This window comes from Meles meles, chromosome 6, assembly GCF_922984935.1.
Source record: "Meles meles chromosome 6, mMelMel3.1 paternal haplotype, whole genome shotgun sequence".
Taxonomy (NCBI): domain Eukaryota; kingdom Metazoa; phylum Chordata; class Mammalia; order Carnivora; family Mustelidae; genus Meles; species Meles meles.
The window spans coordinates 19,563,002-19,851,359 of NC_060071.1; the positions used below are offsets into that span (position 1 = coordinate 19,563,002).

The 288,358-nt window shown below is 46.4% G+C and overlaps 3 protein-coding genes and 1 pseudogene across 4 annotated transcripts; all 4 read right to left on the reverse strand.

Moving 5' to 3' along the window:
• Positions 1-21,672: 21,672 nt before the first annotated feature.
• SELENOS (selenoprotein S) lies at positions 21,673-30,689 on the reverse strand. The gene is made up of 5 exons (XM_046008732.1): positions 30,534-30,689; positions 29,707-29,841; positions 27,711-27,817; positions 24,702-24,870; positions 21,673-22,273 (listed from the first exon to the last, which is right to left on the reverse strand). The coding sequence occupies exons 1-5, from the start codon at positions 30,607-30,609 to the stop codon at positions 22,194-22,196; spliced, it is 567 nt and encodes a 188-aa protein (XP_045864688.1). The 5' UTR covers positions 30,610-30,689; the 3' UTR covers positions 21,673-22,193.
• Positions 30,690-36,572: 5,883 nt separating this feature from the next.
• SNRPA1 (small nuclear ribonucleoprotein polypeptide A') lies at positions 36,573-50,654 on the reverse strand. Its single transcript, XM_046008731.1, has 9 exons — positions 50,498-50,654; positions 48,491-48,638; positions 46,776-46,854; positions 42,529-42,575; positions 41,935-42,037; positions 41,244-41,323; positions 40,757-40,832; positions 40,019-40,112; positions 36,573-37,011 (listed from the first exon to the last, which is right to left on the reverse strand). Exons 1-9 carry the CDS (start codon positions 50,577-50,579, stop codon positions 36,953-36,955), a joined length of 768 nt encoding a protein of 255 aa, XP_045864687.1. The 5' UTR covers positions 50,580-50,654; the 3' UTR covers positions 36,573-36,952.
• Positions 50,655-58,013: 7,359 nt separating this feature from the next.
• PCSK6 (proprotein convertase subtilisin/kexin type 6) lies at positions 58,014-239,859 on the reverse strand. Of its 2 annotated transcripts, XM_046008469.1 has the most exons (22): positions 239,563-239,859; positions 191,546-191,650; positions 177,978-178,088; positions 177,284-177,427; positions 175,901-175,977; positions 173,638-173,726; positions 142,978-143,150; positions 137,922-138,134; positions 134,067-134,167; positions 129,158-129,261; positions 127,329-127,446; positions 117,469-117,657; positions 113,572-113,708; positions 83,372-83,551; positions 83,164-83,202; positions 77,449-77,551; positions 76,306-76,502; positions 74,623-74,710; positions 71,043-71,146; positions 66,053-66,182; positions 60,834-60,946; positions 58,014-59,421 (listed from the first exon to the last, which is right to left on the reverse strand). In XM_046008469.1, the coding sequence occupies exons 1-22, from the start codon at positions 239,842-239,844 to the stop codon at positions 59,324-59,326; spliced, it is 2,895 nt and encodes a 964-aa protein (XP_045864425.1). In that variant the 5' UTR covers positions 239,845-239,859; the 3' UTR covers positions 58,014-59,323. The 2 variants fall into 2 exon arrangements, with proteins under 2 accessions (XP_045864425.1, XP_045864426.1); XM_046008470.1 differs by lacking the exon at positions 83,164-83,202.
• Positions 239,860-270,199: 30,340 nt separating this feature from the next.
• On the reverse strand, positions 270,200-270,753 carry LOC123943937 (annotated as a pseudogene).
• Positions 270,754-288,358: the final 17,605 nt, after the last annotated feature.

Sequence of the window (288,358 nt, forward strand, 5' to 3'; positions counted from 1 at the left end):
TTTTTAATGTATTGTTGGATTCTGTTTACTGATATTTTGAGGATTTTTGCATGTATGTTCATCATTGGCCTGTAGTTCTCTTTTTCTGTGGTGTCTTTGTCTGGTTTTGGTATCAGGGTAATGCTGGGCTCATAAAGTGAATCTGGAAGCTTTCCTTCCTATTCTGTTTTTTTGAATAGTTTGAGAAGAATAGGTATTAACTCTTCTTTAAATATTTGGTAGAACCCACCTGGTCCTGGACTTTTGTTTGTTGAGAGTTCTTTGATTACTGATTCTAACTCATTGCTAGTAGTAATCTGTTCAAATTTTCTACTTCTTCCCGAGTCAGTTTTAGAAGGTTGTATGTTTCTAGGAACTTAGCCATTTCTTCTGGGTTATCCAATTTATTGGCATAAAATTTTTCACAATATTCTTGTAATCCTGTGTTCTTATAATTCTTGTGTTCCTGTGGTGTCTGTTTCATTTATCCTTCATTTATTATTTTATTTATTTGCATCTTCTTTTTTCTTGATGAGTGTGGCTAAAGGTTTATCAATTTTGTTTATCTTCTCAAAGAACCAACTCCTGGTTTCATTGAGCTGCTCTTTTGTTTTTTAATCTCCATTTTACTTACTTATGCTCTAATCTTTATTTTTTCCTTCCTCTTACAGGCTTTGGGATTTGTTTATTCTTCTTTGGCTATCTCCATTAAGTGTAATGTTGGGCTTTTTGAGATTTTTCTTATTTCTTGGGATATGCCTGTATTGCTAGAAACTTCCATCTTAGAACAGCTTTTGCTGCATCCCAGAGATTCTGGGCCATTGTGTTTTCATTTATCTCCATCCATTTTTTAAATTTCTCCTTTGATTTCTTGACTGACTCACTCATTGTTTAGTAGATGTTATTTAGCCTCCAAGTATTTGTGTTCTTTCCAGACTTTTTCTTGTGAATGATTTCTAATTCCATACTGTTGTGGTTGATTTCAAACTTTTTGAACTTGAGACTTGTTTTGTGGCCTTACATGTGATCTATCCTGCAGAATGTCCCATATGCATTTGAAAAGAACGTTTACTCTGTTTGGGGATGGAATGTTCTGTATGCATGTGTTAGGTCCATCTAGTCTAATGTGTCATTCAAAGCCACTGTTTCTTTATTAATTTTCCTATGGTTTTGTCTTATTATTTCATTTGGAACATAGTCCTCTGCCTCATTTTATCTGACTCTCTGTGTATATTTCTATGTATTAGGAAGGTCAGCGGTGTCTCTTGATCTTGAGAGTAGCTACCTATGAAGAAGAGGTTCTGGGGCTCCTGTGTAGCTCAGTGGGTTAAGCCTCTGCCTTCAGCTCGGGTCATGATCCCAGGGTTCTGGGATTGAGCCCCGCATCAGGCTCTCTGCTCGGCAGGGAGCCTGCTTCCCCCTCTCTCTGCCTGCCTCTCTGCCTACTTGTGATCTCTGTCAAATAAATAAATAAAATCTAAAAAAAAAAAAAAAAAAGAGGTTCTGTGGTGCCCTGTATTACACTGCCCCTGTCTGGGGCTGTCACAGGCTTGCAGTCAGTCATACCAGGTGCCTGTCCTCAGTCCATCTCTTAGGGCTGTGGTTGCAACAAAGTGCAGGGCACTCTCCCTGGGCTGCCCACTGAGGTTGTTAGTGTTGGGCAGAGCCAGCAGTCAGACCAGATACCTACACTCCCACACCAGTCTGTCTACTGGAACTACAACCACATAGATCAGGGTGCTCCCCCTGTGCTGTCCTCAGAGAGATATTTGCTGTAGGCAGGGATGCAGTCAGACCAGATGTCTGTCCCCAGTCCATCTGCCAGGGCTGCCATCACTGATGGACAGGGCACCCTCTCTGAGCTGACAGTCCCTTATGGGGTTGCTCGTAGGGTATTTTGGGGCAAGAACTGCTTTGGAGGGATGCCTGTCAAGTGGGGCAGAATGTATGGGATGGATCCACCAGGGAATATGGGGGTGGAGTGCATGGTGCTAGCAAGACAGGTACAGTTTTCTGGTTGGTTCCTGCAACTGCACCACTGTCTAGACCTGGGGAGGTTGGAGGGAAAGAAATGGAGCCCACACTAGCACTTTTGTTCTTGAAGAAGTCTCCTGACACTTGACTGCATATTCTGAGCTTAGTAAATAAATCTCCTTTGTGTGTACCATGGGTACTTTTCAAACTGCTGCTTCTATGCTGTCTCAACTGGGTTATTTATTATGCTGGCTCTTTAAGGGTGGGGACTCCGTTTCCTATTGCCTTCCAGCACTCTCTGAGCTAGACCTGATTATTTTTTTTAATTTATTTATTTTTTTGGCGTAACAGTATTCATTGTTTTTGCACAACACCCAGTGCTCCATGCAAAACGTGCCCTCCCTATTACCCACCACCTGTTCCCCCAACCTCCCACCCCTGACCCTTCAAAAACCCTCAGGTTGTTTTTCAGAGTCCATAGTCTCTTATGGTTCGCCTCCCCTTCCAATTTTTTTTTTTTATAAACATATAATGTATTTTTATCCCCAGGGGTACAAGTCTGTGAATTGCCAGGTTTACACACTTCACAGCACTCACGATAGCACATACCTTCCCCAATGTCCATAACCCCCTCCCCCTCTCCCAACCCCACCTCCCCCAGCAACCCCCAGTTTGTTTTGTGAGATTTAGAGTCATTTATGGTTTGTCTCCCTCCCAATCCCATCTTGTTTCATTTATTCTTCTCCTATCCCCCTAACCCCCCATGTTGCTTCTCCATGTCCTCATATCAGGGAGATCATATGATAGTTGTCTTTCTCCGATTGACTTATTTCACTAAGCATAATACCCTCTAGTTCCATCCATGTTGTGGCAAATGGCAAGATTTCATTTCTTTTGATGGCTGCATAGTATTCCATTGTGTATATATACCACCTCTTCTTTATCCATTCATCTGTTGATGGACATCTAGGTTCTTTCCATAGTTTGGCTACTGTAGACATTGCTGCTATAAACATTCGGGTACACTTGCCCCTTCGGATCACTATGTTTGTATCTTTAGGGTAAATACCCAGTAGTGCAATTGCTGGGTCATAGGGTAGTTCTATTTTCAACATTTTGAGGAACCTCCATGCTGTTTTCCAGAGTGGTTGCACCAGCTTGCATTCCCACCAACAGTGTAGGACGGTTCCCCTTTCTCCGCATCCTCGCCAGCATCTGTCATTTCCTGACTTGTTAATTTTAGCCATTCTGACTGGTGTGAGGTGATATCTCATTGTGGTTTTGATTTGTATTTCCCTGATGCCGAGTGACGTGGAGCACTTTTTCATGTGTCTGTTGGCCATCTGGATGTCTTCTTTGCAGAAATGTCTGTTCATGTCCTCTGCCCATTTCTTGACTGGATTGTTTGTTCTTTGGGTGTTGAGTTTGCTAAGTTCCTTATAGATTTTGGATACTAGCCCTTTATCTGATGTGTCATTTGCAAATATCTTCTCCCATTCTGTCAGTTGTCTTTTGGTTTTGTTAACTGTTTCCTTTGCTGTGCAAAAGCTTTTGATCTTGATGAAATCCCAATAGTTCATTTTTGCCCTTGCTTCCCTTGCCTTTGCAGTTGTTCCTAGGAAGATGTTGCTGCGGCTGAGGTCGAAGAGGTTGCTGCCTGCGTTCTCCTCAAGGATTTTGATGGATTCCTTTCTCACATTGAGGTCCTTCATCCATTTTGATTCTATTTTTGTGTGTGGTGTAAGGAAGTGGTCCAATTTCATTTTTCTGCATGTGGCTGTCCAATTTTCCCAGCACCATTTATTGAAGAGGCTGTCTTTTTTCCATTGGACATTCTTTCCTGCTTTGTCAAAGATGAGTTGACCATAGAGTTGAGGGTCTATTTCTGGGCACTCTATTCTGTTCCACTGATCTATGTGTCTGTTTTTGTGCCAGTACCATGCTGTCTTGATGATGACAGCTTTGTAATAGAGCTTGAAGTCCGGAATTGTGATGCCACCAACTTTGGCTTTCCTTTTCAATATTCCTTTGGCTATTCGAGGTCTTTTCTGGTTCCATATAAATTTTAGGATTATTTGTTCCATTTCTTTGAAAAAAATGGATGGTATAGACCTCATTATTTTTAAAGTGTCCAGAGTTAAGCACCACTGATTGTGAAAACTCACAAAGTTAAGTCCTACTAGATTTCAAAGCCAAGTGTTATGGGGATTCATCTTCCCAGTGTGGGTTCCCCCACACCTGGGGCACCTGGTGTAGGATCGAATCTTCTCACATCTCCATGCTTATGGTATCCTTCTGTTTGTGAGTAATCTTGCCAGGGGTCTGGTTCTCAGCTGTGCCTCTGTCCCCCCTGCCCTTTTTGTGGTGGGCCTCCTCTTTAAAATTAACTGTGGGAAGTCTGTTCTGCTAGACTTCCAGATAATTTTCAGAGTTAGTTGTACATATGTAGCTGTTATCTCAGTGTGTCCATGGGATGAGGTGAGCTCAGGCTCCTCCTGCTCCACCACCTTCTCAGCTGGTTGTTTGTTTTGTTTATTTTTTCCTTGAGTTTTGAGAGTTCTTTATATATTTTGAAGAGTCCTTTATCATATATATGATTTGTAGATATGTTCTCCCAGTCCATGGATTATCATTTTGTTCCCTTAACAATATCTTTTAAAGTGCAGACATTTATAGGTTGTGTTTTTCCTGTTGTAGCTAAGAAAATTTCGCATAGCTCAAGATTACAAAGGTTTTTCTTTTATTTTTTTCAGAACTTTTATAGTTTTAGGGTTTGTATTTAGGTCTATGAACTATTTTTTATTTAATTTTTGTAGAAGATTTAGACCAAAGCTCATTTTTTTCCCAAATAACTTTGTTTTTAGCACCCTTTATTGAAAAAGACCATTTTTTCTCCACCAAATTGCATAGGCAACTTCATTAAAATCAGTTTTTCATATATTTGTGTGTTTATGTCTAGATTTTCTAATCTACTCCATTGATCTATTTATCCATCTCCGTACCAATACTACTCTATCTTGGTTATTATAGCTTTATAATAAGTCTTGAAATCAGGTAATCTTAGACCTCCAAGTCAGTTCCTTTTTCTTTTCTTTTCTTTCTTTTTTTTTTTTTGAAGTTGTTTTGGCTATTCTAGATAACTTTACATTGTATGAAAATTTTAGAATTACTTTGTCAGGTTTTACAAAGATGCCTGCTGGAATTTTGATTGATATTACCTGGCACTTTTAGTCCAATTGGGATAGAAAAGTCATCTTAACCATATGAAAACTTCTGACTTATGAACATAATATATCTCTTTATTTAAGTCTTCTTTAATTTCCATCAAAATGGTTGATAGTTCTCAAAATACATTCTTCTACATATTTTGTCAGATTTTAGTATTTATTTTTGATAATGAGAATATAATTTTTAAATTTCAGTTTCCTGCTATTTGTGCGTAGTATATAAAAATACAGTTGACATCTGCATATTGATCTCAGGTTCTGTAAGCATATTAAATTTATTTAGTAGCTCTAGTAATTGTAGTTCCATCCAGTTTTCTGCCTAGATGATCATGTCATCTGCACATAATAATTTAAATTTTAATTTAACTTAATTTATTTAATTAATAATTTTCCCTTTCCAGTTTGAATAGCACTGTTTTCATATACTTGTTTTGTTACACTGACTACAACCTCCCATACGATATTGAGGGATCTTGGAAGGAAAGCAATCAGTCTTTTACCTTTAAGTGTTGGGTTAGTTGTACGTTTTTGGTAGATGTCTTTTATCAAGTTGAGGAAGTTTCTTTCTATTCTTAGTTTGCTGAGTTTTATTAGGAATTGATGTTAAATTTTGTTAAGTGCTTTTTCAGTGCCTACTGAGATAATCAGATGATTTTTCTTTCTTAGTTTTTCAGTATAGTGAATTATACTGATTGATTTTCAAATGTTAAACCAAGCCCATTTGATTATGACATCATGAACACTCTACTTTTTAAAATTATAGCATTTTATAAAATTCAACTTCATAAAATTTTCTTTAGAATTTCAACACCCATGTCCATGGGGGGGGGTGTCTCAAGGATGTGGGTCTGTAGTTTCTCTTTTTGTGTTTTAGTGATTTTCATTTCAGGGTAATGCTATCCTCATAGAATGAGTTAAAATATATTCCCTCCTCTTCAGTTTTCTGGAGGAATGTGTGTAGAATTTTTATTATTCTTCCTTAAATGCCTGGTAGAATTCACCAGTTAAGCCATCTGAGCTTGGGGTGTTCTTTGTAGGAACGTTTTAAACTACAGATTCAATTTCCTTAATAGAGATATTCAGATTATCTATTTCTTCTTGAGTGAGCTTTGGTAGTTTGTGTCTTTCAAGGAATTTGTCCATTTTCTTAAATTATCAAATTTATTGGCATAAAGTTCATAATATTTCTCTTTTATCCTTTTTAATATCTATTGAATCTGTAGTGTTACTATCTTCCTCACCCTTGGTATTTGTAATTTGTGTCTTCTCTTTTTCCTCCCTGATTAGTCTGGTTAGATGTTGTTCAATTTTGTTGATTTTTTTTTTCAAATCAGCTTTTTGTTCCATTGGGTTTTTTTTTTCTATTTTTTGCCTCATTTTTTATTGATTTGAGTTTTCATTGTTCTATTATTTTTTCTTTTGTTTTATTTACTTTGAGTTTAATGTTATTTAACCTTTTTAAATTTTTTTTTTATTTTAAGATTTTATTCATTTATTTGACAGAGAGAGAGACAGCGAAGAGAGGGAGTACAAGCAGGGGGAGTGGGAGAGGGAGAAGCAGGCTTCCCACTGAGCAGGGAGCCCAATGCAGGGACTCAGTCCCAGGACCTTGGGATCATGACCTGAGCTGAAGACAGACACTTAACAACTGAGCCACCCAAATGTTATTTAATCTTAATCTAGTTTTTTAAGCTGGGAGAAGTAACCGATTTAAGACCTTTTTCTTTCCTAATATAGGTGCTTAATACTATAAATTTTTCCACAAGTACTGTTACGTTAGCAGCATCCTACAAATTTTTTGTTGTGTTTTTGTTTTTATTCAGTTAGAAATATTGTCTAATTTCCCCCTTTATTTTTTGATCATTGATTACTTAGATGTGTTATTTAGTTACCAAATACTTTGGGGGTGGAGTCCAAGTATCTTTTCTGTAATCAATTTCTAATTTAATTCTATCACTGTCAGAAAAGACGTATTGTATGATTTGAATCTTGAAAGATTTTTGAGATTTATTTTATGGACAGAATATTGTCTATTTTGGTAAATGTTCTGTGTATGTATGTATGCTTGAAAAAAATAATGTATGTCCTGCTAATTTGGGGTAGAGTAGTCTGTAAATGTCAATTAGGTCAACTGGGATGACAGTGTTGTCTAAAATATCATTTACTGATTTTACTTGTTCAATCAATTATTGACAAAGGTATTGACATCTCTGACTGCAATTATGGATTTATCTATTTATTTTTGCAATTCTATCAGTTTTTCTTGCAAAACTTTGTTACTAGATGCATAATTATGTCCTTTTGAGCTGATCCCTTTACACTTGAATTGTTTCTGACAATAAATCTAGCATCCCTCCATCTCTGTTCTTTTTTTTTCTTAAGATTTTATTTATTTAGTTGACAGAGAGAGACACAGCGAGGGGGAGAGGAAGAGGGAGAAGCAGGCTTCCCGCAGAGCAGTGAGCCTAATGCGGGGCTCAATCCCAGGACCCTGGGATCATGACCTGAGCCGAATGCAGACGCTTAAAGATTGAGCCACCCAGGAACCTCCCCCCATCTCTGTTCTTCTGCATGTACTATTATCTTTTTCCCTTCAGCTGTTTTTAAGATTTTCTCATTTTTTACTTTTCATTTTTACTTTTTATTTAATGTTTATTATTTGTGTTCATCAACTTATTTATGATGTGTGCTGGTATAGCTTTCTTCATATTTTTTTCCTGGACCCTTGGCTTTATACTTTTCATAAAATTTAGAAAATTTTGGCCATTATACCTCCAACAACTATTTTTTCTGGCCTCCCCCAGCCCCAGGACTCCAATTGTGCATATTAATATAGCTGTTCAAATTTGCTCCAAGGCTCGATGTTCATTTTTCCAAAAGGAATTTTTTTTTTCCTTGTGGGTCTTATTTTGGATTGGTTTTATGGCCCTGCCTTCGAGTCCACTATCTTGTCTTCTGCAATGTCTAATTCCATTGTTAATTCCAGTGTTAATCCCATCCCATCTCTTTTCTCAGACATTGTAGTTTTCATCTCTAGAAGTTCTATTTGAATCATATATATATATAGGTATATGTATATATATATAGATACATATATGTAAAATCTTCTATGTCTCTACTTTTTGAATATAGGAAACACAGTTATAACTGTTCTAATGTTCTTTGTTGTTAATCCTAACATCTCTGCCAATTATGGGTCATTTTCAATGATTTTTTCCTCATTATGGGTCATGTTTCCCTGCGTCTTTGCATGCCTGGTAATCTTTGGATTCCAGCGATTATGTGAAATTTGCCTCCTTGGGTCCTGAATATTTTTTTATTCCTGTAAATCTTGACCTGGGAAGCAGTTGAAAGTCTTGGAAGCAATTTGATCCTTTTGGGTCTTGCTTTTATGGTTTGTTAGGCAGGTCTAGTCCAGACTAATTATTTTCTGCCACTGAGGCAAGACTTTCCTCAATACTTTATCCAATGTCCTATTAATTATTACATTTTCCACTCTGGCTGGTAATAACAGGCCTTCTGTTAATAATTGATTCTTTGCAGATTTCAAGAGTTCTGTCCACAGTCATCTTTCTTCCCGGTACTCTGTCTTGCAAACTCCAGCTGCTTGGGTCTACCCCAACTTTCAGTTCAATCTATTCAACTCTGGGAGTCAGCTAGGTCCCACTTGGCTCACTCTTCTTTTTTTTCTTTTAAAGATTCTATTTAAAGTAATCTCTATAACCAATGTGAAGCGAACACTTACAACCCTAAGGTCAAATGTGCATGCTCTACTGACTGAGTCAGCCAGGCACCTCTTGGACTCACTTCTATATTGTATCTTGGAAACTCTCTGAAAGCAGTCACTGGAACAGCCATATGACCATCTTACCTGTTCTCATTTATCTAGGATCACTGTCTTTCATTATCTGGTGACTAGTATGTTGAAACTATTATTTATTTGATTTGGTTGTTTCAGGTGGGTGGGTAAAAGCAGATACTGCTATATATTGCTATATATAGCAATATATATATTGGTTATATATATATATATATATATATATAGGTTATATATATATATTGGTTATATATATATGTTATATATATATTGCTATATATAGCAGATACTATATTCCTCCTTGGCTGGAGGTAGAAATCCAAAAAGAAAGAACTTCCTATAAAGACTTGTTAACTGGTTAACTTGTTAACCAAACAGTGAGGGGAAACACTATGATATCATGGAAGTGGCAGCTATGGAAGGATCTACTATTCATAGGACTGAGGGAACATTGGGAGGAGGTTAGGATTCTTAAGACTTAGAATCTTAGAGGTGGGGCACCACAGAGCTGAAACTCAGACATCTGAGGACAAGACCCTGGACAGTAAGTGTTGGTCTCTCCTGTGTCACAGGGAAAACTGAATCACATGAGCTGCTGCTATAGGAAGGCACTGTCTCTGCTGGGATGAAGAAGCATGGCTGGGGTAAAGCTCATAGGAAAAAGAGGCAGACAGGAGAGAAATATCCCTTCACCTCCCCCTACCCCCTTAGCCTTGCATCCTGCCTCTAGCAGTCTCACCATTGGCAGTGACTGACAAGGAGCTTCTGGGTAAGCAGAGATGTGTTTTGCCAAGTCCCGATCCACACATCACAACCACCACCCACAGGAGAATGGGACTAAAGCTAAGAGAGAATTAATAACCAGCATGGCAACCAAGGGAATAGTGACTAGACCTCTCAACTAAGTGGAGAATGCCAACCTTTCTGAATACCTGTTTAGTTTCCAGAGCATGAATCATCCCTTAATGTTAACATATTGCAGTGCAGGCATTATCAGAATATGTCATCAAATTATCCACAAGCCATGGCTGGCAAAAGCTTGGCTAGATTTACTGTAAAGATATATCATGACCTGATTATAACTGCAAGAAGTTGGAAACAACCTAGATATCTAATAATAGGGAAATAGTTAAATTATGCTATAGAAAAACAATGGGACACTATATTATTTTGTAATGTATATTATGTTGTGATATATTATTTTTACAGTCATGAATTTGCTCACCTTTTTACCTCTTTTGTTGTTCTTCATTCCATCCTGCTTTTCCAACTTCCAACCAGGATCATTTTCCTTTATATTGAAGAACAACTCAGAATTCCATTGGTACAGGTCTGCTGATTGTAAACTTCCCCAGTTTTGGTCTAAAAAATGTATTTTGCCTTAATCATTGAAAAATAGTTTTCTTGGATACAGAATTCTAGAATGGCAATTATTTCCCTTAAAGTCCCTGTAGATATCATTCCAATGCCTCCAGTAGTTGTTCTGATAGAAGCCAGCTATCAGTCTGATCATCAGTGATAAAGCTCCTATAAAGATGTCTTTTTCCTATGGCTGATTTTTAAGTTCTTTCTTTGTCTTTGGTTTTCAGTAGTTTTACTATGCTATGTCTAAGTGTCTTCTTCTTATTGATTCTGATTGGGATTTTTTTTGGGTTTTTGAGTCTGTGGATTGATACCTTTCATCAGGTCTTGCGGGGTGGGGGGGGATGTCTACCATTATTCCTTCAAATAACACTTCTGTCGGATTTTCTCTCTCCTTTTCTACTGTGATGACAATTCCAAATATGTTAGATCTTCTCTCTATATCTACTATGTATCAACTACAATCTTTACCTTGTTTTTTGTATTATTTGACAATTTTATTTCTCTTTGCTTCATTCCAGATTGTTTATTTTGACCTATCATCCAACTAATTCTGTCTTTAGGTTGACTAATCAGCTATTAAGCCTGTCCATGAACTATTATTTTCGGCTACAACTTGTTTGCAACTCTAAAATTTACTTAAAAAAAAAAAAAAACAAAAACCCTGTGTCATTTCTTAATGTTTTTTACTTCCTTGGCAAACATTTCAATCTTGCTTTTGTTTTTTTAATCTCCTAATACAACATACACATCTCTGTTTACAGAATGTTTTATGGTTGTTATACTGGGAGTGTTAATGTCTTGGATCCCTGAGAGTCCAATGCCTGTTGTTTTTCTGGTTCTCCCTTATATGGTCTTGTCCCCTCATGTGTCTAATTATCTTTGATTGTGTGTTGGCAAGTACTTAAAAATTATGTGTGGAAATAATTTGAAGTATAGGATGGGCTTACCCTCCTTCAGAAAAGATTATGATTGTTTCTTTTAGGCATCTGGGAACAGTTACAGTTCATGACTACCTTCATTCTGGTGCCAGGCTGAGATTTCTCTGAGCCATCAAGATGACAGGAAGTCAGGCTGCAAACTCTACTTACGCCTTTAAGTCAGGGTGAGGGATTTCCAAGGTTCTAACTCTTAGCAGGCTCCAGATTCAGACAATGTTTTCTCATCTTGAGAGGCCAGAAAAGAATTCAGCTCAGCCTCTCAGATATCTCTACAGGCTGCCAAATGTCCCAGGACAAAAATGAATACTAGTGCTCTTTGTACACCTTTCTGTGTTACTGCACCTTATTCCCAGATGTTGGCCTAATAATTGCATGATTTAAAAAAAAAAAAAGTTAAACCAATCTTGTACAGTTTTTTAAAAGTTTTTTTTAGAAGGAAGCCTGGCCTGAATTACCCAGTCTATCATTGCAGGAATATATTCAAGAAAAGGGAGAGGGTGCTATTTTAAGTGTCTAGTCTATTCTCTGCTTGAGAGTCACAGGAACCAATGCCAATTCTGAGGCAATTACAATGTAATTTTTTTTTTTAAACTAAAGTGGCTCTGCACTTATTAGCAAGTCACTTTGCTTTTCTGAATCTCAGTTTCTTCATGGATCTTAAATGACAGGAATAACCTATTTCACAGGTTTAGAGCAGATGATGGATGTGAAATTGCTTTGTGACAAAGGACAAAAAAAAATATTATCATTATTATTCTGGTATTTTCCAAATGTAATTTTTCTTTTTACAAGTTAAGACTCTAGCTCTAGAAGTTTGTGAGTGGCTGAAATACATTTTTTTTTTTTTGAAGATTTTATTTACTTGAGAGAGAGAGCATGAGAGGGGAGCAGGTCAAAGGGAGAAGCAGACTCCCTGCTGAGCAGGTAGCCAGATGTGGGACTCAATCCTGGGAGTCCAGGATCATGACCTGAGTCGAAGGCAGTCACTTAACCAACTAAGCCACCCAGGTGTCCTTAAAATATATATTTCAAATAAATAAAATATTTACTAATAATAGTCAAGCTCTTGAAGTTTGTGAATGGGTTATATCTATATTTAAAATAGTTTGGGATTCTTGGTTACTTGGATGGGATCAGTTTCTAAAAACTTACTGAGCTATATATCCACAGTGTGTGCATTTTTATGTGTATGATTTTTTCAATAAAATGTTTAAAAACCAAAAACTTATATCTTATTTGAATGGGCAATGTATGTTTATGGGATAAAATTTAAAAGATAGGGATAAAAATAATTTTTCTTTTCATCCTGATCTTCAACCTTTCAGTTTCACTCCTGAGCAACCACCACTGTTGGTTTCTTTTGTACCACTCCAGGGATTACATGATGCATATCAAAGCACATGTGTGTGTACAGGTGTGTATACATGCATGATCCCTCTTTTGAAATTCAATATCAGCATTCTATACATGTTGCTCTGCAGCCCACTTTTTTCACTTAATATAAATCATTCTGTAGTCCTACTTACAGATACATTTACAGTTACAACTACTTAGTATTCTATTGCATGGATATTCCATAATTTGGGTACTAATATAAGATATACCACTCTTTTGTACTATGTACCTCAGAATATTATCTGCACACCATTGTGTGAATATATTTTAGGACATCTTTCTAGAAAAGGAAATGCTGATTTAAAGATTGTGTCCAGGGGTGCCTGGGTGGTACAGTTGGTTGAGTTCGACTCCTGATTTTGGCTCAGGTCATGATCTCATGGGTTATGAGATCAATCCCTGTGTGGGGCTCCGTGCTCAGCAGTAAGTCAGCTTGAGATTCTCTCCCTCTGCCCCTCCCTCCACTTGTGTTCTCTCACTCTCTCTCTCTCTCTAAAATAAATAAATAAATCTTTAAAAAGATAGTGTGTTTATCTAAAATTCTGATATATCCAGATTGCTTTCTGTAGAGGTTGTACTAAAATATACCCCCATCAACAATAAATGAGACTTGAGAGTGTCTGGTACCCCATACCCTTGCCACTATATTAAGCTTCTTTAAGTTACTAAGTTTCTTTCCATTTGCCAGTTTGATAGGAAGAAAAAAAGGGAAACAAAGATATCTCCTTGCATTCCTTTTATAGGGATGAGGTTGAACATCTTTTCTTATGTTTTGAAACAATTTTAATTTTCTATGAAGCTTACCATTTGTGTTCTTAGTGCATTCTTCTATTGATCTTTTAGCTTTCTTTTTATTGGTTTGGAGTTTGCAAATATTCTTTGCTAATCTGTTCTTTCACTTTGTGGTTGTTTTAGCCACAGCATGTTTTATTCTTATGTGGCATATTTGTTAATCTTGCCCTTAGACACAAAGATTTCATAGTATAAAGATGTTGATTTTCACAAGATTACTTTAAAAAGAAAAATATAAACCCAATAAAAAAACCAATGAGTCTTTCTTCTTCCTTTCTGCCTTCCTTCCTTCCTATTCTGAAGTACTGGGGGTTCTAACTCTAACATATCTTTTTGGGGAGGGGAAGGGAATGGACACAATTCAACCTATCATTTGAATACATAAATAGATGTCCACAGAACAGAATGGAAACTAAAATAAACCTGAATATATTTAGGGATTTGGTATAGTATAAAAATGAAGAGAAGATGGAACTGTATAGCAATTTGGGGGAAAAAAGTTGGATCACATTCTTCCTTTTTATACCAAAGTAAATTCCAACTAACAAACCTTTGATCAAAGGTTTAAAAGAAGTACTGGGAGAATGAGGGAATCTTAGAGTAGAAAAAGCCTTTCTTTTTTTTTTTTTTTTAGGATTTTATTTATTTATTTGACAAAGATCACAAGTAGACAGAGAGGCAGGCAGAGAGAGAGAGGGGAAAGCAGGCTCCCTGCTCTCCCGGGCAGAGAGCCCGATGCGGGGCTCGATCCCAGGACCCTGAGATCATGACCCCAGCTGAAGGCAGAGGCTTTAACCCACTGAGCCACCCAGGTGCCCCTAGAAAAAGCCTTTCTAAACATGACCTAAAACCCAGAATCTACAGGTTTACTTGTAAAAATGGAAATTAAAATAAATATGACATTATTCCTACTGTGACAGCACTTCCACTCACTTCGGGTTTCTGGGGTGAGTGCAGAAGGCATATAGTTACAACTGCCCTGTTGGGGACTCTGGGTGATCCCTGGGCATGCTCATGGGTGCTGCAGGCAACCAATGCTGAAGTGAAGGCAGTGGAAGACTGAAAATCTCTGATAGGAAAGGACAAGCTATCCATCACTCTGCTGGGTGTTGTAGATTCTAAGACCAGATGTGACCAGTGGCCCATATCGACTTAGACCAATGTTGACAGATTTCCTCTACTTATACCTCCATTCCCTGCTCCCCTGCCTGTGGTAGCATCCAATCCATCACAGCCCTGGGAGCCAGGTGATTCTCAACACACCAAACTCCAGGGAGTTACTACCTACCAGTAACTGATGAAGCCTACTGGGCCCTCCTGGGCTTGACCCATTATGAATATTGCCTCCACTGAATTATGCATGAATGCGATACCCTTAACTTTCCTGTTTGTCTTTTTAAGAAAGACAGCATTCCTGGTTTGTTTTTGAAAACCACACTTGAATTTACTGTAAACCTGTTCTTAGGCACATTTATGATGTCTTCTAGCATTGATTTCTCTTCTGTTGAAGTCCGATGTTTGAAATTTATCTTACACTTTAGTGCCAGGATCGACTCTCTTCCCCCAAAATGCCTGGCATCTCTCTTTTTTCTAGTAACAAGAAGCAAACAACTTATGGTTCCCTGTTGGCCTTGGTTACTGAGAAGCTCAGAACAAAATTAAAAGCTCAGTAACAGGAACTATATGTGGTCCTTTTCCTCCTTTCTTTGTTCTCATTTTATACGGCTCTTTTACTAACCTCACTGTTCACATATGCTTTACTGTAAACCACCTCAGAGCCGGAGAGCATTTGCAGCACATGGTACAGGCCACTGTCTGGGCCCCCTACCTCTGTGGAAGGCTCCAGCTCTGTACTCTCCTTGCTGCCTCAGGCCTGGCGGTGATGATGACCTCCGGAGTGTTGCCAGCCCTGGGCCACTAAACCCTCCCTTCTTCATCTTCCTAAACCCTGCCCATGCTTTTGTATGCAGTCCCTGTATTGGGCTCTTGATTGCCCAGTTCATGCAGGCCATCTCTTTCTAGCCTAGACCCTGTCTGCTACCTACAGTGAATGTCCTGGGAGTGGGTGTGGGAAGCAGACCCTCAAAATGGGACTGGGGACAATGCTGCATTGTTCATATGTTTAAGGAATGAGCAACAGGGCACTGGTAAGCCACGGCATGTAGTGGCATCTCAGGCATTCAAAGTGTCACCAGTGACATCATAGGAGAGGAGAGCAAATCAACAGGAGATCCAAGGGCTGAGAAACAGTCCAGGTGGTTAAAAAAAAAAAAAAAAGGATGGGACTGGGAAGACAGTGAGGTCACCTGGCCTCTTCTGATGGCCCCCAAATGTATAGGGAGGACAGGGATAAGGACAAACCGGAGGTAAGTTACTTTTGGTCAATGCCAAACCCAAGTGGGAAATCAGAAAGCCCTGATGGAATTCCTCCATTGTGTGGGTGCAGGAGAAATGGCTGTCCAGAGCCTGACTGCAAGGGTTACAGAGTTGCATTACCAATTGAATGCTCAGCCCTGTATGGTCTCTCATGCTAAGGGCACTGATGGGAAAGAGTGGGACCCTGAGCTCTGTGTTGACACAGAGGAGGCTGGATACTTTGACCTCTAAATCCCTTTGCCTCAGCCCCAGCCAGCCTCCCCCTGCAGGAACATCTTTCCATGAACACACCTGGGGCAGCGGCCTCTCCTGCTGATGCCCATTACAGCCTGAGGCCTCAAGCGTCACCCTCTTCAGGGCCTCCAGGCTGCAGGAAGAGTTTGATCCCAACATGGCCCAGATGGAAGTAAACAGGCCTGCAGTGGGAGGGCAGAGCTATACACTGAAATGTGTGGCAGGACGTCATCTATCCGTGCTGGCTGGAGTCTGGGAAGAATCCTAGTAACGGACTCCAAAGGTGTCAGGAGGACAATGAATTATAAAAGGATCGCTGGAGCCAAACTTCTCAAAATGGAATCCAGGGTTTAGTGTTGGCTGGAGCCCCAAGGGAATGGTGTTCAAATCGGCTAGACTCCTTATCTCAAGTCTGTGGTCAAAGTGGCCTAGTCAGCACCCCCAGGTAGTGCCATGAATGGACTACTGTTGATGGCTCCCAGGAGCTCATACAGGTCAGACTCTTGGGGCAAGAATGGGGTGGAGAGTGGGTACGGAGGGGTAAACAAATTACCCAGCACTCTCACGATTTCTATCCTGGATACTGATAAACACGGATGCCTCCTTGTAAGCACTGTTTTTAATATGTTGATGAAGGGCTGTCTTCAGGGCCACCTCTAGAGGCCATCTTTAAGGCCACTCTATTAGCTTCCTCTGGCTGCCCTAACAAATGCCCGCGAACTGGGTTTTACTCTCTTACAGTTCTAAAGGGTAGAGCCCAAAATGAAGCCTGGGCATGGCCAGGCTCTCTCCAGTGCCCTTAGAGGAGGATCCTTCCTTGTCTTTCTCAGTCCTGGGAGCCCCAGGCATTCCTTGGCTTGGGGCTGTTTCACTCCAATCTCTGTCTTCACATGGTGGTCTTCTGTGTGTCTCCTCTTATAAGGACATCAGTGTTATGAGCTGAACTGTGTTCCCCAGAAGTCACCTGTTAGAGCCTTAACCTCCAGTACCTCAGAATATGACTGCATATGGAGATAAGGCCTTTAAAGACATCATTACATTAAAATGAGGCCTTAAGGTAGGCCCTAATCCAACCCCTGACTGGTGTCTTCAAGAGAGACTGGGGGGCAGGCTAGGGGGCTCAGTGGGTTAAAACCTCTGCCTTTGGCTTGGGTCGTGGTCCTGGGGTTCTAGGATCGAGTCCCGCTTCAGGCTCTCTGCTCAGCGGGGAGCCTGCTTCCTCCTCTTCTCTCTCTCTCTGCCTGCCTCTCCCCCTGCTTGGGATCTTGGCCCATCAAATAAATAAATAAGAGATTGGGACACATACAAAATCCTTCGTGCCCACTCACAAAGAGAAGACCCTGTGAAGAGGCAAGAGGGTGACCGTCTCTGAGACAGGAGGAAAGCAAGCTTCCAGACACCCTTGACTTCAAGCCTCCAGAATCGTGAGAGAAGAAAGTCTCTGAAGCTACTCAGTCTGTGGGGCTTTGTTAGGGCCGCCCCAGCAGCTGGTAGGCAATCACACTGGATTCAGGCCCACCCTCATTCAGTAAGACCTTGAATGAGCTCATTTTAACTTTTTTTTTTTTTTTTTTAAGATTTATTTGAGAGAGAGAGAGAAAGAAAGAGAGAGTGTGTGTGTGAGCACAAGAGAGAGCATGAGTCGGGGGAAAGGCAGAAGAGGGAGAGACTGACTCCCTTCTGAGCAGGGACCCTGATGTAGGGCTCCATCCCAGGACTCCAGGATTGTGACCTGAGCCCAAGGCAGACACTTAACTGACTGAACCACCCAGATGCCCCAGACCTCATTTTAACTTGATCACATCTGCAAAGACCCTATTTCCAAATTAGGTCACATTCACAGGTCCTGGGGGTTAGGATTTCCAACGTATCCTTTAGGGGACGTAGTTCAACCTGTAGCAACCACCAGGGGATCAGCTGACCAGTTTAGCTGCCATGTTTTCTGCAGGGATTCCAGGTTTCAGCCCACTTTAGCCAGTGAAAGACACTGGCAGAGACTGGTGGGTGGGAAAGTGGGGTCAGAGGATTTATTCTGGTTCCTTCTCACTGGGAAGTGACAGTTGGCTCATTCTACTGCAGGCCTGTCAGGTGGCTTTCTCCACACAGGCCCTCTCTCTCTAAGGGTCCTGGTAGCTGTTCTTTTTGTGCCTCTTCAGGCTTGTGTGGTGGGGAGAGGGCATCAACGGTTCCCCAGTGTTGCTAGCTGCCCCCAGTCTTGTACCCTCCCTTACCAGTTTCCCTAAAGCCAACTACACCTTTGCAGTTAGCTCCTTTGCTGACTCCTCAACCTGTCTGAGGGAGCCACGCGTCCTGCCGGCCCCTGCCGATTACCAGGCCATTTTGCAGGATCCTTCTGGGACTGGGGAGTGGCAGATTTATCAGAGCTGGATTCTTCCCCTTTGCGAGGCAATTCTCTTGGTTGTAAATCTTGGGGATGGTCCTCAAGGATCAAGTGAGGGCAGCCTTGATCCAGACTGGGGATTTCACAGGCTGAAAGATGGCTATTATAAGATCCAAGGGGATTTACAGTATTTCCACTGCAAATGGCCAGGTTCTTTCCCCTCTCTGCATCTTGTGCGTGCTTTTGGCTTCCTCCTTTGAGAAGCAGTCATCCTCTCCCCTTTGCATTGGGCCTGGAGTTAGGAATTGCCTTGGCTGATGGGATGGTAGCAAATGTGATGCAGACAGACTGGGAAAGGTTAACACACTATTCTTAGAACGGAACCAGCATGTGAACAAGCCCAGCTGGGCTGCCGGAGATGGAGAAACACAGGCCCAGTCACCTGCTGGCCAGCCGAGCGCCAGCCAACCAGTGAGTAAGGGGTTTGTACAGCTGCAGTTTCTGCAACACCACTGACATTGGTTACCTTCTTTCCTCTTCTAACCTCCTCTAACTCCAGTATTCAGTGGTCAGAAAGTGAGAAAATAAAGCACTGAGGAGCGGCCAGAAAGGTAGGAGAAAACCAGTAACGTGTGGAGTTCTAGAAGTCAAGAAAACAGTGTTTCTCAAGGAGTGCTCAATTATTGCAGATAATGCTTGCTGATGAAGGGGAGTATCGAGAATGATCCACCAGACTTAATACCATGGGGGACCCTAAGAAGAGCCCTGGTGAGGAAGAGGAACAGAAGAGGGAATACAGAACACTGTGGCAGGGAGGGAACTGCCAAAGGGAGAGGTGGAGGCAGTCGGGGAGTAAAGCCCAGTGTCGGGGTGCTACGGCAGACAAAGGAGGGTGGCAGGCAGGGGCCAAGTGCTACCAGGCCAGGTAAGCTGTGACCAGCAGTCCTACCAGTTTGAAATCTGATGACCCAGTGACAGCCTGGTGTGAAGCAGAGGGCAGGGCAAGAGGCAGAGGACAGGCGGCGACAACTCAAAGCTTGCACTACAGGGAAGGACACCAGAGGGAGACGGGGCTTGGTTTATTCGATACAGCCTTGTTCTGGTCTGAAGGCAAAGCATGTGAATATTGGGTGAAGAGCTAGCAGCGATGGCAGAGGGGAAGGGAGAGGAAGGAGAGGCAGGAGTGGAGTCCGTGAGGAGGGAATAAGACCCCAATGACTGTCTTTCTCCCCATGTACAGAGGCAGGTGCGTCGGCCAAGGACAGAACTCCAGCTACCAGAGTTTCAACTGATGATTCACATGTATTTTGCCCAAGAATCTACTAATGTTACCCCATGATCAGAAAGGACTGGGTCACACATTCATCACTGGACACTTGTGCCTGCCGTGTCTAGCACACCAGTTCCAAGCTGCCATCCCAGTTGTAGCCCCTCGCTGAGGCATGGGCAGCGTTCTACCCAGTTCGACATGGCTCCTCCATGGCCCACTCCATTCTTCCCCACAGTCCTCAGGTTCTGGTCCCACTTCCTCATCCTTTCAAGAGGAGAGCAAGACCCACCATCCCTGGCTTCCTCTGTCTACCCTTTTGGAATGCTTTCTGCCCTAGGCTTGCAGCACACGATTTTCACCCATTAATAATATTAATTAACAACCAAATATTAATTTTTAGTAATACTATCCCATATAACTGTTTCATTAGCCAGATAGCTTCCCATCTGGGTTATCCATAGCCCTTGGTTGTTAGGAACACAAGAGGGAAGTCGACCACGGTGATCAAGGCTCAGAATTCAACCATTGTTTCTTCCCATGTGCTCATGACTAATTTCTAGATTTATGGAAAAAATGAGGCGTGAGGGAAATGAGTCACATCTCAGAGTATATCAAAACATGCCCTTCTACTTCTAAAATGAATCACGGAGAGCAACTTAACACATGTTTTCAGCTACAGAAAATACACGAAGGAAAGAATTATTAAGAAGTTCCTTTGGGAGCCTACAAGGGAATCTCTCAATGTAAACAACGAATCTGGATCAAATACTTTTATCCAAGTCTGAAACTTCCCATGCTGTAAACCTTCTACGCTGGTTAAAAGCCAATCTAGTTAAAAACTGGGAACTGGGATGTCCTAAACCTCATAAGCCTCACACTTGTATTCATTGACCTTCTCATTGACCTTCTCATCTGGAGCCCCCGCTGTCCCCACCCAAAATTAAACTCAAATGTCTTCAGACTTGAATTTTAGTCGAGACTATTCCAACCTATTTGTAAATACACTGTTCTTCAAGTGTCCTGTTTCTGTTCTCCCAAACCCTCCGCAAGAGACTGTGAGTTACACAGGACCAGACTATATGTATTATGTATATCAAGAAGACCTCAGAATCCTTCACACATACCAGATACTCAACAAGCGTTGACTAATTTAGACATATGAGACCACTCTAGAATACTTTTCTGGCTAATTACCACTATCATGCAGGTTAATTTTGTTCCTTCTTATGATCTCGACTTGACAGCAGGATCAGTAACTACAGCATATAGGCTGAATCCAGCCCATGAGCTAAGAATCTTTGGTTTTGTTTTCAACATTCCTTAAGAAAAGTGTGCAAACCCTGGGTGATGGACATTTAAGGAGGGCACTGGGCATTATATAAGCATTGAGCATTATATGAGCATTGAGCATTATATAAGACAGATGAATCACTTACCTCTACTTCTGGAACTAATAATACATTTTTATGTTAATTAATTGGGTTTAAATTTAAATAAAAAAATTTTTTTCTAAAAAAGTAGACAAACCCAACACTATTATCCTGCCCAGCCTGAAATATTTACTCTCTGGCCCTGTGTAGTGTCCTCCAGACAGAGTCTCTAGACAAGAACATAACAAATGAGTCATGGTGTGAGGGGAATAACCAAAAGGGCCCCTAGAAATCTGGTTGGCCCTCAAGACACTTCTAGACAAGATGTTTGTTTATCCTATTAATTTAGCAACTCAGCTCTGAGCACCTGATTCTATGGACAAACCCCAAGGGATCTGCCAACTCTGGGGATCATTGTAGCTGACTGTCACTCACCTCGCTCACCACAGGAGAGAAACAGTGAGTAGGGAAAAGAAGTAGCGATAGGAGGTTATGGTGGAATGATAAAAAGCTGTTTAGCATTTGGCAGACAAATTCAAGTTCGCAAAGAAATTTCCTTGAATTTAATAAAGATGCTAAAAATGAAAAAAAAAGATGCTAAAAAATTTTTTTGCGTTTTCTTTTAATATATACAGTATCTTTTTTACAAAGTTCTGTACATAAAAATAAATATACAGAAACAACCCCATCAACTGTCTGCATCAGTAATCCTCGCTGGTGGGCTCACCATTTACAAGGAAGACATCATTCAACGCAACCTGTCACAGAGACTGTCCAACCAGCAAGGACTTCTAACGTGAAGAACCATCATTAGGTCTCTTCTGTCAAGACTGTTAATCACCTGGAGGGCTTTATCTACCAACTAGCAATTACCCACGAAATCAATGAGTGCAGTCACTGGCTTAACTGAAGTGTGACCGACTGTCACTACCGCTAGTGGTGATGTCTATATCCTATGCTGGCTTCAACCATTAAAGACGCAGTGTAGTTAAGAGCAGAAATAAACCCCACTCCTCTTGACTAGTCACTGTGAAAAGTGTGCGTAAGGCAATTGAATTCAGGGTTACCGATTCATCTTGCTAATGTCAAAAGTGACACCAGCAAGATTCTTAGCCTCATCCACCAGATGACGGGCCTCTGCGTCCGGGTCTCCAAGAGCATGCTCCACCTCCTTCACCAGACAAAGGGTTGTAACCTGGGACAAGAAAAAGGAAGCAAAACAGTACTGGGAACATTCTGTATAAAACATAAAATCGCGAGCCTGACACACAAAGCACTATGAAGATATGGATGCTATTCTCACAGACCTTTTCATAAAACTTTTAGCTACCATGTGAAAAAATACTATATTCTGTCATTGCACCTTGAACTGACTTTCTGGTGGGAATAAAAGAAGCCATCAAGCTTCCTGGTCTTAACTCCTCAGAAACATAAAAACTCTCCAAAACACGCAAGAAATTTGCCCCCCAAACCTCTCAAAATCACTGAATTTAAGCATATGAAGGCTTCTGCTACAGTGCTTCATAAAATGTGTACATTCAAATAAGGACTGTGCAAGCTGCAGAAAATAAATGTAAAAAGAAAAATCAAAACAGAATGGAACTTTGCCCTTTTATCCATCAGACCTGGGTCATGGATGGACCCTTGCCTTCACTTCTAACCCCGCCCAGTCATTAGCTTCCCAAAGTTAATGGGAACATAATTAACATTATTAACCCAATGTTAATGGACATTAGGTGACCAGGTTGAGTGCTCAGGCTTTTGGCCAGTGAGACCTTAACTGAGGTTTTGCTGTGGGATCTTTGGGCATTAACTCCCCGTGCCTCAGTTACCTTATCGATAAAACCAAGCTAGCCAGACAGCACCTAGCTCAGGATTGTTGGAAACACTGACAGAGACCAGGAGCAAGTCATGCATTACACTTCCTACAACATCCACTCCTCTTCTAAATATCACCGTTTGCTCCAAAAAATATCTTTTGGCTGATTTTTTATTTTTAAGATTTATTTATTTAGTTGACAGAGATCACAAGCAGGCAGAGAGGCAGGCAGAATGAGAGAGGAGGAAGCAAGCTTCCTGCTGAGCAGAGAGCCCGATGCGGAACTCGATCCAGGACCCTGGAATCATGACCTGAGCCGAAGGCAGAGGCTTTAACCCACTGAGCCACCCAGGCGCCCCAACTTCCAGCTGATTTTTTAGAAAAAGATTTATTTTAGAGAGCAAGTGAGAGAGAACACACGTGTATGGAGTGGGGGTGCGGGGCAGAGGGAGAGGGTGAGAGAATCTCAAGCAGACTCCCCATTGAGCAAAGAGGCGGATGCGGGGCTTGATCCCACAAGGCTGAGATCATGACTGAGCCGAAACCAAGGGTCGGACGCCTAACCAACTGCACCACTCAGGCATCTGGAGAGAAAGTTTTAAAACAGCATTTTCTCCTCAGACACATCGCTCCTCCAGCAAATCAGCTCTGGGTTCCTGACACAAAGGGGATGGGGCTCAGCCTTTAAGGGCGGCCCAGCTCGTGTCCACGCTGCCTCAGAGCCCACGTGCCAGTCTCTCCAGGATCCCCCCATGATGCCAGCCTCCACAGCACTTCTACAGACAGACAGCCCCTCCTCCCACGGGGAATAAGAAGCATTCAGCCTACAACTGGTTCCTCCACAAAGCGTTCCGGCGCCTTTGCCCTCTCCTCCCTCAGGCTCCACGCGGAACTGCTAGCAGATCACAAACATGACTTATTTTCATTTGTGTGTGAGTCACATCTTCCCAAAAGGATGTGAAAGACCTCAAGAATGGGATGGAGACAGAGAGCGACCGCATCACCTAGAGTGCGGGGGGCGGGGGTTGCACACAGAAGAAAGCTCTGAATGAGCATCCGTCCATGTCTCCTTGAGAAAGTTATTTGCAAGAAACAAGCTGGATATGGCTGGGAGGACGAAAACCACTGTGTTCTAGCCCTGTGACGCTCCTCTGCAGTGGGGGGCAAACTATCCCTCGCCCCTCTACTTACCTCTCCCCTGCCAGGGCCATGTGGGACAAGGGTGAGAGGCATACATCTGAGGAGCCGTGACCGACCTCCTTTTTCAATTTCTTATTCAGTGTTTACTTTTTTTTTCTTTTCTTTTTTTTTTTTAATATTTTATTTATTTATTTGACAGAGAGAGAGATCACAAGCAGGCAGAGAGGCAGGCAGAGAGAGAGGGAGAAACAGGCTCCCCACTGAGCAGAGAGCCCGATGCGGGGCTCGATCCCAGGACCCTGAGATCATGACCTGAGCCGAAGGCAGAGGCTTAAACCGCTGAGCCACCCAGGCGCCCCCTACTTTTTTTCTTTTTCTTTGCTGATTGGACACTGAGGCCCAGGAGGTTACAGGCCTCCTGGAAGCAGGACCTACACCCACATCCTTGCCCTGGGACACTGGGCAACGGGGGCACTGAGCTCACCAAGTTGGTGAGCCATTAAGGGATGGATGCTTTGTATGCGTTTCTTTTATTTATCTTCATAATCCCAAGCTTAGGAATTAGCTTCAATTTATAGATAATAAAAGGAAGAAACAGAATCTTGTTTTTACAAGGTAAACCTACCCGATAATTGCTCAGAATCTTTTACTGTCTGGTACTCACCACCTCCCCGCAGCGGCTTCCTGTCAGCTTTCCGTTTTGGCAGGACTGATGAAGTAGAAGGCCCAGGACTGTCTTCTTCCGGAGGCTTTCTTGCATTTCCTTTGTAACTTTTCCCTTCTTGCATGCTGTCCCACATTTCAATCTTCTGCCTTCTTTTTTGTTCTTCAAGCTGAGAGAGAATTGCACATGTAACAGTATGAATTCGTAAACTGCCATCTTTCCCATAGAAAACACTAATTTTGGTGATTTTTTCATTTTAAAGTCCTTTAAACCAAACCTTCACCTACATTTTCTTTAGTTAATAATATTGCTGTCATCTAATGGTAGGAGTTTAACTCACAGAAACTTTTTTTTAAGATTTTATTTTTTGAGAGAAAGAGAGAAAGAATGTGAATGGGGATTCGGGAGAGGAAGAAGCAGACTCCCCACTAAGCAGGGAGCCAGGCTGGGGGCTTGATCCCAGGATCCTAGGATCATGACCTAAGTAAGCCAAAGGCAGAGACGGAGGACAGACGTTAACCAACTGAGCTACCCAGGCACCCATGTTTTTATAAACTAGTAAAGAAAGCAAGAAGTGTCATGGAAAAAGAATACCAGTTCAATTCTTCTGAAACTTGCCCACGGTAGGACATTTTTGTAACACAGAAGAACTTGGACTTGGAATGGGTGAGCGTGGCTGGCAGGCCTGCTCTGGTGCCACCTGGCGGAGGTACCTAAGGAGAGCCGCTCACTCCCTCTGCTTTGCAGACTGTGAGGCTCCCATGAGAGCGGATGGGAAAGGACTCTGAAAGTCAAGTACTACTGGAAACAAAGGAAAACTAGTTTCAGCAGAAAACTGTGCACAATGAGCACTTGAGAAAGCTTGTCAGCACATAGGGAGCAGGCTCCCCAGGTGGGAGGGAAACCCAGTGCCCTGGACCTTCGCCTCTGCTTCCTCCTCCTTGTAAAGCAACATGCCTGCCCATCAGCTGGGCACAGGACCGCAACCTGCCTGTGCACAAACCTCTGTGCCCTACACTCCTCACTCCCCAGGGAAGCCAGGCCCGAACTCCTGTTCGTTCTGTTCCAGTTAACTTGACGTCACGGGGATATGTGAGGAGATGCCTTAGGAAGCACATTTCCAGAAAATCTCTCCACGGCTTTCAGGGGCTGCTGCTGCTAAACCCCAATACCTGACCTCACGCTTCCACTGTCTGCAGGGACAAGAGGCCAAGGAAGAAATCATCTCTTGGCCTGAAGGCTAGTCTACACCCCTAGCTGATATGCAGAACCCCAGGATGGAACACAGCGGACGGGTCCTGAGACAGCAGGCAGGAGAGCTGATTCAGCTGTGGGTCGGACAGACTCATTCAGTTTGTTATTACTACTCTGCCTGTAGGTACAGGAGACAGAACCCCATGTGCTATAACAATCTTAAAACCGAACACAGGCTTTGGTCCCTTTCCCGATTTGGGGGGGCCCCACACTACAATTTTAAAAAGTCTTAATAATCTTTTAAAAAGATTATTTTCAGCTCCATCAGCAAACTGCACAAGTGATCAAGCTATTTTACTAACACACACAGAAAAATTCAGACACTGAAGTCATCAGTTCTGACATGGAGCAGGAACTCGACCTAGTCTATAGCTCTCGGAACAAAGCAGTAGTAATGGCTGGAGATCAACAAGGAGAAAAACTAAAATAGAACGGCTCAAAAATGGCATCTGTATACTATGCTGCCATTTCAATGAAAAATTTCTACGGGTGTTTGTATTATAGATAAATATTTCTAGAAAAAAACCTAAAAATCAAACATGGAATGCTTGGGCAGCAGCAGGTAGAGGAACGAGGAGATCAGAGACTTAATTTTCATGGTACAGATTTTTATAACAAACAATTTTTTTTTTTTTTACTTTGTATGATTTAAAAAATTAAATAAGTAACAGTAATGTGCTAGTAATTCTAGGTTAGTGACTGCATTTAACTTGAAAGGACGCAAGTGAACAGTGAAGAAGGCTGCCAAGACAGGGTGACTAAGGAGGCAGAACGTTGTGGAGGAGGTGTGGTCTTGTTCTGCCCTCTCCTCCTGGGTTCTGGCCAAGCTGGGGAGACCAGCCACATACTGGATGACCATGCAGAAACCACAAGAGCCACTAGTGGTGGCAGAAAGGCACAGGACCCTGGAAACACCAGAAACAGAGGCAAAACCAACAGGAAGTCCAATTTCTCTGTTGCCTTAGAGCATGCAGACGCTTTCTTCTGAGAAGATGAAGAAGGGCCAGAAACATCTGGATCGAAACTTCTTAGAAAGCAGAGTCTACAACTCGGTTGTTTCAGTTACACAGACTGGGACAAATCTGGTGGGTGGCCTTGCTTCTGTGAAGGGTGGCACAACCCACTGGACTGCTCAGGTCATGTCCAACAGCTGTCCTTGGCTCCTCCTTCCCCCTCCCCTCCTACTGATCACCAACCAAACCACATGCCTTTTAAAAACATCTTTCAAAACTCCACCTCCTGCTCCCCATCTCACTCCTGGGTTGGGTCCACTGCTGACCTCCCCCCGGCTCTCCCTCAGTCCACTGAACAGCCCCACCAAGCTAGATCCTGTGAGAGATGAGGCCTGAGACAGACAATGGAGCAAGAAGCTGAATGTGTACTCTGTGTGTCCAGAATACTGTGAAGAGACCATTGAAAAGTAAAAAGTAAAAAGACCACTGAAAAGTAAAATACCCTTTTTAAAGAGTATTTACTCCATAAACAGTTAAGGTATTGCACAAAGAAAGGATGCTGACCAATACTGAGCTAAGTGGAATTGATTCTGCCATAATTAGTTGTTTCCAGTACCTCCCCTAAGGGGCAGGGGTGGAGAGGACATGCAGGCAAGCAAGCAAGCAAGCGCGTGCGCACACGCGCACACACACACACACACACACACACACACTCTCTCTCTCTCTCTCTCTCTCTCTCTCTCACCCACGAAGCAGCAAAATATTTCTTAAGAGCACGTATTGAATTAAAACCAGCTCATACCTGTCTTAGTTTTTCCTTATGCTTTTCCACTTGTGCATTTAATTCTTCTTGCATTTTCAAACGAGCAGCTGCTAAAGCCTCCTGTCGTTTAACAACAACATCAGGTTCTAAGATGTCAGGAAAAAATTTGAGAAAAAAACTCCTGAGGTCATATTATTAGAGGATACAGAAGTACTGATGTCAAGCAGTGTAAAAACATGTACTTTATATGAAAATTCTCCTGCTGTGCATAAATTTTGCTGCTTATGGGGGCAGAAGACTGTCCTACTGCCGTGGATCTTAGCCCCCCGTTAAAGGTTCAGGACTCCAGATATCCCTGTGAGAAACATGTATTCTGGGCTCCCTAGTGGTCTGAGGGGCACCCCGAGATTCTATTCCACAACCTGGGCTTCTAACATCCAGTCTCCAACCTGACCAGAATTGGAAAAGACAACAAGGGAAGACAGAGTTTTCCGACCACTAGTCATCGCTTATTTAGTCCAGATCCATACCACAAAGAGGTAAAGATCTTTAGGCATTTTACGCTTGCTTCTACAGAAAAGAAGAATCCATCCAGTTAGTATTAATGGAAATGAGCTCCCCAGTTTTATCGTTTTCTCTGCTTTGTTTTATATAAATACACTGTCAAGCTCTCTACCTGCTCACCTATTCAGACAACCCTGCCCAGAACCACCACAGGGCAACTACACAGTGGTGTGGCCAATTTTTAAAGAAAACTAAGTAGAACTATGTGTTCACATCAGCACTCTCCAAAAGTATAAGCAACCATCACTACCTACACAGTCGTGGAAAAAAGAGCACTTCATTGAATCCACATAAAATGGCTCAAAGTGTTATGGTCCAGGTAGCAATGGATGTGTGGGTCTGTGCTTGCGTGGTGGGAGATATGACTAGAACTTTATCTTTAGAAACAAAACAAAATCATACTTCCACTTCACAGAAATGTAAATTTTGGTAATATTTCTAACTTTCAGGTCATTCTTAAAATAAAATTGAGTGTGGATTTTTTTTAACCATGTTCCCTACAAAATTGTACAACAGCGCAACATAACACTTTTGACTGCACGCCTACTTTTCACAGTGCCTCACGGAAACAAATAAGCCTCTCTAAAAATGGCCCGCCTATCGTCATCTTATAAACCTACTTTCCAGTTGTAAGAGTTGTAAGGGTCTCACCCTGCGAGCACGACACTCGTAGAGACGGCTTCACCAGGCGACCGACGCTGTTTCCTAACACCCCTGCCACCCTCTTGAAATCCCACATTTATGCAAGATGTACACCTGTAATATGTAGTTTGTTGTCAGAAGTACAGCCAACAATCAAAAGACTGAGAGAATGGCAGGACCACAGAATTTCATGGGAGGACAAGAGAGGTATGTTTGAGAGAAGGACATTCCTAAGTCTTTCCGCTAGTGACTCCTTTTGTGTTACGACATTTGCTTTTCTCCCCAAACTCTAACGGTGCTGAGTCAGAAGAATGATTTGTATTTCAGTGAGCTGCCATTCTCAAAGTGGTTGATGTTTCTTTTAGATATGTCCTCAGAAACTAGCTTCTGCCTAGCGAAAAAGGCTCCTGTTTTCCGAGGGAATATGTTTCCGAAACAACCAAGTGTAATTTGAAACCAGATCCGATGAGGAAGTAGTGAAAATCAAAATGTGGTGGATATAAAGAACCACGGCTTTCCTGCCACTCGCGATGGTTCTAGAGATCCAACAGGCAGACCCACAAGTATGGAGAAGCTGTGACGTTTTCATTTCAATCCACGCTATAAATGAAAAACCATTTAACAGGATATGCAGTGAGTGCTCTACCCACCATCAAGCAGGTTTTCCACTTCATTAAAATCTCTGAAATTTACTAAAAAAGAAAAGAAAAGAAAAGCTACTGCACATTCCCCAAAATCAATTACAGAGGCACAAAATGGCTTTCCTTTCACACAGATTAGAATCATGAACTTCTTGCTCTTCCTAACAGACTAACTTCTCAACACTAACCCACAGCGGCTGCGGCTCGGTCCAGCTGCCTCTGTCTCAAGGCCCTCAGCCGGGTGGAAAGCTTCTGAAACACCACGTAGAGAAGGATGCAGCTGAAGACGATGTACCAGCCATAGGTGGCTAGCAGGGAGCCCACTGAAAAGAAGCAACAGTTTTCAGGAAACTTAAAGTCATACCACACTACTAGACTATTCCATAAAATTCAACGAAGACGACGGGAAGTGTAGCTCCTGCCCTCAAAACCCTCCGGGTCTAGCGGAGGAAATGGCCTCCTAAGGAGGCAGTCAGAAGAGAAGCGAGCACAATTCAGGGGTCACCGAGAAGGGACTCCTCAACCATGTGGGGAGTTGAGGGGCAAGTCCGGAGGCCGGAGGGCACTGCAGAGCGGGTTTTGATGGGGGAAAGGAAGTTTATCCGGCTCGGGAGGGCAGAGGCCTTTCCGACCTCAGGAACTTATAGAAAGAGGTGGCCGTGGGGGCCGACACAGCACCGGTCGTGGGTGGCGGGGGTGACGCGAGACCTGGAGGAAAATGCCCAGGGCCGAGTGGCTCCAGTAACCGCAACCCGGAAGGGTTTGCTTCGCATTAAGTAAAGGATTCGCGCAAAAAGGTGCCCGACGGCCCCGCCCAGAGCACTGTGGCTCCGGGAGGGCCTCCGCGCGTGTTCCAGGCCCTCCTCCCGGACCTGCGTGCGGCGCAGCCCGGCTGCCGGCCAGGCTTCCCCAGGCCTCCCCAGGCCCGGCCCAGCGCGCAGCAGAGGACGACCCACCGAACATGGCGGCGCCCGGGGGAGCCGGCGGTATGAGCCCGCGGCCCAAGGCGACTCACCGGTGACGTGCAGGTAGCGCAACCCCTCCGTCTCCAGGGCCGGCCGCGCGGACAGCTGCTGCCCGTCCCGCTCCATGGCCGCCACCCAGCCGCGCGGCCTGGCCGCGTCAGCTGGAGCCTTTGCCTTCCGGCCCGCCCCTACATACACGTGGCGCGCTCCGGAGCCCAGCGTCCCGGAGTCCCGGCCAATCGTGGCGCCACCCCGCCCTGAGGCTCAGCCAATCACAGCGAGGGCGTGGCCAGCCGGGCGGGGCCGGAAGAGTGGGCGGGGCGGTGGCAGAAGGCCCTGGGCCTGCAGAGCGCGGTGTATTCGGGCCACATCATTGCTCACCGGAGTGAAGCCGCGTGACAGGCCTCCGGGCTGACACCGGCTGGCATGTTTACGTTTGTACTGATTGCATACCGAGGTCACGGGGTTAGGGGCTGCCTGGAAGCAGGATTTGCGCCCACATCCTTGCCCCGGGCCCACTGGGCGACACAACTAGGCCAGCAGAAACCCGACTGATGAGGGTTGCCGCCGAGATCCGCCACCAAGGCGTGCAGATAAACCCTGGCAGCCTCCTCCTCCAGCTGCCCCGGTTCCGTTTCGGGCTAAGGAAGCCCCGTGGACCCTCACGGTTCTCCTCCCCTCCAGAGCCAAAGCCTCCCGGGAGAGAATTAAAGTAGTAGCTCCAGCACGTATCCAGTCCAACACTACTAGATGCCACAGGGCGGTCGGAGTTGTTCAGAATAGTTTCCTGGCCATTAGTCCTCGCCTGCAAAGCCCTCCTCCAGCGCCTTCCACTCCTCTCCCATCACTACCGCTCCCAGGCCTACCTTGACCACCGTATCTGAAATTTGGGCTTGAGTGTTTTTGGAGAAGCTTTTGAGGTGAACACGCCTAGCTGTGTCTCGAAAGGAGGGTGGAGAATCCGGAATACAGTCGTGAAAAGACAGCGAAGAGGGATGACATCAAAGCTCTTGGCCTTGACAATGGGCTCTTGAAATGGGGAAATTGAGGGCTCTGGATTTTGTCAATTAAGGCTGTGAAGACAGCCATTGATTTGATGAGTTTAGGAGGGCGACACTTTATTCTCTCCTTGATATTTTCCTCTCGCTTGTAAAAGGTGATGAACCATCACTCTGTTTTAAAGTGGTTTCTCCCTCCATCTGGTATCTTGCAGGAACCTGATATGCTAGAACTGAACTATTTCTTGGGATTATGACTGCAATACTTGATTTGGGATCAGTTTTAAATATACCTTGTGGGGGCGCCTGGGTGGCTCAGTGCGTTAAAACCTCTGCCTTCAGCTCAGGTCCTGGGATCAGCCCCGCATGGGACTCTCTGCTCCCCGGGAGCCTGCTTCCTCCTCTCTCTGCCTGCCTCTCTGCCTACTTGTGATCTGTCTGTCAAATAAATAAATAAAATCTTAAAAAAAAAATAAATATACCTTGTGTATAAATAGTGATAAACTACTCAGGAGATGGGGATTGCCCAGCTTGTTTGGTTATGTTTGGTTGGGTAAAGGTACCCAATACGGTAGGAGTCACTGTTCATGGAAGCAGTTGATGAGGACCTCTCTTGTCTCTCAGAGTGTTAATATCCTGAAAAGGGATCGGGCACAATTTTCTATTAATGCTTGGTTTGATTTTTTCTTATAGTAACTTAGTGGTTAAGATTGCTGCTGGTGTGGGTTGGCTAAGGTTTTTTTTTTTGTTTTTTTTTTTTTTTTTTTTTTTTTTTATTTGACAGAGATTGAGAGATCACAAGTAGGCAGAGAGGCAGGCAGGGGGGTGGGGGAGAGAAGGCTCCCTACTGAGCAGAGAGCCAGATGCAGGGCTTGATCCCAGGACCCTGAGATCATGACCTGAGCCAAAGGCAGAGGCTTAACCCACTGAGCCACCCAGGTGCCTTGGCTAAGAAGGTTTTGTTGTTGTTGTTTTAATTTTATTTATTTGACAGACAGAAATCACAACTAGGCAGAGAGAGAGGAGGAAGCAGGCTGCCCGCGGAGCAGAGAGCCCGACGTGGGGCTCGATCCCGGGACCCCGGGATCATGACCTGAGCCGAAGGCAGAGGCTTTAACCCACTAAGCCACCCAGGTGCCCCAGCTAAGAAGGTTTTTAACAGGTACTTCCCTACCTTGACAGAAGGTGTCACATTAAGATGTGAAAGCTTCAAGAATGTTGTAGTGAACATCATTTCAGAGCTCACGGTGTAGCTCAGGAGTTACGATATTTGGAGTAGCTATGGAGGAAGATCCTACCTTGTAGAGATCCTGCCTTACTGTTGCCAGCTTTCAAACCAAGTCAATGAATTAAGTCAACTTAAATATCATAAAAATGCCAAAATATTGTATATGGTTAAATGGGGGAGAAGTTTGCCTTTTTTGCCTTGTTTACCGACCCTGCCCTGCAGTGTCTGCAGGCATGAAAATGGAATAAATTTAACATTTAATCTCTATCATTTAAACAAAAATACTGAATAATTCCTCTCACTCAGGACATTGTGATATAAAATAGAAACCAGCACAACAGTAATGAAAATAATGCACATTTTTAAACACGAAGAATAAGGTACCTTTGCATACTATTATAAACGAGTCTCTGTTTACATATGTATTCACAGTATTATGAATAGTATATTCAACTAAAATCTAATAGGTTTTGAATGATGAGGCTGCAAGGATAAAGGGGTTCTGCTTCAGTTCCTAGCACAATGCTGTTCTTAAATTCCCATTAATAGAAGTTATTCTTCCTAGCCTGGCTTATGCATTACCTTTGTCACTTTAATCAGGGTGTATCATCTCCCCTAGCTTATCTAGAACCTTAGAGTTATTTCAACATACACTTTGTTCAGTATAACTGCTCAGGGGTTATTTGCAAAAACAGGTCAAAGATATCCCAACTAGTCACAGACCATGGTAGACTAAATGATTGGCAATTCATCATTGTTTCTTGCAACATATCCTTGCAATAGCCTCAGGGTGGAAGAAGTATTATTTGCCTGCCCTTTGACTTTGGACTTCACCAGGTGGCTTGCCTAGGTTCATGACAAGTAGGCGGACTCAGCAGTGCGTCAGTTTTCAGAGCAGGTCTTAAGAAGTCTCTATTGTTTTCTCCTTGTGCCACCGCCCAGTTAGCTGACTTGCCCAAGGACAATGAGATATGCAAAGCTGAGCCACCCAGACCTGCAAGGAAAAGCAAAGCCAGCTATGAGAATAAATGGTGGTTGTCACTTAAAAACCTGAGGTTTGGAGTGGTTTGTTAGGCAGCATTACTGCGGCAATAGCTAACTGATAAATTGCCTAACTTCACCTCTTCACAAAAGCACAGGGAACAAGACAGGATTAAAGGTGTTGGTAGCTAAGGGGGATTACAGAGATGGCAATCAAACTGTTTCTCAAACTTGGATGACCCTTTCAACGACATTCTTGTTGATTCCTACTGTAGTATTTAAAAATTTTGAGACAGAGAGAAAGAGAGAGAGAGTTGTGTAGGAGAACCAGCCGGGAACATGCAGCTTGATCCCAAGACCCTGGGATTATGACCTGAGCTGAAAGCAGATGTTTAACCTACTGAGCCACCCAGGAGCCCCCTACTGTGGCACTTAAATTATGTTAAATATCTACACATGTAAAACTATGTATTTGTATATATAACTACATAATTTCCTAAATGTATAGTTCTTAGAATCTCAAAACCTAATTATAAATGCCGTTATAGGATTTCCTTCTCCTTCAGTGCCCCGGTTCTTGGTTACGCCACTCCGAAGAATGAAGATGCAGACCAGATGAAGAGTGCTGGACAACAAAGCAAAGACAGTAAAATGACAGTACAAAGCTCCCAAAGAGGAAAGAGCTCCCAGATGGTTGCCATCCAGGTTTCTAAGTCTAGGGGTTTTTATGGGCTTTGTTGGAGTGCTGTTTTAATCTGATTTACCCTCCCTGCACCTGTTATCCAATCAGATTTTTGTCATCTATTAGGTGGGAAAGGTTGGAGGGCCCCTTCCAGGGTGGTGTAAAATCCTTCTAAGGGTGGTTTCCTCTTGTGGGAGGGCACCTTGTCCCAGAGTGCCTTTCTTCCAACTACCCTTCACCAATACTACAAGTATTACTACTAGTAATATTCAAATCAGCATCTCAATGTAGTTGCACAGAAATAATTATTTTGTGTATTGCCATGACTATGCCACCGGTAAAAGTTCCTACTATAAGATGATAGAAGTTATTATCTTTGAGTGAACCTCATGTTCTGCAAAATTGCACATTGAAACCATAGGGCTTCTGGGAAAAACTGCATTGAGACAAACCCCATTTTTCTGGTCCTGAGATTAGTGGAGCTCTAAGCAAAGGAGCCCTCACATTCATCTTGTCAGTTTCTGCAAAATCCTCACTTGGGACAACAGTGTAAGTACTGTTAACAAGACCACCTTTTGTTTTCTCTTAGCAGCCTGCAAATCATTAACCACAGACCACTAACCCGTTTGGTGCCAAAACAATCCTGTTTAGTGTAGATCCACTCAGGCAAGGGCACCAGAGTCTCGTATTATTTAAGGACTGCTCACCCTGAAAGCCGTACCAGAAGTAAGCTAGAGGTTAGGAACGTGACTGGAGGGAAATGATCCGCAACCAGTTCATTATTACGGAGGGTAGTGACCAGAGGCCCATTCAGAGTCCCCTTGATAGGTGGCTCAAATGGTGGGAGCAGGGAGCCTCCTGTCTAGGATGGCAACAGCTTCCCTAGATCTTAAGCATGGAGGAAAAACTGGACTCATTTTAGCTGACCTGTCAGGTCAATGTGCACTGACAGGCTCTTGTGGAAGCAGAAAAGGCAGCCTCATGGCTTCTGTCATGAAAGACATTGTAGAAGCTAAATTCTAAGCCAGCCCAGGAAGATCTCCTAAGACCACCTCCCCACCCCAGAGGTCTTCTGTTCTGATCGCATGTATACTTAGTAACGCTCTACTCCCAGAGGGCGCCTTAATGAGGGGAACAGCAGAGCATCAATTGCAGGATTATCTTCCTTTCAAATTAAATTAAATTAACTTCTAGTGGATAAATCCATCTACTGTCTATTTGGGTTAGTTCCTGGGTGCCTGAATGCCCCAGGAAATCATTAAAAAACATCAGCCTTCCGGTCTGTCAAGGTGAGGGTACAAGAAGAGCAGAGCAATGCACTCTGGTTCTGGCCAACAGTAAATGGGTCATACAGGACTGTTCTAGAAGGAGTTGAACGGCGTCAGGTAGATATTAAGGAAGTAGTGAGAGGGGAGGCTGGAAATCATCTGGGGAGTGTCATCCTCTGAGGGACAGCACCTGAGAACCTACTGGAAATGCAGCCCCAGTTCCCCTGATCTTGCTTTTGAACACGGTGCCCTGAAGCTCATAGCACACTGCGGCTGGAAAGCACTGGTTTAGGGCCATACTGAGGAAATGTGCAGGCCAAGTTCTCCTGATACCCAAGCTCCATTTCCTTTCTGAATGCTCCGCCCTCTTCTTTTCTACTGCACGCAGGTTTAGCCCCACTGTTGCCCTCACTTCTGTCTTCCCATCTAGGCTGTCAGCTCCTTGAAGGCTGAGTTCCTTCATGGCTTATGCACCTTGTGAGCACTTTACAAAAGCGAATCCGGCTGGCAGCAATCCCCCACGACTGTTCAGGGGTCTACTGACAAGAGTGTTTCTCACATTTCTCACCCAAACTAACACCCGCAGATGGAAAGACGGATGGTGAAGGCACTCGCCTCCACCACCTTGTTTTTACGATTAGCCTGAACTGGCCACATCAGGGTGTGAAAATGGAACAAAGCATCTAGAAGCTGTGAGTAAACTGCTGTAGCCTGCTCACGGGGTCAAGACTCCCCCTGTCCCCCCCAACCATGTCCCAAACACTGGAATGTGTGGCCCCTCTGCTTGGATTCCAACAAGAAGTTGCATTCCCCCACAATTTTTCAAATCAGTAATTAAAGCCCAGCTGTGTTTAATGAAGTTGTTATTATCCTTTGTGTGGGCAAGAAATGCACCAGAGATCGGTCTTATTAATAACCACTGGCAGCACACAGATAATCTTGAGTTTTATTAAGAATTTAAAAATCTAAACATTTTATAGAGGCTTGGGAAGCGTACCCAGAAACACCGCCCTCCGGCATTTCCAACATCCACACGTCCATATACCTCACCGCACTGCACCCCCCCCCCCCCACCAAGACAGGCAACTTGGCAGCACAGTGAATGTCGCTGTGTTTTTACTATTTGTAGAAAACTGGCATTTAGATTTCAAAATTAATAATATTACAAAATTACCAGCAGCAGTCTTAAGCATTTCAACAATGCTTATGAACTCCACTTTGCTGACCCAAACAAAGCTATTATTCCAAGTTCAACAAGCAGGACTTGTCCCAAGATGTATTATACATCCTGCAGATACTCAGGCCACATTGCTCAGGACCCATTTGTGACTGTGTCTTCTTCCATCTCCTCTTCTCCATCATCAGTGGGGCCTGAAGAAGAACCCAAAGCCATGTGTTATATTGATTTCAGAACACATGCTCACTCCCAGTGCGAGTGGCCATTCTGTGATGGTACTCCATGCTAGTTCCTGGATTAGGTACAAAAACCTTGCAACCACAGCACCTGCCCTCAAGGAGCTTAGCGTCCAGAGACTACCTGTCTTTGGAGGTATGGGAAGGGATGGTCAATTCCTAGGGAAAGGGTTACAAATTATAAAGGTCAAACTCATTGTCTGACATTCTAATAACCCATTTTGGTTGAGCTGATAATTCATTTTTTGTGACAATAAAAAGCTTATACTTTGTGTTTCGTTCTTAACCACGACCATAGGCTAAGAAAATGGGAATCCTCAAAAAACATCTGGATACTACTACATGCCCGTTAACGGGAATACTCAGTGACTCTACCATCTCTAAGTTAGACAAAGTATGGCAACAACCCAAAGTTTTACATCTCTTCATCAATTTACAGCAGATATTTGGGTCACTGTATTCTGAAAGAGGAAATGTTTAACGCTATCAGTGTTTTAGGAAAATGACTCTTGTTTAAGGTTACTGCTTCTACAGTTAGCCCCAACTTCAGATTGTTAGATATAAAACTGCCAAGACAAGAATGTCAGTCAAGTTTTAGTGTATTCAGAAGTCTAGGCCCACTGAAATCTACGGAGTACCCTATATCTCTCCTCCTCCCAGTGAACCTCCAGATCATAGTGAAAATCCCAAGATTGAAAGGCCCAAATAAAACACATTCTGGGGGAAATAAATCAGCTCAGTAATTCTGTCATAACACAGTCACAATAAGCCACTGTGAACTGCCTGTTCCCCTACCTGTCACCACTGAGCCTTGAAAACCTTTAACAGACTTCTAATGCTCTCAGACTTAAGACCGCAACCATCACTGTCTACAGGGCTGTGTGGCCTATGGCATGCTTTCTCTGTTGGCTTCACTTCACCACATTCTCCTTGTGCCTTGAACTTCACTCCCATTGGCCTCTTTCATTTTAACTGGGCAAGGCTCCTGTTTGCCACAGGTGCTTTGTCTGTGTAGCTCCCCCTCTCTGCCCCTAGAATGTCACTCTCCCTTTGTTTACTGCAGCAATTCACACTTAATAAGACCCAAAGAGCTTTTGTTTATGTACCTTTATAAATACCATATTAGATTCATCAACACTGTATTAGAATTTAAGATCAAGTATTTTAAAAAATTGTAATTCATTAAAAAATGTCTTCATTAGAGCATCTGCCTTTAGGTCAGGTCACAATCCCAGGATCCTGGGATCAAGTCCCATATCGGGCTCCCTTGCTCAGCAGAGAGATGCTTCTCCCTCTGCCTGTCTCTCATGAATAAATAAATCTTTAAAAAAAAAAAAAAAGTCTTCATTACATGTTAATGTTTATGTTTTTAAATATATATATAAAAAAAAATTCCCAAAAGAAAAATATTTAGTGAGAAGCTTGGCATTATTTTCTACTTTTGCCTCTCTCTGTCATGTCTGATGAAGAGCTATCAGCTGGACCCTGGTACTGGCTTCATCAGTCCACCTGCTGTCACACGTCGTTTTCACTGAAGGAGATGAAAAAAAATCAGCCTCACACAGACATGCAGCCAGGATGGAAAGTGCATTCTAACAGTCTAACTGTGTATTTAGACAGTTGTGGGTTTTCCTGTTTGGTGCTATTCTAGAACTTGACAAAAGCGATAGTTTCTTAAGGGTTAGTTTGCAATGTGGAGTCTGAAACCTCTTCAGTGAACTTTTCATACTCTCTTACTTGAAAATCCACAGATCTACCTCGTTTTCCTTGAAGTGACAAGTTCACTTCATATTCGAGAAGATGCTTGCCTCTCAACGAAAACAACTGCTCGAGTGCATGGAGACAACCATCCAACTTAGGCATGGGTTCGTGCATACCCCCTCCCGTCACCCAGGATATCAGAAGACGTGCACTTAAAAGATGATATTTAATAACATTCATCTCTTTGCTTCATGAAGGACATTCTGAAGTGAAACTGGTATATATTCTACTAAGAGTGCATAGCAGTTTAGAATGAGGACTTTAGGCCATGGCCTTGACCTGTGCCAAGGCCCCAGCAGTCCTAACTGCCATTACTCCTGCACCATCAGTGCAAATGTTAATAACGGTGGAAAAAGCAAGTAACACCTTAGTGTTATTATACAAAGTTTTGACCTCACAGATGCCCACGGGCTCAAGGGCTACACAGTGAGAACTGCCGGTCTAATTAAAGTCTTACTCATTTTTAGCTTCCGTTCAAACATGATTTGCCCAAGGGAACTTTCCCTGAGCTGCCAGTCTAGGTAGAAGTTACATTCATATCAAAACTTGTAATACGTATTGTTTTGAATAGTTCTTTCTTAACACCTTCGGTGCCTAACATACAGCTGGCGTACAAATACATACAGCTGTTCAAATATTAGAACAGCCAACACTTACCAAAATATATGCTCATGTCAGATTTTATGCTGAGTGATACCTACGAACTCTCTTACTTATCCTCCCAAAAAACTTCTGAAGTTGGTACTCTGTATTATCTCAAATTTAAAGATGAGGAAACAGACTTGAGATTAAGTGAGGATGAAGAAATTCACCTAAAAACAGAGCTGGTGAGGATAAGATCTGAGCTTCATGCTGTTTGGCTCTGAGGCTTGTGTTTCCAACCAACTACTAAGGTATCTATCATCCCCCCCCACCCCCCCACCCCCCCACCCCCCGCCACGGGTGAAAGTCCAGTGGTTCCCTCTAGTGTTTGGTTTCACTGCATGGCTAGGAAATAACATATGCTTCAACTTTTACATCAAAAACCCTCAGAGTACTATGCCAGAATATTCTACATCAAATAACTTATCCTCAAAGAGCATATAAAGGGATTTTGCATATATTAGATGCTAATGTTCTTGGGTCATGGCATCTGAACCGTTCTGGAATCACTTCAAACACAACATTCACTGGGAAGTCTGCAGACAGACCACTGTATCCTGACCTGATCTGCGTTCCCTGCCAGGTATCTGCCCGGACTGCAGCAAGCCCTTTAGCCGCTCCACTTCAGCCAGGGTAGACGCATTCGCTATAGCGTTCTGGAGGACAGAAAACAACGGAGATGGACCATTAATTGCATCTGAGGATCAAACACACAGAAAATTCTATAGACGTACATGGCAACTCTTGTGAGTTGGAAATTAAATAGTTGTGTTGGGGCAAGAATTTTATTGTCACATTGAAATCAACCCAAAACCCAATCATAAATTCCCCAAACTGGTAAACAGATGTGGACTCACTTTCAAGACAGCAAATAATCACCGCACATTCCTAAAATTTTAGTGAATTAAATAAAGCACTTAATTGGAACTATGTTACTGGATAATTTAGGAAGCAGTATTATGAAATTGGGCTTTCCCACTGATCATCACACAGATCTTTCAGGCAGCAAATCTTTGAAAATAAAAACCAAGATAAATACTGAGACAGCATACTAAGTAACTGCTTAAAAAAAAAAATCCTGGGAAAATGAGAAGAACTAGAGCTGCCTCTGCTTTGACTTGATCATGTAAGTAATTCAAGTCAAAGTCAAGTAATTTTACGCTAGTTCCTTCCTTACGTGAAATACAGCAGGAATCTAAGCAGGAGGAGACTACAATGTTTAGAACTTGGTCTATTACAAATTTCATGTCCTAAAGCCATGGCAACTCTCTCCAGTCCAGGAGTCCTAACAACTTATTACCTTGATTGCTTCTACATCTCCTGGAGATGGCCCACCTTTCTTCTTGTCAGTTGGCAAACCAGCACCTGGGTTGAAACTTGGGAGGGGGAGGGAAGAACGCAACTGTTAAATCCGACCAATGGAAGTTGCTTCTCTTTTACTTTCAAAAAAGCTTTTGAAAGTAATTCAACCAGTGTAGTATCTTATCTTTGTTAACAAACTGATACAAGAAACTCTCTCCTTCAGAAACACCACCCAGCTCTCATTTTCCTCTATGGAAAAGCAGGAAGTATACAATGTTGCATTAAGACTGAACACGCAGAAGGATTTGCTAACCTGGTAGAAATCTCATATGATGTGTGGACCACTGACGGTCACGGGCTATCATCACATAAATTCAATACTGTATTAGGCACAGGTGTTTTGTTTAATTCTGTAGGAGGCAAAAAGCCAGACAGATAGTGTTTCTGAAGGTGAAGTAGAGTGAAGTTGGATATCCGTATCTTACGTTTTGCTTCTCCTGGCAATATCCTTTGCAAGTTGTGCACCCCGTTTGCCCTTGAACATTTTCTCTGCTTCCTGACGCTCCTACAGCAACACCACACACAGAGTTAATGGAAATAGGAATACCACATGCATTTAGATGCATTCCTCAGAAAACACGGAAGAAAATTCTCCTGAAATACTCTGGGCTGGTAAAAATACCAAAAAGTCAACTTCAAATTAAAAGGAGACAAATGGCCTTGCCTTCTCTGCTGAGGCTCCCTGAAGAAAGTTCCCCCTCCTAGTTTCAAGGAGAGGCTCTGGAGGAACTAAGACAGTTTAAAAAAAAAAAAAAAGCCCAAAAACTAAAAAACATTCCTAGTAAGGGGAGAATCACTCTAAAAATTAAAGCTGCTGAAAAATGGCTTATATTAAGCTCCCCAGAAGGGAATGTATCTAGACAAGAGTCTGCCGCCAACGGTGCTCACAGGGGGTCTGAGACCATGCTGCCCCTGAACGCGTCCACACGAGACCGTGTTAACCCAAGTCCTGCTATAAACTCTGCTATGAAAAATGAATGATTAACATTTTCTTTCCCACGTTTTTATCACAAACCAATAGTAAAACTCATTAGGCAAATGCAAAAATCCGTAACAAAAGTATAAAAGAAAACACATGAATCTACAATGATTTACAACCAACAGAACAATACTTACTTTTAGTTTCACCTTCTGGAAATCCAGTACTCTGACTTGCGGAACTTTATAAATTACATACAGTCTGTAATGCTTCTTATTTGTTACAGGATTTCTTAGAATACTACAAGAAAAGGAATAGCATAATGCCAATTTTGTTCATAGCCCAGCACTCAAGAGGTCCATTTTAATAGACTCAAATGAGTACATAAACTAAGGAAAAGTTCACATTTTTTCACATTTCAGTGTGATTAAGTTAGCATCAGGGACATTTTAATAGAGCATTGGACCTAAACGAAGTATTTTCGCTTTCTTTTTCTTTTTTAAGATTTTACTTATTTATTTGACAGAGAAATCACAAGTCGGCAGAGGGGCAAACAGAGAGAGAGGGGGAAGCAGGCTCCCTGCTGAGCAGAAAGCCCGATGGGGGGGGCTCGATCCCAGGACCCTGAGATCACAATCTGAGCAGGAGGCAGGGGTTTAACCCTCTGAGCCACCCAGGTACCCTCACTTCTTGTTTTTAAAAGGTCCTTCTTACTAACTGCTTTAAGATCAAGGCCAGTAATGTGTTACTATAAAGGACTTCACTGTCACCACCACAAATCATTTCCATACCTTAGGTAAGTCAGTGATTTGAGAGATGCCAAAGGGTCCAAATCACCCTGTAAAAGAAATAGCCACATGTTAAGAACACAAAAACCAAAGGTTATTTTGAGACTTTGAAATGGATCACTTTAGTAGCAAGGGCTCCTCTTATCTTTTATTTTTTTACTGCCATTGTGCCTAGCACAACACTAGCACAGCACCAATGTGTAAGAAATTACTACTGACCAAACTGGAAAGTAGACTTGAACTTCTTAAACTTACGATCTGAAGCCATAAGTTTCTGTCTCAACAGCAGAAGGGACAAAAAAAATAATTTTTATTTCCTGTAGTAACCTCCACAGGTCTAGAATTTAAACCAGTGATTTAGAAAAGAAAGACATGTCAGAGTTTATGTGACTTCAGAGGAAGTTAGTCACACAGGGAACCTCAAACTGGAACCTGGGGTGAGGGGGCTTTTCCCCCTAGTACCTGTACGCGCCTGGTGACACGGGCATCATGTCATCATTGGGGGCAGGCAACTTTATTCAAACCTTCCTCATATTGCTTTGGATAATTATTCAAGGACAAGGAGTATAGTTAAAAAAAAAAAAAAGATCCAATTATGGGACAACGGTAGGTTAGTTTTTGAATCTTCCCACATTACCCCATAAAATACAGTACAGCAAGGAGAGCAAAAGCAAAAGCCTACGGTCAATAGCTACAACTAACAGAGATGAAAAGGAATTCTGGCAAGAACCCTAAAACAGGAGCAGCTAGGGACAAAACACCGAGAGCTGCCAAGACCTCTTGCACGGGGCTAGCATTTGCACAGGGAGCAGCAGAAGGAAAGCAGGGAGGCATCTGACAAACCAGGGTACTCCGACACAACCAGCGGTCAGTCAGTCCGACGGCAGCCATCAGTAGATCTGCACATGCCAGCCAATAAGGAGGGCAGCAAGCCTGGGATAAAGTTGGAAGGGGCTAGGCAACTTGGGCCCTCATTCTTAATACTAACCACCAGTATATCAATGGTTATATATACCAAAGGATATCAATGGTATCCAGGACAAAGCCCTACAATGAGGAGAAACTGCTAGGACCAGACTGCGACTGAGCAGGACAGGGGCAAGAGGGACAAGGAGAAAAGAGTACAGATAAAAGCAAGAAGGGAAAGAGCCAGGAGGTGCAGAAAAGCAGTGGCCATTTTTAAACGCTTCACAAACAACCATCAGAGGGAGCTCTAGAGCACCTAGTGGCATATCACCACTCAAAGAAATACACAGGATGACCTAAAAAGGGACAAAGACAAAAAAAAAAAAAAGACCAACTCACAGCAATACAGAGTACAATGGTGGTTACCAGAGGCTGGAGTGGGGGAGGGGGGAGGGAAATGCGCTGCTGATCAAAGAGTACAAACTTCCAGTTATTATGAGTTAAGTTCTGGAGATCTAACATACACAACATGGTGACTATAGTTAATAGTAATGTACTACCGTATATCTTAAATCTGCTGAGAACAGATCTCAAGTATTCTCACCATACAAAGAAGTAAGGATGTGATGTGACAGATACGTTAGTTTGGTAACAGTAATCACTTCAGGATGTATACATCTATCAAAAATCACATTGTATACCTTAAATACTATACGATTTTTATCACTCATACTTCAATAAACCGCAAAAAAAAAAAAAAAAGGAACAATGAATGGCAACTTTTGTTACACTCACACATAGACACACACAAACTGTGTAAAACAATGATGATGTCTTGATTGGTTTCTTAAAGAGAATAAATAGTATGTTGGGAGGTATGAAATGTTTAAGGCCACTATTGTTTAAGAAACTAAAGGTAATGGTTAAATGGAAGCTTTAGTATGTATTTTTAAATTCCCAGAATACTATGAAGAGGAGTAAGTAATTCCTACACTGTTAATAGGAAAAGAAGAATGAGAGAGAGAGAGAGAGAATGAACACAGTAAATGAGAGCAAAAGAAATGCAGAATGGGTGGATCAGTAACAACCCCCAGAAGAAAGACAAATTCAAATACACCAGTAATTACGTTAAATGTAAACAGACCAAATACTTCATTTAAAAGAAAGACTTCACATTGTATTTAACAAAACGATCTTATCATATGCTGTTTTAATCTAAAATATAAGGTACAGGAGAGCTGGAATAAATTTTGGATGGAAAAAATTATCATACAAATACTAACTAAAAGAAAGCTTGTTTTGGCCTATCAGAGCAGATAAAATAGACAAGGTAAAACAGCACTATGAGATAAAGAGGGCCACGAGGCAGTAATAAAAAGGTTAGTTCACCAGGAAGGTATTAACAATTTAAAATTTGTGTATATCAACTAAGAGAATTTCAAAATATATAAAACTAAAATGAACAGAACTCTAGGGAGACTATTTAATCCACTACCATGCGAGATTTGTTTTGTTTTGTTTTGTTTTTAAGATTTTTACTTATTTATTTGACAGAGACACAGTGAGAGAGGGAACACAGGCAGGAGGAGTAGGAGACGGAGAAGCAGGTTCCCCACTGAACAGGAAGCCGGATGACGGCAGCGGCGACGCGGGGCTTGATCCCAAGACCTCAGGATCATGCCCTGAGCCGAAGGCAGCCGCTTAATGACTGAGCCACCCAGGTGCTCCTCATGTGAGATTTTTTTACACACCTACTTCAGTAACTGATAGCACAAACTCAGCCTTCATCTTTACAAACAATTTTAAATATAATTACAACATACACAAAAATACAAACAGCTCTGGGCACCTGGATGACTCAGGCCATGATCCTGAGTCAGGCCATGACTCAGGTCCTGGGTTTGAATCCCATGTCTGGCTCCCTGCTCATTAGGGAGACTGCTTCTCTTTTTCCCCACTTCAAGTGCTCTCTTCTCGCTCTCTCTCTCAAATAAATAAAATCTTAAAAAAAGAAAACAAAAAAAAAACCCACCCTCTATCATGCCACAGATTTCCTATGAATGTGCATTTTGGGTAGAATACCTCATATATTTTAGAAAAGACATGGCCTCAGACCAGTGCTTTCTTACTTCTGGAGTCAAGTACTCCTTTCTTTGAAAACCTGAAGGAAGCTCTGGACCCAGTCCACCAGGAAAGAAACAATCATGGAAACAGGGAAGGGAGGCAAGGTCAAAACAACACAAAATCAAGTTATATAATACAGACTTAGCCATCCAATGTTTAAGTGAAAAATTTAGGTTTCAAAACAAAATTCTGAAATTTCGGTTCAAAATTAAAATTTAGGTTTTAATTTTCTTAAAAATTACACATACAGAGCAGAAACGTTAGAAGAAATAGGTTACCATAATTACACCCAAACAGAGAAAATACAACTTGCCCCTTAGCTCACAGGAAGACCAATTCCAAGTGGATCACTGCTCTCAACGTGAAGAGTAAAAAAACAGTTTCTAGAAAGAAACTGTCCAACAAAATTTAACATGCTTCATATGTAACTGAATGTTTTCTAGTGGCCAATTAAAAGAAAAAAACAAGTATAACTTATTTTAGTAGTATATTATTTAGCCAATTATCCAAAATATTATCATTTCAAAATCAATATAAAAAAAACTGATAGCTTACATTCTTTGGGGTACTAAGTCTTCGAAACCTGTTATGTATTTTACAGTTCTTAGGACATCGAAATTCAGAGTAGCTGCTTGTGCCTAGTGGCTACACTATCAGACACCGCAATTGTAGAAAATAACTTACGTTTACTGAAAACAACTCCTTCTGTAGTGGAAGCCTGACAGACCATCAAAAGTACTAGCAACAACAACAAAAGACTGATAAATTGGACTACACTTAAATTAGGAACTTTTCTACCAAGACACCCTAAGACTGTCAAAAGATGAGCTACAGAGTGGAAAAGGCTATTTAACCAAAAGAGGCCCAGATCTTTTTTTTTTTAAGATTATTTATTTATTTATTTGACAGAGAGAGAAATCACAAAGTAGGCAGAAGAAGGCAGAGAGGCAGACAGATAGAGAGGGAGAAGCAGGCTCCCCGCTGAGCAGAGAGCCTGATGTAGGGCTCGATCCCAGGACCCTGGGATCATGACTTGAGCCGAAGGCAGAGGCTTAAACCGCTCAGCCACCTAGCTGCCCCAAGAGGCCCAGATCTTGAATTATGAAAAACACAAAGGATGAGGAGATAATTCTCTGGATTTTCTAAATTGTCCATGAGAGGCATGCAGCACCTTTAACTCCTCCCCTCAAATACATTCCCCCCAACCCCATCTGACTTACCAGTTCCACAAGACTATTGTTGGTGAGAATGAGTTCTGTCAGACAGGGTAGAGCCTGATCAAGTCCCTCACCTATACGGCTAAAGTGAAGCAAGAAAAAAAAAGACTCTTTGTAAAAGTGAAAAAGTAGGTAAGCTAACAATTTTTTTTTTTTAAATATTTTATTTATTTGACAGAAAGAAATCACAACTAGGCAGAGAGGCAGGCAGAGAGAGAGGAGGAAGCAGGCTCCCCGCGGAGCAGAGAGCCCTACGTGGGGCTCGATCCCAGGACCCTGAGATCATGACCTGAGCCAAAGGCAGAGGCTTTAACCCACTGAGCCACCCAGGCACCTCGGTAAGCTAACAATTTTATCTAAGTCCTTATACAGAAGATCTGAGACTCCAAAGGTAAAAGAACTTCAGAGATCTTTCTTCCAACTCCCTAATTGGGAGAGGGAAACCTAACTGGCAGAGGGTCACAGGGTTAGTTAGTGGCAGAAGTTGGATGATTTTAGAACCCATGCTTCCAGAGGATTGCCTGGGGTTTTTTCCATTACCATTTTGTCTAGTGAAAACTGAGAGAAGAAGAAACTCCTGCGTAGAACAAGCTACTTAGCTAACTTCGTGACTTTCATGCAGGTAGCCCAGAAATACAAGTGATTCTGCATTCACAGTTCAGGTACATGACAAACAACTACACCATAAGGGACTGGTTAACTCATGAGAAATAGGCTTATTTTAAAAAAGGAAGTCACCAGGGTGCTCAGTCAGCTGAGCATCTGACTTCTGATTTTGGGTCAAGCTGTGATCTCAGCGTCCTGGGGTAGAGCCCTGAGCCAGGCTCCATGCACAGCGAGGAGTCTGCTTACAATTCTCTCTTTCTCGGCCCTCCCCACACTTGCATCTGAGTAAACGTGTGTTCTCTAAAATAAGTAAGTATATTTAAAAAAATAAAATAAAAAGAATTAAAAAGCAAGCCACCACCTAGTACTCCTTAAAGACATTGCCTATAGACCTTCAATAACTTTTTTTGATAAAATTTACTCAGACGTGATGGAAGTGGGTTAAAGAACACCCTCAATTTCAGTTAAGTAATATTCTAAAAATCAGTTGTAAAGAAAAACAAATGGCAGAGAATGTGAGGTAGAGACACTTAGTCAAAATATAAGTGTTGGGGATGCCTGGGTGGGCTTGGTCAGTTATGCGTCTGATTCCTGAGTTTGGCTCAGGTCATGGTCTCAGGGTCCTGGGACAGAGCCCTGCATGGGGCTTCACACTCAGTGGGGAGTCTGCTTGAGGAGTTTTACCCGCTCTCTTTGCCCCTCCCCTGCTCTCATGTGGAGGCACGAGCTCACACTCTCTAAAATAAATAAGTAAATCTGCGAATATACATATATATGTGTATATATAAATAATTGTTGAACTTCACATAGATTTTTAATATTATCCCTCTGATAATTACAATTATTATTCCAGAAGCTAAAATATGTACAAACTAGCATGCTTGTAATTTAAATATCTATTATCATGAATATATAAGTATTTCTGAACAGATGCAAATAAGACGAGACCAGTACCAGGTTAATCTCTGGACCTACATGGGAAAAGTGCAGCTTGTTTCTCATTTTAAGATATATGTAGACTCAACTGGCAGTTAAGTTCTATGGCTTCTTCAGGGAACACTGTGACATTCACTCTAGCAGAAAAAAATCACTTTCCACTAACAGTCACTTACCATATTCTATTGTTGTTTACTAATAATGTTTTCAGTCTTCTTAACAAAGGAAAACCATCCAGTTTCCTGATTTCATTGTCAGAAAAGTCAATAGCATCAAACTGGTCTAAGGTAGCACCTAGATTTTCAATGACAGGAATTTTATACCCTGTAAAATGGAAGGGAAAAAAAATACACAAGTATTAATATGATTTAAAGGTACATTAAAACCGTAATGTACTACTTCATGGTAATTTGACTCAAAGCTTCCATTTATTCACAAAGTGTTTACATAGCACATACACTGTGCCAGACGCTATGCAAATAATCGGTACATAAAATGAGAAACGAGAGTCACATGTCCTAGCTGCCACGAAGCCTACAGTCTAGGGAGTGGACATGAAGACAGTCATGACAACAAGGACAAGGGCTATTGTAATGAGAACACTTATTAATAGTAATATTGGTAGCTAACATTCCTAAGAGTACTTACAAGGTGCCTCACACTGTTCTAACCAAAGCCCCAGAAATAGTTAAATGGCATAAGAATTTACACTGTAAGCTGCTTATTGACAGTGTCCAAGTCTTGTTTATACAATGTGGACAACAGTTCTTAACCTCTTTTGCATTCCCACAGGCCACATTCATAGTAGCACTTACCAGGATATCCTCCTGATATCATGACAGTTCCCCCTTACTCTACACCTCCCCTAGCTCCAATGCAGAGATCAAGGTCAACGGTTTATACAAAATAATAAACCACCCTATGAACAATTCAATACTCATGGATTTGTTAAAATGGACCTAACTACTGTGCTAGGTGCTGGCAGAAGAAAGACATGAACACAGGCCATGGTTAAAGTACATAATTCAGAGCTGCAAGGTTACATCAAAGTAAGTACTACACCAAAACAAGTATCCTCAACACTCGATGCACTTGCGACACTTCAAACTTAGAGATACGACAAAGATCAATCTGCGCCAAGAGCAAAAGTGGTCAGTTACGTCTGAATAGAACTTTTCTCTAAACTTAATTTCAACCAAATAAAAGCACTGGGTTTTGTCAGCAAGAAATCCAAACTGAAATCAGAGCCCGAAGTAGTGCCGCACCTCAGCCAGTGTTGTCCCTGTGGAGCCAAATCTCAGGCCCAAATTGTATTGTCTTGCTCCCAGAGAAATTGCTCTGCATACCCTTCCTAAAAAGTCACTTCCTTGAAATACTGATTAGACAGCTGCACTCCCAATTTCTTAACAAGTGTTTCTAAGGTTCAAATGACATGAATTTGAACAGTTCAGAGCTTCCACCACCCTACATGGGGCACTCGTAGTGTAAGCCTCTCTAAAAGATTTTATTTATTTGAGAGAGAGAGCGAGCGCAAGCAGGGAGAGCGGCACGCAGAGAGGAAGCAGCAGACTTCCCGCTGCGAAGGGAGACCAATTTGGGGCTCAATCCCTGCACCCCGGGATCACGACCTAAGCGGAAGGCAGGCGCTTAACCGAAACACCCAGGTGCTCCTAAAATGTTTTGATAAAAGGGACATACAAGGCAACTGAAGCTAGTAAGAAAGAAATCTTGCGGAAACACGCGCTTTTGTTCTCAGACTTCATATCCTCCCTCGCAAATTTGAGGTAATTAACATGTATCCTATCTATACTCCCACAATAACAGTGTTCAACGTATTTACTGAGAATCAACGAGCCGCTCAGCACTAGGACCACAACTATCTATACTGCTCCAGCTCTCAAACAGTGCAGACTGCAGAATGCCCCAAACAAGGCCTAGTTGAGGCCCACGGATGCGCACAGGAAGCGAGCTATCAATCGGCGGGCCTTTTGAGTAGGAGCGGGGTAAGTGAAACCTCAGAAGGGCCTAGGGATGGTTTTGGGGCAGCACCCGCAAGACTCAGCCCCCCGCCCGGCTTGGCGCCCACAATGCAGGCCTCCTGGCCGAGTGCCGGCCCTCCGCGCACGCGGCGGCGCGCTCCCACCCGGCTGCGCGCGGAGGCCCGCCCACTCCCCTAGACTCACCCCGGAGGTCCAGCTCGCGGTCCCGCACGGCGTTGGTGTACTGAGCCGCCTGCTCGATCAACTCTGCCGTCAGTTTCACCATCCTGCCACCTCCCGCTGCCGGTACCACGGCTCGCCGGGTCTTCCCGCCGCCTCCCGCCCGCCAGACTTCCCGGCGTCCCTCGCGCCCCGCCGACAGGCAACATCAATCGCACGCGGCGCGTGCGCGCGCAGCTCGACACAGACCGAAGCAATCGAAGAGTCACGCCCCCGACCTCGTTCTCTTCGGAGGTTCAGGCGGTAGCCGAGCTTGTCTCGGGTTCTGGGTTCTTCCTTGGAGCGTTTGTGGAGGAGGGCCCCTGATTCTAGGTGTTTGTGTCCGCAAGTTAAGCAAAATATGAAGGCACCCGAGTGGAACTTTCTCCACGCATCGATGAACCTTGAGGTGGGAGGAGACGCTGTGTCTGTCCTCACTCCACCCAGGAGGGGCGGGCATCCGTGGGATCCAGTGCAGGGCCCAGGACTTCAGGTTCCCATTCCAGGCGGGTGCTTTGGACCCCCAGGCTACTAAGCGAGAACCAGGGCAAGGTCAATCGGAGGGCTACTTCGTTGCGATCGTCCTACCGCCTCGGACCCAGCTTCGCGCGCTGTGCAGTTTTCTGTTAGGCCTGTGATCTCCAGACATTTAAATATTTAATGGAAGCGTGGTATACAGAAAAGCGTACAAACCAGGAATTTGCAACGTGACGAATAGCTACAGGGTGAGAACACCTGCGTTGCTGCCTCCCGGTCCAGAAAATGAACAGTTTTCTGAAAGCTTCCCTTCCCAAGGCAACCAGAAATCAAACATCATAGATTAGTTTTGCCTTGGAAAGAAAAAAAAAAAAGATTTTACTTGTTTATTTGAAAGAGAGAAAGCACAAGGGTTGGGGGGGGGGAGTATTGGGGGGTAGAGGGAAAGGGAGAAGCCAACTCCCCCTGAATAGGAAGCCCAACATGGACTGAATCCCAGGACCCTGGAATCATGACCCCAGTGGAAGGCAGACCCTTAACCCACCGAGACACCCAGGCTCCCCAACTTTTGCTTGGTTTTGATACAAATAGAATCATGCAATGTGCTTTCCTGCCTGATTTCTTGGGCTTTGTATTACGACTGGAATCCGTCCAGGTCGCGTGCAGCAAGGGTTTGTTTCCTTTCCCTGCTGTGTAGAATTCCAGTGTATATCTTCTACCATAACTTAGCCATTCTGCTGTTGATGGACATTAGGGTTGTTTCCCTTTGGGGCTATTCTGAACAATGCTGCTATGCATTTTCTTGTACATGGATCCAATGCACACATGCTTGAGCTTCTCCAGAAATAGAACTTCTGGGACATACGGTATGGTAATAGGTAATGCCTAACAGGCCAAGAGGCTGAAATAATATACATACTCCAGCTGTGTGTAAGGGTTTTCATGCTTCCAACTTAAGCCTCATTAGTATGTCACTATAATTGTGGTGATTCCAGGGAGCCTGGGCGGATCAGTCAGTCAAGCATGGGACTCAGATCAGGTCATGATCTCCAGGTAGAGGGATCTAGATCCTCTTTGGGCTCCACATGGAGCCTGCTTGGGATTATCTCTCTTCCTCTGCTCCTCTATGTGCACATGCGCTCTCTCACGCGCATGTGCATGCACTTGTGCTTCCAAACGATGATGATGATAAAAATATAAAAAAAATCGTGGGAATTCTGGTAACTGTGTAGTGTTATTTTACTATTGTTTTGATTAGCTTTTTTTCTAATAAGTAATGAGGTTGGGTATCTTCTCTTGTATGTTGTCTATTTGGATATCTTTTGCAAAGTGCTCATTTATGTTTCTGGTCCGTTTCTTTTTTTTTTTTTTTTTTCCCCTACTGGATTGTGTGTCTTTTCCTTATTGACTTATGGGATTGCTTTATATATTCTGGATGTGAGCACACTCTGTGGCTTGCCTTTGCATTTTTTTTTTTCTAAACTGCTTAAATACAAAAGAATTCACAGAGATCAGAAATACTGTCCTCATAGAAGTCACCAATGCTGCAAAACAAATTGTAAGCCATTTTGTTCTGTTTAGGATAACATCCTCTTCCCCAAATCACCAAGTTATAATCTGGGCTGCAATTCAAATCAAAGGGCTACGAGAGGGGCCTCCTTACTCATTTTGCAATGGGAACAAGCTTTTTAAATGGTCTGATATGAGAGGAGTCATCAGAGGAAGAATTAAGCTCAGGAAGCCCTACCCATTGACTTTTTGTCCTCTTTTGTTCGGGGGTGTGGATTTCACTGTGGTCATGTAGGTCTGGGACGAAAAGTTTTTCTGCTTATTAGCCTTTCCACTCTCAGTGGTATTGTTTGATGACTAGAAGTTTCTAATTTTTATATAATTCAATTCATCTTTTCCTTTCTGGTTAGAGGGTTGTGCCCCCAAATTTTGTTGTTGTTGTCTACTGGCAGCTTAATTGTTTTTCCTTTCACACGTAGCTCTACAGTCCCCCTGGAATTGATTCTTTTTGAACTTTTTATTGAATTATGATATACTCACAACAGAACGCAACCCAAGCACACCCAAATAACTGGCATCCAGATCTAGACGCTCCCTTCTCGTCCTTTTAGTCACATGCTTGCCCCAGTGGTAACATCTTATATAGGTTAGTTTTGCTTACTTTTATATTTATGCAAATAAAATTATACCTTATGTGTCTCTTACTTAACATTGTATTTGTGTGTAGATGTAGTTAACCTACAATCCTTGTTATATAGTATCTCGTTATGTGAATATTCCAGTTTATCCATTCTGCTGTTGATGAACATTTGGGTAATTTCCAGTTTGAGGGGCACCTGGGTGGCTCAGCGGGTTAAGCCTCTGCCTTCAGCGCAGGTCATGATCCCTGGGTCCTGGGATCAAGCCCCGCACTGGGATCTCTGCTAAGCAGGGAGCCTGCTTCCCTTCTTCTCTCTCTGCCTGCCTCTCTCCCTACTTGTGATCTCTGTCTGTCAAATAAATAAATAAAGTCTTTTTTAAAAATCTAAAGAAGCATCAAAAGCTAAAAAAAAAAAAAAAATCCCATGTCCTAATTATTAGTTTCTGCTACACTGAAATATAGTTGAAATACAATTTCAACAATTTCTAGTTGAAATATAATTAATACTAGCATTGTATCCAGCAGTCTTGCTAAATTCACTTATTAATTCTAATAGTTCATAACGTGAGTTTTCTATGTACATAACTGTGCTATTTGAGAATAATGAGTTTGATTTCTTTCTTTCCAATTCTTTTTTTTTTAAAGATTTTATTTATTTGACAGAGAGAGAGATCACAAGTAGGCAGAGAGGCAGGTAGAGAGAGAGTGGGGAAGCAGGCTCCCCACTGAGCAGAGAGCCCGATGTGGGGCTCGATCCCAGGACCTCAGCTGAAGACAGAGGCTTTAACCCACTGAGCCACCCAGGCACCCCTCTTTCTTTCCAATTCTTATACTAGTACTTTATTTTTTGCCTTGTTTCACTGGCTGGGATCTTCAGCATGATGTGGACAAGGCTAAAAGCAGACATCCTTTAGTAGGTGGGGGTGGGGAAAACCCTAATCAAGTGATCAGTGTTAATATCACCAATAATGGAACAAATCAGAATCATGATTCTCTTACTAGAAAGCGATTAGAAGGACACAGCATCACTCTGAGAGATTCCTGTCCAAGATGCATGACCTGAATGGAAGTGGGAGGAAACCTCAGATAAATACAAACTGAGGGATAGCCTACAGATAATGGGCCTGTAGCCTTTAAAAGGTTCAAGGGCATGAAAGTCAGAGAACTGATGAATTGTTCTAGATTGAAGGAGATTGAAAAGACATAATGACTAAATGCAAAGAGTGACCTAAAGAGGATCCTTTTGCTAAGGGCATTATGGGGACAATTCACAAAACTTGAATCCAGTCAGAGGATTAGATGGTAATAATACATCAGTATGAACTTCCAGATCCTGGTGGCTGTGTAGAAAGGCCTTGTTGATAGGAAAAGACTTTGGGAGGTAATAGGGTATCGTATCAATAATTTACTCTCAAATTTTTCAGAAAAACATTTCTCTGTACTCTATTTGCAGCTTTTCTATAATTTTACTTTGAGATTGTCTCAAAATAAAATAAAAAAGTGAAATCAAAATAATCCAGAACAGGGGCGCCTGGGTGGCTCAGTGGTTTAGGCCGCTGCCTTCGGCTCAGGTCATGATCTCAGGGTCCTGGGATCGAGTCCCGCATCAGGCTCTCTGCTCGACAGGGAGCCTGCTTCCCTCTCTCTCTCTGCCTGCCTCTCTGCCTACTTGTGATCTCTCTGTCAAAATAAATAGGTAAAATCTTAAAAAAAAAAAAAAATAATAATAATAATCCAGAACACTTAATTCCAAAGAGGACCGCCAGGTGGAGTCCTTAGACTGGAGAGCTAATTTTACTTGGCCCTTCCTTTTCTGGATTAAGAGGAATTTCTTTACTCCGAAAAAGGGAAATTGCATGGATTTCCCTTGCTTCAGGACATGAACAGAGACAAAAATCAAACTATAGGTGGTTTTATTCATTGTACAACATCCCTATGAAGTTGAGATTACCTTTTTTAAATTTCATTTCTTTTAGGTAGGGTTTCTCAACCTGAGTACTGTTGACATTTCTGGGGCTAGATAATTCTTTATTGTGAGGCTGTCCTGTGCACTGCAGGATGTTTAACAGTGTCCTTGGCTTCTACTCACAAGATGTCAGTACATACCTCCCGTAACAACCACAAATGTCTCCAGACATTGACAAATACCCCCTAGGAGACAGAAATCACCAACAGGTTGAGAACCACTGTTTTTGGCAACAGCATGGTCTCTGCTCTGAGCACTTTGGTTCCTCTTGCTCAAAAGGGAGCCTAAGAGGTATCTGATCATTCCTAGTGTGGCTGATACATTGTGGGGGTAAGGGGAGGGGGAAATTTGGGTGCTGGAAACTGAGCCTCAAGACCCTGGGTTCTGGTAGGTACTCAGTGCTGTATCACCTAGGGGTGCTGTTCTGTGCACAGACAAACCACAGAGCTTGGCCTTGGGCAACCAGCCAGGAAGGATAAGGCCTGGGTTCAAGGAAAGAAAGCAGCAAGAAGACTGGGGTAGGATACAAACTCCTTTCCCACAGTAGCCAGAACCCAGATGCCTCCCAGCATAATGGGCAGGACGTTAAGATGCTGGAGAATGGCCTTGGTTTCCATTATCCCTGTTTGTTTTCATTAAAATGTCTTTCTGCTTCACTTCTCCACCTCTTTCCCTTTCCATCCTCGAATCTGGACCTCCACCCCTCACCTGCTCCCAGGGGCCCCATTATACCTTAAACATTGAAACATACAGCCCTCTTCAGCCATGTTATGGCGATTCAAATGCAGTGGAGGGCAGTCTCTCCAAATTCAAGTGCACTCTACGGCTGGCCCCATTTACACCATGTTGTCCTGGTTCTTTAAAGTTCAATTCCTCCCTTTTCCATTATAGGTATATCTTCTGTAAAAAGTGCAGCTTGCCCCAACCCTTTCAAGAGTTATAAAGTATCATGTCCGCAGTGGCCTGGGAAGGATGGAGATGAGCCCATGGGGACCACTGTGAGGTGCCAAAGAATTTGGGGACAAGGTCAGAAAACTATCATCTCCTGGAAATAAAGCCAGATTAAAACAAATGCATCATGGCTGGATTTGGCCAACTGTGAAATTAATTCCCCCTCCTACAAAGAGCCAGCCTCCCTCCCTAGAGACAGGAAGGGAAGCACCTCGCCAGTGTGTGGCCCAAAGCAAGTCACTTTACCTCTATGAGCCTCAGTCCAAGAAACAACAGATTTAGAGGAGATGATCTATGACTTTATCACATAAAACAAAATTCACTAATATGTCCCGCCCCTGCTGAGTCCAAGTATCCTTAAAGTTGGGCCATGTGTGAACAGGAATTTTCTGTGGTCGGTCCTTTTTAACAAGGTGGTGTTTTGTCCTGAGGACTTTGTGAACAGCTTCTCAGCTTGCCACTACCCTCAGCAGCCCCAGGACCGGCTGGCCCAGCCACTACTATGAGGGGACATGAGCTCTGAGGCTGCCTGGTTGGCTTCTCCTACTTAGTGTCCCTTAGGAATAAAAGGAATTTATTCCTGATTTGGTCCCAAACATGTTTGACTCTCAGCGGGGGGAAAAAGCTCCAGGGGGCTAAAATAGTACCTTGCACCAGAAGTACTTAGCAATTGCTGGTTTTGATTCAATGCCTGTCTCATAGGGGAAGCTGAACCCTTACCAATGTTCTGCCCTAGTCCTGGTTACTGTCTCCAGAGCACACTTGCTCATTACTGCATTGCTTTGCATTGACAGCTCCGGTTGATTCATGCTCATGGTGGGCAGCTGTTGGGTTCTGTGGCCTACCCCCGCCTTCTGAGAGCTACACCGTGTTCCCCTCCTCCGGCTGGAGAGCTCCCTGCAGCCATGTCCTGCTAGATCAGCTGTTCCTGTGGCCACAGCAGATGGGGCTGGATGAACATTGAAGCAAAGCAGGAGAACCAGGGCCAAGAAGCAGATTCAGAAAGCTTGCCTAGAAAACTTGATTTGTACCAGTTTTGCTTGGGAGATGTCAGTGGTCTTGTCATTTGTCCTATCAGCTGGAGAGGCGAAGAGGACAGGCTACAATGCAATGAGAGTCCAGGTCACAGTTAATGCGTTCCAGGGGTCCCAAGGTCCAGCTGCACCATTCCTGAAATTCTGAGTCAACCCTGGATTTTTAAAAAAATTATTATTTAATAGAGAGAGCACAAGCAGGAGGAATGGGAGAGGGAGAAGCAGGCTCCCCGCTGAGCAGGGAGCCCTATGTGGGACTCAATCCCAGGATGCTGGGATTATGACCTGAGCAGACGCTTAACCAACTGAGCCACCCAGGTGTCTCCCAACCCTGGATCCCTAAAACAGGGCCCCTCACCCACTTTTGTTTTTCCGTAAGTCAGTTCTAGTTGGTGTATTCCCTTTATGGGTAGCCATAAATACACCCTTTATGGTGTATTTGTCTATTTGTAAATAGACACCAAAAATTTGTGGGATTCCCAGCAAGTACAAGCTTCTGAGCTCAAAGGGAGGCCATGGTAAAAATCCCATGTAGCACAAAACCCGTGGGTACAGGGATTTCGGTCACTATGCAAAAGACAAGCTGTGACCTAATTAAGTCCCACTTGGCAGCTATAGGTGAAGAAGCATGTGGTCCAGGCTGTGGAGGCCGCCCCCTTGACAGGCGGTGGGCATCGCTAAATCCAGCCCCTAGAACCCAGCCAGGGTTCTGTGGCCCGAAGAACATCAGTTACCAAAGGACACCCTGAGCCTGGAACTCTGGGATTTCCCCCATGACTTCATTACCTGAACATTCCCTAAAGCTGGAAGACCTTCTGCTTAGTAACATCAAAGAGGTCCCAGACCATAAATAAAGCCATTTCACAAATCAGTCAACCCCCACGTTTCATTCTTGTGCCTTGGAAAGAAATATGGACTTCGTGGTCATGGGATGTTAACTCTTTTATTAACTTAGGGTTAACACTGTATTTGCGTTGTGGTTTCTCTTTTGAAGTTGTGGATTCAATAAACAACAGCTGGGTTCCCCCAGCTCCTAGGGGACAAGGCAAATGCATTACAGTCCAAGAGGGGAGCAGGACCAAATGGAGAACGAGCTCGAAAAAATTTAAGGCAAATGTCACTCCCATATTAAAGGGAATTGATCAAGCAGATCTGCATTTCAATGAAAATATATGAAATATTTGTCAAAATAATTAACATCGGTAAAAATTAGAACATGTAGCTTATAAAATGCCTACACAGGTTTGGCAGAAATAAATCCAACCGTGTCATTAGGCTCATAGTACACACAGACACAGGAGCGACCGCCTTCAGAACAAGTCTCCCAGCAAGCAGAGGCCAAGTGTATTTCAAAAAAGCAATTCCACGAAATGGGCAGTGATAAGATTAATGACTCATGGGCTGGGCTTCCATTTTGGTAAGAGGAATTGCGTAAGTCACTGGGGCTCCTTGTGGCTGGCCCCCGGGATGCCTCCTGGGGACCGTCCTCAGGAGGTCTGTGTCAGGGAGAGGTGATCACTCAGAGTAAGAGGCTCCTGGAGACACGACAGGACATGGTGTCGAGGGGCACTCGGCTCGCCTACAGGACAGTGCGGTGGAGAGAGGAAGGGTCTTCCCATCCAGATTTGGAATAGGACATTCGCGGCAGTTCCAGAAGTAGCTGACTATGGAGAAACAGATGCTCCATCCCCAGTGGTCATGTATTTCACGGCCCCATGTCTATTCTATTTACAGTCTGACCGGACCGTCCCCAGATGGCTTTGTGGCAGGTGGGGGAGTAGGCGCGTGCTCGGCTGGGCACTCTGCACAGGGAGACGGGCCCAGGGCCTGGCGGGTGAGAGTCACTGAGGCTGCAGGGAGCACGGGGAGAAGAGTGATGGGTGAAGCCAAGCATCTTGCCTTTCTGCTTTGGTCTTGAAGGTTCAGTAAACTTATGGTCCCAGAAGCCACTCCAAAGCTGGAGCTGTGGGTTCCCAGAATTCCTGTTGTTCCCGCTTGGGGTTTGCCAGAAGAACGGAGCCAGCAAGCAGAGTTGGAGAGGCACACCTCCTGGAGGCCCACCGCCCATGGGGGCCGCGTGCTCAGAGATGCTGCAGAAGGACCTTGCTTCTAGGGAGATAAAGCTGTTGGACGCGGGGCACCCCTGCAACAGGCCTGGGCTGACAGTGTGGAGAAAAGGCGGATGGACTGACGGACAGGAGGGGCCCCGCCCTCTGCGGTCAGCCGGGGCGCTCCTACCCAGCCAGGAGGCACGTGCGGCAGCAGAACTGAATGAACAGCTTCCGTTCGCAGAGCCGGTTGGACTTCACCATCTCACAGAACGTCTCATCAGCTGGGGTCCCACCAGGAAAGAGAAAGAGGGGACGTGTTAGACTTCGGGGCCTGTTAAGATGGTTCCAACCATCCCCTTCCCTGGGCCCCATGATGGGCTTGGAGGGGACGGGGGTCACAGAGGAAGTGGGGGCAGCACTGGTCAGTGAGTGGTCCTCACTGTCCTCCCGCGATATGTGAAGCCTGAATATGGCAGACGGGGCACCTAGCTCGCAGGGGTTCAGGTGGGTATAGACAAGTGGGGGGCTCGAGGAGGCAAGGAAGGTGGATAGGGCTGCACCAGCCGGGCCTCAGTGTTCCTGTGCCTCTGTCTTTCCAGATTAAGTGCGGTGGTGGGGAACTTAGTAGGAAGACTCTGGGGTGGGATGGGGGAGGGGTAGGAGGACAGGCCTGGAAGGGACAGGCAGGGAAGCTGCTCCTGTGTCCTGGGAGCACTCCAAACCAAATGGGATAGGAAGGAGAGAGCTGTCAAGGCTAATGGAAAGGCGAAGGCGAAGAAAGAGGGAGGGAAGCCAGCCCATCCCAGTTGGCTGCTCCCTTTTGGAGCTGCCCGGTCACTGACAGGATCTGGAAGACCCTCCTGTGACCACCTCACTTTCTTGGGCTGGAACTATAACCTGAGTGGGTGTCATCCTAAAGAGGGAGCTTCCTAGCCTTTGAAAGTGCACCATTCTGCAAACCAAAGAAATGGTCAAACACCAAGGCAAAGAGGACACATGGAGATCTGCAGGAAGTTCCGGGTCTGTGCTGAGCCAGGGTGGGGCCGGGGATGGCTCCATGGGACTTCCAGGTTCCTTTCTTGTAAGCCAGTTCATAGTGCCCAGAGCTGGTGCTCACTGTTCCTCCTGGTGGCCAGCCGAGCACAGAATCTTCCCTGCCACACCACGTCTCCAGGCCAGAGTCCTCTGCCTGGAATCCCCAAACTGGACTCCGGGCTCCCCCAGAGTTTATGTCTTCATGGCCCTCCCTGGTCTCCAGGGGACCTCAAGAACCAGGGATCTCCCACAGCACAGACGCAGGGCTTCCCTGTGGGATGTGCGGGCCTCGACTCTGGGCTCTGAGGCTGAGACACTTGGGGCCCCCTGACTTGGAGCCCCGAGGTCAGGCCTCTCCTAAGAGAACTCACCACACCCAGGCCACCGGGGTTCACGGCATGAGAGTGGGAAAAGTTCAAGCACAAAATCAGTTTTAAGAGTCATCCAACAAATAGAGCAGCAGTAGCCTGTGGCCAGGATGCCTCGCTGATCAATGACAGAGGCATAAAGGGACGGGAGAATGAGAGGGATCCCCAATGGTCACCCAAAGGCGTGGCCCGCCCACCCTTCAGAGGGCTTCTGTGCCTGCATCTCCTTCTCCTTTTTGGCCACAAGCCACGAGCTGGGCTCCTCCAAGGGCAGCCCCGTAGGTGCTCACCGTTGCTGCACGTGTGGTTGGTGATGCATGTGCTGCCCAACAGTGTGAAGCCCGTCTTACACCTGCTGCAGTTCCTGCTGGAGCCTTCGCAGCTCAGGCAGCTCTCGTCACACCTGCCGGAGGACACAGGTTCATGCTGCTGCTGCGGGAAGGGGCCGAGCGCTCCACGCACCCCTCCCGGAGCCCTCTACCCTCCTGCCCACCCTGCAACTGTGACTGCCTGAAACCCGAGACAAGTGTCTGCACATCCCTCCACCCGCCTGATTGCACTATCGCCCTGGGGACGGGTGAAGATGGTCACGGCCAGTGGGCAGAAGCCTGCCAGGGGCTGATGGGCCCAGGCCCCAGTGGCTCACAGATTCCCTGTGGCTCGCCTGGACACTTTCTTGGACACCGGCACCCGTCCCACAGCTGGCTCCTCAAGCAGCATCAGCACACGCACCCCTGGGCAGCTGCCCAGCTCTGAGCTATAGCGTTGGGACTCAGGGACAGGGATGTGGCAAACCAGATCCCAGAGCAGGCCTGGGGGACTGCTGCGGCGGAGGAGGCTGAGCGGCCTTCACGGTGATGCCAGCCTCCCCCCAGGGCGGGCGGGTAGGGTGAGGGTCTTGCAGTTCCTGCCCCAGAGATGGGACCCGGGGCTCTTTCTACTAGAGAGTACCATGACCCCAGGAGAGGGGTGGCACACAGCGGCTCGCAGGCCACATCCAGTAGTTGTACTGGAACAGTCACTCGCTTATCTATAGATCACCTGTGGCTGCTTCTTCGGGGGCAGAACTGAATAGCTGGGAAGGAGACCGCAGGGCCTGCCAAGTCTGAACTACCGAACACCAGGCCCTCTAAAAGAAGGAGAAAGAGCTCTCCATCCCCGCCCCAGGTCTGCATCCACACCTCGCCCTCTCTGGGCTGCGTTCAGACCTGGGCCACACCCACTGCCTTTTCTGAGTCCAGCTCCTGGTACCCAGGTCTCACCACGCTCCAGGCTGTCGCCCTCCCTCTCTCCTCAGATGCCCGCTGCAGGTGGAACCGCCCATGGGGCGGAGCTCAGACGGGGTGGGCGGGGCATGCAGCGCCCAGGAGGGGTGGGCCGGGCATGTGGAGCCAGAGTCTTCCTCCGAGGACTCCTGCCTCTGCCCGGTGTGGTCAGTTCTTTGCTGAGGACTCATGCCACATGCTCCGTCAGCAGCTAGACGTCATCAACAACCTGGGGGCGGTTGATGGCCTCTCCCCGAAGCGGCCTTCCGCTGGACAACCGGGAGGTAGGGCGGGGCCTGCTGCGTGGGACCCTGTTTCTATGCACTTTGGGGAAGCCGCTAGGGTCTGGCCCAGGTCCTGCACACCTTGGGGGTGGCTCAGCCACAAACCCCGACACCACAGCCCAAGGGATGACTTCCCCCCGGGATCTCTGCTTCTTTTACCGACCAGCCCTGCAGGACTAGAACTAGGGCCTCTCCTCACTGCTTAGCGGGAGGTCAGTGCTCTCAAAGGCCTGGGGCCAGCACTCCCAGGCGGTGGCTGAAGGCTGCTTCAACGGACCAGTGAGTGGGGCAGGCTAAGGTAGAGAACCACCTGCTTGTATCTGGAGAAGAAGGTAAGAAGAAAGACTTCTTCCACCAAGGTCAGGGGTCTCCCTGCCAGCCCCCAGTGGGAATGCAGGTGTGTCCATCTTCTAGGGCTGTGTAACAGACTCGGACAAACCAGGCAGCTTAACATAACACCATTCAGTACCTCCCAGGCCCACAGGCAGAGAATCCTGGGCAGGCTCTGAGCAGCTCCCTGCTTGGGGTCTCACAAGGCCCAGGTCAAGGAGTCGGGCTTGGCTGTGGAGGCCCCAGCTCAGGGGAAGAATCCCAAATCATGCTATTCCTAGGGAAGGATGATGTCTCTCCAGGGACCTCTCAATGTCCCCCTCAACCAACCGCCTTGCGGGCGCCTGGATGGCACAGTGGGTTAAGCCTCTGCCTTCGGCTCAGGTCATGATCTCAGGGTCCTGGGATTTGAGCCCCACATCTGGCTCCCTGCTCAGCGGGGAGCCTGCTCCCCCCCCCCCCCCCGCCCCCTGCCTGCCTCTCTGCCTACTTGTGATTTCTCTCTCTGTCAAAACAAATAAATAAATAAAGTCTAAAAAAAAAAAAAAAAGCAATGGCCTTGACGTCCCTGCTTCTCTGAAAGAGCCTCGTGGCCTCCTTTCTGCCCTGCAGGCAGTCCTCTTAGGCAGGGGGGCTTCCAAACACCTCCGGTTCTGTCACTTTCTACGGTGCCTACTTCCCCCATAAACACCATGGCAACTTTGTCCTGCCAGACTCCGGAAGTGGGCCTGCCACTGTAGCCCCTCTTCCCCTCTTCCCTGCTCCAGTGCAGGGGCCAGGTCCTCTTCTCTCCTTTCGCCTTTGGGCTGTTCCCAGTGAGGTCAGACAGCGAGTCTTGTCGCGCTTCAGTCTGAGCACAGAACAAAGCAGAAGGCAGGCATGGTTTCTGCCCTGCTGGTCACCCAGGAGGGGCGGAGGGAGCAGGGGACAGTGGGGAGGCCTGGAGGCATGATAGGCCAGCCACCCCTCAGGCAGGAACCCCAGCGAATTGCTGTCTTCAGAGAGGTCCTTGCTTGTACTTCTGCATCCTCTTACTACGCCTTGGGAGGTGTCCAGCCCCTCCTCTGAGATCTTCATCATGGACTGTTCTCCACTTTGGGCCTCGCTTTGTGGGTCTTCTTGGCCTCTTGGCTGCCAAGCCAGCAGGCCTGAGTCCTGGCCTGGTTTTCCCACAGAGCAGCCAGGGCCCACCAGCCGGGGCTAGGCCCAGCACCACGCAGCACCCTGGGGCCTGCAGGAGGCCGAATCCTAAAATTTGCTGGCGCCTGAGTGGGGAGACGCCCTGCACAACCCAGCAGACCAAGACTGCTCTTCCTTCAGGAGGAATCCACGCAGAAGGGGTGTTCAGAGCCACGGGACTCTGAAGATGGAAGATTCCTGAAAGGCTGACATTTCACCATCCAGCGCCTTGTGTGATCTCCTGGGGGTGTATCTCCAAGATCTGCTGTGTGAGCCCCAACACTGGACTCCACTCTGGGCCTGAAAGCTTTCCCTCCTGTGGAGGTGAGCACCCAGAAACTGCTGTCTTCTGATGTCAAGGAGGGGCTCAGGGTGGGGGGGGGATGCCTAATTCCTGCCTCCTGGGTTGGGGAGACCATAGCTTCTGGGTGCCCCGTGGGGTGTGGGTGGCCACGCTCATGGGGATGCCCAGCATCCTGTGATATCCTAGGCATCTGACAAAAGGAAGTGATTATCACTGTTTAATTCCACATTCTCCCTGGGCTGCCATACTTAGATAATTACTTAGTAATTATCATTGAACCAGAGGGCTGGTTAAAATGAAAGGCTTAATTCAGACACCCATGCTGAGGACGCTATGCAGGACTCAGCAAGGATGAGTGAAGGTGGCAAGATTCCTATTTCAAACCAGCTCAGAAGAGGTGGCTGACCCCGTCCAGATACATAACCCCTCGGGAACTTCTACTAGGAGTCCAAAAAGTGCAAGGACTTCGTGGTCTCTCATTGGATGACTGTAGGTTCTTTTGTTTGCTTTTTTTTGTTTTGTTTTTGGTTTTTTGGTTTTTTAAAAATATTTTATTTACTTATTCGACACAGAGAGAGAAAGCACAAGCAGGGGGAGCAGCACGCAGAGGGAGAGGGAGAAGCAGGCTTCCTGCCTAGCAGAGAGGACGATTCAGGGCTCAATCCCAGGATCCCAGGACCCTGACCCGATCCCAAGGCAGATGCTTAACTGACTGAGCTACCCAGGTGCCCCGCTTGTTTTTGTTTTAAGAAAATACATTAGAACCCAGAGCAGTTCTCAAACACAGCCTGGGGAGCCACTCCACTGTGGGTTCCCAGCTGTGAGCTGAAAGACAGGGCAAGGTCTCCCCAGCCAAGCTGTACTATGTGTCTCCAGGGCTCCCCAGTTTTGAGTTTATTTCAGAAGAAAGGCCCCTCCCCCACCCCCCACCATCATTATCATCAAGGCCACCTTGCAACGTCTCATTATTGCTCTCACCCTGAACAAGACAAGCTGCCCTGACTGTCTGGGGATCTAGGTTATAAAGTCCTGAGGAAAAGGCAATAACTATTCAGCAAGACAAGAGGACACCCAAGAAATGGCTTCTTCTTCCACTGCTCATGTCCAATGAGAAAGGTAAGGAACACTACAGGGCTAGAAGCCATCAAAAAGAATGGTGCGCTGCACAGACACATATGAAAAGGAGAGCGAGTTACAATCTACGTTCAGTGACTGCGCAGGGAATGGCTTTAGAATGAGGACATTGTCTGGACCTAAATTTTCTCTATCTAATGTAAAATGAAAAAAAAAAAATCCCCAAACGAAGCCCAATACATAGTTTCCTTAATTACCACCAGTGTGAATGCATCCGGGGCTGTAGCACAGAAGGAGCTCCCGTGGGGGCTGCCAAGGCTGCAAGACAGGCACCTTGTTACTCTGCCTCCTGCCCCGACCCAGCTACAGAGCTCCAGGCACTCAAAACTCATTAAATGAACAAAGGAATGAACGCCACCAACAAACCTGTGACCTTGGCAATCACCAACTACAGGAGTCCCTCCACTCTAAATGGGTTCCGCTACCCCCACCGTACCTACAGCTCCCTCTGCAGTGATGTGATGTGGCACCCTCCCCCAGCCCCAGGGAAGCTCCCTTTGCTGGCACAGGGAAACACCATTCCCCGGCAATCTTTTTCTTATGTTTAATTTTTTAAGATTTATTTATTTTTAAAGATTTATTTATTTCTTTGTCAGAGACTGAGAGAGAGCATGCACAAGCAAGGGGAGAGGCAGGCAGAGGCAGAGAGAGAAGCAGGCTCCCCGCTGAGCAAGGAGGCCATTGTGGAACTTGATCCCAGGACTCTGGGATCATGACCTGAGCCAAAGGCAGACACCTAACCAACTGAGCCACCGAGGTGCCCCAACATTTATTTATTTGAGAGAGAGAGAAAGGGCAGGGGGAGGGGCAAAGGGAGAGGGAGAGAGAGATTCTCAAGCAGACTCTTTGCTGAGCATGGAGCCCAATGGAGGGCTTGATCTCACAAACTTGAGATCATGACCTGAGCCAAAATCTACAGTGGGGTACTTCACCAACTGAGCCACCCAGGAGCCCCACTCATTCCCCAGCAATCCTGGCCTGAGCTAGGAAGACCATCTGAAAGGACTGCGTACCTTCGGCACACTTTGTGGGGCAAGCCCAGCATCTCCTCTGGATAGAAGCCTTCGCCACAGGCCGGTACACATTTCCAGTCTTGGAAGTGGAAGTTTGCCGCACAGTGAATACATTCTTCTCTGCTGGGTCCTGGTGGGGGGTATGGGACAGAAGCAGATGTCAGGGATGGCCTGCCCGTGACCATGTTCTGGGCCTGGCACGGTGCCCTGGGGACCTGGGGAATGGTCCAGATGCCTCACGTCCACCACTGCAGCTAGGGTTCCCAGCTGCCCACCCTGCCTGCCCCAGGCCATCCTCGCCCATGTCCGCATTTCGCAGGGAGGAACGTGGAGGCATGAGCTAGGCTCAGCATAATCCCCACCCTCAGGGCCATGTCTGATGGCCCCGACTCCAAACATTTCCTTGCCAAGAGCCCTTGGTCTCACTTCTTTTTGCTGGTGGCAGCCCTGGGTAGCTTAGAGCACTTAAAGTGTGTCTGTACCAAACAGAGACCTACTGCAAGTGTGGAATCCATCACACACTGGATTCCAAATGCCTCACATAATAACAGCATGAAAAAGCCCTGATATTTTATGTTCGTTATTTGTTGGAATGATAATATCTTAGGGACACTGGGTTAAATAAGATACACTATTAGCCTTATTTCTGCCTGTTTTTCTAGGAAATGTAACATTGTATCAGTGGCTCACATTGGCGGCTCACCTATTTCTCTGGGATGGATGACCATGTAGGAAGTGGGAAAAGTGAAGGAAGAGATTTTAGGGGGATGGTGTAGACTGGCAGTCGGTGTGGACAACCAGGTCATTTTTGACCACAGAGAGCAAACAACTAAGGGCTTACGGAGTGGGGAGTGGCAACCCCAAGAGACCAAAGCTCAGAAGGAAGGACCAAGAGTCCAGAGGGAGAATGCGCAGCTCAACCCGAGTGGACTCATCAGCCTGCGGCAGACGTTGTCCAGAATGAAGAAACTGCTATCCGTTTGTACGTCTGTCAGTCACTCATTTAACAACCAATAAGCTCCGGAGTCTACTCTGTGCCAAATGTCGCTGAGGAGCCCCTGATGGGGTGTCAGAGGCAGCGAGGTGGTCCCTGGCTGATAGCTTAGGGGGTTGAACATGGGGAAGAAGTCATCTTAGATGCTTCTGGTGATCACAGTCCCTTGTTAAACTTTCTCCTCTAATTCCGCTGTGGTCTTTGGTCGAGGCCTGGCAGCTAAGGCAGTGACCTCTGGCTCTCTTCCTGGAGTGGCTCCTGGACTTAGAAGGGGCCTCTTGGCTGTGTCAAGGGAAGACCCCCATACAGACAGGGGTCTGCTGCGTGGTCCCACTGGCCCCAAGTTTCAATGCTCTGGCAGCTGGTTTCATTGCTCAGAACTACAGCTTTCCACCTGGAAGGGAATTCTGAGCTCATCCAGCATTGAGAGTGGGATGCAGAAGCAGGAGCCTTTTTTGGGGGGCTCCATAATGAACACTGCCCACCCACCCACAGTGTCCACATGGGATGTCCTCCTTCCTTCACAGCAATGCCCTGCAGATATGTAGGGTTTCTGTCCAGTTATATTATGTCATTCTAGATGGAAGACTGCTCCTGTGCTCTGCCTCCCCCTGCACCATCATTTATCTCTAGGGAGCATCTGGCATTGGCCATTGGCCCTTAGAAGCCCAGGGCCTCAGGAGCTGTATGGTCCCTATGGCTGTCCCTGCTGAACACTGTTACCCACTTTCTCCTGCCTCAGTCACTAGGGTCCTTGATGCCTAAGGAGTTTCTGTGATGGGAGAGAACACTTGTTTGTGTTTGTGTTGTTGACCTTGACCAACAGGGTTTGGGGCACCAACCCCCCATGATGTCAAAAATCTGCCTATAACTTTGGATTTCCCCAAAACTTAACTACTAAGCATCTACTGTTGGCCAGAAGCCTTTCTGATAACATAAACAATTACCACATACTGTGTACATTATTCATATTATATACCACATTCTTAGAATAAATACAGCTATACAAAGAAAATGTTATTAAGAAAATATAAGGAAGAGAAAATACATTTACTGTATGTATGAAAAAAAAGATCAGTGTCTACGTGGACCCATGCAGGTCAAACCCACATTGTTGAAGGGTCAATTGTATTTATTTATTTATTTTTAAAGATTTTATTTATTTATTTGAGAGAGTGAGAGAGAGCCTGAGAGGGGAGAAGCTCAGAGGGAGAAGCAGACTCCCCATAGAGCTGGGAGCCTGACGCGGGACTCGATCCTGGGACTCCGGGATCATGACCTGAGCCGAAGGCAGTCACCCAACCAACTGAGCCACCCAGGCGCCCCACGGGTCAATTGTATTTAGTTAAAAGTTCAATTTACTAAACTTTAAAGGGAATGAAGCACACTCAGTGGGGGAAGAGGAAGCAGTTCTGGCAACGGATCGTGGAGAGGAACGATGTGAATGTACTTAATACCACGGAAGCGTACACTTAAAACCGGTTAAGATGGCAAACTTGATAAGGGTAGTTTGCCACAATAATAAAAAAGCTGATTAAACACCAATTTTCAGGACTGACCATTTTCACAATTACCACAATCTACGAACTTTCGAACCCAAAGTCTCTTAAGGATTCTGTGCAGTTACAAGTCTCTGCAGGCTTCGGACACTTGAAAAGCACCCCCAGATCCTCACCCTAAGATGGGTTTGCTTACTCAGGACCCAATATATCATTTGTGGGGTCTACTACAAAGTGAACACGTGGGGTCCTTGTTCCAAACTCAGGCAAAATGTGCCATTAAGGGTATAACATATAACATGCTTTCCTTGCTTCTGCAATCTCTCTCTCCAGCTGTCATGGAGCTGGGATCTGCTATTTCATGTCCTTCTCCCTTGGGCTTGAGGAAGGGATGCCCACGAGTGGAGGCCGACCCTCACACAGACCTGAGGCACCACCCCTCAACTTGTCATGCATATGCTTTACCAGCTGCGCAGTCCTGACCAATGGGCCATGTCCCAACTGGGAACAAGCTGAGCCAGGCACCTCCCTATCCCATGGGTCCCCTACAGCACCCCACAGCTGGCAGGTAACCCTAAGGGGTCACATCCTCTGTACCAGGACTCTGGGTATTTGGACCAGGAATGGGCAAGAGGCTTGTCCAAATGCCCTGGGGCACTGCCAGCCCCGGGTGGAGACAGAGGCCACCATGTCCCACCCTGCACTTTTCCCTGACCACAACCCTCCCCATGCCCATGCTTAGGCCTCTGTATCAGGGATGGGCAGCAGTGATCACTGAGTTGGGGCAGGGAGGGGAAGGCTAGGTGGGCCTGGGGCCTCCAGGGGGAGGGGAGCTGACAGCTGAGAACAGCAACTTCCAGACACAGACTCACATTTGACAGGGAGCAAAGAAACCTCTAGGCCACTCAGAGCAGAGAAGTAGGCCCTCTTCCAAGCCGCTGCCAGGGACTGGATGCATGCATCTTAGGAGCTTAGAAAGAAGCCAAGCAGGCCGGCACATGGAGGCAGAGAGACCCCCCCCCTCCACCGCCCCACCACCACCAGACAGCCTTAGCCCTGCACGCCATTGAATTCAATGCCTGAAGGGACAGAGAAGTCACCGTGTGGAGATGAGAGAAACTATGAGCATCTCTACAAAGCTGTTTGCCAACAGGCAGTCTGGGGATGCAGAGAAAGAAAAGTAAATCGAAAAAAGTAAATCGAATTACTGAAATCAAAAGCGGTGTAAAGGCACATTTCTGAATGTTATGGATTACGGGTGACAATGAAATTTCAACAAGTGACACCGGCAATGCTCCTTAATCAACCTGGGCTCAACGAGGAGACAAAGAAAACAAGGAATAAACACGAGAGCAAAAAAATCAGAGAGCAAATGGGTAGGGAAAAAAGCTGAACTGAGGGGGGTTGGGTGGGGGATGGAGGATATTTCCACATGCTGAGCTCCTGCTGCTGCGGCGTTGTCCCCGGAGGACACATCCCCTGTAGGCTTTGGGGTTCTGGCCTTGACCACAGCCCAGCTTCTTGTGGCACGTCCACACCTGGAGAGCACAGCTGATGCCCACATGTGGCTCACGTGGCCACGTGGCTGCTGGGGGGTGTGGCGTGGGGTGGGTGGTGGGGGGGCTGTGCGGCTCCTGCCAAGGGCGGGATCGGGAGGAGAAGACTTAACCTGAAGTGTATCCGAGCCCACAAACTCATAATGCACTTCAACATCGAGTGCAAATAACTCTGCAACAGAAAACCCCATAAAACGAACCCATTCTCGGCTCTTCTGCATAAAAACGGTGCCTGGGAGACATCTGCGCTATCATCTTTGTGGGGAATTATAATACACATAAAGTTGTTTATAGAAGCCTTTTCCTCTTTGAATAAAATGTTCAAAATAAGGGAAGCTAGGTACCAGGAAGGCAGGCTGTGTTTTGAGAAAGCCTCCTTCGCTTTCTGGCCCCCTCTTCTCTGAAGCTTTGTAGTCTTGCCTTTCCGTGGGGGAGGGCCGGGCCCCAGGCAAAGAGCAGTTCCTGAGGGCTTAGCTTCCCTCCTCGGCTTAGCATCCCTGCCCGGGCCCTAGAGCACCCACAGCCTGGCTGGGCTTCTCATGCCGGGAGACCCAGGCTGCCTCACTCAAAGTGAGGTCTTGGGGGTTTTCTTTATTCTGAATTTTTAAAATGGCAAAGGAAAGGAACAGAACATCAAATTTCCCATAGTTACCATTTCTAAGGGTATGGTTCAGTGGCATGAAATACCGTCCCCACCATCCATCTCCAGAACTCTTTCCGCTCCTCCAGCCGAAACTCTGTACCCATTAAACACTAATTTCCCCCTCTTCTCCCAACCCCATCCTCTGCAAGGGCCCCTGTGATTGAATGTTGCAATACCCAGCGAAGCCCAGAGAGTCTTAGGGTTTTCCTAGCTTCGAGACAGTTCACCCAGAGTCAGTGGCCCAGGCTTCAACCGTCTGGCATAGCGAAAGCAAGGCCCCTGCAGGCGGTGAACTCACCCACACAGGTCTGGCAGGTGTGATGGCATTCCCCACATCTGATTAGCTCAGAATCAAAGTAGGTGCCCGGTTCACAGTCTGGAATGCAGCTGCCCCTCGCAAAGCTGTTGAAGGAAAAAAAAAAGGTGTGTTTTCTCATATCCCCCCCGAAATATTTTTTTAAAGATTTTATTTATTTATTTGACAGAGAGAGATCACAAGTAGGCAGAGGCAGCCAGAGAGAAAGGGGGAAGCAGACTCCCCGCTGAGCAGGGAGGCCCTATGTGATGCTGGGCTGGATTCCAGGATCTTGAGATCATGACCTGGGCTAAAGGCAGCCGCTTAACCATCTGAGCCACCCAGGAGCCCCCTACTTTCCAAAATTCTAATGAAATTACAATCTCTTAATCGCCTTTCATGAGAGGAAAGGAAAGTTGCTAAAGCATGGCTCTTTGTGCCGCTTGAGGTTCCAAGCTAATGAAAGCAGGGAAAGAGTGGTCTGAAGCCAGCCGGATGTCCCGCAGGAAGGGATGCCCCAGACCCCCACTCCCCTGCCGGAAGCCCCAGGCTCCTTCCCCAAATCCCTGGGGCTGAGTCCCTGGGCTCTCTCTTGGTCCGTGATGGCTCATGAACCAAACTGGAAGCCAAACATGGAGAGGAGAAAGTGAGCTTGTGTGGGTCCCCCCTGGTGGCGGGCTGGCTCAGTCTGGCTGGTCAGCCTGCTGTGGCGAAGTGCGGTGCTGATGATATGTCCCTTCGGGTGGCGGTGGCCAGACGGGTTTTGAGAGCCCGACCCAGGCCTGCCTCTGCCGTGCTTGAAACCTTTGGTGCCTCGTGAGGATCTGGACATAAAATCCACTCCTGGGACTGGACAGGCCCCACCTGACACAGTTCCTGCCTCCCTGTCTCACCTCATGATGCAGTCGAGTGTGTGGATTCTGGAATTGTCTCTCGAGCTGGACTGCCCACTCTGGGACCCTGCCCTGGCCACTTCCTAGCTCTGCTACAGCGACCTGGGGTAAGCCAGCACCGGCTGTCCCCTCACCTGTCTCTTCTCCTATGCACTGGGACAAGCTTGGCTTAAATGAAATGAGCCAAGGCTCGTGAGACCTGCCACGGCTGTCTGGCACACGGTAGTGTGTCTGCTACGGGGATTTCCTCACTTTGCAAGAGACACTGTGTTGGATGTGCACGTTGTAAGCTGTGTGCCACCAGGCACAGGGGACAAGGGCTCTGGTATGTTGGCGAGATTCAGAGAATCCTGCGTTTCGTGGGGAGAAGCCAAGGGGTCCGGAAGCCTCCTTGCATCCACGGCGGGTGCCCACTCTGGAACTCCAGGGCGCCCGAGACTGGCAGTTAAATCAAGTGCTTAGTAACTGATGTCTCCCCTCGAACGCTTCCTGCATTTATCCCCTAAAGAGATGAATGGCCGCGAATCAGCAGCTCGGCGGCTCTCACCGCTTTAACGTGACAGCGATGATTTGAAGCCACAGCTTAAAAGGATATTGGGCAATAAAAGGAAGCTTTCTGTGGATTATGGCTGACGATGTTTTCCGAGTTTGCGTGCCTCTCTGAATGCTTGTCATGGCAGGAACCGCTGGTTCTGTCCATGTGGTTCCTCCTTGGCCGGGACTTTCTGTCCGTGACCCTGTTCCTCACCTGAGCAGCTGACCTCCTCTTTCCCACTATCCAGAAGCCAGTTCCCTGGGACTCCCCCAGTGCTCCCAAGGCAGGAAGTAAGTTCTAATGAATTGGACTTGCAGAGCCTCCCCCGCAGCCCCCAACCGCTGACACCTGGCTGGGTGTCAGCCCAACCCAGCGCAGGTGGGAGATGGTTACCATCGCTCCCTGTTCCAGGCCCCCCAGCTGTGGCCACCCCCAGCTCAGTGCCACCTCTCCCTTTGGGGACCTCCTTCCTTGACCACTTCATCCTTCCACTGTTAGTCCTGCCTCGTCTGCCTAACACGTTTACAGGACCACAGGTGTGATGTGTGACTCTGGGGGTCCTGCTTCCCTTTCCTCTCCCCAGACTCCTGGGAGCTTGGGCCGTGGACCGTCTTCTCTCCTGATCTTCCTCTCCCTGATCTGGAAGAGTAAGGGCAGGCTGAGGGGAACCTCATGAAGGCAGCACTTCCTGGGCGAACAATTTCCAGTATTATCAATATCCTAGGGGCGTCTGTGTGGCTCAATCAGTTAAGCATCTGCCTTGGGCTCAGGTCCTGATCTCAGGGTCTTGGGATCGCGAGGCCCACATCACGCTCCCCGCTGAGCAGGGAGCCTGCTTCTCCCTCTGCTCTTCCCCCTGCTCATGCTCGTTCTCTCTCTCTCTCTCAAACAAGTAAGTAAAATCTTAAAAAAAAAAATAGTACCCACATCCTAGGTTGCTGTGAAGATTTAAATGAGGCATTATTGGTGACAGCACCTGGAACAAGGGCTTGTAAAATTTTTCTTCTGTACCTACTCCAGAAACATTCAGCTCTACTGGTGAATCCCAGTCCTGGCAGCGCCCTCCTTACCTGGGAGCCTGTTAGAAATGCCGAACCCAGGGCTCTGCTGGGAGCTGCTAGGCCAGAATCTGCATTTGAACGGGAGCCCACCCCGTGATTCCTTGGGCATACTGCAGGGGGGGGAAGCACCGCTCTCCCGGATCCTTCCCGTTCTTCCATAATGTACAGACCCTGGCTCTTCTAGTCCCTGGACTATGGGAGTGTTTACAGCACAGTTTCCAACAGGATGTTTCCTAAGCTAGACAGTAACTTGGAGGAACAGGTAATGTCTATTTGGTTGCATTCAATGCACTGTGGTTGCATTCAATGGGCTAAACGAACATTTCAACAGATTCCAATAAAAATCATTAACTCAGCAAAATGTTTTTAAAGCAGATGTGTGCTGAGCTTGGTGGGAGAGGGAAAACCAGGAATCTAAAAAAGCATCTTCTGGGGGCAAGCTTCCAGGGTAGGAAGGAGATACCAGAGCTGGGGGGAAAAAAGAGAGAGAGAAAAGGCAGAGAATGGAGAGGAGGGAGGGTGGGCTTTGCAATGCCCCCCAAGCCCTTGCCCAGATTGGGAGGGGCACGGGAGTGGATGCCCTTACTGGTGCCTAAAGACGGGAGCTCCTCACCTTTCCAGCAGCCAGCCCACTTTATATGGTAGGGTTGCTCTCACCAGTTCCCCAAGTACTGCATAAAAGGTAGAGATTTTACCTTTCCTCTAAACTTTTATTATTTTATTTATTTTTTAAAGATTTCTATTTATTTATTTGGAGAGAGAGAGAGAGTGAGCAGCCAGAGGGTCAGAGGCAGAGGGAGAAGCAGGCTTCCTGCTGAGCAGGGAGTCCCATGCGGGGCTCCCTCCCAGAACCCCGTAATCCTGAACTGAACTGGAAGGCAGATGCTTTACCGACAGAGCCACCCAGGTGCCCCCTAACTTTCTATTTTTAAACAGTCTCCAAGTGGATCTCTGGTTCGTACAGATTCAGAATCTTTACCCTCAAGGGCTTTGGGCCTCTGCTTTTATCTTTTAGGAAAAAGTTGCCCAAACTTGGTAAGCCAGTGACAGAAACAAACAATGAAAAAGCCTCAGGTCTGAAGGGACAGGCTTACCTGAATCCTTCTTTACACACAGTACATTTTTCTGGTTCATCAACGCACTTTTTACAGCTTGGGTGGCATGTAAGGCAATTTTTCTGACCTGGAGAAAAAGAAGATGAGAAGAGCAGGAGAAGCAGAGACATGAATCAATCCTGGGCAAAGACGACTCTGGCATTTCAAAGCGGGCTTGGTAGAACCGCGTGTCCCTGGTGTCCGCCCCCAGGAGCGGTGATGGAGTGATCAAACAGCCAGAGGCCATGTACAACCCGCAGGCCCCTGTGTGGGATCACAGGTCTCTCTCCTCTCCCTTCTGGAGTAAATTAAAGCTCTTGCACAACCTCGAGGCTGGGGGTGGGGGGGGCGGCTTTCCAGAGGAGACACGCTCTGCTTCTGTTTGTTTCAACCGGACTGGAGTTCCCGGCTGTCTGTGAGCAGAGAATAATCAGGTCTTTATTAAAAAAAAAAAAAAAGAAGAAAAAAAAGAAAAGGACAGAGTTGGAGCCTAAAGAGGCCTCAGAGCTGCCCTCTGGTGCCTTCATAGGGAACCTTAGCAAAGACTTGGTAGTTACAAAGACTAAGACATACATCTAGGACACCCAGCACACCTCCTGGGGAAACGCTAGGTCACCGCAAACCCCAGGATCCTTTGCCTGTTCTGATCTGGTCTTTCCACCTGGCGCCTCATCATCGCCACCTGGCGTCCGGGCCTGGAAGCTCAGGGCTGCTTGCTACACCTCTGTGCTTCCTCCTGGGGCCCCACAGGGGGCATTACACACACGCAGCAGGTGTTCAGGGAGGACGCTGGGTCAACGAGGGAGGATCATTCCTGCCTTGGGAGCAGGGTGGGGATGGAGGAACCTACGGAAAGGGTCTGGCTGGCAGCCCAGGGCAGGTGTTTGCAAAGGCTGTGAAATGCATCTTGTGAGAGGATGGCTTTTTCCTCTAAAGGGATTCTGGTTCTTGGATGGCTTTACGTCTATAGAGATTTCCTGGCTCCTTCATGCCATCATGCCGTCACAGGCCGGATCAATGATCCCTCCCACATGGCAAGGGCCTCTGTGGGAAGGCTTTGACCTACACGAATTGCCAACGTCAAAACGGTAGCTTCTTTGAACTTGAGAACTATCCTCCGTCTGTTTAACCCAGACCCTGTCTTTTGCCTCTTCTGGGGTGACGTGCATTGGTGAAACTCTGGCATGGGAACCTGGGCCCCAGGGCCCCGCCCATCCACCCACCTCCCCAGGCCTGGTGGAATGGCAGGGCACCTGGTTTTGTGGCTCTGAGTTCAAGTCCCACCTGTGCCATTTCTAGTTGTGGGCCTGGTACCACCTCTCAGCTTTGTTCCCCATCTGCAAGACCAGGAAAGCATCACCCACCCCTTAGGGGTGTGGTCACTGCCTATAAGGTGGGCTACAAAGACTAACTCACCTCTTCTGAGCCTAATTAAAGCTGGCCAGAGGCTCCTCTTTGTTTTTGAAGGACTGAAAACCTTCTGTCTGTACTCGAATCCTGATTTCAACTCAGCAGCTCTTCCTAGCCAGGGCTTTTTCCCAGTGTCAACTACCAGGTCCATAAGCTGGTGCCAGATTCCCTGGGGAAATTCTTCCAGGAGAGGGGACCCCAGCCTGGGGCGGGGGGGGGCAGCGGGGGAGGACTGACTCATCATCATTCCTGTGCACACAGATATGCACTTACTTTCATCAGCATAAAATCCAGCAGGACAGAATGTCACACAGGTGTTCATCTCCTGATGGTGATAGAACCCGCGGCGGCAGGACAGGCACTGGGTTGGGCTCCTGCCCGAGCAGGTCTCACACCCCTTGTAGCACCGGCGACAGCGTCTTGCTGTTGTGTCCCCAAAGTAGCCCAGAGGGCACACGCTCACGCACTTCCTGTGGGAGCAGGAGCCACAGAGGACATTTCCAACCTGACCCCACCACCACCCTGCAAGCCTGCAGCCCTACTGGGTCCTGCTAAGGCAGAGCACCTAGCTGGAGAGGAAATTCTAGCTGTCCCTCCACCCCCCAAGTCAGCAAAACTCGGAGGGAAACAAAGGGTCCGGGGTGAAGGTTAAACCGTGTATGCCCATGGACTTGGCGAGCCCATCGGAGAGCTTCCTAAGTACACAGGAGAGGGTCCTGGACTTGGATCAGAACCTAGGAAGGTTCGCCTTTCAGTCTCTCCAGAAGAGGCGTTCAATAGCACCTGGGTGATGGCATTTGACTTTTGCAATTTTTAGCCCTGGTGCAAACTCACCACCCTCCCTTGGGGAGCTGGTCTCACGGGCAGTGAGCAAAGACAGCAAGCAGGCTCACTGCCTTTGCACGGCGCAGGGTGAGCGTGTCTGTGTCTGGGAGCTCGAGGATCCCATGCGAGTCACGCCCATAGCCCTGTATGGCTGCTGACTGGACCCTTGGCGGGTGGGAGCTCCCCCAGACCTGGCCCGTGGTGCTTTCTGAACAGTCCTGGCTTCTAAAATGACATTTGTCTCTAGTTCCCAAGCGGTCAGCCTTGGTCCACTCAGTCTGACCCATTTCTGTTTAACAAAATGGCTAGAAGATGGTTTATGAGCACAGATACCTTAAGGCCACACACCCTGTGATTTCTCTGGTATGGGCAATGAATTACTTGTGTGACGAGGATAAGAAGTTACTAAAACGTATACAATTCCAAAGCAGTCACTCTCGGTGGAATTTCTTTTTCTGGGGGAGAGGTATGACATGACGTCATAAGGAGGGCATGGGTTGTGGGGGGACTAAGAGCTCAGCTGGAAACAGGTCACCTTGGTGGCCCTCTGAAGGGCTCCAGGACATACAGTCAGAAGCCCCAGCCCTTTACCTGCTGGTCTTCGCGCTTCCCAAGCTGAAGTGGACACAGTTCAAACACTGGTCTGCTTTGGGGCCGTCACAGCCCTTGTCCCCACACTCCGGATGGCACAGACCTTAAAGAAACAAGCATTGTCTTTCACCCAGAGAGATCCCTTGTCAACCCAATGCAGTCCCCTAAGAGCCTGTGTCAGGACATCACAGCCTAGGAGGGGCAGGAGAAGCTTCCCGAGAGAGTGGTGAGGCTGCTGGGGCTGGAAAGACGGTCCACCCCAAGGCAATGGGGCTATGACTGAGAGCTGAGCCTGGCCCCAGGCTCCAGCGTCCGAGGGTCTGATGACTCCAAGAGCAGCGGGAGGAAGAGGGAGACCCATCGGGGACCCAGATGCATGAGCCGAGCGGGGTGCAATGGCAAGAGAGAGGCTGAGGACACTGTTCTTTAGGGCACTCCCCTGCAACAGCGGTTATGATCCTGGGGCCGGCCATCTCTCTCCTGATTCCCACGGTGGAGGACAAAGCAATGCAGGATGGGGCGCCAAGGGCATGAGGAAGCTGCCACCAGGCAGTGATGATGAAGGGAATTAAGCAAGAAGGGTGGAGGAGAGGATTCCCTGCGTGCGTTGGTGGGAACAGGATGGATCTGTGAGCTCAGTGCCATGGGGTGCAGCTGTCCCTCAGCAGGGACGGGATGGGACCTTTTCTGCAAACCTTTGCGGCTTCCCTCCCTCTTGGCCTCCGTGGTGGGCCACCCTGTCTTCCCCCAAGTCCTCCGCAATCCCTGCATTCTGCCCCTGGGGACTGCGATGGAGAGCCATGTGGGGAGCTCTGTGGCCCTCCAGCAAGCCTGGCGGGAGGAAATGCCAAGTGCCCTCAGGCCTGAGTGGGACAGGTCCACAGGTGTCCTGTTCACCCTGCCTGAAGAACATGACCACAGCGTGCAACGAACAGCACGGTGGTGGGACCCTCCGCCCACCTTACCCCCGACCCCGGTCCCCCGGCTCTGGGCAATGGCTCCAGAAACCCTCCTCATGTGGGGAGGGACCCAGAGGGGTATTATGAAGGCTTTTGAGTCTTTAGAAGAAAAAAAGCCTTCTGTAAGGTTCGAGTTGTTGGAAGGGGTGGGGAGCGAGTTCAGAAGCAAAGAAGAGGTGATTTGCTGGCCACCAGCGTTTTCATGGGGATGCAGGCAGAGACAAAAGTCCCCATTCTCTGCCGCCCACAATGGGTCTTTGCTGAGGTGCACAAAGCCCTCTTCATTCGTCCTTAAAGGGCCTGCAGACCTTCCTAGTGTTAGACCCGATTTATTTTGCTTCCCTCCCAGAACGTTCACTGTTGTTGATATTTCCAAAGTTTTCATTGTGGGTCCCACTGTGAACCCCTTTCAAGGCTGCGTTCGTGCTGGGCTGGGCTGGGCTGGGGAGGGCTCTGCAGTCCATGCCCCCAGTCTGAGTTCAAGCACTCGGCCTGCCGTGCCCGAAGCTTATCACAGAGCCTACCCTCACCCCCCTTCCTTGCCCAGCTCCAGACTGCTGGGCTTCTTTTGCAGTCAATTCCCCTTTGATTTGATTCCTGCCCACCTTCTTCCAGCTCATTCATGGGGGAGAGTCTCAGAAAGCCTTGCTTCCTGCTGCCTTGTTTTCTATGACCCACAGCGCTGAGTACACAGAGGAACTGGACTCCTGGGCTCTGCCCTTCCCATCCAGCCCCTCCTGCAGTGGCCCCGAGGATACTACCCTTAGGACCACTGCCTTCTGTAGTGATTTCTCCCCCAGAAATCCAAGGGAACCAGCAGGTCTGTCTTGCTTGATAAAGTAAACAATGCCTTTGTTCTTATGGACATTGGCAGGAGACAGGGAGGAGAAAGAAGGATTTCCCCACTCTATCCTGGCATGGGAGACAGGAGCCCCGGGAAGTCGGACTGGATTAGGGTGTTTATTGCTATATTCCCAGCACCTAGAAAGGTGTGTGGCATAGGGCAGGTACCCAATCAATATCAGCTGAGTGGTTAAAGGGTGAGAGAATGGATAACAGAAGAATGGGTGGAGGGGTGCCTGGGTGGCTCAGCGGGTTGGGCCTCTGCCTTCAGCTCAGGTCATGATCTCAGGGTCCTAGGATTGAGCCCCGCATTGAGCTCTCTGCTCGGCGGGGAGCCTGTTTCCCTCCTCTCTCTGCCTGCCTCTCTGCCTACTTGTGATCTCTCTCTGTCAAATAAATTAAAAAAAAAAAAAAAAGAATGAATGAATGAAAAATGGGTGGAAATTGGGAAATATCCACAAACAGAATGTTCTAGAATGTCCCAAGAGAGGGACAGCCTTGGGGAAGGCCTGGTTCATGGTGTGTGTGGACTGGACCTCACCCTCTTCCTCCCTCCCGGGCCCTCTGTGGTGGAGAGGTTGGTCCATAACCCGAGGGAGCCCCGCGCAAGGCTGGGATCCACCCAACAGTGAAGGCAACAAAACCCGACCAGGGAGTCTAGCTGACCAGTGGTGGGCAGTCCCCGGTGAATAGCTTGGTAAGACACTGCCCAGGGCAGGATGCTTAGATGAGTCTCCATAAGCTCCCTCTAGTCCGGCTGTCTACTTGAGTTGTCTCAAAAAGCCTGATATCGAGATTTGCCTCTTGATGAAGTGTTCTTGGATTCAATCATCTTGGCTGTCTTCTTCCATTCACTCCTAAGATGGCACGTGTTTTTTTCAGAATTGGAGCACGTTCCCTGGGTGAGCATATATTCCCGAGGCTCCAGATAATGAGGGGAGCGCGATTCACGTGCTGACTGGCCTCCGTTGCCCGGCTACACAGTGTTACGGGTGTTATGATGACACAGGCTTATTTGGAATCTCTACCTTAAATCATTTGGGGAGAAAATCCAGAAGTCAAAAAGCTCCCCTAGCAAATGTTACAAAGCAACTTGGGAGTTCTAGGCCCTTCTCATCAGGTGGTGCTTAGACCAGTATCCAGGAACAGGAGGACTTGCTAGGTATCCCGATCTGTCCCTGCCATTCATGTCTTCCAGGAAAAGTGTGCTAGGACCTTGCCGGCAAACCACTGGACATGAGGTGGAAGGCGGGGCAGGCAGTGGCTGACTGCAGACAGGAGGTGCGGACGAGACTAAGAGACGCCTTTCACTGCAGGTCTGGCCTGCCCTCCCGACAGCTTGTGACCCTGGCCTTGGCTCTGCTAGGTAAGCGCAGATGGGCCCCAAGTCTGTGACCCCACACAGTGCTGCACTGGCCATGCCATGCGTCCTGATTATCAACTCCCCTGTGCCCGCTGAGCTGTCCTGGAATGTGTCCAGACAGAGGCTTCGGGGGCTCCTGGCTCCCCTCAGCGCTGCATGACTACACTGTCCCGAGCCATCCTCAGTCCACATTTCTGAGCCCTCCCTTTCTGAAACTGAGGCTTCCCTTCCTCCCCACGACATTCTGTCCTTCCCTCAAGGCCACTCTCTGGGAGCAGCCCAAGCCCGTTCCTGTGGCCTGCCACCATCCTGGCTTCCCAACCCCACTACCCGGAATCACCTGGCACAGCCTCCAAGTTCCCAGACCTGCTGAAGCCGCCTCTGGGGTGGACCCCCTCACTGGCACAGCTGGTGTTCTCCAGCGGCCTCCAGCTCATGTCCCAGCAGGCAGGCCACCGCCACAGGCTCTCCATCTTCAGTACGCAGCCACTCACGGTTCCCTGGCACCTTACCCAGCCATGCGACTCCTGCCCTGCCTTCCCAGGGGAACCCTCCAGCCTCTCCATCTCCCAGCCCTACCCCCTCTGTTGGATTTCCATACCTTCATTGACTTCAGGAATCCCAGACTCCACCACTACTGTGGATTTCCACTTGCCATGGCCCCGGGGAAATCACTATGGCCACCTCCTCCATCCCCGTTCCCAGGAACAATGTTGACTGAAAATATGACCTCAGCTGTTGGCATCAGGGCCGGCCTTTGCCAGGGTGGTTCTCCTGCCAGCTCTGACCAGGCACCAGACACCCGTCACAGAAGTCGGGGAGGCTGGACTCTGTCTCTGCCCCTTGCTCACCTCCTGCCCTTCATCTCTTGTCCCTGGGAGCACTGGCCCCCCATCTCTGCCCCCCCTCCCAGTGCAGGGCTGTCTAGGACCCCCTGTTGCTGTCTCCCGGGACCATGGCTCCGTTGGACCTCCCTACCCCTTCCCAGTGCATGGGCCCTTGGTGGGGGGATGGGGTGGCAGTGGCTACCACCAGGGTGTGCTTCTCATCCCCACACACCTCTGTGTGCGGCCAGTTCTCTGAATCCTTGAGAACCTTCTCCCCCCAGGTGAGCACCCCTGCAAACTCCTGCTTCAACCCACCTTACCGCTGCTAAAACCGCAGAAAGCTCATCGTAACCATGGGGCCACTTCAAAATCACCCTCTCTTTCTCTGAGCTTCTGCACTGGGGCCTATCAGTGACTCAGCTTCTTCCACAAGAGCCACGGATGGGCAGCCCCATTGCACAAGCCCTTGACCGCGTTATCTAACATAGCTGCTCCCTCCCCCTCCCCCACTACCTCCTCCCCTTTCTTCTCCCCCTCCTCCTCTTCTCTCTCACCGACCTCCACACCACAGCATCCTCCAGATCTCACCCCTCTCTTGCTCCTTCCCTGTCTCTAGCTCTTCCTGCTGTGACTGGCCTGCCCGTCTCACTTGCCCCAAGACTGTAGGGACCTTCCCTGAGAGTCTGGAACACATCCTCTTCCCATGGAGATGCCCTCTATCCATCCAGGCCAGGCTTGGGGAACACTAATTCACTTGCGGTGCAGGGCACCCTATTTTGTGAAATTCCAGGATAGTGTAAGGTTGGAGTCAGTAGCAGATTTTAAGAAAAAAAAAATCAGACCTTTATTAATAATTACTGATTCTTGCCATCACTTATAAATCACGGGGGGAAACAGCAGGTTAGTCCATACATAATTCAATGCTCCATTTTAAAGGAACGGCAGAAGAAATTTAAAATTGAATCAACCGTAATTTATGCTCGATATGTATCAGTGGAATTCTCTGTTTTGTTACTTTTCTTTTTTCAGAAGCTATTAGATAACTCAAAACATCAATATCCTTAGATATCGCCCATCATTTATCAAGCAGCTGGAATATTTAGCTAAGGGAAATATGCCCAACCAGAAATACTTGGTTTCTCACAAATCACCATGGGATGGTTCAGAGGGAAAGGAAACAGACATGCTAATCACGACTGTGCCCAGTCCAGTGGCTCAAAGTCTGAAGCCATTCTCCAGGCTGCTGTCTCCGTGCAGGGGGCCAGAGGTCCAGAGCCAAGGGGCCCCCCACTGACAATGGTATGGCTGGAGAAGGGGGATTCATGCAAGGCATCTTTATTTCCTGTGAGATGCTTAACCCCTTCTTGGTGACATCGGTATCTACTGACATAAGGTCCTGAGACCTTCTCCTGGGCCATCATCCCAGCCCTCATGGGCAGTCAAGACTTGCACAGCTAGCTTTTTCCTGGCTATGTTCATTCAACCCAACCCTCCCAGGTCCATTAAGACCTGTATCCTTCCCACCTTCTGGCTATAGGGACAGAAAGTGGATGGACTTGAGAGGGTCAGGAGACATGAGACAAGAGATTTTGAGGATGAGATGGGACCTCAGGAGGAGGCCATTGGCCAGGGGGCAAGTTCCAGTTCTGGTTGGGCATATAGAACCTTCTGTTTCCCGGCCTGAGAAGGTTGGAGAATACTTACTGGTTTGAAGCATACTTACTGGTCTGTAAAATATTAGGAGAGCCATGGGTGGAAGGAGCTGTGTGAGTGCAAATTACCATCATTATTACAACTTCCAGGAAAGAAGGAAGACCCACCGTCATAATCCCCACCTTTTGCCAGGAACGGTCCCACACTCAAAGAGCCACAGTGGAAAACCAACACTCAGAGGCTGGCCTGTCCATCTCCTCTGGCTACAAGTTCATTACCTGTGTAGTCCTCTTCATCCTCAGGAACCTCGGTCTGGGGTGGGGACAGAGCAGCCTTGGGGGGCTCCAGCACGGGGGCCGAGATCTCCAGCATCCGAGAGCGTGACTGATGGGAGCTGAAGGTGTTGTATGGGTGCTCGGCGGTGCCGTACAAGATGAGGCTCCATTCCTTCAATTTCCCTGAAAGGCACCAAGCCCAGAGTCACTGGCCAGCCTGAAACCTCCCCTAGAGAGCTCTTGAGGGGCCTGGCCCAAGTGCGAGGCGTGGGGCTCCCACTACAGGGTTCCGCACTCACCATCTTCCTTCCCAGTCACCTGAGGATCAGGGATGCACCGTGACTGCCCAGGCCATGTTCTCTGTCCCCAGGTCTCACTGTACCTCCCTCGACTGGTCTCCCCCCATCCCCAAGAGAGCAGATCTGGGGCCTGGCCCTGAGTCTTGCCCCATCTGCTTGTAAACGGGACAGCTGGGTTACCCCAAGGAGTCCTGCTATCAGGAGCCCTCACCGCGGACCGTGGGAAGATTGGTCTTGGACTGCTTCCTGTGTAGCCCGGCCAGGTGGGCAGGGAAGGGGGATGCGGTGGTAGTGCAAACCTGAACGTCCCGAGAGGCTGAGTGCGGGGAGGACATCCTCAAAAATGGCAGGATGAATGGCACAGATGCCAGAGTATGTGGGGGGAGGTGAGAGGCATGGGAAGGACAGGGTACACAGAGCATGTATGGGGCGGGGTAGGGAGACAGGGCGGGCGCAGCAGGGACCCCAACCCGCCATCCACCTCCACGTGGGAGTGATGGCCCGTGCTGCTAGGTCTTCCCAAGGGTAAAGAGAAGTGAGAACCTCGACTGCAATCTGCAGGTGAAATCTGGGATGCTAAAAAGCAGGTCAGAAGCCAAGTGAGATGGGTGTAGGGGGCCGGCCCAGGTGCAGGCCGGAGGTCTGGCCTTCCTGGCTTCACTCTTGCGTCCCTGAACGGTCCGAGCAGTGAGACCACGTGGAGATCACTGCTATCCTTCCTGTGCAAATGAGCGGCTGGTGTCCACTGTGACCAGCATGGACCCACCACGGCTCCAGCCCAACACACAGCCATCCAGCTGTGAGCCCCTCCAGGAAGCCCTTGTGACCGGCCATTGGGACCCAAGCTGGGGGCAGTGGCTGCGCCAGCTCCATGTCTGCGTCAGAGACAACTCTCTGTCTTTCCTCTTTATTTCCTATCTCTGGGGCTCTTGGCCATCGGAATGCTTTAGGTGAGAGAAATGAGCTCTGATTTGTCGCTGTTGATTTGTGTTTTTATTGTCACTTCTGCTCCTATCACTTCCCTTCTTGGCTCTGAATGGTGGGCCATCTGTCCTTAGATATCTGGCTGTATGCTATCTTTTTTTTTTTTTTTTAAGATTTTATTTATTTGTTTGACAGATCACAAGTAGGCAGAGAGGCAGACAGAGAGAGGGGGAAGCACGCTCCCTGCTGAGCAGAAAGCCCGATACAGGGCTCGATCCCAGGACCCTGAGATCATGACCTGAGCCAAAGGCAGAGGCTTAACCCACTGAGCCACCCAGGTGCCCCTATATGCTATCTTTGCAACATAGGCAGCTCTGCTGGTATAATTTGGATCTTTTGTTTGAATTCCAGGAATATCTTACTCTCCTGAAATCCTAGAACAGGTGGCTCCTGCTTGCCCACATACTCCAGAAGTCTATGGGCTGTGATCCATCCTGTCCAAGGTATTAGTAGAGGCCAGAGGCAGAAGGGGCCTGTGCATACCAGGCCACACCCCCCCCCATGCTGTTCTAAGTGGTGTGTGATGCTGATTGGGTTATACCATGTGGCACACAGCCACACCCTAGTCAACCAAGGTCCCAGGCCCCGAAGCCTGGAGCCCTCAAGCCGTCCCAAGTTGGGCCCTGCATCCACATGGGCCTCTCCCAGCCTGGCCAGGGCTGGAGGAGGCAGGTCCTTTAATCTGCAAACACATTCCTAAGCTACTTCCTAGGACACCGACTTCCAAAGGACCTGGTTCTTCCAGACGCTCCCTGGCCCTTTCCCTAACGTGTTCCTATCACAGGCCACAGGCCACGAGAAGTACTTGGCATGGGTGTGGGTGTGAACACAGTCCTTGGTTACGAATTATCATCTGTTCTCAACCTCCGGAGACCAGACTGGAGCCAGATTTCCAAACCACACAGGAGCTGGGCAAAGAACTGATGAAGGGCGGGGGGTTGGGGGGAGCGTGAGAAGCACACGATAGGGAGCAAGGCTCTGTAAGCTGTCATTGGAGTAGAGATCTGTTTCCACCCTCTAGCGTGGCTCCAGAAACACCCACCAAGGGCTGTTGCCACTAAAATTAGATTCGCATTTTCAGATATAGCTTTGGTAGGATAAACAAGAGAGGCTACTCTGAGCTCAGGATCAGGGAGAGTTAAAGGAATTCCAAGAAACCAAGACAAAGTTCTCATCACAAGGGAAAAAAAAATTTTTTTTTTTGGTGTGAGTGTGCATGTCTATATAAGACGATGGATATTAACTAAACCTGTTGTTTCTCTAAGTGTGTAACTGATAAGGGAACAGAAGGCTGGCTGAGGACAAAGCAAAAGGCTGACACCCGGGCAACCTCGCCAACCCCCAGTACTGGGTGGGACATACGTAACAGTCTTTTTTTTTTTTTAAGATTTTATTTATTTATTTGACAGACAGAGATCACAAGTAGGCAGAGAGGCAAGCAGAGAGAGAGAGAGAAGAGGAAGCAGGCTCCCTGCTGAGCAGAGAACCCAATCCGTGGCTCGATCCCAGGATCCTGGGATCATGACCTGAGCCAAAGGCAGAGGCTTTAACCCACTGAGCCTCCCAGGCACCCCCATATGTGACATTCTTTAGGAATCTCCCAAATATCTTAATGTTAATACCTTGCTAGAGGGAAAAATCTTGACAAGGACAAGATCTCAAGGCATCTGGTATCTTATAGGTCTCTTTAGGAAAGTTCTTTTGAAACCTCCCTTTTTCCTTACCTCCCCTAACCCCATCGTAGAGAACCTGCCACCCCTCACAACCCCGGGGCAGCAGCTATCTCTGCCCATGGGCCCTGTCCCTGTGCTTTATTAAACCACTATTTTGCACCAAAGATGTCTCAAGAATTCTTTCTCGGTCATCAGCAACGGACTCCACCCCACTGAACCTCACCTATATTCTAAAACTTCATCATAACTATTGTGCAGTATAGGTAAGTGAGGTCCTTATTCTGTATGCAAGTCAACTTGGACCCTGCTGGGTATCAGTCATATCTCAATAAACTGAAAGGATAAGACAAAACAAGAATTTCAAGAAACCAGCAGTAGACAGTGCCTTGGTGGGGTGGCTAGGGTTCAGGAACAGAAAAGAGATTTCATTTTTTCTTGTATTCCCTTGGGGACAATTTGATTTTTTTTTTTTTTAAAGCTTCAGCATATATAATTTAAGAAGAAATTCAGTTTAATGAAAAAAAAAGGGGTTGTACAGTCAAAGAAAAAAACATTTTAAAAAACTGTGGTACTCAGGGCTTTTGGTTTATGTTTCTGAATAAGTAATAAATACAAATAGCTCAAACTCCAAACGTATGAAAGGGAATACAGCAGAGTCTGCCTCTAGCCCCATCCCCGGGGCCACTGTCTCTCTTACCACAGGTGACCCTGCTACTCATTTCTTATGTCTCTATCCTTCCAGAGGCATTTTATTCTTTTTTTTTTTAATAACAATTTTATTTATTTATTTGACAGAGAGAGACACACTGAGAGAGGGAACACAAGGAGGGGGAGTGGGAGAGGGAGAAGCAGGCTTTCCGCCGAGCAGGGAAAAGGGAGCCTGATGTGGGCCTCGATCCCTGGACCCTGGGATCATGACCTGAGCTGAAGGCAGATGCTTAATGACTAAGTGACCCAGGCACCCCATTATTCTTTTTTTTCTTTAAATATTTTATTTATTTATTTTTCAGAGAAGGGGGTGGAACGCACACAAGCAGGGGAGTGGCAGGCAGAGGGAGAAGCAGGCTCCCTGCTGTGCAAGGAACCCCCCCAACCTCCTACCCATGCTGGACTCAATCCCAGGACTCTGGGATCATGACTTAGGCCAAAGGCAGACACTTAATCACCTGAGCCAAGCAAATATGAGCATATGTTCTGCCCTGTCCCCCTTTTTAACACACCTGATAGAACCTTCTGCACCTTGCTTTTTCCACTAACAATGCATCTTGGTGACCTTCCCATCACTGAATCAGAGAGATGCTGAGTCACTTACTTGAGGGTCCCTAGCTGTTGGGCATTTAGGTTGTTTCCAGGTTGCAATTACAAAGAGTGCCATAACCTTGGTCACATGAAGAGGGACCCAGGGAGATAAAAAGAAGTTCCCATGGGTGACCAGGTCCCAGGGCTGGTTCCCTCCATGCTCACCATCCCCAGAGTCTGCTTTCACTTTGGGGAGATGACTCACATGGGTACAGAAAACCACAGAAAAGTAGAAGGAGGGCCCTCAACAGAACTGCCTTCTGAGGCAGGAGGATTTAAAAATGTCGGCCTGCTTTGGTCAAAGCATTTAACCAGAACCTATTATTTACTATTCAAGACATTCGACATGCCTGTTCAAGTTTACCCTGACAAACACCCAACCAGTACCACTAATTCCTTAATTTCCAGGAGGGGGCGTCTTCAAAGACATCCAAATCCAAAGTCTTTGGTTTTTCTTTTTCCATCAGATTCCTGAGACTGTAGAAGAAAGAATGACAAATCCACCTGCTTAACCACTTGGGGCGGGCACTGCCAGGACTCTGTTTCCAGATGTCACCAGCAAAGGCCTGGGCAACAATAATTATGGGAGAGGCGGACGGTAATCCTGGTTAATGCCAATAAATGGCTTTATCATCATTCACTATCTTCAGTGCAGCGTTTCCCCTCAAAGAATTGAATTGGTAATGAACAAACAGGATTATTCCCATTATTCAAAGGAAGAACCAGCATTAAGGGAGCCTAGGGTCGAAGTTGCCAATAGGAAAGCATGAGCCATCACAAAGCTTTTCTCTGCCCGGCGTTTTGAATCAAGCGTTAGAAATCCTCCAGAGGGGAATTCACAACTGGAAACAAAAGAGGGTAGAAGTGGGGACAAGGTTTTGTGAGGCTAAGGACTCTGAGCTAATACTTCTCAATTCTTGAGTTTTCTTTGGCCATAAGAAGTTATTAACAATAAAGAATTTATTAATCCTCCCTCCCACCCCTAACATTGAAAACATGCAGGGAGCAAGTCTTTAGTCAAAACATAGTAAAGAAAGAGAGGTCTAAAGAAAAAAAAAATCACGAAATACTTTTCAGTCTCCCCCTCCCCACCCCCACCCCCCCAGTAAAAGGTTTTTTTTTCCTTGTAAGAGAAAGGGAACCTGACTTAGAAAGTTTACAAAGTTTCATGAAGAGGTTTTGGTGGAAGGAATAAAAAAGGCTCACTTCCCTCTGTTCATAAAAATATACAAAAACACTTTAAAGGGGCATTTTATGGTATGTGGATTATATTTCACTATATTTCAATAAAGCTATTATATAAAATACTGTGTGTGTATGTATATATCCACACACATATGTGTGCATTATACACACATCGAGAGAAACCCCAACATTTACTCAATAAATTTAACACATAATTAAAAATTCACTTTAGGTCCACCTTATGGCAACAAAGAGAAAAATAAAGGGAATATAGGAAATGACCTGGAAAGGACAAGGAAGACTGAACCCATGTGTGGGGACACCTCCCCCAACCTGTGTGGACTCACCCTCAGAGCCCGAAGTAAGACAGGGGAGATGGGAGATCTTCCCTACGATCTTGTAGCCATAAAAACCATTAAAAAGGATATTTTCAGTACCAGGAAAAGGACCGAAGAATCCAAGCTCCAGCATTCATTTAGGTGAAAGGTAGAAACAAACCTACATTTGGTGAAGAAAAATCGTTGTCCTGCACGGCAATGCACAAAATAGCATCTTCCTTAATGGCACCAATGAGGTAAGATAGGAAATGCTCAAATACCACCTTTTTTTTTTTTTTTTTAACATTTTTACCCTTTTCAAAGTCAAGAATTAACAGTTTGCCAAGTCAAGTAATGCTACACAGTTGAGACCAAGACAGAAATCCTTTATGTCACCTTTTCACACTTTGAGCTTGATTAAATAAATGTTCATGTGCTGTGTCCTAGTTTCTCAATATTAGACACTATCCAATGACAACCTCCCTAGGACATGGTCACATCCCCTCCCGTATCCCCAATATTCTGTTAACACCATTTCTTACTCGGTATTTAGTGTCTTCTCCCCCAGTCCACTCCAATTTCATGTTGTGGGAGATTTCCTCAGGTCTTCTAAGCTATCTGTTGACTTTCTAATTTTTGCCTCATGTTTGTAATCTTCAAGGCATTGATCTGGTTCTCCCAATGCTCTTTTCTCAAAATGCAGAAACCTGTTCTTGTTTTATAGATGAGATATTTCCTCTTATTCTTCCTGAGGACACCTATGAGATAACAGAATTCATATATTGGTCTGTGCCCCAGATCTTCGCACAGAGCTCCTGAGACCCTATCATTTCCTAATTGAGAAGGACAGTAGGAGCATCTCTTGTTATAATATTTATCTTTGACGCTGTCCCTGACTCAGGACTCCTAAAACCTTGTACATTACTAAGCATTGTTTGTTCTATGATGACGACTCTGGGTGGGCTTCTTGTCATCAAAAAGACCAAGCTATGATTAGAAGCATGGCATTTTTAGCCCTGTCCCTCACTTCTCTAGAGAGGGGCTAAAAATAAAGTCAGTAATTGATCATGCCTACATGAGAAAGCCTCCTTAAAGTCCTAATAGTATGTGGTTTAGTGTGCTTCTGGGTGGGCAAACAAATCCACACCAGGAGGGGGATGCACCCTGAATGTGCAGGGATGGAAGCTTCTGCTCTCGGACACCCCCAGTCCTCACCCTCCCTATGTATCTCTTCATCTGTGTATCTGTACCCTTTATCATTTCCTTTAATAAACTGGTTGAGTGTAAGTAAGAGCTTCCCTGAGATTTGTGACTGACTCTCAAGAGGATTTCCTTAGAACAAAGATCTATAACTTCAAAAGCAATGGTGATAACCTGAACTTGATACGGGCATCTGGAGGGGATGTGAGTGTGTAGGTGTGGTGGGAAGTCTCGTGGGACTGAGCCCTTAAGTTGTGGGATTGGATGCTATCTCTGGGTAGATGGTGGCAGAATTGAGTTAAATTGTAGGACCCTCCAATGGGTGTGTCCAAGAATTGCTTGTTATGGGTCAAAACCACACACTTGGCGACTAGAAGTGTTAGAGGCGAAATGTTCTGTATGAATAGTAAAGGAGATACACAGGAGGAAAACACAGTAGGGAATAACTGGAGTTTTCCCTACTCGGGGGAGGAATAACTGAATTTTTCTATTTTATACAACCAATTAAAATTTTTCTAAAGTTTTCTTTTGCTGCCTGACTTATTCTTTCCCCTCCAAGTTTCTTCTCTAATGCTGGATAATTTCCTCAAATGTCTGGTGGTCCCCGTGGGGGTCTTTTCATATTCAGTAGTAAGGTACTCAAAAACTGATTGGAAGCTCTGTGTGCTGGAATATGGAAACATACTTTTTGTTTGTTCATTCATTTTGTATATGGCAAACCTGCTGGCTTGTACAATATGAGAAAAGAAATGTTATCATAATATGTAAGGTGGCTCAGAGGTAAACATGGCTTACATAGTAAATGTAAACACTTCCCACCAGAACAATGGAGGTCAGAGGAAAATATATTATCTTTATAGTACTAAAATCATATGTGTGTGTGTGTGCGTGTGTGTGTGTGTGTGTGTATATATTTAAAGATTTTATTTATTTGAGAGTGAGAGAGTGAGAGAGAGAGAGAGAGAGAGAGAGAGTGAGAGCATGAGAGGGAAGAAGGTCAGAGGGAGAAGCAGACTTCCCATGGAACTGGGAGCCCGATGCAGGACTCGATCCCGGGACTCTGGGATCATGACCTGAGCTGAAGGCAGTCGCTTAATCAATTGAGCCACCCAGGTGCCCAAAATCAGATATATATTTTCAAAGATTATATTTTGAGAGAGGGAGAGGGAGCGAGAGTGAAGAGAACACGAGTGGGGGGAGGGGCACAGGGAGATGGAGAAGAAGACTCCCCACTGACCAGGGAGCCAGATGTGGGGCTCGATCCTGGGATTCCGGGATCTGACCTGAGCCAAAGGCAGACACTTAACCAACTGAGCCACCCAGGATTCCAGAAATCCAACATTTAAAAAATACTGCCAACGCTGGAGTGCCTGGGTTGAGCCTTTGCCTCTTGATTTTGGCTCAGGTCATGGTCTCAGGGTCATGAGACTGAGTCCGTTGGGTAGGGTTCCGCACTCAGCATGGAGTCTGCTTGAGATTCCCTTTCTCCTTTCTCTCTCCCCCTCCACCCGTCTCTCTCCCTCCCAAATATATAAATAAATAAAATCTTGAAAAAAAAAAATGAAAAAAACACTGCTAACCCAGAATTCCATATCCAGTGAAAATACCATTCAAGATTGGGTGGAGGGCGCCTGGGTGGTTCAGTGGGTTAAAGCCTCTGCCTTCAGCTCAGGTCATGATCCCAGGGTCCTGGGATCGAGCCCCGCATGGGGCTCTCTGCTCAGCAGGGAGCCTGCTTCCCTTCCTCTCTCTCTGTCTGCCTCTCTGCCTGCTTGTGATCTCTGTCTGTCAAATAAATAAATAAAATCTTAAAAAAAAAAAAAGATTGGGTGGAGTCATGGAAACCTCACAAGGATTGCCTCAAAACAGAGTCAAACTCAATGGGTCAACAAATGAACAAATACATTTTTAAAAACAAACAAATCAAACTGGTTGAAATAAAGACATTCTGACATAAACCCAGCCTGGGCCAACTCATAGCCAGCATGACAACAATGATAAGAAATGAAAAAGGATATTCTTCAGGCAGAAGAAAAATGATACCAGATAAAAAAAAAGACTGTATCTGAGGAAAAGAATAAAAAGCACAGAAATGGAAACACGCGGATACACACAAAAAAGTGGGTTTCCTTCTCTTACTTTCTTTAAAAGACAAAGACTGCTTAAAGCAAAAATATCAGTATAAAATGGAGTTGGTAATATATACAGAAGTAAAGTATATGACACAATCATAGCACAAAGTCGGGAGTTGGGGGGACAGAAAGACACTGTCCTTAGGCTCTTACATGTGTGAAGTGTGAAGCCATGTGATGATAATTCTAAGTAAACTGTAATATATTAAGGATGCATATTGTAATCCTTAGAGTAACCACATGAATATGGCTAAAAGTTCAAAAAAGGAAGTAAAATATAATACTCAAAATTATTTAATCCCCCTCCTCCAAAAAAAGGGCAGGAAACAAGAAACTTTTTTTTTTAAGGGTTGGAAAGGAGAGAAAGAGAGACAGAATCTTAGGCTGACTTCATGCCCTGCACAGAGTCCAACAAGGGTCTCGATCTCATGACCCCGAGATCACAACCTGAGCTGAAACCAAGGCTCAGACACTGAACTGATTGAGCCACCCAGGTTTTCCAAAGAGAAGCCTTTTAAATATTGTTAGATTTTGCTTAACATTGAACTTGGAATTTTCATAGGTTCTTGACCAAGACGGGCTGAAAATTCTCCATAATGTGCTGTTGGGATTTGGCATAAAGGATACACAGGCTTCATTCAACTACTGGGCACTGTTTCCCTTTTTTCTACTGTGTGGAAGAGTTTATGGAATATTGATGTTATTTCTTCCATTTGAATGTTTAGTGGAATTTGCCAATTCATCTATTCAGCCTTGAGTTTCCTTTTAAATTATAGAAACAATTTCTGAGGATAATTTTAATCTTTATTTTTGTGTGTGTCAATTTTACCAAGTTGTATTTTTTTTTCTTGGAATTGCCTATTTCCCTTCAAATTTCTTTTTCTTTCTTCCTCTCTTTTTTTGGTCACAAAGTTGTTTATCATACCTTCTCCCAGTAACTTTAATGTATATAGAATTTATAATAACATTCTTCATTTTCATTCCTATAATAATATATTCTCAGTTTTTTGCCTTGACTGGTCTTCCTAGAGGTTTATCAATTTTATTCGTTTCTTCAAAGAACCAATTTATGGTTTTCTTGATTCTCTCCTCCATATCTTTGCTTTCTATTTTATTAATTTCCGCTCCTAGCAACATTTCCTTCTTTCTGCTTTCTTTGCATTGATGCTAATGGTCTTTCTCTACCATCTTAAGTTGGATGCTTAGCACATTAATTTCCAGGCTTTCCTCCTTCCTAATACATGCAGTTAGGGCCATAAATTGATGAGGGAACAGAAGGCTGGCTGAGGACAAAGCACAACTGGACACCATGCAACCTCCCCCTACCCTCCACTCCTGGGTTGGGGGGTGGTGGACATGTGTGACATCCTTCCAGGAAATTCCCAACTATCTTAATGTTAATACCTTGTTAGAGGGAAAAACAACCTGAATGTGACAATGGCAGGGCTCTAGATACCCTGCCAGTCTCCTTTAACATATGAAAATCCTTTTGAAACCTCCCTTTCCCTCATCTCCCCCAACTCCCAAGTATAGAATCAACTACCCCTCAATTCCCCGTCCCCTGACCCCCTCCATCCCCACCCCGGGGGGCAGCAGCTCTTTCTGCCCAGGGATCCTGTCCCTTGTGCCTTCATAAAACCACTATTTTGCATCAAAGACGTCTCAAGAATTCTTGCTTGGTCGTGACCTCACCCCACCAAACCTCACCTATATTCCCAAAACCACATCAAATTTCTCCGTCTCCATTACTCCATGCTGGCATCCCACTTGTTTGCACACGTGCTATTTTTATCATCATGTAGTTTTACATATTTTCTCATTTAAATTATGGTCTTTTTCCTTGGACACATGAGTTATTTAGAAACGGTTTTCAATTTCCCAGTGTATGGGCTTTTCCTAGCTATCTTTTTATTTTGATTTTTAACTTAAGTGTAACGTCCGAGGACGGCGTTTATATACTCCCATAGGCTGAAGCTTGCCAAAGAGCCCACTGTGTGGCCGATTTTCACAAATATTCCATTTAGCGCTTGAAAAGAAATTGTACTCTTTGGATGGTGGGTACAGTGCTCCAACAGGCCCCTTAGACTTGACTTGTCAGTTGCGACATCAAATATATTTGGGGCATATTAAATCTCCTACCTTGTGTGTGGGTTTGGTTTTTTTCTCTTTGTAGATTTTTGTTTGTTTGTTTAAAGATTTTATTTGTCTATTTTACAGACAGAGATCACAAGTAGGCAAAGAGGCAGGCAGAGAGAGGAGGAAGCAGGCTCCCTGCTGAGCAGAGAGCCTGATGCCAGGCTTGATCCCAGGACCCTAAGATCATGACCTGAGCCTAAGGCAGAGGCTTAATCTTCTGAGCCTCTCTTTGTAGTTCTAACAGTTTTCTGCTTTCTATATTGTGAGGCCATGTCAGAATTGAACCAAATCTTCTATAAAGTGTAGTAATACTCTTCCGTTCTAAGGATGAACCTGTTGTCCTGACATTTCTGCTTGTCCAATGCTCATAACACTACACCAGCTTTCTTTGGGTTCCTATTTGTTTGGTATGTCTCTCCTCATCTGCTTTAGTTTTTAACGTTCCTGGGTTGTGTGTGTGTGTGTTTTCTGTTTCAGATAGCATTCCTTAGAGTTCCAGGGGTCAGTCCCAGCAGGATGCAGACAGCATAATTAAACTGGGATAATCCAAGGGTGCTTTAATAAAGAGGCGTTTACAGAGGTGTGAGCGGAGCACAACAAAGCAGCAACTTTGGGGAGTGGGGTTCACTGGGGCTAGCAACAGAAGGTGTGTTAAGCCCTTACGTGTACTATGTTCTCCTGGCGAATGGAGGGCAGGGCTGTGACCCTGATGGATGCTGGCTACTGGGGGGCAGCTGGAGGGAAACAAAACAAAACAAAACCCCATAAATAAATATCTCCCTCCTCCCTCCATTCTCCTGTGGCGTTTCCCCTTGGCTGAACTAAACAGTAAGCCACAGGCAAAGAGTCTGTGATTAGGCCGGCCTCCTACAACTGGGTTGGAGGGGAGAAGAATGGAGAATGGGGGCCTCCTACAACGGGATGGGGGGGGAGAAGAATGGAGAATGGGGCCGGTGGGCGGGAGAAACACACCTGATACATCAGCAAATACGTTTTTTAAAAGTCTACTATGACAATTTTTGTCTTCTCAAATGAAGCCAATGCACTATCTACCTTGAGTGTAACCACTGAGTTGGACTTGTTTTGCTGCTAGTTTCCTTTTCTTTTCCTCCTTTTTTTTTCCTTAACTTTCTGTGCCTCTGAGGTCCCAGCTTTATGCAGGTGCTATAAAACTCTCTGGGTGGGCTCCCCAGATCCAGCAAATATCCCAAGACACAAGCCACCATCATCATTCCATTGATCTGACTGTCAACATTTCAATCAGCATTTAAAATTCTCTTCTATGGGCAGGCAAGACCCTTGGTCTTCCTATGGTCCGAGGCAGGATTCTAGAACATCTTTTAATATTTCAATTCTGTCTTTGATTTGGGATAATCTGTTAGCAGTTTAGAAAACATATTTAGGGCGCCTGGGTGGCTCAGTGGGTTAAGCCTCTGCCTTCGACTCAGGTCATGATCTCAGGGTCCTGGGGTCGAGCCCTGCGTCAGGCTCTCTGCTCAGCAGGGAGCCTGCTTCCCCTCCCTTTCTGCCTGCCTCTCTGCCTACTTGTGTTCTCACTCTCTCTGTCAAATAAATAAATAAAAATTTAAAAAAAAACCATATTTACCTTACACTAAAGGAAAAAAAATCAAACGTTATGGAGAAAATCAAATCCTAAAAAACTAGGAATGAAAAACAAAAAAAAGAATTATCAAAACTCTGGAGGAAAAATTTCAGAAAAAATATTTATAGGAACTATGACACACCCTGAGTTATTACACTGTATTTTTACCTGGAGTACTTCTCAACCTACTAACGACAGGACTGAGACCTCTTGGGACAAAAACAGAAATGGCAATTTTCCAAAGAAAAACATGTCTTTCCACAAATGTTTGGAAAAGGTACTCATCCTCATTAGTAATTATCATAATGCAAATTAAGGAAAGATATCCTTGGTTTTCTCTAGAGCTGGCCAGTGAGTGTGCCTGGTGAGATTGTAAATTGGTTTAATTATTTTGAAAAGCAAATCAATGATATGCATCAAAAAGCAGATATATGCTTCCATCTCTTATCTGTCCCAGTGATTTACTTCTGGTGAATGATCCCCAGGAAATAATTTTAAATTTAGGAGAAAGCTTTCTGCACTAAGCTATTTATAATAGCAAAAAAAAAAAAAAAAAAAAAAAAAGGAAAGGAAAACAGACTACATGTCCAACAATAGATGTACAGCTTAAATACATTATGGCATTCCAGTGAAGTTTTATAATATATATATATATATATATATAAAACGCTGCTTATAAAGGATATATAATAACATTAAAAGGTGCTCGACACGCAAGTAATAAAAAGAAATACAAAGTTATGAAGGCAGTATGGTTAGAAATCTGTTAAAATGTCAGGAAAAAAAAAGATCAAATAGAATTACAGATATATTTTTGAACATGACATGCTTCTGAAAAAAAGGAATAATGTCAAGTGTTCAGAAATTAAATGCACTTAAACATTTGATGGTGGATCTGTTTGCCAGAATGCTGACCAGCGCGGTCAGCATGAACCTCGAGGTCCCTCTTTGTACCTAACTGCTAACACCTTCTGAAGGAACCTCTGAAAGGGGTTTCAGGAGAGCTCTTTCTCTTCTCCACATCATTTTATTTTTCATTTTCAACTGCATTTAGAATTTTATCTGCAACAGTAAGATAGTAAAGAAAACCTCTTTTTGTTACACTCACCATCGGGAGACACAGAACCAAGTCGAGAATGCCAGGATTCACAACCATGCACCGCAGTGTGGGGTCGGACCCTCACCAGCTAAGTGGGAATCCACCCTTCTTTTTTTCTTGAACTAAGAGACCCAGGGAATGGTGTTACTCTTTGTGGTCCCTTGGACAAGTAGAAGGGAGGTGAAAAGACACACTGAAACACTTGAATCCTATCAAAGCAAAAGGGGTTAGAAGTCTGGGCCACCTGCGTGGCTCAGTGAGTTAAGCCTCTGCCTTCGGCTCAAGTCTTGATCTCAGAGTCCTGGAATTGAGCCCTGCGTCGGGCTCTCTGCTCAGCAGAAAGCCTGCTTCCCCCTCTCTCTCTCTGCCTGCCTCTCTGCCTACTTGTGATCTCTGTCAAGTAAATAAATAAAATATTTTAAAAAGGGGGGGAGGGTTAGAAGTGAGACTTTTGGATAGCCGTGCGTGCGCTGACCATTTGGAAACCTTACTGAGTTCTAGGCTTCTATTTCAAGAGAAGCAGGAGTGGTACTCTCGAATGGCACTTTCCAGAAACAAGAGAGTTCAGAGACAAATCTGAAAGCTGACACAGGAGGCTCATGATTTCAATCTGACTTCCTTTCTAGCCGCCAGTACAAGACAGACTGAGCCGCTGATCACAGATTGCCAAATTTCAACTCATCCTGCAAATGGAGATGAGCTCAAAACAGATGTCAATTAAAGAGAAGTCTGTAAAATAACAATAAAATGAGAAAAGCTTTGCTCTTAGGAAAAAAAAGAAATGCATGCAACAGCTAACTAACTGAAAGGAAATCAGAAAACCAGGGAGCTTATTATGATTTAAAAAAAAAAAAAGGGAAAAGAACAGTCACACAAGAGAGACTAATTTCTTCCACTTTTAACCGATTATTAAATGTTTTACTGAGTGTGCACAGCCGAAAACAGAGTTGATTAAAATTATATGAGCTCTTGATTTAAACAAGGTTCATGGATGCACGCACATTCAGTCACTCAAATCCTCCTCGACTGTGCATCGGGGCGGGGAAGAGACAAAAAGCCTTAGCATTGAATCCCCAAAGGCAAACTCTGTCTGCTGACAGCGGAGTCGCACTGCACCAGTTCGAAACACGATGCTTGGGATTGTCTCTTCCTCTCCAATATTCCCTACAGATTATTAAAACTCATGTTCGGTAGGCAACCTGAGTGTGTGCGTTAGCCCAGGCTCCCTAGAAAATGGGAGTCCGGGGCCAAGCCTATGGGCGGAGGGCTGAGGCTTTACTGGGAGGTGTGACCCGGGGCAACAGGAGTGAGGAGAAAGGGGGAAGGTGGGTTAGGGACTGGGGAACAGATACCAAGCTGGCCCAGCTTCACAACCAAACAGCAGGGCACTTGGCCAGAGGACACCTTCCAAAGAGCTTTGGGGGACTGTGGGGGAAGGGCAGGAACTCATCTCCTGGCTCTCACCGAGCAAACCTCCTGGGCGCTTCCAGTGTGTCCCCTGCCCCCCTCCAGGCAGCCGGATGCTGGGGAGCCCAGATGCCAAGCCTCCTCTGGAAGTGGAAGGAAAAGCCACAGCATCCCCAAGTCCTGCTGGGAAGGACCTGACTCCCTAGGGCCACTGCAGCTTCCAACTGTGGGAACAACTGTGCCCTGGGCCAGCCTTCACCTGGGGGCGCTGAGGAGATGAGCTGGAGGCCAGACCTCTCCACTGGGCAAGAGGTGAGGCCCAAGGGCAGAGGGGCTGAGCCATTCTGGAGAAGTCCATAACAGGTCAAGTGTGACGTTTACGGAGCAAAATGCAATCATTACATGTGCTTGGAGGTAGAAGGCATGAACAAGCATGAGCAATATTTGAAAAGAACCTTTCCCCTACGCTGTCCTTCCATTCAAGGGAGCATAGAACCTTTGTAAGATACTAGATAACAGTAAAAGGGAGACTCGCAGAACTGGGCACCTGAGACACACAGATAGGTTCCAAGATGGCTTGCCACCGAGAAATATGTGTTGGCGCTTTTAATATTTCAGGCACTATGGCCGAACACCGATCAAAACCTTTTTTTTTAAATAAAGATTTTATTTATTTATTTGTCAGGGAGAGAGAGAGAAAGAGAGAGCACAAGCAGGGGGAGCAGCAGGCAGAGGGAGAAGCAGGCTCTCGCTGAGCAAGGCGCCGGATGCGGGACTCGATCCCAGGATCCTGGGATCATGACCTCAGCCAAAGGCAGATGCTCAACTGACTGAGCCACCCAGGCGTCCCTGATCAAAATCCTTAAAAAAATCCTCTGGAAGTATTTTTTTCTCTTATAAAATACTTCTACATTTGAATATCATCCAAGCTCAAGAAGTAATAATTCTATAGTATTCCTAAGTACTGTAATTCCGATCATACATGTGCAGTAATGGAGATGGAGAGAGGTTGTGTGACCAAGCCAGCAAGTGTCCTTGTTGGAACTTGGACTACAGCTGCCAGACACCCTCCTCTGGGCTCACCCCACACAGGTCCCAACACCTGAATTCTGTGCCCTGACCTCAGTTTACGTCGCAGCCTGGTCTTCCTCCTGTCACCCACCAGGTCACGGGCAAGTCAACTGGACTGTGAGTTTGGGCTTGACCTTCACAGCTTGTCTGTGCCCCTATAGCATACTCTGTGGGTTTTGGCAAAAGCACTGAACTTCTTTGATCTCACCCTGGCTTCAACTTTCACGTTTGTGCTAAGGAGAGAAGCAAAGATGGGATTCACAGAAGCCAGCAGGTGAAGTTGGGTATAACGGGGCTGGGCTCCAAAGAAAGCCAAGATGTGTGAGAATTTCTTAAATGGCTCTGGCCCCAGGGAACAAAGGCCACTGAAAAGCCAGTCCTTTGGGGGGTAAGATCTCCTCACAGCAGCTTCAAAAGCAAGCTGTTGGTTAGCAAGCTTTGGTTTCTTTTGTTGGGGGGGAAAAAACCATTGCTTAAGAAGAAGAAAGAATAGGAATGTACCTGCTGAGTTCAAGGCTTGAAAAGAGTTTTCCATTCAGGCCTTTGACTGGATGGTGATCCAGCTTGCCCTCAGCACAGCAGCCCAGGATTCTGCTGTTTCCAGACTCCTGGGTTCTCCAGAAAAGCAGAGCCAGTTTCATTTTCCTCAAAGGCGCTGAGACTGGTCTCTGCCAGTGACCTCTGGGCTGGAACTTCCCCAGGGGGGCAAACGGACCCATGCCTATGGCAAGCCGGTGGGGGTGGGGAGGGGAAGCTGAGTTTCCATGACAACCCGTTGCATGCCAGGTTGGGCCAGAAAAGATCTCTGCCATCAGGTGCTCACAACATGCTATGAGAGAATTACTATTACTCACAAGATTACCCCCTACCAGTAGCTGGTGGATCCAGTATCAGGTCCAATGCCGTATTACTTCAACATTCATGTTCTTTTCAGCAAATCACACCGTGATCCCGAATGCAGAATACCACGGACATTTGTTTTTCAGTTTCTGGAACTTCCGCTTGTTAGCTTGCTACCACAATATTTACCCTCCCATGTTCTAATTTATATTTTCTTCGAATACTACAAAGACTGAAAATCTTTTGTTCACTGGCTATTTATATTTTTTCTTTATGAACTGTCTTTTTAGGCTCGTTCCTCATTTTTCTACTGGGGTGCTCGGCAAATTTCTTAGTGATTTGCAAGCACTCTTCATATATAAAGGCTATGATAGTGTAAAGCTTTGTTTGCTATCATCTAACTATGGGGGTTGAGATGCTACAGATAAAGAAGGTGTCTGACTGTGCATTGCAATTTTTTAAAAAAATACCAAATATTGTTTTTTTAACTCCCTGTCTTGGAAAAGAGACTTTTTAGCATATTGAAAATTCAAACAATAACTGTTTACTGACTGCAACATTTAGGCAGAAAAATAGTTTGATCTGTTAAATAAGCAGTTAAACCAATGGCAATTAGACCTTTACCCTTCTGAGTGGGTCTTGAGAAGAAATAAACCAATGAAATAAGAGCCCCTGATTCTGATGTCTAGTCCTGAGGGAGGGACTAAGGCTCTACTCAGAGATGGGTTGGCTCTATTGGGAGAATGAGGAGGTGGGGATTGGGGGACAGAGAACATTATAAGGCCTGAGCCTTGGTCATACATGGAATACATCTCCCTTAAAGGATACCCATCCCAAAAGACAGTCCATTCCCTACATGATTCCCAATAAGCAGTGGTGTGCTAGGACCAGTTTGCTTGATGTATTGACTGTTAACATTTTCAGGAACGTCGTGAACTGATGGATAAATACAGCCTTTATTAAAAATTAAATGATATAAACTTATACTTAACAAACTGTATCGAAAACAAAGGTAACAGATACTCCAAAATCATCACTTCCTAATCATTTTACTGGATTCTGTCATTATCCATGCTTTGTGGGTTACTTACATTTAATCCATTCATACTGTAGAAATACTATCTACATGTGGTTACTGTGTATATCTGACCTAGCACTGGTGGCTTGAAATCAGCCCTGGTGAGAGCGTTTACACTTGGAAATCAATAAATGCCACAAACAGGGCTTGATCTACTATTGATCTTCTAGACTTAAGAAAGTGATGAAGGGGGAAATATGCATAATGCAGATTAAACTTAAAAGTGCATTTTATCTGTAGCCAGCCATTACCTTGGCAACAGCTTTAAAAAACTGAGGCAATATTCTTCCGGTGTTTGAAAACTATCAGCCAATTCAGCAGTGAGGTTGCCCACGTCACTGACAAACATGTTCCAACTTATATTTATGCCAAAAGACAGCTGTTCATCAACTGCAACCACAGACTGGCTATAGATACAAGAGCTTGGCAAAAATCAATGAATGCATTCCCTCGTGTCTATGGGCTAGGTGTAATTTACAATGTGAAGAGTGTATTTTGTTATTATTTGCAAACTGCACGCTATGCATACTCTGTGTCAGCAAAATTTATACCACTGCACACACACATGCATATATACATACCCACACAGATACATACTTGCCCCCTGGAGTGCTCACTGTTACCACGCACATAGGGCAATGTGGGTAAATGACTCCAAACAACACCCAAATAAACCTGCCTCTTAATTACAAGGTAACAGAGCACTCCATTGACCTGCAATTTCTAAATAGGCTAGAGTACACAGCAGGAAACCATGGCCATAGATCCACCAGCGGATTTCATACAATAATGCTGTAACATAGCACATACGTTCATTTACATATTTCCTATAGTGGTTTTCATATTATTATTATTTTTTAAAAGATTTTGTTTATTTATTTGACAAAGAAAGACACAGCGAGAGAGGGAACACAAGCAGGGGGAGTGGGAGAGGGAGAAGAGGGCTTCCCGATGAGCAGGGAACCCAATGCGGGACTTGATCCCAAGACCCGGGGATCATGACCTGAGCCAAAGGCAGACACTTAATGACTGAGCCATCCAGGTGTCCCCTGGTTTTTGTATTATAATGGCAGAGCTGAGCACTTGTCACAGAGACCAGAAAGCCTAAAATTATTTACTATCTGGCCCTTTACAGAAAAAGTTAGCAACCGTCAGGCTTGAGTGAAGTGAAAGAGACCATCTGTGGATGACTCGAGTTCAATCAAAATATTTCATAAATATTTTTCTAATTTTAATTTTAGGGGTTTTTTTTTTGTTTTTTTTTTTTTGCCAAGCAGAAGTTTCTAATTTTATGTGTATAAATATACTGAAATAATGCTCTCCTCTCCAAATGATTAGCCAATTGTGGGAGCTTTTATTCAGCCCCTCATTCTTTTTGCCACCAATTTGAAATGTTATACTTAGTGTTACTCGATGGGTCTACTTGTGGACTCTCTTTTCTGTTCCCCCTGACTTTTCTGTCTATATCAGCACTAGGGTCATACTGTTTTCATTATTTTATTTTATTTTTTTAAGATTTTATTTATTTATTTATTTGATACAGGCAGAGATCACAAGTAGTCAGAGAGGCAGGCAGAGTGGGAGAAGCAGACTCCCTCTCTGACACGAGGCTCAGGGATCGATCCTAGAACCCTGAGACCATGACCTGAACTGGAACCAAGAGTCAGATGCTTAACCAACTAAGCTACACGGGTGCCCTGCGAGTCAGAAGCTACACGTGGATTTCGGACTGCACCATAGCTTAGCACCCCAAACCCCTGTGATGTTCCAGGGTTAACTGTATGTTTGAATACCTGCATCTAATTTTGGGGGAAGTTCTCTGGTTATTCTCTGTGCTCATTCTTCCAGATGAGCTTTATAGTCATTCAGTTAAGTTCCTCCCACTCCCTTAATTTCATGGTGATACTGATTGAGATTATCTTTAAATGGTAGACTTGTGGGGCACCTGGGGGGGCTCAGTAGGTGAAGCAGCTGCCTTTGGCTCAGGTCATGATCTCAGGGTCCTGGGGCTGAGCCCCGTGCTGGGCTCTCTGCTCAGCGGGCAGTTAGCTTCTCCCTCTCCATCTCTGCTCTCTCTCTCTCTCTCATTCTCTTGCTCTTATTCTATCTCAAGTAACTAAATAAAATCTTTAAAAATAATAAATGGTAGACTTGCGAAAAATGACTATCTCAATGATATTGAAGACTGAAACACAGTCAGAGGAAAACCCTTTAAAAATCAATAACCATCTATTCTAAGTGCCTATTGTGTTTCAAGTGCTCTGGTGGGTCAAAAATAAATAAATAAATAAAGGGCTGTGCCGCACCCACGCTCATTCGACTCTCAGTCCAGGTGAAGCAGACTGCGGGAGAAACACTTTCTAGAAATCATGACCATAGCTCACAGCAGATGCTCCTGGTACAAGTTGCCTGTTAGACTCCAATATTTGATTTGATCTTTATCTTATAATTAGGACACTTAAAATAAAAAAACCAACTGAAAATATCCTAACGCCCAGATAGAGGAAAGCCACTGGCCACAGGGCTAAAAAGAGAAACATCAACTAAAGGCTGCCCGTGGTCACCGAGTCCAGGTTCTGCCCTCGCGGCTGCCTGAGCTCGGTCAAGGTCACTGGTGTAGCTTGGCACTAGCTTCCTCTCCCACAAAATGAGGATCAAAACGCTCACATTAAGATTGCCACGAGGAGTCATGTTAAGAATAAAATATCCAGCACTTGACCCAGACTTCTAAATTTAACCCTTCCAACAGCCTTATGCAGAACACAGACCGGGATTCAGAGAATGGCAATGACCTGTCTAGGGCCATGGCTGGCAAGTGGCAGAATATGGACCTGAAGAGCAGGCTGGCTCCAGAGTCGAACCTCTGCAGTATACGGATTCTTTAAAAACATGCAAATACAGGGGCGCCTGGGAGGCTCAGGGGGTTAAGCCTCTGCCTTCGGCTCAAGTCGTGATCCCAGGGTCCTGGGATTGAGCCCAACACCAGGCTCTCTGCTCAGCGGGGAGCCTGCTTCCCCCTCTCTCTCTGCCTGCCTCTCACTACTTATGATCTCTGTCAAATAAATAAAAAACCAAACAACGACAAAAAAAACCCCAAGCAAATACACACACACACACAGACACACACACACACACACACACACACATATATAAGCACCCACCCACACCCCACACGATACTACACTCATGCATACATACAGATCCACCCGCACGCACACATACATATACACACGATACCCGCTCCAGTATCAAACACACACAGTTTGATGCCCTGCCTTATTCCTAGATGGATTTCAGGGTAAAGAAAATCCAAATCTAGTCCAAAGAAGCTAACTCTCCCATGGCATACTGAACCTCTGTTCCTCACACACATATGGGGGAATTAAGATGTATTTGCTCCCAGGCAACTTTATCCTTGTTATCTTATTTAACTGTGCAAGCTGAATCTCTACGACAGTCTTTCATGCTTGACTTCTGGGAAAGAAATGTTCCCCCAAGGTGTATTTTTTCCCCCAGTTTCATGATGGAAATTTTCAAATAAAGACCAAATGGAGAAAACAATACAGTGAGTTCCCATGTCCCCATCATACAGTGCCAACCATCACCAGTGTTCTGCCCGTTTTTCTCCGTCTATCTCCTCCTCACTCCTCCCACCCCACGTCCCCGGAAGTATTTATTTTTTATTTAAAAATTTTTTGTTTAGGTAAGCTCTAACCTCCCCACAACCCCCAGTGTGGGGCTTGACCCTGAGATCAAGAGTCACATATTCTACTGACTGAGCCAGCCAGGCATCACTTTCCTGAAGTATTTTAAAGCAAATCCTAGGGGCGCCTGGGTGACTCAGTCGGTTAAGCGTCTGCCTTCGGCTCAAGTCATAAATCTGCGTGTCCTGGGATTGAGTCCCGCATGGGGCTCTCTGCTCAGTGGGGAGTCTGCTTCTCCCTCTCCCTCTGCCTCTGCCCCCTGCTCCTTTTCTCTTTCTCACTCTCACTCTCAAATAGATAAATAAAATCTTTTAAAAAAATTAAAGCAAATCCTAGATCTTCCTAATACCTCACTGGTAAATACTATCATATGTATCACTAATGATAAGAACTTTCTTTTTCATCAACCTTAATTCCTTATCATCATCTAGGACTGCAAGTTGCTCTGATTCTATGCTGACTTTTAGCCATGATATCAAATGATGCCAGTACCTGATGGGCAATACAGAAGCATTATCACCCTTTCCCCTCTTTGATACATTTCACTGCTCCCCTAGATCAGTGGGAATCTGGAAATGCTGGTGGAACCAAGAAAAACCTGGCCCATGTGGGTTGCTGCTCTTTTGGAATCAAAGGCAAGACTGGTGGTGGGGGAGGGGCGGAGAAATTTCAATCACAGAAAAAAAGTGAATTCTCTGCATTCAAGAGAAATGACATAGAAGTTTTAAACATGCCATCAATTGTCTGAGACAGTCTATTTATGACACTGTGAATACCAGCTTCGTGAAACTGAAACCCATCGGAGCCATGGGCTGAGATACATGGTATGATTACAGAAAGAGGATTGGAAAGCATGCCTGATGATAGTTTCCATTTCGAGTCGATGCCTCACAGCTCCCCTCATAGGGGAAGAGGGTGGGAGGTAGGTGCTGGAGCTCTTCAGGTGGTTGTGAAGGAAGCGTGTGTCCGGGACAGGGACCAGCCACAGCCCTGGAGAAGCTCTCCGTGCAGGGCACGGAGCTGAGCCCTCAGGGCCGAGTGGGGTGCAGAGAAGAAGAACGAGGAAGCATGCTTCCACCTGCACCTGCCCATCGGGATTGGCGTGTGGTCTGAATGCAGTACAAGTAAGCGGATGCTGGATGAACGAGAGAAGCACCACGCAAAGACACCCTTGGTGCTGCTCAAGGCCAAAGTCACTGAGCAGGGCAGGACCCACAGCGTCACGTGCATCGTGGTGCTTACAAGAGCCCCAGGTCACAAGGAGGTCCTGGGGGCTTCCCTGTGCCCCAGGGGGCTACGCAGGACGCCCACCTGGGCAGAGGGGCTGGCCTGAGTGTGCTTTGCCTTGTGCCCCAGGTGTGACCACCAGTGTGGGCTCTGAGGTGAGGAGGGCAGGGTGGAGGGGGGCGATCCTAAGCTACCTGGCCTGGGTTGTTGTCTTCTACACAAATCCTTAGCCAAGCCTGTTCATCCTCATCTTGTAGGAGAGAAGGCGCAACACCAAGACCAGGTACCATTATGGACTGAAGGCTTGTATTCCCCCAAATTCATATATATATATTTAAAGGTTTTATCTACTTATTTTGTTAAGATTTTATTTGCGAGGGAGAGAAAAAGGGAGAGCAGAGAGTGAGAAGGAGAAGCAGATTCCCCGCTGAGCAGAGTCTGATGTGGGACTTGATCCCAGACCCTGAAATCATGACCCGAACTGAAGGCAGATGCTTAATGCAGCCCCCCTGCCTCCCTTCCACCCCCATTCACAAGTTGAAACCTGCTTCCAATGGGATGGTGTTAGGTGGTGGGGCCTCAGGAAGGAGGCTAGAGCCCTCATGAATGGGGTCAGTGTCTTACTTAAAGTGACCCCAGAAAGTTCGCTGGCTGAGCTTCTGCCATGCAAGGAGACAAGGAGAAGGTGACCGCCTACGATGGGGAAGACTGCCCTCCTGGGAACCCGCCCACACTGGCACCCTGATCTCAGACTAACCAGCCTCCAGAGCAGTGAGAAATGAATTTATCCTATCGAGAGCTACCTAATCACCAGCACTTGGGTACAGCAGCCTGAATGGACTAATACATCGGAGATTTAGAAAGAGCAGAGGCAGGAGGTTCTGACAGATCCAGACCAGCAGCAGGGGACTGAGGCATGCGGTTTCCCCAAGGACTGAAACTTCCTGAGTTCAGAAACACCGAGACTTAAAATTTTGAGCATTCTAGATGGGAACCTTCTGAAACGCAGTCATACTTCTCCAGATGTTCTGTAAGGTGGGATCTTTGCTCTGGCTCCACTGTCCCTGGCTCCCTGGCCCAGGCCTCACAGGCTCTGGATGGCCAACTGGGGTGGTCTGCGAAGCGCTTGCTAGCCCACCCTAGACATGGAGCTCCTTGTGGAGCTCACTCTCCTACCCCCCGGGCCCACGCCTGCTTCCCACTGAGGGGCAAGGTCCCAGGGTGCCCAGATCCAGCACTTAGCAAAGTTCAATAAAGGTGTGCTGAACGCACGAATGAATGAAAAGCCACTTGTAAACACAAGCAGATGTGAATCAGGATGTGCGCACTCCTTTCCACTCCTTGCCTGTCTCCTGGAGGAGAGTGATCCTGGGAGCAGACACACCCTTCCCTTGGCCCAGGAACTGAAGAAGAACAGGAATGACTAATCTGCTACCTGGTTTTTGAAGAATAGTTTTAAAACGAACGCCATAAATCAGGTTCAGTCGGACAGGGGGTGAGGATTGCTTGAGCTAGCATACTCGGGAGACTCAGTTATTTAATAAACCCTTGTCTTAACTGAGATTTTACAGGACTATTCCAGAGCCTGCACTGGTTGGTTCATTGGTTAAAGCAACTAAGTGAGTTGCAGAGATTTGAAGGATATTGAAATGAACCACGAAGGAAGCACCCTTTGCCTCTGAAACAGCATCTCAGCAGCAGTGTAAAGAAAAGAGAACAGCACTGCTCTCTCTGGCCAACCTGTCTTTGTATTTGCTGCATTATTCTTGGCACTGAGGTTGGCAGTGACCTGGTACTGAGAGGCCACCCTGACCCGAAAACCAGGGAGGGAAAGACATGTCCTTTGGAATTGCTCATGCCCTGGCCCCCAACGACACTGACAGGCAGCTCTAAGGTCCGCTTTTCTGATGGGCCCCATAACGCTGGAGTCAGTGGGAAACCTTGCCCAAATGGTGTTGCCTTCTTGGCTGAGGTCCCCAACAGACACCAGCAGACTGACATGAACATGTCATCGCTGGACATATCCCTGCTTTGAAAGGCAGACTGGTTGAAAGCTCATTCTCCCTCCTTTTTTTTTTTTTCCTCCCTCCCTCCGCCCTGGAGAGATGCTGCTGGAAACAAGACCAAGCCCCTCTCTTGCAGAGGGAGGAGCACTAATGCCTGGGTGTGCTGAGCGGGCAGCCCAGAGAGAGGCACCCATCCTGCTCGTGCACAGAAAGAAGGACTTGGAGTAAGCAGCAGCGGTGAGGCCGCTTGCCTGCACTTGTTTCTGGAAAGGCCAGCTCAGGAGTGGCACCTCCCTAAGGGGTAAATCTTGTGCAAATGAACCGCCTGCAGGAACAGCGGCAGGAATGTGCAGACTGTGTGACCGTGTGTCCCCGTCCCCCAAATTCAAATAAGCCAGAGAAGGCCAGAGCTAGAAGATTTGTCACAGGTAACCTCCCCCACCCCAAACTGAGCTCCTGATCTCCTCTCCAGCGCCCCCAACCCCGCAACGTCGCACATCCGGGAAACCGTGAAGTCTGTTCTTGCACTGCACAGAACAAAACTTCTGGAGTCCTCGATGGCCCCTCTCTTCTCTCATAACCCACAGGGGATCTGTCAGCACGTCCTCTCAACAAGACTTTTAGAATCTGACCGTTTCCAATATCTCCACTGCTCCCACCCTGGTCTGAGTCACCTTCTTGCCTACTGTGATGATGACCTCTTTTCTGGTCTCCCTGCTTCCTTGCCTCTGCCCCGCTCCGACCACACTTGAGGGTAGTCTGACCGAGCTATCAGAGGGAGCCTAGGAACAAAAGTTCAGATCATCTCTCTCCTCTGCTTAAAACTCCCCAGGCCTCAGTCCTTGTGATGGCCTACAAAGCCCAGTGCCATCTGGTCTGGTAAGATCTAGGGTACCACTCAACACACCCCATCAGCACCCGCGTCCTGATCCAGCCACCCACGGGAAGGGCTGGTGCAGGGACATCTGGGATCTTCTGGGTGCCTGTGATCTCGTCACCTACCCAACCCCTGCAGCAGCAGGAGGACAGCTCCAGTGGGGCTGGAAAAAGAGTGGGATGTGAGCAGGCTAGAGATGGTCTTGCCGGCCCCGAGGTTACCCCAGGCAAGGGGTAACCTCGGGGCCAGCAAGACCCCCTCCAGGATGTGGATGAGCCACACGGGCCACAGCTGCAGAGACAGGTACTTCCTCTCTTAGATTTCAGAGAGCACCTCGCTCTGCTGTTTTCCAGCCGAGAACATGGAGGCCCAGAGCACAACCCTGACTTGCAAAGTTCTTAGAAGTGTAAATTGGGGCACCTGGGTGTCTCAGTGGGTTAAAGCCTCTGCCTTTGGCTCAGGTCATGATCCCAGGGTCCTGCGATCAGCCCCTTATCAGGCTCTCTGCTTGGCAGGGAGCCTGCTTCCTCCTCTCTCTCTGCCTGCCTCTCTGCCTACTTGTGATCTCTGTCTGTCAAATAAATAAATAAAATACTAAAAAAAAAAAAGAAGAAGGGTCAGGGGTGGGAGGTTGGGGGAACAGATGGTGGGTAATAGGGAGGGCACGTTTTGCATGGAGCACTGGGTGTTGTGCAAACAATGAATACTGTTACGCTGAAAAAAATAAATAAATTAAAAAAAAAGAAGTGTAAATAAATACCTACCAGAATCACAGCTGTGTGCCCGCTCTTTGCCACTACAGACACGGGCCTCGAACAGACAGACTGTGCCAACAAACATACAACCCCACAGATGCCCGGGTCCATGTCAGTGTGGCTGCCAGCTTCCGTCGTGCTGACCTCCCGGGCATGAGGCGGCGCTGACGGATGCTGGACGTCCGCCAGGTGCCCATGGCAGGGAATGCTTGAGGACACAGGTGGTAGGAGACATCGGTCCTTAACTTTTAACAGAAGGCCAGGGCACTTTAGGGCTTTTAAAAGGAATACGGGAGCTTCTACTTTGAAAATATTTGAGTTTCAAGTGATTTAAAATTTTGCATTTTTGTCTTTTGAGACTTTGTTACCATAATGTCTTTTTAAGATGGTCATTTATTATCCTAAAGGCAAAAGAATGATTTTGGGGGGCGGGGGCAGGGAAACCTTATAGATGACTTGATCATTTAAAGTTGATATATTTTTTTAAAGAGTTTATTTATTATTTATTTGACAGAGAGATCACCAGTAGGCAGAAAGGCAGGCAGAGAGAGAGAGAGAGAGAGAGAGAAGCAGGCTCCCACTGAGCAGAGAGCCTGATGTGGGGCTTGATCCCAGGACTCTGAGATCAGGACCTGAGCCGAAGGCAGAGGCTTAACCCACTGAGCCATCCAGGTGCCCCTAAAGTTGATTTTCTACATAAGGCAAGTCAATGCTCTTTACTTCTCCCTGGTTTAAAAAAAAAAAAAAATCCCCCAAAGTGGTGCTTCATGAAAAATTCAGATAAGGAGCAGGGCAGGGGAAGGTTCTAGGGTGACCAAGAAGCAGGCCCCTGGGGACAAAAGAAAAATGAAAGCAAAGCTCAGGGAAAGGTCTCCACAGATAAGTGCCGGGAGCATATCTCCGCCCTTCTCTATGAGTCTGAATCCAACAGACAGAGATATGAAGACGTCAGAGACTGCTGTAGGTGACCGCAGCAGAAGACGTAATGATTATACTCATTTCCTCTCCTGGTGTAGCCCCATCATCTCCATCAATGCCTGGCCTAAAGTAGGAATTCAATAAAGATGGCTTCAAGGTATGGTTATGAACCAAAAAGAGAGTGATGAAAGGCTACCTTCCTGGGGGGCGGGGGATCCGAAAGCAAAATTAAGAAAACCCTTCTGTTTACAACAGCATCAGAAATAACAAAATACTTAGGAACAAATGTCACCCAGGAAGTTCTGGACATGTGGACTGAAAAACCACAAAACAATGCTGAAAGAAATGAAAGAGATCGAAATAAAGGAAAAGACATTCTTATCCATGGATTGGAAAACTCAGTATCGTTCACATGGCAATAGTCCCCAAATTGAACTAGATTCACTGAAATCTCTATCACAATTCCAACTACTTCTCCGCACCCCCCCCCCCCAAAACTGACAAGAGGATCTTATGATTTGTGTGGATTTGCAAGGGACCCAGAGTAGCCGAAACAACCTCAAAACAGACGAGCCAAGCTGGAGAACTCACGGTTCCCCATTTTGAAACTTGCTACCAAAACTATGGTAATCAAAACAGAGCGGTCAATTGCCCTGGGCACTAGTGAACAGACCAGTGGAAGAGACCCAAGAGTCCAAAAATAAACTCCATACATCTATGGCCAATCAATTTTCAATAAGTATACCAAAAATAAGTGTACCAAAATATACCAAAAATAAATATACCAGTGGAGGATGGAACAGCTTTTTAAACAAATGGTGCTAAGACATCTGGATAGCCATACACAAAAGAATGAATCCGCACCTTCGGCTTGCACTACATGGAAAATTAATTCAAGGAGCGTGCCTGGGTGGCTCAGTTGGTTGACCGACTGCCTTCGGTTCAGGTCATGATCCTGGAGTCCCAGGATACAGTCCTGCATTGGGCTCTCTGCTCAGCAGGGAGTCTGCATCTCCCCCTCTGACCTTCTCCCCTCTCATGTTCTCTCTCTCTCTCTCTTTCTCTCTCACATAAATAAAAATCTTAAAAAAAAAAAAGAAAGAAATTGTTAGAAAATTAATTCAAAATGGATCAAAGTCCTAAATGTAAGTTAGTTAAAACTATAAAACTCTTTGAAGAATACAGACTTCAATCTTGACCTTAGATCAGGTGATAGTTTCTTAAATACACCACTAAAAGCACAAGGTATAAAGGAAAAAATAAACTGAATCTCATCAAAATTGAAAACTTGGGGATGAATCAAAGGGCGCAACCAAGAAAGTGAAAGAATGACCCACAGAATGGGAGAGAAAATTTGCAAATCAGGTATCTGGTCAGGATCTAGTATCCAAAATATTGAAAGAACTCTTATGACCCACTAATAAAAGATTAAACAACCTGGTTTTTAAAACAGCAAGAGACCTGAATAGAGATTTCTCCAAAGAAGATATAAAAATGTCCAATAAGCCTACGAAAAGATGCTTAGCATTATTAGTCATTAGGGAAATTAGTACAAATCAAAACTACAATGAGATATACTTCACACCCACTAGGATGGTTATAATGAGAAGAAAATGAAAACAATAAAACAAATGTTGATGACGATGGAGAGAAACTAAGATCTGCATATCGTGCTGGTAGGAAGGCAAAATGCTACAGCCACCGTGGAGAACAGTTTAACGATCCTTCAACCAGTCCAACATAACACTGATATACAACCCAGCCATTTCCTAAGTACACAACCAAGGGAACTGAACATGTACGCCCACATAAAAACTTACATGAGGATGTTCAAGGCAGCATGATTCACAACAGCCGTTAAGTAGAAACAACCCAACTGTCCATCAACTCATCAAATGATAAACCAAATATTATATATAAAATCATATGCATACACCTAAATCGCATTTAGTTGGGGAAGGGAATGAAGTATGGATACACACTATAATACAGATGAGTCTTGAAACCATTATGATAACTGGAAGATCCAGTGGCGAAAGGCAACATATTGTGTGATTCCGTTAACGTGAAATGTCCAGAAGAGGCAAATCAATAGAGACAGAGAGTTGACTAGGGGCTGCTGGGGGCTGGGAGAATGGGGAGTGTCTGATTCATGGGTATGGGGCACCTCTTTGGAGTGATGACAAAGTTCTGGATTTAGGTAAGTGGTGACTATTGCCCAACACTGTGCATGTTCTGAAGACCATTTAGTTACACGCTTTAAAAACCATTTCCGTGGTGAATTGTACCTCCATAAAAGAAATTACCAGAGTCGCTACAGTTAAATAAAAGTCTGGAGTTAACAAAAGGGCTGAGATACAAAGTGGTGTGTGAAATTCCCGAGAGCCACTGACCTTGCTTCTCCGGGTTGCGGACCTGGGACGGCATGTCTTGGATTTCCAAGGTCCATTCCCCCTCGGCCTTCTCTCCCCAGCAGTGCACGGTCATGAATTCCCAGTTGGTGAACCCTTCATTGGAATGATCCAGCAATCTGCAATTGGAGACTTGGGGTGAGAACACAAAAGGGTCGGGAAAGGAGTGGTGGGTAGGGGGCTGGGCCGAGAGGGGCTGTCTTCTGGCTTGGAATTAGTCCTTAGGTGACGGGTACAATCCTGCTGAACAGCATCTCAAGGGCAGCAGCTTTAAGAATGGAAGGAAAAGACACCTGGCTCTCAGCTGGGATGGAGGCAAGAAGCTGGGGATGCTTTCAAACCCTTGACTGATGACCCCACCCTGGCCAGCGGCTTCACCTTCATCATCCTACTGGGCCCCCCAAATATTCTGAGAGGGAGGCAGGCTGGCAGGACTCACAGGGGGCCCAACAGGGACTCAGCCAGCGATGGTCTCCCTCCTGCCATCCATTCCCATTTATAAACAGAGGGATCCCACGTGTCGAGATGAGTGGCAGGTCCAACAGCCAGTAACCCGCTGAGATGGGACTCACTCAAAGGCATTCTGACCCCTGTCCTTGTTCTTTCCAGCAACAAGAAGTGTTTCCGAGGTTACCAAAGAAGGGCCTCCAACCTCCCCACCCCAAATGCCAGCAGTGATCCTCCAGAGCCCATCTACCAAGGCCTGAGTACACAAAGACCGAGGCTAGACCACCTGCCCCAGGGGCATCACAAAGGAAGCCTTTCTAAGATGCCAGCCTGTGGAATGAGTGGAACCTTCACACCGGTCCAGGGGCCAGCTCTTGCATGCTCTTCTCCAGAAGGTACGAAGAGGGGAAAATGTGCAACTCTCCAGGGCTTAAGGGTGTTTCAACAGGTGCACTGGGGGAGATGACCTAATGGGACTGGCTGCTTTCCAGTGTGTGTGGGAGGCACCCCTGCGCGCAGTGTGGGGAGGCGCAGGAGCTCCCTCCCCTCCGCCTGCCTCCCCCTCCCAGGTTCTGAGGAGCCTCCAAAGTCCATGGTCTTTCCAGACTGTGATTTCAGCCCAGTTCCATTTTTCTCTCGTTTGACTTGAGCAGGAAACAGGAAGTAACTCATGGGCTCCCTCTTTCTTCTAATATCCCCCGAACAGTCTCGGGTCCTTCTCCCTCCCTATTCCTACCTATTCTAACTTTGTCATCTCTCTTTTGGGACAGGGTCTTAACCCGAGAGCTCCTTATTGCCCATCCGAAGTTCAAATGCACATTTTGTGTGATGTAAGATTGGATTCCTGATTTGGGTGTTCTCTGAACATCCAGCGAATGCATAAACATGCTTATCGCGAGAACATTCCCTGTGTGGAGGACAGGGAGGGGGAGGGGGCACATCCTGTCCTTTCTGGTAAGGAACTGCAAAGGTCAAGGCTGATTTTTTGCACATGATGCCAAGCCGAACGGAACGCACTCGGGACAGGACAAAGATAAACGGTCCTTTAAAGGCTGAAAGACTTAATGAAAGTTCACTTAACTCTCTCTCTCAAAAAAAAAAAAAAAGAATCTGGTGATCTGAAAAAGCTGCTCAACGGAGTACGATGTGAAAGAAAGGAGAAAGTAACCGATCCCCAGACACGCACTCTTGATAGAATCACAACATCTGTGCCGTGGAAAAAAAAAACACATTCCCAAGATGGAGAGGATCGCCAAGTGGTTGCAAGGCAGGTTTCAAGGGCTCGATGGCACAGGAACAGCAACCGGGTTGTCGTGAACCCAACGAACTTGTCAGGACCTGCTCTCTTTCATCTCAGGGGCTCACGCTGGGCCTGAGCAGGATGGGGCTTAGAAGGGAAGGGAAAAACAGAGAGCAGGGAAGCCAGTGGGGAGATGCTGGGGTGCCGGAACATTCTTCCAGCTCAGGTAGACGGATGCAGGAGGGACAGGATGGGAACCCGGCCACCCGGGCCAGGCGTTTTCACCTGCATCATCATATCCAGTTCCTGCAGCCATCCTGACTGCGACAGGAGTCAAGTGTCATTTCCGGAGGTGAGGAGTAAAGAGAAAAGAAGTGGCTGGCTCCTGGGCGCCCCGCCGGGAAGTGAAGGAGCGGGAGCAGCAGCTCCTTGGAGTCTCTTGGCTCCAAAGCCCATCTGGGTGTTGGTCCTTGCAAGTCACAGCTGCCCTGCTGGCCTATGACTGGTCACCCCAACCTCCAAGCCTCATGGTGGCTCTCGGTCCACCCAGGTCACCCTCTGGTGCTCGTACCTGGCTCCTGTCTCGAATTCAGGGCTCACCCCCTCGGAGGCCTCCTGGTGTGTCCAGCCTGCAGCAAACGGGGCTCCAGGGAGGGGACCTCGCGGGAAGCCAGAAAAGCGGGAGCCTATATGTGGCCTAGGGTGACTGAAGCCGACCTGCCCATCTGCCCATCTGCCCAGCTCCAGTCTGGAGTCCGCATGGGGAACAAGCGCCCACCACAGAGGACTTCCGATCTTGCAAGGAATGCTAGAAGTCCGGACTTTTAGATGGAATCTCTCAAAGTTCCAGGAACAACAACTGCAACTCTGGCTCTAAAAGAGCTTAACAGCATGGCAAGCCAGCTGGTACCCTCAGACCGCTCGCAGCCTTGTCACCTCCGGGCCAAGGCAGAGGGTGACTCTGGCCTTGGAAGACAGATGCCCCCTGTGGCTCTTGTGCTACGAGGCTGGCACCTCACCTGGTAGGGAGGGCCTGAGCCGGATGGCCGAGCCCTGCAAACCCATGAAGCCAGAATCTGGTCCCAGGGCTGCTTCCAGGGCACCGACTGCAAATGCCGGCCACCCGCTCTCCTTCAGACAAAGGCCAGCATCTGCCTGTCCCTGCAGCAGGCCAATCTCTCGGTCATCAACCACGCAGGGATGGGGTAGACAGGGGTAAGAGAAAGGGCAACTCCCGCCCGGTCCTGAACGGAGCCCTTCACGCAATCCTCATTTCTGAACACTATAGCCCAACTCTGGCTGCTGCCCGAGGCAAGTAAACCAAGTGAGGCAAGTGGACCCACTGTGGGCAAGCGGGGAGTAGGGTTACAGCCCAGCAGATGGGGATAGGCATGGGGGGGACACAGTTTGGTTGTCAGCTGTTTTTCAAGAGAAATGCTGGCTTGTCCTGAAACCTTTCTCTTCCCTCTGCCTCTTAACCAAGGGAGCCCCAAAGAAGCCCCAATCCCTCTCCCCCTCCCCCAAGCTCCCACAAATCCCTTCAGGCCATTCACCTGCCAGCAACACAGATGCATCAAAGCACTTGTCCTTTTCTGACCTTGTGGAAGAAATGGCTCCATGGCTTTCCATGATGAGAAACTCCAGAATTCGGAGTCTGTTTCTGGGGCCTTCAGCTAAACAGGGATCCTCTCAGGCGCATGCATGAGAATCCTGCCCCGAGCAGCCTCCGGGCGCCCCATGCGAGCCGCATCGCCCACAGGGCAGAGCCTCCTGCCCACACGAGTTCAACAGCGCTACGTACAACCGGACGGCCACGCGGGAGCTTTGGGAGGAAGGCAGTCCTCCTCTGATACACGTGCTCACTTCAAATGCGAATGAATAGGAGAACAATGACCTCCAGCGCACTTCAAAGGGCAATTAAGTCGTAGCCAGAATTCTATAAATCTCTCCGTTAAACGAAGCAGTCACAAACCCTCGTCACCCCAGCCTGGAAACGAAAGTTCCCCAGGACGGTTCTAAAGGCCAGGTTTCCGGTTAGTAGGCGGCGCATGCGAACGTCTCCAAGAGGAAGCTGTGGGCAGTACCAACCCGCCCAGGTGCCCTGCAGGGATGCTGTGACCTCCGGCTGGATGAGCCCTCCTGATAAGCCCCAGCACCCCTGCCCCAGGCCCGCTAGGCCAGCCTGGCCTTACCTCTTGGCCAAGAGTTGAGACTTGGTTCCCGAGGGAGAAATGAGGTGGATCTGGAGGTCTCCCCGGCGTGGGTGGGAAATAGAGATGCGAGCCACCACGTGCTCCAGGTAGCTCACGCGCTGGTCTGAGTGGTCGGCACAGGCAGTGGTCAGGGTGGTGGTCCGCAGAGTCTGCACCACGGGGATGCTCCTGGGAGATGAGGGAGGGGCTCAGGACTCCAAAACCAGAGGCTCCGAGTCTCAGCAGGAGGGCAGTGCGTTGAGGCCCTCCCAGGGACCCCCAGGGACAGCTCCAACCCCTCTTGATGCTTCCACTGGAGCTATCCTGCCAGCCAGAAGATGTTCACTCTTCTGGAACTTGCTTAGAGATTTAAAGAATGGCTTCACATACAAACTCAGCTAACACACCCAGTGATCAGCCTCCTCAGTGCCCAGGAGCTGGCTTCTTAGTAGCCTATGATCAGCTCATTGCCTCAACTGCTGGGGGTCAGCAAGGCTTTCAAACCCTACGGCTTTGTTTCAAAGACCAGCCTTGATAATACAAGTCACGATGCCGAATGATAACAGCAAACATTCCCTGAGCAGACGGCATACCGGGCACCAGACGGGGCACTCATCTGAGAATTTACACGGATTAATCCATTACATCCAGAAAGTGGTCACACATAGCTACTGAGAAGCAGAGCTGGGATACGAGGCTCAAGCTCACTGCCTCCACCTTTGTGCCACAGCGTCCCTCAAGGGTGCTGGTGTGGGTCCATACTTGTGTTCAAGATACCGAGGAAGAGGAGATCAACAAGGTACCCGGGGTCAGAGCTGGGCTCTTGTGCTGAATGCACAAGCCAAGGCTGTAATGGCTGGACCAGAGTCACAGCAGAAGGACAGGAGCTGGTCCACTCCCTACCTGGGAGTCCTGGGGACTCCACTCCCCAGTCATGCATGGATAGTGTTGTCCCATCCCTCTCCTGTCCTCTGATGGGAACGGACGACAATTCTCTTAATAAAGTCAAGGCAGTTTTTACCATATGGGATGAAATCTGAGGATAAGCATCGAGTCCCAATTGTTCCCAAGTTAGTTCCACCAGAATTTTCTAACACTCCCCAGAGGAGGTAGATACAAAGCCTGCACCTGCATCCAGGCTGGGCACTCCCGTCTAGTCTGGGCCATCGGGGCTCGCCCTCACCACTAGTAAACTGGAGAAAGATCTCCCGCCACCCAGCAGCACATTAATAATTCCCCACTGCTCAGCCAGCACTTGGTTTATCACGGGGAGCGCTTTGCTCATTTCGCCCCGACTTTCTGCTCAGGAAGGGAGGCTTGAAGTGTGGGCTCAGCATCTCTCAGGAATTACATCGCTTGGCTCTCCCGGGCCTGAGTCATAAAAAACAATCAAAACAGCTATAAACAGTGATGTAATTCCCTCGGAGACTCTGTAGATATTTGAAAACACGATTTGCCTGCATCATAAATTGATTTCGAGATGCTGACTTCTTTCACCACCTTCTCCCAAATTTTCCTGTCTGTGCTTACAGGTCAGCGGGTCCCCCACTGTGGCAGATGCAGAACCTCTCCAGGGCCCAAGAGGAAGATCAAGTGAAAGTAGAAACAAAAACTATCACCAAGTTCTAAAAACCTGCCCCATCCCTCTCATACCTTTGGCCAATGGGGAGGAACAATCACTCCTACCTAGAAATAGACCTGAAATGGACCTAGAAATAGAGTTGAAATCCCACGAAGGAATCCTTAATCCTAAGGATAAGGCAGAGGATTCCAGAGAATGGGAACCAGGTACGAGATTCTGCAACCCCACCCCACCCTCACCTGGCCCTCTCCCTGTGGCTTGGCCACCCTGCTGACATCGAGAGGGAAAAAAAAAAAGCATCTGAAGGAGTATTAAATACTCTGTGACATTATTAAAAGCTTCTTGCATTTGCCACTCTTATTCTTCCTGAGGGACTCTAGCTTCTAGGCCACCCCTGAGGTCAGAAAGCTTGGTTGGTCTAATACACAGAGTCTGCCTCGCAGCTGCCCAGGTTGCAGCTGGCTGGGTGTGAGGGGCCCATGGGTCCCTTTGGGTGTTAAAGCCCAGCATGGTTTGATTTTCAAAACTAAGCCATTACCCCCAGCTGGGGCGGTGGGGTGGGTGGGGGAGGCTAGGAGTCCCTTCCTCCAGGGAAAAAGTCTAATTATAACAATTAGTTCGTAGGAAATCTCGGTTACAGGCCACCAGATCCCCCTCATTTGTGCAAGTTCTAGGGGAGGGAGGGGAGCCCAGGACAGCCACCCAAGGACAGTGAGTTGTTCCCCTCCTTACGAGCAGTTAGCCTTCCCCACATTTTATTTCTGCTCCCGCTGGAGCAAATAACCTAACATTCCAAGTCAGGAGCTTTTACATTTCCTTTAAAAAGAAATAGGTGAGAAAAAAAAAAAAAAAAGAAAAGAAATAGGTGAGGGATGGGGGGAGACTTGAAAATGTGTCAGGATATTCGAGCTGAAAGTTTTCTGTATTTCAGATAGAAGCCCCAAGGAGAAGGGGGAAAGTCCCAAAATCGAGGATGTATCGTATGGTGACTAACATAATGTCATTGAAAAAAGAAGAAGGAGGAGAAGAAGGAGAGGAAGAGGGAGAGGAGGAAGAAGAGGAAGGAGAAGAAAGAAGAAAAAAGAAGGGAAGCCAAATATCAAGTCATCACTTTGTAAGGATTAACTCTTAGGCAGAAGGTGAAACCATCAATGGGGTGGGGGATGGGTAAGAAAAGGGAAGCTTCTCTCCACCCTACAGTTATTTCAAAGATAACTGTATCTTTGGGCGCCTCAGCAGCTCAGTTGTTAAGCGTCTGCCTTCCACTCAGGTCATGATCCCAGGGTCCTGGGATGGAGCCCCACATCAGGCTCCCTGCTCAGCGGGAAGCCTGCTTCTCCCTCTCCCACTGCCCCTGCTTGTGTTCTCTCTATCGCTGTGTCTCTCTCTCTGTCAAATAAATAAAATCTTTAAAAAAAAAAAAAAAAGATAACACAGAAAATGCAAGTTGACCCACAAAGCTGGTATATTTTTTAGTTTAAACAACGTGCAGGGATTATCTTTGTAACTAAAAATGTCGCACGGTGATTAAATTCTGTAATTGTTGTCTGTGTACCCAAGGCCATCCTCCTAGGACCGTAGAGGAACCCAAGGGGTTAAAAAATCCCACAAGACCCACCTCCAGACCCAGTGATATTTAAACTATGGAGACTGCCCTACTTTGAACCAGTCTCTGAGGACAGACTTGTCACTTCCTGTTGAACCACATTTCAGACTTAATTACTGATACTCCAGATGTTCCTCTTTCATCCTGAAATCTCTTAAACAGCTCCCTTCTCCTGAGGGGGTGGAAGGTTCCCAACGACAGGCAGCCTTGACAGTGACTTCTAGTAACTCCCAACCAAAACTCCTTCACCTCCTGCCTCTCCCCAATGTGTAACAGCATCTAGTGTCTTGTAAATGTGTAGAAACAAGATCCCAATCTACTCCAGTCAGTGCCCTCACCAAATCACAGAGCATCGGAGTGAAATCCAGAGCCAAAGATAAACATTTTCAAGGACGGGTTTTCCCTGCTCTCTGAAAGTAGATCATTCCTATGAAACCTTCCTCCAGCTGAGACCAAAGACATAAAGCAAAGAAGCAATTACCATTCATTTATTCATTTACATGGGGGAAAAAAAAACGTGGGAGCATTCCCAGACCCCAAAAGTCACCTCTCTTTGACTTTTCTGATACCTTAGGACACATCTGGCTAATGGAAGCACAAAATAAATCGAGATAAAGCACAGACACTCACAGACACTGTTCAAAGCTCTGGTGGCTTGATGCTGAGATGCTGGGTATAGTTCCCAGGGATGGAGTTGGGGTGGGGTTGGGGAGGCTCTCACTTCTCAGGGCACACGCTGCCTTTATCACACGCAGCTTGCTGCAAAACCCATGCTGAACGCTATTTTTGCTTTCTGTCGCTTTTTTGGGTAAAAGCAGAAATCCTCTTCCAGTTTCTTCAAGATCCTCAGGCTTTTTGTAAAAGCCAAGTGGTATAAGGTGAACTTTCAGAAGTGGGGGATACTTACAATACAGGTGGCCAGGGAAAGCAAGGAGGGAGGGCGATCTGGTGTTTGCTGAGCTTACCCTCCATTGTCACATTTGTCTTTTTGCCCTGCCTGCCGGGGAACCCAGGACAAGCCAATACTGCCACTCCCAGCTTGAAGACTTCTCTCCAGCTCAGCTACAGGGGCAGATCTGGGCTCTGGCACTGAGCCTTTCCAGGCTAATGCCTCCTTCCCAGGCGGCAGGGCTAGGGATGAGAGCCGCCCAGGTCCTCATTAGACAATTCTGAGATCACGCCGAGTGGGACACCCACCAGAATTGGAAGGAAGGGGCTCCTTTGCCCCTGTTGTAATTGGCATCTGTGTTGGGGAGATAAGGCTGCTGCAGAGTTCAGGAGGATTACAGTGGAAAGAGCCAGGAGGTCAACCAGGAGACCCTTTTGCAGACCTCCTAAAGGGTAGTGAGTAGCGTGGAGAGTGGTTAATTGGGACAGACTTATCAAATTAAGCTGTACGAGAGCAGCTTGGTCTGTTGGACGACAGAGTCATCTGAACGGGGACAGTAAGAAGCTTCAGAGTCACTTCTTAGATCTATGTTCTAGGATGAAGGTTCTCGCCAGAACGGTCATAGTGTCTGAGGGTAGATAGACTTCTGACTCATATTCGCTGACATTTGGGGTTTTCCTGAGATGAAATTCCTTTTGATCATGAAACCACAGCACATCATATAGGCTGGAAATAAGATTTAAAAAGAAAAGGCGGCTAACCCAGTACATTAATCTAGACATGCTGTCCGTGATTAAGTTGTAAGGTGTTTTAACACACAGGGTTTCAATTTATTTTTGAGCATTTATTTTTCTTTAGTGCAAAACAAGGGGCTAAATGAGCTGACTCTAAACATCCCTTCCAGCCCTAAGATGCGATCTGACGAGGAGTGAAAAAGACAATACGATACACAGTCAGTTCTCATTATTCGCGATTCCGTATTCGAAAGCTCACCTAGATCAATACTGTGGTGCTTTTGCAATCGTTTATGGGAATGCGCAGAAGGGCAAACTATGTGAGTTGCCCCATAGACACGCTCCCAGGTGAGGCCAAACAAGGGGACACTCTGCCTCTTGGTTTCAGCTTTCATACTGGGAACAAGAGTCCTTCCAATGATCTATTTTTAATGGTATGTTTTTCACATTTTTCCTTTTTTTTTTGTTGGTAGTTTCGCTGACCACTGAGGAGCCCTCTGGTTTCCTAAGTGCTGGAAGGCTGAGCTGCACCTTCTGGAGAAAACATGTCTGCTGGATAAGCTTTGTTCAGACCTGAGTTATAGCGCTATTGGCCTTACGGGCAATGTTAATCATAACATACATGAAATAAAATGCTTTTAAACAGAAACATGCATAAAGCAAAGTTACGTATGGATCAGTGGATGAAAATGCTGTGACCAGAGGCTGGCAGGAACCTAACCCTGGATGTCCCCTAGCAGCGATGGTTCTATCTTTGCAAATTCAGTGTCTGTGGTGACTTCATAGAACATCACTACTGGCCCTAATGAAAATTGGCTGGATCAGTCAAATTCAAATGGGAATTTTTGAAGTAAGTTGCATTTATAACTTGGGGGGAAAAGGCTTGCAGCAAAAAATAAGCTGGGCAGGGCAAGGGCTGTAGGAAAACAGGTAGGTTACTAAGATTTTCCAGTGTCTCCAGAGGAGGCAGGACAAATGTCAAGACCAGGTATGGTCACCCCCTGCCCCTGCCCCTGCTGGGCAGGACAGCAGAGCTCGAGTTTTCTTAGGACGTCCAGCCACGCCCTGCGTAAGAATGACAGAGGAAGAAGCTAGAAGCAATGGCCTCCCTCCTGTGGTCTCTAGGGGTGTGGGCGAAACCCGCCCAGTTCAGACAGAACCCAAAGGTGAGAGGGGATTTAGCTTTTTTTTTTTTTTAAGATTTTATTTATTTATTTAACACAGAGTGAGTGAGAGAGAGAGAGATCACAAGTAGGCAGAGAGGCAGGCAGAGAGAGAGGGGGGAAGCAGGCTCCCAGCTGAGCAGAGAGCCCAATGTGAGGCTCGATCCCAGGACCCTGAGATCGTGACCTGAGCCGAAGGCAGAGGCTTAACCCTCTGAGCCACCCAGGTGCCCTCGCTTTTAGCTTTTTTAATAGCTTTATTTTTTTTAAATATTTTTTATTTATTTGACAGAGAGAGAGAGATCACAAGCAAGCAGAGAGGCAGGCAGAGAGAGAGGGGGAAGGAGGCTCCCCGCCGAGCAGAGAGCCCAATGTGGGGCTCGATCTCAGAACCCCGAGATCAGGACCTGAGCTGAAGGCAGAGGTTTAACCCGCCGAGCCACCCAGGCACCCCTGGCTTTTAGCTTTTTAAAACGATCCTAAACCAGGCTGTGTGCAGTGGGGCTGTTGTGGGTCCTGGCCACACAGGTACTCCCCATGGGGACACAGATGCTGTGTGGCCTTACCCACCAGCCTAGCTAGCTAAGCTGTTGTAGACCAGATACCTGGGTCTGGCCTCTGGGGTGCTGGCAGCTGGTCAGGGCTGGAGGAACCTCCAAGCAGCCAGAGTCACAGTGATTTCCTGTCCTCAGGACCAGTGTGCTCAGCCTGCTGGGGACGCAGAGGGAAGAGAGGGAAGGTGTCTCTTGGACAGTGGGCAGGTCACTCCACTTGGTTGGGTCCTGCCTGAGTTCCCATGATGTTCCCTTCCCAGGGGAGGCGAGGTAGGCTCTGGGGACAGGCAGCCTGGGGCAGGAGCTCAGCCCCACTGCCACTCAGCCCCAGGCTACTCCTAGACTCCTTTGTGCCTCAGTTTCTTCGATGGAAAGCTGGGGGAAGAATCATGCCCAAACTCCACACCCTTGGTGGGCGTTCTGAATGCATGAGTACCCAGAAAGTGCTGAAAACAGTGTCTGGCCCATAGTAAGTACCTGATAATCTTTATCCGTTATGCTTACCTCTGTATTTAGAAGTCGAAAATGACCCCTGCACGGGGTCTGGTTCAATGAAATTAATGTGGTTAATCCATAGTTAATTCTGGAACATCTCTAAATATATGGTCTGGCCTACAGATGATTCTTAATATTCAAAGCCTTCAGGACTGAAGTGTATTTTTGGGTTGTGCGAGTTCTTTCAAGGAAAGACCAACCACACAAAACTGCCAAATGTCTGCACGGTGACCTCCCCGCACCTAGGAAAACTCAGGAGCACAGGACAAGATCTTATTGCTCGGAGAGACTCTGCCGTTGCTGCTGTCTGTCCAGCATGGAGTAGAGTCAGGGATGTCAGAAAGTGTTTCATGGGAGCCTGGAATTTTTTTAAAGACACAATGGAACTGCTGGCTAGAAACATCCTAAGGGTCAAAGGAGATATTTAATAGCTGTTGGCCTTTTTGCCCCTTTTGGGCTGAGTGTGACTTGGGGCGGAGGTAGCATCGGACAGGGCAGACAGGAGGAGGAACAGCAACAGGGGCCTGGATGGTCACTTGGGGCCCAGTGGGAGACACGCTCGTGTCCAAGCACAGGCTGGGGCAGCAGGTGGGCTCTGCGGGGAGGGTGGCCCATGGATTCCTGAGTCGTGACCTATCCCAGGAGTGGAAGGCCAGATCGGGGCAGAAGGGCAGGAGAGAACGGAGAGGTCACTGCTCTTCATTTCTGCCCTGGGATGTGACCACCAACACCCAGGTCCTCTGACTCTGTGGGACATTACTGTAGAAATGGCAGACGTGGCCACAACCTCCTCGAGGATGGCCGTCCTTGATGCTCTGTGAGCACTGTTCCCTGACCTTCATCACACCAGGGTGGCCCTTCCCTTCTTCCCAAGAGGAAAGAGGTAAACATACCACTTACATTACACACAGACACACACGGGATGGCCAGATAAAGAGGCTGGCCCTCTCTCTCTCTCAATCTCCCCGACTCCTTCTCTTTCTCTATCCGGAGGCCCTTATGCCCTTGGGAACAAGAGTGTGCAGTGAAGCAAGCGCTCAGGATAGCGGGTTGGCTGAATATTCTAGAAAGAGCCTCAAACCGCTAAATGTAAAGATAAATTTTCTTCTGAAACAGAAGTCTGATTCTTCCCTTCTGTTGGAATTTGCAGAGTCCTTTCTTCCCTCAAAGGACAGGAACAATGTCATACTGTATGTTACGGCCGGTTGCCTCAGCTGTCTAGACTCTGCGTGCTTTCACTTAAAAAACAAAATAAAATAAAAATAAAAACAACCCTTCGCCACCTAGGCACCACGTTACCATCTTAAAACTATTTCTGGCAGGAGAAGAATGCTTCATTCAGGAGCCGCCCTGATGCAGAGACCAGGGGGAGGGAGGTGGGCCTGGACGGGTGGCCTCGGGGGGCAGGACCCGGCTCCCAGGAGCCCAACATCATCTTACCCGGAGTCTGATTCTCCATGTGCCGGGCACTTTCCGAGAAGAAAAACAAAAGAAAGCAAAAGCCTTCTTGATCTCAGAGAACTTCCCTCTTTCTTCTGAATTGACAGGCTAAGGCTCCTCGGAAAAGACGATGCTTGAAACTGTGAAGACTGAGATCTGGTGCCTGCCTGCAGCCCGGCCCGTCAGGCCTGGCAGGGCTCACACAGCAGTCAGCCTTCACAATTAGCAGAGGCAAATGGGGTTTTTCAAAAATACTTTCCCAGGGAACTCACACAACAAACACTTCCTGAATTCCTACCATGGGCCAGGCATCAGCCAGAAACATTTTTCCCAACATTTTATGGCAAAAAGAACATATTATAAGAGGTAGGTGCTTTCAAAGAAGAGGCAGTGTCAAAGGGAGGGAGCAGCATTTGCGATAAAGCAAGGGTCACTCTTAATCACACCCACATTTCTTTTTCCAAATGCGTATTTTCCAGAGGTAATAAATAGTTACAGCTTGGGGGTAAAAAAAAGCATTCCATTCTTTATCAGATACTGAGGCCTAGAGAAACACCATTCTCTTTCTTAAAAAGTACAGCAGCCATGGCAGAACTCGGAAGAATGATCTGATTTCCTCCCCTCACGGAGTAGGGTTCTTGCTATCTGATTTACTTTGCAGCTGTTTTTGTTTGTTTGTTTTTTAAGAAAAATTTCAACGGACAAATGTATCTGATTTAGAATGACTCACTACCAAGGGCGATGCTGGGAGTGTCCTAACCGTGGAAAAAGGAGAAGCCGGGGTCCTATAGCACACCGCTCAAGGCTTGTTATAAAAATCCCGTTGCTTCAACCTCTAGAAGGTTATTAAAGTCCAGGTTCAAGTGACACAGAGGAAAGGTGCCGTGCACTTTGGCTCATAAACTCCCTTCGGCCTCGGGGGAGGGGCAGATGCTGCCCCTCCTGTTCATGGCTGATGGAGTCATGCGGGCTCCTGGGACAGGTGGGGATGGGCTCCCACCAGACAGAGAGGACACAAATCACTGCTGCCCATGTCACCCCACAGGTCTGATCGCCGCTCTGGTCAGCTATGCTAAATATTCTGGATAAGAATTTCCAGTACGAGGGACCATGGGGTGTCCAACTCCCTCCTACAGGGCGATTTCTAAAACTTACAGCAAAGAGCCTCAAAAGAGCCACAGTTTAAGGAGTGATTCTCTCAGCCCCAGAATTCGTAAGAGAAAACACGGACACGTCTATACACACACTATTATGCACACACACCGCCCCCCCCACGTGTGCCCGCTGATGTGCACGGGAACGCGAGTGTGAACACCTCCCCACACAGTACCTCACCACACAGTCGGGTCCACGCTGACATTCCTGAAAAGCCATGTGGTGCCCCAGCTGAGCCTCACCTGGGTCTCTTGTCTGTGGTGGCGACACACATGTGCTGGGCGGGCACTGCGGTCCACTTCTTCGCCTCCGTGACGAGGGCTTCTGCATCCACCAGGCCGAATCCATAGAGATGGCTGACTGAAAAGACAGAGGCTTCAGAACTCCCTGCAACGCCCCACACAACCCCCGGGAATGGAGCAAGACCCAGCTCTCTCACTCTGCTTGGCTCCCACGCAGGGCCCCACATCCATGACTGCCACGGTCCTGGGACAGACCACCTGCACCACTCCTGGGGGCAGAAACGTGGGCCATCTCCCGGAAACCCCAGCCTGCAGTCCTTCTGAGGACGGCTCCAAGATCCCAGCTGCTTTAGCCTCCCCCTGACCTGGACTCCTTCAGGTCAGCAGTGTGGGCCAGGAAACGTGGCCCACTTTGGTGCAGAGTTGGGAAAGAAGTGTTGAGAGAGAGCCTAGCATTTTCTATTTGCAAGGCAGGGATGGGTTTCCCCCGACCGTAGGGACTTGTCAGCATCTGAGCTCCTTGAATCATAAACCAGACCAGAGAAACAAAAACCTGAAACCCTTTGGTTCATGTGGCCACGCTGTGTAATAAACCAGAAAGCCAGGCTGCGTTGGTTTTTGTTTTTCTGTTGTTTTTTTTTTAACTATTTTCTTGGCCTGCTCAATTCCCAGGGCATTCTGGGAAAGTGGCATTGCTCAGAACTCAGACCGTGAGGGCTTATGAGTTGGCCCCATCCAGTGTTTATTGGCCATGGTAGGAGAGTTTCAAGGTTTAATTTAAGAGGCAGGGTCAAGAATGAGATATAATCTATTTTCCTATTTAATTAGGCCAACATTGAAATGTAGGTCAGATCTTGTTACAGCACACCCCTACCACCAACATTCTTGCAAGACAAAAATGCATTAGATCTGATCAAGTTTTCTTATTAAAAGGCATGTCCCTTGGAACTCATGGTGACAACATTGTCTTGTATTTTACAGATCGTAGTATCAGGTACAGTGTTGAAATAGTTGGGCCGGAGCTTCAGAAAAGAAAAAGAAGTCCTCCCTAACATACCCGGGCCGAATGTAAATCTTCTTCAAGTATCTCTGGTAAGAAGCCAGACAGACAAAGCCAGTGGCACAGTCCTATAATTATCTGCTCGAGAGGCTCCAAATATCTGGGTTACAAGCCCTGACCGTGGGTTGATTTCCTGGAACCTCAGTCTGTACCAGGCTGGGTTGGGGAAAGAAGCTTTGCTGTCCTGTGAGTTACTTTATAACACAGACAGAAATTTTATGGTTAGAAAGTAACTTACATAACTATTTCAGTATTCTCATTGTACAAATAAGGTAGCTGAGGGCCCATCTCCAAATCCTAGAGCTACTCAGGACTAAGAATGTAAGATGCCTTTACGTGGCATACAAACTATATTAAGTCATGGATTTGTTTGGATGTGTATTTAAAAAATGAAGATATAATCAAACCTGTGACCAACTAGATATAATGCAGTTTCCCTTAAGATATATTTATGTACAAAAATGCAAGTCAAGGTAAAGAGAACTATAACATCAATACTTGGTACAGGTGGTCTCTGGATGGCAAAAGTCGTGATGTTTGGGAAGCCTGAATTCTATGGCTCTTAGGCTTTTTTCTTAATCTCAGTGTGAGGTTACTTTTCTTAAATCTCTAGCTACTACTTCTGACTCTTCTTATTCTTTGAGGATCTGGGGATTCTTTTTGAGAAGCCCCTGGCCCCCCTTTAATAAGGATTCTAGCTGGTCACACAGGGACCCTCCAGGACAGGCTGATCGGTCCCTGCCCAGGCCACCGGGAGAAGCCACCGCACCTTTATGACCAGCACCGTTGACTTTCCAATCATTGGCTTTCAGATGTGCTGGCCTGGATGTCTTCACCAACAGGTGCTGGACGTCCCTCCAGGTTAACTGATTACTGCAACAACACAATGACAGACCAGCCCACATGGGTTAAAATGACAGCTGCCCAGGCCCATGGATGGTGATGCGTCAGGAGCCAGCCCCAAGCCAGGACTTGAGGGATCCCCCACAGGCTTCATTCCTCAGCGAGGGTTTATTTCATAACCTCTTTGTAAAGAATGGTTTCCAGGGATTAAACACTAAGCTAAAAGCGGTGCAGCAGGCTAAAATCCATGGCGTTCAAAACCCAGCCCCGCTGCCAAGATGTGCCTGTGTGTCCAAGGACTACTGAAGAAACTGTGGCAGGGACAGTGGGACGACATCCTGGGGTTTCCAAGTCCCAGGGGCTATTCTGCCATCGGGACGAGCAAATGCTACGGTGTGGGAAAGCACGCTCCAGCCTTCATCTGCCCAGACCCCCCGCTCCCCTGCCCCTGGTGTGGTCCCACCTGCCCCCAACTGTAGTTCAAGATTGTCATAACTCTAGATCTTAATACATTGGTTTTGGGGCAAAGTGGAAACGTTTCATTGAAAGAACACATTCGCACTAATAAAAATGCACAGATCAGAGTTTTTGGAGTCTAAGATACATTGTCCCGTCCCTCCCCCCTGAAACCAGATTCCATCTTCTAATGATACTCTATCATAACCCCCTCTGTCCACAGCATCAAGACTGGGCCACAGGCAGAGGCTGGCAGTACCCTCGGTGTAGCCTGCCCCACCCCCCCACAGCGGTTACAACTGTCTTTCCAGGCACCCCGTCTTTGTTTGTGCTTAAAAATTTCCGTAACAGAAAATTTATCAGCTTCCCCATTTTTCTGTGCACGGGGCAGAGCCCCCTAGTACCTGCACAGGGTTCAACATCCATCACAAACCACCCATCTCCAGAACTTTCTCTTCTTCCCCAAGTGGAACCCTGTCCCCATTAGACTCTACTTTCCTCTTTCCTCCTGCCTCCAGCCCCTTGGCTGCCACCCTTCTGTTTTTGGTCTCTATGAACGTGACAACTCTGGGAACCTCATATAAAGGGGACCACAGGGTACGCAACCTGTTGGGACTGGCTTGTTTTTCACTCTGCACGACGTTCTCCGGGTCCACTCACATATGTAGCAGGTGTCGGAATTCCCTTCCTTTTTAAGGCTGAAGCTTGTCTGGCCCACACTGTGTGTACACATTCATTTACTGATGGGTACATGAGGAATCTCCTCCTTTTGGCTACCATGAGTAATGCTGCTGTGAACACGCATGTCCGAAGAGCTCTTCTAGTCCCTGCTTTCAGCTCTCTTCGGTTCTACCCACAAGTAGAATTATAGGATCCTTTGTTTAAGCTGTTAGGGAACTCCCACTCTGAATCCCACCACGGCTGCACCATTCCCTGGCCCCACCTCTTTGATTGTTGTCCACTGGGACCTCACTGTGGTTTGAGTCTTGGGGCACACATGCATCTCTCCCTTGGGGCTCGCGCTCCAGGCGTTAGCCCATCTTCTCTGATTTCTCCAGCATATTCTTGCTGCTGTGCCAGTGACCTCACTGGATTCCTGGCCAACCCCCTGCCCCCCATTTTGTGCATCAGTACAGTTTCCAGGCCTTTGCTTGGCTTTCCTCCCCTGCCTTACTGCCCCTCCTGAGGACCCATGGCCAATCTCATTGTTTGGGGGGATTCTGAGGCCCCACATGACCCAAGGCCTCACCCTCTCCCATACAGACACAGGCTTTAGAGCTCAACCTGAGTGGATGGGGCTGTGCCCCTTGTTTCCTGTGTGACCCCGCAAATTACTGTGGGGCCTATCGAGGATGGCTCCAGCAGAAGGTGCCAGGAAGCATGGGGCAGAATGGGTACAGAAAGGGAGAATGTTAGAAACCATCTCATTAGGAGGACATCCATTCTATTTTGCACTCTGGTAATACAGAAATGTAGTTGTATGAGAAACACAGCTAAGAAACAGCATTGGAAATGTTTTTTCAATGAAGATGGGACTGATGGGAAGTTCCAAGATGGCCACAAACCAAGACAACCTCTGCACAATTCTTACCCATGAGGGTCTTTATTTTTGTTATGTGCTGTCCACAGGCTCTCCCTGACCCCCGAGACCTCATCCACCCAGGACGATCTGATTTTGCCTGATCACTTCAGTCCAAGTGAACAGAGTCTGAAGGCCACGCTGGGCACGGGAGTAACAGGCTTGCTCCCCGGACACCTGCGCTATCCCAGCCTCTAATCTCCTCACCGCAGGCACGCAGGATCCCTTGTTAGAACCTGTCCCTTCCTTGACCAGTCCTGCAGGTTTAAATGCTCTGAGCTGACGCTGTTTCAGACTAGCCACCTGTAAATTCCTGAGGAGGAGCTAGAAAGGAGATGAAGACGACTTCCAGAGTTTTCCTGTGTCCACAGGCCAAGTTTAATGGGACAAACTGGCATGAAATGAAGCTTGTTTTCTATTTAGTTCAGATGACCAAAATGCCTTACAAGCTTCCAATAAGGAATGGAAGGAAATATTAAACAACGAATCGCTAAGTATGTGAATACCACTTTCCACACAAGTAAGTAATTACCCAGATTTTAAAAAATTTTTTAATTTTTTAAAAAGATTTTATTTATTTGACAGAGAGAGATCACAAAGAGGCAGAGAGGCAGAAAGAGAGAGAGAGAGAGAGGAGGAAGCACGCTCCCCACTGAGCAGAGAGCCCGATGCGGGGCTCGATTCCAGGACCCTGAGATCATGACTTGAGCTGAAGGCAGAGGCTTAGCCCACTGAGCCACCCACGTGCCCCTCAGATTTTTTTTTTTTTTTAAAGAGCCTCGGGACACAGAAGCCAACATTTTGGAATGAAAATCAAAATTATTGAACTATTCCTTTGTGAAACTGATAGCATTTGAGTTGTAAGTTCTTTTGCCTTGGACAAACCAACATGGAAACATCCGTAACTGCAAGGATCTAAGCAAACCAAATATGATTTTTTGAATCATTTAAAACCTCATAGTCGACAATCGACTACTTCAAATGGCAGGGTTGTTCTGAGCCAGTTTTTTTTTTTTTTAATTAATTAATTAATTTATTTTTTCAGCGTAACAGTATTCATTGTTTTTGCACAACACCCAGTGCTCCATGCAATACGTGCCCTCCCTATTACCCACCACCTGGTTCCCCCAACCTCCCACCCCCACCCCTTCAAAACCCTCAGGTTGTTTCTCAGAGTCCATAGTCTCTCATGGTTTGCCTCCCCTTCCAATTTCCCTCAACTTCCTTCTCCTCTCCATCTCCCAATGTCCTCCATGTCATTTGTTATTCTGAGCCAGTTTTGATGTCTACTCTAAATTCATTTTTGACACCAGGAGTGCCTGTGTGGTATTTCTTATTTATTTATTTAAAAATATTTTATTTATTTATTTGTCAGAGAGAGAGAGCACAAGCAGGCAGAGGCAGAGACAGAGAAGTAGGCTCCCCGCTGAGTAAGGAGCCTGATGCGGGACTCGATCCCAGGACCCTGGTTTCATGACGAGCTGAAGGCAGCAGCTTAACTGACTGAGCCACCCAGGCATCTCGGTTGCCTGTGTAGTAAACTCTCTTTTCTTGCTGACCCATCTGGACACTAACAACTCCGGAGTCTTTATTTGGCTTGCAACAGATAAAACACCACCACTGTCTTGTTAGTTTCTCTTTATAAAGGGCACCCAGATTGGCCGGAAGTGGGATTTTGGCACATGACACAGCATGGGAGGTAGGCTTGGGGTTCTGGTCTTACAAAGGGCAGGAGACAGTGAGCTTTAGGAAGGAAAAAGAAGGGAAGGAGTCTCTTCACATCCATTAAGGGTAGCCTTAAAAAGGAAGGAAATCCTGACCCTTGCTACAGGGTGGACAAACCTTGAGGACACTGTGCTACATGAAGACAGTCACAAAAAGCCAAACCCTGTGGGATTCCACCAACACGAGGTGCTTAGAGCAGGCAAAGTCACAGAGACAAGAGGTGGACTGGTGGCTGCCAGAACCTGGAGGAAGGGTTACAGGGAGTTTTATGAGCGGAATTGCATCCTCCCGAATTCATAGATTGAAGCCCTCGACCCTAGTCCTACAGAATGAGGCAGGGTCTGTGAGGAGGTAATCAAAGTCGAATGGGATCATTAGGCCCTCACCACCTATGACCAGCGTCTTTACAAAAGAATCTAGACACAGACACACACAGAGACAGAAGGAAGACCGTATGAGGACACAGGAGGAATGTGGCCATCTACAAGCCAAGGAGAGAGGCCTCAGAGGATGCCAATCCCACTGACACCTTAATCTTAGACTTCCGGCCTCCAAAACTGTCAGATCATTCATTTATGTTGTTCAAACCACCCAGTCTGTAGTATTTTGTTATGGCAAACCTAGCTGACTGCTCCAGGAGCTGCTGCTTACTGGGTATAGGATTTCAGTTTGGGATGATGGAAATGTTCCACAGATGGGCGGTGGGGATGGCTACGCAAGGTGAATGTGCTTAAGGAAATGAACATTTAGAAAATAATTAAAATGGGGGTCGCCTGGGTGGCTCAGTCGATGAAGCACTTGCCTCAGCTCAGGTTGTGATCTCAGGGTCCTGGGACGCATCTCCAGGTTGGGCTCCCAGCTCAGCAGGAAGTCTGCTTCCCCCTTTCCCTCTGCCGCTCTCCCCCCACCTCCTCCTCCCGCCCCTGCTCCTGTGCTCTCTCTCTCTCTCTCACATAGATAAATACAATCTTCCAAAAAATGGTTAAAATGGTCGCCTTTAGGCTATGTGTATTTTACTATTAATAAAAATTTAAAGAAAACAAAGGAGAAGAAGGGGAGGCAAGTGGGAACTTACTTTGCTTCCAAAGCCAAGGCGATGATGCCCGCCACCATGGGGGCTGAAACCGAGGTCCCGGTGTGGCCGTCTGTGCAGCGCTGCCGCAGATCCGTGGTGACCTGCGTGACAGGGCAGCAAGAGGCGGAGTCGGCTCTCAGAGGTCAAGAGGCTGCTGAGGATGCGGCACCTGGTTAGGTGTGGCCCCTGGTCCCAGGGACGGAAAAGGCACCACGCAAATGTATCCCCGCAACTGAGGTTTCTATCTGCTTCCCCCTGCTAGTCTGCTTGCTCTCATACATAGAACAGGGACCATTCTCTCCCACCACCACCACCACCCGCCCCAGGTAGTGAGCTAATCACAGGGTAGGGACAGGAAGATAAGGTAGAGGGCAGACGGGCAGTAGGAATTCATACAACCTCACCCCGTAGACCTGCGTGCTGAGACACAAAGGTAAGAGAAGGAAACAAAGAGGGGCCCTCCATGGCAGAGTCCTCCAGTGAGACCAACTGCCAGAGTCCACATTCACGACCTCCAACTCACCCCTGACATCAAGAGCAGCTGGAAACACAGGCGGCATTAAGGAGGATGCCCAGGGGGCCCAGAGACCATCCCTGCCTTTCCCCAGAAGATTCAGAGATCAGTCAGAGAAGGTCACAGATCATTCTCTACGAGCACAGGTAGTTGACAGGGTCCCACAGCACCCAGTTCCCTCTACAGCAGCAGATGAACCTGAAGTGTTCGTGACCTTCACAGGGCCTGCTGTATGGGACAAGGAAGCAGGCCATTCTCCTTGGAAGGCAAAGCTGACTGCAAACCAAGGGTGCTTAGCACACCTTCCTCAGAGGCACTGACTCCAAGCTGGGTGGCCTTATTGATTTGGGACCTCGTTAGTGCCCAGCCTGATCTGTCCCTTCTCTTTGAATAGACACGGAGAAGCAGCACCGTGGAATCACCACGCGTGGCTTCAGCTGTGCCAACGCCTACTGTGCTAGATGGGATTTTGGCCGTCAAGCTACTCCCGTGCACCCTGCAGAGGCACGAGCATCGTTAACCAGCAGACCTTAAATCAGCGAGAATATCCTGGATTGTCCAGCAGGGCCCGACATCATCGCCAGCCCCTGAGAAGTAGAAGGAGGCAGAAAAGCTTGTCAGAGAGCCGAGGCAGAAGAGGGACCCAAACCATCTCCACTGGCTTTGAAGAGGGAGAGAGGAGAACTTAAGCCAAAGAATGCGGGCGGCCCGGAGGTGCTGAGAACAGCCTTGCGCAGACAGCCCACAAGGAAACCGGAGCTCAGTCCTATAACCACAAGGAACTAAGTCTGCCAACAACCTGAATGAGCACAGAATAAATTCTCCAGCAGCGCCTCTAGAAAGGAACACGGCCTGGCTGGCATGCGGATTTCAGCCTCAGGAGGCTCAGAACCGAGAGACACAGGCCTCCGGCTTGCCCTGCTGACCAACTCTGGGATAGTAACTCTGTGCTCTTTGAAGCTGCTACGTTTGGGATAATTTGTTACGAGAGCAATAGGAAATCGATCCCCCTAGCAAAAGCAAGTCTCCAGGAGCCGATCTGCATAACCCTAGGGAACGAATTCACAATCCAGACCCTCTTTCCAACAGAGCATCTTCCTCGATCACATCGCGGCTGGGCTGACAAACATCCAGAGACGGGATCCAGCCTGTCTCACGCACACCCAGGAAGACTGGACAGAAGCTGTGGCGGAGACCAGCCTCCTCCTCCCCCAGAAGGCATCCAAATATTAGGAAGCGCTGCTGAGGGCAGGGAAGTCAGGACCAGGATGCAACCTCTGACCCCAAGATCCTCCCTGGCAAATCGGCATAGTATACGACCTTCCCAAGGTTTCTGGTGAAAGTCCCAGCGGGTGCCTGAAACATACTTACATTCAGTAAATGGTGGCCAGAGAGGGAAACTGAGGCTGTCTGGTGAGGAGGCCACGCTCCCAAGAGCAGGGGAGGTCTGTGGCTAGCTCTCCAGCCTCTGAGAGAGGACTGCTGGGGAGTGAGCAGAGAGGCCTCCGTGTGAGGAGGGGATGGCTCAACCAAGGTGGGAAGTCCCCGCTTCCTGAGACCAAACGTCATACGGGCAACTCTGCTCCAGTTCAGTGAATGGAAGAAAGAGCCAGAGAATGAATGAGTGAGGAGTAACGCCTCTCCTCTGCTAGGCTTGCTCCTTTTATTAGAAGTCAGGTGCCGGCTCCCGGCAATCCCTCCCTCCAGGCGAACGCGGGCTCGGCAGTCACCCGACAGAGAGGAACAGAGAGTACAGGGTGGGACAAAGCCTTGCTTTCTAGCTGACACCTGCCTGAACCGCACAGATGACAAGCTGCCAACCATCCAGAGAAGTCCATACCCTTGTAGGTTCTCTTGGAGGACTCAGAGCAAAAACTTGGCTCTAGTCGACCTGAAAACGGCAACCATAACAGCAACCAAAAACAAACAAACAAACAAAATCCAACATAAATGCTATCCATACGCTCAGAGAAGCAGCCCAGCCCAGGAAGTACAACTAAATGATTTTCTCTTTTATCCTCCTCTTAAGTACACCTTTCTGACCGTATGTTACTGCTCAGAGAAGAGATTTTTTAAAAAAAGAAAGAAAGAAAAAAGAACTAAGGCATTTTGTACCCAAGGTGTACGCACACACAGTGTGATTAATTCAGCAAATAAAGTTGCAAGCCCTGCTCCCAGGGATGGGAGACGCAGCCGTCCCAGCACAAAGCCTTTGGTACAAAGTGTTCAATGACATAACCTTTGCCTCGTATGCCTCCAGCCAGCAGGCATGTTTAACAAGACTCCAGCAAGCCCACGCTCAAATGAGCTAGATTCCTAAATGAACAGGACACCGTACAGAATCTCGGCTGCCTGTCCCAGGGGCACGTGCTTCAGTAGAAAAGGAAAATAAATGAATACTTTCGTTAACTAGCCCGGGCCACCGCCAGGCTGGTGGCCCAGCGGCCGTGCAGCTGACCTTTCAGCCGGTCTGGGGCAAAGCAGGCAACAGGGAGCCTGTCTGCTCCCGCCGAAAAAAATGCAAAACATAAATTTGCAAATTTCTAGAGATGTGGCTCAGCGGCAGGAGAAATAAAAAGATGCCTCATGAGCTTGCTTTAAAATTAAATCATGTCTGGCCAGCTCCACGGTCTCATTTTTTAAACGTCTCAAAACCAACTTAATGACTGTGCATTTGAATTCTGCATGAATTTCGGCTCGAGATCCTTCCCCTCTTTACTTTCCTTAACGTAGGAAAGCCTGTGGGGAAGGGAGAAAGCACACATTCCATCCATATGCTGAAAGAAAACAGTCCCTTTTTTTAAGAGAGAAATCACACTGGTGTTCATCGAAGGGAATGGAACAGACGGAAACCACGACTCTGTCCAAAGTGTGTGGAGAAGGTCCTTTTGTTGGGGGAAAGAAGTGCGGGGAAGGACACTTGTATCTCTAAAAGACTTCGGTATAAAACCAAGACTTTCTCTCACTGCATCTGGCACGTTGAAACTGAACCAGGCAGTTGGCTCCTAAGCAATGTGACCACAGAAATTTAGAGCTAAAAGGAGGCACGGCACTGAGAAGGCACCCCATTCTTAAAAGCTATTTTTGGATCCTGAAAGCCAAGAGAGGCTTTTAATTGGTACTTTGTACCAAAATTAGAAAGGCAGGGTCTGCGGTGGCAGCCAAGGGGCTGGGGTTTCCCTCAAGGCACAACCCGTTCTCCGATGGGTGAGGTCAGTACCCGGGGACCCGGCACAGACGGGCCTCAAACCGGCTTCTCTTTTTGGGAGGAGGGAAAGCAGCTTGCCCCCAGAGGGCCGAAAGCAAGTATCTAGGCTGTCCACTTGGCCGGGAGAACTCACGATTTTCCGCTCGTAGAACGCGCCGCTGCTGTAGGTAGTGGCGAGTGTGGATGCACACTCCTCCAGATACCACGGCTTGTACCCGTTCTCGGTGGTACTGCTCACAGAGACGGTATAGATGCTGTTGGTGTAGCCGTCACAGGAGCAGTGGTCCCCCTCTCTCCCGCCATTCCCGGATGCCCACACGAAGATGGAGCCCAGGCCCTGCCGACCCTACAGGGGAAGAATGAGAACAGGGTGTTGGGCCCAGGCAGCCAGGACGTGACGGGCTGGATCTCGCGCCAGCCCGGAGTCCTTCCTTCTGAATGTCCCTCCCAAGGATCTGAGAAGGGTGCGTTCAGACCGTATGGAGGCCACGTGGTTCTGTGGGCTCTTGGTTCGTTTTCATAGAGCATTCCCGCCTGTGGCAATAGCCTTCCAACAGCAGAATCCCAGGATCACACTGAGGACACAGCCCAGAAAGCCCTCTTTGCTCTTTACGGGAAAATGAAGCTCCCCTCGCCCACAGCAAGGAGCTGTCCTAACTCTGGATCCATGTCTGGTTTCCATCATTATGACCGCTCGTTGCGAAGAGTGAGCAGTGCCACAGGAAATTACTGAGATGAAAGTTCATGGCTAAATTTACAACATTAATTTTTCGAGATCATAAGAGCCAGTCCTATAGGGAATGAACAAGCTGGTCCTGTGGGGCGGAGGGCAGATGTTCCTGAAAACCCAATGGAAGCAGCACATGTCTTAGAGAACAAGCTGGTTTTTGCAAAGTGGGGGTGGGACTCTGAATTCTGGGTGAAGACTGGACAGGTGAAAAGGGTCATGATCCAGGATGATGGCCGTGGCCATCCTATGAGAGCTCCCCAAGATGTCGGCCACGGATGCGCGTTAAAGTAGTCAGGTGTGGTGCCTGGGTGGCTCTGTTGTTTGAAAGCCTGCCTTCGGCTCAGGTCATGATCCTGGGGTCCTGGGATTAAGCCCCATGTTGGGCAACATGCTCAGCAGGGAGTCTGCTTCTCCCTCTGCCTGCCCCCGCTCAAGCTCTCTCTCTCTCAATCAAATAAATAAATAAGTTATTAAAAAAATAAAGTGGTCAGATGGTCAACACCAATCAAAGCCAGAGGCTTCACTGTGTGTAGGTTTTCATTTTTCCAAACATACACAGGAAAGCAAGTCTTTGAAAGACAGTGGCAGTCAGGGTCAGTTCCCGTAGCTCTATTTCATCCCACACCCACAGAATCAGTAACTTTCGACTCAACCAAGTGCTCGCCCAGTCCCAAACACTAGTTAAAGATAAACGACTCCCAGAGGGACCTGACCCATTCTGTCTGAGTGGCCGGACCTGCTGGTGATGCCCAGCCAGCCCCAGAGAGCAGCACCAACACCCATCTCCATGAAACCCAACCCGCAGGGCTGGTGACTTTGGTATCCTTGCCAAGGACCCTCCTTTCCAAACACGTGGGAGAAAAATGGTACTCATGCTCAAGAACTGGCCAACTTAAAGAAAACTCACGACAAAATTCTGCAGTCCCCATGGAGTCTGACGGAATCCTTGCTGTTGACTTGGATAGTGTTACACTCACCCAGGGTTCAAGTCCACCCCAGGCTCAGCGGACCCACCTGCTTGGAAAGCCCCATGACTCTCCACTTTGTAGCCCAACTGGACGACAGTCCCTTGCTCTTTTGTGAGCATTTGTTATGACTCTGACCTTTCCTTCAGTTTCTAACCTGAGGCTCTCAAAAGAACCCATTGGAGGTCCCTCGCATTCTCCCAGTCCTGCTGCTCAAGGCTGCCTCACTCGCTCGACTTTCCACGTCTCCCAGGCGGACCTGTCCGCATGGCCAAGAGCTCCACAGAAAGGTTACTCACATTTAGCCAAAAAAGGTCAACCTTCTGGAAGAAAGGCACCAAGTACTGTGGAAATGTGGTGTGTCTGTGCATATAATTACCTATAGAGAGAGATTAATTGGAAGCTAGTTCAAAGAAACTAAAATCAAAATGGCAAGGTATTTAACCCATCAGAGCCCATCTTTAGTCCATGAGAACCATCTCTAAGATGCTCCCTGCCCCATTCCAAAATATTTATGAAAGGCTGTCATTTTGCAAAGTGGAGGCTACAACCTTCTTATTCTGGCAGCACAGAGAATGCCCCCAGACAGCACTCCTCATACATGAGTGTGCACACAGGTCACTTGGGGTCTTGCTATATGAAAAACTCAGACTCGGAGGGTCCGGGGGAAGGTGCCCTAAGATTCTGCATTTCTAATGAGCTTCCAGGTGATGCCTGCATGGCTGCTTCTAGACCCCACTCTGAGGAACAAGGGTCCCAAATGCCAAAGTTCCCCATTTTCCACCTTACGCTGCACAGTTACTCCTAGACCGATCCATTTTCCGAGGTGTCAAGGCATCAAGCCCCTCTCTCCCACCCGCGAAGTTTCCTGAGGAGGATATGAGACTGAGGTGGAGGAAACACCCAGATCTGAGGGGTAAAGAGAGGTTTCAGCTGTCTCTGAGGATTTATTTTCACTTCCCAGCTCTTGGAAGCCAAGGGACAGAAGCTATAGGGCAAGAGTTTACCCTAGCCGTGAACTTGTATTTCCTTTCAGGGAAAGTCACAACCTCAACCCAATCCAAACCTATTTCAGTACCTCGCCTGGGAAGTGAAGGGTTCAGCTGTGAACTCCAAAGCACCGTGCCTGAGGACTTGCAAATGGCCAGCGTCTGGACAAGGACAGTGTTCCTAGCCTCAGCGGTGTTGCCTTTCCCCTTTGGGATGACCAGCCGTGTGAGGGGTAAGGCTTCCTGAGGACCGACATCAGGCACATCTCTACATGAAATGGTGGTCTCTGAAGTCTCCTACCGTCAAACCCCATCATGTACCAGAGATGAAGTCAGACTTGACAGAAAAGACTGTAGCTGATAAACGGGGCATCGAGGAAGAAAAACAGATGGTGGGGGGGAACATGGTCTGGTTTGAGATCATCAACTTTCCAGGAGGATTTTCAGTGACAACTTCAGACAGCTACGATTTAAGGCTCCCTCTATGACATATTTTACTTCAGAATGACTGGGGGAGAAAAAGGAATGGCTGCAGTATTTCAAGAAACTGCGACAAGAATGACGGGGAGGCACATGGGGCCCTCTGAAACTTCTTCACTCCCCTGACAGCCCAATAAAGCCGATGCTCCTCAGAATCCGGAATGCAAAGAGCCCTTCTCTGCAGCTCCGGACTTTCCAAAGTCCTGCACGGGTTCAGCTGACACAAAGCTAAGTGAAGTTGAGATACCCAGCAATCATTTGAAAATAACCATTGACCTCTCCAGGAAAAGGGGGACCCTGTCCTGAGACCTCAGATCTTTCTAAATCACCTCACAGAAGGACACACGTTTCTGATGAACACCATTCCGAGAAGTATCTTCCCCACAGAAAATGCGATCTTTAAAGGAGAGCTTAAATTAAAGCTTAACTTTCAGGATGCCCTACTTGTCATCGAGAGTGAGATCCATGTGATCTAGTGGGTGGTAGGAGCCAAGCACGGGGAAGATAAGATAGTTTTACTTGGCAGTCCCTTGTAGGCAGCAGCTGACTTGATCACGCCTGAACCTTCCAGCACCCCTGGGCCAGTACCTGGCACAGCCCAAGGGCTCCGCGGCCTGACAGAAAGCAGGCTTTGCATTTTCTTAGAGTCACGGGGGACAAAGGAAGCTGGGTGCTGTCCCAAGCATGACCATGAGGTCAAATGCGAGCTTGGGGACATGCTAAGAGATAAATACTCAGACCCTATAAAAAGGTCCTAGAAAATGACCAAACGCAATACATCCAGAAAAGCAATCAAATCCTATTATTTAGAAGAAAGAAAAAAGGGAAGAGAGTTTAAAAAAAAAAATTGCTCCTTTATGGGGTAGGACTAGGGGACAGGCATGGGGAGACAAAGAAGCCAGGCTGCTTTTAATAGGATCCTCTGATAATATTTAATTTGTTCATTAGCTACTTATTAATCACATTTTAATCATGGTGCAAGGGTTATAAAAAAATGAAGACTTTTTTTAAAAAAACGTTCTGAAGTATAAATAATAAAAGGAAACTGAACCCCCACCCTTCCATTTGCAGCCCTACTGTCCTGCCTCCCATAAGAGAAGTTGGAAGTATGAATGCTGGGGCATGCTTGGACTTCCTGCTCAAGCCCCACCAGCATCACCAGGCCATACCTTGTACTCCGGGTTGGGCCTTGTTGGGCCACCCGGGGCCACCCGGACACTGACCGCAGCTCCATCTGTCTGTTCCAAGAAGCTGTCCTCGCCCGGAAATCTGCCTCACCAGCTGGCTTGTAAGAACTGGGTCATCTCCAGGTCCCTCTCGCCCCCCCCCCCCCGCCCCGCATGTTTGACTCCCAAGGATCCAGGACTAATGATCACAGAGTGACTGTGGGTGGGCCTCCTGGCCGGTGGAGAAGCAGTCTGCCAGCCTCCCCTGCTTTCCCTTGGCTGGTCAGCAGAGAACCTGCACTAGGAAGTTTGCTCTGTTTGGTCCCTGCTGAGGCTCTACCCAAGACATCCTAAACATGTTAAACTGTGTGCTGCCAGGGAGGTCAACCAGGCCAAGACTTCCTGTTTGGTGGCAGGGATGGTGGGGGGGCCGACGCACAGGACATCCCTCCCACTTACACAAGGCAGTTAGGTTAGTTACACCAAGTTAGGTAGTTAGACCAGGTACTTAGACCAAGACACCTACTTGGTGGCCCACCTGCCCACACCTCTCAGCTGGGGTGAGCTGGGGGCTGTCAGGCTTCAACCAGAGTCCTGGGCCTGCTGGGTGACCAGCAGACACCTGCTGGAATATCACTCCGTGACAAGGTGAAGTCCTTCTGCTCTGGCTGGTAGACAGTTGTTCCCCTTAGCCCCGAAATGACGTCTCCCTCACCCTGGTCATGGCACGGCAGGGCCTTCCTGGCCCCATTTTGGGGGACTCTGGCCTATGTCATTCTAATTTTTAAATGTTAATTTTTTTTTTTAACTATTTCCCCCCACCCTGGCAAGATCCCCCGCAGCCCTAGATGACTCACACCTTTTTAATGCCATACTCGAAAGCCTGCTTAGCCAGCCGGCCAGGCCCATCCACCGTCTTCCCGTCGTCGTCTGGCCCCCAACTGGCGCTGTAAATGTCGATGTAGTTGGGTCTGATCCCCAGCGACTTGGCCTCAACGACATCGGTCACGTCGCCGTCCAGCATGCGGATGCCTGAAAGCACACAATGAGGGCCCGTGCATGCCCGCTCTGCACTTTTCAGGGCTGCACAGACCATGACTCCGGGACACAGAGGACCCCGCAATGGCCGGGGCACAGCCAGAGAGTCCTCCCCCTACGCCCCACCCAGCTCTGGAATCTTCCAGCTGCATTCTGGAAAACCTCCTCCCCATCCTGTGCTGGCCGGTGTGAAGGAATTCAAATGACATCTGGGCCACACTGCAGCGTCCCCAGCATGGGACAGCAGCGCAGGAAACAGAACTGTTTGGAAAAGATAGGATTTAAACCGTTTCCTTGGTAGCACGCTGTCACTCTGGTACTTAAAAGGGGAACATAATAGAATGATGACGATGATTATTTCTATAATAGAACTTTGGAGTCATTTTCAACTTTCCCTGCTGTCAACAGTTCATTTCTCTTTCTTCTTTCTTTCTTTTTTTTTTTTTTTTTAATTACTCCCATCTCTGATTTGTAACTCCTAGGAGCTTTTCACCTGGAAGATGGAGAGGCACACCCTAGGGCTTCTTATATTGCAGTGTGTGTTCAGGCTTTGTGTTTCCCAGAGGGGTCTTTAGGTGGTGGGGGTACCCCTTCCTCAAGAGCACCCCCAGAAAGAGAGGGAAGGAGCCACAAGCCTCTCCCAGTGCCTGCGAACTCGGCTGGGGGGCGTCCCCACCCACCCCGTGTCCAGCCTTTGTCTCCATTCCTGATCATAGTCTGCACCTAGCAGGTGTGGTGTCTCCAGGCCGCACCCAGAGAGGGGTCCCAGTGATGCTGGCACATGGCGGGGAAACAGCGGTAATGACAGCCAATCGGCACCTCCTGCCTGGACACTAGCAGATATGTAAAATCGGACCTCTTGGAGGGAGACTCAGAAAACCGTGGCCACCCGACCCTGGATCAGCACTCTGGGTGACTCTGCTTGGTCCCCACAGCCACCCGGCTCAGAGGCCCCCAGGAGGCCCTCCTCCACCAGGCCCTGCCCCATGTGTGTGATGGGCGTGCCAATGAACTTGAAAAATCTTGAGCTATTTAAGACATAACAGAAAAGAGGACTTTTTCCTGATTATAAGCATCACATATTGCTCTCTATGGAAAGTTTGGAAAATAGAGAAATCACTAGTGATAATATTTTGCTTATTTTCTTCCAGTACTTTTCTTTGGCCCCAACATGCACTTTCTCTCCAAGTTCTTTTTTTACCACAGAACTTCATACAGAACATTTCCCTGCACCATTTAAGACTCTTCTAAGACGCGATTGTAAATGGTTGCAGCTTCCCCTCCCGCACACCCTGGCCTGGGCAGCGCTTCCTCTGAGGTTCGCCTCACGGAGCAGAGGCCCCTGGCTCCCCAGCCTGGACTGGATCTGTTCATGCCACATCCCAGCACCTGCGTCCACATACTGGCAGGCACACCAAAAATAGAATCTCTAAATACACCCGATTTTAAAAGAACCATGACTTTTCCCCAGAATAAAAAGAGACGGTACAGGGCTCAGGCAGGAAGAACCACAGGACGGAGACTCTTTGAGGGGACGTCCTCCTCAGGGGCTCAGGGACAGATGTTTTATGTCAATTAAATCGACCTGTCCTGCCCCTTTATACTGTTAACTGTGGAGACGCTCTGCTGTCACTTTTGATGGATGGTTGAGAGGCAGAGATCCCACACACATAAATTCCAGATGAAGCCCAATCTCTCAGCCAGTAACACACGGACTGTAGATGAACAACTGAAAGTACTTCATGATTTGTCAGGGTGAGAGACTTCCTACCCACAGAGCACGTGAAGATGACTGAAATGTAGTAAATTTTTCTACCCTATAGATTCATGCTGCCCGGATTTGAAAGTTCAGGTTGCCCTGAAGTGTTCTCCTTAACATCTGCCCGGTTGTGAGCGGAGAGAGAAAAGGTCAGGCGGGGTCCCTGGGAGGTTAACTAGGACAGTTGAGAGGGAAGGTGCGCCATCTTGGCCCTCCACGTGGGTGGGACACTACAAGCCAACTGGAAAAGCCTGCTCCGAAAGTCTGGAAATAGTACTCAAAATCCGTGTCAGAGAAATTTATAGCAAAACAATAGTAGAAATTGAAGACTGGAGTTCAATGACAGTGCTGAAAGCCATTCAGGAGTGTCCACCCAGCAGGCACCGGTGTGAGAGAGGGGGTGGTGCCTGGAGTCGTTGGAAGAACCATTATTCGGTGGCCAGAAGGCCTTAAAAATGAGAAGTAGAAATAAACTTTAACTCCAACCCTGTCTGTTCTATTTTCCGGCTTCCCATCCATTTCCTTTCCTCTCTTTACTACCTGTGATGGGCTGAATGTTTGTCCCAATCCCCAAATTCACATATTTAAGTCTCAACCCCCAGTGTGATGAAGGCAGAAATTTTAGGAGGTCACTAGGTTTAGATAAGTCTTGAGGGTGCCCCCCACCCTTTCCTTGATGGGCTTAGTGCCTGTTCTTAGGAAGAGTCAGCAGAGAGCTCACTTCTTGTCTCTCTCCACCCTGTGAGGACACAGAGAGGGTAGCCATCTTCCAGTACTTTTCTTTGGCCCCAGCATGCACTTTCTCTCCAAGCTTTTTTTTTTTTTTTAACCACAGAACTTCATACAGAACATTTCCCTGCACCATTTAAGACTCTTCTAAGACGTGATTGTAAATGATTGTAGCTTCCCCTCCCGCGCACCCTGGCCCAGGCAGCGCTTCCCCTCACAGTCTACCTCATGTCAACCAGGCCTCCATTTCCTGATGAAAGTTATAGTACCTACAGAGGTGCCAGAAAAACTAAAAAAGTTGATTCAGGTCAAACGCCTGACATTAAGCCCCCAGTGTGCATGTTAGTGGCTAGTGTGAACCCACTGAGCCTCAGTTTCCCCATCTGTAAAAATGGGAGCAAAGACATCAAATTCCAGGGTTGTTAACAATAACGAATTACTTTTTACATTTATTTTCTTCTTTTTCTTTTTCTTTCTTTCTTTTTTAAGATTTTATTTATTTATTTGACAGAGAGAGATCACAAGTAGGCAGAGAGGCAGGCAGAGAGAAAGAGGGGGAAAGCAGGCTCCCCGCTGAGCAGAGAGCCCGATGTGGGGCTCGATCCCAGGACCGTGAGATCATGACCTGAGCCAAAGGCAGAAGTTTAACCCACTGAGCCACCCAGGCAACCCTTTACCTTTATTTTAAAAACATACTTTTTGATACGTATGAAGGATCATATGTAACCACATGTCAGTGGTAAAGCCTAAAAAAACGACTGACACCCACGAACCCTCCATCCATTCACTGCAAATACAAACATGACCCACTGGGGGTTCTACACACACAAAGAAAATGGCTCAGGATTTTGGATGATTTGTCTCACTGCCTTTAAAAAACCTAGCGTGTTAATACAGCTGTATGCTTGTTTAAACCATGCATCATTAAGTTTGGTTTGTACTGGGAATGGATCCTCTGTTGGTTATACACATTAGAAATATCTTCTCCTAGTTGATGCCTTGTCTTTTCACTTTGCTGATGGTGCCTTTCGGTAGACAGAGATCCTTAGTTTCAACTGAGTAAGAACAACTTCCCTTTGAAGACCAAGGGAGTTATAATGGGGGTGAAATTTGTCCAAGTTCACTGCCATATCTTACCGAGGTGCTTTCTCCCTTTCAAAGGTGCGGTTGTCCCATCACTACAGTGCATCTCCTCTTTTCTGATTTCTGGGTGGACAAGAGGAATCAGGGTGATGTGAAATGTTCTCTCTCTCTCCAGTCACTGATCTGTGAGCCCAGGGTTTCCCTCTACGTCAGAGACATGGGGCCCAGGTGCTTGCTTAGCCATCAGCCCAAAGAGAGGGGCCATAACCAGTACCAGACATTGGCCATGGGGTGTGGCAAAGCGAAGGCCTCAGGCAAGATTAAGAGAGCTAGTAGCAGGGGGGAAAGGGAATAGGAGTCCTGGGATGGGATCTCAGCTCTAACCTTGGACCAGGATCTCAAACTCTCTGAGCCCTTGTCCTCCACGATATTTACCTGGCAGAGTAGTTAAGAGGATTCAGTCTGTTGAGGCCACAACACCTGGTGTTGTTGGAGAAATGGTGGCCTTGTTCTATGTACCCTTATATCCCACAGTGGGCTTGCTGGGGCAGGAGAAGGCCTAGCCAGCCACACAAGCAACCAAAGTCAGTTCTGATGTTCCAGAGCTGAAATGTAACCTGTTACTCTAGACTTCTCCATGCAAGTTATAGGTGTGGGAATGCCTACTTAAAAAAAAAAAAAACAAATTAAAAACTCTGTATAATTAGAGCATATAGTACTCTATTTGCTTCTGGTGTACACTAAAGGCAGGCATTCAACAATTCTATGCTGCTCAGTGCTCGTGCCTACTTTTGAACAAGAATGAGATGCCGGGAGACATCAAAAATATGTAAAAACAGACGACTAGGATAATTTCTCAACACCTCTCATGATGCTTTTCATCTCGGAAGAAGAGTAACTGTTGTGTGAGGAAGAAAGCATCACATATTTAGATTTTAATGAAGCATCTATTTTTCCCCAACACTGATAAGTTGCCAACAAAGAAAAGGTAAATATTTTCAGTGGAAACCTGCTATTCCAATATTAGCCTTAAATGTGAATGGTTCTCTGGAAACGCCAAATTGAAGAAAACAGTCATTATTTCTCTGATGAAAAAAGAAAGACCCATTTAACCACAAATGGTCAAGTACCAAAAGAAAAAAATGGGGGCCAGTCATTTGTTTGGCAAATGAGCTCCGGGTGGTTGGCGGGTTCACGGTGCAGGACAGATGCCTGCCTGACAGTCCACTCTGAGGACCTGTCTGTGGGAGGAGCACAGAGGAGAAGGACGATGGTGCTCTTGAGGATCAGACGAGTTTGTGTCTGGGTGAACAGCTCAGAGTGCTCTGGGGGCTCAAACCCCCAGCAGACAGCTCTAGTGAGCACAGAAGCCACATCCAGAAGCGAACCTCACAGGCCTCGCTTTAAACAACACAGGCATTCCTATAAAACTCCCTGAACCCAATCAATATTTCACATGCCCTGGAGAACTTGCTGAAATGAACAATTTTACAAGTCTCTTGGTCAAGTGTCAACAACCAGCAGCCCTTTTTTTCAGAGTGACCTGTCCTGCTTTACCCCTTGCCCCTTCCCCCCATTAATTTAGAGTGCAACTTTCCAAACTACAGGCCTGTGGACATGCCCTGGAGACACCGCATTGACCCTGAACTTTCTGAGGAAGCTCCACGTTAAAAGACATGGCAAGGTCAGTGTGACTGGATTTGGAGATAAGGTCTTTAAAGAGGTATTTGCGGGAAAAACGAGGCCATCTGTGTGGGCCGGGATCCAAGATGACTGGTATCCTTATAAGAAGAGGAAATTCAGACACAGACAACACACAGATCGAGTGATGACCCTGTGAGGACACAACGAGAAGCAGCTATCTGTAAGCCAAGGAGGTAGGCCTCCAAGGAAACCCAAACCTGCCAACACCTTGATCTTGGACTAGCCTCCAGAAATGAGAGGAAGTAAATTTCTGTTGGTGAGCTAAAAAAAAAAAAAAAAAAAAGGTGGGAGAGGAGCAAGGAGAAGAACACACACACACACACACACACACACACACACACACACACCCCTTCAATGCAAGAAGTCAGTTATCAGCCCTGGTTGTTGACCTCTGGAGGAAGGCAGGCAAGCAGGACATTTTGTTTATTGAAAAGCAATGTATTTTGCCTTCAGCAAATGAACGGCAGCAAGAAGCATTAGATTGTAGCTTCCTGAGTGTGACAAACGGGCCTCCCCAACACATTTTGCTCATTGATCCTAAGTTTATTTTAGTAAATCCACAGAGAACTGGTTTTGGGGTTTTTTAGTTTTGTTTTGGTCGGTTTTATTTGTTTGTTTTTTGGGTTTTTTGTTTGTTTTGTTTTGTTTTGTTTTTTCCACCAAGACTATAGTACATTCTGTTCTACCAGCAGCCATTCTGGGCCAAGTGAGGTTTCAACAATTGTTTAGAAATGTTACAAATCTGAAAGGTTTCTGTCAACCCTGTCAACAAAGGTTTCTGTCATTGCCTAAGACCGTGACTGGACTCTCCAATCTCTAAATGTGGCCACATATGACAGCCTTGTTCTAGGAACCCCAGGGAGCTGTGGTCTGCTGAGTTGTTAAGGCACATCTACATTCGCAATTGTGACATGAAATCCTTAGGGACCATTGGTCGATGACCAAGCCAAGTCTCTCTTGGTCTCCTGCTCCGTTCTTGATTTCTAGATGGAGCCAGGCCATCTCCTTCCAGAGTGGAAATGCAGCTGTATACCACTGGTACACCAGTAAACTCCTGGGCATGTCCTACTAAGGACCCAGAGTCAGGGAGATGAGGCCCATGGCAGCAAGGGTATGGCATTCACCATGTCTTTTATTTTCTGTGATTCTGATGCTTTGTCCTCTTGGAGTCTTGTTGATTCTGGAGGAACTGCTCACCTTCCCACCCCAGGGCTGACCAGTTCCTCAAAATAGTAAAGAACGCTCCCCAGGAGGCATGTCTTCCATGTACAAACCAATCAATCTGGAGCCCACAGCTCCAACCACCTCCTTTATGGATCTCTTCGTGCTCTGGACCACCTTCCACCTGCTCTAATCACCCCATAACCAGGAACCAGACAACTAAGGACGGCCACTCAGCCCCAGAACCCACTGGAGTTATTCAAATGAGCCAATCCTAACCCTGCTTATTCTGCCATGCCCACTCCTTCTGGCAGAAACCACTGGAAAGGCTTCAGCCCAGGACTTGCCTTGCTCCCTCTGCCTCCTGACCAGCCCTGGTGCTTGCCCTCCTGACCTCCATGGCTTGGAGTAGTCTCTCCTCTTGCGAACTGTTAATCACAGGCTCTGCTCCACGGCTACTCTCTCCTGATCTGCTAACCTCACCAGGCCTAAATACTAATGAAAGCTATAGCTTAAAACAGGTTCCTCTCTCATCATCAGCTTCTGGTGATTATTGAAGAAAGGTAAAAACTAGAAGAGCTTCAGTCACTCTCTTGAAATTTGAGATCTAGACGGGCTCTCTTCGTCTCCAGCCCAGGCAACAAGGTCCAGAGAATAACAGTGGATCACCCAGGGTGGGTGCAAAGAGATTCAGGGACAGCTGGCTGCCTGGGACACTGGACATGACACCATGCGTCTGAGCCAGATGGGGCACCCATTTATCCCCTCTGCATGTGGGGGCAGCAAGGGACCCTGCCAGGATGTGCACCTGTAATCAAGTAGGGGAGCACATGCCCCACAATGGCCTCTGAAGATGGTAAAAATAAGATATTCACACTGCCACAAACAAAGGCCACCTGGGGCTCACGAGTCACTTGGTCTTGAATTCTCCCTCTCCCTGTCTGTCTCTCTTTCTCACAGACCCAGGGAAGCAGCTACTCCTCATTCAGCCTTTGTGAGGACAATCTCAGGGAGTCAGAGGGTGCACTCCAGGACATTCAAGAATAATGTTATCTACCCTCTGGGGTGGCTGCAGGAGGATGGCTTGGGAGGGCATGGCCACCTAGGAGACACAGGTGTTTGTCCATTTCCTCCTTCCTATGGCTCCTGAGCCTAGGGATGCTTAGACCCAGCAGACAGGGGCCTTTGATGACAATATGGGGGTGAGGAGTGGTGGGGGGGATCCCCAGCTCCCTGAGAGCACAGCTCCTAATTATAAGCTGCCCACATTCACTAAATCCCCCACACCTCCCCAGTGCATTGTAAATCCTCCTGCAGCTGAACATCTACTTGGAGCCTTTGAAGATTAATCTGTAGCTTAAACTGTCCTCTTAAAAGGCTCACAAGACTAAACAGCTTAATGGAAACCCTAATGAGACTGAGAATTCTGTGACTCTGAATTAACATAATTAACTAATTTATGAGCCTGGATTAATTTAGCCGTTATGTACTTAACATTTTCATGTTTACGAAAGGAAAAACATGATTCAGTTCCCCAATCAAAATATGGAACAAAAACACCCACGGAAATTTAGCTGTTGCTTTTTGACTTTTCCTTCTCAGAACCAGAGTAAACACAGGCTGAAAAGATGCACGGACTTGTGGAGGCCCGAGCAGGGGAGCTGTTCTGAGTATCTGCCAGGTGGGGAGTCCTCCCAGCCTCCAGGCCCACGGGAAGCAGAAGGGGTGAAAAGGGACAGAGCCAGGGTTACCCGGAACAAGACAGAGGGAAACAAGGCATAGGGCTGATATATGTATATATATTTTTAAGTGATGAGTCCTGGCTGTCGTAGCAACTGATGAATCACTGAACAAACACTACATCAGAAATTAATAATGTACTATATGTTGGCTAATTGAATTTAAATTAAAAAAAAAAGCAAAAAAATAGAGAGTAAAGAAAGGTGTAAGGTAAAGCTCTGACAGGTTGTTTTCCTTGTTGTTCGCTGGTTTGGGTTTTTTTTTTTTTTTTTTTTTGGTAATGCAAGTGCATGATTAAGCTTTTGCTTAAGGCATCCATTTCAAAGAGAAATCCACTTCAAAGACTATCTATCTCGAATAAACAAATTGACCGCCTTGGTAGATAAAGGGCCAGCCCACCTCCCCCTACCCCCCACTGAGACTTTGTTTTAGAGATCTTGGTTGATTTTGATAAGGGACTATTTGAGCCACTTGTCTTTTCTCTCCCCAGCACTTTAAATTCCCACTCTAGTTATTTTCAATTACCAATGGAGTGGGTCCATGAAACCCTAGGTCCCCACCCTCAACCCCAAATAAAACAGAGCCCCAGCGCTCATACACACCACTTGGGCACGGTATCCTCTCTCTGTACCTATGACCTTGCTCTGTGACCGCCCCCCCCCCCAGCTGTGTCATTTCCCGGTGGTCAGTGATAAACCTCCGTTTTTCAGTTTCCTGATGCCCGTTGCAGAACATTGTCTTGCAATCCTAAGAAGAACCCCAGGGGTCGGTCCAGTTTTAACACTGGCTTGGAAAGGGGAGAAGTCTGTGCAAAGCTCACCTAGGGTGCACAGCAAATGACAGCTTCACTAGCCGTGGGCTGGGCTGGGCACACAACAAAAGGCTAAGTGAGAAAAGAGGCTGGGAATGATGACCACTATCCTTTGTCTGTGTCCTCCTGTGTTATTGCCATTATCAGATGGAGGCTGAAAAGCCTGGTTTGTTATATTCAAGGCTAAGAAACAGAAACAAGGCCGGAATTATGTTTGGAAGGAATATGAATTTGGTCAAGGAAAAAAATACACACACACGCCATGGAAACTTCCTTTTTGCTTCTGTTCCTGCTCACAGGGCCGGGTGGCATCTGGCCTCATGGGGTCCCAGCTAGGTCCCAGCATTAGAGAGACACCACTGCAAAGGGAAATGCCAGGCTTCAAGTCAGCAGGCCTGAGTTCACATCTGGGCTCTGCCTCCGTAGGGGTGTGAGCCTAGGCGTGGCAGGTGACTTCTGATTATCCCTTTCCCGGGGTTGGAAATGGCTGTAGTAATTCCAACTCAGGATCGTTCTGGGCAGAAGGTGCCAAAAGCAACTGGCGAGAGCTGTTACTGTCATCACAAGAAAAACACTAAGGAGACTGGGCCATGACGAAAACTGAGAGCTCTGTCTCCCTCTCCTCAGGGCCCAAAGCCTCAGAAATATCATGAAAAAGGGAAGAAAAAAAAAAAAAAAACAAATCAGGAACAGCCCTGGAAAACAAGATCAGAAGATGAGATCTTTCGAGGAATGGTGGACAGACAGCAAACAGATAGGATCAGCCAGCAGGAAAAATTCCAGAAGCTCCTGACATCCCTAGGCCTGGTGTTGTCAGGATGGGAGGAGCAGGCATGGGTGGGAGGAGCTAAGGAAGACGGAGGTTAGCTGCCTCCTCCTCCAGGCTGAGTGTAGGAAGTAGCAGTGAGCTTTATGCAAACACTAACATAGTCAAGAGGGCCCTGCTGCTAGAGAGGGGGGGCCAGTACCTCCCCTGGGCAGAGGGGATCCACGCACCACCCTGCCAGAAGTGACATTATCCAGCAGCAGGTCCCTCCACCTCCCACATCACAGACGGACTGCTGCCATCAGGCCTGACAACCGCCACAACCAAACAAGGATCTGTGAGCACAAAACACGAGCGGACCACCAATCAGCAATTAGGAGGAAAACCAACGTCAAGAAAGAGAACCACCAAATTAAAAAGCTAAACAAAACAACAACAACAAGACAACCTAAGGGGATACCGTAATGCAGCAAATGTGAAGAAAACTTCAAAGTAAGTATTGCTAATATCGCACACATTTGTAAGAAAATATTGCATCTTTAAAAAAAAAGCAACTAGAAGCACTTCTCCCCATTCTTTCTGCTAAGAAAAGCCAAAAGCCCGGACACTGTGCAAGAAATAAACATAAGATTCCAAAAGGTAGAAGAAGGCAGACTATCTCACGATCTTGTGAGCCAAGGAACAACATGGTGGTGAGTTCCCTGAGATTCTTTTTTGTCTCGCATATCCCAGACTTGGAAATAGAGATGCTGGCAATCTAGAAGTACCAATGGGAGCAGACCAAAAGTCCCCCAAAGCCTGTTTCCTCTAGCCAAAGCACCAACAAAGGGAGACCCAGCAAGATAGAAACTTTCTGCACAATCACCACTCTAGCCAAAGGGCACAGACAACCTTGTGGCATGACCCCCACTCACACAGCAAAGACCAAGTGGGGAGCCTCACCTTTCACCCCTGCCAGGCTATAATGAACTCCAACACCCCTTCTAGGTGAACAAAAGCATGGCCTTTCCCCTGCCAACCAAAAGAGAGGCTCACCCCATGGTGTCAGTAAAGGTCCTGTGGGGAAGCTTGGTCTTCCACGCTACCTGGCAGTGAGAAGGCATCTCTCTCCCTCCCAGGGGAGTCATATCAGGAGGCCTGGTGTGAGTCAGGGTTTTCATCACCAACCAGAGTAAGATGACCTCCCCCACCACTAGAGGCCACATGAGGATCTGGACCTCCCACCCTGCTCAGCACTGATGAGAAGCCCTCCCACTCTCAGATGCCAATAGTGAGCGACTGAGCAGACCTGGGTGTCTATCTACACCTGGCAACAATGAAGCAGTGGAGTTCCCTCCACCCCCCACAAGCAGTGTCTGAGAAAGCCATCTGAAACAGAAGGTTTAAATAAGATCCAGTGTGTCATAGTATAATACAAATATGTACAGGTTTCAACTTAGAGTCACACATCATAAAAAGAACTAGCAAGACCTCAAATGGAATGATACAAGACACTAAATAGATGCCAACACGGAGGTAATGGAGACATCAGATTTTTTGGTAAAGATTTTAAAGCAGTGATGGTACAAATGTTTCTCTGAGCAATTACAAACACGCTTGCAACAAATGAGAAAATATAAAACCTCAACAAAGAAAGTCTCAGCCAAGAAATAAACATATCCATCATATGAAGCAAGTAGAAACTTTAGATCTGAAAATACAGTAATCAAAATAAACTAAGTGAATGAATTTCACAACAGAATGCACTGGACAGAGGAAAGAAAAGAGTGAACTGGAAGACAGAATAATTGAAATTGCCCAGTCTGACAACAGAGAGAAAACAGACTAAAAAAATAAAAGAAAATGGTAACATTGGCAAAACTCAATAAAAATGAACAGAGTCTGAGAGACTTTTGGAACTATAACAAAAGATCTAAGATTCATGTCATTGGAGTCCCAGAAGGAGAGGAGAAAGACAGCAGGGTTGAAAAAGTACTAGAAGATATAATGGCTAAATTCTATCCAAATCTGGCAAGACACATAAACCTTCAACTACAATAGGCTTTCCTTCTTTCAAGTTTTCTAAATTCTGTTAAATGATTTGAGCAAAAATTACAATACCATCTGATGTGGTTCTGAATGTATGTAGAGATATATTTAAGACAATTACAAACAGGACAGGGTAACAGGATGTAAGAGAGGTAAGGTTTCCATACCTCACTCAAGAGGGTAAAATGATTAACACCCAAAGGCTGTGATGTGTATATATAATGTAATACCAAGAGCAATCTCTAAAAAAAGTTATATAAGAAGATACACTTTAAAAGGCCATACACAGGGGTACCTGGATGGCTCAGTTGGTTGAGCATCCAACTCTTGATTTTGGCTCAGGTTATGATCTCAGGATTGTGAGACTGAGCCCCATGTTGGGCTCCTTGGGATTCTCTCTCTCTCTCCTTCTCCCTCTACCCCTCCCCACCACTAGTGCTCTCTCTCAAAAAAAGAAAAGCCTATAGATAAACAAAATAGATTCTAAAAATTATTCAAATAACCTATCGGAAGGTAAAAAAAAAAAAAGAAACTCAAAACAGAGAGAACAAACAAAACAAAAGCTAAAATAGTAAACTTCAATCCTAACATTAATAATTACATTAAGTGTAAATGATCTAAATATGCCAATTATTAGAAGGCAGAGATCGGCAGTGTGGATTAAAAAACATAGCCCAAATATATGCTGTCTACAAGAAAGTCATTTCAAATATAATGATATAGTCAGGATGAGAGTAAAGGGTAAAAAAAAAAAATCACTAATACAAAAACTTAATCAAATGAAAACAGATGTAGCTATATTAATATGAGACAGACTATAGAGCAAAGGAAATTATCATAGATAGAAAGAGGTATTTTATGATGATAAAAGGGCCAATTCACCAAAAACATACAGAAAAAAATTTTTTTTCAAGATTCCATTTATTCATCTGACAGAGATAGAGCACAAGTAGGCAGGGCAGCAGGCAGAGAGCCTGCCCACCAAGCAGGCAGAGAGCCTCCCACCAAACAGAGAGCCCTATCCAGGGTCAACCCAAGGACCCAGGATCATGACTTGAGCCAAAGGCAAACACTTAACCAACTGAGCCACCTAGGCGCCCCAAGAGTTAGTAATCTAAATGTGTAAGCCCCAAACAACAGAGCTGCAAAATATGTGAACAAAAACTAGTAGAACTTAAAGGAGAAACATACAAATCCACAATTATAGTTGAACACTTCAATACTCTTCTCTCAGCAATTAATAGAACAACTAGACAAATAATCAGTATATGGAAGTATATGGAAGAACTCAACAACTCAACAAATGTTCTCATCAACATTTTTATTTTTATTATTTTATATTATTACATTTAATAATTAATATGATTAATTATTTAAATGTTATATTATATATACACTAAATAATGAATTATATTAATATATTGATATTATTTTATATTACATTTTGTATTATTTTATTTTTATTTTTATAATTTATATTTATTTTATTTTTATTTATTATTTTATTTGGGAGGAGAGAGTGAGCATGAGTGGGGTGGGGGAGGGGCAGAGGGGGGAGAAGGAGAAGCAAGCTCCGAGTTGAGCAAGAAGCCTGATGCCAGGCTCAATCCCAGGACCCTGGGATCATGACCTGAGCTAAAGACAGATACTCAACAGACTGAGGTACCCAGGCGCTCTGTCATCAACATTTTTAGAACACTCCACCCAACAATAGGAGAATAAATACTCTTTTCAAGTGCCAACAGAACTTATGCCAAAATAGATTAGATCCTGTGTCATAAAACAAACCTCAACAAATTTAATAGAATTGAACTGACACGGAATGTGTTCTCCAGCCACAATGGAATCAAACTAGTAATCCATAACAGGAAGATAACAGAAAAATCTCCAAACACTTAGAAAGAAAACAAAATACTTCTAAATAATCTATTGGTCCAAGAAGGAGTCTCAAGGAAAAAAAAAATGCACTGAACTTAACAAAAATGAAAAGACAACATATGGGAGACACAGCTAAACTACTGTGAGAGGGAAATTTATAGCACTATTGTTTATGCTAGAGAAGAGGAAAAGTCTCAAATCAATAATCTAAGTATCCACTTCAAGATCCTGGAAAAAGAAAAGCTAAGCAATCCCAAAACAAGGGGAAGGAAGGAAATAATATAGATAAGAGCATAAGACAATGACATTGGAAATGAAAAACACTGGCAAAAATAATGTAAGAAAGAACTGGTTTATGAAAGATCAACAAAACTGATAAACTTCTAGTAAGAATGACAAAGGAAAAAAAGAGAAGACACAAATTACCAGTATCAGGAATGAAACAGAATATTACCACGGACTATACAAACATCAAAAGTATATATAAGGTAATATTACAAACAACTCCACACACAAGAATTTGACAACTTAGACAAACTGGACCACTTCCTCAAAAAATACCAACTGCTACAATTCACCCACTATGAAACGGATAATTTGTATAGCCCTAATACTTTTCAAGAAATTGAATTTGTAAATTTAAAAAAATTTTCCCCAAAAGATCTCAAGGTCTATATGATTTCACTGGAGGATCTGACTAAAAGTTTAAAGAATTAATACCAATTCTACCCAATCACTTTCAGAACATACAAGATGCGGGATTACTTTCCATTTTACTTACTGAATCTAGTGTTACCCTGATATAAAAACTAAAAGACAATATAGGAGGGGCATCCCAGGTAACTCAGTCATTAGGCATCTGCCTATGGCTCAGGTCATGATCTTGGGGTCCTGCGATCGAGCCCTGCATCAGGCTCCCTGTGCAGTGGGAAGCCTGCTTCTCCCTCTCCCCCTGCTTGTGTTCCCTCTCTCACTGTGTCAATCTCTGTCAAGTAAATAAATGAAATCTTTAAAAATTAAAATAAAATGGAACAAAATAAAATAAAACAAAAGCCAGTATAGGAAAAAAGAAAGAAAGAAAATAACAGACCAAAACTCCTCATGAATATAATATATACATAAAAATCTTCAACAAAGTAATGGCAAAGAGATTTTGATAATATATAAAAAGAAAACACCATTACCATATGAGGTTTATTACACAGATTATAGGCTGGATCAATATTCAAAAATCAACCAACCTAACCTTCCATATTGGCAAACTAAAGAAGAAAACTCACATAATCATATTACTCACTGAGGAAAAAAGCAGTGACAAAATTCAATATCCATTCATTTTTTTTAAATCCTCCAAAAATTAGAAATAGAAGGGAACACTCTGAACTTCCTGAAAAGCATCTACAAAACTCTGTAGGTTAACATTATACATAATGGTGGGAGACTTAACCCTTTCCCTTGAAGATCAGCAACAAGATAAGGATGTCTACTCTCCGTTGTAAGTTCTAGCCAGGGCAATAAGGCAAGAAAAGATCGAACGCATGTAGATCAGAAAGAAGAAATAAAACTACCCCTATCTGCAGATGACATTATCAAGTATAAATTGCAAGGAACCTCTCATAGAACAAATGAGCGAGTTCAGAAAAATTGCAGGATACAAGATCAACATAGAAAAAACCAATTACATTTCTATATATTAATGATGAACACACGGACTTCAAACTTCAAAATAATATGCTTGTTATCCTTGGTTAAAATATAATGAATCTCTGGGGTGCCTGGGTGGCTCAGTGGGTTAAAGCCTCTGCCTTCCACTCAGGTCATGATCCCAGGGTCCTGCGATCGAGCCCCACATCGGGCTCTCGGTTTGGCAGGGAGCCTGCTTCCTCCTCTCTCTCTGCCTGCCTCTCTGCTTACTTGTGATCTCTGTCTGTCAAATAAATAAATAAAATCTTTAAAAAAAAAATAATGAATCTCTTAGGTGTACATCTAAACAAACATGTATAGGCCTGGTATAGTGAAAGTTACACAATGCTGGTAAAGAAACCGGACATTTAAATGAATGGAGAGATACAGTGGGAGAGCTAAAAGATTCCACAAAGTAAAGATCTCAATGATCCCAACTGATAGAGAGGTTTAACACAATCTCTACCAAAAGCCCAGCAAGACTTTTCTGTAGTTATTGACAAGACAATGATAAAACTTGTATGGAGAGGCAAAAGAACCAGGTAGGACAGCTAAAATTATTTTGAAGGAAGAAAAACAAAGTGGGAGTAATCAGTTTACCCTGTTTCACAACTGATTTATTGCTACAGTAATCAAGACTGTGCTACAGGGGCAGAGGGACAGACACACAGACAATAGGACGGACAGAGAACCCAGAAATAAACTCCCACAAATGTGCCTGTCTGATTTTTGACAAAAGTGCCAAAGAAACTCAACGGGCATTTGAACAAACGGTGCTGGAAAAACTGGACATCCATAGGCAAACAAACCAAAAAAACCTTGACCTAAGTCTCACCTTACACAGAAGCAACACAAGATCTCTCAAGATGGAATTCAAAATACAAAATTTAAACCCATAAAAAACTTTTAGAAAAAAACAAAATATCTTCAGTATTGAAGACAAGGCAAAGAGTGCTTAGACTGATACCAAAAACCTTGATCCATAAAAGGGAAAATTTATCAAAGGATTTCATCAAAATTAATACTTCTACTCTGCAAAAGACCCTGTTAAAGAGAATGAAGACACGAGCTATAGAATGGGAGAAAATATTCACAAACAACATAATCACCAAAGGACTAGTAGGTAGGATGTATTAAAAACCCTCAACACTGAACAGTTAAAAAAATCAAACATTACAATTAGAAAATGAACAAAAGATATGAAGAGACATTTCACTAAAGAGAATATATAGATGGCAAATAAACACAGGAAGATTTCCAACATCACTAGCCTTGGGGAAATGCAAATTAATATCACTACATACTCATCAGAATGGCTATAATTAAAAAGTGATGTTACCAATTACTGGCAAGCATGCAAAGAAAGTGGATCATTCATATATTGCTAGTGGAAATGTAAAATGGCACAGCTTCTTTTGAAAGCAATTTGCTAGTTTCTTTTATTTTTTTTTAAGATTTTATTTATTCATTTGAGAAAGAGAAAGAGAGAGAGAGCATAAGCAGGTGGAAGGGCAGAGGGAGAAAGAGAAGCAGGCTCCCTGTTGAGCAGGGAGCCAGATGCAGGGCTTGATCCCAGGACCCTGGGATCATAACCTGAGCAGAAGGCAGATGCTTAACTGCCTAAGCCACCCAGGCATCCCCAATTTGCCAGTTTCTTAAGAAACTAAACATAAAACTATTATAGAATCCAGCAACTGCACTCCAGGATATCTATCCTAAAGAAATGAAGATGTACATTCACATAAAACCTATACAAGAATGTTTCTAGGTGCTTTATTTTAATAGCTCAAACCTAGAGATAACTCAGCTATCCTTCAGTGGGTGACTGTGGTACATCCATACCACGGAATACTACTTCAATAAAACGGAACTAACTGCCAACATACACAGCACCCTCGATGAATCTGCAAGGAATCATGCTGAGTGAAAAAACCAGTTGTATACGGTTTCATTTATCTAACATTCTTGAAATGACAGAATTACAGAAATGAGAAACAGATCAGTGGTTGGTTGCCAAGGGATTAGGGAAGGATCGGGGTGGGAGTATGTGTCTCTAAGAGGGCAACATGAGGGATTCTTCTGGTGATGGAATCATCCTATGTCTTCACTGTATCAATGCCAATATCTTGGTTGTAATAACGCACTACTGTTCTGCAAGATGGCGCCATTATGGAAAACTGTGTAAAGGTTATATTGGATTTTGCACATTATTTCTTACACTCCATGTGAATTTCTTACACTCCAATAATTTCAAATAAAAATGTAATTGAAAACATCAACTAGAAGTCATAGATGAGAAACTATTTTAAGAATTTACACACTGAGTAGACAGGGTATCAGAGAGTTGGAAGACTGAGTTTAAGGGATTCTTCCAACACCCAAGACAGTGGTGACCAAAGACACTGGTCCACCTTTAAGTTATGGAAGCGTATCATAGTTATTGTATGTATAGTTATCGAAGCGTAATGTTTAACTGTTAATTACAATATGGAGTCTTTAAAGAGTTCACTGAGAGCCAGGCAAGAAAATGAAAACAAACTCACAGCCAGACAAAGAAAGGTTGAGTCCCAGAATAATGAAAAAGAAAAGAACTGAAGGTTTCTGGAAGATAGAAATGAGTTATCTGAAAAGGAACAAAAATTAATATCGGCATTGGACCCCTCATCAGAGGGACCATGTTTTTAAAATTCTGAGTGAAAATTATTTTGAACCTAAAATCTCAACACAGCCAAATCTGTTGGGAGAAAATAAAGCCCTCAGGAACTAGGAAAAGTTATTGCCTATATATCCATCCACCTGAATAGGAAACTCAAAAATATCTTTTAGAAGAATGAATGATTTAATAAAAAAAGACAACCTTGTAAAATAAGGAATCTAACATAAAGAAAGACATAGAATCAAAGAAACAATGGTGACCAAAGAAAATGGTCCATCTTTTTTGGTTCAGCCAACATAACTAGTATTGCTTAATGTAAAACTGTTCATAACAATATGGAGTGAAAATCCTGGATGGCCCCAATTTTGGGAGGTTATGAAGGAGAAGAGAAGACGACAGAGTGAAGGGGAACTCTGATAAGTTTCTTTTTATGCTCAGGAGAAGGGGATAGTTACTGAGTAATGCTGAACGGTGTCGGAAAATATAAATTCAAGTATGTGTGCCTCAGGGGATTAGAAAGGCAGAATTGGAATGTAAAGATTTCAAGCCATTAGAATGAAAGACAACAAAGAAGACAGAAGAAACTACATCTGTCTAGCAAAGGGCAGGGAAGTAAAAGAAACAACAAAAACAAACAAAAAAAAACAGTAAAAAAAATTCAGTAAACTAAGTCAATTAAGAGAAAGCAAAATAGGGTCACAGAGATTAACCTAAATAAATCTGAAATCAGAACAGGTGTGAACATCTCAAATTCCCTCTCTGAAGCAATTTTTGCACTGTCCAAGAAAAATAAGTGAATAAAGCCAGAAACAGTCTGCTTACAAAATTAAAGCTTGAAATAAAGGAATGAAAAAATATATGAGGAAAATGATGATAAAAAGAACAACAAAAGGCAAGAAGAGAATTAAAGAGAGGATTTTTGATTAAAGAAAGATTCCTTACACCAACAAGTGATGATAGCTTTTGCGCCCCTTGTAACATCATGGCTATGAAATTTATACACCAAAGCTTGAGGGAAATCAACAAAGCCATAATCATTATGGAGACCAATATTCCTTCACAGAAACAGATGAGGCAGAGCGAACCCAAGACTCCCAAACTTTTGAAAGAGTTTGGTCAGGCCCACAGGTGAGGCACACGGATGCCTTGTAGGCACAGGGAAGGCAGGACAAATGGCTGCAGGGGACACGTCGATCAAACCAGGCAGTAGCAGGGACAGATGAACTGCTCTTTGAAGGGGCAGCCACTGTGCAGCCCCAGGTGGCTGTTACCATGAAGGACTGAGGCCCCAGCATGGCGAGAGCTCCTGATTTTTCAAGAGAAACTCGTATTTTCATAGGAAATCCCTTGATTTGTAACTGTTGGCGTCAGTTTAAAAAAAAATTGTGTGGGTCACACAAAACCATCTGTAGCAACCTCTGATCTAATTATAACAGTTTTTGTACTCAATAGCATAGAATAAAAATACTCTTCAAAAACCCATTGGGATATTTACAAAAACTGAACATGAATTAGACCACAAAGACACACTCAACAAATCCCAAAAGGCAGAAATTATAAAGAACACAGCCTCTGATCCCAATGCAAGGAAGTGAAAAATTAGCAACAAAACGAGTGCCAAAAAAATCTACCCAGTTGGAAAAAAAAATTTAATTTCCTTATAAATAACTCTTGAGTTAATGAGAGAAATCAAAGCTCAAATAAAAACTATTCAGAAATGAATAACAATAAGAACACTATTAAGCCAGAGATAGGTAACAGGAGGAAAGTATATAGAACACTTATTTACTTATTAGAGCCATCAAAGCCTGAATATAAAGAACTAAGCCTTCCTTTCAGGGAGCTAGGAAAAAACAACAATAGTAAAAATTAAAATGTCAAAAGAATTAATGAAGGAAAGTAGAATTCATGAATTATAAAACAAAAAAATTCAAATAATAATAATAATGAAAAAGAATCAAAATCTTGTTCTCTAAAAAAAAAACCTATTTCATAAAATAGCAAATTTTTCATTCATCTAATCAAGGAAAAAAGGAGAGATGCTACAAATAATAGTAGGAATAATTATAAGTATAAATGTGAAGGATATATCTTTTTAATTATAAGAATACAATACTAAATTTATAGGCCATATATTTGAAAGTCTGGAGAAATGAATAATTTTGTAGGAAAATTTAACTACCAAAATTTCCTCAAGGAGAAATAGAAAACCTGAATAGACTTAGCCCTTTAAAGAGTCATCCTGTCTGGTCAAATTGATTTATCAACCCTACCCACATTAAGAGAGCAGGCAATGTCCACAGTATATGAACTATTTCAGAGCACAGTAAAAGATGGAAAATTTCATAATTCATTCTATAAAACCAGCTGGGAGATGGACATCACAAAATGCAAAAACTGTAGTTCAAACTATCTGACAAAGATTCGAAGACCATACATAACATATTAACAATTGAACACAGCAAGCAGTTTTAAAAGAACAATACTCATAATCAAATAGAATTTATTCTAAGGATGGAAGAATGAAATTTCCACTGTTAGGAAATCTATGACTATAATTTACTACATTAAACAGATTAAATAGTAAACTCGAAAAGCAATATAATTGTCTCAATAGATGCTTTTTAAAAAGCATTTAATAAAATTCAATAGATCCATTCATCCCCCATCAAACCTCTTAGAAATCTAGGAATATAAAAATTTCCTTAATTGAGTGAAAAGTAATTACAGAAAACCCACAGAAGACATCTACAAATGGCAGAATACTAGGAACATAGAGCAGGAAATAAAACAACAAAACCTATAAATCACCACTATTTAATACTCATCAGGATCCCTATACATTGAAATAAGACAGGAAAAAGAAATGAGAGATATCAGTGAGATTAAAAACCACCATTACATTTACAGAGAGCTTTTATATGCATCAGTCCAGAAAACTAAGGTGGACAGATACAAAAACCCAACACACAAAAATCAATAGTTTCCCTATATATCCATTTCAAAAATAACCAATCGGAAATACAGTTTTAAAAACTGACCTAGATATAAACCTAACAAGAAATGCATGAGATTGATATGAAGACAGTGATAGCACTTTCAAATGATGTCAAAGAAGACCTGAATAAAGAGAAACATACCATGTTCCTGCGTGGGAAGACTCAATATTGTAAAGATGTCAATTCTCCCCCAATTAATCTATAATTTCCTTGCAATCCCCATCAAAATCCCAATAGGATTTTTTATGGAACTTGACAAGCAGATTCTCAAGTTCATCTGAAAGAGAAAATGTGCAAGAATAGCCAAGAAATTTTTGAAAAAGAACAATTAAGAGGAAATTTGTCCTTTACGTTATTAAAAAAAAATCCCCTTAAACTATAATAACTAATAGTGAAGTCTTGTTTAGGGATTGAAAACAAATAAGCTAATGAAACTAATGAAACAATGGAGGATAAAGGTGGCGTGTGCAGATCAGTAAACATAACCTGAAGGGAAAAATAAAGCTAAATGTCTCCTTCACACCATACACAGAAATAAATTCCATATGGATTAAAAAGCTAAATGCAAAGATAAAACCATAAAAACTTTAAGATGAACTATTCTTCTAAAGCTATGTTTTTAGAAGAAATACACGACAATTGATTTATTATCTTGGATAATAAAGCAAGATCCCAAATCCAAGAGTCACAGAAATGATTGACTAATTTAACAACATAAAAAAATTTAAACATGGAAAAAAAAAAAATTTAAACATGGAGCCCTGGGTGTCGTGCATAAACAATGAATCTTAAAACACTGAAAAAATAAACTTAAATTTAAAAAATTTGAACAGATTTTTACTGAAATATTACACATAGAGAAAAGGCGCAAATCATCCATGTATAGCTCTACAAACTTAAAAAAAAATTAAAATTTCTCTGAAATGAAAGAGACTTCCAGTTAAACACGGAGTACCTACTCTGCTCTCTGGAAACAATAAAGATGACACATGACTCCGTGATTCCTTAGGGTGTGTAATTTCTCCATAAATTAGGCAGTGCACCTGAGGACCTTATGACCAGGGGACAGGGGGCCAAGGTGTAGTGGGGAGGGTTTGTTTCTTTGCCACACTGCATTGTTTTCACAGCAAAAGTGAAAAGTCTATTACTTTACAGGCAGTAAGGTCTGACCAAGAACTATACTGTTCTTTCCAAGAACAGGCATTTTGGGACATCTAGGTGGCTCAGTCAGTGTCTGACTTTGACTCAGGTCATGATCTCAGGGTCCCAGGATCGAGCCCCGCAGCAGGTTTCCCATTCAGTAGGGAGTCTGCTTCTCCCTCTCCCTCTGCCTCCCCCCACCCCAAGTTTGTGCTCTCTTTCTCTCTCTCTCAAATAAATAAACTTTTTTTTTTTTTTTTAAGAAGAGGCATCTTTTGTGACATGGTTTGTTGGAGGAGAAAAAGTAAGTGACAATCAGCTCTGCCCCATCCCTACTATCCCCACTGTGAGGAGCATAACATGGATTCATGCTAATTCACTGGTGAGGGGAGAGGAGCTCTTAAAGCTACTAGACTGCTGGAAGAGAAAGATCTGGGTCCATTAACCCAAGTCCTCGGTGCCTGTAGCCTTGTTCCCTCTCCTCTCCTCTCCTCCCCACCCCCTATCCCCCATCTTTTGGCACCTTACTGGCCTAGAGAGAAAGCCTTCATCTCCTCTCCAGTCAGTCATTAGTAATAACCAGAAAGTGATTACATGACATCTATGCAACAATGCTACAAGAAACAAGGAAAGCTGGGGCGTAACGAGTACAAGAGAATGATGAAAACATAAACCTTTCTGCATAATTGAATGAAAATATAATTTCTCTCTGAAGCAAGAGATCAAAGCTATACAAGTATTCATTGAAGAGATGATGAGGCAACAGAAAGAAGCCCTAAGTGTGTTCATCCTCAGGACAGAAATAGAAGGAAAACATTAAACAATTTTAGAAATGAAAGCCTTATTAGGGTTTTTTTCTAGGAAAAAGAGACACGGGTGAAACTGCCAAAGACATGGAGGACAGGCTTGAGAAAAACTGAAAATAAATAAATAAATAAATAAATAAAATGGGAAAGAAATGAAGTTAAATATGATTAGAAAGTAATACAGAAGTCAGGAACTAGACACCCAATATATGTATAAGTGGTACACATGACGACTAGAGCTGCATATATGGAACCCAAAATGTTCAAACAATAACAGAAGAAAATCTGCCTGAAATTTACAAAAAAAAAACCACAAAAATACCCAGATCTTTTCAAGTGTATTGAATCCCAAGAACAGCTGCTATTGAATTATCCTCATGCACAGTTGGCCCAGCAAAGCTACTGGACCTCATGTTTAAAGGAAGAATTCTATACAAACCAAGAAGTTAAGTTACCCACAAAGGGGAAAAAATAAAATCAGGTTGACCTCAAGCTTAGTTTCCAAGCAACAGTGAATCCAGGGGACAAACAAGGTGATGTTTGCTAAGTTTTGTAAGGATATAACAGATAACACAGATCTAATTCAAGTCTAAAGTCAAACTTCGGACATTCTCAAAGATGAAAGAACTAGGAAAATACAGCACCTGCTAGCCTTTCCTGAAGAAAATTCCTCAGTGATGAAATCCAGGGAAGTAAGAGATAAATCAAAGTAAATTACTCGGGAATAGAAAAGCTGTACTGCAGACGATGGTGGTGAACCAAGACCAAATTAACTGTGAGAATCATGACAGATGATTACCATTGAACCCTGACAATGTAACGGCAGTGACAAAAGTCTGAAGTCAAGGTGTGAGGGTGAAAAGGTGCTAATTATTTAATGATCCACTATGGGAAACATGTAATTAAAAAAAAAAAAAAAGTAACCCTAGACTCTTAAAGATTTTCATAATCTTGGGCTGTTTTTTTTTTTTTAAATAATCTTAGGAGTATTTGAGAAAATATTTCACCATAGTGAAATATTTATGTGACACCCAGCAATTCTCTCATTTCAACTTGTTTGTTTTTGTTCTGTTGAATTCACATAAGTCAAATTAGACATTAAAAAAGTAACCTTGGCCTCTGAAAGATTTTCACAATCTTGGGATTTGTTTTTGTTTTTAATAACCTTAAAGGGCTATTTGAGAAAATATTTCATTACAATGAACTATTTATGTTAAGTTCAGCCATTTCTTCATTTCAAGTCATTTCCTTTTCTTCTGTTACATTCACATAAATCAAATTAAGCATAAAACTAAACAATAAACAAATATATAAAGTTTAAACATAAAATTAAATCTGGAGTTCAGCAGTTATTCAGTTTGATTTAATTTCTCATGTTAAGTTGCATACAATTAATCTATTTTACTAAAAACAAGTATAGTATCATCAAATGTCAATGAAATAATAGCCATCCATCTACCCAACCACCCACCCACCCATCCACCCAACCGTCTGTATTTATGGTTTAAAGATTCCTGTTAAAGAGTAGATGTAAAGAGCTGGGGCCAGAGCCAGGTTGGATTGACCTTGGGGCAAATGACTTAACCTCTCTGGCTCTCATCACTAAAAGGGGGTAAGAACAGCATCTATAACACTGTTTTATGGAGCTTATAAAAGAATACATATACAGACCTTAGATCAGTGCCTATTATCTGGCAAACATTCAGTAATACTGAAAATAAGAATTCATTTTCACCAGGATCTAGATATTTTAACCTTCTTCTCCATATTCCTCCATCTTTTGATTAAATCATTACATGTATTTTGGAGCTATCCTGACTTATTAGTAATGTTCCAGCAAGAATATTACTTTAAAGATATTATTAGGACAGTTCTACTAATTCTTTCATCTTATTTAATTATTTTAATGTGATAGAACGTGTAAGAAATGGACAATTTTACAAAGCAAGTGAGTAGAAAAAAATTACTCCATTTATATAAATATGTATGTAATCAAATTTTTAGGAACCCTATCTGCAGTGACTTTAAACCATAGCCACAAATTCTTTGACACTTTTCCATTCAAAAGGTGCAGCCCAATTTCTCTCCCCTTGAGTGTTTGTTAGACTTAATGATCCATTTGCCGGAAGTAATGGTACATAACTTCTAACACTAGGTCATACACATGGCTGCTTCTTCCTTCTCTCTCTTGAATTACCTTAAATGAAAGAAGTTAGCTACCAATAAGGCACTTGGGTGGCTCAGTTGGTTAAGTGGCTGCCTTCAGCTAAGGTCATGATCCTAGGGTCTTGGGATAGGACTCCAGCCAATAACCAAATGAGTGACCCATCTTAGAAGTAGATCCTCCAGCCCCAGTCATGCATTCAGACTACAGTCACAGCCCACAGCTTAACTGCAAACTTATGAGTGACCTTGAGCCATGATCTTTGCTAGGTAGCACATTTGTTGGTTAAGCAGCTACATTTTGCAGTAACTGTCATGCAGCAATAGTACCAAAAACATCATCTATTTGGTAAAGAAACATAAACCACAAGTTACAGTTCTAATAACAGCAGAGTAGATTCCATCACGCTGACTCTAAAAAATAATAATGATAAATTCTCAACAAAAGATGTATTAAATAGAAACGTGACTTTATAAGGGCATTGGAAATTGCACAGAAGAAGGCAGAGGCAGGCAGGGGAGTCAGGTTTTGAAAGAAGGGAGCCATATTTAGTATGATGCAAATCTAAATAACTTTTCTTCTATGGGAACTCCCCAGTTCTCTTGGTATACAGCGAGCCTAGAACTTAAGGAGGAAAAATGCAATCTAATTCCTGTGGGGTGTCATAGGATGGAGTTTGGGACGGCTAGAGCAGCTGGAAACTGAGATAAATCTCAGAAAGGAGAGAGCCACAGAAGAGGACACATAAACTTCCCTCAAATGCTTGGCTGACCCCTGAACTAAATACTTTTGGGCAAGACTCTCAGAAGTTCAAGAGGAAAAGACCAGCTGGAGGCTGAATGAGCTGAGTGGATATTTCAGACACTGCCCACTGCAGGGGAGTCAATTTGGACTTTGACTCTTGTCAAGTTAGAGGTCATTTCAATCTTTCCCCTGAGATGCCAAAAGAGGCACAATCTAAAAGGAAAGACTATGTAGTTGGGATAAAGAATCTTCCCTGAGGCTAAGGGCAAATCAGGAAGAGATCCACCATAAAAAATGAAGAGTCAAACCTCCACATGTTCAAACTGAACTGACTGCTGAAACAAAACTCAACAGAATTCTCCATGTCCTCATATCAGGGAGATCATATGATAGTTGTCTTTCTCCGATTGACTTATTTCACTAAGCATGATACGCTCTAGTTCCATCCACGTCATCGCAAATGGCATGATTTAATTTCTTTTGATGGCTGCATAGTATTCCATTGTGTATATATACCACATCTTCTTTATCCATTCATCTGTTGATGGACATCTAGGTTCTTTCCATAGTCTGGCTATTGTAGACATTGCTGCTATAAACATTCGGGTACACGTGCCCCTTCGGATCACTATGTTTGTATCTTTAGAAGAGTAAATGAAACAAGATGGGATTGGGAGGGAGACAAACCATAAATGACTCTTAATCTCACAAAACAAACTGGGGGTTGCTGGGGGGAGGTGGGATTGGGAGAGGGGGAGCGGGCTATGGACATTGGGGAGGGGAGGCGAACCATAAGAGACTATGGACTCTGAAAAACAACCTGAGGGTTTTGAAGGGTCAGGGGTGGGAGGTTGGGGCAACCTGAGGGTTTTGAAGGGTCAGGGGTGGGAGGTTGGGGGAACAGGTGGTGGGTAATGGGGAGGGCACGTTTTGCATGGAGCACTGGGTGTTGTGCAAAAAGAATGAATACTGTTACACTGAAAAAATAAATAAAATGAAAAAAAAAAAAACAAAACTCAACAGAATTCAAAGATCACAGAATCCAGAGTCTCTACAATGTAGCCCAATAACGTCTAGGGTACAGCAAAAATTTGCTAGCCATGTGCAAAGAAATAAGAGTATATGACCCATTGTAAAAAGAAAAAGCGAGCATTACAAGCACTCAGAAATAACCGAGATACTGGAATTAGTACAAGTCTTTAAAGTAACTCTTACAAATACGTTACAGAATCGATAACAAAAGACAGAAATAATGGGTGAAAAGAAGAACCTCAGGAAAGATGTGGGAACAATAAAAAAATAAATGTGGAAATCACAGGACAGAAAGGCACGAGATCTGAAAGTCAAAAAAAAAAAAAAAAGAGAATTCATTGGATGGAATTAACAACAGGTTGGACACCACAAAAGAAAGTATTAATGGGCCTGAAGACAGTGCAATAGAAATCATATAATTTGAAGCACAGAGAGGGAAAATGGACTTAAAAAGATGAACTCGGCCTCAATACCCTGTAATGTATATCAAGGAATCTAACAACCATAACTGGTACCCAAAGAGAGGAGAGGGAAAATAGGGTTGAAAAAAATGAGATAATGACAGAAATTTTTCCACATTTGACTTAGACCAAAAAATAAGAATAAGCCACTAGGAAGCTAAGCAAACCTCAAGCCAGATAAGCATGAAGAAAATTACACCCAAGGACATCATATTCACCGGCAAAGCACAGATGGAAAAAAGAAATCACATTATGTAAACGGGGAACAACAATGCAGATTAAAAATGACTCATCATCAGAAACAATGGACACCAGAAGACAATGGAAGAATATTTTTAAAGTGTTGAAAGAAAAACAGGTCCCATCAGAATTCTGTGTTCAGCAAAATTTCTTTCAAAAATGAGGTTGAAATAAAGACACTTTCAGATAAATGCTTAGATAAATTGTCATCAGTACACCTGCACTTCAAAAAACATGAAAAGAAATTCTCAGGCTAAAGAAACATGGAAACCACATAGAAATCCAAAGCTAGAAAGTGAGGATGGGCACCGGGAATGGTAAATATGTAAGTAAATATATCCCTTTCCATTAGGATTTTAAAGTCAAAGAAGAAGAACAATGCCTACAGGTTTATAACATATGTAGTAAAATTTAAAAAACAGCACAAAGCATGGGAATGAGTGTTGACTGGAATAATCTGGTTTAGGTTCATGTCTAATACATGAAATAGTTTAAGAATGCTTCCAGATAGATTGGAATAAGTTAGGAGATACACTTCAATCTTTTGAGCAAAAGCTAAAATAAATAAATAAAAATAAATTAAAGGGTACGCTCACGGTCAGTTCCATGGGCGTCTGCTGTGTGTTAGCTCACTCGGACAGGCAGGCTATGTTAGGGGTGCCTGAGGGTTGCCCTGTCTAGGGCTGGGCTTGGAAGAAGAAGGGGTGTCTGCCTGTGTGGCAGGGCTGGAGCAGTGTACAAGCAATTTTGGAGACCCAGCTGTCATAGGTCCCCTGGGTCAACGCCAGCCTCCAAGCCCAACGCCTGCATCTCCATGGCCAGCCCCACCCTATCCCTAACTGGTTGTATGTGGCATGCTTCCATGCTGACCGTCCTATTTTCCGCTAAGCACTTTTCCTGTTCCCAGTCGAATTCTCTAGTGTTGAGCTTGTGCCTCAGACTCACGCTTCTGCCCTCACTGAGTGCTTGCCCTGCCACCACTCCTCATCTGCCTGTCATTTCAGTACTTGGTCTTATACTATCTTTCATGTTTGCACGGTTCATCCCAAAGACATGCGAAGCTTCTAGAAGGTCGCAGATTGTATCTGTCTTATCTTTATTCTTCCTCTCAGTGGCTAGCCCAGTATTATACGTAAAGATATGAAATACATTAATTAAAAAATACTTCTCTTCCCAAATCCTGCAGTCATAGAAGTGATCTCTTCCGAATTCGGGAAACGGGGGGTAACAATTCTGCATGGAGTATAGAGTGAGAACCAACCACACCCACGGGCACGTCCTCTGGAGGTTCTCTACCTCCTTAACTCCTCTGGCTGCTCATCGCAGCCCATAGACTGGGTGTCACCGACCTGCCTGACTCCAGAACCCTCTCAACCAGGACGCCTCAGATTGACCTTGGTTGTCATACCCTCTCAGGATTTTGATATAATGCAGATCCTGACTCAGTAGGTCTGGGACACTATGATTTTCTGTACTTCTAACAGCTCCCAGAAAACAGTGCTGCCAGTCCAGGGTCTTTGGGGAGCAGGGCTCAGACAATCCCAAAGGTGGGGTCTAGCCCTAACTCAAGGCAACACAAATCACTTTTATTCTGTCTCTGAATTTTGGCAGGAGGGATGGAGTTGCTCAGAGTCCCCTTGCATTTAGCCCTTGGCCAGTGCTTTCCACACACAGCGCATCTCACTTCATGGTCACAACAGACCTGGGGAGTCAGCTGAATTATTGCTCTTCTTCCTCCAGAGATGAAGGAACCGAGGCTCACAAGGACACACAGCTAGCGGGTGGTGGAACTGGGATTGGTACCCAGGTCAGGCTGGTCCTACAGTTTATGGCGAGACTTCTTAGGGGTATCTATCCATCAGAACCTCCAGGGTGATCCAGGGAACCCATGGCCCAACCTCTCCATAGTAGACCTAAGAGGCTACAATCACTCCAGCAAAGGCAAAGCAGCAGGGAAGGCAATGCCCTGGGAAGGCCCATTGAGTGAGCATGAGCATCTCCAAACTGAGAGAGTCCCCAGTGAGGACAGGGGACCCCAAAGCCAGCTGGATGCTCAAGGACCATTCATGCCCAAGGCACACACCTGCTCGGCTCCCAGTTCAGCGAAATGCCCCTAATTGCTACTTCGGAGTACCTGCTGATTGCCAGTTGGGACTGTCAAACTGCCAGGCTCAGGCAGGGAAGAAGATATGGGACTCTTGGCTCTAAATCCTCCTCCTAGCAAGGGAAGCCTGACTCCTAAATAGAGACGATAACCAGGAGAGGCAGAAACACCTGGGGTCAGGCATTGCTCCTTACAGGGACCCGGAAGACCTGGTCCCCCACTGGCCTTGGTGAACAAGCCGAGGGGAGCAGAGTGGGCACAGAGCCCAAGGGAGAGGCAGGAAGAGGCTCTGGGGTGATGGGAAGGAAGGCTGCAAGCCAAGGCCTAAACTGGGAGGACAACTTGTGACTAGGGGACATTACGACAAAGGTCCCCTGGCTAAAGCTGAGGGGCAGGGGCAGGAGAAGGGGGCCAGCAGACTGGAGCAAGGACTTCCATTGTGGGAGTGACAGGGAGCCCCGGCAGGGCTATGAGCAGGAGGGAACCAGCGTGGCCTTTTCTGAGGCGCCGTCTGGTTGACAGTGGTGAGTCAGACTAGCAGGGTTGGGAAAGAGAAAGGGGGTGCCTTCCCGATGGCTTTTTGGGCAACACAGTGAGCAATTCCTCAGCGGTGAGGCCCCGGTCATGGGGTGCTGGCTGCCTGCCACCAGGCTGCAGGCTGGGGGATGTGGGGGGGGGGGGGCGCAGGTCTGACACAGCCGGCGGAGGCCAGCAGAGGTGAAGCTGTTGCCCCTGGTGGGACACCCCTGCTGCGGGCCCCATAGCTCCCTGGCTGCGTGCCCCTGGACCTTACCTCCGATTTTGGCATTGTACGCTATGCCCACGATGCAGTAAGAGTTGTTGGCTGAAGCAGCGACCTCCCCTGCACAGCGAGTACCATGTCTGAAGCAAAGCAGAAAATGAAGTTAGGGCTCCGCCCGGCAATCGGCAGCAGGTCCCGGGCATTGCTCAGGTCTCTTGCAAGGAGGAGGGTCACTAAGCCTCTGTCCTGCCCCCACCCCCACCTCACCACCCTTCCCTTGCTGGCTGCTCCCCTGGGAGGGAGCCTCAAGCCCAGCTTTGCCCAACTCCCCCCACCCCGGGGCAGTCTTGCCCCTGCACAGAGCAAGCACTTCCCTTAACCCCAGGGCAAAGTGAGGGGCTTCTGCTCCCTGCACCCAGGGTCTGGGGCTTTCCTCCTCCTAAGCTATGCCTTCAGGTCACCCACATCACATTGTCTAGCACATTGCAGGTGCGGCGTAGACATCCATGGGGCTGACAGGATGGAAGGGAGAATGAATGGGTCCCCCGTGCCCCGGCCACCCCCATGCTCACCTCGGGACAGCCCTCCCTTCCCCTCCCCTCCACGGCCACTTAAGCAGGAGCCGAGGAAGAACACTCGAAATTGGAACACTCAACAGCGGCGGAGGGACTGCGAAGAAATTACCAAAAAACAAATAGCTTTCCTCAGTAATGACCCCATTTTCCAACGTGCTTCATGGAGGCAATTCCTCTGCAGAGAAGCCAAAATGTGGGCAAGTTTCAACAGCCCATCTCTGAGAGAGTCCATGGGGATTAGAATCATTGATTTAAATTTAAAACCACCTTTAAAAATAGTCCCAGGTCTGCATGCTAGCCTTCTGGAAGGGAGTCATCCGTCCTTCTGCGGATCTTGTGCCACCCCCCGGGGCCAGGGCTGTCCCCAGTGATACAGAGCTCCATGTCTCACTCAGATTCAAGCCTGCCCTTCACGGGTCACTGTGTCCTGTCTGGATTATTCCTCCCAGCCCCCTGGATGTGTGGCTGGGAAATGAGGCACCCTGCACCCCAGGCGTGCTCATGGCTAAGCAGGAAGGGCACCTCCGGACATGACCTTGGGACATGAGGTAGGAAAGCAGCCCTCCGGGCTGGAGCCTCTGCTAGCTCCCGGGACTCTGAGCTCTGTTGTGCTGAACACATCAGCCTGGCCAAGCCTTCTTGCACAGCACGGCGTGGGCACCCATATTTGAACCTCACCATGGAATCTACAGAAATGCAAAATACTATATATGGGAGGGAGAAGGCAACTTGGCAAGCGTTGTGTCAGCTGGGAGACCAAAGAAAGGTCTTTTGTTCTTTTCCACTAAATATTTCTGGAGGAATGGTACAAGCGCAGGGCATGGGGCATGCCAACCGAGAAAAGACAGGCAGGACACAGTGAATGAAGTCCCAGGGCCAGGTTTGCGAAGCTGAACTTGACTCCCCCACCAAACGGGGCTGTCACTTCACAGCACACAAGTCATCTAATCTCTCTAGACTGGCTGTCTTCATTTGCAAAATGATGACAACAGCTACCTAGACGGCACCCCCCCACGGTTTCTTCCCCTGTCTGTTCAGCCCGCCCACAACCCTGGGAGGTAGGGAGCATCGTCTCCACGGGAGAGTCTCTTAAGACTGAGATGGAGCCTCACAGCCAGGGATGGTAAAGCTTGGACTTGAACCCAGATCTATCCATCATCACTCAGGGCCCTTCCACCTCTCCCATAACGTCACGGACGAAGACAAAAAAGCTCAGGCATGTGACTTCTGTGCTCCATTAGGCCAAACCGCTGTCTTTTTTTTTGGTATTAAAAGAGTTATTCATTTGAGAGAGAGAAAGAGAGAGTGCGCATGAGTGAGGGGAGAGGCAGACTCCCCACTGAGCGGGGAGCCTGATGCGGGGCTTGATCCCAGGACCTTGAAATCATGACCTGAGCTAAAGGCAGAGGCTTAACTGTCTGAGCCACCCAGGTGCCCCCAAACTGCTGTCGTAACACAACTGGTCATGGAGACAAGGTTGGAAACAGAAACAATGTTGGTCAAACATCCGTTTCTAGCTGACCAGCAGAGCTGACACTCCAAGGAAGAGGCGAACTCCACAGAGGCTGTCTTGTGCCTGATCGGCTGTGCTGGGACTGGCTTCTGGCTCCTGGCTAAGCCCCAGACACTGGCCAGGCAGCCCCATCACCCTTCTGGAATCCCTACTGGGGGCCAGTTCAATAGTGATTCTGCAGGGAGAGGGACAGGGAAGCAAGGAAGGAGGAGACAGAGTGACGTACTTATTTTCATTGCTGGCATCATAGCGTGGAGACGGGTCATAATCATTTCCGTTGACATCATAGCTGGCGTAGGAATCCTAAGAAAGGAAATCTCAGTGATGAAGAGAAATGGCACAGCATGCTTTCAATAATTTTTATGCCTCTATTAGAAAGTAGAGAAAAACATACACTTGATACTCTTGTCCTAGAACTATCATCTTACGTACGTTTTTATTGTGGTAAAATACACCCCCCGAAAATGTACCCTCCTAACCATTTTAAAGTATAAAGTTCAATGGCACTAAGTACATTCACACTGTTGTTCACCCATCACTCCCCTCCACTGCCAGACCTCTTCACCTGCAAAACTGACACTCTGCACCCATCAGACATTAACTCCCCTCTCTCCACTCCCCCAGCTCCTGGCAATCCCCATTCTGCTGTCTCTAAGAATTTGACTGCTCTAGGTGCGTCTTCTAAGTCCAATCATACAGAATTTGTTGTTTTTTTTTTTCTCCCGTGATTGACATCTTCCATTTAATGTCCTCAAGGCTCACCCGTGTTGCAGTAGTTGCCAGACTGTCCATCACCTTATATGTCTAATGTTCGTGTCTTTGTTTAGACACTCTTAGTTACGGTACTCATATCATTTCACACCCTCCTTTTAAAACACTTCAGAAAAGCTCTCCCGGATTGTTGACTGCAAAACTGCCATTTTTAAGGGCTGCGTAATTGTCTCTCCAACAGACAGGGCATGGGTGAACTTAACCGTTGTTACACACACAGGTTCGTTAGAATACACTAGAATATTGAATGCCTTCTTCCTATGCACTACGTGCCAGGCTCGCTCCTTTACACTTACAAAGACGTTCACTCCTCACAACGACCTGATGAGGTGCCATTTCACAGATGGTGACACTGAGGCCCAAGTGAAGCAACTTGCCCGAGGTCTCGGAGCTAGTGAACTGCAGAGCCCGAACAACCCCAGGCAGCTGGGTCCAGAGCCCAGGCTTGAACTGTGTCATGTTTCACGCTGCTTACGTTGGTCCAATGACCATCTCCACGAAGTTTCTGAATTCTTTAGGACCCATTCTCGGGAATACATGTGACTCCTCAAACATCTGGACCAAGCCTTCTGGGCAAACCCCGGCTCAAGGACGACAGAGGGAAGTGTGTTTCACCAACCCACCCCTCCCCAACATGGTTTTCTGTATTGTTTAATATAATGGGGTGGGAGGGAAGAAATGGCACCTTATGGTTTTTATTTATTTATTCATTTATTTATTATTTTTTAAAATTTATTTTATTTTTATTTTATTTATTTACCTTACGGTTTTTAAAATTTTTATTTATGGAATGACTAGCATGGTTGAGTATCTTTGCATGTTCCTAGGCTTGACTTACATAGTTTGGAGCCAGGTCGGGGTGATTCCGCTCTATGCCATCATCAAGGATGGTGACCACCACGTTTTTCCCAGTGTAGCCCTTCTTCCACGCTGCCTGGACGTTCATTTCTGATCGGCAGCGGCTGTTCTTGTCACCACAGTGCTGTAGGCACAGAAGACACAAAGCCCGCCCCCAGCATGGACTCCTTGCAGCCACAGCGTGGCATAAGATGGGCACATCGTACCGCGTAAACCCAGCAGGGGCGTTCTTATGTGCGCAAGTAAATAAGGAGGAAACACTTCCCCCTGCCCTACAGAGCAGACGACCTCTTTCTCCCACCCATTCCCAGGAAGAGTGAATGGGAACTGTTTTCCGAGCTTTTCCTACACCTGGCAATCTATCATTTTCCTAGGGTAACATCTCCTTTTGTGGGCTCTCACTTTTCACTGCTTAATTAGTCCTGAGCTTGCATGAATTCACTGCCCTGCTCAAAGACTCCACACCCCCAACCCCAGGGATGTTTTGCATCATTCTTAAAACTTTCACAAGAACATCTGTGCTACGCAGCACCGAAGCAGGGATTTCACAATGATAGGAAGTGCGTCTGTTTGGAGTTGCCGTGAGGATTTAGCTTTGCTGGGGGAAATGAAGCCATCCTGGCAACACGGCAGTGCAAATGCCCAGGGGGCAGTGAGGCCCACACCCCACTCACCATGTACCACATGTTGGACCAAATGGGGTCGTTGAAATAGAGGGCCTGCGGGTCGCTTCGCACCTGTCTCTTCACTCTGCGTTTAACTTCTTGTTGTTGGAGCCATTTCACCTGGCAGGGAGAAATGCAGTTACTATTTATTTTAAAGAGGATCTCATAAAAAATAAATAAATAAATAAATAAATAAGAGGATCTCATGATTGTCTGTAGTCTCTCCGTCGGTGCTACAACTGTGAAGACTGTAAAAAGGGGAGAAATTGATCAAACAGTTATTGGAAGTTGGAAGCAAGATGTTCTACAGAGAGGATGGGAATCAATAAATTATAGTCATCCATACATTGGAATTTTTAGGAGCCTCTGGAAACATGGTACCAAAATAAGCACAGAGAAAAATCTAGCAAGAGATATGGCAAAATATTAAAAGCTGCAATTCTTCGGTGGTGACATTACTGCTAATTTAAAATTTCTAAATTAGGGGCCCCCGGGTGCCTCAGTTGTTAAGGCATCTGCCTTCAGCTTGGGGTCACGATCCCAGAGTCCTGGGATCAAACCCCGCATCAGGCTCTCTGTTTGACAGGAGGCCTGCTTCTCCCTCTCCCACTACCCCCTGCTTGTCTTCTGCTCTCACTTGCTTTGTGTGTGTGTGTGTGTGTGTGTGTGTGTCAAATAAATAAATAAATAAAATCTTTATAAATAAAATAAAATTTCTAAATTATTTTCAGGGTTTTTATAAATTTTCAATTGGCATGATCTGCCTTCACAACCAAGGAGAACAGGTTGAGAGGGAGTATCTGTGATACTTTGGAGCAGAAATCCAGCAGCCTAGCTGCCTAGATTCCAAACCCAGTCCCACTCTCACTAGCTGTATGACTGAGAGCAGTCCAGTAACCTCCCTGGCCTCAGTCTGCTTGTCTGTACAATAGGCATCATCATGGGTTGTCATGAGGGGGCACTGGCATATGAAGGAGTGTATAGAAAGCACTCACTTCAGCGTGTGTGTGTGTGTGAGTGTGTGTGTGTGTGTGTGTGTGTTAGTGAGAGGGAGAGAGAGAGATTTTCAAGGTTGAAGACATTTGTTTTGTTTTATTTGTACTTTTAAAAGATCGGGGGGGGGGGAGGAAGAATTCCCATGCCTTGAAGCAAAGCATTTTCTTGCTGCTGCGGTCCCACCTGATTCAGTAATGGCTCCCTCTGGGGCTCAGTGTGGAGCTGGGGTGTGGATACACAGGATGAGGGCACTGGGGCTCTGCTCTCAGGAGTCTGTGTTTTAGGTGGGGATCCCCCACCAAGCCGCCCAGAGTGTGATGCAGGCTCTGAAGTAGCAGACAGGTAGGGAAAGTGGGGCGAGGAGGAGGAGTGGGGGATGGGAACTTCAAGGGTTGGAGCCATGGGCGCTCAGGGTGGACGCCAGGCAAGGCGGGTGACCTCAGACTCAGACCTAAGGCTGGCACAGCCACCAGAGGAGCCACCCAAGGCCGCCAAAGGCAGAGGGGCAAAATGTCTTCCCTCAGACCTCTCTTGGCCTCCGTTTCCCCACACTGTCCTGAGGAAGGAAAGCCCCATAGACTGCCCCACATTTAAGGGCAGGGATTGATCTGAAAAGGCAACATGGACCAACAGGAAAAAGTGCTTAGGAAGGAGTATCACAGCCTGTCCCACTACCAACACGCTTTGTTCCTGAAACACCAGGAGACACCCAGGTTCCTTAGAAACACCACAAACAGTTCAACAACAGTTTGGGGCTAGGCCCTAAAACGAACCTCGGCCCCAAGTCCTAGATAATTTATAATTGCTGTGAATAGATACTTCCATGGAAAATAAAACTATACAGTGAGATATTTTGTTCACAATAGCCTCTGATGGCATTTTGCAACTTCCCCATAAATCAGTGCCTGAACCAGAAAGATTTACTTGGTATACAACACTTAAGACAATATTTCCTAATCTGCTAAACACCCTAATTACAAAATAGAGTGTTGCATGGACCACTAATGGCTCCAAGCTCCCCAGGGATGTTCCCAATCCATCTTGTCCTACTGACTCACCACCCATCTTACTAACATCCAGCACCTTCTGATACTTGTGGACATCCAGTTATAGAGGAGGAGGTGAATTCTCTTCTTCTAAGCTTGGTGGGTCACCAGGGAGATGACATGGGAAAGCATGTTGCCAGAAGTCACAAAACAGTCCTCTAGCGGGATGAAAGAACGTTGAGTACCCTGGCCCCAGTCATGGCTGGACTCTGGGTAAAAACCCAACGTTAACACACAGTTCTGAGGGTGGGCTGTCCTGGCACGGGTCCACGGCACAGTTTGGGGATCTCCCTCTAGCTTGGTCTCAGGGGCAGCTCTCTCTCCCTGGACAGGTCATTGTAAGTCTTTAACAACTGGTGAGCGCAGGCAGGCCAATGGAACCAAATATAACAAATTATCCAGATGGAATCACAGGTGCCCTCACTATCACAGGCTGACTGGGCCAGTGGTCCCTGGGTCTGGGCTTCCTTGCCATTGTCTCTCTCTGGGATCCAGTCATTGCCTTGTTTCGCAGCCAAGTGCAGGGAAGTACAAGGGGATCCCTGACACGTGTGATTATTTTTGTGAGACAAGGCAACCTAGGATCCTTTGTGGGGTTTCAAATATTCTTCATAATACTTCTCTGGAAGTTCACCCGGACGCCCTTTTACAATGAAGATCCACTCATGGTCTATCTGGATTTCCCAGCTTCCCAAGGAGGCATTCAGACTTTTTCCTGGTGAAAAATGCAGGGGAAGAGACCGTGGTACACACGGTCTGCCTTTCAAGGCTGCAGAACTCAGAAAATCAGTCCTGAACTCAAGTAAGTCTGCAAAGGAGTGGGCCTGGGGCAGAATAAAACACATTTAGTGCCTCAGTATGCCTGGTGAGGGTAGAGCCCATCGTCCTTATGAAGATGATGGATCGTGCAACAAACTTTCAGATCACTGCATTGAAGGAAGGGGGAATACCGCACACAGGAAAGTGCCTGCTCGTTCTACTTCACTCCCCACAGGCTGCTTCTTCTTTTCTTCTTTTTTTTTTTTTTTAAGATTTTATTCATTTATTTGTTTTTGAGAGAGGGAGGGAGGGCAGAGGGAGAGGGAAACAGAGAATCTCAAGCAGACTTCACGCTGAGTGCAGAGCCCAGCACGGGACTCAATCTCACAACCCAGAGATCATGACCAAAGCCGAGATCAAAGAGTCAGATGTTCAATGGGGTGCCTGGGTGGCTCAGTGGGTTAAAGCCTCTGCCTTTGGTTCAGGTCATGATCCCAGGGTCCTGATATCTAGCCCCACATCGGGCTCTCTGCTCCACGGGGAGCCTGCTTCCTCCTCTCTCTCTGCCTGCCTCTCTGCCTAGTTGTGATTTCTCTCTGTCAAATAAATAAAATATTAAAAAAAAAAAGTGTCAGATGTTCAAGCGACTGAGCCCCCCAGACCCCCTCTGTAGGTTTACAGGAGGTTGATGGTGGCCTCCCAAAAGGTATGTCCACCCAGAAGTAATTAAGTTAAGGATCTCCAGACAAGATTACCTGGGTGATTTATTTGAGTGTGCCCTAAATTCCAGTGACATGTGTCCCCATGCAAGAAGGCAGCCCTTGGGAAGACAGAGACAGAAGCAGAGATGGGAGAGAGGCAGCCACCAGCCAAGGACTGCGTGGAGCCACCGGAAGCTGGAAGAGGCAAGGAAAGATTCTCAGCTGCAGCCTTCAGAAGAGCTACTGCTCCATGGATACCTTGATTCCAGGCTTCTGGACTTCAAGACGGTGACGTCAGAAATATCTGTTATTTCAAGGCACCCAGTGTGTGGGCATTTGTCACAGCTGCCCTCAGACAGTAATACAGGTTTCAACAGTGGCTTTAATCAGGGCTGAGCTTTGTCAACGTTTGAGAACCCCTGAGGCTGTCCTGCTGAAGGAGGGTCTGGGATTCCGGCTCGCCTGACCTCCCCTCTCTCACTGGAGATGAGAACATACAGGACCCCAGAGGAAGGGCTGAGGTGGCTTGAGGCGGCTCTGGGAGGGGCCCTGGGCTGGGGAGAGAGGCTGGAGGCAGTGGCTCTTGGGGCCAGCTCTGGCTAGAACCACTTCCTGCACAGACCTGTAGCTCTCGCCCCAACCACTCCCCCTGACCCCCGCCAGGTCACAGGGCACCGCACACCTTTCCCCCTTGAACCTCACTCTATGCCCAGGCCACTCCCCCTGGTCCTCCACCACCAGCAGGCTGGGCTGTGCCACGAGGCTCTGTGCCTCCTGACAGGTGCGCCCCCCCCCAACCCGCCCTCAACTCGGGCCACTTACTTATATTCATCTTTTGAGCCTCACACATGCTGGAAACCTTTTCTGATGTCCAGGCCAGCCATTGAGGGGGTCCCCCTCAGAGCTCCTAGCCTCCCCTATATGTCTCTTTACCACTGCCCTCACCCCCCAATGTGCCCATTAGCCCTTCTTTCCTCCCAGAGGAGGGATGACTGAGGTCACCCTGGTTTCCCCAGCTCTCAGCAAACACCTGTCCTGTGGTAGGTCCTCGCTGAGCAAAGCTCTGCTGGACCACAAGCATCCTCTTTCTTACGGAAAAGGCAAGATGAAAACGGACACAGAATGAATACAAACTTAAACAGACTCTGCCAGAAGTCGAGGGCTCATCCCGCCCCTGGTTCTCCTGACACTAGCCCGTCCCTGATTGTTTGTATCTGGGAGTCCATCTGATTGCCCTCTGCTCCCCACTGGCCTGTGGGTGGGGCCTGGGTTTTGCCCACCACTGTATTTCAGTGTACCCAGCACTGTGTGGCATACAGAAAGAGCTCACTAAATACTTCTTGAACACAGCAGTGAAGTTAAATGAATACATTTCTGATTACAAATATAACCACGAGTAGACTTTTAAAAAAACACATTTCAGAGGAGAAAATGCGACTGAGTCTTAATGACCACCCGATGACCTTGACTGATTGTTTTCTGTGGAAGATCAACCATAAATGATTTGGGGCAAGAGCAACGTTTGCCAAATGCCACGTCGGGCCCAAACACAAGTCATCTCTCCTAGCACACCTGTATAAGCCTGCATAAAATGTCCCGATTTCTTCCAAGTCCTATTTTGAAGGTGGAACTTCATGCTGACCCTCTTCCTTTTATGTTTTTCTTGGTATGTTTCTTGCTAAACATACAGCATATTTATCATAGAAAGTTATTTGCTGTGGGGAAGAGAATTCTAGGAATGCAAAAGACTTCATCATCTTCCCCAGTTTATGTGAATAGCAATGCTTTCTTCTGCCAGGCATGCCAACCCCCCATCTTTCTTTCTGAAGTCAAATTAAAATTAGGCCTCTGGTGAATGCCATTCTGTAGATAAGGTAAAATGCAAAGATGTGTGTAAAGAGGTAACATCAATGAGCAGGATCCCAGTAGATGGCCTGCGGGTGTCACGGGTCATCGATGCTACTGAACTATGAAACTGTCCAACTGGCATTCTGGCAGGCGTGCCTTGGGCAGCCCTGGTCATGTTTTCTTCCCTGTGGGCCACAGGCATGCTGCCGGACCCGAAGCTGGCCTAGCACAGCAGTCATGGGCTCAACAAGTGACAAAGGGTTTTTGTTTTGTAGCTTCCTCCCATGAGCCAATGTCACCCGCAAGAGCATGAAAGCCCAGTTCCATTCCGCCCAAAGCTTCCATGTGCTCATGTCCTGCTGCAAAGTCCTCATGGCTCATGGGGGCCCCACCTCAGGAAGTTGGCAGGAGCTCGAACGTCCTAGAACGGGGCTCCAGAGTCTTTGCCCTGAGATGGAGCTAAGACAACAAAGGCCATTCACAGAGACCCTTGTCCCCATACCCTCTCAGGTCCCCACTACCTCCAGGGGAAGGGCACACATTTGAATCAAGCTGCTAAACTCCCCTGACGTGCCCCCGGTATGCTCAGTTCACTGCGAGTTAATTCTCTGTGGGTTCAGCGTTCCATGCACGGTTGTATCCAGAGCGTGGGAGACAGCTCCTGCCAGCGCTCTTTTTTCTTTCTCCCTTAGCATCATCAAAGTGAAGGGCAGCTTCTTCTGTAATTGCTGAAGGACAGGGAATTGCCTCTGTTGTTTGCTCGTGAGGAAGCCAGCCCTGACTGCCAAGCCAGGAAAGAGCTGTGGAAGAAGTCAGGGGCCAGACCCCCGAGGGCCCAGATGCCACCAAATCCTAAGACCTCCTCCAGGAGAGAACAAGCTCACCAGAAGGAATGTAGACGATAACCCTCCGTCTCACTCTACCTGTGGGAGGCTTGGCAGTCTGCCTGGGCTTCAGCTTCCAAGCTGTGAGGTCAGGGGGTCAGATCAGCCCATTTCCCAATGCTTGTTGGACCGACTTTCAACCAGGAAGCCAACCCATGGGGTGGGGAATTGAAATAAAGAAAAATAGTACTCCCCAACAAGTGCAAATCACCTTACAGCTTGCAAGGTGGACTGTCTTAGGACAGGCAATGGTTAATGCACACATGAAATGAGCCAGGGGGCTAAGCTGGGGGCCTTCTTCCCCTAGGGTCTGGGGTTCCTCAAGAATGGAAGGGTAGGCAAAAGTCCCAGGAAGCCCCAAAAACTATAGGCAAAGTGGTGTGAACATGAGCACATGATTTCTGCTCCCCCCCTTCTGGAGAGAGAGAGAGAGAGAGAGAGAGAAAGAGAATCTAGAACTTTCATCAGCTTTTCAAATGGACCTGTGATTCCAAAATGGGTATGAACTACTGAATTCAGCTAGGCTCACGGAATAGAAAGTGGATCAGGCCTTTCCATGTGAGGAATGGAGAAGTGCAGTCACACTTCTGTTCCTGAGGGTTGGCAGGGAGAGGGACCAGGCCTGCAAGCAAGCAATGACTGGACAGCCTCATTATAGCCTGTCCCGGTGAGACACCCAAGCTCCCCTGAGAGTATCACTTGGGGCGGAGTGGGGGATGCTAGGCTGCTCTGGCAGTGGCTTATCTGAAAACCCAGGAACCAAGGTAGTAGACGAGGGAGAAGAGAAGGAAGATGAACCCACAAAATGAAGGGTATCCGGACTCAGCACAGAACCCCACCTCCTCTCCCTTCCCACAACACAGAGGCCAATTGGGGCCTAGCCCCAAATCCGCTTCCTCGCCACAGCACAGCGGAAATGACGTGCAGGGTATCTCCAACCCTTGCCATCCAAGCTGAACCACACGGGCACAGCTGTTTCATGAAGGAGAGAGAGGACAGTACACATTCTGCGCATTTCGGAGACGGGGAAATATGAGAGTACTTTGGGAAACTGACTCTCCTCATTCTCTTGTTAGTTAGTTCTTACTCTGCTGAAAGGAAAGAGAAGGTAGCCTGGTCCACAGCTCAGTATCCCTTGTCTCTGCTCATGGACAGCGGGTCAGGTGGCCAGAGACTAGTGCCCCTCCCCCCCACCCCCCAGAGTTCACCAAGTCCATACCAGTGACCACACCCAGCGTCCAGCTGTACGGTCACTACTGTCATCATTGTAGGCTTTAGCCATACAAGATACAGTGTGATTCCTTCATCCAGGCCCTTTCTTGGATTTTTGTCTTCATGTTATGAAGGCAGGCCACAATTCACTTCTGATGTTTTTACGTAAAAAGAAGGGAATAAGCAAACGATGACAGATACAACTGGATTATGTGAACCTACTTTGTGCAACTGAGTTACGTTTCAATGAACGTTGACTAAGTGTCTGTCTGCTATTTCCTGGGTATCTGCTAGACTCATAAGGCAATACAAACAACTGAGATGTGGCCTTGGCCCTCAAGAACGTTATGGCCTGCTGGCAAGAGATGGCCTCACATGCTTCTCTCTGTAAGCTCCTCCACCTCAGGTCAGATTACCTTCCCATCACTTCTCCTTGGGGTCTGGAAAACTGCGCACTCTCCCCAGCCTCGTGCTCCCGGCACCCCGGGAAGCATCTGCAGCTCCCGCCAAGCCTGGCCCTGTCGCTTACCAGATCCCAGGCGCACTAAGCAACTCATCACTCCCACCAAACACTGCCATGTGCTCCTGTGTGCTCCCACCTGGGCCTGCGACCTTGGCATGATTTCTAGAATGGCCAGGAAACAGATGTTTATGGGAGCAAAAGGGAGGAGGCCGTGGTCAAGTAAATCCAACAGCTGCAGAGCAGGACAGGCTTCTTTTCTGTTCTTGTGTGTACTGGGAGCCTCGAAGAGGGGGACAACACAATTTCTCCTACATCCATGGAACCACTAAGCCCTTCAAGATGGCGCACTGCCCATGACCACTGGCAGCTTGGAAGGAATGCTGAACTTGGAGCCGCCACCTAGACCCTCTCTGGCCCCACCCCTGCAACGCTCAAGTGTCAGACTGGGATCAGAGTGGTGAGATAAACAGAAATGATCCCTCCACTCCTAGAACCCAGTAAGGAAATCTCACAAGTCAAGAATATAAACATATACCGGTAGGGAGGGCAAGTCAAGTCAGAGGGCGCTGAGCTGACTTCTGTGGCCGGCACACAGGAGCGGGCGTGAGAGAGGAAGAGACACAGGGAGGAAAGGCAGTCTGGAGGGGAAAAGAGCTAATGCCATGTGAGGAGGACCGGAAAGGCCAGTGTGGCTGGGGTCTGGTGGAGGAAGAAGGGTCTGGGACAGACCTCTCAAGGGCCAGTGGCAGCGTCCCACATGTGTCACAGGATCTCTTAGGAGGATGGCGTGCAGACCGGTGAGAGGCGAGGAAGCCCATGGCGGGCCAGTGAGGAGGGCAGGGGTGCATGGTGCCACATGGGACAAGGGCAGCACGGAGTTGTACTGGAGGTGGGACAGGTTTGGTGCAAGGGAGGCCGCTGTCTCTCTGAGACAGAGGTGGGGTCAGAGGTGGTCAGCCGGGCTGGGGAATGCGAGGATTTTGAGATGTCTGTGAGGCATCTAGGCAGAAGCATCAAACGTGCTAATGAAATAGTAAGCTCTGTCTTTTAAAGTATTTTTTTAAATGACCGCTTTTACCAATCCACAGTAGCCATTCCACTCGACCCAGCTGGGTTGTCCTGAAAATATGAAGAGACAGCTGGAGTCTTCTCCTGTCCCCAGATGGACAAATCCAGGGGACCCTGGAAGCTGGCCCTCCCCTGCCCCCAGCCCCCAGCCATGAGTTCATTGACCCTGAGAGCAACTTGGTCACTTACTGTCTGTGTGCTTGAATGTGCCAGGAACTTTTTGTTTGTACTTCGAATGGTTCTAGCACACAAAACTCTCAGATAAAATTCCATCTGTGGTTAATGGAAAGATCTGCTTAAACGTTGCATCACTGCTGGAAAGAAACCTGAGCTTTGATTAAACTCTGGGGGCAAAGTCCCATCCTACAAAACAGAATGCCTACTCTGGTCCTAGAAACCATTTCCAACTTCGGAGCTTCAAGCACTGACATGAGGCCTCCAACTGAAGGCTCCCGCAGCCCCCAGAAAGAGCCATGGAGGGCCTGCTTGATAACATCTTTATCCTTCCCTTTCCGTCATCAGTCTGGCTGAGAACGGAAAGGAAGGGAAGGGCTGAACCACAGTCATCACACTAAAATGTAAGGGTTGGAAGAGGCAGCCAGCCACGCCAAACTATAAGCCAGCTTGGAACAAAATCAGAACGAGTAATTTAAAAAAAATTTGTGAGCCCTAACAGCCATTGGCCGATGCTTCTGTAACATCCACCCTTCTCCAGACTTTTGGCAAAAGAACAAGTTAAAAACAAATGCTTTCAGTTTGCTTCAGTGACAGCCCCTGGAAAAACCCACGGACTGATACTGCACACGGAGAACAGTCGGGCTGTTCTCCCAAGGAGATCCACAAAGCGCTTGGAGCAAAATGGCCCTTTTCAAGGGAGGTTAGAAAAAAAACATCAAGCAAAGGTAATTAAGAACATAAAGAAAATGACAGCACAATTCTGGGATGGGATCTGAGCAAAAAAAAAAAAAAAAAAAGATGCTTAGTGAGTGCGTGTGTCTGCATGCGGGCACACGTGCGTGAGCAGCGGGACGGAGTCTCCAGTATTCCTCCCCCGCTCGTGTTTTGTTTTGTTTGATATTAACAAACGTACGCTCTATCCACTCTTTCGGGAGGTAGGGACGGATTGTAAATTCTATCCCTTATCAAAGCACTTTTTCTACAATAGGGACTGGAGCTAATTACAGTAAAATACCATCTGCATTCGATTGCACTGTACTCGAAGCCCTGTAACATTCATTTCCAGTTTGGTCATTCAGACCCAACGGTGACTTCGCATTCCAGGGTCTCTGAATAACATTAACTCATCTTGTCCTTTCCTTAAGAATACTAATCACAGCCTCTACCAATGCCTAGGTGTCGCAGAAACGCTTCGCCGACGTAGGGAAGCGTTCTGGAGGGCTGCGAGAGAAATGGACATGAAGCACTTGTGTGAAATGGGTAATTTGGCCCGCTATTTCATCAGAAGGAAAAGGCCGAGTAAATATTAGTTAGTCAGACTGACGGCTAATTGATCTGGTTTGTATTCAACTAGACTGACTTAAACGGGGTATTTCACTTGCGATTCTGAATTCATAATTGGTTCAGATGTCTCTCCTTTCCTGCGGCAACAAATTTAATTAGCACTGCGAGAAGGCAGCAGCCAATTGCACGCAAGTCACAGGTGGGACCGTACTCTGGGGACTGTTTACCGTTTCTCTCTTTCTTCTAGAGTGGCACGAAGCTTTGAGAGCAGTCCCACCAGGAGCTTAGTAAGGTCTTGTATAAAAAGGACTTGTATTTGGGAAAACCTAACAGCCACAGCCTTTGCTAAGGGGAAGTCTATCCTTCCTTCTCTTCCCTTCAAGGACACAGTGGATAGCTGGGAATGGTTTGCCCTCCGTACCAAACAGAACAGAATACTCTGGGACCGCCTCAAAGGAACAAGCCGGGCACCTTAGATGCTGTCTCCAACCCTCTCCTGCCCGACCCCCATGCTCTGCTCCACGGCGGGCTTGCCCAGGGCGGATGCCAGCTGGGTGGGCATCTCTGCCTCCCCTGGGGCCCAGGTCCTGATATCCAGCAGGTGCACAATTAATACTTAGGGAAGGAAAGGAAGTGCAGTCAAGTTGAATATCTTTAAATATTTTTTGTTTTTTAGATTTTTTTATTTATTTACTAGAGAGGAAGAGGGAGTAGGAGACTCCCGCTAAGCAGAGCCCGACATGGGGCTCAATCTGAGCCGAAAGAAGATGCTTAACCCACTGAGCCACACAGGCGCCCCTGAGTTTTTGTTTTTTTGCCTTTTTCCCCTTAAAGATTTATTTATTTATTTAGAGAGAGAGAAAGTGAGTGAGCGTGGAAGGGGAGGGGCAACGGGAGAGAGAGAGAGACAATCTCAAGCAGACTCCACGCTGAGTGTGGAGCCATGCACGGGACTCGATCTCACGACCTTCAAGAGTTGGACGCTTAACTCACTGAGCCACCTCGGTGCTCCAGATACCTTTACATGATTTAAAATTCAGTCACTAAAAAAAACAACAACAGGTTCTGTTTCAACTCTGCCGTAGTTCTAACAATGGAGGAACAGCTTAATTCTCAGAATGCCCTGTGGGAAAGGGGCCAAGAAATGCACTGCCCCATTGTCTTCTCGCCACATGCTTCCACGGGGGGACGAGGGCTCCCCCCTTCAGATGGCTTGCCCTTCGTTGTAACTATCTGTGCAGTCATGACTTAACAACTCTGAAGACTTCTGACAAAGAACGAGCATGTCGTCTTCACCAGACGGAGTGCACTGTTTGCTTGGACATGAATCTGCGGAGGGTCTGCCGGCAACTTCCTTCCTAGCTCAGAAGTTTCTCGATGCTTTGACAGAGGCTGCTGCTGTGAATCTCAGCACCACCACCCCCCCTCCCCGCGCCACCTTGCAACCACCAAGAATCTGTTTTTTTGGTGACCAAGCACACAGTACCCCTTCCACTCAGTTTTACACCAGCGGAAGCATCGGGTCTGCTCAGCCTTCTCCGATTGCCCCATTCTGTCGGAGTCAGCAACTACAATCTGGCTCTGCTTCCCAGAGGGGAAAAAACTATACCAGCTCCTTTGAAAAACATTCCTTCCAGTTCCATGGTGTGAACGCACGTAGGTATAATCATAGCCCCCTAGGACCAGGCAAGCTGAAGGTACATAAAAATGCTCCAGCACACAGTAGTGCCTCAATAAACATCAGACTCTTTTCCCAGCTAGGAAGGAATAAGGGGATTAGCATAATGCTTTGTATCTATTTCCTTCTATCTATCCATCTATCCGTTCATCTGCCCGCCTATAAAATCAATTCAGAAATACATACAAGACACATCTGCCTGTCACAGCCCAGTTACACGAACGAGTTCCACGAGGACCACCTTCTCATGTGCTCGAAATCAGACACTCTGGAGAAGGGTGTTTCGGGTGCTGTGCTCAGGGATAAACCGTCTCTCCAGCTGCCCACCCCCAGCCTCCAGCTCGGCCATTACAAAAGGAGCCACGACCGTCCGCGGGGTAGCCTGGGACAACACCAAGAACTCATTTCTCCACGGAAACTTTATTACAGATATTCTGTGGGAACAAAGAAATAGTATCGTGCGTCGGCTTGGAAGCCCAAAGTAACATTTAGCACATTGCTTTTAGGAGACGGTGATTTCCACGTTCAAAAACTACGATGTACCAAGGGCCTCATTTCTTTGTTGGGGCTGCTCCTGCTTCTCACGCGAACTTCACCTTCCCTCCTAGCACTCATCACCCTGGGACAGATCACATATTTTTCTACTTCCTGCTTCATTTTCTGTCAGCCTGACCACCCGCTCCAAGGGCACCACTAGGGCCACAGCCTGACCAGTGGTTGCTTACCCCCATGTCACCTGCTGAATGAAAGGAAGTCCTCCAAAGCTAACTCGACCATCTTGAATTTTTAAGCTTCCCAAGGATCTGCTGGCTGGCATTTGTGGAACACTAGTCTCAACCCTACGCAGAGAGGACGTACTGTACTTAATGACCCAATAAACATGAATTCTATGAAAACAAATTGTTAGCCTCTTTGTAAATTATATTTGCTCTAATCTCAAAGATCACATGAGTTTTTAAGGGGAAGACAGTTATATTTACTGTCCAAGATTTTAAATTCATGGTAATCATTAAGACATATGCTACAACAACCACAAAAACATCTATCGGCCCGATCTCTAATTTCATTACTAAAATACTAGGTTCGGTTGCCTAGTCTTTGTGCTCTACGGGGTCATATTCACATACTTATCTCCTCTGATTACTGTGTGTTTTGTTGATTTTTTAAAGATTTAAAATATCAATAGATCTACACCCATTTGATTGTTGCTTTGAACTGAAGTCCAGGGTCGAAACTCTCCGGTTGGACATGAAACCAGATCTTTCGAGCATTCAGACGGTCTACTGTGTTGCTGCACGTCTCTCTTGCTTTATTCAAAGCAGATAAGAAAAAATAACGACTATGTAGCATCACGTTAAAAATCAAGACTTAAGTTATATTTAGAACCACAGACCCAAACAAAAAGCAAACAACATTCCAGGCCTTAGGAAAGGGTCCTGTCCGGGGAGCCGAGATCTGTACCTGGGGGTCCATTCTGAGGAAGGTATGAGGGCCTCTGCTACTCAAGGTCGATCTTTTAAAGGTTTTGCTGTGAAAAAAATGGTAGTAATCTTCCAGGTTTCCAATCTGCAAAACAAGAAGAAGGATATTATCAGTTAATACAGTCTTTTAAAAAATTTTTTTAATGTTTTTAAAAAATTTTATTTATTTGAAAGAGAGCACATGAGCAAGGAGTGGGGTAGAGGGGGAGGCAGAAGCAGGCTCCCCACTGAGCAGAGTGTTGATGCGGGGCTCGACCCCAGGTCCCTGAGATCATGACCTGAGCTAAGGATAGACGCTTAACCGACTGAGCCACCCAGGTGCCCCTAATTAATATGGTCTTATAACCAGCTTCAAAAATCCTCCATCCCACAAAAATCTTCCCCGTCTCTGGGTGACTCATTCTGCTCCCAAAGGAAACATACACTCCATTATGTTTCCCCACTCATCTCTTTGGCCTATATTCAGTGTTTACAAACACAAAGGTGGATTCAGATAATCCCTTTTGGGATAAACAACGCAGGGCAGTATTTTCAAGGAAGCACACGCTCCTCCAAGTCCTGTGGCGAGTTTATAGCGTTTAAAATGTGTACTCTCTTGGCCAAGGTTTGCAGACAAGAATTAATGTTCATTTAGGGTCAAGCATCCCTGAAGTAGCTAAGTTAGTGTCAAGTCAGGCCTGCACCAAAATATTCATTTATAAACAAACTCCGTCCTCCCCACCCCGCGGGTAAACTGAAATATCTAAGAATGAACGTTTGCTCCCAAGCGCAACAAGGGAGCCAAAGGAAACACGCGGGTCCATCTGCTTGGGGATTGTGAAAAGGTCAGATGAGAACATCCAAACCCCCAGGGTGTCCCAATTTTCTGCCAGGGGTGTTTTGCCGAGACAGATTCCAGCTTGAGGGCTGGACAGAACCAAGAGAAGCAATGGATGTGGCCTTCAGGACAGCCGGACCCTCGTGCCTCAGTGACCCTTGAGTATCAGGACATTGTTCTCGGAAGACCTGTTCTTGTTCGGACGTAACCTGGTTGTTGGAACTAGCCTGTTGGTCACCGTCCTTGAAAGCAGAGCTTTTTAAATGAGACTGGATGGAACATTACATAGACTTCCAAGTTGCCTTTCCCAGCCTAATCCATCCTAGTTTCTTTTCCAGATTCTGGTCAAAGGACGAATTTCGGACAATTTGTAGTCTAGAGCGGCACATACGTGGTGCTTCTGAGACAAACCTGGTTCAAACCTGTCCTCCCCCAACCTTCACCAGCACTGGCCATGTGAGCTTGGGTAAGGGCATTTGTCTCCCTTGAATCTTGACTCCTTTTGTGTAAAATGGGGATCAAACGGCCTAACCACTGGAGTTTAGAATTACTAAAGTCTGCGCAGCTCACAACCACCCTTGGCTACACCGCCCCACTCAAGCCACTGCGTCTGCTGCGACCTGACCCCATGAGGGTTGACTGGCCCGGGGAGAGACCCGGAGGGATGTGGGTGCTCTGAGTGGCCATTTCCACATCTTTCCACAAGGAGTCCTCCAGCACTTCCGCCCTCATTTCCAGCCTTCCCGGGCAGCCTGGCTCCTTCCTGTTCCCAAGTGGCAGGAGATAGCCCTTTGTCCTTGAAATAAAAATTCTCTTTTTTCACTTAAGCTTGCTCCCATGTGTTCATCTGTATTGTGCCTAGAACCCGGTGGGTCTCAACCAGTGCTGGCTGGTGTGGGGAGCTGGGTGGGATTCTCTGGCTGGCTCTTCTCCATGGCAACTGGAGATTGGGACCAGGATGCTTAAGATTTTGCCAAATCTGCATCTGCTTTCTAACTTGACCCACTCCTGCGGGGTGACCTGGGCATAAGACCCTCTCAGGGTCTTAGTTTCCTTGTGAAAACAGTAACTACTATCTTGAAGGGTTGTTCTAAGACTTCAATGACATAAATCTAGAAAGAGCTAGCAGACTGCCCAGCAGGTCGCAAGTGTTCAGTAAATGGTTTTCCGCAATGCACGTTCTCATTTCGTTTTCTACCTCGAGGCATTTTTTTTCAGCAATCATAAACCTCATGATTTTGGCCCTGTTTGGCACAAAAGCACTTCTATTTCTCCTACAGATAATTCACCTCGCTCACTTCTTCAACCAAGTTAATTGCCATATATGTCAAAGGCTCCTCCTCACGCACGTCAGAGCTGTGATTTAGAACCAGAAGCAATAATGGAGTCTTACCTTCGAGCTGTATTTAATCAGCCTGTTTGCTTCTAAGCTGCCTCCATCCCTGGGAGATGTTTCACAACTTCTGGTCTTTTAACTCCGGGCATTCAAGTCAATTCCCATTCAGGGATGTGGAGAAACTCAGGAGTGAATCAAATTTGCTGGCAAAGGGATGGATGGCTTGCAGAGCTGCTGACCCTAAGCAAAGCCCTCTTGGGGCGGCACCTGGCCTTAGGGCAACCGGGCCAGACCAGAGGCAGCCAACCCCGAGGCTAGTCAGCTCCCTGCCTCTGAGCCACCGTGACCACCCTTAGCAACAGCTCCAAGGGTCTGAGCTAACGGGAGCCGTTCTGCTTGAGCAATCCTTTGGAAGGAGTGATACTCCCCCATAGTACTGACTGGCCCAAGTGGCAGCAGTGACCAAGGCTGCATCTGTTTGGAAACTTATGTCCAGCCCAACATGGGGGCTGAGGGTCTGGGAAGGACCACTCCCAATACAGAGGAAAAGGGGATACCAGCCAAGGCTGTCCTCCTGCCCTTACAAAGCTAGCCGCAGAAGAAGCTGGACTGTGTTTCAGAAAAAAAAAAAAAATAGGCAAGGGGGTCAGTGCATTGGGTGTTCATAAATCTGAAAGCAGCTGAGGGGTCCCTCTGTGAGTCTGGGTGCCCCTTTCCACCCTCTGGGTCCTTACGCAGTAGGATTGAGGGGGTGGGGAATAGCCATATTCCTTCCTCACAACCAAAGACTCGAGGCCAGATAGTGTAATTCAGGGCCGCGTGTCACCTGATACTGGGATTGCCATGAGGGAAGAAGAGCCCAGATCCTCAGGAGGGAATCTTGACATTGTGAGAGCCTTGACTCCCTAGGGCGTGTGCCTTGTCTACAGACCAGATTAACGCGATGCCCCCAAGGTAGGGCTACAAGAGTCCTCCCAAAGCCTGTAGAGATGCTGTGGTTAATAAAATAACAATTTATTGAGAGTACTGAGCAGAAAACCATGGCCCATGGGCCAAATCTGGTCTACCTCCTATTTATCTTATTTTTGGGGGTGGTAAAATACACATTCCGTTGACCACATTAACAATTTTTAAGCATGCAGGCAGCTGAGTGCCGCTGAGTATGTCCACAGTGGGATGTGCCCACCACCACCATCGGTCTCCAGAACTTTCTCATCTTCCCAGACTGAACTGCCACACATCTCACTAACTCTTACTTCCCACTCCCTGCCATTCTAATTTCTAATAGCTTGAGACAGCTCGTATGAGTAGAACCATTTGTGCTTTTGTGACGGGCTTATTTCCCTAAACGTGATGTGCTCAAGGCTCATCCAGGCCGTGGCATTTGTCATTCCTTTATTTTATTTTTATTTTATGTATTTGACAGAGAGACAGAAAGAAAGGGAACATAAGCAGGGGGGTAGTAAGAGGGAGAAGCAGGCTTCTTGATGAGCAGGGAGCCTGATGTGGGGCTTGATCCCAGGACCCTGGGATCATGACTGGTGCTGAAGGCAGACGCTTAATGACTAAGCCACCCAGGTGCCCCTTTTTTCCTTTTTTTTTTTTTTAAAGATTTTATTTATTTATTTGACAGAGAGAGATCACAAGTAGAGAGGCAAGCAGAGAGAGAGAGAGAGGGAAGCAGGCTCCCTGCTGAGCAGAGAGCCCGATGCGGGACTTGATCCCAGGACCCTGAGATCCTGACCTGAGCCGAAGGCAGTGGCTTAACCCACTGAGCCACCCAGGCGCCCCCCTTTTTTCCTTTTTAAGGCTGAATAATATTCCCTTGTCTGTGTATGCCACATTCTGCATATCCATTCATCCATTAATGGGCACATGGATTGCTTCCTCCCTTCGGCTATCGTGAATAATGCGGCTATGAATATGGGTGTGCAAACGTGTTCATGACCCTGCTTTCAATACTTTGGGCCATATATACGCCTTGTGTTTTTATCAGTCAAACTTTACTAGGGCACAGCCACCCCCATTCACTGATCCTCTGCCCTTGACCACTATCATATTAAGATGGCAGAATTGTGGAGTAGCTACCAAGACCCTCTGACCCCCAGGCCTAAAACATTTTACACGCGGACTTTACAGAAAAAGTCTGCCAACCTATGATCTAGAGCATTTGCTGCTGGGCGTATTTTGGGAGTCCAGTAAAGGCTCTGACAATGAGCATGGCTTCTCCATAGGCGGGGGACCACCCGGCCACATGCCGAGGGGCTCTGCTTAGAAACACAGGCACAGCTGCCGTCCCCCCACCAGCAGCGCCTCATTTGGTCACTGAGCTGACCTTTCTCCAGGTACCCTCCTTGTCTGATGACCCAGGAGGACTCTCTCATCTGTTTGACTCACGTTCTACTGCCCTCTGCCATGGCCCTCCCCTGGCATAGGGCAGGGGTCAGGAATATGAGGTTTCTATCACAAGCAGAAGGCCAGAAAGGATAAAGGGGTGACACAGCAGGAAATGGGTGCACCTCACCGCCCAGTGAAAGTCATCTCGGCTTGGCTGATGCAGCATTTACCGTATAGCTGTTTCTTCCTCCCTCCTCCTCCCCCATCCCATCGAAGTCCTTCTCTGGTCCTCGGCTCCCCTGCCACAGCAGGGTTGACCCCAAGTCTGCCCCTCCCAACTTGGAGAGTTGTTCCTTAAGATTTCTGGGTGCCTAGAGGAGCTAAGAGGACAGGATGGCTGGGAAGCCCCCATTTTCCCATCCAAGCCCTAACCAGGCCTGACCCTGCTGAGCTGCCGTGATCAGGTAAGATTGGGCACATTCAGGATGGTGGGGTTGTGGACTGGAAAGCCCCCATTCTCAAGCAGGGTCACTGGGGACATGGCCACTGGCTTGGTTCAACATTAGGGACACCTGATTGCTCTGTGGCCCTGACCTACAGATAAGGGTATGGGAAAGAACCACGGGCATGGCTCCATTTTACAGATGGGAAAACAGGCCCAGGGAGTGAAGCCCAATCATTATCCTCAATAACAGCAATTTCCCCTCGCAGCCCATAGATCGGTAAGTGACCATATCTGACACCAAATGACCTAAAGATACACAAATTGGGGTTTAGAATGATTACAACACTTCTGATACACCTTCAGGGGACTTCTGATACACCTTCAGGGGTCAAAATGGCAAGAGCGAGAATCCTAAGAATGAACAGAAAAACGGGGACAGCATAGACTTTTTTTTTTAAGATTTCATTTATTTATTGGACAGAGAGAGAGAGATCACAAGTAGGCAGAAAGGCAGACAGAGAGAGAGAGGGGGAAGCAGGCTCCCCACAGAGCAGAGAGCCCGATGTGGGGCTCAATCCCAGGACCCTGAGATCATGACCTGAGCCGAAGGTAGAGGCTTAACCCACTGAGCCACCCAGGCGCCCCAGCATAGACTTTTTTTTAACCCACGGTAATCTCCTCAGTGAGGGAATATCCTTATTTTGATTTGATTTCTGAACTAGAGTCCGTAGCTCATCCTCTGGCCTTGGCAGGCCTGGCATCCCACGCTGCCATGCTGTGCTATGGCCTGGGCCGGTGTTTACACCAGAACTTCCAAGCTCCCGTGATCACCGCTAACATGCTCTGTGGACCACGTCCTGAGCTGGGATGGAAGCAAATTGCCTTTATGAACACGGCGTGCAGGGGCTCCCAGGGAATACCACTGTTTGAGGGCCCTGGCGGACCCCCCTTCGTTCCCCAACTTGAGAACGGAAGAGAAACTCTTCCCCCAGCATCCCAGGCTGCCTCCCTGTCCTGCTCAGCTCTGAGCCCTTCCAGACCCTCAACTGGCTCTCCATCGATGAAGCTGATCTCTAGTCGACAAGGGGTCTTTTCGTTTTTCCAAGGCATAACATAAAATTCCCATAAGTACCTTTTCTCTTCCTTGTCCGTGTATTTTCACGATGCCTTAATTAGAGCCAGTCCCTCAGTGCCCCATCCAAGAAAATGACAGTCTGCTGAATATGGAATGCTCATGTCTCTTTACTCAACAGTGATATGTAATTATACACATTTAGTTGATAAAATTGGTAACATCATTAAAATATCATTAAAAACCCTGCTAAATGTTCTGGGCCAGAGCACTGCAAGAAATGAGATCAAAGAACCCACAGCGAAAAGAGTGGAGCATGGTTTCTCCTAACAGGGTACTCTATTAGACTTAAAAAAAAAAAAAGTCTAGCTAATGTATGCATACGGTACAAAATATGAACACCACAAAGGCACAGAGAGTTCGCAGGTAACAGCAAGTCTCCCTCCTTCTCCTGCCTCCCAGCCACTGGGGGTCCCCAACTTTTACTGGGTGCCCCCCGGCTCACAGCAGGAGCTGCTGACCCTGCTGAGCACTCCCTGCGTCCCAGGCAGGAAGCTCACATTTCGATGCATTCCCCTGTTTGATTCTCACAACAGCCCGATGCAGTAGAGGCTCTGATTATCCTCACCTTGCATTTGGGGAAACTGAGGCACCACGTGGTTAAGGAAGACTGCATCTTTAGAAAGTAGCACCGTCAGGGGCGCCTGGGTGGCTCAGCGGGTTAAAGCCTCTGCCTTCGGCTCAGGTCATGATCCCAGGGTCCTGGGATCGAGCCCCGCATCGGGCTCTCTGCTTGGCTGGGAGCCTGCTTCCTCCTCTCTCTCTCTCTCTGCCTGCCTCTCTGCCTGCCTCTCTGCCTACTTGCCTACTTGTGATCTCTATCTGTCAAATAAATAAATCTTTAAAAAAAAAAAAAAAATAGAAAGTAGCACCGTCAGATCTGACCTCAGGGTTCACACTCACAACCATCACCCCTTCGCCTCTTGACACATTTCTGGCAGCAGTGGCCATGGGGGACTCCACTTGCCTTGGTTCTCATCCCGAGCAGCAGGTTTGTTCGCACAGGGCCAAATGGCTCAACCAGCGTCCACTGTTCTTCATTTCAAGGACATGGAATTTCAAGGACATTTCAAGGAATATTATATTCCAGCCATGTATCCATCCCATTACACCCGTACGTGAGTGTAAGTGTGCATACGTACATGTGGATATGTGTGCTTATATATTTCTATGGGCATTTTTAAAAGATTTTATTTATTTATTTATTTATTTGACAGAGAGAAATCACAAGTAGGCAGAGAGGCAGGCAGAGAGAGAGAGGGGGAAGCAGGCTCCCTGCTGAGCAGAGAGCCCGATGTGTGGCTCCATCCCAGGACCCTGGGATCATGACCTGAGCCGAAGGCAGAGGCTTTAACCCACTGAGCCACCCAGGTGCTCCTCTATGAGCATTTATGTATCTGAATGTGAGTCCGTGTATGTATGTATTCAAATATGTGCACACGCATGCATGTACATGTGTGTGAATGTGAGTGTGTACATGCGTATGTATCCAGGTGTATGTGTGTGTACATATATGGATGTAGGAGTGTGTATGCATGTGTGTGGGTATACAGTTGTGTGGGCATGTGTAAGTAAGATTCCCCAGTAAATGGCTCTGAAACACAACCATGAAAGTCTTCGGTTTTCCCACAGCTCTTAGAGCCACGTGGATTCCTGAGCCCACTGCTAACTGCCCTAATTCAGAAGTCCTGGGTCAGGGTCAGCTAACAGCCTGAGCACAGCAGCCAAGGCCCAGCCCCCTGCCCGCCCCCGTCCCCCCAATCAGATGAAGTTTCCAGTTCTTGGGGTTCCAGCTGCTGCTGCACATGTGGGCTCTGAAACCTCTCCCTGGGAGACGCAGGGCTGCATCCAGGGACTGTGTCGAACCCCTTTCTAGGAGGCTGTGCCTCCCTTGCCCGGCCAATCCCCACCAGCCTTCCAGACTCGGCTGAGCACCGGCTCCTCTGCAAAGCCGTTCCCACCCGCATGGGTCCTGAGCACCTGTGCTCTATAATCTGAGTGCTTGGGAGCCCAGGCCAGACCCTGGCCATCTTCATCTCCTTGTTCCCAGCAGGGTGTGGGGGGGCAGCCCCAGTGACGTGCGGGTCCCAGATGACTCGACGAGAGCAGCCATCCTGGGCTCAGGGTCTTCTGTCCACCCCCCCCAACCTTCTTCCAGATCTGCTCCTCCTCCCGAGGAGTCCCTTATCTTGCTGAATGGCATCATCTCCTCCATTTGTGGAGGGTTGAAGGGTTCTCAAGCCTGGCTGAACCCCACTGCCCTATTTGGGCCATGTGGGTACGTTGCCCATTGCCCTATGCAGGTCCCTGGTGTCTGGCTCTCTTCCTCCCCATTACACTGCCATTCCCACCCCAGTTCTGCCTCCTCTCAGTGGAGGAAGCCTCGGCCCCTCACGGAGCACACAAAGATCTCTACCCCTGGGCCACGCCGCCTCTCTGGCCACGGGCCGGGCCCTGCTGACATCACCTCTGTTCTCCGGTGATGCTGCTGTGTGTAAGGGACTTTGCTGTCACCTGCTGTTTCACACCTCTGAGCCGGCTTGTCCCAGCCCCTTCACACATCAGAGGATGTTTTCAACCATCCTCTGAGCTATCGCTGCCTCCAGGAAGCCCTCCCAGACTTCCCAGGCTCAGGTCTGCTCTGGTTGCTGCCATAACCCACCCTCCCTCCATCCCTCCACTGTAAGCTCTCAAAGGCAGTTTTGTCTATAAAACCTCAGAACGCTGACAATGTCAGGAGGGTGGCAGGAACTCAAAAAATGTTCGGTGAAATCAACAGACTTCAAGTGACACCAGAAGGACACACACATCTTCCCCTTTCCCCCTATATATAGTTGTCCACCGTGGCCCTGGGGCCAACTAAGACCCCATGCCTCCCAGCTGTGCAACTGCTGTCTTGTCTCTCTAGCCCCCCTCCCAGGACAGTCCTGAGGCTGTGAGTCAGGCAGACCATCTACCAGCTGTGTGGCCTGGGCTGGGCCCCGGGCAACGCATCTGAGCTCCCACAGGTGCAGGCAGAGAGGGGCAGGCCACGCAGGACTCTGCACTCCGTCCAAGTGGCCTGGCCCCCTTCTTTCATGGCAAGTTAACCGGCCTCACAGAGGAAGCCTCTCGAGCGAGGACTACAGGTGGCATGAGGGTAAACATCTTGCAAAGCCCAACAAGGAAGGGGCAGAAGCCAAGTGTGATGCGGGAGAGGCCTGGGCTGGGGATGTTTACAGGAAGAGCCTCTCGTGTCCTGTTTTCTTTTCTTTACCTTGTAAATCTGAGTGTATCTAGCTTCAGATCAGCGCTTACATAGGGCAGGTGTGAGGGCCGAGGGATCTGCAGGTGCTGGAAACGAGCAGAGGCACGCTGCCTTCCTGAAGAAAAGGATGACCTGTCACCGTCATTCTTTGCAGCTCCTAAGGCATGCTGTAGAGCCCCATCTAATATATTACATTTGATTTGCAGCAAGTCACTGAGGAGCACGCCAAATCCACCCCAAATGACATCGGATTGTTCCACCCGCCCACTCGGCCCTCTAGTGAACGTGACCTCAGACGCAGGTGCAGTTCCCTAAGTCCTCAAGTCAGCAAGCTGGGTTGGGAGGGGGTTGGGGGGGGAGTTGGCTAAGTGCATGCTTTGGTCAGTGCACAAAAATGCCACCCCACTTCCCCAGGCTCCCACGGTTAAATCCGCCTCTCAGGAACAGCTGATAAGCCGCCACGAGATGTCACAATTCAAGGTCTCAGAAATGAATGGGCTGTAGAGGAGATTTCTGCCTTTGCAAAAAAAAACAAAAAAACAAAAAAACAAAAAAACCCAAAACAACAACAAAAAAACCTCTTCACTTTATCACTCCCAGAGCCTGCCCTTGGCTGGAAACAGATGTTCCAAGCCCGGTCCTCTCGCCACTGCCACGTGCCGGCTTCTGGCGCTGCTGGGCTTCCCGGCCAGCATCTTCTGGGGGAGCTTTTGGCTTTGGGGAGAAGGGTCTATGTTTCAAAGTCACAGGCATCAGAGTTCAGTTATATAATATTACTGATCTCCCTGGGTCTGCTTAAGGAAAAGGTAACTAATGAGAGCCTATAAAAACCTACACATGAAATTAACTCTGTCTTGCTCTGGTGACTCCTACTTGAAGAAAGTTATAAATATAGATGGCCACTGAGTCTATGTTTAGCCCTGAGTTACCTGGTATTTATAATTAAGGAAGTCCAGAGAGGGAGAATGAACATTTTGTTGTTATTTTTTAAGCATTAAAAAAAAAAAAAAAAAGCTTCCTTCCCATTTCAGTAACATAATACACATAGCGACATTTTGTTACTGCAATAATTACAATTCTGACCCAAGTTAAGATTATTGCACAATTTCCTAGTCACCTAAAATTGCTTTCTTCAACACACATCTACCCAGATCCTTCAATTAAGCCGCTCACCTTCCTACAAATTCCTGAAAAATCATTAATTTTTACTTAGCAACCTTCATTTTTTCTCTTCCCTGAAGTTGCCAAACGAAACGGTCTGGCCTCCTATGAGGAAGTCTAATTTATACACCTCGACCTCTACCTGTAGCATCTGCAAAGAGCCATCTGAAAAACACTGCAATCTTGACTCTGAAGATCTTCCTTTTAAACCATTTCCTGGTTAAAGGTTTCTTTACAGCTGTCTGGAACTAGTCATTTTACCAGATTTCTGAGCCCAACCCTCCTTTTGTATTTAGTTTTTGCTTCATTTTGACTGAAAAATAAAAAGTCAGGTTCCTGCTCCTAAAAAAAATTCAATCCTAAAGCCATGAGGGGCACAGTATAGCTTTGGGTGCATGTGGGGAGGGCACGGAGGGATACCTGGGGTGGCCCAGAGTGGGGGGCGGAGGGGAGGGAAGGTGTCCACGCTGGGAGGGGGCAGCCCAGTCTGGGTGTCAGAGCCCAAGTTGGGGAGAAGCACGTCTACACGGTGAGATGTAAGCAGAACACATGTGTCCTGGTTACCCACCGGGAGAAGGATCAAATACGGTTAACACACTGGGGCAATGAGAGCATTTTCTCACTGCTAGAGAAGGAAACTGGAAAGAACTCTGTGGTGTGGGATTGGAATTGGATAGCCATGTGAATTTAGTTTTCAAGATAGACAGACAGACAGACAGACAGACACATGCCCATCTCTCCTTGCTGGGCAGGCCTGGAGCAGCGAACAGCCCCCAACAGCAGTGAACCCACCCAGAGCCCGGGTCTTGGCTTCTAAGTACCATTTTGTACTCAAAGGAACCAGGGCTTTTAAACAGCAGACTCAAGAGTCAGGGCAGGGAAAGTGCTAGAAGAATCTCTAGTACCACGTTTTGGCAAGAGAGCGAGAAACAGGTCAAAGAACTCTGGAGACGTATCCCCAGTACACAGGAGCCAGACTTGAAAGATATCCACAGGCCAAACCAGGGACCAGCTGAGAATCAAAATAAGTAATCGCTCTGGTAGGTTACAGTCCAAGAATAAAATAGGAAACCATGAATCCATACAGATATACTGATTAACAAAACCCAAGCTTTATACAAATTGGCTATTTTTACATAGTCTCAAAGTACCTCTCCGCAAAATATTTACTGATGTATAAAAGGGAAAAGAGAAACCTGACAGGTGGACAAAGCCCCTCAACCAGGTGATCAGTAAGCATGCCACCAGCAATGAGGCAAACTGAAAGGGGTTGTGGGGTCGGACACAGTGGCCCCAAGTCCAGAACCCAAATGTCACCATGAGCAAACAGCAGACAAATCCCCAATGGAGGGAACTTCCACAATATAACTGGCCTGACCCTGGCAAGTGTCAAGGTCACAAAAGTCAAGAGAATGTTGAGGAACCCTTCTAGACCCCACGACAGTTAGGAACAGTGCTGTGTGAAGCTATCCTGGAGCCCGAGGCCAAGGAAAAGTCAGTGAGGCTGAGCCCAGCTTTCTTTAAATTTTTGACCTTTTGCTCACTGCGGATTTTATTAATTTCAAGTTTTAAAACATTGCATTAAAATGTTATTTACCTTGACTACTAAGTTTTCTTCTGGCATCCATCCCTTAGGCTTTGTGCCCCAGGTGAGTACCTACCCCCTCCTTACCCTGGGCCTGACCCCACGACAGAGCCCTGACAACTGTGTGTAACCCCTGACTCCAAATGGGACCCTTTCCTGTGAAGACCACTGTTGGGCAGTCGGCAATAGTGACAGAGGCGTGAGGTATGAAGAGGGATGAGGGGGTGATGTGGTCAGCTCAGTGATGTACACTCAGTGGGAGTGTAGACTACACTCCCAGCTCTTTCTGAGAACTTGTGATTAGGGATCTTTTAAAAAGAATATTTTAATCACAATACAAGGAAACTAGAACCCCCCCCAACTGTTCCCAAATAAAGCCTAAAGAACTTAGAGTCTAGAACTGAAGACAAAACCTGAGTCACTTCAACAACCATCTCTTTGGTGAGCTGGTCCTTGGAACCAGGCCTTCCTTCCTCCCATGAAAGGAGAACCCATCAGGCCCACAACTAGTTTGCCAAAGAGACAAGAAAGAGGCCAGTGGGGTTTATTTCCAGGGAAGATGACCACTGGAGTTGGGAGGCTGCTTGAGGCCTGGCCTCACTCCCCAGGCTGCCCTCCATGTGTCCAGGGCCCAGCTCCACACCCCAGCCCCCAAGGCTGCTCCCCACCACCTGTGTGGCAATCTGAAAGTGAGGACGGGCTCGTGCCATGTGTCCCTGCTGCCCGCTAACTGCTCTGTGACATGGTTGGTCTCCAGTTGGGAGAGGTACTCTCCATGCCCACAGGACCCGGGCAGGGACCCCATGACAGGGAGGACGTAGGTAGGTGCAAACTCAGGGGACCCAGTTCTGCCAGATCTCCTGAACACTTCTAGAGAAGCTAATACTCAGATTCTACAAGAGCTCTCCCAAGTTTTTAATATCGGAAACTAATTTTAAAATGTTAACACCACCGGGCAGCCTACAGGCCTCAGGGATCCCATGGTCCCTGCAATAGAGAGACCCAGACCTTTGGCCCAGACCTCCCTCACTCTAGGAGCCCTGCTGCTTACTTTTGTCTTTCCAAGTATGCGAGACATAAGGGCATGGCCCTATTGTCAGAAAGTCTCACCTAGAAAATGCACCAGGGTCATGCTCAGATTTGCTCTTAGCAAAAAAGCATCCTGGCTTGTGAATGGAGCAAAGCATGCCTGTGGCCTTCAGCACCAACGGCCATGCCCAGCACACCTGGCATTGCTTACACCGAAGATCCAAGAGCAAAGCGACACTAAGCACCCAAGAAAACCAGCTGGGGTCCCTCTGCGGAATCTCCAGAAAGAGAGGCCAGCACTGGGCTGTCATTTGGGGCTGCTTAACTGAGGAAGGTCAGAAGGCTGCACGGAGGTGGGGAAAGAAAGGATTTTTGTCCTTATGAAAGATATGTTTAAAATTCAAACTTTAATATCTAAAACACTCTCACTGGAGAGCAGTTATCCTCAGGGAAATTAAAAAGGATTTTAGAGAAATTAATCTTCAAATTTTTCCCTTTAAAAATAAATAGCTCCTATACCCCAAAGAAGTACAAGCGAGGACTTGAATAGATATTGGTACACCCTTGTGTGTGTCAGCACTGTTCACCGTTGTCAGGAGGAGGAAGCAGTCCAAGTGTCCGTCAATGGATAAATGTGGTCTGTGCAGACAATGGAGTATTATCCAGCCTCAGAAAGCAAGGAAGTTTTGACTCATGTTACAGTATGTGTGAACCTTGAGGACATCATGCTCGGTGAAACAAGCCTGTCACGAAAGAACAAATAGCATATGATTGCACTTTGAAGAGGCACCTAGGGTGGTCAAGTTCACAAAGACAGAAAGGAGAATGGTGGCTGCCAGCAGCTAAGGGAGGAGGAATGGGGAGCTGGTGTTCGGTGGGCAGAGTTTCAGTCCAGGAGGACGAGAAAGTTCCGGACACGGATGGTAGCGATGGTGGACTACAAGAATGTGTTCGACAACACCAAACTCTACAGTTAAAAATGGTAAGATGGTGGGGCGCCTGGGTGGCTCAGTGGGTTAAAGCCTCTGCCTTCGGCTCAGGTCATGATCCCAGGGTCCTGGGATCGAGCCCCACATCGGGCTCTCTGCTTGGCAGGGAGCCTGCTTCCTCCTCTCTCTCTCTCTCTCTGCCTGCCTCTCTCCCTACTTGTGATCTCTATCTGTCAAATAAATAAATAAAATCTTTAAAAAAAATGGTAAGATGGTAAATTTTTTTATGACTCTTTCACCGCAGTAAAATTATATCTCTTCTGCACTCTCTCCCCACCGCTCCTCAAAGTGACTCCTCTCCTATGTCACGTGGGATCCTAGGGACCTCAGCCCCAGGGACAGGCATCTGGAGGCGCACAAGGGAGAGCGTGCAGCCAGCCCCAAGGACCAGAGAACAGACAGAAAAGGACAGCAAGGCTGCCCAGCTGTAATTACTAACTGCTCTGGGCTCCAGGCAGCTCAACCCCCTCCCGTGTCTTTCTCTAGTATGTGGTTTCCCTTCCAGGGGAAAAGGATACCGGGGAGGAGATAACAATGCTCTTGGAGATGGGCCAAGTTCACCTGACCCCATCGCCCCAGCTTCCTTTTCTCCAGATGTCCATCCCCAGGGATGGCCTTGAAAGTCTGCTGACCAGACAGCTCCCTATCAACCCCCGAGGCTGACCTCTCGAGGGCTTGCCCTCCTGAGACAGGCAGCTGACGTTACGCGAAGATACGGAAAACTCTCGTCTGACCGCATTAGTGCCCGAGCTCAGTGATGCCGATTAAAAACAGACGTACAGGGAAACATGCTCTGTCATTTGGCTTCTGTGACTCAACCCCAAGCCAGTGATTAAAAATGAAGAAGCTCCTGATGAGGCAGGCAGCTGTCATGACGTCACCAAAACCCAACTTGAGGGCCGCCCTTTCCCAGCTGCAAAGCACATCCTGGTTTGTAAACTCAAAACAGGGCTTGGTGCCAACCTTTTCAGGATTCACCTCATGGGGGCACGTGTGACTTTTCGTGCAAACCACCGTGCTAAGGACTCAGGGGACCCTGATGGCTGCCCGTCTCTGGCCCTTTGCGGGCTCCCAGCGTCTCCTCTCTCAAGGGAGGAGCTGCATTCGCTTTTCTCTCCCTTTCATGCCAACATTAGGATTTATGGAATATTTGGCAATAAAAAAAAATTTCGATAGAACTTCCGTATTCAGGGGCACCTGGGTGGCTCAGTGGGTTAAAGCCTCTGCCTTCAGCTCAGGTCATAATCCCAGAGTCCTGGGATCGAGCCCCACATCGGGCTCTCTGCTCAGCAGGGAGCCTGCTTCCCTTCCTCTCTCTCTGTGGGTCTCTCTGCCTACTTGTGATCTCTGTCTGTCAAATAAATAAATAAAATCTTAAAAAAAAAAAAAAAAGAACTTCCATATTCAAAGTAAAACTCCAGCCGCGCTAATTCAGAGGTGAGGAGTCATTGTGGGAAGGAGCGCGGGAGAACACACCACCAGGCTGCCCTCTCACCTCTCTGACCACGATTCACTGGGACAGTGTCTTGTGAACGGGGGACCGGACAAACACCCACGCATCCCTGGTGGCCAGCTCTTCGGCAGGATCCTGCTGGGTATTTACTCCTAGTGACACCTACATGCCTGCTGGGCAGCTGCCTACTCACCCCTTCATTCTCAGCAAGTGTCTGATCACCTTCCTGCACCAGGCACCATTCTAGATATGGGGCGGGATCCAGTAGGGCTGACCTACACCATAAGACCTGCCTCCAGGAGAGAGGCCAACAGGAGGGAGTCCCATATAGGGCAAGGGGAGGGAGACCCAAAGGATGTCCTTCTGTCCAGCTAGAGCTCGAATGATAAACTGAGTAATGACCTGCGCGAACCCATCCCAAGATAGAAACCCACACCTGCCTTCTGAGAGGCTGGTGTCCTGCTGGTGGAGTGGACATTTTCTACCTGGCTTTCGAGCAAAGATGGGGCTAGGTAGAGAGAGGAGGGACACACTGGGAAAGGATGGCAGGCTGAGCTGGGGGGGGGGGCAAGGGACCTCAGTCATCCCCTTGCATGGACTGTAGGGGACACTCTGATGGGACTCCAAGTTGCCCTCTCGGCCCTCATAGTCAGGTAGCCCAGATCTGAACGGCGGCTCCTCTGTTTGATTGAGAAGAGGCTCTGGGCAACCCTTGAGTTCTCTGCCCCTCTCATTCCCCTTCCGTGCAACGGGGATTAACGGTCCCACCTCCACGGTTGTCAGGAGGGTAAATGGGGCTGGCACATGGCAAGCAGTCACGCAGGTCACTCTTTTCACGTCATCTCTTAAAGAAAAGAACGTAAGTGCATCTCACCTGCCACCAAGCCACGGCAAAGTCAGTTCAGGAACAAATCCCATTTGCCCTTTGATTCTAATTAAAAAAAAAAAAAGTCGACTTTTTGGTATCAGTGGTTCCCATGGGGAAAATAATGTCTCCTAGACAGAAGCCAAAAGGTCAGCATGAATGGTATCACCGTGCTGGCCAGGCCTGTGCCCGCAGAGCACGTGAGAACAGGAGCTGTGTTCTGGACCCCCAGGGACGGGTACACCAGCGGGGAGGGCTCTTAAGCATCCTGGCGCGTGGTATTCCCCCATATCTGCCGATCCGGGGTTTTTCAGTTCCCTGAACTCACTTTTCTCTCTCTCCCCTTTCCCTCTTCTCACCGGTTACAAAATACAGCTGCCAATAAATGATCGATTCCAGGCTGACACATTTTGTAGGTTCTAGACTTCTGAGTCTATAAAACGAATTCCATGCCTTATGTCATCACTCAGGTCTGCAAAGATAAATTCACTTCAAGTGAGAGACGTGCTCATTAGGCACCGTGAGATTCTGTCTGATTTATGGTCACCGCTTACTAAAGCTGAGAACTGGTACTTCTAACACGTACCTTCATCTACGGATACTCTGACGACACAGCCCCTTGATGGGGGAGGCTGGATCCACCTATTTTTCGGGGTGACTCGCAACCCCATGGCTGCACACCTGCTCTCAGAGGGCTTAGTGGTCGTGTGCTGGGTGATCAGTGAGGACCTGACAGGGCTGGGCTGTTGTCCACTCCCTCCCTGGGAATGACCCCCAAATCCCCACTTTCCTGCCCCTACCCTCACTGAACACTGTTTCTCCCAGACATTGCTGGGAGCTTGAGCCAGGGTGGGACAGAGGGAATGTGTGTCATGAAACCCAACAAGACACCAGCAGTCTGCGGTCACTTTCCCCCTCGGCCTGCCTGTGGCCCTGTAGGGGCAAGGGGTCAGCTCTTCCTGTTTTTCAAGAGAAGCTAGAAATGCCAACTCCTATCTGAAATCTCCCAAGGTTTAAATGTGGAGAGCTATCCCAACTTTCTAGAATCATTCTAGTGGGGGGCTGGCTCTACTTGTCCCTGGATCACCACGTGGCCTGGCTTCCGGGGGGCGGGGTGGGGGAGGGAGGCCTCAATGTGGCCCTCAGCAAGGCTCCCAGCTAGTGCTGGCTCACCTGTCGAGGAACCATCATCATTTTGTGACCTGTTCCCCCTCAGAGTCTCTGCTCGGCCAGAAATAGACGCCAGCATCCCACAGTGTGTTTCACGGCACCAAAAGTTCCAGAGTTCTCTGCAGATGGCCTCCTTTTGAAGACTTCTGTTCTGTTCTGTGTCCCTCCAGTGACAAGTGCAGACACAAACTTTGTCAAACCATCGCTCGGGTTTCTCAGTGATGGGTCGAATTACTCGGCGCCCTGCCTTTCTAAGCTCTTTTTTACCAAATCCAGGCTAAGTTTAGCGGCTTCTCTGTATCTCTGTCAGCATCTACATAATTCCTACATATCCGCCTCACTTGGAAAAGCACAAACTGCCTCCCTTTCCATGTGATTACCCCAACAAGCCCAAGCAATCTTTCCCCGGGAATTCTTTTATGCACCTAGCTATTTACCACTGGCAGTTCTGGGCTGTAGTTCTGCATGCTACATATTCAAACCGAATAGTTGTTCATGTGGCTTCTCCTAGCCAAGGGGAAAGGCTTTGGGATAGAAGAAAATACCAGGGGGGGAAAAACCCTAAAGCCCAACTTGTTTGACAGGTTGTCTTGACCCCAAATCAAAGAAACCGTCACCACCTTGTTCGCAGCATCCAGAGATCCCGGCACTTAATTGGCCTACAAGTCATACAAGTATGCTGGGGGTGGGGGGAGTGGACCCCAGGCTGACTAGGTGCTCACACAGCACCTGCTGCATCCAGCTGGATGACTCTTCTGCACATCCAATGTAATAGCCTGACTTCCCTCACTCCCGCTACATGTGAGTCCCAAGTTCAAACACCAACTGCTACATACTCATCTTACACACTCAATCATCTCCAAGTCACCTCTTCCACTGGCCACCTCCAAATAGCCTCACCCAGCCCCACTACTAGCTCCTCCCACTGAACCTATGGGAATTGTTATTATTTTTTTTTATTTGACAGACGGAAATCACAAGTAGGCAGAGAAGCAAGCAGAGAGAGAGGAGGAAGCAGGCTCCCCGCTGAGCAGAGAGGCCGATGCGGGGCTCGATCCCAGGACCCTGGGATCATGACCTGAGCAGAAGGCAGAAGCTTTAACCCACTGAGCCACCCAGGTGCCCCATGGGAATTGTTATTATTTTAAAAAAATATTTAATGGAATAAAAAAATTATTTGCAAATTACATATCTGAAAAGGGGTTAATATCCACAATACATAAAGAACTCCTACAACTACAACTACAGCAATTTGAAAATAGGCAAAAGATTTGAATAGACATTTCCCCCATAGATGAGATAAATACGGTCAATAAGTCTGTAAGAAATATGTTCAATATTACTAACCCACTAGAGAAATGGGAATCAAAACCACAGTAAGATACCATATCATATACCTTAGGATGGCTACTATCCAAAAAACCAGGACACAAGTGTTGACAAGGATGTGGAGAAATCAGAACCCTGTGTGCTGCTGATGGGAATGTAAAATGGTACAGCAATGTGGTTCCAAAGACCTGGAAGCAGAATCTCAAAGAGATCTATGCACACCCATGTTCACAGCAGCTTTAGTCACAAAAGCCAAAAGGTAGAAGCAACAAGTTTTCATTGACACATGAATCAACAGCCAAAATGTGATATATACATACAATGGAATACTATTTCGCCTTAAAAAAGAAGGAAATTCTGACACCTGCTACAACATGGATGAACTCTGAAGACATGATGCTAAGTGAAATAAGCCAGTCATAAAAGACAAATACTACACAATTCCTCCTAGAGGAGGTCCTTAGAGGAGTCAAATTCATAGAGACAGAAAAGAGAATGGTGGTTGCCAGGGGCTGGGAGGGGGAAGAGTTAGTGCTTAATATAAACTTGCAGATTTGCAAGATGAAGCATTCTGGAGATGGATGCTGGTGACGGCTGCACAAGAACATGAACATAATGAATGCCATTGAGCTGTACACTGAACAATGGTGAAGATGGTATATTTTATGTTATATGTATTTTACATACAAGTTTTTCCTTAAAGGCCTCAAACAAATATAAAACTCTTCTACCCCTTTGGTATTTGCTTATACACGCCTGCCTTAGTTGAAAACTCCCACTTACCTAATAACTTTCCCTAATAAATAGCATGTGTCCACTTTTTCTCACCCTTGTTTTTCTGTGGAAGTATTCATGGCTCTTATTTTCACTCTTAGAAACATCTGGGCTGGACAGTAAGTTCTGTAGTCATGGTCATTTTCCCAGGAAAGGACATGTCCAGGCTTTCATGGTTCACTGTGTTTCTTCTTCCCAAGTCCACACCAACTACTGTCACCACTCCTGCCCCTTGCCATACTCCTTATTACCATGATCAAGGAGCTCACCCTCTTCCTTTGTCACCATTTTGCCACCAACACATGACTAACACCCAGGTAAATGACCTACCTTCCAAACACCCTGGCCTCAATTTTCCTGACTACGCCTATCCTCTCTCTGTCCCCTCCATTCCAGCAACTGCGAGCATGGCCCCAGCCAGGCCCCCAGACTCCAGTTTCCCCCCTTTCCATAATTCTCCCCTCCTACTTATCATGACCTTGAGCACTCTGGATTCTTGGTCCATCCTGCCCTACCTGGTCCTGGGCCTTTGGAACAGCTATCACCACCATGTTCTCTTTAGAACCCCAGATTGCTTGTCCCTCACCTTTGGTCATCCTTGCTTTCCCAGTCCCCAGGCATGGCTGAGGACATCCTTATCACTCAGTCATACCATTACCATGCCAGGGGCACCCAGCTCAAACCACCCAGGATTCTCCTATCTTCACCCCTCAGACAACTGTCTCCAGCCTCTTTTCTAAAGAGCAGCTTTTCCCAGGGTCTCCTGTCCTTGCCCCAGTCACCTCCCTTCCCTCTGGCCCTCTCCCCAGAGGCTACAGCAAGCCCTTTTCTCACGAGCATTTCTGTTACTCCCTCCGCCTAGGCCCTCCTCCTACCCACTCATTCTTCCAGGGACAGTCGAAATGCCTGCTCCTCCTTAAGGAGTCCTCAGACTCCAGAGGCCATAAGGCACAGAGGTATCCCTAAGCAACAGAGGTTCATGCAGACAAAAAGTCAACAGCGGTGGACAGGATCTGAACAGCTCTATCCAGAGGTGCGTACTCTGGCAGACTTAAAACTCTGCACCCAACATCAGAGGACAATACTATTCCCCAGACACACAGGACATTTTTTAAAACTGACAGGTCAAAATAACTGATTTCTTCAAAGTATCAAAGAACTGGTTTCCAGGACAGCATAGGTCTCTGATCATGGTGTGATTAAGTGAGACATCAATAATATAAAGAGGGATGTAAAAATCCCACACATTTGGAAATTAACACACACATGTATGTATAACTCATGGGTCAAAAAAAGCATCATATTGGAAATTTTAAAATACTCCAAATGCAATGGGTGAAAACACTATATATGACAACTCAGAGCATTAATGACCATGACACCAGAAGGGAAGGGTCAATCTTAGGTGTTCATATTCTAGAAACAGACATGCTGAGCATTCACGAAATTGCCTAACAAAAAAGTTAAAAAAAAAAATAAACTAGAGAAGAAAAAATACAACAAAGTTAGGAGAACTCTAGAAAACAGAAAGTAAGTTTATAATAACAAGATTAAACAAAGCCAAAAGTAGTTCTTTAAAAATCTAGCAAGATAGGCAGGCCCACAGCAACACTGATTTAAAAAATGAGAAGGCACAAAGAATATTATAAATAAAAACAGAGATACAACTACAGATAAAGCAGAAAATTAAAAAATAATAAGGAAGCATTATCAATGATGTTCAGCTAACAAATTTGAAAACTTAGACAACATGAACAGATCCTTGGAAAATATAACTTATGAAAACTAACTAAAGAAGAAATGCTTATAAGGCTAGTCAGACTTTCCATTAAAGACACTGAAGCACTAGTTAAACATCTTTTCTCTTTCCCACAAAACAGGCCTAGACAGTTTTACAGGTAAACTCTACCAAAATATCAAGTTGTCGATAATTCCAGTCTAGCGTAAACTCTTCTAAAAAATAGACATGGTAAAATCTAGTGAGGCCAGATTATCCTTAATATTAAACAAGACAAGGACAGTATAAGAAAAGATTATAAGTCCATTTTACCCATAAACATAAAAGCAAAACTACTAACTGGAATACGAGAAAACCAAATTCAGCAGTGAGTAAAGACGATAACACACCATGACCAAGTTGAGTTTATTCCAGAAATGCAAGGATATTTTAACGCTAGAAAATCAGTAAATGTAATTAACTGCATTAACAAATTAGAAATAGAGGAAAAGTTTTTTTTAATAAATATTTTATTTATTTATTTGACAAAGCAAGAGAAAGAGAGACAGCAAGAGAGGGAACACAAACAGGGGGAGTGGGAGAAGGTGAAGCAGGCTTCCTGCTGAGCAGGGACCCCCAACATAGGGCTTGATCCCAGGACCCTAGGATCACGACCTGAGCCGAAGGCAGACACCTAACGATTGAGCCACCTAGGTGCCCCTAGGAAAAGTTTTTGATAAAATTAAAAACCCGTATAATGAGAAACTCTTAGCAAGTAGAAAGAGAAGGTAACTTCCTTAACCTGCTAAAGAGTTATCTATAAAAAAACAAATAGCAAGTATCTTAATAGAGAAATAGTAAAAGCTTTCCCTGTAAAATCAAGAACGTTATCTATAAGCAATGCTTTTTATTGCTCATTATACTGAAAGTCCTGGCCAGCACCACCAGCAATAAATAAGCAATTAGCTTAAATATTGCTCAGGAAGAAATAAAGCTAACATTATTCTTTGGTGAAATGACTACATAGGAAACCGTAACATCTAGAGACAAATTATTAGAAAAACTAAGGGCATTTGTAATAGGGTGGCTGGATATAAGGCCAATATAAAAAAAACTCCATTGAATTTCTATACACTAGCAGCAACTGTTGGAAAGCTTAAGGTACCTATACATTTGACAAAAGATATGTAAGTCCTATACATAGCAAATTATTAAACTTTACCAACAGCTATTAAAGGAGACTTAAACGAATACACCATATTCGTGGATATGAAGACCTCATATCATAAAGATATAATAGATGGTATCAAATAGATTTATAATATAAATAACATTTTAGTCAAATTTCTGACAGTTTTTGTTTGGTTTGTGGAAGTTGTCAAATTGACTCAAAGTTAATATGGAAGAACAAAGGGCCAAGATATCAAACCTTATAAAGCTATGTACTAAAGTTTGTGAGGCATTGCATCAGAGACAGAAAAATTAACCCATGAAACAGAAAAGAGAGATAAAATCTATGCAAATACAGAACTTGATTTATGATGGAACATCAATGGTGAAAGGAAAGACTTATCACCCGATAATGCTGGGAAATTCCTGTGGGGGAAAAATTTAAGTTCCTACTTTTCATCAAGCACAAAAACAAATTCAAGCTAGATTAAGTGCTTAAGTGTGATAAAACTAAAACTTTCAGAAGAACATATGGAAGTGGGCCAGATAGCTCTATTTGCCCCTCAAAATCTACTTTTCAACTTCCTCCACCTGGCTCTCTGCCCCAGGAACATGGATTACATCCGTGGGTTCCTTTGCCCTCTGGCTATGGGTTGAGTTTGGTAATGAACTACCTTGGAAGAGATCAAAGGAAGGGCAGAGAAGAGTGAAGGTGCCCTATTTACTCCCCTGACCCTCCATACAGGGTTACTTCAGGCTAGTTGTATCTCTTCCTGAAGGCCACCGCGCTTCTTAGGGCACCTTGCCAATACAGTCTCTCCTTCTCTCTTTATTCTTTTGGGGCCATGGGATGGAAAAAACTCTGCTATTAATAGTCCCCCATAGCTTCTTGGAACAATGCCCGTACCTTTGAAAAAGGTTAATCTACTTAGTAATCCTCCTCAAAGAACCCTAATTTGAATGTGTCCTACCTTTCATGTTGAGACCCTGACAGAGAAAGTCATCATTACTAGGAGTGGTCTTAAGATAGATCCTCAAAATTGGACTCTCAGATTGGATTGTGCGAATATTCCGAGAGCACTGGGATTATCACCTTGCTGAAGGCAGGGGTGTGTGTGTGTGAATAAAGATAATCCACAGCATTCGGATTATATGCAAAATCAGAGCATTCTTGATTACACATAATGATACATGGGAACGAAATACAGGAGGAGGGTGAGGCACTGGGAAAATGGGGTGTGGCAACAGCAACTTGCAAAGGTTGTAAGGTCAGGTAGATTCTGCAACATGGCCCTACAGAGCATATATAGGGGAAAAAGAGAAATCAGCTAAAAACAACCAACTAAGAACACACTCAGAGAACCAGAGGGCCCCCATAGACCCCAGAGTATGATTTTAAGGTTCCAGGGTCAAAAAGCTGTTGAAATGCTCAACAGTCCTAGGTCTCTTATAATTTGGAAGGATGGGGAAGAAGAGGGCCCCTCAGATGCAGGCAGACACTGGCTGCAGCAGAGAACTCTGACATCTTTTGCCTGCATAAATAGCCCTCATGCCACATGTGAGGGACAAGACCTCTGTGACAAAGCCTTCCAACAGCTGCTACTGGACCCCTGCCTTTTTCCCTCATAACCTAGCCCACATCCCTCACTGTCCAGGCCCATAAAATGAGTTGGATCCTAGAGGTCCAGCATCTGCTTTTGGAAGGAGAGGGCTAGTGTGCCCTGCAGGAGCCTCGAATAGGCATCAGAGTAAATGTGATGAAGGTGCAAGGAAGGGGGACAGAACGTAATAGCCCAGATCTGGACACATTTGAGGACATAGGTGCTTTCCCCACCATGAGAGTATTTCATGTGTAACTCAAATATCTAGGAGGTGTTTACCATCTATAAGATTGGTTAGCTGATATCAACAGGTGATAAGGTGAACCTCCTGGAACTTTCTAATCCCTGTGGAACAGTGGCTCTCCAAGCTCTAGCAAGCACTGAATGCACTGGAGGGCTTGTTAAACCCCCATTTCTGGACTCACCCCCAGAGTTTCTAAGGAAGTAGGCATGTAGTAGGGCCCAAGAACTGGCATCTCTGACATGGTCCTAAATGATGCTGCCACTGGTGGTCAGGTAGGAATCAGGAGAAGGGGAATGTTGGAGGGCTGTGTTATGTGAGATCTGCTAACCTACCCCTATCAACTGTCCCTTCACCAAGAAGTTACGAAGATTCCTGGGCAAGGCACAGCAGCATCCTCAAAGAGCTCTGTGGTGGCTGCCCTTTCTGTCCTCTGGATAACCAAGTGATGCTCCAATGGCCCTGGGTTCCTTCCCTACTTTCAGCGGGAACCATCGGATCCTAAGAGGTAGAGACCAGTGGTGGGTACAACTGACAAAGGCAAGAAGGGTGGGATGCAATGATGAGTAAAACTGATATACTAAGAAAGGAGATAAGATGAAAATATCTAAAAGGCTCCATTATAATCAGAGAAGATAGGAAAGTTGGGTGGGGGAAGATGAATGCAAACAGAAAACATGGTAGATATTACTCTAACCATACCAATAATTACTTTAACTATGAATGGTCTAAATATACCAATTCAAAGAGAATGGAAGAATAGGTGGAAAAAACAATAGCTTTTGTGCTGCAAAGAGCACTATCAAGAAAGTGAGAAGATAATCCACAAAATGGGATAAAATATTTGCAAATCACACATTTGAAAAGGGACTTGCATTTAGAATATATAGTAATAAAAGACAAACCAATTTAAGTGGGCAAAGGATCTGAACAGACAGTTCTCTAAAGAGGAAATACAAAAGGCCAATAAGCACATGAAAAGATGCTCAATATTAGCCATCAGGGAAATGCAAACCCAAACCACAATGAACACTAAGATGGTACAATAAAAAAGACAAGGGTTCATGAGGATGTAAAGAAACTGAACCCCTTGTATACTGCTGATTAGACTGTCAGATGGTGGAGCCATTTTGTAAAACAGCCTGGCAGTTTCTCAATAGGTCAAACACTGAGTTATCATAAGACTCAGCAATTCCGCTCCCAGATATAATCCCAGTGGAATAAAAACATACACCCACACAAAAATTTATGCATGAATGCTCATAGCAGCATAATTCATAATGGCCAAAAAAGTGGAAACAACCTCAGTGTGCATCGACTGATAGACAAAACATCCATATACTAGTACAGCCATACTGTGGAATACAATTTGGAAATAAAAACAATGAAGTTATAAAATGAATGAGCCCTGAAAACACACTAAGTGGAGGAAGCCAGTCTTCTTTCAGAAGGCAGACCACCTATTGTGTGATTCCTTTATATGAAATGTCCAGACTAGTCAAATCTATAGAGATAGAAAGTAGATTAGCAGTTGTCTGGGGTTGGGGGTGTGGGGCAGAATGGCAAATGATGAAATGGGTACAGAATTTCTTCCCATGGTGATGAAATGCTCTAAAAGTGATTGCAATGGTGGTTGCACAACTCTGCAAATATACTGAAAGCCATTGGATTCTATATTTTAAATAGTAAATCACATGGCATATGAATTACAACTTAAGAATATTATAAAAAAGAGAAAAGACTGAAAATACAATTACATAACCATTAACTCAATTTAATCAGAAGACACCTACACAAAAATTTTTTTAAACATTCACAAACTGGAAAATGCTATTTTCTACACTTGTAAGAGACAAAGGTTTGGCATCCACAATATGTAAACCCAGTCATTCCAATTCTAGGCAAGTACCCGAGTCTGGTATAGGTGCCACCAGAGGTCATGTACAAGATTATTCTTAGCAACAATGTTCTTAATAAAAATGGCAAACATTCACTGCCAGGAGAATGGACAGATACACTGTGATTTCTTGGCCAATGACCATTGTACAGTAGTGAAAATAAGTGAACAGAACATGATCTTAAGGGAGGGGGAAAAAAAACAAGTCCTAGACCCACGCACCCTCAGACATTATTTTTATAGAGTTCCAAAACAAAACTGAGCAATGCATGGTCTAAGCGTATCTACGCCTGTGATACACACACCATTTGGAAAGCGGTTACCCTGTGGAGCTGGACAGGTGGTGGCAGGGTGGTGCTAAATTAAACAAGGAGGGCATTAGACTGAGGTGACTCTGATTCCTTAGCAGCCTACAGAAGCAAACCAAAACCTAAGCCTGTAAATGCCTGAAGGCTGAGAAATCAAAACCCAAGGACAGCCAATCACAAGCAGCCAACAAGGGTTTCCAAATGAGCAACAACTTCTGCTATAGCCAATCAAATCATTTCCTTGCTTTGCTTGGGCACCTTCTTCTCTCTTGCTCCTATCAATAGGGCACTCCCAACCATTCCAGTTTGGTGCTGCTCGACTCAAACAGATTTTTGCCCAAATGAATTCTTAAAATTTTTAATATGCCTCAGTGAATCTTTTAGCAGTGGTAAGACAGAAGAGAAACATATAGGTTATATTGATGACTGTCTAGTTTCTGGACTGGGTAGTGACTTCACCAATGCTATTATTACGCTTTTTATAACTAACACTTATGGGAGCTATGTTCTGTGTATCAAATAACGTGTTTTAAAGATAATGAAATAGAACTACATGTCTCTGGTTCTGCTATGTCTAATCTGAGGAACTCACTTAACCTCTACATGCCTCAGTTTCCTTATCTGTCCCCAGGAGGCAGGGAGAGGCTCCTACATTGTGGGGTGGCTATAAGGAGCAAATGGGAATTTCCGGCCCAGTAAGAGTTTACCATCCTTGTCATTGTCAATACCATCATCCTCAGTCATTAACTGTTACCGTTATTAACCATTACCGTCATCATGACCCTCACCATCCTCATTGCCACTATTATCCTCATCGTTCTCCTCACCCTCCGCCTCACTATTTTCCTTTGGAAAGTGGAAGTGATCCCCCACTTCCCAGTCCTCCAGTGTCCCCTGTACCCCGGCTAGATAACTCACCACATTCTCCTGGTATATAGTTATTGGTACAGGCATCTCCTTTGCTAGAGAGCAAGGGATGGGACCAGCTGGCGTGTCCTGGTCCCCTCTGCAATCCCCCCACAGCAGCAGCTAGGTCAGGCCTGCCCCTGACTAAACTGCTGCTTCATCTGAGCCACATTAAGAGGTAATTTCTCTCTAGTGGTAACACAAGGCTCTCTCCTTCCCTCTTCTTTCTGATCATCCATAAGTTAGTGGCAGCGGACTGACTACAGTCATTGTGATGCATCGTTGGCTGATCCTACCCCTGCTTTCAGCCATTTCTTGGTGGCCCACCCCTTCCAGAGAGATTGTAGAATCTAAAATCCTGATTTCTGAGACTCCCTTGCAGCTAGCAGGGCCACGGATATCGTTCTACCCCGTGACATGTCAGCATTAAGTCCCTGGGGAAGGTGACTCTTCCTGAACAAAAAGGGAAAGACCTTCGCTCTTTGACCTTTTGCCACCAACCCTGTCTGGAACTTGGACATGAGACCTGAAGGTGACCCAACCACCATGCCATGGCCACAAAGGCAGAGACCTCCTGCTGAGCATGGCCGAGTAGATGAAAGAGACCACCAGGACAGTGCCAACCCCGGAGGGCATTTCCAGACCTGCTGTGTGAAAGGACGGACCCTGGCCACCATCTTCTGGAATTGCATTGAACGCATTCCTTGTGACCAGCTGATAGTGCCCTGAAATTGGTGGCACAAGGTGTGTTATTCCCCAGCAGCTTGCAAACTATCCACTCTCAGATCTTACAGATTATGTTCAAGCAGTTTACAGCATTTTGAGCATTCCAAATTTCAGCTGTCCCGTCAGAAGGTGAGCTGTGACCCTACCCATTCCAGGGCTCTACAAGTACCCAGCATTCCACAGAGTCTCTGAAATCCAATACGGAACCAAACCGGGCAAAATGTAGGGGAGAGGGTTGAAGGGGTTTCTCAGAAGGCAGGGGTAGCCACCTGCCCTTTGGGCCCTAGGCTGGCAGTCCTGGCATGGCTGGTGTGAGGCCAGAGTGTCTGCCATGGAAGAAGGCTGCTTCGCATCAGCCCTGAGAACCACTGACCCCGCCAGTTATAGAGAGGCTTAAGTCTACACTGTGATCCAGCAGCCAGATGAGAACACCATTCGGGTAATGATCATTACAGACATACTTTACAGAATGAATATTATGACTTGACATCCAGAGACATTAGTTGACTCACCAACCATTGACCATCTGTAGGCAAAAGTGTTGGAATTAGAACCCGCCTCTTCTAATTTCTGAGTTTGTATTTTTGCCACTGGCTCTGTCCGCAAAAGCTACCAGATCAAAATAGCCCTATGAAATGAAAAACATGGGTGTCTTCATGCATCACAGGGAAATTTGGCTATTATGGGGGGTTGGGGAGCAAGAGAAGAAAAAACAACCCATCTCCTGCCTCCTTGTTCCCAGAGTCCCATTATGCCTCTGGTTCATTTAATTAGGAGAATCAGTGTTCTGTGTAATCCCTCCTGAGTGATGCCCAGACCACAAAAAGTTTGGAAAAATGTGTAAAAAATCCAGCATCTCCAGGCACCCAGTGCTCCCTTGGGAATGAACGTGGACATGTGTCAGCTGTAACTGATGGGCACACACCAGAGAGAGCTGCTCCTCTCTGGCCACGTTCAGGAAACAGACTACTCCTTCATAAGCTCTATGTGGCTCCCAGATGCCCACATAGGCTAAGTGACATGGAAAGTTGCATTTAATCCAAAATCTTATTTTATTTGTCCCCAGGAGAGCATCATTAATTAATTCCAAGCAAGAGGGCCCTCTTGAGGCATGAGTGGTGGTGGGAACGAACCCAGCTGAGCATGCCAGGAACTGAGGAGGGCACCTCCCATGTGCTGTGGGGGGCAGCCTGGGATGTCCTGGCTTTGTAAACTACGGCTCATTGGCTCTTTCTTTTTTAAAGATTTTATTCACTTATTTGAGAGAAAGAGAGGTCACAAGCAGGGAGGAGGGGTAGAGGGAGAGGCAGACTCCCCGCTGAGCAGGAAGCCCCATGTAGGACTCAATCCCAGGACCCTGGGATCATGACCTGAGCCCAAGGCAGACGCTTAACCGACTGAGCCACCCAGGTGGCCATCATTGGCTTTTTCTTAGCCTGTCTTAACATCTGCCCTTCCCATCCTAAACTTTCTGCATCAGTGAATCTTCTCCCTGCCAAAAAGATGAAAGGTTAAAAGTACCCGATTTGCAATGTTCTCCAGGTCACCTTTTACTAGCTCTGAATCCTAATCTGCCTCCAATGCCTGACATTGAAAGGACATGTTATTTCCCCTCCCTTTTGGTATTAATAATCACCACGATGATAATATTACTAGCATTAATATGCACTGAGTGTCTGCTTCGGGCCTGGCGTTGTTCCAAGCGTTTGATTGTTGGAGGTGCTGATAACTTCCACTTTTTCGGTAGAAGATGCTGAGGCAGAAAGGTTGAGTTACTGGCACTTTCTTTCATGCCCTAATGCGTTAGATTTTCATCTTAGAGGGTAGTTCCGTTGCTTTCCCTTTTGAGTGTGTTTTTAAACTCCTGGCTTTCAGGAATCCCCATTCATTCATCAATTCATTCATCTGAAAGCGCCTGTTTGATTTTGGGCTGTCTAATATATGCGGACACTTACTTTGTGTCTTGTCCCATTAATGTGTTATCATGGGAATCAAAAATCTCCTGTTTTATATGCAGGAAATAAGGCGCAGGCAAATTGTGGCTATTTACATATTTTATCATATTTGATACATTTTATTTTGCCAACTCCTCTTAATGCATATTAAGTATTTAATTAGTTTTATTTCTTTTACAACAGTGACATTTTATTTATTTGTCTCTGTAATGTAATTAGTGCAATCTCTGTCTTTGTTTTCCCCTTGAGTCAGTTTAACACTTTCTCCTTTTCATTATGAAATATTTTTATGCTTCCTTCCAAGTCCTCTTTTCACCAAGTCCTTCTTTTAATTCACTTTCCCGTACCATGTGCTCGAAGACGATTTTATTTCAGAAAAATGTCACATATTCCTCTTGGTATGAGACTCTCTTCTCGTTTTACCATTGTTCCCTACTTTAGCTTAACGTCCTTTCATTTCTATTATGTGCTACATGTTCCAAGTTTTATATCCCTCTGGCATTCATTTTAATAGAATTAGGCGAATCTATAAATAAAAGCAGCTTCTTAGAATAATGCTTTCATTCTTCTCCTCTCTCCCTACCCCCACTCCTCACACGTGCCCTAAATTTACCAGCAGGACAAGGAGCTTCCTCCCCCAGAGGGTCTCCTGTAAGAGAACCTGATGGCTGTTGTCTCCGCTGCACCTGGTCTGGGACAAGTCCCCAGGGAGCACAGGGGCCAGGGGCCAGCTTAGGACACCCACCCATGAGGACTCTGTACGAACGGCTGCTAACTCCCGCTCTTGCGTTCCACAACACGAGGGAGGCTGCAAACTCTACATAAAGTCAATAACTCAAACCGCGGAATTAGAAAACACTGCAGAGCAAGACGAGAAGATAATTAGCAGGCAAGCAACCCAGACGACCATGGGCCGTGCCAGGGGTATCTGCTGCGGGCTTATCTTTCCTCTGCAGGAAGGTCCTTAAACTGTAGGACTCTGCTCATCTACATTTACTGGGATGCTTCTCCCCAGGGCTGAATCTTTCTGTCCCTGGAAAACACAAGCTAGGGGCTCAAGAAGCCACAGTCATCCTTGCAGATGCCAGTGTGACCAGAAAACACCTTAGAAAGCCTATGCCGCCCCCCCCCACCCCCCCGAGTCAGATTCCCTGGGGCTTTCTTTAATGACCTCATTTGCCCCACTAAATCTCTAGGCTTTGAATCCTCATCTCCAAACACAGATTTATAAATATGTTTCCAAGGACAGTAGATTTCTCCCAAATCCATCGGATCCCCACCACTACCCTCGGAACCTTTTTCTCCCAACGTCTTCTTAGGCAATTTTTCAAGCATACAGCAGAGAAGAAAGAATTGTATGGCAAACGCCCACATACCCACCACCTTGATTCTACCATTAACATAATTACTACAATTACTCTATCACATTTCTCTTTATCTATCCATGTCTCTCTCTCTCCATCTGTCCATCCATCTTACTTCTGATGTGTTCCAAAGTAAATTGCCGTATCAGTATACTTCTCTCCTAAAGACTTCAACATACACATCATTACGGAGGGTTCAGTATTTGCTTATGGCTTTTCCCCTTTGAAGTAAAATTGACATATGATGACATGAACAAATGCTCATTGCACATTTGTTGAATTTTGCTAAATGTTTATATTTATGGAACCCAAAGCCCTAGCAAGATAATACAATGTAGCCAGCACCCCAGAAAGCTTGCCCATGCATGTTCCCAAACCATCTCCACCCCTATAGATAAGTTTATTCCACTACAGATGGGTTTTGCCTGTTCTAGAACTTCCTGTACATGGAATCAGATAGCTCTTTGGTGTATGGTTTCTTTTACTCCGTATTATGTCAATGAGCTTGTCTGCTCCTCTTTCTGGCTGAGTAAAGAGGGCCCATTACATGAATATGTCAGATTTATGTATCCATGCTCCTTACTGATAGACCTAAAAAACTTAAAAATTATGATAAACAAGCTGAACCTTCCAGGGCACCTCATAATCCTCTGGGAGGGGGGAGGCCAACAGACACAGCACCTTGAGTTACGGAGAAACTTCAGATGGGGGATAAGCAGACCGGGGACATGCTTGGGTCAGTGGAAACACCTGCTGGTTTGATTCCCTGACCAAAGCACCTGACCCACCAGGAAAGCCACAGCACTGGCTCCTCCTGGCCACAGGAAGGCCTGGCCTTGGCAGTCAACACACCGTCCACGGCTATGGAGAGAGGATGCGGAAATCAAAACTGGGCTCGGCACTAAGGAACCTCCCTCCAAAAGACCTCAGGACAAGGACACACCATTTGAAATGGACTTGTCAGCTTTGGCCAGATGGCTACTCCCCCCCCCACCCAGCAGAACTCATTGTTCCTGTGATTGTTGAGCATCACTTTTGTGCCCAGGGCCCAGGCAGAAAACGGGCCTGCCTTAAGACTTACAATTCAATTCCTGCAGCCTGACCATACGATTCAAATAAAATCTAGACACCAAGCAGAGACAAGTGGTAGCAACGGTACACACAGGTTCCCCTAGGCTTGGGGGGCAGAAAGAGCGCTTGGTGACAGCACCCGGTCACTAAAAGACTCCCCTGAGGAGGTCAGTGTGCAGGAGGCTGAGCGGCTGTCAGCAGGAAGATGAACACAGGTGGGCCCAGCCACGGGCGCAGACCAAGTGCAAAGCACTGTAAGTGACTAACTTCAGGAAAGGAACCAAGGGCTGGAAAGTAACAACTTTTGGTATCGCACACAAATTGGCTTGAAGACAGACTTTTCTGTAGCTGTATGCAGCCACTGAACTTTTGACATGAGAAGAGAACAGAACCATATCCAGAGCTCTTCGTGAGTGAATATCCAAAGGGAAAAGTACAAGGATTCTCCTAGTTAGGTTTTGGACAGGTACCTATTTAGAATAGGGATGCCATTAAGACAAGGCTCACTGTTATGTGGGCAGCCCCCCAATATGAGCCTGATAAAGACCGTTAGAGGCTTCTAGAGTTCGCGGATCCACAGCTACCTTTGGGGGGTTGTTTGGATTTGAAGACTGTTTAGTGGAAGAAGGAAATCAATTTGGTTTCACAATATAACTGGTGTGGCCAGATCTCAGAGGAAGGTAGAAAACCACATTCCTTGTAAAAGTAAATCCCACCCACCCTTACCCCCCCCACACCCCCGGCCCCACAAAAATAATCCTAGAAAGGATGAACGAGTTCATTTTCTATAAAAACATGAAACCCTGCAGGACCCAGAAAGCATTCATTCCCACAAATAGGCTTTTGCCTCCTGCGCTAAAAAAGAAACGGTTGCGAGGGTCTCGATCGGGAAAAGTCGTGGTACATAAACTTGCCTAAGCCACTGAAATAATTCCTGCTTCTTGTTCGTGGCTAATAGTGTCATATTCCTGCAAACGAGAAATTAAGAGACTTTAAAAGTTTAAAAGACTGCTAATGTGCTCGGCCGTGAACAGTTACTTTGATCGCAGGAGAGAAGGTTTCTTTTCTTTTTGCAGAAATTAGCTTTATCAGGGGGAACACAAATAAGGGGTTTTTGTTTGTTTGTTCAAGTTTAAGAAAACAGCAGAAGATCAAGATGTGTGTTAGACTGAGGGCAACGGTCGCCAGAAGTGGACTTATTTTTCCCCCGCTCAGGTCCGTCCTCAGACAGACACACCTAAATAAACGGTGACTGGAACAAGGAGGCACACATCCAGGTTCGTGGGGCCTAACAGCAAGAAACCGCATGCCTCTGCTGTGACCCTCCTAGAGGACACGTGGCAAAAGCTAAAACTGGTGCTGAGGCACCCAGCAGTGGGGACGAAGCCAGCCCGACGCACCCCGGCAGCTCGCGACCTTGCACGGGGCCAGGCTTGGAGCCAACACCTGATAAACAGCCTGCATGAAAGAAGTGGCAGATGAATTCCTCTACCCTCTAAAGACATCAGGGTGCTCGCTGAGCTCTTGCTATGCCCCATTTTTTCCCCTCTCTCTTTATCCTTACCACGCTGGCTATTGTCCCTTCTCTGCGTCCCCCTGTGCCCTTCCAACAAGCCCACTCCGACTGCTTCCTGAGCAGCTGGCCAGTGGGCGGAGCCAGAGGGAGCCTGCCTCTGCTAGTCTGTTTTCTCCCTTGGCGCCTTTGGCTCAAGGTGGGGAGCGGCTCCCCGACTGCTGCCGGTCTCCAGGTGTCTCCACACCTTTTGTTGGTTCCCCGGTCCCCATTCACACCTGGATAATGAGCTCCCCATGAGTGTCTATACCTAAGCCAACAAGGTGAGCTGTTTTCCAACAGGATGCAAATGGAATGGCCTCTGTCAGGATCCACCTGTAAAAAAAAACACCACTCCTTGTTTCTCTCTCTGTAAAAAAAATCCGGTGTGCCCTGCGAGGTGTGGCTCAAAGCCTTCCCTGAAGGTTCCAGGTGAAAAGCAGCTCTCCTCTCCGCAATCATCCTAAAGCACCTGGCTCCCGGCTCTTCATTAATTTCACTGTCCCTCACTAAAGTGCCTGTCTGTTGTAGGTCAGGACCCTGTCCAAACAAATTATAATCACGGAATTCTACCGAGTGGCGAGCCCAAAGCCTTGCCAAACAAATGAAACTTCAGGTTCTACTTCAGAAAACAAGCGAGTAAAACCCTCTGAACAGTGTTTGAGGAGAAGTGACAGATGGGAGAATGCAATGTCTTTACAAACAAGAGACCAATACTCACACTACAGGGACAGCACCTACAAATCATTAAGATAAAAGAAAAATAACCCAGTTGAAAAATGGGCAAAGAATGTAAATAAGCAATTCAGAGGAGAATTAAAATGACTAATAACTTTATGAAAAGGCATTTCCCTTTAACAGGAATTGGAAGAAAAGCGAATTAAAACCACCACAAGATCTCATTTTCACCTGGAGGACCTGGCAAATACTACAATGGATCATCTCCACCCAAGATGGGTGAGGAACCCTTCCTGCCCTGCTGGGGGCAGGGTTGGTTGGTACCGCACCCCTGGAGAGGCACCTGCCAATGTCTAATACCACAACACATGCATGTGGACGTTGCTCAGCAGTTCCCCAATCTCCGGAGCCAGACCATCTTGGCTCAAATCCTGACTCTGACACTTCATCCTGTGCAACCATGAATGAGTTACTTGACTTCTCTGTGCCTTAGTTTCTTCATCTGTAAGACTGGGGATAATAACAGCACCTATTTGGAGGCTTTCTGAGAAGATTAAATGAGTCAATACGGGGAAAATACTTGGAAAATTACCTGGCACATAACAAGAGCCAGATAGGCGTCTGTGATCATTACTTATTGTTGTAACTATTATTGGTTTTGTTATTATATACCGTACAGAAATTCTCATATGTGGGCACAGAAAGGCACGAATAAGGGTGGTCACTACAATGTTGTTTATAATACCAAAAAAAAACCCCAAACAAAAAAAACTGGAGGCAAATCAGTGAACATTAATGGTTAATGATGCAACAAAATGTCACAGCAGTAAAATAGCTTAAAATGATTTTAAAATAACGGAGTAGATCTCTATGTACTAGAGTGAAAAGCTTTCCAGGATATATGGTTAGAACGAAGAAAATCTAGGTGCAGAAAAACATGTTTAGCATGAGCCCATGAATATAAAACAATAAAGCCTTCACATATGTGTGTGTTTCTGAAACAGACACTCCTAGGCAAAAGCCTGGTGGCATCTGGGGGAAGAAGGGAACTGGAGGTGGGTGCCGGGGAATAAGATTTTGGATTTTTGCTCTTCATACATCTGCACTGTTTGACTCTTTTATGATTCCCACGTGACTTTATAAAACAAGAAAAAAAAAATGCCCAATAAAATCCTTGTGAGTTGAACAAATGGTACTAAGTCCTGGACCTTCCCCAAGGCCAGCGAGGTGGGATGGGGAGACGCGGGGAAATGGGACCAGCCACGGCGCCCAGGGGTGCCAGACATGTCAGCAGGGGACGAGGCGGAGGCGGTACTCCTTCTGTCTCCCTGCATGGTGCTCACATTCCAGACCAGACTCCCCAGTGAGCTGCAAAGAATCCACTGACCTAAAATGTCAGGGGAAAGATGAAGTAAGTACAGACCAGCCATTAAATGATGCGCTGAGCAGCCATTAAAAATGACATCATTGAGGGCGCCTGGGTGGCTCAGTCAGTTAAGTGTCTGACTTTGGCTTGGGTCATGATCCTAGGGTCCTGGGATCGAGCCCAGAGTCTGGCTCCCTGCTCAGCGCTAAGTCTGCTTATTCCTCTGCCCCTCAGTCCTGGTCATGCTCGCTCGTTCTCTCTCTCTCTCAAATAAATAAATAAAATCTTAAAAAGAAAAATACCATAGAGTAAGTAGTTCTAGGCTTGAGAGGTGCAAGGCACCCAACAGTACACTCCTGTTTACAGAAGATGTTCGTGGGTGTATGCGTGTGTGCACATACACACACACATAGCTGCACACTCCTATACACATACACGCGTGCACACACACGGTCACGCACGTGCACACACACACGCATACATGCAGTTTAAAAACCAAAAGTAATGAAAGGACATAGTCCAAAACATTAATGGTGGTTATTATTCGGGGGAGGATTATAAATGATTTGGGAGGGTTTTCTTTTTCTTTTTCATGTTTTCCAAATATTCTACATATGTGGATTCCCCTTACATACTAGCAAGAAAATGTAAGGAATGACACAATTTTATAACTGGGCTGTGCCACCCTCTGTATATCCTTGGCCCTCACTAAGCCCCTTCTCCCCTTGTGGGATTCCAGCTTTCTAATCAGAGGTCTGGTTGCACAGTGTTCCCCGCCTCGTCCCGGGGTGGGAAACACAGGGGTCTCTAGCAGGGTGGGAGGAGGGTGTCCAAGGACAGCTCCCTGCCCTTGAGACTCCCGGAGTCAAAAAGGCTGCGGGCAGCCTTCCCTCCTGCAAAGATAAACCTTTGAAGTGAAGCCCCGGGCCAGAGATCCGATGAGAAGGGAGGGTCCTTCTGGATGGGACTGCAGCAGACACCTCCCCAGGGTGCCCCTCCTGGCTCAGCCCTCCATCTGACTGGGCTTACGAGCTGGACAGCCCCACCTCAAGCTCCACGCCCGCACTGGCGCCGCCGGCTCTCTGCAGGCTTTCCTAACACAGACAGGGGTACTGACTGTGAGTAAGGCCTGTAGTCCAAGTGGTCCAAGTTGAAAGCCTTGTTCTGAAATTTACTAGAGCTGTGGTAAGTCACTCAAGCAGCTCGGAGCTCCCGTGGGCTCATGTGGGTCAGTCCCCGGGCACTGGGCTGATGATCAGAGCGCTGCTTCCTCATCGGTAGGGTCCGCAATGGGGGGTTGGCCAGTGGTGGTCGTGCTGCGGGTACTGGAAGGCAGTGATTCAGTTATACCCCTTCTAACGAAACAGTCACCAGGTGTATCTGGGAGGTGGTGTGGGGGGCAGTGAGTGGGACAAGGGCAGATATGAACAAAGACAAGGACCACGAGACGCTCCCAGGCCGAGTCTGTGCATGCAGTGGGTGGCAGAGGTCCAGCTGAGACCCTCTGCGGAGGCTAGAACACTGTGCGTGGGTCTGGGAGGCAGCAGACAGGTCAGGAAACACCACTCCAACTAATTCTGAAGAACGACGTTTTCCAGGTGAACCATGCAGGGAGTGGGCACCCAGGTTAGAACGACTGCAACAAACAGCAGGTGCAAAAGAAAGAACAAAGTATAGGGAACGTTTCCAGAATGGCAAAGGAGTGGCTGGAACACTTGGCAAAAGGGAAGGGTCCTGGGTTGAGGCCAGAGTGGACAGGGCCATGGCCCGTGGATGTGTCCCAGTTCCCAGCTTGGGGGACAGAGAATGAGAAAAAGGCGAGCCTTCTCCTAGGCAGGGGGAACTGCGGGCCCTTCCCTGACAGGAGGGTTAACCCCGCCTGACCCTCTGTCCAGATTGTGCGCCCTGGATAGCCTGAGAAGATCACTGGTGTGACCCCCCCATACCCCCCACAATGGGCAAGAAGGAGGTTCTGGTTGAATGACCACAGTAGATCCTCTCTGAGTGGTGTGGACACAAGTTTCTGAAATAAAGGGGAGAGTGCCTGGAAATCAAGGGCCCTTCCAGACGCCCCCTTACCCCCACCACCGTGGGACACAGATTTATCCATCCCTGTGGCAAATGCAGTCCTGCTCGTCACCCAGAGCTGCAGGAGCCTGGTCCAGTTGGGCTGTTTCTTCCCACCGAGAGGTCAGAGTTGCCCAACAAGGACTCTGTAAGTGACTGGTGTCAGCCAGTGACAGCAGTTCATAGGCCCCAAGGAAGGGTAGGAAGCTGAAGCTGCAAGCAGGTCAAATGCCACTGTGGGGTGCCACCCGTCGGGCCAGAGGCTGCTGGGCCCTGCAGAGGGCATGGCTGGTTTGCACCCAAGCAACCAAAGGAGAGACAATGAGACTGTTTCTTCTTCTCAGCAGTGGTACCGTCTTGACACTAAGGGCATTGATGGGCTGGTTACCATGGGAACCTGAGCTGCCGAGCCCATCCCAGGGAGCCTGAGGCTCCCTTCCAACAGCTGATGGCTATTCAGGCCTGTTCTTTGCCGCCGGACAGAGGGCCTTGTGCCTGCTGCCGGGTCTTCCAGACCCGCCAACAGCAGAGGCACAAGGACCTCGGGGAGATCTGGGATTTGATGAGATGGCAGGACCCATCGGGCCGTGGTGGGTTCTGGGCCATTGGGGGCCTGGCTCCCCGTGTCGCTGACCTGACCTAGAAGCAAACCAGAGCATCACATGGAGAGGGTCGTCCCCAGGCATGAACGCAAGTACAAACCCGGGAGAAGCCAGTCTGCTGGGTGACCCCAAAAAGAAAGGGATTAAAATTTAAAAAGCATGTGTGGTGATGGCTCAGCCAGCCAGAGTGGAGACGTGGGAGGCGACCTTGCTCCTTCCCCAGTGCTCACCACCTCCGCCATGTCTCTTATCTCTGAGGGGCCAGCACCAGTGAGAGCACAGAGCAAATTCTGAGTAAATGAGTGTGTGTCCTCTGATCATCCTGGAGTGACCCTTCCGCCACCAGAGAAATGGCAGGACTGGAACTGATCTTTGAGAACAGCCTGGAGGACTGACGGTGGATTGACTCGGCCGGGAAGCCCAGAGCTCGGGGCAGAAAGAGACAAACCAGCAGGCAACGTCGGGGCAACAGGCTGGGGCAATCGGGCAGGGGTGTCGATGGCCGGCAAGGACAAGGGGCTAATCATGGGGTAGGAAAGGCATCCTAGGTAGAAAGAACCAGAATGAAGCAGGAGCACGAAGTGGTTCGGCGGAGTTGGAGCTGGGGGCAGGGCGGAAAGAGGCCTGCAGCAGGACAGCCCGTGCTGGGCAACCTCAGCAAGAAGGCAGGGGGCCCTGATAGCCGTCCAGGGGACCCAGGAGACAGACGAGGTTCAGACCAGACGGGAGGTATGGAGGAGGTGGCGAGGGGAGGCGGGGGTGGGGGAGGCTGAGGTGACTTCTGGGCCTCGAGCACAGGCACCGGGATAGATGGTCCTTTCAGCAGAGAGAGACCGCACAGCAAGGATAAGGTCTGCAGCCGGGGGCGACCAGTCCAGTTGCTAACATGCAGAGTCTGAGCAAGGGAGGGTAGCATCCATCCTCAGAGGAATGCAGGGATTGGGGCATTTTCTTCTTTTCCTCCAAAATGGAGAGGTGTAAGTTTCATTTTCTTTTTAAAATTTTTTTATATATGTGATAGAGAGACAGGGAGAAAGCATAAGTGGTGGGAGGGGCAAAGGAAGAGAGGGAGAGAGAAGCAGACTTCCCTGCTGAGCAGGGAGCCCAATGCAGGACTCAATCCCACGACCCCAGGATCATGACCTGAGCTGAAGGCAGATGCTTAACTGACTGAGTCACCCAGCTGCCTGGAGAGATGGAACGAGAAGACGGCACCAGTTAAACTGTTAGAACAATGAAGATGGGCAGCAGTGTGTGTGTGTGTGTGTGTGTGTGTGTGTGTGTGTGTGTGTGAGAGAGCCAGGTGGAAAGAAGGAGAAACTGGCTAGTGGGGTCCACATAGGTTCTTTCTCAACAGCAGCAGACTGCTGAAAGGCTTTCTGGCATGGTGGCTTACGCTTACCCGAGAAACAGGGATGAGGGCCATCTGCCAAAAGTAAAGACAGTGGAAGGCGGGTCAGAGGGGATGGGTTCGCGCCCTTGCCTGTCAGTCACTGGTTTGTATGGGCCCAAGTCAGAACCTAACCAGACCTGAGCTCTCCTCGTGGTTCAACAGGCCCGATGACCCCACTCTGCGGGGTTGGTGTGACGCTCCACGAGCGAGAACACCTAACACAAGAAATGCTGGCTTGGGGACAAGCACGTGCCAGGGCTTCTGGTCAATGCCAAGGCCAAGCCACAGTCCAAGAGCCAGAAGGGGGAGAGAGAGGGGGAGAAAGAGAGAGAGAAAGAGGCAGTCATGATAACTATGACTGAGAAGCTGTCCACGTGCCAGGCCCTGGGAGAAGGACAGGGAGACACGTCAGCTACCTGCCCTGGGCTGTGGAAGATCAGAGGAACTACACTTTAGGGGCAAAATCTACACTGAGGCTCCGAGACCCAAAAGAGCCCAGGATGTTCCCCAGTGTGTGGAGAGTCCTCTGTGGCCCTTTTGCCACCTAGAGCCCAAGGCGAGGCAGAGACTTCAGTCAGGCTCTTCTCAGATGGGGCTCTCTCCCCCAACGTACAGCTCTGTCTCTCACGTGAGTCCTTGGCTTCTGCCTGGAGAAACCCAAACTCTTCCAGCGGACCAGAGAGCTGAGCCACCCCCTCTGGCCTGACTGAGTCTCCTCCTTGCCACCTGGCTCCACGCACAGTCACTCAGCTTCCAGAACCCCAGCCCCGGTGGCTTATGACAGCAGGCCCCTCAACTAAAGCCCAGTCCCCTTAAAACTGTCATCGTCTGAAGAAAGATGTCCAATGCCAGCGTGGGACACCACGAGATTCACAGTCCCAATCTCGTCTGTACTCCCCAGCTCCCGCCCAGAACCTCTCCCTCTCTACTCCACCACACAGCTCCTGGCTCCGAGAGTACATGCAAGGCAACCTCACACCGAAAATCAAAACCAGATAACTAGGTCACAGGTGACTGCTATTCTGGGCCTCCCCTCGTCCACCTCAAGCTCCTGACACTCGGCTCGGAAGAATCCTGCCCGGTGATTTTCACACCTGGCTTCTGCTTGGTTTTTGTTTTGTTGTTTTTTCATCGTAAGAACAAGCTGTCTGCGGCATGACAACGTTCCTCTGCTGACAAGTGAATTACTCAGGCCCACCTGAAATTCTGGGCCAGGTATGTCCCACTCAGTAGCTATTTTAAGCAAAACTATTCAAGGCAAGTTCAAAATCATTTCAGGCTCTTAGATCTTTCAGGGGCCCTGGCAGCCAGCCTGCCTTTTTATGTTCAGACTCAGAAGCAACAAATTAGCTCAACACCCCGGGCAAAGCAAAAATGCAAGGGAAACGACGGTGTCACAGTGCCACTTTTGAGATAAACATCACTTCCGAAAGCTACAGATGCTGAGATGTCGTGATTTGGTTTGTGAGGACGTCTTGCTGGACAAGAAGTGGACAGCTTGTCTCTTCTTGGAGGCATCAGTGTCAAAGGCTATGACGTGCGCAGGTTGCAGTGAGGGCCACGTGCGCCCCAAGATGCTTTGCAGGAGAAAGAAGCCTGGTGGGCCACCACGGTTCCAGCGCTCTGGGTCCGGCTCTGTCCAAACAGCCCTGTGATCCGAGCCAGGCCTTCTGGTTCCCCAGGTCATGAATTGCTTGATAAGAAGACAGCCCCAGCTCCGGAGGTCTAAAGCAGGGCTTCTGAGCCAGGCCCACAGGCACCTCTGCGCCCACAGACAGGCTTTACGCAATCCAGGAATGCCATGACGGGTACGTATGATGTGCATTTTTCTTTTCTTTTCTTCCCCTTGCATGTGTCACATGTACCTACATATACGTGTACGTATGTGTATGTGTACATATGTGTGTGCATACATACACGCATATCTGCATACATATGTCCATATCACTCTATAATGTATATACATATGTACACATCACTAATATATATACATATGTACATATCACTCTATAATATATATACATATGTACATAGCACTCTATAATGTATATACATAGGTACATATCTCTCTATAATGTATATACATATGTACATATCACTTTCAGATAGAAAGAAAAGCACCAAATGCTTAGACACAATTATGTATATAATTTGTATGTTACATACACAGACATAAGTACCCATATATGTATATTAAGACTTACAATGCTGCAGATCAAGTTTCTTCCTTCCTTTCCCAGTTCCCTTCCCAGCCCTCCTTTCTTAGAGGCTACCACTAACCTGAATTTGATGTGGATGCTTCCTACATGCGTAAGCATTCATAAATAATACAGAATTATTTGGTCGGTTATTTATTTATTTTTTAAATTTAACTTTATTTTTTCAGTGTTCTAAGATTCATTGTTGATGCACCACACCCAGTGCTCCATGCAATATGTGTCCTCCTTAATACCCACCACCAGGCTCACCCAACCCTCCATCCTCCTCCCCTCTAAAACCCTCAGTTTGTCTCTCAGAGTCCACAGTCTCTCATGGTTCGTCTCCCCCTCCAAATTCCCCCAACTCCCTTCTCCTCTCCATCTCCCCATGCCCTCCATGTTATTTGTTATGCTCCACAAATAAGTGAAACCATATGATAACCAACTCTCTCTGCTTGACTGATTTCACTCAGCATAATCTCTTCCAGTCCTGTCCATGTTGATGCAAAAGTTAGGTATTCATCCTTTCTGATGGCTGAGTAATATTCCATTGTATATATGGACCACATCTTCCTCATCCATTCGTCTGTTGAAGGGCATCTTGGCTCTTTCCACAGTTTGGCGACTATGGCCATTGCTGCTATGAACATTGGGGTACAGATGGCCCTTCTTTTCACTATATCTGTATCTTCGGGGTAAATACCCAGTAGTGCAATTGCAGGGTCATAGGGAAGCTCTATTTTTAATTTCTTAAGGAATCTCCACACTGTTTTCCAAAGTGGCTGCACCAACTTGCATTCCCACCACTTAGTGCATTTTGTAGTTTCCATAAATACCCCACACCATGCATCTGCGACGTGCCTTTCCACTCGCTATCATTTTTGCAATTTATCTATGTAGACACGTATCCGGTATACACCTTTCCGACTATGGCACGGCATTCCATCATGGGACTGTTTTGATTTCGTTCTCCATTCTTATATTGATGGATATTCAGGCTGCATTTCCCTTCATTTAAAAAGTGCCTCTGGGACAGCACTCTGCAGGGCTCCTTGCATCCTCGCGCGAGCTCGTCTCTCTAGCGGAAGCCCAGAGGTGGCCCCGCGGATAGAATTCTACCTCACTGCCAGGTGCCCCCCTGCGCTCTGAGGCGGTTCTCCCGATATCCACTTCCACCAGCCCCAGCCAGAAGCTCCGTGGGCTCCACGTCCTCACCAGCGCTAGATACGAACACCTCTCCGCATCTGCCAATCTGATGGCATGAAGCAGTCTCCCTCCTTACTGCCCCACATTGTTCTTCCCATCCCTCCGGGGAGGCTGAGTGGCTTTTCTCCAGTTTACTGGCCACTTGACTTCCCTCTCCCGGTTTCTGCTCCCCACCCCCCCCACCCCCAACTGAAAGGCTACTACTAACCTGAACTTGAGGTGGGTGCTTCAGACAGGGCATTGAACTCCCTATGCATATACTTCTCCATTTTTCTACCTGGCATTTCTCTTTTACTTATTGATTTGATTGCTTTTTATTTTATTTGAGAGAGAGAGCACAAGCCAGGATGGGGGTGGGATAGAGGGGCGGAGGGACAGGGAGAAGCAGACGCCCACCTGTTCAGGGAGCCTGAGGTGGGACTGGAGCCAGATTCGGGACTCGATCCCAGGACCCTGGGATCATGACCTGAGCCGAAGGCAGATGCTAACTGACAGCCACCCAGGTACCCTGATATATAGCTTTTAAAATAATCTATGCACTAACTTGTGTGTCATAAGCCATAAATACTTTTTCTAGTCTATTACATGCTTTTATCCTGTTATGATGTATTATACAGAACTCTTCATGGCTCAATCTCTTCCTTTATTTGTTCTTTCCGTGTTTTGTTTAAGAAATCCTTTCCTGCCCCAAAGTCATAAAGGTATTCCACTGTAGTTATTTCTAGCTGGCATTTAATGTTGGGTAGTGTGAGGTGAGGTCAGGATCTGATTATTTTCCCGATTCAATTCTCTCGGTGCCGTTGACTGAAATGCCTACCCTTCCCCATCCATCTGTAACAGTTCTGCCCGCACGTACAAGCTCCCACACCTGCCTGGGTTTGAGGAGATTCATCATATTGCAAGGAACATCCTCAGGGCCAAAGTCCAACTCTCATGATCACCCCAGCTTCATGGGAAGTTTTGTTCTCTGGCAGAATACACTCCCCTCCCTTTCCTCCTTTCTCAGAGTTGTCCCAGGGATTCTGGGAACTTACTCTTCCGTGTGAAGAGATACATTTGTATGATTTCATATCCCATAGAAAACCCTGTTGGCACATCAACTAAATTACACTGAATTTAGAGATTAATGGGGGGGGGGGCATGTGATAATCAGTCCTCCCGTCCATGAACATAGCTTATCCCTCCATTATTCATTATTCAGACCACTTCTTCAGTACATCATTCAAATATTTTAAAATCTTTTGGTAAGTTTCACATTTTTTCAAAAATGTATTCCTAGGTTTCTAACGGCTTTTATGCTAAGTGTATTATCATTTCTTTTCTCTTCTCGAATGCTGCTCTCAGATAGGTTGCTACTGTTATCAAGCATCCTGCTGAATTCTCTGACTACTTATAATAGTCTCTAGGTTCTCTCGGATTATCCACATAGTTATGCCATCTATCAGTAAACGACATTTGACTCTTCCAAACTTTCCTTCCTTTCCTATTGTGGTACATTACCTAGGACCTCAAGCATCATAATGAATAAAGAAGTAAAACAGAGGTGAGTTTGTCTGGTTCCTGACAATGCATTTTTCAAAGGAGAAGATCCAGAGCCACGATCGATCTGAAAGGCTTCCATGTTCAAGAAAGGTGAATAACCTTTCACCTGAATAACCGTCTCAATTACCTTTGCACCATGTAAAATAACATGGAATCGGGTTATTCGTTGCACAAGAGGGGGTAAAACATTCAAGTCAGAAGTTAGAGCTTCGCAAAGGCCCAGGAGAAAAGCAGGGCTGTGAGTCAGGGCAGGTACCGGGCATAACACTAATTGCCCATTAAGGGTTTGGGGAAAGAGTCACACAAAGGACACTTAGACCAGAGAATGTAGCAGGAGACAAAGAGCAGGGAGCATAATTGTCAGAGGCGACACACAATGTGTAGACACAAACAGCTTCCATGCCTTGCTTCCCCTCAGTTTGCTTATCCATAAATCAAAGCTAATAATATCTACATCTTATTTATGAGTCACAAATTCTCCTGGCTGAAAAAGGCAAATAAGGTTTTTAAAGAGTTCTTATTGAGTAGGTAGAGGGTGGAATGCTCCAGGCCTTTTCCACATTAGTAGTTCACTTGGGGGAGGGAGAAAGAAAAGCTGGTTTGCGAATAAAGAGTATTAGGCTCTCCTTGAGTAATCTCTCTCTCTCTCTCCTCCTCTCACTCACAAGTCTCGGAGACAGCCCAGATCCTGAACCAACAAATCCCCTCCCCCTCCGTTTGCAAAGGTCTCCATAGTGGCATCCCCACCCCTGTCCCCCCGCCTCCCAGGCTGAGTTGACCAGGCTATGTGCGGTCCACCCTGCAGCTGCCCTGGACAGAGCTGGCCAGACGTGGGGAGACTCCCCCAGAATGTCCCAGATCGGGGCAGGTACACACCTGAAGGAACCTCCCCCACAGGCAAAATGAGAATAGCAGACTTTGCATATGAAATTCAACTCGGGCGGCTCTGACAGAAGTCTTTTCAAAGCCCTGGCATTTCTGATGCTGGTGGACAGGAACCGTGAGGGGGAATCTATGGCATGTGTGCCTCTCGTGGAAACATCTGGGAGTCTTACAGCTCAACTTCAGTCCCTCCTTTAATCACAGGAGCCAGAAACCCAGGCCCTTTGTAATTTGCCATGCAGCTAAAGAGTCACTTTTAGCTGAAGACAAATTACCAGGCCACCTGGGCTGAGCAGTGAGGTGTAGCAGGAGCCGGCAGGGGGGCGGGGGGTGGTGCTTAGCCATGAATGGGGATGGAAGCCTGAGGACCACTTTCCTCAGTCTGGAACATCACCCAGGGAGATTTCGGAACCAGGGGGAGAAACGAAGCCAGTGCTGCCCAAAGGCAAAAACTCTAATCACAGGACGTTTGCAGAACCTGAGCAGTGCATACAGATGGACAGATCTAGCTACACAAAAGACAGGACGGCATTCTCCCAGACACACTCGGACCTACCACGTGAAGTACAGAGCAAGCAGCAGAAATCTACTTTTCCAGAAAGCCACACATCTCACATTAGCAGCATCTGTGTGAGACTTAGGATGCAGAAGAAATGTCATTTACATTAGGGCCACACCACACTTTGCTGGCTTCTGTCACGGATAATGATGAAACTAAATTTAACACTGCCTGGCACTACAGCTTGAGTTATGAGCTGGTGCTTCCCTGTCGTTTCGCTTGATCCTCTGAGCGTATAGTATGTAGGAGATTGGTTAACTACGCTGAAAGGTCCCCTGGCGGGACAGCACGCTTCAGTCCCCTGCAGCCCCTCCACCAGCCGTAAACCAACCCCTTGCCCCACGGTCACTCTGTGGGGTTGGGGCAGGGGAAAGGGATCTGCCTCAGGGTTCCTTTGGAGTTATGCCACCTTCCTGCCCAGGGCTTGTCCTCTCTTGCTAACCCAGTCATAGCGACAGCCCAGGTCGTGGGAGGACTCTGGGCTCTCTGACCAGGGTCAAGCCCTGGCCTGGGGTTTTGCTGCCAGCCAACAGTGGATCTTCCCCAAAACTGTGGCGGGTACACACTGACACCGCCCCTACAGATGAAGAAGATGGGGAAGTGACTTGCCTAAGGTCATACAGCTAGTTTGTAGAGAGCTACCATCTGAACAGCCACAGAAGCCTATAAACAAAGCAAATTCCAGGAGCCAGGAGGGGTTTTCAGCGCAGGAGCCCCTGCCTCCAGCCCCCTGAGAGGCTGCAGAATCCTAAGCCGCTGGCAAAGCCAACGACGGATGCTTCCAGATTCCAGCACCTTAGCCGCCCACCCTCCCCTCCGCGATCCGCGGAGCCCACGACCCCGAGACTCTGGGCCATGCGCCTGTCACCGCCGAGTCCCGGCGGGACGCACTGGCGCCCGCTCAGGGTCCGCAGCCGCGCGAAGCCCGTCGAGACCCGCGGGCCTGGCGCAGCGGAGCTGGGGCTCCGAGGCCAAGAAGAGCTTGCGGGCAGAGCGCGGCGCCCGAAACCAGCTCCCTCTCCCGCCACGCCTGGCAGGTGCCCGCGCCGGGCAGCTCGGCCCTCCGAACTGCCCCTCCGGGCGCGCCAGGCCTGCGTGGGCGCCCCCGCAAACCCCGCGGGCCACCCGGTGGGCCCCGCGGGGCGTCCCGGGCGCCGCGTCCCCAGGCGACTCCACGCAGTGCGCCCCGGCCGCCCCCCGACCGCGCGGGCCGAGCCGTTCGGGACCCCTGTCCGCGCGCGGCCGCGAGCCGGAAGGAGGCGCCCCCTCGCGCCGTGCCCACCGGCGGCCAGGAAAGTTTTGGGCGCTCGGGGCCGGCCGCACTCACCTGGCCCAAGTTGAGGTAGCCGTGCTCCGCGGCCACGCGGTCCGCCTCGGCCGGGCCGCCCAGCACTTGCACTGCCCAGTGGTTGGTGTAGACGGGGCGCGGCGGCGGCGGCGCGGAGCAGGCGGCGGGCAGCGCGAGCAGCAGCAGCCAGCGCCAGGGGCGCGGCGCGAGCGACCGGAGCCCGGGCCCGCCGGCGCCCCCCGCGTCCGCGTCCTCGGCGGTGGCGGCGGCGACCCGGGGCGGCGGCCGGGGCCCGGGCGCAGGCGGCGCGCGCGGAGGCATGGCAGCGGCAGGCTCGCGCGGCGCCCGAGCGGCGAGTGCGCCGGGGGGTGGGGTGCCGCCTTTTAAAGCCGCTCCGCGGCGGGGAAGCGCCGCCGCCGCCGCTGCGGGCGGGAGCGAGGGAGGAGGAGGCGGCCGCGGCGCGTTCCCGCCCGCGCGGCCGGGTGGCGCCCCTGGGCCCGCGCTCGTGCGGCCCGCACCGGGACGGGCGCAAGCCGCGGGCCGGGCGGCGCGGGAGGCCCGGAACGCCCCCCACCGGGGAACTTCTCGCGGACTTTTGGGGCTCTCGGGACAGACAGACCGGGGCGGCCCCGAGCGGCGGCCTTGGCCCTGCGCATTCTACCAGGAGCCCCGAGGGCCGCCGGGGCAGCTCAGGTGAGTCCAGACTGGTGGGCCGAGGCCCCTGCGCCCTCCCACCCGTCGGGCATCCTGGAGGCCTCGTTCTCCAGGTCGAGTTTAATCTCCTCTAAGGGTGGCTTTGCTCATTCCGCGGTGAGATGGTGGGCTTGCAAGGGCTCCGGATTCTAAGAGAAAGAAGCCGCGCGGAAAGGGAGAGTCATGGCCCGGTCCAGGAGGAGGCCTGATTGAACAGGCACGTTAACTGGGGCGAGGCCGCTGCCAGATGAACCGAGTTCAGTGAGCGCACAGGAGAAACCCACGGGTGCAGCCGCGAGGCTACAGGCCACCTTGGGAGGCAGGGGGTACAGGTGAATCCCCAAGCTGTCCATTTCGTTCTGCGTCATCTCCGGCACGTTGCTGCCCTTGTTGAGCGCGGGGCTCCACCTGGAAATGGGGATGACAATAGGATCTACCCCGGGCTGTTTTGAGAATGACACAGGCTCTTTCCACGCCATAAGCTGCCCATAAACGTTTGTGTTTACGAGCTCACGGCCTGTCACATGGTAGGTGTTCACTGGTGCAGACTCTTAAAAGCTCCCACGGAGCTGGGACCAGTCAGTGGGAAAGTGAGTTGAATCATCCTTGCCCCTGCTGCTGGGAGCAGCCTAGAATGCACTAGCTAATTATTTGGTGCACCCTGGAGAATTACAGAAATGTTCACACTGTGAAGGAGCAAATGGTGAGAGGAGAGCACCCCTTCAGGATCTCTTCTCCCATTAGTTTTAGGAACGGCCAGTCCTAACTGACCTCATGGGGAAAGCAAGACTTTACCCCAGTTAATATGGGAGAGGAAACAAAACTTCGGCCCAGGAGGCCTTGAGGTGGTAAGGCAAAACCACTCATCTGATATTGGTGTCTAGAAGAAGTTCCTGTATAGAGCTCCCAGGGCACACAGATCTTGGGCAAGGAGGGGCAGGAGGTGTGGGGAGACAGCAGGATCCCTGGAGGTGGCTTCCCCAGGTCCCTTCCAGCCTCCCTCTCAGGAGCCCTTGGGTTTCGTAACCCACATGATTCATCCTTTCTGCAGGCGTGAGTCACCCCGAATGGAGGTGGGAGAACGGGAGGTGTGGTGGGAGGCCCAACAGGGACAAGCCAAATCCTCATCCTACCAGGGGCCCCTCTTGGAATCCGGGGATTGATTTCCCACATGTTTTTCTCTTTTCTGCCCTAGATGCAATCTCTCTCACCTTCCTTCACCTGGCCAAATGGGGTCAGCTCCCTGGGCAGACACTTGAGGCCTGTCCCACACTACAGAATGCAAGCCTCATGCTTCCGCAGACACATGCCCGCCCCTACCCATCGAAGAAATAGCAGGCCCTGGGGTAAACGAGGCTGCCCTGGAGGAGATCACATCACCCCTATCCGGCAGACACATAGCCAGAACCCTCAGCCTGTCTCTTCCTGAGGTCACCCTACCTGACCACAGAGAAGGGATGCTGGACTGAGTCAGGGAGCTAGATTAGAAGCCTCACTCTGTAACTTACCAGCAACACATCTGGGCAACCCCTGTCACCTTTCTGGCCCCTGTCACCTGGACTGTGTCTTGGCTCTGTCCCAGATGCTGTGTTGTACTTCCTCAAGTATGTGGCCGTCTTCAAAATAATGGTACACTGCACATAATCTTAGCTATTGTGAAGCAACTCGTCCTTCCCAAGAGGGTCCCCCCAAGACAGCAGTGATTTTGACAGGCAGAGATAAGGGTTTTTCCATAATAATTCGGTAGATTAAGGGATTCAGCCCACTGAACTGAGGAGCCTAAAATGCATCTGAATTTTGATTTGGTGGGATCTGAATTTATTTTATTAACCGATCTGGTCCTTTCAAGCTAAACTTTGCATTTATTGTGGAAGAGCCCAGGAACTGTCTTGGCTTCAGTGTTATAGGAAGACCAGCTTCCCAAAATGAACATCCTAAATCAAATCACCTCTTGTGGGTTTCCTATTGATTTACGCAGGATTAACTCAGTCACAGAAGTACCAGCTCTCTCATTGTGATAGGATCCGTAATAGAACTGGCTGGTTTTCCTGCTGGGAGGGGGATTTCCTCCCCACTCAACACTCCTGCTCTCCAGATGGCCCTTGAAGGTCCCACAGTTTGGGGAGGGGCCAGAGTCCATGGGCATGAGAGGCTGATCCCCTCAGGTCAGAAGTCCTGGAGAGGGCAAGACATGGACCAGGAAGGTGATTGGAGTCTGGTCATATTTCAGAAGGTTTTTTAAAGATTATTTTATTTATTTATTTGAGAAAGAGAGAGAACATGAGCAGGGAAGGGGGAGAGGGACAGGAAGAGGGAGAAGCAGACTCCCCACTGAGCAGGGAGCCTGACTCAGGGCTGGATCTCAGGAGCCTGAGATCATGACTGGGCTGAAGGCAGACTGAGCCACTCAGGCACCCCCCCCCCCCGCCCATTTCAGAGGTTTTTAGAAAATGTTAATACAGAGATGTGGTATTTGTACTAGAATCTTCCTTAATCAGACAAGAGGAGGGAGGGGGTCATCACTGGGAAGATCTTATTGAATTCTGTGTTCTTGGACCCACACTTGATGCCTTCAGAGCAAGTACAGAATTACACGGCTGGGCCAAGGAACGCCCCACACTGCCAGGACCGTTGGGCAGCTCAAGGCATCACACAGCCTCCTGGGGTGCGTTGAAACAGAAATTCGATGCAGAAGTTGCATCTGTTTAAGCCACAAATGCTTTACTGAGAAATTGCATTTTGGTGCTGTGCTTGGTCCAGCGGGCCAGCTGGGGGAGGGTCGGAGGGGGCTCCCTCGAAGAACGTCGGATGGGCACCACCTTCAGGATATTGGAGAAGAGCCGGCACTCAAAGCTTAGCCTCACTGCATGTCATGGGCCGCCTCAGGCACGTTGCTCCAGTATCTCCTGCTGGAAACGGCAGTCATGGTGCTGTCCCCCGGCCAGGCCCTGGGAGGCCCACAGGAGCTGATGCATACAGAGCCCCCGGCCCAGCCTCAACAGTGGTGACAGTGGGGACCACGCTGCTGCTGGCCACCAGGAGCCCCAGAGTGAGTGGGATGAACTGGACAAGGCTGCACGCTCTGTCCCTCCGTGGGATTCACGTGTGGGTGTGGAAATGTTCCAGCCTTGAGCCATGCCTGGTTGCATGTTTTCTCAAATTGTAACATCCTGGATGAGGGAGGACCTAGGAAAGATCAGAGCTCTCCTTACCTCCTGCCCCTTCACCCCAGTCCCCGAGAAACTGTTCCCCAATCCTGAGTTTCTAGAAACCCAGGGTGCCCCTCTGGTTGCACTTTCTTCTGTTCACACTTGCTCTTTTCTCTCCTTTTCATCCATCCCAGATCCCACCCGCAGCTGCTCCCTCTGAGTGGTGGGTCAGGGGTCTTCGCTTCTCCTTCCTTCTTGGTGCTCTGCCTCCCATTCTGTGTTAATGCCCATAGATCTCGTTGTCTCCTCAGTGTGGGCTCTGATTCATGTTGGACTCTACTCCTCTCATTGGGGTGGGGGGCGGGGATGGGAGGGGTGTGGTTGTTTGACCATCCAAGGTGGGGAAGGGAATGGAGCAGCACAAAGCCCACTCCACTCCCGCCCACTCTTGCCTCTCTGGTTAGACTTTCCCTTTATATCTAGATCCTCATTGTCTTAAGAAAGAGCCTTGTAAAAACTGCTTCTCCTGCAAAACAATTATCTCGCAATTATGTATCTTAGTGTTCCTTTCATAAACTCCCACGTGGAAATTTAGTGTCAAACAAGAAATTTAGGAGCAAAAAAGCAGAAACTCCCTGAAAAGCTCTTCCCCGACTACTGACTACTAACGAGAGCTTTGCAATTTATCTGGTTTCCCTTTTTGCCATGGCTTCCAGGAGGCCCAGAGCCCCGTGTGATAGTAAATCACAATTGTTTATTTCCTCCTCTGTGCAGCAGTTAGAAGGTCTTTGGTTTTAAGTGCTAGAATACCCAAGTAAAAGGAGCATGGACAGTAAAGATGGAATTTGGTGATAGGAGGAACCTATGTTGTTAATTCAGCAGCTCAGTGATGTTACGGCTCAAGATAGCTTTTCTCGGGGTGCCCAGGTATCTTAGTGGGTTAAGTGTTTGCCTTCAGCTCAGGTCATGATCTGGGATCCTGGGATCGAGCCCTGCATCGGGCTCCCCACATGCTTGTCCCTCTCCCACTCCCCCTGCTTGTGTTTGCACATGCGCATGCACACACGCTGTCAAATAAATAAATATACTCTTTAATTTAAAAAAAAAAAAAAGGATAGCTTTTCTGTATTTTGCCTGGCTTTCTCCTCCTGTGCCTAAATTACTCCCCCAGACTGGAACACTATCCTCTCAAGATAGTATCCAAGGGAGGAAGGGCAGGACACCTGGCTCATTTCTCCTCTGGCCTTACTGATCGGAACTGGGTCATAAGCCCACCCCATTGGCCAAGTCATCACTGACCACATGAATGGCTTACCCAGGTTGGTTTGTAGGGGTCTTGGTTTTTTTCTCCTGTGGAAATATTACTGCCCGGAGTGAGCAACACCAGAGATCTGTTTGCAAGAGGCTGCTCTAGGAAGGCAGTTGGGCACCCGGCAGGTTCTACTATCTCCTTCTCTGCTTCTATTATTACATCACCTTCCTATAGATCCTGCTGGCACAGGGCGGACCACAAATGAATATTTATTGAGAGAAGAGAGAGAAGGAGGGAAGTGGGGGCTGCCCCAAAGCCAGCCCCCAACTTTGTGCCAAGCTCAGCCTCAGGACCACATTGCCCTTTACCCACGTCTCGCACACCAGCAGCAGGGTATACATCTTAATCGTGTGTGAAGACGTCACTCCGACTCTAGGCTGAGTTTCAGGTTCATTGCCTAAGTACTCTTCCCGAGTGAGAATAAATTAGAAGTTGGCTCCCTTCATAGTCACGGCAAATGGAGCGAGGCAGAAGATGAGGTGGGAGTCAGGGGTTTGCAGCCACAGGCCAGGGAGAAGAAGAGCTAGACACGAGTCCTTTCTCGACACGAATCATTTTGGGAACCGGGGTGTAGAAATAGAAAGTGGGGGGGCACCTGAGTGGCTCAGTGGGTTAGGCTTCTGCCTTCGGCTCAGGTCATGATCCCGGGGTCATGGGATCGAGCCCTGCATCGGGCTCTCTGCTCGGTGGGAAGCCTGCTTCCCCCTCTCTCTCTGCCTGCCTCCCCCTCTCTCTCTCTCTGCCTGCCTCTCTGCCTGCTTGCGATCTCTGTCTGTCAAATAAATAAATTAATTAATTAAAAAAAAAAAGAAAAGAAAGTGGGGAGAGTGCCTCCCAGAGGACATAAATGCAGTAGCCTGGCTGGAGAGGGCTGCAGAATTGGCTGTGGGGATTCTTCCTGGGACGTTCTCCTCCCTGGACGGTAGATCCCACCCTCCAGCTTCTCTCTTCCTACAAGGAAACAAAGGCCAGGAGGCACAAACATGGGTTGCTTTTCTGCCCCCCTGCCCCTCTCCAAAGCCATGCCTCCCCTGTTGCCTGGTCCTCAGGGCATCCCTCCCTCTGTGGGATCTTGTTCTGCTGGTTGCCCACACTCCTGACCTGTTCCTCCTTTCCTCTCCCCAAATCTTTCCCTCAGCAGCATATTTACTGGAGCTCCTTACCCTGCAGAGGCACCATCACCATCTTGCCCCTTCGTGCCGTCTCTCTTCCCATCCTCCTTCCTTCTCAGGTGAGGTCCTGGAAAGCGTCACTTTGGTCTTGAGTGTCACCCTTGACTCAGCTCCCTCCTGACTCGCAGCTGCACCCACAGGGGCAATCAACCAACCAACAGCAGTTGGGGAAAAAATAAAACCTCCCAGGGTCTCCCCATACATTCCTCATTGCACACTTCCTCAGTCATGCTGAAAACCCCAACCCCCCCATTTTCAATGGCTGTTTCTACCTTCTTTCTGCATTTCCCACCTGTCCGCCTAGCTTGCTTCCTTCCTTCTTAACTCTTTCCAAGGAGACACCTCCCCACTCCACCCCTGCACACCAGCCCTGTGGCTCTGCCTCGCCCCTCCGCACCCTGCCCTCACCCTTGCTGTAGGTGGGCACACCCTGCTCCTGGGGAGCACCTCTACTCCCGTCTCACCTGACCCCACCCCATCTCACCAGATGGGACACCCCTGTGCCAACTCCTGAATTATCTCTGTACACTTCTCTTGGCCAAGGTTCTCCCTCTGAAGTATCTCTATTTCATGACAAACATGCTATTATTCCAGCCATCTTTAAAGAAAATTTCAAAAAATAAAAAAACCTTGGGAAAAAAATGGAAGCTACCCTTCAATTTCCTGTCTTCCCTTCATAGCAAAACAAAATGCTCAAAACAGTTGCCTTCACCCACTGTCTCAGCTTCTCAAACTCCCTGTCTCAAACTCACTTCAATCAGGTCACACCCCCCACGCACTGTCACGGTCACCAACACCCGGAGCTGCTAAATCCAGGGGACCGTTCTGAGTCCTTGTCCCAGGAGCCCCTCCAGCAGCATTTGGCAGGTGGAGCACCTCTTGTCCCTCAAGCATTCCTCCTGTGGCCCCCAGGACACACCCTTCCCCAGCTCAGTGGCTGTGTTCCTCCCAGTTCCCAAGGACTTTTCCTTCTCAGCCTTCAGTGCCCCAGCCCCAGTTCTCCCGCTTCTCCCTCCTTGACTCTCACTCCCCTGGCAATGTTCACCATTCCTGTAACCTTGGGTACCTGTTAACTTGCTGATGGTTCCCATCACGTGTCCCTGGCTTGGACCTCACTCCTGAGCTCCAGAGAGCCTACGACTTCTCCGCTGGGGTAGCCAAAGCACATTGCAAAAACTGAGCTCCTGATCTTCCCTGCCCCACCCCATGCCCACTTTTCCCCATCGCAGTGAAGGGCCGCTCCAAAGCCTGTGGGCCTCCTTGACCCCTCCACTCACGCTTGCTCCTGGGCTGTCCGTGAATCTGGTGGTTTCTACATTGGCAATCGAAGCGAGTCTGACCACTTGTCACCACTCCCACCACTACCACTCTCGTCCCTCACCTGGAGGAACACAGTAGCCTCCTAAAATGCCCCCCTATTCTGCCCTTGTCCCCTTGAAACTTGTGTCAACACATGAAAGGATCACATCAAAACCAAGGTCATAGAGGTGGCTCCTTGGCTCAGAGTTCTCCCAAGGCCTCTAGTCTCACGCAGAGCAAAATCAAAGTCCTTATGAAGCCCACAAGCTCTCTCCTATGGTCTCCCCCCACCACACGCTGTAGGGTCTTCAGATCCTGGAAGAGCACAGAACTAGGAGGTTCAGACTTCCTAACGGAAGTGACTTTTAAGCTGAGCTTGAAGAAATAAACAGTAACTACCCAGAGGAGTGGACCATCAGTCAGGTCTAAGTGGGAAACTAGAAACCACACCAATTACTCGCAGGAAGGAAGCTGGTGACACCAGCGAGAGAGAAGCTGAGATTAGCTCAGTCTCCCCCATCCCTAGCTGGGTTGTCCAGGTGTTACCCATCTCCCTGCAGGGCACCCGATGGTGGGACTGGTGTGTGCAAAGGCCTTGAGGCTGGAGGAAAGTGTGGTGGTGGAAAACCTAGCGAGGCAGAGGGAATGGAATAAGAGGGGACAGGAAGGACAGCCAGAGGCTAGGCTGTAACAGTTCATCAATCCCAGCAAGAACTTGGACTTAGGGGCGCCTGGATGGCTCAGTTGGTTAAGCATCTGCCTTTGGCTCAGGTCATGATCCTAGAGTCCTGGGATCGAGTCCTGGGGTCAAGTCCTGCATCAGGCTCCCTGCTCAGTGAGGAGTCTGCTTCTCCCTCTGACACTCCCCCTTCTCATGCTCTCTCTCTTTCAAATAAATTTTTAAAAAATCTTAAAAAAAAAAAAAGAAAGAACTTGGACTTGATCCCAAGAAGAGTGGAAGGTGAGGAGGAATGCTCCCACTGCTCCAACCAGTTTCTCCTCAGAGGTTCTCAAACCTCTATCTGTCTGCAGCCTTTCTCTGTCTTCAGAGGGCCACACCTTGGCTCCTGCATCTTCATCTGTTGACTCAACACCTTCACTGTCTCAGGCCTCTTAAACCCAGAGTGACCTACATCAGCCTCCTCACCTCCAACCTGCCCAGACACTACCCTCAAAGGTCCCCTGTGGCATTCTCAGATGACCCTTTCTCTCGGTGACCCTCAGTAGTTTCTTCCTGATTCTGATGTCTCGTCCCGCTCCTTCCTCCCCATCCCCACGGCCCCCATCCCTGCCGAGGTCCTCTGCCGAGGCACACACCCGGGCTATCGTTGATCACTTTCCACTTGGTGAATCTGGCTCCAGCCTGTGGCTCCCCCAACCCACGGACTCAAGGCTTAGTTCCTTCGACCATTTCAAGTCTTTGCCACCAACAGGGTGGAGCCCAAAGTCAGGGACGCAGCCCTCATGCCTTCGCCAGCCAGTGCTATGTTTCTTGCTCTTCCTGCCCTGCCATGGGGCCAAACGCTGTTCCCAGCTAACTAGCCATTCAGGCCTGGGCAGCTTGGCTTTCACCACTTCCTCCCTGGGCATGCCTTTCTTGGCTGTCCACACACTCGTGCTCACAGGCCTACCCCACAGGTCCCCTCCTCTGTGAAGCTTTCCTTAACCGAAAGTACCCCTCCCACGCGCCAGCCCTCCCCGTCTTTGTCCCCAGGCAGAATTGCTCACTCTAACTGTATTGCCTTATGCTTTGTGGCCCAACCATGACGACTGGTCACAGGCTCTCTCAGGCCCAGATTAGGGCCCGGCTGGGTGTTGAGTCTCAGTAGCTGTTTTTCATCTCTTGGGCCTTGGTTTCCTCGCTGGTAAGTTGAATCTTTAGCCCTGGTGGTCTTGTTTCTACCCTTGTTTAAGTAAGATGGGACCTCGGATCTAGTATTTTCCTCTTCCAGAACCTTGGGGAAGGGATTGGCTGGTCTGATGTGGGTAAACACTGCAGTGAAGGGAATCCAATAGGTTTAAAAATAAAATTAATGAGAGTCCTGGATTTTTTTTTCCCTACAAATCTGATAGCCAGCTATAATACTCAATGTCACCCTTTCCAGGTTATCTTTCTCTCAGTATTAGGTGACAGCAATTTCCTGAAAGAGTCAAGACCAGAAGACTCAGTTGCAGATATCCAGCAGCCAGCCATGGACCCAGAACCACGGGCACGAGACTTGGGTCTCATTTTCCGCCGGACAGGCCTGTGACCAGGGCAGACTTCAGGCTGGCAGAGCTGGGACCACAGGGGAGCACAGGGGCTTTTATGGCAAGTCAACACGGGAAATGGAACAGGGTCTGTGTAGACGAGAGAAGGCTGGTGACCACAAGGCCCCAAGGAGCAAGACACAACGGCATTCACGTGTCTTTCCACACCCTGCTTTGATTTTCTGCTGATTTTAGTGTAACTTCCTATGGGACTGCCCGAGACGGGTCTCGACAGCCCGGCCTCTGAGGCACAATGGGGCAGCAGCCGGGAGGGATGTGGGCTCTGGGCTGAGCATGGGATCCAGCCTGGCCCTTGGAGGCTGTGCCACTTCCAATCGCCTATCATCCCAGGCCTCAGTTTCCTCTGCCGTTAGTGATAGTTAAAGCAGTACCTCCTTTCGGAGAGCGAGTGAGGTGATCCGTGCAAGATAAGGGCAGACCTTGCCTCTTGCAAGCTGGCAGCCAACTTCCCCAAGATGTGTGTCCTCGGTTTGGCAGACACTGGCAAGGGCTGTGGTGGCAGCAGAAGCGTGGGGCGGTCGGGCACCGTGCCGAGTTACATTTAAATGTTACTAAAACCTAAATGGTCCCTGGGATCCTGCTTGGATCTCCGTGGTGGATTTAGGGCTTCCAAAATCCCCTTGAGGCTTTTTACATCCTCCTCACTATTTATAGTCTAAGTTCTCCCAAATCACCAACCCAGCCAAAATTCTTCCCGCTGTGTTTTCTCAAGCTCGCTGGCAGCCGCGGCATCCGTGGCCCCAACAAGCCCCTCACTCTGTTCCCTCAAGGAGCGAGACGTGGGATTCCCCTGCCCTTCGCAGCCTCGGCCACACTGACAGCTCAGGGGAGCCTGCTATCCCTCCGGTTCCTCCCGCGGAGGTGAACTCCAGCAGCGAAACCAGCCTCTGCCGCTGGATATTGTCATTGTTAGAAGGTGGGAAATTTGGTAACCCAAGGATGCTCTGTGGTTCCGATGACTTGGTGTCCAGCTCTTCTTCCTCTGGATTAGAGCCAAGTCCCTTAGTCTCACTTTCTCTCTGCCTCCTCATAAGCCCTTTCTCCCTCCATCCTGTAAACTTGATCTTGCACTAGAAACCAGTAAAATGGAGCCGTGGGCTTCCTCCTGAGCACGTAGGCAATGCGGGTCCCAGGGGGGGTCACCGCCGTGAAGAGGGAAACCTAATTCATTCCTCACCCTTGGGAACCTTCTCGCTCTTGGCCAAACGGTGCCTCTCAAAGCTCATGGAGGACTCGTGGCACGAAACAGGCCCCTCAAAAGGAGGCCATGCTCGGATTCTGTCCCACAGAATAGGAGGGGAAGCGTCCAAATGGAGCAGGGGTGCCCACGTGGGATTATGAGAGGCACCACTCACTATGGTTCGAGCAGAGATTCTTGAACGGACTGTCTCAGTTTTCATTCCAGTTCTGCCACCTCCTAGCTGTGTGACCTTGGGTGAATCGGTTACCCTCTCTGGGCTTCAGTTTTCCCAACCGAGCACAAGACGGGTATAACATTCGTGTTCGCCTAGAATGAGTCAGTGTTGATAAAGAACTCTGACTCGGGTCTGGCCTGTCATGGAAAAGCTATGATTTTAAGACCAGAGGTTTGGTGACAACCGATTGCTCCTTGTAAATGTAGATGTTGCTAGAAGGGTCTGTGTGTGTGCAGCTGTGTTAGGAAAGATGTGTTCTGGGCTGGCCGGCCCCAAGGGGCTAGCCTTGCATCTCCACCAGAAGGGAGGCTCCACACGCTGGCCCTAGCAGGAACACACAGCATTGGTTCCCTCTTGATGTGTGTGTGATAAGAAAGAAGGGGAGAGGCGAGGAAGAGGGGAGAGGGGTGTGGTCAAGGGAGAGAAAAACACTCACATTTATCTACCAAGACCTCTGTAAAACTTGTGTGTACATCTGTGTCTCATTTGTTTTTAAAACCACCCGGTGAGGTGGTGATCCTTTCTCTCTTTCTACAGATAAAAAAGGGAGGACTTGGAGGGAAGAAGGGCCTTGCCTAAGGCCTTCCACCCCCTGAGGTTAAGTGATCTCATAAATGTTCTCCTCGGGGTGGAGCGGGTGGTTGTGAAGGCAGGAGACAAAGACAGAGAGAGGAAGCTGCGTGGTCGCTCAGAGGTCCCGGTCTCTTCCTGCCAAAGAGCAAGGGAAATCCTTGGATGCTGATCAAGGCACAAGAAGCCCTGAGGGAAAGGGAAGCTGGTCTCCCCATGGGTCAGTTGAAACAGAGGGCAGACATGGGGGAGTTGCTGGCCATCGGTGACCCTCTGCGGCATCCCCATCCAGGGGCTGTGCTCCAGGGGCCTATGGAGTCCCTCCCGAACGCTCCCCCCAGGATCAGGGAGGCTGCACTGTTGCCCCCTAGAGGAGACAGAAGGAGGAAGACATGGTGCCTGAACTCCCCAGCCCACCGAAGCCCCTGAGGGAGGCCAGAGCCCCTGATGCAAATTGGAACAATTTGGGTGCCTGCCTACTCAGGAGCTGCCTTGATTGTCTGTGTCACTCTTCAGACCTCCCTGTCATGGGGAACTCGAAAAAGTGAGTCCCTTGGGTAGTGGCAAGACTGCCCCTTTGGAATAAAAAGACAAGTGATACACTAACACCCTCTTCCAGAAGCAGGGATGTGGCCACATCAGAGGGCGTGCATTGTCTATGAGTCTGGAATTAAACGTCTCCATAGAATGGTTGAGGGATTCGCTGGTGAGGTTGACAGATAAATACTAGATGCCCAGTCAAATTTGAATTTCAGATAAACAATTAATTTTTTTTTTTTGCAGTAGAAGTATATCCCAACCATAGTGTGGGATATACTTATACTCATGATTTGCTATTTATCTAAAATTCAAACTTACCTGACTGTCCTGTAGTTTTATTTGCTAAATCTGGGGACTGAATTCTCAAGTTGGAATTGGGGCAAGGTATCACTAATATTTTAAAACGAAGTGCCAAGCTAAGGTTTGGATTTAAAAATTCAGGTACCTTCTGATGGGGCCAGAGTCAGGGCGGCCCGAACCATTAGAAGTGCCTCACTTTCATCCTTTTGATACCTCCCTGCAGAGGGATAAGTCATTCTGTCTGTCCAAGGTCTAGGAATTTCTTCCTGTCCCCAATGTCTATTTAGAAGTCAAGCCTACTCCTGCCAGTAGCATTTGGGTATTGAATTATACCTTCTTAAAAAAAAAAAAAAAGAAAGAAAAAGTCTTCACTTCAGGGTGGCATTCAGATGCCCATGAGCTCTGCCATCAAATATGAATATTCTCTTAAAAATAAAAATTATGGTGCACTTAAGAAGGAGCATGTTATGTCAGCACTGGTGATAAGACAATTTATTACTGTCTACAAAAAGAAGGCTCAACTGACGTGGTAGAAGCTGGCTCAGCGGCCTGTAAATTATGAGCCATTCTCTCAGTGGCAGAAATAAGGCCTCTTGTCAGTCACTGCACTCTTCTTCCCTTGACAGGCCAGCAGGCCGCAGGGAGTGGGCAGTCAGAATTATATGCCCATTACCCACGAGAGCTGCCTCACTCTGCTTCTCCGGGCTCACCGCCGCCATGCCCCCAATATGCCCGCGCGAGCCCTTGTGTGGTCTCCCCTCATGTCTTTAGGACACCTGTCCCTTTGGACATGAAAAAAAATAACAAGTGTGTGTGATCTTCTAGCAGGCGGAAAGAAAGCAAGAGTAAGCAGAGTTTGGTGGAAAAGGAGCAGGATGCCAGACCAGAGGCCTGAGCAGAACTCCCATCTTGAGAGGACACTCCATTCATTGGCCTCCCTGAGCTGGGTCTTTCTGGGCTGGAAGATGGAGTGGGGTGGAAAGAGTAAGGTGACGGGTGGCTCAGCTTCCGCACGTGGTGTGCCGGGGTGCTGCATGGAACGTGGTCTGCCTCCTGAACTGGGAGGGACTTGCAAAGGACTGGGGGTGGGGGGGCCTGTGGGGAAGGTTGGAGAGATATTTCCTTTACCCTCCAAGGAGGTGGACTCATGGGGACTCCTATGGCTAGGTGCCCGGATCCAGAATTCCATGTAATTAGAGCCACCTCCCGCTCCCATGGACCCCATCCCTGCTTCTGATGAAGCTGGTGGGTGCCCCGCACCCACCTCTCCTGTGCACTTGCCACCTTCCAAAAGCAATCTGTACCATGAACCCCCTACTGTGAGGGCAACGTTTTAAGTACCACTCAGAAGGAGGGTATCCTTGGGAGCCTGAGACGTAACTGGACAGACATGCACACCATAAATGAATACCATGGATAATTGCTAGGCAATAGACGTGGTTACATGTGTCTATTGCATATGCGAATTGGGTAACATGTTTTCATAGAATGGTTGAGGGATCAATTGGCAGGTGGCCAGGTAAATACTAGGTTCCCAATGAAGTTTCAATTTCAGATAAGCAATGAAAACAATTTTAAAGATTTTCTTGATTTATTTGAGGCAGAGAGTGAGCTTGAGAGAACATGAGCGAGGTGGAGGGCAGAGGGAGAAGGAGAAGCAGACTCTCTGCTGAGCAGGGAGACTGACACGGGGCTCGATCTCAGAACCCTGGGATCATGACCTGAGCTGAAGGCAGATACTTAATCTTAACCTACTGAGCCACCCAGGTGCCCCGAAAAAAATTTTTTGAGTATGTATCCCATTCAATCTGTGGGATATACTTATACTGATACAGTGATTTATTTGTTTAAAATTCAAACTTACCTGGCTATCCTGTACTTTTCTTTGCTAAATCCGGGAACCCTGGGTAGGGGTCAGATACTCCAGCTGGAATTAGGAGGGTCATGTATCACATTTTAAAAAGAAATGTTAAGCTAAGGTTTTGATTTTAAAATTCAGAACACGTTCTGATGGGGCTAGGAAGCAAGGCGACCCAAACCCTGAAGGTATCTTGCTGAGCTCAGATGTGACCCATTAGGCATCTAGACAGATTAAAATAAAACAAAAATAAATAAGAACAAAGAAAGAGACGGAGGGGAAGGGAGCTCACAACTAGGTGGGATGTCTGAGACCATCCTAATAACCTCAGGGACCTCAGGCAGCAGGGTCCATGGGGAAAGTGGTAACTCAGAACGTGCACAGCTTAGTTCTTAGTTTTGAGAGCTGATATATCCGTAAGGGCTTGGGTGACCTGGGGAAGAACTCCTTTGTCTTCACATCCTGGTCTCAATGGGCTCCTTGGTGAGGAAGGGCAGAGTTAAGAAGTCCCCATTCTCTAAACCCTGGGAAGGCCCAGGCCAGGAGCACCAAGCACCAGCACCATTTGCTATGGTCAACCCTCCCTCTCCTTCTGCACCCCACTCTGCTCTCACCGTCAATCCCTCAGCAAAATGGGCAGTTGTCCAACTCACAAGCACCCATCCCAAACAGTTCTTAGTTCTTCTTGTCATTTCCCTTAACTTCTTCTCTGTCCTCCTTGATTTTTCAAGGATGTTTTTGCTTTTTTGCTTATTGCTTTTCTTTCCCTCGCCCCCCAACCTGCCCCAAATGGTTTTCTAATGGTCAGTAAGACCCTTGTCCTTTCTATATAAGGCAAGGTGGATTTCCAATCTGTCACCCTTTCTGACCTGTAAGGTAAAACCTTTGCATGAACTTTATTTGGATGGAGTAGGTAAGGACATTGGGGAATTTGCAGTACCCATGTGCTTTGCTTAGCAGGAGATCACTTGGCATGTGAGAACAGATTTGTTAGGGCAACTCAGACCAGGCAGGAGGCCATGGGAACACACATTGCCCTTTGTCATGAGGAGTCCAGCACGGCGGAGAAAACGTCACCAACACTGTATTCTAGCTTCAAATGTTAGGTTGTTGAGGTAAAGGGGAAAAGGGTGGGTTATGGACAATTTTTCTTTATCTTTTCCAGTTCTAGACTATTAACTGTAGTTCAGTATTAACCAGCCCTTTTAAGGGTCTATAGAATAATGACAACGTTCAAGCCATCAACGTCAAGGTTGCAAGCCCTCCCTGTCTGAATCACAGGTTAAGTAGAATCCATGATAAAGTATCTTATTGAACTGGTTTCAACCAACTGCAAATTGGTCATTCGTATCTGTCATACACAGTCATGTGTCAACCACGCGGATGGAATTGTCTGCGCTTTGTCAGCTTAACAGAGGGCTGGCTGCACCTGCCATTGCTGGACCTAGAATTCATTCTATTCTCGATTATTCTGTGCTTCTGCCCAGAGAAAAATGATGGATCAAGGCAGAGAAGCAGGTAACGGGCCATCCCCAAATGAGCACGTTCAAAGGCAAAGAGCCATCGAAATGTCACAAACTTTTGCTACTAGCCTGTCATTTGAATGCTTTTCCAGCCAAGGGCATCTGCAATGACATTCTCCCCTCTCTGAGCTCCATCAGGCAAGGGGAGACTCCCGGCTACCCATCACTGGGGACACAGGCCAGATTCTGACACAGTGGATTATTCCTAGCATCTCAGGAGTAGTTAGGATGGGTCATGAGTGTCTGTGCACCTTTTAGATCAAGCATTAAGAGCCTACCCTGGTCCCAGTAATTCTCTTACACAGCTGGGATTCTGCTCTTACCTTCTTTGTATGCTTTGCATAAACACAACATGGCTTCTTTACGTGATGCTCAAAGCACACTGACCTCCTTGCAAATACGCTCCACTTGGGGCTTTTCTTATAGATGCCAGGCAAAATTTCCAGCCCCCAGTTCCAAAGGAAAGAATAACCAAGTGGTCATAAAAACCAAGAAAAATGCAATCATGGTATAATTCCAAGTATAAGTAGCGAAAACAATGATACTGAAAAGGGCCAGAAGGAATTAGTAGTAAGATGGCCTACATTTGTGACCAGGTGAGAATTTTTCCACGTGTAGTATGTAAGTGATCTTCAGAATTCTGCCATCATCTTGAAAACCAGATTTGATTGAAGGCCAGAGAATTCACTGATAGTGAGAATCAGGGGTCCCGCAGTTGGCCCACACCATCCTTATGCAATTGCCTATCGAGGTAGTAGGTGTGATCACAGGAAGTTAGATCACCCTGGGAAGCTTATGCCCACATGCTTGCAGTTTTGGGGTCAATGGGACATTGTGCCCATGATCTGGGCTTTTGGACATAGTCCACGGGAGGTTTTGCTTGGCATGCAAGAAGTCTTACAAAATAAGAACTTCTTCCCACAACTAAAAGGGAGGGAAACCTGGGAGAATAGGAGGCCATTTCTACCCGTTAAGTGGGAGGTCAACTAGCCAACTCAACAGAGTGTCTGTCTGTTGGGACTCAGAGGTGATTACATGGTTGTGAAACAGAAGGAAAAAGAGTTTCTGAGTCTCTTAAACTAAAGGGGGCTTTCTTACATGATTATCTCATAAGACCAGCCTGCAAAGGACTCTCATTGTGACCAGAGGCCAATGTAGAAATCTGTCAGAATGGTGGGTCCTAGGGAGCAGTTGGTTATATCATGGCAAGTCATAATAATGGACTTCCACTTACACTGAGACTTTTTTAGTTCTTCTGAATCACATTGGATATTAAAAAACAACTTAGCAATTTTAACTGGTAACTCAGACACTTCACTTTTCAAGTAATCCCCTGGTACATGTGTTTGCATACACACACGGCCATCACAGAAATATCTCATGCTCGCTGTAAGTTTGTCCTTAATTTGGGGGTAGGAAATACTAATGATGAAGAGACTGTCCCTTCTACCAACAGCAAAGCCACCATCTTAGAGCCTGATGACAAGTAGATGACGGATACCAAAGATGCTCATGTCCTGGTGGTCTAAGAAATTGCGTTTCACTATCAACACATTTCAGAAGAATGAGGTATTCATAATTCAACATTTATTTTATTCATTTAAAGCATTTTAAAATGTTTTATTGAATATGCATGGTAGAAGAGGACATGGGATGAAAAATGAAAATCACCCACTCCATTTTCCATTTCCTTTGACCATATATAGTCCCAAAGGCCACCACCATGAACCATACCTGCATTTGGCTTTTCTAATGGTTAGCATCCTAATTCCAAATGGCATACTTATACCTCTATCTTAATATTCAACTTAGGCACTAGCTATGGACTCCTTGCTAAGAAACATGAGGCTTTAGTTGACTTACACTACATCGTCCCTAAATTTTAACAATTATTATTTTTAGTTTTTCTCTTGGTCATCTTTGTAAGTTTCAATCTCCCACCCAAATCTCATTTCTAGTTCTATTATTTTCAGACATTATATTAATTTCTTTCACTAGTACCATGACAACTTTTACCTCACTAGATTTGATCATTTTTTGTACTATTTTATGAACATAATTAGCTTTTTCAAGTTTTGTTCACAGGGTGGTTCTAAAAACCTAAAAACAATAAACCCTGTTTATGTCATTATGACTTTGTAAATATTGTTCTTTCAAAGTCAATCAGTATGGTAGGATTTTATTTCCTTCTCTGTGGGTCCAGTGTTATTAACTATAGGTTCCATGAAGGGTCAGTTGCTAAACTTATGTCACATTTTTGTTTCCTTCATATTTAGACAAACATGAGGTTCTTTTTTTTTTTTTTTTTTTTTGTTATGCAGAGTCTTTTAGTCACATGGACACATGCACATATATACAAACACCTGCTGGCTAGAATACTAATGAAGTCACACTACTATGAATAAGTGTGTACAGACACTATATAAAACACCTCTTCTATTGAATTTTAATCACATACGTGCATTTTTGAGACAATCAACCACTCTTTAAAACAAATTTTTATAAGGCAATTTAAACTGTCTTTGGGGATAAGCCATCTGTATTGCACATTAAAGAAAAATAAAGAAAAGGTCACTTGCATATATGTTTGATTTCTTCCCAGCTAGAGACAGGACATTTCCAAAGTGGAACAGAAGTAGAAGCTCTGATCATCTTGAATCATCTTCATCTCCTTTTAGCATGTGAAAATTTTGTTTGATGAGTCAGTAGTGGTCAAACATGAGGTTCTGACATAACTTTTTGTTTTTTGGGATATTTTTATTTGCCTTAATTTTTGTTTGTTAAGAAAAGAAACATGACTTTACTAGATCTTCATGATTTACAAACCTCTTAATCATACTATTTCTTGAAGCCTTTTGCTGAACTATATCCTGCAGTAACAGAAAAGGGAATTTGGACATACATTTTGTGAGTACTATAAATCTAAAACTCTATTTGCTTGCATGCATAACAATTTTCTGGATATTGAATATTGGGTTTTAAATTATAGTTCCCAGAATTTTTTATTCTACTATACAAAGTTCCTGATAAGATGTCTGAGGCCAGTACTATTTTTGCTTTTTTGAGGGTGACTTTTTCTTTTCTTCTGAAAGTTCTAGGAGTTTCTCTTGATGTTTCATGTTCTGAAATCTCTTGCGTCTGAATCAAGGCATAATTCTTTTATTCTTCACCTACTTGGAACTTGGAGTGTCTTTTAGTCTGGAAATAACTATCTTCAGTTTGGGGAAGCTTTCTTCTATCATGTCTTTATTCTTTTAATTTTAATAAAAGCTGTACATTTACATGATTAAAAAAATTAAGTAGTTCCACAAGTCTTAAAATGAAGCTAACAGTTTCCTTTCTATCCCCCTGGAAGCCACTACTTTCAACGCTTTTAGCTTTCTGGTATTTGCTTCTATATTTCTATTGCTTCTATATTACATATATATTGCTTCTATATTACATATTATTGTGCTCCAGTAAAGCTGATAAAGGAATGTTGCTGTATAAATGAATATTTAGAAAACAAAAATGATTGGGAATTTAAAAATTCCACTTTAAAAATTCCACAGTAAAGCACACTTAAACTGCTATTTATTGATTTGTTTGTTTGTTTTAAAAATATTTAGTTCAGGCAATGGACAATAAGGGTTTAGGTCTCTTCCTCCATTTCCATACCCTTAAGTATATATTTTTTTCCTTCCTATTCTTCTGAAAGAATGATGTCATAATTCTTGGACAAATTAATATTTATAATTTGTATTTTTATGGCTGTAACCCTATAGTACATTAAAATTTTCTTCCCCTTCTTTTGCATTCTTTGGTTTTCATTACAATGTTCTCTTTTGTTCACTTAGTTTTTAATGTACCTGTCACAAATCCATCCTCAAACTCTTCAATAGAAGAGAAAAATCTCCTTTTCTGTGGAAGAAAACATAAGCGATTGAAAAAATTTGAGATACTGCATGTCTGAAAATGTCTGATAGTCGTTCTATCCTAACAGCATGTTCAGAGTTTGACTGAGGCTATAGAATTCTAAGTTGGAAATTATTTTTAATAAGAATTTTGAAGGTTGTCCTCCATTATCATTTAGCTTTTAGCATTGCTATTGAGAAGTCTAATGCAGAACTAATACTAAGCCTTTTGTATGTGACCTATTCTTTCCCTCTCAGAGCTTTAGTACCTTCTCTTTGTTCCCAGTGTTTTGAAACTTTCCACCGATGCGTTTTGTGTGACTCTGTTTTCACTTATTGTGCTGGGCACTTGGTGAACCACTCGGTCAAGAAATTCATGTCTTTTGTATCCAGGAAATTTTCTTGAATTGTTTCTTTGGTAAATTGCTCCCCTCTCATATTCTCTCTTCTCTATTTTTTTTAAATGATTTTATTTATTCATTTGACAGACAGAGATCACAAGTAGGCAGAGAGACAGGCAGAGAGAGGGGGGAAGCAGGCTCCCCACTGAGCAGAGAGCCTGATGTGGGGCTCTATCCCAGGACCCTGAAGTCATGAACTGAGCCGAAGGCAGAGGCTTAACCCACTGAGCCACCCAGGCGCCCCACTGTCCTCTATTTTTGAAAGTCCTATTATTTAAGCTCTTCTACTTCCTGTCTAGTCAGATTTTTTTTTTTTACTTTTTAACTTCTATTTTCCATTTCTTTGTTTTAATTGTTCTAATTATTGGGAGATTTCCCCAGCCTTCTTAGGTTTCTATTAAAGTCTTCATTTCAGCTTTTTAATTTTTAAATTCCAAATCATTTTTGTTTTCTAAATAATTCATTTATACAGCAACATTCCTTTATCAGCTTTACTGGAGCACAATAATATGTAATTGTCCACATTTAAAGTGTACATTGTGATTAATTTTGACAAATGGATATACCCATGAAACCATCACCGCAATCAACATAATAACCATACTCATCACTTTTAAAAGTTTGTCATGCCTTTTTGTAATCCTTTCCTACCCTGCCCTTTGCACCCCCTCATTCCATCCTCCAATAACCACGATTCTGCTCTCTGTCACGGTCATTTAGTTTTCATCTTCTAGGACTTTATATATGTGGAATCATGCAGAATATACTCTTTTTTGGTTTGGATCTTTTTAATTAGCATTATGACTTTGAGATTCACTCATGTTCTATGTATCAGTAGGTCATTCTTAATTGCTCTATGTATTCCATTGTATATTGCTTATACTACAATTTGTGTATCCATTTTCCTGTTGGTAGATATTGGTTTGTTTCCATTTTGAGGTTAGTACAGATAAAGCTGCCATGACCATTCATGTACTAGACTTGATGTGGACATACGCTTTCATTTCTCTTGGGTAAATATCTAAGAGTAGAATGGTTATACCATATTGTAGGTTAGTGTGTTTAACTTTTTCAGGAATTGCCAATATTCATAATCTATTGCTGTGTAATCAATTACCCCCACATAATAACACAATGTATTATCTCAGAATGTTTGTGGGTCAGGAATGCAAGCATAGTTTAGCTGAGTGCAGCCAAGGTGTTAGCTATCACTGAGGTTTCATCTAAAGATTCACTGAGAAAGGATCAACTTTCAAACTCACTCATAAGGTTGTCGGAAGGATTTAGTTTCTTGAGGATGGCTGGACTTAGGGTCTCAATTCTTTGTTGGCTGGAGACCTCCCTTAGTTCCTTGTCCAATAGGCCTCTTTGATATGATGACTCACCAGCAGAGGAGAGAGTCTGTTAACAAAATGGAAGTCACAATCTTTTATAACCTAGTCCTGGAAGTGACATCCCTTCCATGCTACTGTATTACATTGGTTAACAGAGGGAATTACGCAAAGCCAGACAACTAGGAAGTGGGGGTCATTTGGAGTCCTGTCAAAATCATGCCAAACAGATTTTAAAAGTGGTTGTATCATTTTATGTTCCTGAAAGAAGCATATGAGATTTCTAGTTACTCCAATGTTCATAGAAGCAATGGCCACAGTCACCAAACTGTGGAAAGAACCAAGATGCCTTTCAACAGACAAATGGATAAAGAAGATGTGGTTCATATATGCAATGGAGTATTATGCCTCCATCAGAAAGGATGAATACCCAACTTTTGTATCAACATGGACAGCATTGGAAGAGATTATGTGAGTGAAATAAGTCAAGCAGAGAGAGTCTATTGTCATGTGGTTTCACTTACTTGTGGAGCATGAGGAATAACATGGAGGACATGCGGAGATGAAGAGCAGAAGTGAGTTGGGGGAAATTGGAGGGGGAGACAAACCATGAGAGACTGTAGACTCTGAGAAACAAACTGAGGGTTTTGGAGGTGAGGGGGTGGGGTGTTGGGTGAGCCTGTTGGTGGGTATCGAGGAGGGCGCGTATTGCATGGAGCACTTGGGTGTGGTGTGTAAACAATGAATTCTGGAACACCGAAAATAAATACAATAAAAAAAAAAAGAATTCTAGTTACTCCTTCCTCATCAACATTTTGAATCATCAGACTTTCTAATTTTAACTATTCTAAAAGGTGCATATTGGTATCTAATAGGGATTTTAACATATCTTTCGCTACTGAACATCTTTTCTATCTGCTTATTATAAATCTGCTTATTATCTGCTTATTATTCTATCATATATATGTATTTCCTTTATACATATATCTATTTATATACATGATTTCATATCTATATATACATATATATATATATTTCCTTTTTTCTGGTGAAATGTCTTCTTAAATTTTTTGGCCCACTTAAATAATATCGTTTGTTTATTATCACATTTTGAGACTGCTTTATGTGTTCTGGATACAAGTGTTTATCAGATACGGACTTCCAAATATTTTCTCCAAGGCTGTGGTTTATCTGTTTGTTCCCTTAACATCTTTCAAAGAGAAAGAAGTTGTTTTTAGCTTTAATGCAATAAAACTGGTCAGTTTTTTCTTACATGGATTGTGCTTTTGATACCTTATCTGAGAAATCTTTACCTGACTCAATTTCACAAAGATTTTTTCCTGTGTTTTCTTCATCTAGCTTTGTAGTTTGAGGTTTTTACATTTAGGTCTATGATCAAATGTGAGCCAATGATCAAGGTCCTTTTCTTTTCTTTCTTTTTTTTTTTTTTTTTTTTGCATATGTGTATTTAATTGTCCAATGACACTTTTGAAAAGATATCCTTTTCCCCTTGAATTATCTTGGCAATCTTTTCAAAAATCAATTGCCCATGTATGTGTGTGTCTATGTCTGGACTCTGGACTCTCCTCTATTGATCTGTCTTTACATCAACACTGCACTACTTGATCACTGTAGCTGTATCATGAGTCTTAAAATCAGACAGTGAAAATCAGGTAGTGTTCTTCTCTTCAAAGATGTTTTGGCTCTTCTGGGTCCTCTTCATTTCTATATACATTTTAGAAATACCTCATCAATATCTATAAAAAATCTTCTGAGATTTATGTTGTGATTGTGTTAAATCTATGTATCAATTTGGACAGATTTTCATCTTAATAATATTGAGTCTTCTGATCTAAGGACAAGGCATATCTCTCTATTTGTTTCAATCTTCTTTAAGTTCTCTGAGCATTATTTTCTTGTCTTCAGTATAAAGGTTTTTCCCAGCTATTCTCAAACTTATTCCTAAATAGTGTATATTCTTGGTGCTGTTGTAAATGGTATTGTTTTTGGAATTTCTATTTCTAATTATTCATTGCTAGTATATGAAAACACATTTAATTTTTTTGTATGTTGATCTTACATCCTACAATTTTGTATAATTACTTCTTGGTTCTAGTAGCTTTTTTGCAGACTCATGAAGATTTTTTGTAGACTTGTGTAGACTCATGCAGATGATTATGTCTGCAAAGGAAGACAGCACCCCACCCTGCAACTCCCAATCTAGATACCTTTTATCTTTTTCTTGCCTCATTAAATGAGCTAGAACGTCCAGGTCGATAGAAGTAGTAAAGGCAGACATATTGAATTGTTCCTAGCCTTAGAGGGAAAGCATTTGGTCTTGTGTTTTTTTTTTTTAATTTAAAAGATTATTTTATTAGAAGCACAAAGTAATAATCATCAAAGAAACTTTGTGAGTCGCCTGAGTGGCTCAGTTGGTTAAGCATATGACTCAATTTCAGCTCAGGTCATGATCTCAGGGTCGTGAGATAGAGCCCCACATCTAGCTCCAGGTTGGGTGTGGAGCCTGCTTAAGATTCTCTCCCTTAAAAAAAAAAGATTCTCTCCCTTTCCCTCTGTCACCCTTCCCCCACTTGCACATTGTCTCTCTCTCTCTCTCTCTAAAAAAAAGCAAAGCAAAGCAAAGCAACTTTATGAGGGTGAGTCAAAGTCTTCTAACAAAACACAACATACTGAAACAATACTGTGCCTGCCATCCTTTTTTTTTTTTTTTTTAATAGACTTTAGTTTTCAGGGCAATGTTAGGTTCACAGCAAAAATGAGTAGAAAGTACATAGTTCACCTATACCTCCTGTGCCAACACATATACAGCCTTGTCCACAATCAACATCCTGCACCATAATGGCACATTTGTTCCTGCCTTTTTACTGTCCCCCTTGTTTTGTTTTTTTCTAGGATGTTGTAGATTTGGAATCATATGGTAATTATCCTCTTCCGATTGGCTTCTTTCACTTAGTAATATGTATTTAAGTTTCCTCTATTTCTTTTTCAGCCCTTTGTTCTTCTCTTCAAAGAGTTTTTGGGTATTTTGGGTCCTCTTCATTTCTACAGAAATCTTAGAAATAGCTCATCAATATCTACAAACAATCTTTTGGGGTTTTACTGAAGGACCCATTGGTTGCCCCCAAGTCTTGAATTATGAATAAAGCTGTTATAGATCCATGTACAAGTTCTGTGTGGACATAATTTTTCAACTTGTTTGGGTAAATAAATACCAAGGAGTGCAATTGCTAGATTATATGATAAGTGCATGTTTAATTTTTTAAGAAACTGCCAAAATGTCTTCCAAAGTGGCTGTACTATTTTGCATTTTCACCAGGAGTGAATGAAAGTTCTTAGTACCTCTCATCTTTGCCAGAATTTGATGTTGTCAATGTTTTGAATTTGGATGCTAATAGGTTTGTTGTTTTAAGCATTGAGATTTAAGTATTGAGATTTCACCATTAAGTTTGAAGTTAGCTATAGATTTTTAATAGATGTCTTTTATGAGATTGAGGAAATTATCTTCTATTTCTAGTTTATTGAGTTTTTATCAGGAATGGATGTTGGATTCTGTTACATCCTTTTTTTTGTTTTGTTTTGCATAAATTGAGATGGTCATATGATTTCTCTTTTTTAGTTTGCTAATGTGATGAATTACACTGATTGATTTTCAAATGTTAAACATTGCATTCCTGGGATAAACACTATTTGGCAATGACGCAGTACTTCAAATTTTTTGTTAGATTGAGTTGGCTGAATTTTGTTAAGTTTTTTTTTAATTTAAACTTTATCTTTTCAGTGTTGTTAAGTATGTTTGCATCAATTTTCATAAAGGATATTTTTCCAGGGGTGCCTGGATGGCTCAGTGGGTTAAAACCTCTGCCTTCAGCTCAGGTCATGGTCTCGGAGTCCTGGGATCCAGCCCCGTATAGGACTCTCTGCTCAGGAGGGAGCCTGCTCCCCCTCTCTCTCTGCCTGCCTCTCTGCCTACTTGTGATCTCTCTCTCTCTCTGTCAAATAAATAAATAAAATCTTTTTTAAAAAAAGGATATTTGTCTGTATTTTTATTTTCTTGTAACATCTTTGCCTGGTTTGGGTATCAGGGTGGTGCTGACTTCATGAAAAGATCAGAAAGTATTTCCTCCTCTTCAATTTTCTGGGAGAGTTTGTGTAGAATTGCTATTATTTCTTCTTTAAATGTGTGGCAGAATATACCAATGAAGCCATCTGGGCCTGCAGTCATCTTTTTGGGAAAGTTTCTACTTATAAATGAAATTTCTTTAATAGGTCTATTCATATTCAGATTATGTATTTATGAGTCAGATGATCTGTTTCAGAGTCAGATTATTTCTTTTAAAATTTTGTATTGTGATAAAATATTCATAACGTACACTTTACCACTTTAAACATTTAAGCGTATAATTAAATGGTATTAAGCGCATTCACAATGTTCTCTAACCATCATCGCAATCTATGTCTATCTATGCATCTGTCTTTTTTATCATTCCAAACAGAAACTCTATACCTATTAAACAGTAAATCAACCTTCCCCCATCCCCCGCTCCTGCCAGTCCCAGGTAATCTCTATTCTTTTCTACGAATTTGCCTATTCCAGGTACCTCATGCAAGTGGAATTATACGATATTTGCCCTTTTATATTTGGCTTACTTGTTTAGCATAAAATAGTCGAAGTTCATCCACATTGTAGCATGTATCAGAATTTTATTGCTTATTACAGCAATTTATTTCTCTTTGACAGGGTTTTGATAGCTTATGTTTCGCAAAGGATTTGTCTCCTTCATTTAAATTTTCGAACAATTAACATAAAGTTGTTAATAGTGTTTCTTAATTTTCTTTTAATATCTATAAAGTCTATAGTGATGTCACCCCTCTCATTCCTAATATTGGCAATTTGTATCTTCTCCCCCTTTTTCTTACTGATACCCCTGGCAAGAGTTTCTCTGTTTCACTGACTCTATAAAAGCCAACAACTAAACAAACAAACAAAACAAAACTTTTGCTTTCATTGATTTTTTTGTTTTTCTATTGTCTATTTTGATTTAATTAAACTCTTACCTTTATTGTTTCTTTTCTTCTGCTTTGAGTTCAATTTGTTCTTCTTTCCCTTACTTCTTATGGTATAAACAGAAGTAATTTATTTGAGACTTTTTTCTCTAATGCAAGCATTTGGTACTAAAAATTTCCCTATACATACTGCTTTCATTGCATCTCATAAAATTTGATGGGTTGCATTTTCATTTTGATTCAGTTCTCTTTGGATTTCTTCTTGGATATGGGTTATTTTTAAATGCATTATTTAATTCCCAATATCTGGGTATATTCCAGCCATCTTTGCATTACTGACTTTTTATTTAATTCCAATGTAGTCAGAGAACATACTTTGTTAGACTTAAACCTAGAGATTTTTTTACTATCAAGAATATAGCCTGTATTAGCAAAATTTTGCACTGTAAAATAATGTGTCTTCTTTCATTAGGTGTAATGTTCTATAAATAGCAATTAGATCATGTTGGCTGAATGTCTTGTGCAAGTCTTTTATATCTTTGCTGATTTCCCATTCACTTGTTCTGCAAATTATGGAGAGTAAGATGCTGAAATATCTAACTATACTTTGGATTTGTCCAGTACTTCTTAGAGTTCTATCCACTCTTGTTTTATAGATTTTGAAGCTCTGTTGTGATGTACATTAATGTTTATGTTTGTTTTGTATACTTTTCATAAATTGCCTCCTTTATTATTAAGAAATTACCCTCTTTATCTCTGATAATATTTTTTGCTCTGAAATTTAATTTATCTGATAGCCACTCCTGATTTCTTTGGATTGGCATTAGAATAATACACCTTTTGTCTGTTTTTCACCTTTTATGCCTTCTTCCAACTCTTATTTTTAACTCATTCCTGTCTGTAGTTTAATGGGTTTCTTATAGGAAGAATATGGTTTCTTTGTGTGTTTTTTTTTAATCCATTTTGACTGTCTCTGCCTTTTGATTGGGGGGTGTTTATGCCATTTACATTTAGTGTGATTATTGATAAAACATATCAAAACCCAAACAGAGTTTCAATATATTATCTTGTTATTTGTTTTCTTTCTTTTTTAAGATTTTTTAAAAAATTTATTTATTTGACAGACAGATCACAAGTAGGCAGAGAGGCAAACAGAGAGGGGGGAAGCAGGCTTGCTGCTGAGCAGAGAGACTGTGGATTGAGTATTTTTAATATTTAATTTTATCTCCTTTCTTGGCTTATTAGCTATAACTCTTTGTTTTCTTATTTTAGTGATTGCTTAAGGGTTTATCGTATACATCTTTAATGTACTATAGTTTAACTTAAAGTCATATTATACCATTTTATGGATAGTATAAGAAATTTATAATAGTATAATTCCATTCTCCCTCTCCTGAACTTTGTGCCATTGTTCTCCTACCTGTTATATATATTATAAACTTTATCAACTATGGTTACCATTTCCATATTTAAAAATTAAATAATATTTTTAAAACAAAAAATAAGTTATATTTGTTCACATATGTATCATCTATGATGCTCTTTATTTCTTTTTTTTTAACGATTTTATTTATTTATTTGACAGACAGAGATCAAAAGTAGACAGAGAGGCAGGCAGAGAGAGAGGGGGGAGCAGGCTCCCTGCCAAACAGAGAGCCCAATGTGGGGCTCAATCCCAGGACCATGGGATCATGACCTGAGTCAAAGGTAGAGGCTTAACCCACTGAGCCATCCAGGTGCCCCGATGCTCTTTATTTCTTTATGTTAGTTCAGTTTCACATCTAGGACCATGCTCTTTCTCTATCTATGACTTAAAACTCTTATAGTGTGTCTGTTGGTGATAAATTATTTCTGCTTTAATATGCCCAAAAAGTCCTCATCTTGCTTTTGTCTTTGAAGTATATTTTCATTAAGTATAGGATTCTAGTTTGACAGTTTTTTTCTTTCAGTACTTAGATATGTTGCTCTACTGTCCTCTGACTTGCTTTGTTTCCACAAAGAGGTTGCTAACACTTCATCAAAATGCAATGTATTTTTTTTTCTGGATGCTCTTAAGATTTTCTCTTTATTTCTGATTTTAAGCAATTTGATTATGATGTGCCTTTGTGTGGTTTTCTTTATGTTTCTGGGATTTAGTGACTTCCTTAGACCTGTGGATTTAAAATTATTTTTTAAAGATTTTATTTATTTATTTGACAGAGACACATTGAGAGAGGGAACACAAGCAGGGGAAGTGGGAGAGGGAGAAATGGACTTTCTGCCGAAAAAGGAGCCAGATGTGGGACTCAATCTCAGGACCCTGGGATCATGACCTGAGCCAAAGGCAGACATTTAATGACTGAACCAACCAGGCACCCCTGGATTTATAATTTTCATCAAGTTTGAGAAATTAGGGCCATTATTTCTTAAAATATTTTTTCTGTCTCTTACCCCCACTTCACCCTGCTCTCAACACCTTCTCAAGTGGGGATTAGGTTCACTAATGCTACATTCAGGGTTTTATTTATTTATTCATTTGGATCATTTTTTGTTATGTTCTCAAGCCCTTCTTTTTCAGTGTCTAATATTCTGTATTTTTCATCTTTTGAATTTTGACTTTTTTAAATGTCTCCGATATTGCTACTTAGCATGTTACATCTTTCCTCTACCTCCTTGAACATAATGAAATATGTCTACAATAACTGTCATCTACTTTAATCATCATGGTCACTTCTGGGTTTGTGTATATCGATTTTTCTCTTCATTATGGTTTATATTTTCTTGCACGTTTGCTAAGTTTTTAGATGATTCCAGACATTGTCAATTTTATCTTATTGGGTAATGAATGTTGTCCTACTTATACAAATATTCTTAAACTTTGTTCTTCTATGCAGTTAAGTTAGTTGGGAACAATTTGATATTTTTGAGGTTTTAAGATATATTTTGCTAGGTCCCAGCAGAGCAAACTTTGCCCCACTACTAAGGCAATACCTTTTTGAGTACTCTACCTAATTCCCCTTGAATCATGAGATTTTCTACTCTGGCTGGTAACAATATGAACTATTCCCAGCCCTGAGTAAGTTTCAGAGTTGCTCTTTCTGTCCTTTTGGGGTAGTTCTTTTCTAGCCTCATGTCATTTCCTCACAGGCATCCACTTATCAGTACTCACCTGAAGATCCCTGGGGGTCTTTAAAGATCTCCAAAGCTCTCTACCTCTTGCAGTTCTCTCTTCTTCAATATCTGCCCAGTGAACTCAAGCTGCTTTGACCTTGCCAGGCTTGCAGCCCGGTCTCTCCAACTCAGAGAGGCACCAGGCCCAACCTGAGTTCCTCCTCTCTGTGCAAACTCTCTCCAGACAATACTCTGGGCCAATCTGAAGGCTCACTTCTTTTGTTTCCCCTCTCTCAGTTATCATTCTCGATGTTGTCTGATGTTTAATGTCTGAAGGTCAGTTTCATATTTTTTTTTCAGATTTTCAATTGCTTCAAGAGGGTGGACAAATCATGTTCCTATTACACAATCATCAGCCAAAACAGACATACAGTAATCTTGCTTGATGGATAAATTTATTTCTGAGATTTGTTATTTTTTTTTTAAGTTTTCTTCTGCTGTTGCATTTTTTTTCTTTTTCAGGTTTCATTTTTCTTTCTGTTTCTGCTTGTCTTCTTTCCTGCTATAGGTTTTCTTCACATGTTGAGTAATCCTTGCTTGCTTGTGATAATATTTTGCACACATGATGGGGGCCCTAAGAATCTTACCTACAGGGCTTGCCAAGTACTGGGATTCACAATGGGTGACCTGGTTGAGCTATTTTTTTGGGGAAGCCCCAGTTGTCAATATCTGGAGATCTTATCTCTTTTCCTGCTCTGAGTTCCCAAAGGGAAACAAATCTTCATTCTCCTGAATTTTTAAAACATTTTTATTTGCACTTATTCTGTGCAGAATTTACTCCCAGGCCATAAGTTTTTTTTTTCTTCAGTTTCCTCTGGGTTATCTTTTTCTTCTGTCAACCTCCTCTTCTGGTTTAGGAACAATCTGCTCTTTTTCAGTAAGGATCATCTCAATATGGCAGGGAGATCTCATGTATGGGTTAATCTGACCATGAGCCCTGTAAATGCTACACTGCATCTTGGGGGCTTTGTTCACCTGAATGTGCTCAATGACCAGAGAATTGACACCTAAATCCTTAAGTTCAGCATTACTCTCTGCATTTTTAAGCACGTGCAGTAAAAATTCAGCACTCTTCTTGGGCCACCAACCCTGTGTCCAGACCCACTGTTTGGCTTGGGCACACCTACCATCTCCACCATTGTAGCGATGGAATGGCACACACTGCCTCTGCAAAGTGACGTCTTTCAGATACTTGGTGGCTTTTCAGATATGCATACCCTTTATGCCTGGGCAGTTTCGCGTGTGTTCTTAAAGTGAACACGGACATTTGAACCTCTTGATTTGCCTGATTTTGTAGGGTTTTCTGGGTCAAGCAAATAGCAAACCATTTTCAGAGGTCACCCCAGGCCACTGAGTGGAGGAGATCTCCTGCATTTTTTGTATTTAGGTTACCACTGTTTCTGGAGCAGGGGCAAGTAAGGGAACTGAGAAGTCTCAGCCTTTGATCTGTAGACTTTGTCCTAACCTCTCCTTTAGTTTTGGGACCTTACCTTCTTGGTGCCTGGTGTTCCTGAGTCTAGAGTTTCCATGGTTTAGCTTCTCATAGTAGAAATCTCTGACCTGCTGAGAAGGGAGGGTGCTGGTAATTTGATGATGGTAACAGGGTGAGGGAGGGGATCCTGGGAAGTCTGTCTACTTCTTGTATAGATTTTCAACCATTCTTACTCATTTGAACCTCTCTCAATCCCTTCATTGAGAGTTAACTAATGCTTACAACTCCTGAGCCCTCTTCAGTTTCTGGATTTCCCCAGAGCTATTGTAGGTTCCACATTTCTCTGGTCTATTAACATTTCCCACTATCCAGCTGCCCCCCAGCTTCTGATTATGTGGATGGAAAAATCACCCCTAAATTTCTCTGAGGATACTAACTAGATTTGTCAAAGTGTCTCTGGTTCCTGGGTTGTCATTTTTTTTTAGGGAGCCTTTCAGTTTTCTTGGTCTTTTTCTTTCAAATGGCCAGCTTTCCCATGGCCCTAGTTATCCTTGGTCTTCTGTTCATATTTTAGGATGAAGGACATTCTGTTTTCCCTCCCTTCTCCTACGGTCCTCTGCCCTGTTTCTTACATTCCACATATAAGTGAAACCATGATAATTGTCTTTCTCTGATTGACTTATTTCCCTCAGTATAATACCCTCCAGTTCCAACCACATTGATGTAAATGGTAAATACTCATCCTTTCAGATGACTAATATTCCACCATATGTATATAATATATACCATATATACCATGTCTTCTTCATCCATTCATCTGTCGATGGGCATCTCAGCTCTTTCCACAGTTTGGCTACCGTGGACATTACTACTATGAACATTGGGGTGCAGGTGCCCCTTGGGATCATTACATTTGTATCTTTTGGGTAAATACTTAGTAATGCAATTGCTGGGTCATAGGGTAGCTCTATTTTTAACTTCTTGTGGAATCTCCATACTGTTTTCCAGAGTGGCTGCACCAGCTTGCATTCTCATTCTCACCAACAGTGTCAGAGGGTTCCCCTTTCTCTGCATCCTTGCCAACATTTGTTGTTTCCTGTCTTGTTAATTTTAGCCATTTTGACTGATATAAGGTAGTATCTCATTGTGATTTTGAATTGTAGTTCCCTGATACCAAGGGATGTGGAGAATTTTTTCATGCTCTTGAGTTAAGGAAAGGCCTGAGTAGAGGCAACCTATGTGGAGAGGGCCTTGCAAATCAGTAGACTTTGCTTTAGGGTTCAAAAATAGCATTTTGGTGCTCTTGGGACCATCTCTGGGTATTAGAATAGGAAGCACCAATACCTACATTAAGCACCATGGATCTCCTTGGCCAAATGTCTTTAGGAAGAGCCTTCTGCTTGGTTAGTTTGTCAGTTTGCCTAGTGATAAACACCCGATTATTGGTGTCTCCCCATGAAATGGGGAGGGGTCTGGGGAAGGGACTGATTGACACAACTGTTTTGTTAACAAACCTTTCATTAAACATCCTCTTTGATTTCTTTTTAACTTTCAGCTGTGATCCTACAGCCTCTCCATATTCTGTTGGGAGTGCTGGCCACTGCTATGAGCCTACCACCATGTCGCTGTGCACGCATACTTGGCTCTGTCCCATTGGTTATCTGTACCCTCTGCTCTTTATCTCCCTGTATCCATTTTAATGTCTTGTTTACCTATAACCCCTTCTTTAACACCACCCTTCCTGTTCTGGGAGATTATTGCATTTTTGTACCTCTTTATTGGGATTTGGAAGAAAAAAGAAAAATCCATGTGTAAAATCCACCATCTTAAATCAGAAGTCTGTTTTCCCCTAGTTTTATGAGCCCTTAAGCTTCCACAGAATAAACACATAATTGCTTTTTCCTTAACCCAGGAAAATATCTAAGTTGGAGTCAATGAACCTTCCAAATTCTTGAGCCAACCAGTGCAATGTCTCTGTGATGCACAGACTTTATGTCTACCAAATTTATGGGGGTAGCATAGTCACCTGGGATGGATCTGAAGCCAGATTTACTGTAACAAGATCTGTGACTCCCAAGGATTACAAAATGCCAAATTATGACAATGTAGACCCCAGAAAGAAACTGAAGCTGCATCTTGGAGTCTGAGTTGGAGTCTGAGTTTGAGCCTGAGCATACTGGTCCTTGGGTGATCCTATCTCACAAATAATACATTATTTGAGGCCCTGTCCTGGAGGGGGATTGCTGCAATATCTATGTAAGGGACCTGTTGTTCAGGTGTCTGTAGCTCCAACCCATCATCCTGGTGCTGTGGTTTCACTGACGCCAGAGTCCCCATGGGTGATGTATCATCCATCAGGGGAATGTTCCCTGGAGAAAATAAAAGATCTTCAAGAAAACTCTTAATAATTACTGGGGGAAAAAATTGCCACCACGCTGCATATAAAAAGTCACTCTCTCCCCGACAAGTAGAAGAGAATATAGATACTCACTTAGCTCCTCCCAGATCATCTCCTGCACTCATACAATATGTTTAGATGTAAGTAAGAGTAATTCTTCAATCCACCCTCCAATTAAAAAAAAATTCTGTATTCCTTGAGTGTCTCTGAACCTCCACAGATTTAAAGATGGATAAGCATTAAAATGTCACAATCTCCTGGACTTGGTGCTTTTAAATTTCCTGTTTCACAACTCCTGAGATGTAATTTCAAGTGCAAAAATATCTGTCAGGGAGGATATTAAACAACGCCACACCTTCAGCTGTTCTGTCTTCAGCTATTTACAGATATGTTTCAAAAACATACCATGTAAATATGAACAGCAACTTCCTGTTAAACTTTGTAGCAATCCGCAAGAAATATGGCCCCCGGTGGTGAGGGAGGAAAAAATAGTTTCTGTATACAAAGCCTTAACATAATAAACAAGCAGAAGAACTTCCTGATAAATAGCGCCAAGCAAACATTCATATCCTTGCCTCCGCTGTATTCAAAATATTTTTACTAGACCAAGTGCAAAGTATTATTATCATTAATATTAAGTTTATCCTTTTTGGAACTGATCCAGGCTCCAGTTCTACCAGAAGGTCTGGTAGGAGCCAAGGGTATGGACGTTTATCATGGCAGTTACTTTGGTTTTAATTCTCTTCATATAAATGTTGCAGAGCTATGGATGGATATTAACATTACTGTGCTTGATGAAATCCATGCCCATCAGCCTCCGGGGCCCTGCAGCAGCCACCCCACAAAATCATCAAAATGGAAATTCCCAGGCAGTAAACAGAAAGATCCAGCGACAGTCTCTGAAGGCAGCGCCAGAAAGCTAGGCAAGGACAGTCGCAAAGACATCTGGGTCCCCACAGGTTCCTTCTAGCCACCTGGGAACCCAACGAGGGCAGGAACATAAACACCCAGGACCCAGGACCTTACGGAAACCACTCATCTGTGTTCTCTTCATTCGCCAAAGCAAAATGCCAATCTGGTTGTTCTCTTTATTTAAACCAAAAATGAAACACTTTTTAATTGATATGTTACATATATGCAGACAAGTATACACATCTGATGAACGTTCGTAAACTGAATCTGGCCCTGTAAACAGCCCCCAGACTGAAACACAGAACATGAGCAGCCCCCAAGGAGGCTTGTGTTTTCCTCATTTCCCCTTACAGTCACCACCTATCCCTGCTCCAGGGTGGACCACTCCCTGGGCATCCTTTTTTACATATATTCCCAAACGGGAACTGGAATTCCAGAAATAAGTTGAAGTAAATTTACTTCAGTGTACTGGAATTGAGTACACAAAACCCACACATGACAAGGAATGATGTCCCCAAGGATCTTTTTCAGCATTCCTCTGGGATAGGTGAAGGCTTTGTGTTGGGGGAAGGAGAAAAGCAAGAGGAGATGAGGGAAGAGATGTGGGAGAAGCAGAATCCCACAGGATGTTAAGTCCCTTCTGGTCAGAGGGGCTGGCAGGCTGAGGGGACACCAGGATGAGATGGCATCCTCTGAGTTTCATGTCTCAATCTACTGACCACCTGGTTCAACAAGAAGCTGGACAGCAAATGTGTCTTGCTTGGACACCACCATACCACCCCGATGAGCTCTGACTATGGCCCATTGCCCTTGCCAACCCCAAACTGCAACTCCTTGGGAAAGCCACAGCCCTGACCTTGGGAAGCTTAGAGTCAAGCTGGGAAGCAGGCAGTGGGGTCAACACCACCCAGTGCAGGGTGAGGCATGTGTGATAGGCAGGCACAAAGCTCACTGCAAGGGCTTATTTGTCTATGTATTACTGTAACTATTCAACACATGTTTCCTGAGTGAACCAACATAGGAATGAATGAATGAATGAATGAACAGAATACCTCCCATCTTGCGTGAACTGGAAGCATGCCTGATAGCCAGCTGGCTTAACCTGCAAAAGAGTGACCGATTGGAGGACCAGGAAGCCTGAGTAGCCCTCTCATGGGGCCAGCTGAACTGTAGACAGTGCTCATGGAGGAGCTCTTGTCAAGGTGAGGCTCCTGGACCTACCGGGGACTCCAGCTACCAGAGGATCCAATTAATGCTGGCTTGGGTAATAAAGACGTTTTATTAACCCATACACACAAGCACAAAACAAAAATTCAGGAGGTAGGTAGTTTCCAGGTGTGCTCAGTTCCCCACGATGTACTGAAGTCTTCTCTTCCATCCTCCTACTCTGTCCCCTCAGCTGTTGGTGCTCCAGTAAAGACACGATGTTCTTTGTGTCATCAAATGCTTCTCAGCTTTTACTAAGGAGGGAAAAAGCAAATGTCCCCCTATTTCTCATTGGCTAAATATGATCACCTGACCTACAGGGAGGCTGAGAAGGGGAGGGTCTGGTCACTGTCAGAAGCCACTCTCTCCAGATCTTTGGGGGCACAGGGACATGACTAGATTCTGTCAGCATATCTGAGAGCCTCCAAGAGCTAGTGTGGCCCATTCGGTGAAGAACACAGGAGTCCGAGGGCCAGGACTGTTGTGTGTCCTTGAGCAGGTCACCTGAGATTTTGACCTCCTCTTTGTTCCAAGGGCACAGCTGGACAGCAGAACTGGTAAATTCTTCCCAGTCTTGAAATTGAAGGCTCCATATTTCTGCTCCCTCTTCTCGGATAATATGCCCCAGTGGAATGGTGTTAGCTTGTTCCACGATGACAAGCTCGTGAAGAAAATTTTTCTAAAAACATAGCTCATGTATTGCAGGTGGCATTGCTGCATATTCTGGAAATGATGTTAGTTGTCTATAGCGCACAAAAAAGAACAACACAGTACAAAGGTTGTTGTACTATGGGTTGAATTGTGTCCCCAAAAAAGATATGTTGAAGTCCTAACCCCCAGTGCCTGTGAACGTGACCTTATATGGAGTTAGGGTCTTTGCAGATGTGACCAAGTTAGGATGAGGACATACTGAATTGGGGGGGGGGAACCCTAATCCAACATGACTGGTGACCTTCTCAGAAGAGAAGACAAGGACACTCAGGAAGAAGGCCAGGTGACAGTGGAGACAGAGATTCAAGCACTGCAGCTGTGAGCCAGTGAACATCTGGAGCCACCAGAAGCTGGAAGAAGGAAGGATGGATTCTCCCCAGAGCCTTAGAGGGAACGGGCCCTGCTGACAGGGACTTTGGACTATGGACTTTGGACTTCTACCTTCCAGGACTGTGAGACAGCAAATTTCTATTGTTTTAAGCCATCCAGTTTGTGGTCTTGTTAGAGCAGTCCTCAGAAACTAACACAGATAATACTATTTAAATATCCAGGCCTTAGTACAACACTGAGGTGTAGTATGTATCCTTCTCCATATTCCAGGAAACAGGTAGGAAAACAATGCGATGGAATTTGTCTTTACCCCAGGCCAACGTCACCAGCAACCCTCAGGGAGAGGTAGTTAAGGTGGAAGAGTTGAAAGCCTGGACTCCAGAGCCTGAATTCAAACCCTTCTCTGTCCTATACTAGCTGTGTGACCTTGGGCAAGTCACTTCGCTTCTCTGTGCCGCAGTAGCCTTGTCTATAAATAAAGGAAATAAATTTGGGTCTAACGAGGGGTAAATGAGTTAACATGCGTAAAATGTCTAGAACAATGCCTGGCGCATCGAGTGCTTGCTGAGAACAAAGGTTGTCATGTCACAGATGTCTTGCCTGTCCCCTTGTTTACAGCCTAACCCAGTGGGTCACTTAATGGACTCCTTTAAAGCAAAAATGGGTAGACAAAGCTAGAAATATCAAGCCAGTATCTGGAGTTATAGCAAGTTCAAAAGTCAAAGCTAGATAAGAAAAGCCAAGAGCAAAATGTGTACAGAGTCAGGACCAGGACATACAATGTACTGGAAATGCCAGGGGATGGCTGGAACTCAGATGTTGGAGGACAAGACAGGTGTCTGCACGTCCTGGCAAGCAAGACCTGGAGGTGGAAGAGGGGGAGCCCTGCATCCAGCTCCCTGGCAGAGGGTAAAACACAGGGCCCTTGACTGCCTGGCTGTTCTTGGTGGAGGTGGAGGGCTTAAGGAAATCCCAAACAAGGGATAGTTGGGGCTGTTGCCTCTGAGGTGCCTGTGCAGGACACAGCACTATTAACTTCCATCAAACTGGGAAGTGGGTACTGGTTGGGTAGGATCACGTGGCTATGGCTTACCAGGGATGTGACTGTCAGACAATGGTGGCTGACCCCTCCTGCTGGTGCCATCAGACATGCCATGGGCTACTAGGCGGACCCCTGCTGTCCTGCTCCCATGCTCAGCTAGATAAGGCGCAGGGCCACCCAGCTGCACTCTAGTCATAGCCCAGGAGAGAGCAGCCATGGGTCTGAGGAATAGCCAGTTTGCTCTTCTCAGGGCATCTGAAGCTGTCCCCAGTCTTACTTTCCTGCCCTGAATGAGCGAGAAAGAGAAGGCAAATGTACCTTTGGCCAAAAGTGTAAATTTGAGAAGTAAAGCAAACAACATCTAATTTGTCAAGATACATACAACCTTGTGGTGGTTACTGTAAGACAAACAGGTGCAGAAAAATCCCTAGCAGCCTTTTACAGGTCATGGAAACAAAACTCTGTGTAAATACCTTTGGAAACAAATGGCAAAAGATAAAAACAAAATAAAGCACAAAACTGTTCAGAGGCAATGGGGCAGCCAACCCCCTCCAGGGGACTCTGGACCAATAGCTGTCTGGGACGGAGTTCTGGAGTTCTTGGCTTTGTTTCTGTTCTTGAAAACTTGTTTATTCACCATTTATTCACCACCATGACCCTTGGTAATATGTTTTATCTTTATTTCCTCATTTGTCATCTTCGATCTCCTCTGATTCTGCACTATTAAAAAATAAGCATTTCATTCATTTCTGCTAATCCCACCTCCCGCAAATCATGAATTTTAGTTTTTATATTTGTGATAGTGACACCTCTAAACATAGTGTTGACCATATATTGCTTTCCCATCCACTGTAGACGGTGCTGAGTGTTCCCTATCTCCCCTCTCCTGCCTCCCTCTCTCCCTCCATCCATTGGGTTCTCCTTTTACAATATCAAAAATTTATAATATTCTGTTTGACAACCATAATTAAGTTTTCTTTTCTTTGTTAAGTTTTATCTATGTGTCAAAACAAGTAAATGACATTTGCATTTTTATAACCCTGTAAGTGCTATTCCTAGCAGACAACTTGTTTCCTTCTCTATAGGCCTGATGGCTTTTCCAGACCACACAAAGGAGAATGATTTGAACATCAAAGTCAAATGGATTCTTTTTCTTATGTGCATTCATGTTGCTCAAGATCGTGCCACATTTTTAGTTTGTTCATTATTAAACAGTCCCTTTTGTAAACAACTTTATGGTTTTTTTCCTAAATATTCTAATTGCTTTTCTTTTTTCTTGTTGACAAAGAATACCTGCTTCCCAATTCTCAAGCTTTTCAATCTGCCATCTGTGTTGTTTATTCGTCCATGGGCACAGCTCCAAAATTGTCGTTGTATATTCCCATCTGTACTGCCAGGGCTGGAGGTCTATGAGCTATATTTCCCAGGAAGGTTTTGTTAGTAAAAGGCACTAGAGGCTGCTGGATGGGAGAAAGCATTTCCCCTGCTCTGTTCTGGTGGCAGCAACTGTATGTGACCACAATCTGTGGATTGGTGGTAGGTGGGGCAATAGTGGAGAAGCTGTGGGTTCCATGCTCTGCAGCAGCCGCCAGAGGGCTGGCTCCTGGCTTCCAGCTGAGCGGCAGTAGTACTCACAAGCTCTAGATAACCCCACTTTCCATTCCAGGCCTATGCCTACTGATCTCTGGGAATTAGGGACTGAATTAGGTTTCCCCAAAATTAATGTTAAAGCTCTAACCTCCAATATGACTGTATTTGGAGATAGAGCCTTTAAAAAGATAATTAAGGTTAAATGAGGTCATAAGAATGGAGGCCTTATCCTGTATGATCATTTGTTCCTGTAGGAAGAGGAAGAGACACCAGAAATCTCTCTCTCTCTCTCTCTCTCTGTACAAATGCATAAAGAAAATTCTTTGTGAGGACTCAGTGAGAAGCTGGCTATCTGTAAGCCAGGAAGAGGGTTCTCACCAGAAGCCAAACATGCCAACACCTTGATCTTGGACTTCTACCCTCAAGAACCCTGAAAAAATATTGGTTAAGCCACCCATTCTGGGCAGTTTCTTTTATGTAGACCAAGCAAATTAATACATTGAATAATAGCAATTTCTGATTTTTATTCCTCTGCCTTTCAGTGTTTTCTTTTCTCTTTACTTTTTGAAGAGTCTATTGACATTTCTTTAAGCTCGTTAATTCTCTCCTTGGCCATGTGCAGTCTATTGATGAGCCCATCAAAGGCATTCTTCATTTCTGTTATGGTGTTTTGATTTCTAGCATTTCTTTTGGATTCTTTCTTAGAGTTCTCATCCCTTTGCTTACAGTACCAATATGTGCTTGCATGGTGTCCGTGTCTTCCATTGGAAGCTTTAGCATATTAATCATAGTAGTTTTGAAGTCCTCATCTGATAATTCCAGAATCTCTGCCATATCTGAGTCTGGTTTTGATGCTTGCTCAGCTTCTTTAAATTCTATTTTTTGTCTTTTAGTATGCCTTGTAATTTTCTGTTGCAAGCTAGACATGATGTATGGGCTAGAAGGAACTGAGATGGGTAGGCTTTTACTGTGAGATTTTATGTTTACCTGGCTAGAAATTAGGATGTGTTTATTGTTTGCTGTAGCTGTAGGGGTCTGAGGCTAAAATTTCTTCTGGTGTCCTTGTTTTTATGTCTCTTGCTGTTTTGGGGTCTCCCTGGAGACTTCTTAAATAAAGTCTGAGATGTGCAATTCCTTCAACTGTATTCCTTGGTTATTATCCAGGAGCCCTGCTGATGGGATGGTAAGGTGTAGAAGAGGGGAAGCATCCCACAGTCTTATGGTCAAGTTTCAGTCTTTTAGTAAGCCTATGCCCAGTGGCTGTGACCTTCTCAAGTGCTCCTCAGTCCCCCTACCCTCCCCACCTTAGGTGAAACAGAAAGACTGAAGGGACTGGAATTGGGTATTTCTCTCCTCCCATATTGGTTAAGCTCTAGCATAAGTTGGTTAGGCTCTAGCAAAATAGTTTCTCTTGAGGACAGGCCTTGTTAAGAACAGAATGCACTGGGAATATCTCAGGATGTTTACTTTCCCAATTGTCCTGCTGGAAACATAATGGAATTTTTCTCTCATCTTCACCATGAGAACCCATAAAGAACCTTAGAGGCAAGACTCATAAAAGCATGAGTCTTACCTCTAGCATGGGAGTCTCCCTAAGACCAGGAATCCTAAAGTTTTTAAGTCTCAATTCCATTCACGTGGAGTCTCCAGCAATTTATCAGTGACAAGTTTAGGTTTTTCTAGCTGGGTTCTGGTTCCATGGAGGTTTTCACTCCTGGCCTTCTGTTCCAATAAACTGTGATGCCCTGTATCTGCCTGTCTGTCTCTCCAGGATTTTGGGGAGCAGTGGTTTGTCTGTAACCTCAATATTCCAATGGATCTAAGAAGAGTTGTTGATTTTTCAGTTTAGCATTTTTCTTGTTGTGAAGATGGAAGTGAGGACTTCCAAGCTCCTTATGTGCTGGACTGGAAACCCTCGGTTGCTTTCAATACTTTTTAGAGCAATTCCCTGATTACAAACCCAACTCTGTTGGAAATATCTGAGGAGTTTTTATTTTCTTGACTGGACACTGACCCACATGCTTTTCTACTACACTGACTCTCCCTGCCTGGAGATGTCCATGTCAGAACCTCCTGGGATCATGCTCAAATCCAGACCCCATGTTCCCAAGTCCTACTGCATCCTTGTCACCTGGGGACTTCCCTTCCTGGGCTATTCCTTGTCATCTGGGGTAGAGCTCCTGTTTCTTGGATCCTGTGTCTTCCATCTTTGTTTCTATCTTTGTTTTGTTGGAGTAGTTTCTCAAGAAACTCTATAAGAAAATGTTGCAGATTTTGACTGCTTAGTCACCTGAACAATTTGTTTGTTAGTCCTAATATTTTAAAAAATTGTTTTGCTGGGTATAGAATTTAATGTTCAAAATATTTTCCCTCAAACCTTTGAAGGCCTTGCTCCATTGTCTTCTAGAATCCTCTCTCCCTGAGGAGATCTGATTTTTCATTCTTTACAAGCAGTCTATCTTTATTTTTTTTTTCTCCCTGGATCTTGTAGCATCTTTTTATTCTTAGTATTCTCAAATTTCTTAGTAGAGACTGTGTCCGAATGCTGACATTTTATTATTGATACAGAACAGCACTTGATAGGTCTTTTCAGTATGAAGACTTTGACCACTTGGCTTTGGGAAAGTATTTCCTGTTACATCTCAGATCATTTCTTTTTCCTTAGTGTCCTCTGCTTGCTCCGAACTCCAACTGCCACAGTCAAATGCTGGCCATCTTGGACTGATTCGCTACTCCTTTTTTTCTTCCTCTCCTTCATGTTTTCAGTTCCTTTCTTATTTTTGTGCTATAAGCTGGGAAGCTTCCCAATTTTATTGAAAGTTTTATTTAAAGACTCATACTCTTAATTTATAAGATTTCTTCTTTATTATGTAATTATTATTTTTTTTCACAGTGTCCAGTTTTTGTTTTACAGATTCAATAACTTCTCATCTCTCTAATATCTGAGGATATTAGAATTTTTAGGAATTATCTTCTGATCCCTGGGTTATTTATTTTTCCTATGGGGTTGGTTGTTTTGCTTGCTAATGTTCATATTTCCCTTTCACGCTGCTGTCTTCTTATGTGTTTGGTGATCCTTAATCCTTCTCTCATATTTGGGAGTGAAGCTCCAGGCTGATTGTTCTGGGTGCCTGATGGTTGTAGCTGGTCTGCACCCCATGAGGACTCTTCATTGCCTGGGGCAAGTGACAGGGAGCTTTGTATAAGTAGATAGGGCTTGTTGACTAGAAGCTTTGCTCTGGAATGAGCAGTTGCTTAGACGGCTAGTATGTGCTAAATGAGGAAGGCCTTATTCAAGACCAGTTCTCCATCCTGGCTGGACCTGGTAAATTTTTTAAAAATCCTAATGCTCAGTCCATATGCAGAATCCATTAAATCAGAATCTGGTGGGGGAAGGTGGTGGGGACAGAGCCCAGGCATCAGCATTTTTAAAGTTTCCCAGGATTCCAATAGACAGCTAAGGTTGAGAAGCTCTACTCTGATCAGTGGCTCTCAACAGTTTACTGGAGGGTTGTTAAAACAGGAATGGATAGGGGCGCCTGGGTGGCTCAGTGGGTTAAATCCTCTGCCTTTGGCTCAGGTCATGATCCCAGAGTCCTGGGATCGAGCCCCCACATCGGACTTTCTGCTCCATGGGGAGCCTACTTCCTCCTCTCTCTCTCTGCCTGCCTCTCTGCCTAGTTGTGATTTCTCTCTGTCAAATAAATAAAATACTAAAAAAAAACCAAAAAAACAAAACAGGAATGGATAGGCCCCAGTGTGAAGAGTTTCCAATTCAGAAGTTTTGGGTTGGGCCTGAGAATTTGCATTTCTAATTATTTCCCAGGTGCTGCCGCGGCTGGAATGTATTTTGAGAAGCACAGCTTTAGAGCTAATCAGCCCACACTGGAAACCTAGTTCTTGGGAAGTTTGTTCAATTTGTCTAAAAAAGAGCCTGCTTTTCGCCTGAGGTCATGATTGCTCTGTGCTTTGAGGGGGCAGGGAAGCTGATTGACTTAGCAGCTTCATAAACAGATTTCCCATTATTAGTCCTGCCCTTTCCAGCATTTTCCTCCCCCACCCTCCCAAGCCTGTCAGCTCACAGTCTGTGCCCCTCTGGGGTTCAGGGAGGGATGGGGCCTACCCACCCCCAGCCTCCATCTGACAATATTCTGGGCTGAGGGCTCTGCTTTTCTTCCTCCTCTGTCCAGTCCATACCCTTCCATTGGCTTTCCAGCACGTGGAATCATATGCAAATCTTCTGACCACTAATGACCCTGCGTCCAGGCCAGCCTGCATGGAAGCCCGCTTGTCCTGAACTGCTGAGCCCCTGTGCATACTGGATGCTTCCCTGCTGCCCCAGACGAGGCTGCTTGCCAGCAGGGCTGTCGCTGGAGCCTGTAGGCAGCTGGCTTCCCATGTCCAGACTCCGTGCTTCCAGGACAGGCTCTAAGGCAATGTCTTCGAGCACTGTGAGATAGCGCCATTTTCTCCCTTTAGAAATGAGGACCCGGACGCCTGGGTGGCTCAGTTGGTTAAGCAGCTGCCTTCGGCTCAGGTCATGATCCCAGTGTCCTGGGATCGAGTCCCACCCACATCGGGCTCCTTGCTCAGCGGGGAGCCTGCTTCTCCCTCTGACTCTGCCTGCCACTCTGTCTGCCTGTGATCCCTCCCTCTCTCTCTCTCTCTCTGACAAATAAAAAATAAAATCTTTAAAAAAAAAAAAAAGAAAGAAATGAGGACCATGAGATGCCACACAGCTGGTAGCCCTGAACTCCCAAGCAGGTTTGTAGGGCCTGTGACACCTGTGGTCTCAGAAGGATGCTTCTCCCACAGGAAGTGGCCCCAGGACGCAGGTGGTGCCCCAGCTGGCCCAAGCGGGGAACTGCAACTTAGCCATGGCGCCCCCTTCTCCCCGTTCACAAAAAGGTACTTGTTTTAAAAGGTGTGTTTAAAAAAAGAACATCTCCTTTGGAAACTGAAGTGAATTGAAGTTCGTTTTATTCTGAGAGTTTGCCTGTAGCTCTTGAGAGAAACTAAAGAGAATTTAAATTAGTTAAGCTTTGAGAAGATCTCAGTAGCCTCTAGGATATGCATAATTGTCTGGGGATTTCACAAAATGAGGTTAGAAATCTCTGGCCCAAGCTGGAGAAAGAGAATTCCCTGTCTTCCCTTCTGTCTTCCACCTGAGGTCTTCCTCAGGCTCCTTGCAGGAAGAGAAGACCTCAGCCAGGGGGCTAGATTCAAGACCCCGGTGTTCCTGCCACTTCCTCTGGACAAGGGAAGCCATTGGCTTTCCTGCCCATCTGTACAGAGAGCTACAGGGCTGTTTTCATCCCAACCCTCCACTGAGGAAAGCGGGATCTGAAGAAACTCATTGCCTTGCACCCCCTCGTCCCCATAGTGGCAATTTGGGGTAGACGGTTTTCAAAGCTGAGTTGAGGTAAAGTTGTGGTTTCAAGGAGAATGTTTGAAAGTCTGCAGTTATGACCAAATGCCACACAGGGACGGGAACACCCAGCACAGTCCCAACTCCCAAGGGCCCCTGGGTGCTCCATGTCCACGGGCTCAAGGTCACCCGTCTCACCCATTCTCCTCATGGGGAAGCCTCTGAGCTACTCCAGCTGCGGGGCCAAGATCACACAGCCTTCCCTTTGAAGTTCATTGGCCATCTGAGCTCTTAATCCTCTTTGCTGAGCTCCCTATGAGCCTCTGGAAGAAAACTGCCATGTTGCACACAAACCCCCACATGAAATAAGGAGGGCAAGTGAGGAAAGTGGCTTAGAAGGGCACTGTAGGTGTCGTGATGGCATTTCCAAAACCCATGGGGCTCATGAGCACAGAGGCCCACACCACTCAGGCACACCCAGATTTAAGAGGGCAGAGCGGGATGTGCCCCGTCTGTCCACATCTGCCCAGCACTTGAGATATGCCAGGGCTGAAGGTTATTCTGCTCCCGGGGGAGCCTGGGATGTGCCCCAGAACCTCACTGAAGAATGCCCTAGAACCCACTGAATCCCTTAGTGTTCCTGGAGTCCGGAGAGGCAGCTGTGCACATGAAAGAGAGAAATGGGTGGGGGGGTGGGGAGAAGATGGAGGGCAGGGGAGGGCACAAGCAGAGTGAAGAAAAAGTGGAGGGAAGTGTTTGGCATCTCACACTACTCAACAAACAGGGAGGCCAGAGCCGCTGGATCCAAACAGCCACTGGGGACAGAGTGGCAGTCACTTAAATATTTAAAACAGACGCCCTGCAAGCGGCCGGGAGGCTGTTCTCTGTTAATATTTAACTCAGGCTGGGCCATCGCTGGGAAAACAACTGTTTACAGCGGAGATGAACAAACATCCCAGATGGCTCAGAGCTGCCGGGAGACTTCAGGGGACGAGCAGCTGCCGGGGTTTCTAGATCATAGCAACTCTAGATGTTGGGCCTGCTCCACCTTGAGGCCACGGGGGCGGGGAGGCCCATGGCCCTCCCTGGGGCGCGGTGAAAACCATAAACACGCATCATGGGGTTGGCTGCCCGGCTCCAGAATCGTGGTTTGCAGGAAACCCTGCCCTGCAGCTGGGCCTGGGAGGTGGCTCCAGGCTAGCTGGCCAGCCCCTCGCTTGGGCAGCTGCTCCCTGAAGCCCCTGGCTAGGTTGCATCTCTGGCCCCAGGCACTGTCCCAGAAGGCCGCCTCTCAGACACCACATGACAGCGGGGGGCAGGTGCTCCCAAGCACAAAGGCTCTCACTTGTGGAAAGAATCACCGGCTTGCTTAAAAGTCCCCGCAGCTCACACTGGAGTCTTCAGGGACACCACGTCAGATGTTTCCCGGAGATGACAGCCAGCCTATTATCAGGGAGCATAGGACAGGAGTCTTTTCATGTGCCAGGCCTCCAGGAACCTGACTAGCTCTGTGTGGTCTGGATAAATCAGACCAAGAGTGAAGGATAATCCACTTACCTCAAACTTTATTCCCTCTGGGCTTGTTTTCCCCACTATTTGATCATTCCCAACACCTTCCCACATGGGCCCCAAGGAATGCCGCCATCTTGAATGCTGATGATGGTCTCCAACGTGTTGTGGCGGACACCAGGTCTAACTGAATGAAGCACACTCCCTGTTTCACCATCCAGGGCATGGACTGTGAAGTTGCCCAACCGTAAACCCACAAGCCTGGGCACCTCCCGGCGTGCCACTGCCCATCCTACCCAAACCACAGTTGGCCTTGACCCACGGACGGCTCTCCAAACGGTTGTTTACACACCTGGCCATTTATTATAAAGAGTGAAATAGAGACCAGTGTCTCACTCTGGCAAATCTTCTAGAGAATTGGGGCCCTGCACATTAATCCTTGTAAAAATAACTTTTAGTTTATTAGAGCCAAGGTTTAGGTAGATACCTGGCCCTGGGTTTCACAACACAAATACATTTTTATACTCTGAGAACAAGTGGCACGAGGCTGTCTAAGATATTAGAAGCAGCTTTTCGGGGTTCACAGCCTACTCCTAAAAACTAGAAACCTGTTGGAACACTGGATAAAACAAAACAACACTAACACAGTCAGTAGTTATCCTCTCTCAGAGAAAGAGAGGCCTGCAGAGTCTAGAAACATCTAGAGTCGCCGAGTGGTCACTTGATCATTCTCATGGTTGATTTTTATTTTATGGTGGTCCAGCACCAGGATGGTGTTCCCAATTTTGAGGAATCAGTCATTTTGGCAGGTGGGGGGGGGCAAGACCCTGCTTCTTTCTGGAGAAACCTAAAAGGCTAGAAATGTGCTCCTCTCTCCCTCATCCCCTGGAAGGGGAGCCAGACTCAGCATTTGCCCCAGCATTGTCCTTGGCCACGGGGAGCAGGAGCGTGCTTGGCAGCAATCACATGTCCTGGAGAAGGGCTTGGACAAGTGGTGTGGTCACCCAGCACCTCTGGGCTCCTGACCATTTTACCAAAGTGATTTTCCAGCCATTTGGTATCCTTTTCATAAATGCATCTCCTGATGGCTACCCAGACCTGCTGGGCAGCCAGGAGCCCCTATCAGCATGGCCCCGGTTCAGCCCTATATTGCTGTCGAAAGAGGACCCCTCGTGTCCAGGCAGCTTCTTACTCGAAACCACCAGGGGCCTCCTTGATACAACGCTCACCTTCTCATCTCTTTGCCTGTGGGAGACAGAACGTTCCCTGCACCTCCTCCCACCCCCGCCCACCTGGACCTTCTGATGGACCCATTTGTTACAAACACGGCACAAATTCTGATTGATCGGCATTTGACAGCGTGTTCCTGCAAGTTGGTCACACTCCTGTCTGTCTGTCACAGGCAGTTGAAACGGGGATGGCAAGCCTGGGAGAGCTATAGCTCTGTTTTAGCCCGTGTATGCAAAGGGCTTTTCTAAAGGCTTAGTCGGGGCTATAGGGCCAGGCAGCACCGCTCCCAGAGCAAACAGTCCTCCTGCTTCATTGAGTGACTAAGGATCCACGTGGTTACACAGGGTGACTCGGTCCCCAGCCAAGCTCGAGGCCACCATTGGCTGAGAGAAAGCCCCCATTGCCAGGTGGAATCAAGGCTTAAAATAAAAAAACAAGTTCGGGTGTTGAAAAATAGCAAAAGTGGAAATTTGTAGGCTCCTGAGGTTGGGAGCGAGATTTATCTGGCTAGGGTTGTGAGGAGTCATTCGGTGGGGCTCCCAGGCTGGAAAACATCCTGTCATTTGCCTAGGTCACTGGACGTCTCCCCCGTTTTGATTCTCGTCATTCATCGCACTCACCAGAAATACCTACTGTGCACCAGCCCAGCTGTGAGGCGCCCCTACCCCGCCACTGTCGGGGAGGAGTGGGCACAGGTGCGGTGACAGGTGTGGGAGGGGGTGTGACCGGATGGCCTCCCCCAACAGCTGCTGTTTCGACTCCAGGCTACCAGGCTCTGCTGAGGAGAAGGGGGAACCCAAAACAGTGGGAAAGGTGTTTGTGGGGACCGAGTTTGAAAGGGCTGGTGGGTGTGCTGGAACACATGGGAGCCCCTTCCATCCCATACAAGCCACTCTGAGGTCTCTTGAGGCTGCTCTGGACACGATCCTGTCCCTCCCATCCGCTGGCTGCCCTCAGCCTGGTGAGCTAGTGGGTGCCACTGTCTGGGCTGGGCCGCGAGTTCCTGTCCCCTCTACACCGCTTCTTACCTTTGAGGCCCTCAACATCCTGGCATGATCAAGGCGTGTCCTTTTATTTGCACGTGTCTGTGCATGACACAGTAATTTTTATTGGTTATCTTTACTAGATTATTTTTTAAGAGACTTTATTTATTTATTTGAGAAAGAGAGAGAACAGAGAAAGAGAGCAAGAGCGTGGGCGGAGGG

Excerpts from the sequence above, each read along its gene's own strand:
- SELENOS (XM_046008732.1), bottom strand. The coding sequence starts at position 30,609 with ATGGAGCGGGACGGGCAGCAGCTGTCCGCGCGGCCGGCCCTGGAGACG. Across the intron at positions 29,842-30,533 it reads GCGCTACCTGCACGTCACCG|TGGGCTCCCTGCTAGCCACC; the intron begins GTGAGTCGCCTT and ends GCTTCTTTTCAG. Across the intron at positions 24,871-27,710 it reads ATAAGGAAAAACTAAGACAG|CTTGAAGAACAAAAAAGAAG; the intron begins GTATGAGCTGGT and ends ATTCTCTCTCAG.
- SNRPA1 (XM_046008731.1), bottom strand. The coding sequence starts at position 50,579 with ATGGTGAAACTGACGGCAGAGTTGATCGAGCAGGCGGCTCAGTACACC. Across the intron at positions 46,855-48,490 it reads GTAAACAACAATAGAATATG|CCGTATAGGTGAGGGACTTG; the intron begins GTAAGTGACTGT and ends GCTTCACTTTAG. Across the intron at positions 41,324-41,934 it reads TCCAGAAGGTGAAACTAAAA|GAGCGTCAGGAAGCAGAGAA; the intron begins GTAAGTATTGTT and ends GTGTTGCTGTAG.
- PCSK6 (XM_046008469.1), bottom strand. The coding sequence starts at position 239,844 with ATGCCTCCGCGCGCGCCGCCTGCGCCCGGGCCCCGGCCGCCGCCCCGG. Across the intron at positions 134,168-137,921 it reads CGTTCTACGAGCGGAAAATC|GTCACCACGGATCTGCGGCA; the intron begins GTGAGTTCTCCC and ends CCTGTCACGCAG. Across the intron at positions 74,711-76,305 it reads TGGATTTTATGCTGATGAAA|GTCAGAAAAATTGCCTTACA; the intron begins GTAAGTGCATAT and ends CTTTTTCTCCAG.